This window comes from Tauraco erythrolophus, chromosome 6 (genome assembly GCF_009769465.1).
Source record: "Tauraco erythrolophus isolate bTauEry1 chromosome 6, bTauEry1.pri, whole genome shotgun sequence".
NCBI lineage: Eukaryota > Metazoa > Chordata > Aves > Musophagiformes > Musophagidae > Tauraco > Tauraco erythrolophus.
Genome location: NC_141470.1, coordinates 67,427,807 through 67,651,691, shown reverse-complemented (window position 1 = coordinate 67,651,691; position 223,885 = coordinate 67,427,807). Strand labels below are relative to the sequence as shown.

Genomic DNA, 223,885 nt, shown 5'->3' with positions numbered 1-223,885 from the left:
TACCCGACTGCAGCAGAACAAAGCCACTGCGCACCAGGGCTGCTCGGAAAAATAAGTCACACCCTTTTTAAAAGGAATTCACCCAAATAAACCTCAGTGCTGCTGTGTTGTTTTTGTTTGCATGCGTGTTTCTTAAGGTCTAGGCTGATAGGAAACCTCCGCCATACCCTGGAGGGATCCCATCGCCTTCAGCTAAAATTAGACTTCAAGGAAAGTGGGCACAGGCGGGTGCCTCCAACCTGCGCCGGCACGGCGAGGCTCCCACTGCACGCTTGAGGAGTGGCGCATTGGGGTTTTTCCTCCCTTCCCATCGAAACCAAAAAGAGAGGGTTTTTTTGGATTAAAAGAAATTAAGGAAAATAAATAAATAAGGCATGCTCCCAGGGAGAAGGGAGGGGGCAGCAGGTCTACCCCGTTGCCAAGTTCGGAGGGACCCAAGCGGGAACCGGGATGCAGGGAGGTGGGGATGCAGCTCAGTCACGGCGGCAGGGTGGGATGCTTGACCCAGAGGTGAAATGAACTGGCAAAGCCCACCAGCAGCTCACCCACCCTCACGCATGCAGAGTAAGGCACTTGCTTTGTCATGGTCCACGACACCAACGCTGGGAGTCTCTGTTCCAGCACACAGGCGTGCAGAGCAAGACAAGGGGATGTGCTCAGTAGACATTCCCCTGCTCTCCTTGCCTTGGAGGAAAACCATCGCTTCCCTCCTCCCCTTCTCACTGCCCTCCCCCCACCACATTAAATGCCAGCAGAGCTCAGGGGAATATTTAATCTCAAACCTCAGTAATCAATCGGTTCACCCTCACGCATGAGAAAGAGTCACAGCACTAAGCATCAAATCCCATTTCTACCCAGCAATACGACGTTTTAATTACGTACATAAAATTTCCCTCTTAACATAAATCCTGAACAGCTCCAGGCAGCCCTCAGGTTGTGGGTGGGGAAGGACACGGTGCCAGGGAAGAACATGAGGACAAGGGTGAAGGGAAAGGGAGGAGAAACCATCCTGGCAATTATTGGGAATGACATCTTGACATGGCTGCTCCAGTTTGCTGTTGGCACAGCGATGCTTCGACCTTGCGCTTGCTGCCCCAGAGGATGGGCAGCAAGTCCATACCCAGCCCCGTCACTAGAAGATGCGCTGGTTTTATCCCAACACACCAGCAAGCACGCGGGAAAACGGCGACAGGAAACGCATGACGGACACACGCGGAAACGTTTGGGCCAGGCTGTGATACAAACAACAGCAACCCAGCCTCGCTACCGGTGCTGCGAGACTTACTCCAAAAACCGTTCACGTCAGAAGGAGCCTTTCTAGCTGGGTTTGAGCAAGTTTGGGCTAGTTCCCTGTAAACACCTATTTTCTTTCCAAGCGCACGCACGGTCGGACCACCAGAACCATCACACCATGGCTGCCAGTGCAACAGGTAAGCAGCTGTGAGCAACATCACTCCTTTGCCCAACCAGACCAGTCCCGAGTGGCACAGCTCACAGCCAGGCACATCAAAAACACTAATTTTTTTTTTAATATAAACACTTGCACAGACCTTTCTCATATATAGGAACAAAAGAGGGGACACCCCACTGAAACCCCATGTGCAGCTCAGCTGCTCTGCAGCGATGAAGGAAATGAGAAGCAGAGAGCAGGCACATGCCTGCTTGCTGTGACTTGGTTTGGCTCCGGAAACGTTTCTGGATTTCCCAGCATGAGCTCTGACCTCCAAGAACTTCAAAATGGTCCTGGAGCCACTCTGGAGAAGAAGCAGAGGGGTCCCTGGGTGCTCAGCTGGGCAGGTGGAGCGGGATGGAGAGCTGGGCTCTGGGTGCCCATGGGGACAGCTGACCTCAGTCCATGCCACATCAGCTCAGAGGTCCTCAAAAACATGCATCGTGCCCCAAGAACAAGTCAGAAACCACCTCCCACACACAACAACAGCTTTGCACCCCTCAGCGCAAACAAGACACCCTAAACCCATGGCGTGCGGCAGAAAGCAAGGTCCCCTGCCAGGGAATGAACCCACCCATGACCACCACTCCAGCCCCAGCAGACCATGGTGCTTAGACAAAGCACGGGAAACAATCCTGGGATCGGGGATCTTGGGGTTACCTTTGACATCTCTATGCATAGCAGAGCTGGGTTTTTGAATCATCTTTTTTCAGGCAGATCTCAGGCTTCCTAAACACACACGCATCACTTCCAAAAGCTGGGCACTCTTCAGCTCACAAAAGCAGTTTTTGGGAGGGGAGGTGGCGTGGTACAACAGGAATTTTTCAGTTCCTCTCAATGGGAAATACCATACAGAGATCTCCAAGGGAAATCCACCCGTAACTGACATTTCTGCAACGTGGTCTTCTTCTAAAGGCTAATGCTCTGTCCCCTCCTGTAATTTTTGGCTTCAGTTTCCCCAAGACTCATAACATAGAATCGTAGAACGGTTTGGGTTGGAAGGGACCTTCAAGATCACCTAGTTCCAACCCCCCTGCCATGGGCAGGGACACCTTCCACTACCCCAGGTTGCTCAAAGCCTCATCCAACCTGGCCTTGAACACTTCCAGGAATGCGGCATCCACAGCTTCTCTGGGCAACCTGTTCAACATCAGGAATTGCTAGGCACAAGGGATAAATTCCTCAAGCTCCACAGGCATACCTAGAGAAACTATTGCACTTAAACCCTCCCTAACCTCTTTAGCCCATGTTGGGAGATGCACAATTAAGAGGGACCGGGCACCATCAGCCACCTGCAGTATATTCCTGGGGGATCCAGCCATATCCCCATCCTCTCCCAAAGAGCAGGACCTCGCAGTGCGATTCAGGACAGAGATATTCAGCGCAGTATCTAGAGCAAATTAAGCCCCCTAGGCACAGCAGCAAGCACAGATTTATTGATTCATGGAAAATGTCCCTATAAATTACTTCATTCAGATCAATGGGACAAGACAAAATGAGGGCTATCCTCGGCACTGAGAGACTGCAGCGCTATCATTTCAGTCCCATACTCCAGGACAAACCACTCTTTTGGAGCAGATACTTCTAATGAGGCTTCACACGGCCAGAAGAGGATGACACAGAGGAGACCAGCACAGACCTGTGCCACATCTCACCCAGTTCCCACCTCCCTGCCCCACGGCAGGCAGACCAGATGGATGATTTTTGCCAGTGAGTAGGTAAAAACGCTGCTTGACATTCGCTTCGCATCCACAGAAGCTTCATCCACACCTGCTTGTTGTCTTGTGAAGTACCGCAGCCACAGGGCAGGGAGGCACATGGAGTCTGCTGCCACCGACACCACCCCGTGCGCTGTCCCAGCCACCCTCCCAGGGTCTGCTTGCCATAAGGCAGGGAGGTGGGACTGCCTGCCTTGTGAGACATGGCACAGATCCACGCTGGCTTCCTCTGCACTGTCCTCCTCCAGCCCCATGAAGCCCCATTAGAACCATCTGCTCTGAAAGACTGATTTCTCCTGCAGTATGAGACTCCCAAGCATCGCAGCCTGTTAATCTTAGCCACTTCACTCCATACTAAGAGCTGAACACACTTTTGTCAAGCTCAAGCTTGACAAAACTCATTCATTTAAACTACTGGAGCTGCCAGCAGTCTGGACCCAGGATGGTGAGATGAGGATGAGGCCATTTGCTGCAAGCATTTGTTCCAGTGGTTAAAGGTGGTGTAATGGTTTTAAACTAAAAGAGGGTAGATTCAGACTAGACAGAAGAAAGAAATTTTTCACCTTGAGGGTGGCAAAACACTTGAACCAGTTGCCCAGAGAGGTGGTCGATGCCCCATCCCTGGAAACGTTTGAGGTGAGGTTGGACAGGGCTCTGAGCAACCTGATCTAGTTGAAGATGTCCCTGTGCATTGCAGGAAGCTTGGACCAGATGACCTTTAAAGGTCCCTTCCACCCTAAACCATCCTGTGATTCTACGAAAAATAAATAAGTATATGGCTGTACTTATTCTGGATAGCGCTCATCCAGATTCAGTTTCCAGATGCAGGCTGTTTGCTAGACTGAAGAGCTCCTGGATGTCCACCACCATCCACCGCGACCAAGCGATATATGCTTACAATTTTCAGCTTCTTGATGAAAAGGCAAGAGGAGCGCTCACATTTTCCCATCATGAAGCATTTCCCCAGCTTTTATGCACACATGGCTCTTCCCTGCACCCTCATCTGTCAAACCAGCTCCATCAAATGCCGAGGCCAGAGCCAGGTGCTGCCCTTCCACGGGCTCAGCACCAGCCATGCTCCCAAACTGCCTTTGGTAGGAATAAGTCCAGCTGATTATGACTCAAACTGCTTTCTGCAGCTCCGGATCACCTCCTGGGATCACTTCCCAGCATCCCCAGTCTTTAGATCATCTCCTAGTTTTTCAAATCAGTGCTAATTTGAGACCTACTTTTAAAAACCATCAGTGAAGACGCTGAGTCACGTTGGATGCCTCCAGGATGGTACCCGCAGAGGTCTTCTAGGAACGCCTTCCCCTCATGCAAACTCCCCCGTCGGTAACATCAAAACTACAATTATCTCTGCGGATTAATAAAGACAGCAATCGGAGGCAGGGACTCCCAGCAGTGATGAGTAGGAGTCAGCAGGGCATGCAGGCACACACAGCTGTGTTTGCGGTCCCCACCGCTCGCAGTCACCCACGCCCCGCCACGCTGCCTCACCCGTTCCCCAAAACACACCCAATCCCCCCGGCACCGATTAGTATTTTGATAAACGAACGTGCCTCGTCACATCTGTTCACTTAACTCGCCATCGAGGGGTTGCTGCTCCCATGTGCATTGGCTTTGCAGAATAAAACACTAATGGGGTTCACATCCCCCGTGTGATGCTGTCCCTCGCCTCCTCCCAGCCCCAGGGCATGGCTCCCAGCTCCACAGTATCCTTCTAGCTCCGAGACCAGAAACCACCACCCTGGCTGGACCACCTGCCCCACCTTGCTATTTGAACAGGCTGCCCAGAGAAGCTGTGGATGCTCCATCCCTGGAGGTGTTCAAGGCCAGGCTGGATGAGGCTTTGATCAGCCTGATCTAGTGGAATGTGTTCCTGCCCATGGCAGCAGGGTTGGAACTAGATGATCTCAAGGGTCCCTTCCAACCCAACCCAAACTGTTCTATGACTTGTATCACTTGCACTCATCCCCTTGCAGCAGATGGGCTGCGCACCGCAATGAGGCTCCTCAGTCCAACACGGGTGTGGGTGATGGAAACAGGGGACACCGGCCGCCGCTCACAGCTCTTGGGGACACAATAAATAACACCACAGAGCCCAGAGCTGGGAAGGCCACAGGGTTGGAGCCAACGCCAGCAAATGCTGCGGGGACAAAGGGGCAGAGGGCTCAGCACATGCCACCACCCGTGGCGGTTTTCACCCTTGCCAGGGGACCTTTTTCCAACTGTACGAGCGCTGCTCTGCTCCTGAGACACCAGGAAAGAACAAGCCTCCCTGCCCCGGAAAGGGATTCTCTGCTTTTCTTAACTATCAAACCCAGACATTGCCACAGCAGCTGAGGAGCTGATCTTGCAAGGGTAAAGCCAATTCCCCCTATTTTTACCTAAAATGTGCCTCCTCTCTCCATCTGTAAGCCAAATCAGGGATAAAGCAAGTCAGTGGCTCCTTCTTTTAGGTACCATGATCATATGTGTATGTCTATATATACTTATGCATTTATTTTTAGTTACAGGGAAACTCATTCATTTAAACACTTCAATTAATTATCCCTCTCCAGGAGTTGTTTGTTTTGTTGTGTTTTGGGGTTTTTTTGTTTGTATGTTGTTGGGGTTTTTTTTTAATAACAGAAGCAATCAATCACCCCACAGAGGGCAAACACCCATTTCCCTTGGAAGCCCCCACCTCCAGCTGTGGCTGCAGCCATCCGGGCTTCTCCCGGCACGCCGGGGCGGAGGAGCGGGATGGCATGGTGGGCCGGCACAGCACGGCACAACACACCACGCTGCCAACACACAGGCGGATGAGGGGGTTAAATCCAGCTGCTCAGGGATAAGCTGGTCACATACTGCAGATAAGCAAACAGCAAACATAGCAGTTTGCCAGCCTATGGCAAATACAGGCACAAGTCACTTGCATGACTGTCACCGGGTATTTAACTCAGAAGTTGCCGACACTGGAGACCCTGAAGCCACATTTCGGTAAAGCTCTCCTGATGAACTGCTTTCTCAGCTATTTTGAAGCCTGCAATAGTGAAGGGTGAGAAGATAAAGCAACTCCCGGCTTGAAGGTTGGCACCCTGGAGAAGATGCAGCAGCGCTTTTCACCTGTCGTGACTTTTTGGGTTTTTGAGGACTCTTCTGGGACCAAACACAGAAGAATCTGAGATGCTGCCACACAAGGCAAACCTCAGGAGATAAAGTAACCAGAGACCCATCCAGCAGCTCTGGCAGAGCACCAACACAAACAGACCGGGGTGCAAACAGGCAGCCCCCAACACGGCCACAACCTGCTGATCTTAATCCCAGGCACGTCAATTCCCAGGTAGCACCTTTGGATCAACACATTAAATTTCCCCACTGGCATCGAATTTTCCTTTTGCCTTCCAAGACCAAAACTTCTTCCAACTGCTGCTTGAGCTGACCAACAGCTTTTTATTCTTTTGCACCCAGAAATACTGAACTGCTGCCTCCGGGAATTCTACAAAGATGGACAGGGCCCTTTCCTCTGTCCTGAAGCCACCAGCCATTCCCAGGTAGCTGCAGCACAGCCACTAAACTTTAAAACCTGTCAGATGATGGAAAGCTTATGGCTATGTTGCAAGACTTAGTGCTTCCAAAATCTGCATTGCTTGAAAACCCAGAGCTAGACATCTCCACGCAACTGCCTATCCAGCATCCTGCACCTTGGCCGTGGTCCAGGTAGAGGTTAGAAGGAGAGAGCAATGTGGGTCTTGGCCATGAGATGCCCCATCCTGCTCTCCTCCCAGCTCTGATCAGAGGCAGCCAGCTGCGTCCCGTGTTAGCATGCTTTGCATAATCAAAATTGGGAGTTAGCCTCTGTAACCACAACTTGAAGGGTATATTTAACTCAACTAGAAGACAAAGGAGATCGGGTCCACCGCAGATTAAATTAGCTGAGCCTTCTTATGCCAGGAGCTCCCATCTGCTATCGACCACGCCTCACATGGACTTATTCCTCCTAGCTCCACAATTTGGCTCATCTACAGCAGTCACGTCCTCGCACAAGCGCAACGTCGTGATCCCACCACCAATGCCCCATAACTCACTACTGGCAGAGCCCGCGCTCCTGGCTCGGAGCCGGGGCAGCAGTGGTCAGGTGACAGCCAGGAGGGCTGGGATGGGGAGAACGGGATCTTTTTCAAAGGGAGCACACTTTGCCCAGTGTTTTCTTTCCCTTGAGATCACTCTCCCCACCGTCTGACCACGACAGAGAAGCCAGCCATTGAGGGATGAAGGTATGAGGCTGCACACTGCTTGTCTGTAGTTATTTTACAAATAGAGGTGATCATAACAAATGTTTGCACCCTAAAAGAAATCCCAGTGCCCTTCCCCCACCTACACCTCCCAAAGCAGAGCACAAATCCAGCTGCTCTGCAATCTTATCTCAAAGCAGAAACAGTCTGGGACAGAGATAGAAGGGTTCCCCGAAGGCATGGTTTATTAAAGGCAGCTTTCTTTAGTTGGTTGCCTTCAAAAACACCGCACTGAAGCACCATTCCCAGACTGGTTTTCATCGTAGCGGCAGCAAACACCAACCACCCAGGCAGAGTCCCCCAGCCTGGCAATGCAATGTGTCCCCTGGAAAGCCACAGGGATTTACCAGGCTAAAAAGCAACCCAGGTCCAGGAGGATAAACCCAGGCCAAGGCACTTTGGGGGACCCACAGCTGAGAGTCACCAGGAGCTCCCAAACAAGCCCTGGTCTTGCCCCAGGATGTCGCAGGGATGGGGACCAGCACATTAACAAAGTCCACGCGACGTTCCCAATTTATCCAGCAGCTCTGCCTCCGACCTCCTGCCTGCTATCACAGGGGATTGTGCACCAGCAGTCAAATACACCTAATCCCAGGTTTCAAGAACCAGAGCTACAAAACAACCGCACAAAGAAGCAGCGGTTCACACGCATCCCGGAGAACCTCCCCGCAACCAACGCCTCCCTCTTTATCCAACACACAATCTTTACACGTTCAGCTATTTCCATCCCACCCCGCTATTAATGGATGCAGGAGGCAGTTGGGTAAGGCGTTCGACAAAAATCTCATTTAGAGATCAAGACAAGCTTAATTGGTTTCTAGCCAGACCTGCACAAAGATGGGTTACTCCACAAATACAGTTGCTAATCTGCCCATTATACTTCCTAAGCTCCCACCGACAAAGAAAAAGAAAATGAAGACAAGATGCACAAAGGAATGCAGTATTTTGAGCATGTTACTTCCAGCAAGTAACACATCAGAAGTGATGAATTCTGCAAGAACAAGGGCTTTGCTTTTCTTTGAAGGAAAAGGATAACCAAGTGGTAAACAAAATAACAACAAAAAGACCTAACATAGATTAAATCTACATTTTCCACAGGCAATCCTCATCCATTTCAGGTTCTTGAAGAGCGTTTCCAGCAGCTATTGTTCCTGTGGGCAGGCAGAAGCAAGGGAAAAGTTTATGCGGCCAAGGAGATGTCATGTCACAAGCGACGAAGTAGAAAGGATGGAGAACCTCATGATTAAAAAGCACAGGCCTGAAACCCCAGAGAGCTGAATTCACTTCCTAACTTCAGCTGTAAAAAACAAATTTAAAATTGCAAATTTCCTGTGTGATCACATCCTAGATGATTTATTCAAAAACCTGGTGTTGAAAATCAAGGGACGGGGAGGAAGCAGGAGGAGGAAGGGGAAGACTCAGTCCTGTGGGCTTTTAATAGGCTTGGGGTTAGACCAGCACTGGCAACCGGCTACCATCCATCCGCGCTGGGCACTGTGCGACCTGAAGCCTGCCCCAAGGAGCCACGACAGTGGGCGCTTCAGCAGCCGAAGCCCAGGCACCATGCACTGAACCAGCCATACCCCAACAGTCCAGCCAGCTCCTCGCTGCAGTGCAGGTGCCAGCAACAGTGCTGGGAAAGCACCGAGCATCCCACGAGCGCAGGTAAGAGACCGCCCTGCTGGTCTGCCCAGATGTGCGGCACGGGCTCACCAACACCACATCCCCAACAGCAGCATCTCGTAAGCTTTCATAACGAGGAACTCCGAACAGAAACAAAACCACGTGCAAAATGGGAAGGTTAGTGATAATTTCCCCTCTTGGAGCTAGGCAAGAATTTAGAAACACAAATATAAAGCTGTCCGCAATGCCAGGTCTGCAGAGCCAGCTGCAGCATGGCACAGGTAGAGAGGTGATGAAAGAGCCACTTGGTTACAACCTTCTCAACAGCCCGGGACTCCCAGCTCCAGTGTTGAAGGTCTGTTTATTTTCCCGAATCCAAGCCAATTCTGCTCGGCGGGAAGCGCTGCACCCAAGGGAGAACGGAACTCCACATCCTCTGGCAGGACAGAGCCAAAAGCAAGGCCAGCACCGGAAAGGACAGTGGTCATATGTTTTGGACCTTTACAGCAACATCCCTCAAGCTCCAGAGCATCTTTGCAAGAGCCTTTTGCAGCAGGTGGGTTCACTATAGGGCAGAGATCCCGAAAGGTGTTTTTCCACGACCTTCCTCAACCACAATGGGTGCTCGCAAATCCAAGGCTTGACACGAGTATAGGGCAGCCCAGTCCTGACCTTGGACAAGGGCTGCCAGGCATGGAGATACGGGGCTGGTGCCATCCCAAAAAGCTGCCGTGAGAACCCCAGAGTGAACGGATTCAAAGTTTTACTTCCAGCAGTGAGAAGATAAGCTGTAATTAGCCACGCTGAGTGCAGCCCAGAGGCTGAGTAAGGACATCCCCATGACGTGATCTGACAAAGCGACTGTTGGATGTGTCTTGTTTGGCTTTTTTACCACCCCAGAAAAACAAACGCCCATTTTTCATGGGTCTTTCTCCCCCCTTCCCATGTTGCCCAAAGAGTTGATTTCCCAGAGCAAGAACATGTATCTCAAGACACGCCATAACAGCCCATTGCTGCCAGCTCAGCTCCTGGCATCCCTAGGGATGGGTTCTTCCTTAATTGCTCCAATACCTGCACTGCACACCAGGGATGCCAGACCCCAAAGACACAGTCTCACCCCTGACTCTCACCAGAACGAAAGACGTAGCCCAAAATACAAGGCAAAGGGAAGAAAACGTGGATATGAGGCAACTGAGCTACAGCTGTCAGACACATCATCATCACTGTCTCACACGTCTTTCACCTAGTTCAGCCTCATTCCCGCTGCAAAGCCAACAGAGATTCCTCTGATGCAACTACCAGCCATCCTTTGGAAATCCATCTCCTGAGTATTTTGAGGTTAAAGTCCCTCTTTACGCTCTTTTTCTCATGCTGAAAGCTGTCATGCTATAGGATGGCTTGAAAAGCCAGGGAGATACCACATCTTATGGATGTAAGGAAAATCCTGGGGTGCCAACGAAGGGAACGGCACAATTTTATGACTACGTAACCCAAATCACAGCCCATCGCACATCACTACAGTTTGAACACAGCTATGACCACTGCTGCATCGCTTAAGAAATGGCAAATGCTGCCGAACTCTGTGAGTAGCAGAGCAGCATTTAATACAAAAGCAAACCTGAGAAAACAACAAGCGTAAAGACTCACCTCCAGCTCCACACCCAAAAGCAAACTGACTGTAGGGATTACAATATTTAACACGCTCCAAAAATTTTCCTTGACATCTTTTTGCTCCATGTGATGGGTAGAGATTTCTTGCAGCTCCAGAGCCACCAGCTATTTCACATGCAATTTGCCAGGCGGCACTATCCGCAGAAGATAAAAGGAGCTGGAGTTTATAAACGGATCTGAGTTGTCCCCCGAAAGCCTCCAGCCTCTTTGCAGGACACTTCCAAAACACTGTGATGAGGAGGTGGCACATGGGTTAAGGTCTCAAAAACAACCTCTCATACCCAGAGAGCTTTGGTAAGCAAATGGCTTACATAAAATATCTGTCAGGATACCCGTCTGAAGCACCGGCTCACGTAAACAAGGTTGCTCCGAAGGCACCGGGGATTAGCACAGTTCAAACAGTCCTTGGCGTGACTTACCGGAGCGCCCAGGAACAGATTTGCAAGTTCAGCTCTTCCGTCTGACGCTCGCTCGGCACCACCAAGCAACACCCAGGCTCCTGACAGCCTTAACCCTGCCGACTCCCGCACACGGAGCTGGAGGAAGAGGGACAGGGATGGGAGAAGCCCCGCGCTCGACCACAGGAGCCGACAGCAGAAGTTAAACCCAAGGCAGCATTGCTACGGGGTTGCTCCTCTCCCTTGCAGCTGGAGGAGGTCCAACACCAGGCTGTCCGCGAACAAGCCGGGCGAGCATTCCCTCAGCAGAGGCCTGGCAGCTGAAAGTTCCACACGGGATATGCAAGGAGAACGGTGCCAAGGAAAACAGGGCAGCTGAAAAATCACCATGCATCCCAAAGGTTCAAACTGATATTACGGCAGAGAGCAGCCTCTCTTCTGGGTGCGCAGCCTCGGTCGAGACACTCCTAGTGCCTTGGGGCAGAGGGAAGAAAACCTCAGTAAACGAAGCATCCTTGGCATGTGATTCCTGCAAAAGCTGGGCATGGCGAGGGTATCCTTGGCATGCAATTTCTGTGAACGCCGGGCATGGCGAGGGTATCCACCTTCCCAGCTGTGTCTCACTCCGTCCTCAGCCCTGGCTCAGACAAGAAGGGGCTGCAGTTTCCAGGAGAGGCAGCATGAAGGAATGGGAGCACGAAGGGCACCTGGCAGCCACGGGAGAGAAAGTTTCACATAAACAGATTTATAGTCGCTTACATCCACGCAAGCATCCTCAAAGGAAACAGCTGCACCGGACCTCGGCTACTGCAGCCTCTCCAGAGTGGCACGCAACAGTTCATGGCTGCTCTAAGCACCACTCATTTAGAAGATGCTGAGGCCAAGCAAAGAACAGGCATCCATTAAATAAAATAACCTCACATCTAGGTGACAGTCAGATGGATGTGAGCAGAGCCTTCCCCAAAAGCTGCCAAGCTCCTTAGCTGCGTTTTGCATACTGGTCCAAAGCCCGGCTGCTGGTGTTTCACGCAAAAAAAAAAAACAACAAAAAACACCCAAGTCAGCCTCTGAATGGCACAATTTTGAATTGCCTTCCTCCTGCCACAGTGTTCCTGGGCAGGACCTACCAGCAGCCCAGCCTGCTGCCAGGGGGAGATGGACATGAAAGCCCCACGTGAAAGATGAGCAGCAGAACACCTGGAGATCCCACTGTTCTCCTCTGCTCTTCTGAGGATGGGCACAGGTCAGATTAATTAATTGGGTCCTTCTCTTCTCTTCATCTCACTGGTGTCTGGCTGCTGCCGGGTTGTTTTGAGCTTTGGCACGGCTGCTTTCCACCCAGGGCCCATGCAGGAAGGGATGAGGAGCCTCAGTGCAAAACTCCTGGCAACAGCCCAAGTCCAGAGGTTGGGAATTGGGTCACTGGGTTCAGCTTCTGAAATCGCCCTTTCAGGAGGATAGCAAAAGTAGCAACAGTCGCCTTTGCCACTAAAAGCCAGAGCCAGACACTTCTGCTGCTCTTCCACCACACCCTTCACACGTTATTTCATCTACCCTCTTGCAAAAACACTGGAGAGGGACAGCCCCGACTTCCAGGCAGTGAAGCAGCATGCACAGGGAAGACATGATTCAGGTAAGCGGCACGTAGCTGAAAGCACATCGCTATGCAATGCTCATCCAGAGGAATGCAGAAGGCAAAACATGAAGCCACTTGTCTGGCAACGAGAGTAACCCTTCAATCATCCACCAGGCTCTGCACGCACCAGGGAGCTCAGCGCTCTGGGTTGAGAGAGACCAGGATGCCTCCAACCAGCAACGTACCACCTCTTACTAATGGCACTGCGGACGCGTTGCTGCATTTCCTCAGTGCCAAGACCAGAAGAGCTCAATGAGAGCGCTCCAAAACAACACAACAGAAAAATCCAAACAGCAGCAAAGCCACTGGCATGTTCTCCAGGAAGAGATGAGGCGTGAAGATCAACCCTACTCCGGTGGTTTGACACATTAGCACCAGTCGGCACTGCCGTGATGACCGGCTGGTGCATGCCATGGTGGGCGAGAACATGCCCGTCCACCAACACTGCCCCTCCAGTGGGTCAAGGCAATGTTTTGAACACAAAGACTCTCAATGCAACTCAGTCCATGAGAAGTAATATATTGAGAAATTTATTGAGTCACAATAATACTGATTCATCAATGACTGTCACTAGATTGGGCCACCCCCTCCATTTGGCTGATTTAGGAAGAGGCCAGAACCAACCTCCTCACCCGGTGCTCCAAGCAGCACAAACCTCCTTTCATTTAGCAAATTCACAACAAACTCCCTCAAAGGGCTGCGGGTGAATGCAGGAGGGAGCACGAACAGGATGGGGTGATCGGAGATTCACGCAAAGCACAGAGGTTGCTCCAGACCTGGGCACAGTGTAGGATAGGATGCTCTTGGGAATGACCCCACCCAACTTCACCACAAGGAAAACATGGGCCAGATGTTCAGACAACTTCATGCATTAATTTGGTTAATTTGCTGTAATTCAGGTGGCGGGTGCTGAGGCCACACCAATCACTAAACAAAGCACTGTCAGCTCAGATCATGAAACTCCTCAGTCAACTAACCACGTCTTCGTGGTGTGCCAGGCCACTTCTCTCATCTCCACCTCCTTTGTTTTTTTTCTCAGCAGCCACAAAGATTTGAAAGCCTTATGACTCACTGAGATTTTCTACGCTACCCGAGAACTCCTGGTTCTTCAGTGTATTCCAAAATGTTATGACATGCCACAAGGAGAGGAGATACCGAGTGCAAACAATCTCCTGAGAGGGCAGGAGAGTAAGGAGGCACCAGTACAGCTTTTCTCCCAACCCAGCTCAGACTGGAGAAGCGGTGGGGGGAAAGAAGAATCAAAGGCAAACAGTAAATCACACCCAGTGTCTTGCAAGGGGCTGGTGACCCTCTATTTTTTGCATGAAATAACAGAAAGTTAGAAATATGTCATTAAGGGTGAGGGAGCTAATGCAATATGCAGAAAAGATTCTGCTGGCATATTTAGCTTCTTTCCAATCCTTTACTAGTTGTTTCTCTCAACCCCTAGTACGGTAAGCACATAGAGTAAGGAAATCTATATGACTTAGCAAGATTAACCAATATAGAAGTCAGGATCAGACATTGAGTATTTCTTCCCCAATTTACAACCCTTTGTTCAGATCACCTTTTTTTTCAGCACAGCGCTGATGTCTGTTGTGGTGCAGGAGTGAAAAGTATACATATGATTATCTTAAAAGGGGGGGGCAGAAGGGAAATCAATATGGACATGATTTGAATTTTACAGCATTTGGCTGCCACAACTTGCAAATAAACAGCTGTCCCAGCAGGTCCATGCAAGCTTAACAGCACAGCAGTAAAACGCAAGATTTTTCTTCCCCTTTTTAAAAGAGTTTTACTTATATACAAAAGTGCATTTTTTAAAAAAATAAATGGCAGGCTGAAGAACGCAGTTAGGTCGCACTCAATTCCAGCAGAACAAGCGCATCCTGCTTCACATGGCTTCACCAGTCACTCCACAGCAGTGGCAGCTTTCCAAAGCCATGTTAAGATATTTAATTACCAGCATCAAGTCAGAAACCAAAGCGCCCAACAAAATCCTCATTTGTGAGCGAAGCCCGCAGAAATCTCGTTGAGCAGGCTTTGGCAATCTCCAAAGCTGACAGCTGGATGCCCTGGCTTATCGACTGCTAGAGCACACGCTAAAAAAAAAAAACTCTGAATATTTGCAGTGCCGAGCAAGCCTTCAAGGCAGCCCTGCCGGCCTCTTAAAAAGGTTCATATAAATAGGCGAGCTTCATTTCTTAATACTTCTGAGATAAAAGTGTCTGCATAGCCACGGCTCAGTGTGCATCTGTACAGCAGGAGGATGGGCAGAAGACGACCACCCGCTCTGAGTGGTGCATCTATCAGCACTCCCAGCCGGTTTTTAACCAGTTCAGGTTATAAATACAGCAGGTAAATTTGCTACCTGTGCATGTGGTGGGCTACCATAAGCACCTATCAGCCAAAGACCTTCAGACAGCAAGCCGGCACCGACGGTGGGCACACACTGACTGCAAAGCAGGAGGGTAAGAGCAAGAGGAGCCGCACTCCTGGCCGGCTAGTGAACAACACAGGTGAGGAGCCCGGCCACCCAACAGCTCGGTGCCTCCCCTGTGGTGGGATTCTCAGCTGTGGCAACGACAGCACAGGAGAAGATGGAGAAGAAAACAAAACAAAGCACAGAAGCAAAGGGAGATAAACATGACCCAGTTAGAGGGGCTGTCCCCAGCTCCTGCCCATCCTCGGCAAGAGGGCTTGTCAGGGACCAGAGGAGCCAGCTCGCTGTGGCCATCCCTTTCCTGCTGCGTCCTGCACCCCTGCTCCAAACAAGGGGTCAGATAAGGAGCCAGCTCAGGTCAAGACCAGTTTGACTCCGTTTCAGGCCCAGGGGAGCGGATTCAGTGCTGGTTTTACACCTCACCCATCCTGTTTGCCTACCCAAGGCGTAGGTCACGACGCAGGGCGGCATGCACGCCTGGCTGGCTGGACCCAAAAGACCCAAGGCCGTGGCAAGGGGAACCACCGGCAGAACCACACGCCAGCTGAGAGCTGGCCAGAGCCAGGAAGCATCAGTGCTTCCTGCTGTCCCGCTGTCACACGTCAGGCGGTCAAAGACTGTGGACTTTGGCTTTTGCTTCCTGCTCCCGATGGAGCAGGGGCAGGTCCCAGCGTACTGTCACAGGGAGAGCGAGGCAAGTCACTCATTAATTGAGGAATAGCAAGGTGGATACCTGGCCCGCAGGGCTCGAGGTGTAACCCACTCCGAAATGAACCGCAGCACCCATGGAAAAGGGTCTGGATGCTGCGGGGCCCATATACCCCTGGTGGAATCGAAAGAGGGGCAGGCAGGGAACGCTGACGGCTTTGGCATATGTCATTTTCAGCAAGGGAGGATAACGAGGTTGTAGTGTGGTTCGCTATGGTGGCCTTAACACGCACCACCACCCGATTTTGTATGCAGTATCAGAATCGACCTCTAGAGAGTGAAAAAAAAAATAATGAAAAAGCCTTGTTCTGCCATCCCTCTCGATGCAGCCGGGAGAAGCCGGCTGGTTGTACAATGCTGAGCATCTGCAGTGCTCAGGCCTGGCCAAAACCTCCAGGGCAGCCTGTGTCCATGGGCTCCCCTCACCCTGGCACCTGGCAAAGCAGGCTCAGCGGCACCCTCTGATCTCCCACCCGCCTCCCATTTCCATGAGGAGCTCCTCGCCCCCGATCTGGCAGCATGCAGCCCCATCGGTTCAAGTGGCTTTCGTCAGGAGAAGAATTATCACTCGTTTTTGCCTTAAATTAACCTTGATTACTTAAAGATGCAGCAAGTCAGTATCACACAAGCACCAAGACGAGGCAGCACCACCATCTGCAAGCAGCGCGGACCCCAAGGATGAAACCCCACTGTTAATACTGATGACTTTGTGCCAAGTGAGTCAAGATCAAGCAGGATCCAACAGCAGCAATCGCACATCTATGGCAGCAGGTGCCAACCTCCGAGGCTTGCACACAGAAAGGGCATCGTCCTTCCTCCATATAGGCCCTCTGACCCGAGTCTCCCCGAATTTCCAGCCCGGTGCAGTCAGTGACAGGCTCGACCTTCCCATGGTGTCTGAGCCACAAATCCGCTCATCCTCCACCACTGACGCAGACGTAGCCCGACACCAAGACACACCGAAATCCTACTCCCACCCCAGCTCCCATATCGGAGCATCAGGCTGGACCAGAGCACACCCACAGCAAGGTGGTTCGGCACATACAGACGATGAGGTAGCCCCATATTGCTGTGCCTAGTGGGGAAGCATGGGGGGGGAGGAGGCAGCGACCCCCCCAAAACTCTTTGCTTAACCAGGGGAACCCCATCCCTGGGGCTCTGTGGGTAAGCATGGGGTCACATCCCACCCCTGCAGAGTCCAAGCCCGGTTTGGGAGCTGCCGCAGGGGTGGGAGCCGCCGTGCCAGCAGGAGCCGGGGACGAAGCAACCCTGGGAGGCGTTGCCATGGAAAAGGCAGCGCAGCAGCATCCCGCATCCCACGCCCGCGGGTGGGCGACCCCTGCTCGGCGTCCTCAGGGGCGGCCACCGCCCGGGCACGGCGGCGGGACCCCGTGCCCCTCCCCACCTCCACCCCGCCCAGGCCGCTCCGGGGCCGGAGGGCACGCCGGGCCCCGCAGACCCGGGATGCCGGGGGAGGCGGGGGGGAGGGAAGGGGAGGGGGCGCCGCGGGGCCTCGGCACACCCCGCCCGAGGGAACAACCCCACGCAGCGCCCCGGGTGGGGTGGGGCGTGGCCCGGCTCCCGCCCTCCCCACCTGCCCCCCGGCGCGGGAAAAGCAGCCCCCGAGCGCAGAGAAGCCCCGGCCCCCCCCGCCCCGCTGCCGGCGCACCCGACCCCGCGGGCACGGCCGGCGCCCCCGCAGCACGGGAGAAAGGCAACACCCCACCCCGTCAAAAACACCCAGCCGAAAGGGGAGGACGGGAGGGGAGGCGAGCGGCGGCGGAGCCCCTGCCCGGGCGCGGCGGACTCACCCCGCGGGCGCGGACCAGCCGTGTCTGCCGGCGCGGTGCGGCGCTGCGCGGCGCGGAGCCCGCTCGGCCCCTGCCCACAATGGGCCGCGGCCGCCCCGCCCCGCCCCGCCCCGCCCGCACGGCTCGGCCCCGCCCCGCGCGCTGACGTCACCCTCGCGGCCACGCCCCCTCCCGCCGCCGCCGCCGCCGGGAGTTGTAGTGAAGAAGGGGCGCGGCGGTGCCGGTGTCTGGAACAAGGGGTGCCGCGTCGGACGGCGGCCTTGCGCAGAGCGAGAGGCCCGGTGCGGGTCTCCCGCCGTGGGTTGTGCCGCAGAGGACCCGCGGGCCGTCTGCTGGAGGCGGGATGGGTCCAGCTCCCACCCGGATGAGCAATGGAGACAAAGTTTCATCCGGCTGGTGACATGGGTGATCACGGGCACGCAGGAGCAGCGTCCCAGCTGCCTGACAAAGTTCTCCCAAGCTGCAGCCTTCTGCGCTTGTCGGCTCAGATTTAGGAAATCAATTTTCCGGGGTTTCCTGTTGCACGTAAATCAGAGCAGCAATCTGATACGTGGCTGGATTTCCACATGCGCTGGGATAACCTTGTTGCATGAGATAAGGCTGTGGGCTTCATGCAGAAGTAGTTCTTGCTTTTGGTGCAAATCAAACCTCCAAATTAATAGTGTGTAACATTTTAGCTTAAGTAAATAGTTGGAGGGTTTTTTTTTTTCTGGATAAGAAGTCAAGCTATTTATATCTTGCATGCATTTTTTTCTCAGCAATCAACCATGTAGGAAGGTCTGAAAGGCTGGGAGGGATTTACAGGGATTGTTTTCCATACAGAGCCTACACAAATTGATACAGAGACAAAGGGACAATGATGGGAAAGTAAAGAAAGAGCATCCTTAGGGGAGCTGATACCAAAGCGTGGAACAAACTGTAACGTGAGAACCAGGATAGGTTATACTCAGCTGTCCAGACTCCTAGGTGGCCTTCAGTACAAGGGAGGGAGGCAGAAATGTGTGTATGGATAGAGCCCATGCAAGTGCTACCCAGGTTAAGCACTTACAGGCCTGACCCTGACTTTCTCTGCCCATCTAAGCTCCATCACAGGACTTGATCTGCAAAATAAAACCGGAGTCAGACCCATAGAGTTTCAACCCATCTTATGCGGTTTCAGTCCCAAACCCCACACTTCGTACCAAAATCCATGTTCCAAACAAGTGGCCTATACAATCCCTGGAGGAAAATGCAATAGAGTCTGAGGAATGGTTATGGCCATTAGAGAAATTCGTTAAGACGTCAGCTGGACTTTTTTGTTTTTAAAGCAAGAAGGTATCTCAGCAAAGCCACACTTTCATATAATGGATTTTCTCCTTCTTCTCACCATGCCCAATCCTTTTCCTAACCTCTTCTGGTCTCCTGTAGCAAGGAGCTCCACAGGATAAGTGTGACTTGCCAAGGAAAGAACTATTTCGCTTTATTAGTTGTGAATTTTAAAGTCATCCCAGTTCCCTGTTACTGGGCTGACTTCACCTCTAAGCTTTTTAAAATCACTCTTCACAGCCTGACCTTTGGCAAATAAGCATAGAATCATAGAATCATAGAATGGTTAGGGCTGGAAGGGACCTTCAAAGGTCATCTAGTCCAACCCCCCTGCAAGGAACAGGGATATCTCCAACTAGATCAGGTTGCTCAGGGCCTCGTCCAACCTAGCCTTGAACGTCTCCAGGGATGGAGCATCCACCACCTCTCTGGGCAACCTGTTCCAGTGTTCTACAACTCTCATGGTAAAAAATTTTTTCCTAAGCACCAGCCCTAAAAAATTTTTTCCTAAGCACCAGCCCTTAAGCTGCCATTCTGAGAATGAATCTTTCAGCAAGGAATCTTTATCTTGCACCTTCCTGGAAACTAATCAGTGCTCTGAAAACTGAAATAACCCCTTCTGAAACCATCAACGCCTTTCTATAGACATCCTCATCTTGCTGAGGACTTAATCATTCCCCAGAAGCACGTGAAGATGCAAACTGCCAGAGATTCCCCAGAACCTGTCCCTGCGTCCGTGTCAGCCCACAGCAAGAGATGTATTACTGTAATTCCTGTTCTAATGTGATGTGATGCATGAGGTGTCCCATTGGGTCACGGTGAGGCTTAGGAGATTCCCAATGCTGAGACCCTTCTTTGCAGAGAGACACATTGAGGCTTCATCTCAAGCTGAAGTACCAGAAAAAAGGCTCGCAGATCATGTTGGCAAAAGGGTTAATGACAAATTGGTACAACCAGCTGATTTTTGTACAAGGGTACTGCAGGGAGCCAAGGTGCAAATGGCAACATGCTCATCGTAGCATGCAGGTGCTCCCTTAACATTACCTTGGTGTTGGAGCAATGGGAGATGACAGTCACGGAGGCAGCGGTAAGCCCAGTGGTGGTGCTGTGAAACTTGTGGGACACGAGGATAAGTATATGTCTAAGTGTACTGGGGAAGAGCCAGCACAGCTTTTGGCCAGAGAAATTATAACTCACAAAATATATGGCAAACCTAGGATGGACCCAAAGATTTGGTGGACAACTGAGATCTAATGAGTGTAATAGATACGGATTTCCTAAACACTCTGACAAAATCCTTCATCAAAGGCTCTTGAGGAGAGTAAGGAGCCATGAAAAATTAAGTGGTTTAAAGACAGGAACCACAAAGGCTAGACAGAGATGGTCAGTCTCTGCAGTGAAGGGATGTCCACGGGAGTTGGGTGGAGATCTGTGCAGGAATCTGTACTTCTCAGTGTCTTCATCAATGATGTGGAAGTGAGGGTTGGTGGAGCGGTGGCGATGGTTGCTAGTGACACCAAGCTGCTCGGAAAGACAGCAGCAAACTGCAGAAGGACCTCAGGACACTCACTGCTAAAATGACAGATGAAATTCAGTGGAGATAAATGTAAGTGATGAACCTCAGAGGAAGCACTGCTAACGCCACGCATGCAGTTCTGGGCTCTGGACTGACTGACATTCCACAGGAATAGGATCCTGAGGTTATAACAGGCAATTTGATGAAAGCAACAACTCATAGCTGAGCAGCAGTCAAGAAAGCAAATAGACAGGTAAGAGTTAATGAGCAAAGAGGGAAAACTACTGTACAAGTTCCTGGTTTGCTCTCCTTTTGAATACTGTGAGCAGTTCTGGTCTCTGTTCTCACCAACAAACTAACGGTCAAAGATATGGAGCATTTTTCACCTAGGTAACTGGCTAGGCTAGGACTATTCAATACAGTATTTCTATACAAGCCTTGGCCTCAGGAAGTCCTGGAGCTGCAGCCTGCTGCAGGCTTGGAGAGCTTACAGGAAAATATCCCTGTTAACTTCTCATACCCTTGGCTTATCACACACCATTGGCTATGGGAGAGCGAGGATACTGGGCAAGATGGTCCCACGTATGACCCAGCACAGCTTTTCTTACGCTCTTGCATTCATCTTTTTTCCTCCATAAAATGTCCTCCCAGGACTCCCCTTCACATCCCTCCTCCTCAAGGACATTCACTAACCACGTAGTGATGGTTTGATCTGGAGGCTCTCACCCTGGGCAAGCAGCTGTGTAACGGCTGGCATCTGGAAATGCGTCTTCCTCATCGAAATGGCTCAGCCATTTTGTTGTAATTGCCTCCTCGGAGCTTGTTTGGAGGCTGCTTATCAAGTCCCATTGTGTTGCTTTCCTGCTTGTTTTTCCAACAGCCGCCTATTAGATTAAGCTCCTATATTGAGAGAGGAAAGCCCAATAACCAGCTGCCCAGAGCCTCTCTGGCTAAGTGGGACACATGCAATAGTCATCCCGTAAGACAGATAAGCATTCAGCCCTGAGAAGGGGAGAACATGGGTACCAAGCCTGCCTGGAGAATAATCTCTATAATGCCTTCTAACATGAGGTTTTTGATAGGGTTTGTTCATTGGATGCAAAACTAAATCAGGACTTTCTCTGAGCTGAGGGAAAGAAAATGGGGTTCTTGTTTCAAATCTGTAAGAATATACTTGGTATTGTTCATCGTTAGCTGCTCACTAGACCCTACAAATGTTCTCTGAGCTCAATCCGTGTGAGATCAATACTGCCTTATCCCTGGGGGAGAGTTTTTATGTGTCTGCTTCAGTGAAACTTAAAAGGACACTCCTGATTCAGCTGAGAGTAATGGAATATGGAACTCATCCCCTTTCAAAAATTAAATAAAATTGATTTTGGAAGAAAAAAGCCCTCTTTTCTTGAGGTTATAGTCTTTCATGTTGCACAGATGATCTGCTCAGCAGAAAACTGGGCCATAGCTTTTATTTAATTGTTATTTTGGTCTAAGCCAAAGATTTGCACCAAACGAACAAAACCATACTCTGAGCTGTTACCACCATCCTGCTCCTCTGGAGTTTACGGGAAGATTTCCATCGACTGCAATCAGGGCTGGTTTTAGCTCAAAGGTAGGAGACAGCATTATGCTTTTTGCCCTTTCTTTGATATGAGGCTTTTAGAGTATGTAGGAGACCTTTTGTGGCTCTGTGTCTGAGCTGGGAGGTTCTGCTGGAAAACAAGCCGCACCCTAAGCCAGCATTATCTCCAACAGTGCCGAACTCAGTCTCACCCGAAGATTCACATCAGCTCCCAGCAGCTGGCAAGGGGAGGCGAAGCTTCGGCGTAGTGTTTCATAGCCCCAAAAGGGAAAATAAACGCATTCCCAAGGCAGAACTCAGCTGTGCCTGCGTTGGCTGGGAGCGTTAGCAGAGACTCGGTGGATTTAGGCCCTGATTCTGCAAAGTCCTTAAGCTTGTAAGGAATTTGTAATTTGCTTGTAAGCAAATTCCCGTTTGCTTCAATGGCATTTAATCACATGCACATAAATACTTTATGGCATACAAGGGAGTTGTATCTTGGTGGGGGGGGGGATATTTAGCCCAAGCAACCAACTTCTTTTCCAACATGTTCAGAGAAGGGCAAAATGTAAGAAATAATTATAGAGCAGGTTGTCAGACTTCTTGCAAGCAGCTACTGCCTCTAGCTGAGGTCTTCCTCCAGACCTGCCCTGTCCAAGCCCACTCTGCTGGGAGATGCTGGAAGAGTGCAGCCTCTGCCAGCCACTTCCCCTGCACAAACCGCCCTGCCCTGCAGGTGATGTTTGACTTGGACGAGTGGCAGCGAGATATAAAGCACTTGCAGGCATGCTAGGGTTGTAGGAAGCCATTAATAATCTCAGTGCCTTGGCCAGGGTCTTTCGCCTCGCGCTTCTCTGTGGCTCCTGTGGTTGCCTTCCTCCCCTCTCGGCTACTTTCTGCAGCTGCTGGAAGCACCTCGTGCTTCCCTCACCATCCATCCTCCTGGCTGTCTCCCGCGTGATGCTGCGCGTGTGGCCATGCCCTGGTTTAGATCATCTTGCTTTTTTCTGGCCTGTCTTTGGCAGGCTCCTGCTACCCACCTCCTAACTGCTTGTGAAGCCAAGGGTGAATCCTCCTCCCCAGATCGTCCTGCCAGTGTTTGGCTTCATGCTCAGCCTTGTGCCAGCGTCAGATGCCAGGTCTGGGGGAATATGTGCTTCTCAGAGTGGGTCAAGGGCAATATCTCTTCCCCCCTACACTCCTCAACCCTGCTAGAAAGCAAGCCATTCCTGATTAGGGATCTGTAACTTTGCCCGTGTTTTTTTTCTCCCTCCTGTTCCTGGAGATGGCTTTTCTTGCACTGAATTGCTATTGAAGGTACCAGACAAACGCCTCCCCGTTTCAAGGTAGATGGAGCAAGTTCTCAACAGGTGAAAGTTTTGAGCACCCCTTTATCTTCCTTACATCCAGGGTTATTTATCTCCTGAGAGCATGGAAAGAGGTAAGGTGAGGGGGGTAGCGAGAAGGGAAGAGGTGAAGCAGGAGGAAGAGGAGAGAAGGGGTGGGAGAGGGGTGTAAATCAGTGCCTCTCTCTCAAGCCCAGAGACCACTGCAGATTTACATCAGCTGTTGCTTGGGCTGTCAGAGAAGGGTTTAACAGGGATGCGTGCGTACAGAGCCTGCAGGGAGAGCTGCTTCTATTTGTTCACATCTAGCAGGGGTTGAATTTATTGCTTTTACAGAGGGGCCAGCAAAAAGCCAGGGCGTCACTGAAATCCCGTTTAAAACCTCAGATTAAGGCTTTGCAGGAAGTGCATGTGGGGAGGTGGAAGTGGCCTGGCCAGATGCTGGCTTCATTGCTTGGGAGAACAGGCTACAATCCCACCTCGCTGTGACGGCCAGGGAGCTGAGTGAGACTGTTGCCATATCAGTAGAGCGTCCTTTGCTCCAGAGCTGTAGCACAGACAGACTGAGCAAGTGCCAAGTTGCCTTAGGCTCATGCTGAACCTCAGTCCTCTTAGTGGAGCACAAAACAGTTAACCCTCAGGCCACCAGGTAGGTCTCAGTCCACCATCCGTTAGGGAGAAGAGCTTATCAGATGGGAATTAGGAGCCCTCATCAAGGGTCTAGCTGCATTTGAAATATCTTAGTCCTCCTGATTTTTTATATGATTCAGTCTTCTAAGCACCTATCTCAGTTTTGCAAGATGCCTAAGCCAATTTTTGGCAGAGTTTGTCCCTAATGACTCAGCCAAGGTGACACACAGAGCCTGTGGTTGACCTGGGAACTGCTCCCAGATGCCCTGAGTCCTGGCTGAACGCTTTAAATCACAAGACCATCTCTCTCTTGCTGGCTATTTTGGTCACCCTGATTTGTCCTGCATCATTAAATTTTTACAGTGCCTGACTCTAGATGACTTCAAGTTTGTGCCTCCTGTCTCCAGTAAGAGAGGAGCAGAGCAGAGCTAAGAGGTTTTGTTCCTCCCAGTACAGGGGCTGGAACATGAAGACTCAGCAACCAGCACGGGCAGGAAAATTTCTCCCATCCCTGACAGCTGTGTTAATTGATGTACACGCTCCCAGTATCTTTCAAAGCATCACTGTGGCTTTTTCAGGTCCTTGTACTGGATTTTTCTAAAAAGCAGGATTCGGGACAAGACTTGAATAATGATGTTACAGTCAGCAGAGCAGCGGGTCCTGTTGCATCCCTGTTGAGAGTCCGCAGGTCATGCGTGGATGGAGCGAGCATAGGATTGCTCCAGCCTCCCTGCTCCATCCCTGGGCACTCCTGGGGTGTCGTCAGTGCCCTGAGATCATCTCTCTTGCCTGGGTATGTTTGCTTACGGGTTTTCCCTGGAGGGCTTCCGATTGCTTTCCAGTTGCGGATTTTCACAGGTTCGCCTGCCCTTTTCCATGGTACCCAGATGTTGCTCCAGTCCAGGGTCTCTGCACTGCCATGGCTTCATCAGCTCTTCAGAGACACTGTGCTGGGAGAGGTGTTTGCTGTGGGGAAGGAGAGGTGTCACAGCTACCTCTGCCTGCTCCAGGCTGCACCCGCAGGGATAGCCCTACTGGAAAGTTTTCCTGGCTTGGCAAGGAGTTGGACACCACAGGATAGTTCTCTTTCCTCTGCTCAGCCTTTTCCCTGATTGCCCAAGCACATAAACCTCTTGTCCTTGCAATAATTTTAGGTCCATGCACAAGGCTCTAGCCGGTATCCTGGCGGGACTAATGTCCTCAGTATCTAAAAGCTGTACATGACTGGTGCTGCTTGGAGGTCTCAAACTCAGATTGCAACCTTGGGAGAGCACAGAAGGAGCTTCTGGGAGCACAGGAGTGAGCGGTTCTGCTGTGCAGTGGTGGGCTGGGGGCGGCAGGAGATGTGGCGGTGACAACTGGTGAGCTGGATGGACCCCAGCCGTGCCCTTCCTGCCCCAAGTCGCTAGTGACACAAGGGTGTTGCCAAGCTGGCAATCACAGTCACACCAACAGCAAGGGGGACCTCCCCACTTGCAACCTTCTTAGTCACAGCTGGATTACTAACCCCATTCTTATATTTTCCACGGAGGCGGTATGAGTAAGAGATGACTCCTAGGGCTGGTTGTTGCCTCCAGAAACCCTTAAGGAGAGAAATGCTGACAGGACTATCAGGCTGTTCAAGTTTTGGGCTGAATAAGGGGAGCCGAACGGTTGCACTAGGAGCGGGATGCTGACTCGGGCACAGGACAGAGCCAGCCCAGAGGGGTCGGATGGAGAGAGCTGCCCCAAGCATCCTCCAAGGCAACGTCACTAGGAGAGGATGGGCATGCATAGCTCAGTGTTTTCCACCATCTCTGGAACACCTCAGTTCCTACAGAGATTGTATTTGAGACATGGAATTGTTTTGGAGAAGAGCCCCCAGCTCCTGTAGCAAGCCTGGGATGTTCATGGTTCTCCCTGTTTTGACCCATGGGGAGTAGGGGGTGAGATCAGGCCTTGGGAGCACTTTTACACCTCCCAGATGCCTGCCTTATGTATAAGGGACAACACAGACAATGAGCATAAGTTCCACAGCTCAAATACACACCAAGTCTCGCACACCTCTGGCAGCTGCCAGCTGTGGGTATCGCAGCAGCCCCAGGCTCCTGGCTCCAGCCTCTCGGCAGCTGGCCGGACACTTGCAGTGCAGGAAGGAGATGTCGGCCCCCCAGCTCCCTCTGGGGCTGTACTCAGGGTCTGCCCCCAGACCCTGGCGCAATGTCCCTCCCCATGCAGACCTGGGAAGGGGAGGAAGGGGGAAGAAGAACTTTCCGACTTGGGCTGAGATGATGGGAACCAAACCTCACTCCCCGGCACCGACTGCCGAGGCGGTGGGAATGTGCGCTCAGTCCCTAGGCGACTTAATGGGCTTTTAAAAAAAACCCTTTGTATCGGATCTATTCTTCTTCCCAAAGCTTGCTGGCTGTGCTCCAAGGGGAAACCTTTGATTCTGCAAATACACCACAATTATCATCCCAAGGAGTCTCAGCTATCGAGCTCCCCCCCTCTGAAAGATCAGCAGGATACCAGAGAGGTGCTTAAATCATTTCATCCTAAGAAAGCCTTGGGCTGTAACAGCTTCCCTGTTGCTCGGAAAAAGCCACCCCTCTCCCAACAGCTTGGCTCCACTTTTCTTCCAACCATACCGTCGCTGGTGGAGGCAGGGCAGGCAGCGCTGCGGAAACCAGGCCACTGGGGTTCCCGGTGATTTCATCAGTCCAGAGACCCGGGCTTGCGGTGATTTATGAGCTTGCGAGGATCTCGCCGTGGAGTTATCTCCCCCTCCCTACTTTTTATCGCTGGGCAGATAGGGATTCAGCGACAGAGCTCCTCTGGATACCGTAGTAAGCTTGGTCTGTTTGACAGTTGCAAACATTTTTCTCCAACATTGCATAGGTCCATGTGCACAGGCTGCTCTCGCCAGCGTCACCAGCACCCAGCACCGAGAAGATCAGCTTGGCCTGGGGGAGCCCAAAACCAAAAGCTTGCCAAGCACAGCACCCATTCCCTGACTCTTATCCCTTGCTTACAACTCCCCTAAGCTCTCTTCATCTCCTCAAGGTAGGTTTTTATTACTTTTAAATTGCTGGCTTTTTTTTTTTCCCCAAAGTATTTTTATTTTCTTCAGATTATACAAATCCTGCCCTTCTGTAGTGCTCTGCAGTCTATGGCTGGGATTTTTGAAGGGGATTTAAGGGAGTTAGGTGTTCCGCTTCCAGCAGGAGCCTAGCACTTCTCTCCTTGTCGAAATCCCTCTTTTAAAGCGGGTCATCGGTATTTTTCTGCAGCTCTTTTTCTTAGCAGTCTAAATAAAGCTTTCAAGTTAAAGACTCATTGATGTGAGGCCAGACTCAGAGGCTGTCAGTTCCTTTGTGTATCCTCAACTTGCCCGGGGGTGTTTTGTTTTATTTTAGGATGGCCACTGGCTTCTAGGGCTTGCTGCAGAGCTGCCGTTTCGCAGCCCCCTCCTGCCACTCTCTCCCGTTCGCCACTGACGGCGTAAGCTCGCCACGCTGCTGAATCCTGAGTCCGCCCCAGCAACTCCCTCGCACTGCGCCTGCCTTTCCGCAAAGAGGATTTGGCAAGCAGGAATTTGCTCTGGCTACGGGATCACCCTTCCTTTGCCGTCGCAGGAGCCCCAGGGAACGGTAATGCTTCAGCCCGGCTCAGCAGCATGCGGGTCCAGCAGAAGCTGAAAAGGGAGCTGAAACGACACAGGGGTCCCCTCCTCCTCCCCATCCCCGTCCCGCCTCCATGTGCTCACCCCAGCCCGTACCACTTGCTTGGCCACGCTGGTGTGGCTAAGCCAGCCAGTTTGCCAGGCCAGCCCAAGATGAAGGCAATGGGAGTGCAGGAGGTTGAGCCAGCTCTGCCACCGGAAGAAATGTGGACCCACATCTTAGGGACCAACACAGCTCACCCCAGAAATCTATAGGCAAGCAACAGGCTGAAACTAAAAATCCACTCCTATCCTTTATCAAAACCACTGCCACTTAGGATGCTCCGGGCATGATAAAACACTCATTATCTTCATTGTACTGGAGATTAGGCTGCAATCTTTCCAGATAATAGCTTTATTAGGTCTGTATTATTCTTTCTGCATTATTTATTTACACTAACTCCAGAACACTCAAAGCTTTCACTGGGATGGTAAGATCAGTTCGGCGGACGACGTTTTGCTCTGTGTTTTTTACACTAGCAAAGATCCTGTGTAGAAGGAGTTATCCCAGGCCAAATGTGCTCTTGCCACTGAGGTCTCTCTGACTCAAGGAAGCTGTACATGTTATGGATGCCCCACCAGATGCTAGTAGTGAGAGAAGGTTGTTACCTAGGGCATCAGCACAGGCAATGGCCTGTTGTGTCCCTTCACCTGCTGTGCTGGGCAGATGGCTCTGCCAGGGCTGCTCCTGGCCAAGGCACAACCAACATCCATGGCACAGCTCACCAGGGCCTCTTTCTTGGGCTCCCATGACCTATCTGCTGCCAGCCATTCATCCTGCTCTGGCACAGGCTGGCTCCAACCCTCTTTCGGCTGGGACAAGCTTGCACTCTCCCCCACCTCTCCTAAAGCAAGGCCTGGAAAATAAATTAGACTCCAGCAATTACTGATTTAATGATAATTGCATGGGCTCCTGGCTTTGGCCTTGCTCATCAGAAAAGATGGCACATGGGCCACTGCAAACCCGTGGCACCCCAGTGTACCAATCCTGGGTACGAGGGCAGGTTTGAGTCGGCCTTGGGAAGGGCTGCCCAGTCCTGCTGTATATGCTGGCAAGATTACCCAGGCCAGATTTTCCTCTGACTTGGTGTCACTGCGAGGGATGACAGCAGATGAGTGTCCATTCACCTTCGACCTGTTCTTGATGACCTTGACATGAAAACCAGGAGCTGACAACCTGACTGTCTGGACAACCAGCTCCATTCTGGGATGCAAGGTTTTTTTCTGGTCACAGAGTACTCGACTCCCTCCATTCTTTTCTAAGTGACTCTCTTTGCAATCAGAGGTGCCAACCCTGCTATTAGCACACCTCCAAATCTGGATTAAAGGGACCAACACGAGGCTGGCTGTTTTTTTTGGCTCACGTTCTCTCTATCAGCTCTTGGTACCCATTGCTCTGGTGCTCGACACTGCCCCACGTGACACCTGACACGCTCCCTGGGGAGGATGCTCCAAGAACGTCCTACCACCTACCTGAGTTCAGTAACTGCAAAAGCAGAGCTGGAGACAGGTGCTTCATGCATGTTCTTGACAGCCCCAAAAGGCCCCCTTCTCCCTCGTTCACTCCTGGAAGAGGGATTCCCACTCAGGGGGTGAACGCTTGTGATATACCCACGACACAGGCACTGTGGCTCCCCCAGAAAGCCTGGCAGATGCTGTGGGCTGGCTTTGATGTGTATCTCTTTGCTATTCAAAACAGTCTCTCCTGGAAGGGCTTGGACTGGAGGCTGTATATAAAAGCTGCCGTTGTTTTTATTGGGCTACTATCCATCTGTTTAAAACACGGATGCCTTGAGCGATTCTGCTGGCGGGAAGCGGCGGTGAAGAGGCTCCTTTGAATGTGCTCAGAAATCATCTCTGCATCCAAGACTCCTTTTAGAGGTGTTTAACATCATCCATCTTTCAAGCCTCTCAAAGCATTGCCGCGTTTCAGGGGGTTGGTATAAACACTGGGTTTCAGAGGCGGTGAGAGAGAGCGGGGCTGGCGAGGCAGTTACAAGATGCCCTGCGTCAGAAGTGGTGCAATTCGTAGCTGCGTGGAAACGCCCTAGCAGAGAAGGAGCGGATCTGGAAGACGCACCTCTCCGTTCCCGGCCCAGCCCAGAGGCAGCCTGCCAGCCCCAGAGCTGGTGTGGCAACGCTGCCCACTGCTCTGGGAGCATAGAGACAGAGCTCTAATGGAGCTGCAGTCAGGATCGCGCTCGTTTGTCTTTGCTTGCTCTTTGTACACCATATCAACCAGAGCTGTCTGGAAGCAAGCTCTGGATAATATTTCCTGGACTGTTCCTCTTTGAAAGCCCAGCTCCAGCTTTCTGAAGCTGCCAGCAATGTACTGCCCAGGCACTGCCTCTAACTGAAGCTCTAGTCAGCCAAGAAGGGACGAGTTGGCTGGGGTACCTCCTTTTGAACCACAGGAGGAGAGTCTCTATCCCTCTCCTTCTTGCAGACCACCTGCCTGGATCCCACCTTGGATTCTGCTACCCAACAGGCAGCTGTCACCATCCAACCCAGCTCCACCTGCTCCTCTCTCCCACACCCATCCCTTTGCCTTTGCAGATGCCCAGGGAGGCTGCACAGCAACACAAAGAGAGTGCTGGTTCCCCTTATGCCTTCTGCAGCCACGGCCCCTGGGACTCAGACTGCCACTAGATGACTTACCCAAGACCAAAGAGTAGATCAGTGTCAGAGAAAGGATGTGGACATCCCTCCCTGCACTGTGCCTCTAACCCAGCCCTGTTCTATGTGAAAAGCTCACAAACTGGACATTCAACTTACCACGGCTGGGGCTGCCAGGGAATTATCAGATACTCTTGTGGCTCTGCAGAGAAGCCAGGAGTCTAAGGGAAGGGTTACTGATTGCATTTTGGCCCTGGGGAGCTGTGTTGGACAAAGTGCTGAATAATCACTGCACAGTCCAGTCTGCAGAACAGCATTGTAATATTTTTCTCTTATCATTGTGCAGCTTTGGAGGCTCTTATTTGATCTCCTTTATCTATGTGAATGTATCCAAGAATGCAGCAGCCTCTGCCTGCAGAATGGCTCCTATTGTTCCCTTTGTTAGTGCATCTAGGCCGTTCCTCAGCCTCTTCTCTCCCTTCCTGCAAAGGGACAAACTCTGCATGGTCAAAAAGTATCTTTACGGCTTGATCGCCAATATGAGCTCAGCCATGGAAAAGGCAGAGGGCATATTTTCCTGAATGTTACGGATAGGCTTTCTGTGATCCAGGGGGCAAACTGGTGAAAGGTACCCTGAGCTCACACGGTGGACTGGCTGTCTTTAACTTCAACCAGGATCTACTCACCCATGCCCACTGCAAGCTGCTCTGAACTAATGCTGTAAATAGATGGCATTGGATTGGGTGTTTTGGCTGATCTATCTGTTCCTCCTGAAGTGCTGACTTGTTTTGTTTGAAAAAACGCACAGTAATAGAGTAAATCATCTTGGAAGAGAAACAAAGAATCTGAGGGACATGAGAAATATAGCTCTGCGTTTCAATTTTTTTTCCCAGCTTTTTCTGGTACAACAGCTTTTACATGCCTTCATGCTGACAACAGGCTGGAATCAACTTAGATTTTAAAAGTATTTAACTTAGAGACTTTTTTTTGTGAGCATGGAACCGAATTAAGTGCCTTTTGAAACCGGCCTCCAGCTTTGCAGAAAAGTCTCTCTGATTTCTAAGTCAGCCCTTTCCACTTCTCATTTCAGACAGGTGTGCAGCAGTTTATCCTAACGCGATCTGCGCAACTTTACACCTTGCTGAGCGCACAGTTTCAGAACAAACCTCAAACAAACCTCAGCTCCCTCTGAAAACCCATCTTCTCTTAATTCTCCTCACAGAGAACGTGTAAGAAGATGTCAAATTATACAAATGAGAACTTTGGCACAGCTGGCTTAGAGTAGGCTGAATTAGTCATCAAAGTTACAGCTGGAGGTTGTTAATCTGTTGGTGACTTCCAAGCAAATGATATTTATTTTCTGTTTACAAAATAAGAGAATGAGATTATTGGTTAGGCCTTGAGGCATGATGCATCACCAGTGGTGGTAGACCAAAGATGATGTGGAGCTTGCTTGCACGCAGGTGGAGGTGTGCTCCTTCAGTAAGCCTGAGTCATCACTTCCATCAGGAGCAGGACTGAAGGACTATGTGGGAAGGCAGCGTGTGCACCAGAGCCACTCGCTGCCATGGGGCAGCTGACAGCAGCCAGTGCCCACGGAAAGCCCTGATCCTGCGCGTTGCGACGCTCTGGCTGTGGCATGCACAACTGGTGAGACAGGTTGGAAAGCGCTGGCTCAAGGCTGGATGCGTGCTTGGGCTCTCCCAAACGCCTCGCTGGGAATGGGCTGGAGGCTGAAGATTTTTGTTTGTTTTTCAGGTCCTGTTACTTTTTTTGTTCTGAATTAAGCAGGGGAAATCACTTACTGCTTCAGATCTCATGGATATGCAGTGCTTTTAATCAGACTTCACTAATTGTAAATTAAACTTCTCCAAATTATGAGATTTTTTTAGATTTTTTTTTTTTTAAATAACAGAAGTTGACTCCATTGGGGTTTTGTGCTTTCAGGACATGTCTTGGCTTTTTTACCTTCTCATGTAGCAGCAGAAACAACTCCTTCTGCAAAAGTTAAAACCTATAACACAATAGCCTGACTCTAGAAACAGGAATTTAGAAAAACACCTGCTTCCTAAAGACTCAGATTAAACCTTTGCACATGGGCAGTATAGGTAGGAGCAGTCATTTTGGTTCCCAGGGGCCAAACTCTTTCCGATCTGATCTTATTAGCAGAGGACTCTCTGAGGCTGCCATTACTGGGCACCCGTTATTTGATCCATGGACTGAGGAGGGAAAAAACCCCAAAAAGCAGCTGATTTTCAATGTCCTTGAAAATTTTCAATCTCCTCTGCCTCATAGCAAAGCCCCTTCCCACAGTGCAGAAAGCAGCAAAACCCTCCCAACCCGGCAATTCTGTTTTCAAGCAATGTCAAGGTGATCTGTCCCCGGAGGCAATGTGGTCTGCATGTTGGCCACTCAGTTTTTCACGTGCTTGCCTGCCAGCGAGGAAGAGCCAGTACCGCATTCCTCAAACTGGTTGCTGGAATGGGAGCACCGAGGTGAGCAAAACACCTCAGCAGAGCGACGAAGGAGCAAATAACCACCTGCTCAGCTCAAAAATCAAGAGCAAAGAACAAACCTCCTTTGCTGTCCCTCCTACCTGCTCGGATCCTTTCTTGTTAAGGAAAGAAAAGGTCAATATCGACGGCGTTGAAATGAAGCACGAGGACTGAAACGCCTCCTGCGCATGGTGCAGGGCGCTGAAAGAGCCAAGCATGATCCAACATTTTCCAGAGCCTCTATCAGCTTGGCGTGACTGTTTTGGCTTGCCGGTGTGCAGGGAAGGAGCCTGATTTCAGGAAGCAATTTGCAACCAGGTCCTTAGGAGGTTAGGGGGAAAAAAAAAAGCACCTATGAGTGGGTCATAGCTTGGCCTCCCCAGACAGAAGTTTGAAAAGCATCTGGCAATTTGGGAAATTCAAGAGGTGATGGACAACCCGCACCAGGAGGATGTTGAGGAAACCTGAGGCTTGCCACACCAGAGAATCCTTGGTGAGACTTCCCCAGCTCAGCCCAAGGAACCCGTTTCCCTCCTCGCAGCATGTTTGCCTATCCATCCGTGCAGCAAAGCCCCCACCCGGGCCCCTGTCGTCCTCAGCATGAGCGGACCTTCCCAAATGCTTCGGAGATGGTGTTTCCTGCCCCACCACTTTACTCCCTAACCTCATCTCTCTACAGTTGTCTGCCAGCTCAGCTCTCTCCAGCACGTCCTCGCTTCTTGCTTCGTCTCCATGGCCCAGGAGATGCTCTCGTGGCCAAGCATGGATTTGGTGAATGGTAACTGTCTTGCTCTCCTTTCATTCCACCGCCTTTCTGTTTTCTCCTGTGCTTCCTCTCATGCTTGCCATTAATATCTCATTACCCTCTTTGAGACCTGCCCATGGATCTTCTGCAGTGATGGCTGCAGAGACCAGAGCAGGTAGTGGCACCCAGGGCACTGAGGCTGTACCCTCACGAAGAGTAGACTCTTCTGTGTCTTTGCACTTTTCTATCTGTCCATCTCCACCTACCACTCGTCTGTGCTCTTAAATCCCTAGGCACCTTGGCTGGAAGGAGGTGCTCCTTTGGTCTGTATGTATCTATCACCGCTTACAGTGCTGTCCTGGGTCCAAAACAGAGCCTGTCGGGCTCTGTGCAATGTAGACCTCATGGATGACTGGAAACGGTGGAGCGTCAGGCTTGCACATTTTTGCTGGGCATTAGCTGGAGCTTGCTTTCTCCTACAGCTGGTCAAGGACTTCTGCTGAAAGGCATGTGTGAGGGAAATGCTTGTTGCTGCAAACAGATACATCCTATGGGATGATGCCAGTTTTGCTGACATTTTCCCATTCCTTATCTTAACCTGAAAATAAAACATTTTTTTCCCCATCGGTCATTCCAGGCTTCACTGTTTCAGTTTGGCCAGTTGCTTTTAGCTGCTGTGATTTTGACGTTAACCGGTGTCCATCTGAGTTGCTTTTCACGTGGGTGCGTTGTGAGAGATATTGCCTAAGCCGGGGTGAAAAACAGGGGCAAAATCCCCTTGGGACCAGCATGGCAGTGAACAGCCTGTATGCTGCAAACTGAGCAGGGCTGGAAGGCTTCAACGTGCCCAGAATTTTGTGACAAATACTGTTCTGTGAAAAACAGGAGTATGTTCCCTTTTCTTGCCCTGATTTGGAATCAAACAAAGTGTTTAAAGAACCTGGATTGGAAAATTTTATTTTCGATCAACCTCCCACTTGCAACCTTCCATCTGGTTTAGAAGGAAACTTTTTTTTTTTTTAAATTCAATGAAAACAGACATAATTGGTATACCCTCCAAATACTCCTTTCTTGTGTACCAACAATGCAAAGCATTTACCTTGGCATTACCAGGATGCCCCGAGGGAAGCTGAATTAAGCCCTGGTGATAAGTTACTGTGCATAACACTTCCCAAATACAAGCACTGTGATTTGTGATCGCTGACATGGCAAAGATTTTGTTTGGTAGTGAGGAGTGATGGCTGATGTCCCTCTAAATGCTTATCATTTCTGGCAGCTTAATTGAATCCCCTTAACAGATGCAACGAAACTGAGAAACTTTTCTTCTGCTAGCGGTTCTCATTGGACCAGCAAAGCCCAGCGTTGGCCTTATTTCCCTGTTTTCAGGTATTTCCCTTTGAAGTCAGAGGATGCAGAAATGATTTTCCTAAAAGAACTATGCTACAAAAGGAGCATATTATTCATGTATTTGATGGTAGGACACCTTGGCAGGAGAGCAACCTCCCGTGATGAGTGGTAAGAAGGGACCCTCAGAGAGATGCTGCAGTTTTCCACCATGGATTGACGTGTCCCTTATTCAGCATGAAGAGGACTCGGGCATAAGTCCAACTCAGAGCCTTCCCCTCCTCTTGGAGATTTTGAAGCTCTTCAGACCAGTTGAGCAAAAACCCAGATAACTGTGCCAGCAAGGGTGTCCAGCCTTGGCCTCAAGGTGTTTTGAGAGCAGCTCTGCAACACAAGAGCTCCAGTGGACGGGGCGAAGGAAGCCAGGCATTTCTAGCAGACTTGCAGGCAGATGGGAGCTGTGCAATCTGTTTGGGTGGCCTAAGCGGTGCAGGAGGGCAGCTTTTGCTCAGCACCCAAGAAAGCAGCAAACCCAAGCCCACCGGACACAAGCGGAGGGAGAAAGCTCATTATTTCAAAGCCGCTGTGTGCAGGAAGAGACTAAAATATGGGAGGTGGTTTCTAACAGGGTTCATCTATAGCATCAATGGATGCCTGTGGCCCAGAGTGACTTTTAGGAAAAATTAAGTTATGCATACAGCGGGTCCTCTAGCAGCAGCTGAGATGGGCTAGTCTCTCATCCAACTTCATGCACCAGGGTGTTATCTTTTTCTTGGGGAAGCCATGGAACTGGGTAGAATTTAAATTATACCCCAGAGAAGCTCGCTTGCTCCTCTGACAGAGGTCGTAATGAGGGAGTCGGGATTCCAGTTATAGCTCAGTACAGCAGATGTAGCTGGTTTTGCAGATGATAAAAATACAGCCTTGTCTAAGGAATGCTGCAGGAGTGAGGCATGCATGTGTTGGTTGGGGTTTGTTTTTTTTTTCAGAGCAGTTCTTTAACTCTGGCTGTACTGTAAAACAATTGTTCCCATTGGGAAATCAGTACTTACAGAGTAAACAGTGATGAGACGTGGGCTGGGTGCCATCCAAGCACGTAGCGGGACCTGCTCTGTTGAATGCCCGCACCTCAAATCGTGGAAAATGTTACTCTCCTCTCTTTTGGGAAATGAGAAGTTTTTCATTACCAGTGATGAATACTGTTTTATTTCTACTCTGCTCGGTATGCTTTTCAAGGCTTGCTTGCAAGGAAGGAGGCAGCCACTGAAATATAGGAAGCTACACTGTATACTCTCCTATATCATGCACAACTCACCCCTTCTGATCAGAATCCAAGGCCTGGTGCACAGATTTAGCAAGCCCCTCAAATAGAAGCAATTCATCTCAGAATGCAATCAGAATTGACATTTCAAATATACTAAACTTCCAGCCCAACTTGAGCTCCTGCTTGGTCTCATCTATATATCAGGGACCTCCTCAGGGCTCCTGCAGCTCCTCCACTGCCTACAGAGACCTTCACCTAGGGGACAAACACTGCCATGCAAGGAGCATGTCACTGCTGGTGTGAGGCTCGGCTGGGACCAACACAGACCCAGCTACGCGGGCTTGGTGCCTTGCGGGACCACAAGGCATTGCCAATGGAGGAACGCACTGCAGGCAGAGCAGCATTGCCATTCTCACTTTACCTGGGTGCTCTGATGAGTCCACATCCTCCCATTTTGCAGCAACAATCTGCAGCAACAGCCCTCCTGTTTGCAGAAGCGGCGTGCAGCTGTAAGAAAAACTTACTGTTCTGTCTCTAATCTCTATTTACACAGGATGGTGATAAAGAAATTCTTTAACGATCACTTAATCTCTTTTTGGGCTGACACCACCGTCTTTGCTCAGCTCAGCTCCAAAACAGCAACACATGCAAACACACCACAGTGCTTTGTGAACAAGGGAAGGACTATCAGATCAAAACAAGCTCTGTCTGTACCAAAGTCTTTCGCTGAGTGTGATGAGTGAGCAGCTCTGTGTGCTGCAATTGTCCCCCGAAACAGGCAGGACGATGCTGAGAGGAAGGGCAGCCCCATCTTCTGGAAGCTGACAGCCTGTTTGAAGGTCTTGCCCATTTCTGGCACGTGATTTGAAGCAAGAAGCCTGCTTTCGAGTGGGTTTCTGCTGTAAATTCTGCTGGTTGTCCGCAGCAGCAAGGCGCCACTAGCAGATGTGCTGTCCCCACCATGAGCTGACCTACTTGTGTAAGCAAGCTCTGAGCAAGCTCAGCGTGAACTCACTGCCTGGCCCTAATGGATTGGAAAAACAGGAAACTCTTTCAAAGGTGTCTAAGGATTTGATGTTGACGTTTGAATTTCCCTTTCATATCACTGCAACATTTTTGTCCAGCTGCTTTACCCCTGCACTGCAAAGCTGTCATTTATTTCTAGTCAGAGATTTTCTGCTTTTGAAAATAAAGCCAAGGAGCACAGAAAATAAAAGTATTCCAAAACACTTTAGTGCATTAGACAAGTGTTTATTATGGTGAGCTGAGCTTTTCCAACCCGTGGAGAAAAGCGTCTCTTGTGCACGAATAATTTAGCAAAAAGACAACGCTGTTCTGCTTACTGATATTTTGGTGCTATACAGTGTGAGGAAAAAACAAAACGTGCTTATGAGTAGAAAAAGAGTTATAACAATAACCTAGAAGGAGCTGAAGGGGACTGAGGACAATGCAGACTGCATGGCCATGCAGCTGGGAAAGCAGCATCCTTGCTCAACCAGGCCCCAAAGCAAACATCTGGGCTGAGCAAACATGGCAGGGTTGTTGTGGGGGCTCCTCTGGTGATGGTCCTACCTGTGAAATGGGCTCTGTGCACCAGCAGCTTGTGATCACGGAGGCTGCAGAACATGGGAGTAGGCAGAGAGCATCTCATCCTCTTCTCAGGAGCTGCTGGGAACTAGAGCAGCAGCTGGCGGTGACAGTTATTTAAAAATGCACTCTTGGTGCTGCAGCTGGAGCTGGCCACGTTTTCCTACTGGCAAACTGTGCATTGGGAGGAGCTGTGGAAAAAAAATCCACCAAAAGCCTATGAGTGTAATCCCTTAGGTGAAACTCCATCCTATTTGTAACCCAACTCAGCAAATGTTAATGCCCTGTCCCTGCATTCGAATTCCCATCAGAGTCATTTTCTCCAGACAATGGCTGCCTCTGGCCTGGTAAACACAGAAAGTGGGCATTTCCTGAAAGGAAGTTAATTTGGACTTTTAGACCAAAAAAAAAAAAAAATAGGAAGAGTGGGAAACAAAACCTTTTCAGTAATCTGGGAAAGTATTATCAGACAAGACCTTTTCTGCTAAAGGGAAACAGTTTTCCCGGGCCATTGAATCACTAAGGACAAACATGTTACTTTAACATTATCTTTAAATGAAGAAAATTAGATGGCCCTGCATTGAATTTCATCTGTACACATGCTATAGTCATTGAAGTCCTGACTCTGTTGTAAAAGAGTGATTCATGCATTTAGCTTTTGGTTAATTTCTCCCTCAGTTTTGGAGCCATAATAAATCTCACTTTGGAGGTGCAGAATGATTAATTTCTCAACCACATTTTTGCTTTGAAGTGTCTATTGGCTGTTAATAAAGTAAGCCCTTTCACGTTCTCTTCAAAGTCACAAAACATAAACACGTGGATGCTTTGGGCCAAAGGAGAGAGCTGAAGGTGTCTGGCAGTGAGAATTTAGCTGAAATGAGGAGCGGGGCTCCTATCTCGGCACGCTGGGGAAGAGTGCTGCATTTGTTCAGCCGAAACTGCTGCGTGTGGAGGCAATGGGAAAGTCAGGACTGAGTCTCCGGAGCTCCAGATTTAGAGGGGGGAGTCTGGGGGAATGAACACTACATTTTGTTAGAAAACCACCACTGTTTTTACAGCACAGATTTAATAAAGCTAATTTATGTCTGACTGGAAGTTAAATACCTTCCAACCCTGCACTTAGCATTTGCTTAGTGGTATATACTGTAGGGTCTGTGTCTGACCCACAGCTGGTTTAACGATGTGTCTAGAAAGACTAGTGCCCCTGAGACATAGAGAAACACATGGCAGTCAGCAGAGCAAATTCCTGGCTGGCATAGCTGGGCAGCCACCCTCTGAAGCCACCAGCTCAGGATGGCTGGGAACGAGTTTCAGGCACTCGGAGGTTAGATTTTTTTCAAAGGGCAGAGTAAGAACAGAATGCTGAACTCAAGCACTGATGCTCTGGGCCATTGCAGTTGTGCAAAGGTCTCTCCATCCTCGGGGAAGAATTTCTCCAGGAAAACAGGCGGTACACAGTAAGTTCCACCCCAGGTTGGCAGCTGCACTGCTGGCATCGCACAGAATAGGGAAGGGGGTGGGGGCGGAATAATCAAAGCAAGCTGGAATTCAAGCAGAGATGTCCCATCAAAAGGGTTCTCTCTGGAAGATGTAGTTCTCAAAAAAACCACAACAAAACAACTAAAAAACATCTTCCTTTTTCTAAAATATTTCCCACTTACATTAGGGAAAGCCACATTTAGCTGTTTTGTTTCGGTCACTTAACTCTAAACCTGAACGTGCCACTGAACATGACACGCTTCAGTTTTAAAAGAGCTGAAGATCATCTGACAGTACTTCCCCTTGATGCATCTGACCTACAAGAACCACCTTGCAGTATGGGAAATGCCTGACTTTTGGAGTATGGTGGGAGAGGAGGTTTGGGCTGGGAAGCCAGCTCATGACAGAGAAAGGGAAGGTGATGCTCTTGGACTACAGTTCCCATGAGCCAGTGCAAAATGGGGAGTAGGAAGGAAGAGATTCAGGGTGACAAAAAGTTTTCATGTGAGGAGGAAAACATGAAACAAGGGACTCCGTCACTATAAAAACAGAAGGAAAAATCTAAATTTTCCTTGTACAAAATTTTAGGGTTTGGAGTGAAAGGAAGTGCTGGAACGTCCCAGGATATCAGCACAAATTTTGCTAACCTGCAAGGCCAGACTTTGCAGGTGGGGTCCTGCACCCAAGAAATCCCCACTTGCTCTGTGTCCTTCCATCGGACTGCCAACTGCCAGCAGAAGTGAGAGTCTTTCCTTGGCTTTTGTGTTCAGCAAGGCCCCAGTGTGGGCAAACCCTGAATTCCCTACCAAAGCACGTCAGATTTACACTGGCGTGAAGGACGACGACAGAGGACGGGCAAGCTTAACAAGCTGCTGATGCAATACAGCTTAGGCTGCAGCTTTCTGCCTTTGTATCTCTGGAGCTTTTTAGGGGAAGGTTGGCTCGTACATGGGGTAGGTTGACTTTCACCAGCTCTCTTGCTAACAGCACAGGGCACTCTAAGGGTGTTTTGACTCACCTGGTGTCTCGGCACAGCCAAGAGCCTAAATAAACCCACAGGCGGTGGGTTTCCCATTTGCAGCAGTGCGAGCACAGACCAGAGCGATGCCAGCAGCAGCCAACATGAAGCATAGCAGATGCTGAGTGCTGCTGCCAAAACTAACTGAAGCGCCTGAGAGAAGCAACTGTGATCCTCACACCCACCGTGCTGTATAGACATACCCTCTACATCCTCCCTCTGCTATCAAGATGTCCATTTTGTCCAGCTGAGGGTGACCTGGGGGATGGGTCCTAGCCTGGGTGATCCAGGAAGCCCCACGGCTGAGCTAACCAGAGACCATCATCCAACTCTTACACTCAGGCACCAGTGAGCAGCTCTGAAATCACTCAGCAGCAAACATAGCTCCATAGTAGCAACTGAGAGTATTTAGACACATCAGAGCAATAGCAAAGTGCACCCTGTGCTGCAGGACCAGCTCAGACCTACAGCTGGAGAAGCAGAAGAAATGATAGGGACATTATTTATTAGGGACTGAGCCAAAAAAAAACATCTTCCAGGCCCAAGTGTTGCATTTGTTCCACCGCTAAAGAGAAGCCACTGCTAATGACAGGATGAACAACTTGGCAAAATAGATACTACAGAGCCAAAGATCCTCCTTACAGAGAAACCCGACTCCTCTATCGCAGAGCGAGGCTGAAGGGAGCATCACCTGTGCGGCTGAAGGTCCAGCATCCTTTCCCCAAGTGGCCTCTGGCACTGCTTCAGCCTCCTGTCCTCCTGGCACGGAGGACACAAGTGAATTCCTCCCCTGCCTTCACAGACTCCTGAGCCAAGTGAGGAAGAGGAGTGTGCCATCAGCAGTGTGCAGCAGCTTCTCACAGCCATAAATCTCAGAAATTGCAAACATTTATTAATGTTTGTTGGTTTGGGGTTTTGTTTTTTGGTTTTTGGGTTCTTCCATGTTGGAGACCTGGATTTTACTTTTCTGCTCTCAGTCCTGCCTAGATCAGTCTCAAAAAGGTGCCTCTGCCCCTCTCTTTCCTCTGTTATGGTGTGTGATTTTAAGGGTTTTAATGGGTAATACCAATTCTCTCCCCCCAGCTTGTGCTCAGGAGCTGGAAGAGCAGCTGACCCTCCCAGCTTTAACCTGAAAGCAGGAAGGGTTGTGCAGTAGGGTAACTGAGATGTGGCTGCTAGCATCGTTCCCAAAGCCATGTCCTAGCCTATCTGGAAGACTCATCTATGTGGCTAGAGTCAACTCACAGCTGCCAGCACTGGGCTATATCCTACCTCAAATTCTTCCTGCCAACAATTCAGAAGGCTGCAGCAGGATGGCAGGGCGGAAATCAAAAGAGACTTCAGCAAATCAAGTCTCCTTCACACCTGGGCTGTCTCTATCTTCGTCTGCTCCCGCGGCCAGCTTCTCAAAGCCTTAGCCTATGTAAGAAATATTGAAATAATATTGTAATAATTTTAATAATACACAATAATTCACAATAATAATATTGTAGTAACTCTATTGTACGATAAACAGTATTGAAACAATACAGAGTCATAATACTTGCACAGCAGTTTCCATTAATTGTTACATGAAACACGCATGATTCCAGGAAGCATGTTGTTTGGAAATAGCAACTTTTCCACCATTCCCTACCAGTGTTTTGTGTACATGCCATTTTAATCTGCTTGGCAAACACAGGCTGTGATTGTGTGGCTAGGAGACTTTATCCATTCAATTGCTCACCCTGTTTCTGATCTGTGCTTTCAGCGATCTGCCTTCAGCTTGCCAAACATCTCTTGCAGCTTGTAACTCAGCTCAGAGTGGTCAAAGGATGTGAATAGGGACTACAGTGATCACAGCCTTTTCTGGAGGAAGGTCTAACCCTGGCAGAAATAAACAAACCCATCGCCCCCTGGCATAAGATTTTCCGACTATCTTTGACCACGCCTGTGGATACTTAAAAGCTAGAAGCAGGGAAATTTTCCAGCTGCTGCAGCGTCCTGTGAAAGTTCTCTTTCTCATGCAGGCTAGCTGAGAAACAGTTTGAGGTTTTTGTAAACTAAGACTTTATCTTGCACCTGTAGCTTGTTATGCAGTCTTGTTTATGGCACACTGGGAAAGTTGTTTTGAAATGGGTGTTGTGGCATTTAGCTGGTCACTCTGGGAGGTGGATGGTCAAGCGACCAATAGCCTTGGCCCTTCTTGTGAACCACGTTATATATACGGATTTGTAATTAATTAAATAATCACATTTTCCCCTGGACTTGAATTCTATGTCGTTCTTCTCTCCGTCCTCGGTACAACAGCACCTCACACGAAGGCCTATTCTCCTGTTCCAAGGGCGAGGGTAGAAATCAAGATCAGGAAAGTGCATGGAAAAGGAGCTGCATAAGCTCTAGCATGAGAGTGAAGTTGCTGCTAATAACGTGATGAAATGAGTCTACAAAACACTGTTTTGACCAAAATCTGCTCCCCATCATGTCTCTAGCTCTCACCCACAGCTTGCCAAACTCATTGGGAAAGCTTCAGCAGTGTCGTCAGCCACTGGTTTCAATAGTCTCCTGCAGAGATACAAAGACATATTGTCCACCGAGGTGATGCTTTGGCCAGAACTTAACGCTGAGGAGATGACAGTGCCCACAGGCAGCAGGTGCTGTGGACAACTCAGTATAGCACCTTGAGGGGTATTGTTGTGTCATGCTTGCACAGAGAGGCGTTCCAGCCACAGTGGTTGCACTCAGCCCAGGATTCAGCTTTGCCACCCTGCCAAAGTCTGGAGACCTTGATCTGGTTCAAGTTTGTCCTTCAGAGCTGCCAATTGCACCTCCAGTGGGGCTGGCTCAGTGGTGACCAAATGCCCCTGGCAGCACAGGTGTATGCTTTACGCCTTCCTTGTGCTAGGGCAGTCAGGTCTTTTCATGCCACTGCTGCCATGGCCTGTTACAGTGCTCCACACTCCACACAGGCATGTTTCACTCTACTCTGGCCTTTGCGATGGATTAATGGATTAACCCCTGATCTTTGCAGCGACCTAACTTGTAGTCTGATTGATGGCTCTACTTGTTTTCTTGCATTTTGCATCACCAACACAAGAGAAGGGATTACCATACAAAAGAAACAGCTGCTACAGGAGGAAAGAAACTCAGCCAGTATTTTATGGGCAATTCCTATCCTTTGTTCCACAGTGGGTGGATTTGGGGTAGCCAAACATTTGGAAATGGCTGTTTCTCTCTCTTCCCCAGCTCATGTAGCTTTAACAAGACTAGGGACCAACTATAGACAATGGAAGATCGATGTTTTGGAGGGGCCAAGAACCTCTTTAGCCATTCACTTTGTTCTGCTTCTTCATGACCACACTGGAATACATAAATCTCTGGCTCCAGCTAGAGGCCATTCATGACTAGGTTTCTAACCTGAAAGGAGCTCTCATTATAAAGTATTGCTATGCTGTATTGAGGTGCATGGTGCAATATACCGAATATACCAAAGAGAATGGGAAGAGCAGAGACCACGGAGACTTTCACATACTGTCCATCCCGGGCAGCAGGACTTTCCTTCTTGTCTAACAAGAAACAAGACAGGATGTTGTTCCCTTCCCTCCATCTATGTTATCAAACCAATGAGCCTTGTAATGTATTAACCCTCCTTGATGTTGCAAAACAAGACCTCTGTTTGACTGAGCTGTTGCCCTGGTAGTTAAGCACAAAGTCTGGCTGCTCCATTGAAGGTGAAACCCTGCGAGTGCAGTGCCTGCCTTCCCCAGCTGGGCAGGAATCAGGCAAGACTTGATTCCTGGGCAAGACTTGTGGTATTGCTCAAACCTCACTGGATGTAGCAAGCAGGGTGCCCCTGCCAAAGGCCAACGTCATTAAGGAGGGCTGATGGCCAGCCAGTTCAGCCCCTTTTCTGTCCTCTGGTGGGTGAAAAAGTGCCTGGGCAAGGAGATGTGCTGAGGGATGCTGACACACAAGGTCACACTGTGGGGAGTGGTAGCAACACAAAGGGATGTGCCCGTGAGTACATTGGGCAGAGACTCACCCTCATGGGGTGTTACCACAACTAGAAGCCAGTCCAGCTGGGATACACACAGTTCGCTCAGACACTGAAGGAGGGAGGATACTTTTCCCCAGGAGCTCACACAGAGACACCAGAGAGAACAAAGGAAGGACAAGCTGTCCATGTCAGTGCTGAGAGCTGAGTCAACTTCTTCAGTGTAAAAGGGAGGCAGTTCAACATATCTGGTGGACTGGGACCTCAGGGCAGTACCTATGAACTGCACCCCTGACAGCGTGATGCGATCATCCGGTGACAGATATTGGTGGCCAAGGCTGGAAGCGTAGGCAAGATACATGAGAATTACCAAGAGAATTAGGACTGCGAAAAATCAAAGACCAGGGCAAAAATCTCTAATGCGATGTAACTGACAAAGGCGTGGAGGGAGAGCAAGAGGACTAATCCATCTCACTGGAGACTTTTGCTCAGCACTTGTGGTTTGGGGAGTTTCCAGGGGACAGTGTGAGTGTTTGAGAACCCAGAGGGAACGCCAGTCCAGATGAAGTATGAGAGCAGCCTGAGAAATCTGACATACAGGAGGGTATCTTTTGGGGTCTTAAACAAAGGAAAAGCAACCCTGTCAGGGGAAACAAGCCTGCCATATGAGGAAAGGCTGAGAGAACTGGGTTTGTTCAGCCTTGAGAAAAGAAGGCTCAGTGGACACCTTATCACTGTGTTCCAGTATTTAAAGAGTGGCTACAAAGAAGATGGAGACTCTCTTTTACAAGGAGTCACATGGAAAAGATGAGGGGTAATGGGTACAAGTTACTCCTGGGGAGATTCTGGTTGGACATAGAGGAAAATTTTTCACCATGAGAACAATCAGCTATTGGAATAATCTCCCCAGAGAAGTGGTGGATTCCCCAACATTGGACACTTTTAAGATTCGTCTGGACAGGGTGCTGGGCCATCTAGTCTAGACCGTTCTTTTGCCAAGAAAGGTTGGACCAGATGATGCTTGAGGTCCTTTGCAGCCTGGAGTGCTGATTTTGACTGGAATAGAGTTAATTTTCTTCATAGTAGCTAGTATAAGGCTATGTTTTGGATTTGTGCTGAGAATAATGTTGATAACACACTGCAGTTTCAGTTGTTGCCAAGCAATGCTTACATTAAGCCAGGAACTTTTTCAGCTTCTCATACTGCCCCTGCCCTTCCAGCTTCTTCTCCACAAGAAGCTGGGAGAGGACATAGCCAGGACAGCTGACCCAAACTGACTAAAGAGATATTCCATACCCTTCGTTGAAAATAAGTTTTCAAGTTGAAATAACGATATAGCTGGCCAGAGCATGTTAAAACAAATTTGTTACAAGTGTTCATTATATTAGTTTAATAGACACCCTGCTGACTTATTTGCTCTCAAAGTTTCTGTGCTTGTTCTCAGAGCTGTGTTGTGGAACACCTTACTTGCTGTATATGGTCCCTGTTTTGCGACTTGTCATACCTGGGAGCTGGATCAAGGCCACTGCTTTTCTGTACTATGTAACACTGGCCAAGAGACTAATCTGGTGTTTGTACTCAGCATTGGTGTCATCTCTGTGCTTCAGGAGCCATCTATCGGAAGCTATTAATAATTACCTTCTTTACCTTTTCTCCTCAGAGACCTAATCCGTGGAGGAGACGTAGGGGCGAAACTTGTCTCTGCTCTTTCACTTTCTCTTTCTCCTCCTTCATCTTCACTTTCTCCTTCTCCTCCAGGCTAATTACAGTAGCTCTTCGGAATTTTGACTATCCTTGGGATGTTCAAACCAGCATGTTCCTACTTCTATGTCTCCTGAATGTATTTCAGGCCTTGTTTAAGGTTAAAAACTATTTGAGAATACCACCCAGAGATCTGCCCTGAGGATGGATAGTTATGAGTGGTATAGTATGGGCAAGTGCCTATAACAGTGGTCATCTCCAGCGTCTTGGAACTTTACCCCTGAACTGCAGAATCCTAAAAAACTAGCAAAATATTTGAAAAACGTCTGCTGTCATTCTGGTAATTCCAGAGAGACACAAATCATTGCAATGTGCTGGGGCCTAGCTCATGCCTACTGAGCCCTGTTCAACACTCTTCACTATCCTCAAGGGGAGGAGAAGGTCTCTGGATCTCATGACAAGGCAAAAGGCACTGTGGTTATTCCAAAACCTGCAACAGACACTGCAGCTACTCAAATCCCATCAACAGGCACTGCAGCTACTACCACCCCCACAACAGACACTGTGGCTACTCAAACTCCAGCGACAGGCATTGCAGCTGAACCAGAGAATCAACCTGCGCTGGTATCGGTCACCCTCACACACAAGAATAAATCTTGGAAGCGGAAGTCACCTTGTTTAGCAAGGGAGAGCAGACTTTGGCCTCTTCAGGGATCTCCTTGCTACAGTACAATGGGATGAAGCCCTGGAAGGAAGAGGGGCCCAAGAAAGCTGGATAATATTCAAGGATCACCTCCTCCAAGCTCAGGAGCGGTGCATCCCAACAAAGAGAAAGCCAGGTAGGAACACCAGGAGGCCTGCATGGATGAACAAGGAGCTCCTGGACCAACTCGGACAAGAAAAGAAGGCCTACAGAGGGTCGAAGAAAGGACAGGTAGCCTGGGAAGAATACAAAGAAATTGTCCAAGCAACCAGAGATAAGGTTAGGAAAGCTAAAGCCCTGATAGAGTTAAGTCTGGCCAGGGACATCAAGGGCAACAAGAAAAGCTTCTATAGATATGTCAGTGATAAAAAGAGATCTAGGGAAAAGTAGGCCCTCTCCGGAAGGAAACAGAGGACCTGGCTACCCGGGATATGGAGAAGGCTGAGGTACTCAATGACTTCTTGCCTCAGTCTTCACTGGCAAGAGCTCCAGCTGCGCATCCCAAGTCCCAGAAGGCAAAGGCAGGGACTGGGAGAATGAAGAACCGCCCACTGTAGGAGAAGATCAGGTTCGAGACCATCTAAAGAACCTGAAGGTGCACAAGTCCATGGGACCTGATGAGGTGCATCCACGGGTCCTGAGGGAACCGGCTCAGCACCGGCCCCAGTACTGACCCCTGAGGAACATCACTCGTCACTGGCCTCCACTTGGACGTTGAACCATTGACCACAACTCTTTGCGTGCGACCATCCAGCCAATTCCTTATCCTACAAGTGGTCCACCCATCAAAATCATGTTTCTCCAGTTTAGAGACAAGGATCTCATGTGGGACAGTATCAAAAGCTTTAGATAAGTCCAGGTAGACATTTTTTTCAGACTTTTTTTTGGAGTTTAAAGCCAATCCCCCTTTCCTATCACTATACGCCATTGTCAAAAGTCCCTCTCCAGCTTTCCTGTAGGCCCCCTTTAGGTACTGGAAGGCTGCAATAAGATCTCCCTGGAACCTTCTCTTCTGGTTGAATAACCCCAACTGCAGGGCAGCGCTGAAAATCTAAACACAGCAGGAAGAGTAACAGGAAGATCTTCTCAACTTAAACTCTTCCTACTGCTCTGGCACTGCAAATAACAGTGTCTATTTCTGTATTTCGGTGTGACAGTAACGCCTTTTTTATTCTATTACCTGTCACGGTTGCTTAGGATGGAGCCTGGCAGCAGCTCAGGGGCTTTCAGGGGTGTCATCTCAGCCAGGCTGCCTGGAGATGTCGCTCTCTTTCTCCACAGAAGGTTTGATTTCCTTACATCTGATATGCCTCTGCTGATAGCTTTTTTTCTGTGCAATGCCAGCTGACGGGTTCACTGCTTCTAAAAATCGGTGTGCAAACAAACTCGGTTTTGCATGCAGAAGCAAGGTCGTATTTAGGGATTAAGGAAGAGGTAATTGATCTCCTTAAGGAAATCAAATAAATTCTGTCTGTATTGCTATGTGCAAAATGTAATTTGCAGACACGCATGTTTAGAGGACAGTTCTAAAAGTGTGATTTTAGGAGTCGTGCGTTACCATACCACTTCCACAACTGACAGAGTCATGGGCATATTTTTCTTTAAAGTGTCCTAAACACAGCTTGGTGTCTACATTTGCACAGCTGTCACATCAGTGCACGCACAGGAGGCACGTGAGCAGCCACTGCAGCACGGTGTGGGAAAAGCCATTTGCAGAGGTGCAGTACTGAGGACTGCACACTTCTCTATGCGTTTCAATGTATGGCTATGTATCGGGGTTAAAAGTTGGCCTATATATTGTTTTTAAAAAGAAAAGTAACGACTCCCAGGTAACACTAGCTGTAGTAAAGAGTACATCTTTTTAATACATCTAGAGAATCTTGTGTTAATTTTAAAGGCTGCGGAATGAGGGACTCCAGAACAAGCAGTGCTTACAGGAAGGCAGCATGGCCCACGGACCTTGCATGGCACAACAAACACTGACCTTCCTGCTGGGCTCCGGTGCTTTAGCCTTCAACAATACCTAGAATTCTAGTAAAATACAAATCAGTAAACTCTTTTTATCACTCTCTCTCACTAGCATAAATAAAATGCAATGCCAGCCAAAGAGTTCAGTAGACGCAGCAAGATAAATACATGCAGTTTGGACTCACCAAGCAATTTTTGTGCAGGTTCCTTGTGAAGACACTCGCCCTGCATGTTTCACACAAAAACAATACTGGTGCTGGCTTTCAGATGAAGCAGGATTCTCTTCTGCTGTATGTTCACCATCCTTCCCCTCTCCGCCTGACTCCCTCCAGGGCATTCCCTTCCTCCAAAAATTCATCATTCCTCTCCCTCCTTTCCTGTCACAATACCCAGACCCAGTCATTTCAAAGCAGCCACTCTGCCACAGCCTTTCTGCTTTAGCATGTAGAAAAAAATCACATTTTGCAACAAGACAATGGTCATAGAGTGACCAAACCTGTGACTCATTACAAATGAGACCTCTGTGAATCAACAAGTAAAGCAGATATCTACAGGACTTGAGTTTAAAGGAGGGCCTGAAGCAAATGATTTGTATGTGCCTGGAGCCCCTGTGTAGTATCAGCCCTCCCGAAGACAAGAGTATAGAACATTGTTCATTTAAATGGAAACAGCAGTACAAATTGCCCACATGTAAAACTCTAGTGAACACAAACATTAATTAACCATATAGTCCCACAGTGATAACCACGCAACCACAAGCTGCGGGAGCTGGGGAGTCAGTTAGTTTTATTTATCCTTTGTGGAAAAGCAAACCTGTAACTCTGGAAAGATCAGTGATGCTCAGACTATTTTACAGCCCCCTCACTGTTATTATCACAATCCTTTAGAAAGAAGAAATTAAAGATAATAATATCCAAGCTGTGTTATAAAGCATGCCTAGTTCTTCTAATACATGCACCAGCTTTTCCATTGTCTCCAACAGCAGCAGGGTGATTGGATATGACATGGCTGTGCTACTTGGGTTTTATCACAAACTGCTAAGAATGAATAAATTCTGGGATTAAAAAACAACCAAACAAAAAAAAAAACCCAGAAAAAAGTTTAATGTATCTTACAGTGATCATCCAGTCTAGATTTTTTGTCGGAGAAGTCAGTCTTTCCAGGTTATTTTGTAGCCTGCTATTAATATCACTAATCTTTTGCTCTCACTGTTAAATTTTTGTTGTTGGAGCTGCCACTGCATTCAGTATTTCCTGCTCATTCTCCAGAAATTCCTGTAATGACACAGACTAGAATTTACTTTTTCTTAAAAGGGAAAAAAGAGCCCCACCTCACAAAGTGTCAAGAAACTTTATCTTGAGTGGTCACCAGACCTGTAGCTCTGCTGAAAGTTCTCATTACCCAATCCTTGCATAAAAAAACCCAAAGTTTGCCTTTCTAATGGAGTAGCTTGTGCAAAACTTTCTTGCATGACAGTTTGGTTTAATTTCTGTTCAAAATGAAGGCTATCCCCAACAGGAAAAATATTACAAGGCTGATGAGCTGCATGTAGAACAGCAACAATGTTATTAGATACAGGGAGACTGCACAGATTGAACGTAAGACCAGCAAAAGGAACAATACTGTGAAAAATTATTTTTATAGCTAGGACTTTTATACAATGCTGGAAAATATAGGTTTAATACTTTGCCACTGCTTGACTACAAAAACTGTAGTGCTTTATTTGCAATATGAAATTTTATTTTTTACACGGTAACTGAAATTTATTGATGCCAAACAGTATGACAGAAAATTGAAATTCACCTTTTGAATACAGCTCTCCTCTGAGAATCCCTTCAGAAGAAGATCTACAACAGAGACAACAGCTAAAATGTGGTAGATTGTTGTGCCAAAAGAAGACATAAGGACTGAAAGATATTCTTAAAAAAATGTCACTTTTTTATTTTGAAATCATTATTAACGTGTTACCATGAAGCACTGCTAGGCCAGTCAAGTTTTTGACTGTTGCTGACTTGTGGTTTTCTGCTTCAGAATTCACTGCAAAAATACCTTCTGGTATCTGCGCACTGCGCTGTGAAAAAAATAATGACGATGGAATATTTGCCACAGTCTTCTAAATAAGTTCCAAATGGTTTCCCTGATTCTAGAGACATCAGGAAGAATAAGCTATGGAAATACAAAGGTTAATGGATTCCTCTGGACATGCTTTCTTTTAACAACAGCATCCATTTCATCTTGTTGAACAAATTTTAACAGTTGCCAAAATTAACACAAGCCAGCTAGGTCGATGCTACCAACTAAAGTGGGTGAAGATGCTGAGAACAGCTGGAGCAGCACGAGTCATGCACAAACAGGGAAACTCTCCCTCACTCGCTCCCCCAAAATGGAATGGACTCATTCACGTTGGATCAGCTCTACCAGTACCCAGCTTGTACTGTCCTAGGTTTGCCTGAAATGTTTGGGTGGCCCAGGTCAGGGACAGTAAACAGCATTCCCTGGTACAATATAGGCATCAGAAGAATCAGAGCTTCTCGACTTCTGTTAGTGGACTGCACATAAAGAGAGGGACGTTTGTAGTGTAACCAAGAGTTTTCTTTTTGAGGGAAGCCTTGGTTTCCATCAGGATATAATCAGATAGAGCTGCAGTGTGGCTGGTACCTGGCATCTGCAGTGCTAGCACACACAGATCCGGGCAGCTGTCCTTGCAGCAGCAGAGCCCTGGGCTTGCAGGCAGCAAACAGTGCACAGGGTTCAGATTGTCTCAGAAATCCAGTCCCGATGGCTGCAAAAATGTAGGTTTGGGTCTGAACAGCTGCCTGGTAATGGTTGTCAAGAAGACCACTTTTTTAGGATCCTTCCTGTGTTTTATGGGGAAGGAGGTTCTACTACGCGGATAGCCTCGGGCCTGAAAGGTACACAGAATATTTTCAAAATCATATATGGCAAACTGCACAGGCCTATGCTACATCCCACATTCATGTCAGCCCTCTTCATGTGGCAGGAAGGCCTTTTCCTACAACCCCTGACTGAATGCAGCAGACACATGATATTGATTATGCCTCAGGGAGACACCTTGCCCTTGGATATTCCTCCTTGTTTCTTTCCAAAGTAAACACAGCCCCACACATTCATTTAAAAGGCCAGGTTTGCCCCATGCTGTTTATGTTTCATCATCTTCCATGCTCGGTCTCTGTGAAATGAAAAATGAACAGAGAACTTCCTACTAAGAAGGAACACTGTCAAGCTTCAATATACTCACTAATCTGAATCTGCAGTTCTCGGTGTTCACAATGTCAAGTTTCCTGTCGATCTCGTAGATGTCTCGTTCTATCAGCTTCATACTCTCTCTATGATTTTTCAATTGTCCAATTGTACCATCACTCTTGATCCACAATTCAGTCCTCAGCTCCAGATGTTAGTAATAAACTCTTCGCTGCTAATTGATCTTTGTATAGGATTTGTGTAATTAGATAAAGTAAAAAGAGGCACCTTTATGTGGCACCTTTAATTTAAAAACGTCAAAGTACCATCTGAGACAGGTATCCATGCCTCCTTACCACTGAGGAGGGACAGATACAGAGAGAAGAAGTGATTGCTCATGGTCCACAAGAAAGGAATCAGCTGTGACATGAAGTGACCTTCCTGCTGCAGGCTCACCCTATGGCAGGGGCATCACTCTTATGGCAGGGGCATCACTCTTCTGTCCCTGGAGACTCAGGTGTACATAACTGGCTTGTTGTGCTACTCTCTATGCTAATATGGTTGGAGAAACAGGTCTCCCTTTTCTGAACAGAGACAATTTCTGTGGAGCTCATCAGAGAGATTTACCCATTACCAGACCACTGGGGCATGAATCCTGCAATTTGATCAGCCTCATAACAGAGCCCTGTATGTAGTTTACTGAGCTTGTCTTACACTTGTCAATAAGAAGCGTAAGACAAGCTCAGTAACTTTAACAAGCTAAACACACTTTAATTCTTCCTATTAACAGTAGAAGGTGTGACTGTCTTCCTCTTCCACCTAAAAGCTTTGTTCTGGCAGAGAAACAGAAAATAAAAGCAATCTGATTGTTTGCCTGGGATGTACAGCCCAGCTGGAGCAAGCTCTGGCCAGGCTGCCTGATGCCCAGCAGCCCTAAGCAAATGGCCCCACTACATACTGGGACTGGTTGTGTACGTACCATAAAAACGGCCAGTGCAGGCATAGCAGTTCTGGCGTGCACTGTGGCTACCACGCTCTGGATCATCAGCTGTAGCAGGCCTGAGGGTGGCTGACAGGCAGAGTCACTGGGCAAGCTCTGCAGGGACGCTCTGCCTGGGAGCAGTAGATGCTCCATGCCTCAGACGCGTTGAGCCGCCGCAACTGCCTGCGCAGCTCTGCGAGTTTCTCTCTCCTTATGCTGGTGCTGATTGAATGCCTGAAGTCAGAAATGGGAAACACAGGGCAAGGGGCAAGGATACAGAAAGTTTTTTCAAATATGAGTTACTGAAGCAGCAGAAATTCCAGCCCTAGCAGTGGCATGCATCTGAAGAGAAGCGGGTTCACAAAGGCCTTAGTTCACCAGCTCCTTTTAGACCTGCTCACGTGCCTAAGGAATGCAAAATCAAGCACAAGGGCAGTTTGATATAAACGCTGGGTTACAGGCTGAGTTAGGTCTGAGACGTTCTCCCAGACGGGAGCCCAGTAACAGAGGGGAAGGTATGTCCCCAATCCCAGGCTCCATGGGTGCCTGGTCTGTACTGGGAGGAAATAAAGCTGGCATTGGAAACTTTGCAGAAGTAACACAGCTAAGTTTTAAGTTATTACCATGTCCTCCTTGAGCTTCCCAGTAGTTTTGATAGACGGCTGAATGACTCTTTTGACTTGTACCTCTTCATCTTTCTTTTCTACAAAGCAAGGAAAGGGTTTTTAGACAGTATAATGACTGAACATTAAAGTTTAACTGTTATAAATGAAACTAGGTTCTATCAGGAACTGATCTGCTTAACTAATCTGGCATTTTTAAAAAATGTTTCATATTTATGTTACGGCCACATTTACAGATTCCAGTTACTGCAAAGAGCTCAACTTATACTTGTTTCATAGATGACGTGAGCCATAGGCAGACAAAGGGCTATAGCATGCTGGTTTTGGAAACAGCAAGAGAAAGACCCACTACATAGAGAAGTTACTTAATAGTTGCCTGAAAATTATTTCCTCAGTTCTTTGAATTTTGTATATTTCAGTTCTGTTTCTCTTTGGGTTTCTTCCAAGGTCAGCCTGCTTGTGTTTAACGCATGTTCTTGTTTAAGCAGATTTTCAGTTGCAGCTTTGATGTCATTCTTTAATGAAACTAAATATTAATCAATAAATCAATTAATAAATATTAATCTATCTATTAATCTAGTAATATTATATAAGCAGCATTTAATGCATAAATAATTCAACATATCCAAAGAAAAAACCAAAACAAACCAGAAAAGAACACTGTAAGGGATCCCAAAAGGTCATGTTAGTCCATGTCTGCTGTACAGCGGAATCACTTAGACCCCATGACAGATGTTTGATTTGTCCTTAAAAACCCTGGTAGCAGAGTCTCAGACAACTGATTCCAGCGTTTTACTATGTGTGCTGTCAATGCTTTCTTAGGGCCTAACTTCTTCTTAAGTTAAACCTATTCTATTCCCTCTTATCTGTCTCAACAAGTGGACAAGGAGAAAAGCTTATTGTCTTGCTATCAATTTTTATTTATTCAGTAGTTATGACCATGTCTTCTGTTAGCTTTATCTATTTTAATGGAAAAGCTGCACATCTGTTTTTTCTGGTCATCTTTACTTAGCTCTTCTTAGACTTCAAAATAATATACATCCTCCTTAAATGAGGTGAACAATACTAGACACTGTACACTAGCTGTGTCCCACCAAAACCAGGTAGAGCAGAAAACTTACATCACAAGCCTTGCCAGGCTCACTGCCTCTTTGTACAGACCAGTTTCACAGTTGCCTTTCTCATTACCACAAATCTTTGTTGACCTATGTTCAACTTGTCACCTTTAGTCCTATCTATCACTGCCTGAACTCTTCTGTGGTGATGGATTTGTACAGGCAACAGTTTCTACCTAAATGCAAAAATACGGTTTTCTTTTTTTTATTATGACCTTTTTGCCAAAAATTACTTCTCCAGCTTGCTAAAATAATTCTGAATTCTAGTTCTAGGCACACAACAAAGGCGTGTAGAATCAACACCTTTGCTGGAGAAGATGAGAAAACAAGTTATTCACTGTTTCTTGTAACACAAGAACTGCAAGATGCCAATAAACTTTTGAGACAGCAGGTTTAAAACAAAAGAAAATTCTTGTCCTTCTTAAATAAATTATATGTTATAGGTTGTTATGGAGGATAAATGCATATGTGAGCTGAAAGAATCAATCAGTGACAGGAGAATATTGCACCAAAGATGCAGCATGGCCTAAAATTCCATCAAAACCTATTAAATGCAGATACCATCTCCATCCAAAGTTCCTGACACTTCATTTGTCACAGAAATTATACAGAGAAGAGTCATTCTATGTTTGACTGTTCTTACATTGCTTCTCCAAGCAGGACTATTGATCATTGCAGAAGACAGGATCCTGGCAGGACCAACATTGTGTCTTACCTACTACGGCTATTTTGGGAACTGAAGCTGATTTGAGATTCACTCACCTATTCTTGATATGCACTTAAATATAATCATGAAGAGCTCTGAAATGGCTTCAGCCACTTAAGTACTTGAAGGTGAATTTCATTAGACTCAGATGATCTGAAGGCACCTGAGTTCTCCAGGAATGCTTGCTAACTGGTTCCTTCCCTGTCCTTGCCTGAGATGTTACTTCTCTGATGGTGGCATTAGTATCCTAGGCATTTGATTCTGCTGACCCATCAGTGAAGCAAAATAAACTTAAATATTTCTTTGCCTTTCTGCAAATACGGGGTGCTTTAATGTTATTCCACATGTCCTTTCCTATCAGCATGTCATTCTGTGGCTTAACCATGTTGTTGCTCCACGTCCAGCCACAAACATATTTCTTCAATCATGCTAACGTTTGTTTAATACTAATGTAACTACAATGCCCTGGATCTGAGCTGTACATACCTTTATAACAGGGCTGCACAGACTTACCAGTCTGGGAATCTTTGCACTCTGTTACATCAGCATAGGGAAGAAGAACTATTAGCTCTTAAAGACTAAGTAGATAGTCATCTAAATACCATTACAAATCTGTACATTTTAATCTTTCTCTGTCTCCTTCCTTAGCTTTAAAAAAATCTGACCTTTGGTTTTAAAGGACAAAAAAAAGTCTAATTCGATGTATGTGCATCTCAGCATAGTGGAATCTCAGCTTGGTTAAGGCCAAAGGAACACAAGTCATGAGCTAAATGAATTTTCAGTGGAAAAACACATCTCTCCACTTTTGCTGCAACAGGTAAAAACACAGAAAGGAACAGGAACAACCTATGTAGACTAGGAGACTTGAAGAACAATGTTTAGAGAGACACAAGATGATACCCAGGAAATAAAGCCATACATGGCATCCTTGTCTCTAAACTGGAGAGACATGGATTTGACGGATGGACCACTTGGTGGATAAGGAACTGGCTGGATGGTCACACTCAAAGAGTTGTGGTCAATGGCTCAACGTCCAAGTGGAGGCCAGTGACGAGTGGTATTCCTCAGGGGTCAGTACTGGGACCAGTGCTATTTAACATCTTTGTTGGAGACATGGGCAGTGGGATCGAGTGCACCCTCAGCAAGTTTTCAGATGACACCAAGTTGTGTGGTGTTGTGGACACGCTGGAGGGAAGGGACGCCATCCAGAGGGACCTTGACAGGCTGGAGAGATGGGCCTGTGAGAACCTCATGAAGTTCAACAAGGCCAAGTGCAAGGTCCTGCATGTGGGTCGGGGCAATCCCATGCACAAGTACAGGCTGGGAGGAGAACGGATTGAGAGCAGCCCTGAGGAGAAGGACTTGGGAGGGCTGGTTGATGGGAAGCTCAACATGAGCTGGCAATGTGCGCTTGCAGCCCAGAAAGCCAACCGTATCCTGGGGTGCATCCAAAGAAGTGTGGCCATCAGGTCGAGGGAGGTGATTCTGCCCCTCTGCTCTGCTCTCGTGAGACCTCACCTGCAGTACTGCGTTCAGCTCTGGAGTCCCCAACACAAGAAGGACAGTGGAGCTGTTGGAGACGGTCCAGAGGAGGCCACGAAGATGATCCGAGGGCTGGAGCACCTCTGCTATGAAGACAGGCTGAGAGAGTTGGGGCTGTTCAGCCTGGAGAAGAGAAGGCTCCAGGTGATCTTATTGCAGCCTTCTGGTACTTAAAAGGGGCCTACAAGAAAGCTGGAGAGGGACTTTTTACAAGGGCGTGTAGTGATAGGACAAGGGGTAATGGATTTAAACTGAAAGAAGGGAGATTTAGATTAGATATAAGGAAGAAATTTTTCACTGTGAGGGTGATGAGGCACTGGAACAGGTTGCCCAGAGAAGTTGTAGATGCCCCATCCCTGGAAGTGTTCAAGGCCAGGTTGGATGAGGCTTTGGGCAACCTGGTGTAGTGGAAGGTGTCCCTGCCCATGGGAGGAGTGTTGGAACTAGATGATCTTTGAGATCCCTTCCAAACCTAACCATTCTATGAGTCTATGAAATGTACTTCTTTTCCTACAAAGCAGAACAAATGCATCGTATGTTTTCTTATTCAGTGTGAAAAGGGAGGACACCACTTATTTTTTTACTTTTTAGTTGTAATTATATCCATAAGTAGGGCAACTCCATATTAACAAAACATTCCTGAGGAGAATATAGATAACAGGAAGACCCTCGGAGCACAGCCCCTTCAGTGCCACACTGTGGAAATATTGCACAGAACCAGGACAATTGGTGTCACCCAAAACACAGCGTGGGTGCAAATATTTTGCTCTGCTAAGTTTGGGGGACATGAGATCGATTGGCTGAACCTTTCTGCTTTCTCTTGTAAAGGATGATGTTCCACTAGAGGCAAAAAAGAAAAGCTCTCCCTTTTGTAAAGATTACCCTTCCTACATGACAGAATTTGATGATTAGTGTACAACATAAGGCCTTGATCTCCAGAATCTCTAGCAAACAGGTGAGCCAGGTCCCACGCAGGATATCTGGGGTCAGTACACACTGGTCTGCTCTCACCTATGGCTGCAAAATCCCAAATCTCTCCCACCAACTACAGACTAACAGAAAGCTGCTGTGCTTTGGCCACACTCCTCCCAGCCATACCCCGCTGTGTAGGGCACAGGACATCTGTTCTGCTTAGGCTACACAAGCCAAAGATTTCTTTTTCAGAGCACTTCCGTGCACAGAGCACTTACTTAGATTTACCGGAGTAAAAGCAGATTTTCTCAGATACTACCATAAAAGAGTAGTGGCTTGGCCCAAGACCTGGTACCACGATATGGAGTTGAGATAATACAGATGAGGAGAGGATATCAAAAAAAAAAAAAAAAAGAGGAATAGAAAGCCCCAGCATCCTAACAGTCTTACAGCAAACAACTGTAGAACCAGAAATCCATACTGACCAGGCTTTGAGGCCATGTGCCAAACACCGTAAAGGAAAAAATACATTGACAAGATACTTTCTTTAACTCAACTGCATAACTCATCTGTTACATTGAATAGTAGAAGGAGTTACGAAGGACAAACTCTCTAAAATAAAGACCTTCACAACACTGAGCAGCTATAAAATTACAGCACAAGAAGAACAGAAAGACAATGCTGCTGTTACACTCAGGCTATGAAACTCACCATAGCCCTCGAAACACAAGTATGGCCAACTTCTCTAGCACGAATATTTCCACTGAAGTTCATACTCAGGAGTGTGTAAAGATAAGCAATTTATAACTGCCTACAGGATCAAGGGCCATGGCCAGATGCTGGCTGCAGATCATTTTTTTACAGTAATTACATTGTTAATTAATGGCAACATTCATTTCATGAAGACATTAATGCATTAGTTCTGCCATCAAGAAAAATAGTAAGAGTAGAGAGCAATAATTTTACCCAAGTTTCCAAGAACTCATATTTTCTTCTTTGTAGGGATTTTTAGCTCAGCTTGTAGAGAGAAGTGGGTTCAAACAAGAAGTTTGAATCGCCAGGAAGAGTCTCAATTTTTTGCCCATCACTTCAGTTGTATAACCCTTCAGAGGGCCCATGGCAGAGTCAGAAAAGCAGCAGCTATGGAGCTACATGGAGGAGCTTCATATTGAGCTCCACAGGTGTAACACAGACAAGCCCATAGAAAGGCATTTGGATTATTTTGCTTATTCCCATCATTTGTGATGCTTTGCGCCTCAGGTAACATACAAATGAAGTCTTTGTGCCATAGCAAATGTAAGTATGACAACTAATAAGAAGATGAGAAAAAGGCCAGGTTGGATGAGGCTTTGAGCAACCTGGTGTAGTGGAGGGTGTCCCTGCCCTTGGCAGGGGGGCTGGAACTAGGTGATATTTGAGGTCCCTTCCAACCCGAACCATTCTATGATTCTATGATAGCGTGTGCAGGGAGTAATGACTAGCTTTCCTACTCTGCATAATTCATAGATTCATAGATTTCTAGGTTGGAAAAGACCTTAGAGATCATCGAGTCCAACCATCCCTAATCCCCATTAAACCATATCCTCAAGTAGCTCATCCACCCTATTCTTAAACACATCCAGGGATGGGGACTCAACCACTTCCCTGGGCAGCCTATTCCAGTGGCTGACAACCCTTTCAGAGAAGAAATACTTCCTAACATCCAACCTGAATCTCCCCTGACTAAGCTTATGCCCATTTCCTCTTGTTCTATCTCCCATCACTAATGTAAAGAGCCCTTCCCCTAACTCCCCACCATATTTTCTCAAGTATTTATAGGCCGTAATCAGGTCTCCCCTCAGCCTCCTCTTCTCCAGGCTAAACAGCCCCAACTCCCTCAGCCGCTCCTCATAAGTTTTATTTTCCAGCCCCTTGACCAGTTTAGTCGCCCTTCTTTGGACTCGCTCCAGGAGCTCAATATCTCTCTTAAAGCGAGGGGCCCAAAACTGGATAGAACAGTATAAATCTACTCAAAAGGGCACTGTTTGTAAATATTTTATTCCCTGATAGCTAGTTTATATTAACTCCAGCTGTCCTCCAAATCTTTACTCTATGCCCACTAAAGACAATGGAAAGATTCCAGTTAAATAATTCACATACTTTATAGGATTTGGCTGGTTCTTCTCAAATATTGGGGGAAAATTCCCTGAGAAAATATTAATGCAGGTTTAGCAAAAGGATCAAATCAAATGGTCTAGTAATTCTTACTTATTTTCTGAGACTGCCCTTTCAAGTTCCAGGTTTTTTCCAGTTGCTTGCTTTTTTCTTTTGGTTTTGCTATGAGAATTTCCTCATTAAATATAGCCTATAAAAAAAACCTAACAAACTATGTCAAAACATATGAAGTTTCCAAAACAGCAGACAATTAATCCCTTTACTGCCACTGGTCTTTTTTCTTTTTTTTTTTTTTTTTTTTTAAGATGTCATAACATCCACATGAGACTTTACTTTCTAGCCACTCTTGAGATTTCACAGTCAAAATTACTACGGCCTGCAAAGAAAGAATACTGAGGAAATAGTGGTTAAGGTTGTATTTACTGTATTTAATCACTGAAAGAGCTAAAAAAAAATAAAAATCATAGAATCATAGAATCGTTAGGGCTGGAAGGGACCTTCAAAGGCCATCTAGTCCAACCCCCCTGCAAGGAACAGGGATATCTCCAACTAGATCAGGTTGCTCAGGGCCTCATCCAACCAGGCCTTGAACGTCTCCAGGGATGGAGCATCCACCACCTCTCTGGGCAACCTGTTCCAGTGTTCTACAACTCTCATGGTAAAAAATTTTTTCCTAATATCCAACCTGAATCTACCTCCCTCTATTTTAAAACCATTACCCCTTGTCCTATCACAACTGGCCCTCCTGAACAGCCTCTCCCCATCTTTCTTGTGGGCCCCCTTGAGGTACTGGAAGACTGCTATAAGGTCACCCCGGAGCCTCCTCTTCTCCAGGCTGAACAGCCCCAACTCTTTCAGCCTGTCCTCATAGGAAAGGTGCTCCAGCCCTCTTATCATCTTCGTGGCCCTCCTCTGGACCCTCTCCAACTGGTCCATGTCCTTCTTATGTTGGGGACTCCAGAACTGGACGCAATACTCCAAGTGAGGTCTCACAAGGGCAGAGTAGAGGGGGAGAATCACCTCTCTCGACCTGCTGGCCACGCTCCTCTTGATGCAGCCCAGGATGCGGTTGGCCTTCTGGGCCGCAAGAGCACATTGCCGGCTCATATTGAGCTTCTCGTCCACCAGTACTCCCAAGTCCTTCTCCTCAGGGCTGCTCTTGATCCATTCTCCGCCCAGTCTGTATTTGTGCCTGGGATTGCCACGACCCAGATGTAGGACCTTGCACTTGGCCTGGTTGAACTTCATGAGGTTGGCACGGGCCCACCTCTCCAGCCTGTCAAGGTCCCTCTGGATGGCATCCCTCCCTTCCAGCGTGTCGACGGCACCACACAGCTTGGTGTCATCGGCAAACTTGCTGAGGGCGCACTCCATGCCACTGTCCATGTCACCGACAAAGATGTTGAAGAGGGCCGGGCCCAACACGGACCCCTGAGGGACGCCACTCGTGACCGGTCTCCACTTGGACATCGAGCCGTTGACCACTACTCTCTGAGTGCGGCCATTGAGCCAATTCCTTATCCACCGAGTGGTCCATCCATCAAACCCATGCCTCTCTAGTTTAGAGAGAAGAATGTCGTGCGGGACAGTGTCATAAGCTTTGCACAAGTCCAGGTAGATGACATCCGTTGGTCGACCCTTGTCCATCGATGCTGTCACCCCATTGTAAAAGGCCACCAAGTTGGTCAGGCATGATCTGCCTTTGGTGAAGCCATGTTGGCTGTCACCCACCACCTCCTTGCTCTCCATGTGCCTTAGCATGGTTCCCAGGAGAATCTGCTCCATGACCTTGCCAGGCACACAGGTGAGGCTGACCGGCCTGTAGTTGCCCGGGTCCTCCTTGTTCCCCTTTTTAAAAATGGGGGTTATGTTCCCTCTCTTCCAGTCATCGGGGACCTCGCCAGACCGCCACGACTTCTCAAATACAATGGCCAGTGGCTTGGCAACTTCATCCGCCAGTTCTTTCAGGACCCGCGGATGGATCTCATCAGGTCCCATGGACTTGTGCACCTTCAAGTTCCTCAGATGTTCTCGAACCTGCTCTTCAAGTACAGTGGGCAGTGGTTCATCCTCACAGTCCCTGCTAGTTCTTTCCACAGCTTGGGTGGTAAGACAAGAGGCTTTATCAGTGAAGACTGAGGCAAAAAATTCATTGAGTACCTCAGCCTTCTCTATGTCCCAGGTAGCCAGAGCACCAGTATCCTTCCGGAGGGGGCCTACATTCTCCTTGGAATCAGTGCAAGTTGATAATGAAAAGAAACTTAAAAAAACTAAACTATGAAATCTGTCATGTAAGGGAACTTTACTGCAGAGTTAACTCAGGTACAATTCTGGAATTTTTACTAACATGGTACTCATTCAGACAGAAAGGACTTTTACTGGGAAGGCAGTAATACTTGAACAGAAGCTGGCAACACTAGGGCACAAAATGATGTTTCACATCTCAATTTGGCTCAACTCATCACACAAGTCCTAGTTTTGCAGTACGGTTGCTTTCAGTAGTGCTGAGGCAACTCAGCAGACATTAAACTGCTCAAACTCAAACATAGTTTGAGTTAACTTTGCAAGAAACCGTAAAAAGACAGACGTAGAGACTAATCCTTCCTTGCTTTGGTAAGTCATCCCTGCAAAAAGGGAAAAGTAGTTCTAGAGTAGGCAGGGTTGAACTGGAAGCCAATATTAAATAGGTGGCAGACAGAGAAAGCCTGGTTGTCTTTAGGCCTATTAGCTTTGACTTTCTGGATCCTGAGCCTCCTTAAAATTGCTGAAATATCTGTTGATCGTCATTTCTCTTTTCCAGTCAGTCCTTCAGCTCCACCAGAGACATGTGCAAGACTGGGATCCAAGTCATCCTCTCACTGACTCTTTTTTTTTTTTCTAATGTTCCCTAAAGGAATGTCCTGATAAACAGGCTGATCAGCATAAAGTCACTAACTATGTCATTAAGCTGGTAAAAACAGTTTATATGGACCTTCTATTTTTGAAAGCGATTTTATAACCGAATAACTAGCAGTTAGTAACATCAGTCCATCAGACACCATGCAAGCTTATTTTTCTCCTGAAAAGGTAAGGACTACATTTCTCTCTAAATTTCCCTCACTTTGACCAATTATGAATTTGCATTTTGATCTTTGCATTAATGAAACAAACAATTTAGTATATAACTTACTGCTGAAGTCAGACTTATCAAATGCTGTAGGCTGAAGACCTTTATATTCAAGTTTTCAAATTCATGCGTTTTCTCAGAATTTTTTGCACAAAATTTACACTGGAAGAAAATAATTTTCTGCAAAATCCACAGCTATGTACTGAATGATCGTATTCTATAAGAAAAAGAAGCAATAATTAATTAATATAACATGCAAATTAGGACCTGATCTGTCAAAATTTCATGTGATTTTATTCCAGTGTAGGAACCTGATTATACCATGTTATCTACTAGGCAGTTTTCTTTTAAGCTGATCATCTGTTTTTATGTTATCATTCAGAAAAGATGTCAAATACATACAACTAAAAGTAGGGAAGAATATAAAGAACAGTAAAACCTCTCTCAGAGCTTGCTGGAAAACGTAGGTATCTTTATTTTGAGCAGTTGGCCTGGAGGGGCTGAATTCCCAGTACATGATTATTTATCCCACAGTCACTAAGAAGCATCAATACAGACATGACATTCTGAGACGTGCTGCTAGCAATCAAATTTCATATACCATGCAATTTTGATCTGTGTGTGTATATATATGTGTATATATATAGACCCCCCCAACACATAAGCACATGTATACAGAAGTCAAAACAGCATGTGTGCACCCAATGGCAAGAGAGTCACTTTTCTGTTTGGCTGCCATGGAGACAGATGTTAGCTCCATATGAGAAAGCAAAATAGAACATCTGGCATAATTTCTAAGGTCACTTTGGCATTGGCACTATATAACTACCTGTAAAACTGTGAAAAATATTTCAAACCTTCACCTTTTTATCACATTCTTCTTTCTCTTTCTCAGGTTTACTCATTTTTTCAGCTAGTTTTTCTTTCAATTCTGCTAACGCTGCCTTCACCTTGATTATTTCTCTTTCTGTATCTCTTGTTTTATCACAAGTCTCAACTAAGAGAACATTTGTGTTAACTTTCATTGTCATCCTTTCGTTCAGCCAGTCTACTCTTTCTTTATACCGTGTCTGCAAGTATTCTCGTTCCTCACTGGAAAAAAAAAAAAACAAAACACAACATGAATATGGTATCTCCTACCATTCATTCAGATCGAAGACTTGGTTCAGATGTTCGTTGAAATGAATAATTGCCTATCCATATGTTGGCAACTAAGTCTACTATAGCACTATAGATACCATAAAGCATGACATGCGGTGGTACCTGTGATGAAGACCATCCACGACCTTGCATTCCAGTGAAAACAGCTTTCAGTTATTTGTATTATAACTTTTTCAAACTTCTACTTTTTCTGATGTGATTATTTTCCACAAGTTTGATTAAAAATCGAAGGGCTGCTTGCAAGCACTGAAAGAATAAAGAAAGCAGGCTTTCCATAGGAAATGCATTGCGATTTATTTTTGAACAGATCTAGCAGCAAGGCAGAAGGTGACAGCAACAGGAAATCTGACAGGGAGAAAACAAATCTCTCTCTAGTCCCTGTATCCTCTTGTGGTAACTCCTGAAGAGGAAGATGGATCTCTAGAACAGTTAATGATTCAGAGTTCCTTCCACAGTTTTTTTTTTAACGTAAAATTATGATTTTCGTTTGTAGTAGTTCCTTAACATTAATTGTTGCAAGAGAAAACTCTCCCTGCCAGTGTGAGAAGCAAAGCTGCAGACAGTTTTCCCTAAGCTAGCTTATCAGAGGGCAAGCAGCAGCAGACAGGCTCTGCTGTTCAGGAAGAAAGATCTTAAAAATCAGGCTTGCTGCTGCAGCAAAGAGTTGCCTAGGAACATTCGCAGCTAGCTGCAGCGGTGAGGGATAAGCAGCACTCATCATGCTTTGGTGACATTTCAGTTCTCCTTAATCATCCTGCCGGCATGGTTTCCTTTGTTCAAGCAAATACATACCACAGTGCAGCATTCTGTCTTTCACAAAGGGTTTGCTTCCCATCCAGTAATTCCATTTCATCAGCGACGCTTTTTGGTGCAGACTGCAGCTGATTTATCTTAGCAGCTCTAGATTCACGTGCAGCAGTAACAAGAGCTAAAAAATAAACACAAAACATGCAGAAGCCTCTTAGCTATAAAAAGGTATATAGGAGCTAATGCATTAAGGGATTGATGCATAATCTTTAATTCTCTACTACAGGTACTGTCACCTGGTAAGGGATAGCTGTGATCCTAAGACACTAACATCCCTGAAATCACATACTTTATTTCGGTAGTTTAGTCTTATGACATTTTCCCTGAGTCATCTGCATTTAGCAACAATAAGCAGCCTGCTATGTTTCACTGAACAATTGCTCCTTTTCATACTATATGTCTAAGAAATACTCTAGACATATAGTGAGCTGATAAAAATTACTTCTTTCCCCTCAAAAAAAATCTCCTGCACAACTAGCTCTGGCAGCCAGGGACAAGGAGCAGGATCACTTTGCTTGAAATTCAATAGCATTTCTCCCAAAAGAGCCACCACTGCTGAAAGTGAAGAGCCTGCTGAAAGAGAGGCACTGTGGTTAAAACTCCTCTGTGCAGGGGCCTTCTACTGCAGCATCTTTTCAGCTTCAGAGGTAACAGTCACATACTCAGGGTGGTGAGGCACTAGAACAGGTTGCCCAGAGAAGTTGTAGATGTCCCATGCCTGAAAGTGTTCAAGGCCAGGTTGGATGAGGCTTTGGGCAACCTGGTGTAGTGGAGGGTGTCCCTGCCCATGGCAGGGGGGTTGGAACTAGATGATCTTTGAGGTCCCTTCCAACTCTAACCATTCTATGATTCTATGAGTGTATGTCCACCCTTGCAAAGACACTGTGGCAGTGCAGAATGGAAGCAGCGAGTATAAACAACCAACTAACTGCATGGCAACCACGGGCTATAGGCAGAGAGAAGGTGAGGGAGGAAACTCGCTCTAAGAAAGTAATCCACAAACATAGAATGTACCGGGGAGCTGGGGAGAAAAGCTCTGGTTGCTGTTTCGTGGTGAACCTAAAGCTGATCTAACTCCGTAGTACTCCAAAAGGAGCATTCCTGTTCTCCCTGGCCACCCTGCCACGTTGCCATCCCTCCTCCTGGGCCACCGCTAACAATCATGCAGCCTCATGGTTAGCCAGATAAAGAACACCAACTCCCTTGCTTCTCCCAAAAAGAAGAAATCCTAACATTCACCCAGATCAACTCCCTGACCGCTTTGCTTTGTGACTACGGTGCAAACAGAAGACTAGTAGCAGAATATGAGTTGGTCATCTTAAAAGTGAAGCCATACCTGAGAAAAAAAGATAAATAGAGCTCAAACTTTATTTCCACCTAGATACCTACATTTGAGCTAAGGCTTTAGCCTCCCTTCATAGCCAGTGGAGAGAAAGAGGCACTTCAGGTTCAGGATTCTCCTGACTTTCTTTAAACATCTATTCTAGGGTGGGATGAATCATGTCTAGAAGTGCCTCTTTCTCTTTACTGCCCAAAAGAGACCATTGATAAGCATTTGGTCAGATGAACCGAACTCAAAAGTAATGTCACATCAGATAAGCATTATTATCCCTACCTCAGAATGGTCTTCATGCATAGTGAAGATACCTCTCATTTACACCCTTATGTGAGAAAACAATCCCTCACAGTATCATGCATCAGCAAACACCTGTCTTCTTTCATTAATAAGTCATTATTGAAAGTGGTTGACCTTTAGCAGTAAGATTTGTTTTATAGAATACTTCAAATTGTTTAAATACATAGAAAATTCAATTGCCTTGTTTTTTCAGAGCTGGTTAAGTCAGTACTACCTGTCATCTCTGCAATAATTTCTCCTGGAAAATTCTGCACTCTGAAGCAAAGATTGCTGTTTTTTATAGTCTCCTCTTCTAGGCACTCAAGGCTATGCCTTCACATTTCTTCCTGACAATTAAAAAATCCAGAAGTGAGAACCAAGTAATAACAACAGATGAAAAAGCACTTCTTCCTTACAAAACCATTATTTCTTAGTGTTTTGTTTTGTTTTTTTTTTTTAGTTAGTTTAGCCTAGAGATATCATTCCCCTTGCTCAAACTTGCTCTCTTTCCTCCTTTCTTTCACTCTTCAAAATAACAAGGAACTTGTTTTACAGGTAGCTGAAGAAACCCGTGTATGTCCAGGAACTGTTGGCTTCTGACTGTTAACAGTCTTCAGGAAGCTGTTCCTTACCTCTCTGCTACAAAAACTGTGCTGGCAGGGAAGATCTTAGCTGTCAGCTTCTGCTGTCCTGCATGAAAGGTGTTATTTAAGCAACCGAAGAGCCTCATTTCCCTGTGGCCTGAAGCTATACCGAAGAAGGAGAACTCTACCTGGCCTTGAAACACACTAGAAAGTCATCTTCTGGTTCATGGTTAATGTTATGAGAAGGGTCACTTTTTGAGTGTTGGTGGAGCAAGAGAAAACAGACTGAACTGACTGCAGGAGGAGTCTTCAAACAAGTGAGTCCCCACATTTGTATGACTGAGAATTGTAGGTGGGCTGACAAAGCCCCAAATGTCTAGGAAAAGAAATCAGTTCTTAAATGGATGCTGACTTTGGCATCACAACTGATGCATAAAACAAATCCTATCTTTCTCCTTCAGTTTTGCTAGCAGTTACAATCACCAGCTGAGACACTGTGGGAAGAAAAGAGACTGTTGAATTTTACTGTCTACAGAGCAAATGCTATATGCAGGCACGTAAATTACTCTCATTTCCTTGGGAAGATGAAATATTTAGAGGTGTAAAATAAACGTGTAAAACGTTTTAATTTCATATGACTTACACCCTAAATTAGCTGAAGCAGTGAAAAAGGAAACAGCTTTATGATTTCAGCATATTACATAAAACACTCACCTGATAGACTAATGGAGAGCTGGTCTGAAATAGATGATTTAGACATCTAGTGAAGGAGAAAGGAAAGTTTTACAAGATTTACACCTACCTAGGCAAATACATTATGGAGGTGCTTTTAAAATACCTTATGGAGGTACTTTTAAAACACCTTCTGTTCAAAGCCATTCTGGCTTCAATGGCTTCTGAGGCCTTACAGCAAAAGTTAGCTACCTATGAACAGCCATCCTCACCTCATAATTCCTGTAAGGTCTCTTATCACACACACACAATTGTTTCAACAAAAGACAAATTGTTAAAAAAAAAAAATCCCTTTGCACCTAGTCACAGGGCAAACCACGCACCTGCCAAACTCTGCACCATCTGCTGAATGCACCAGCATCAGCAGGGGTATCCTCACAGCAGCCCTGAGAGGAAAGTGTTACCTTTCTCCTTTGCACTGCAGCATTAAGACTCTTAGGATGCAAAAAGATCTACTACACAAGTAGACTTTTGCCTTCAGGTGATTTTTGTGATGCTCCTGTTAAGTCACCGTAGGTTCAGAGCTTACACTTCTTGCACAAAACAAACTATGAAGACACAATAGAGTTGGGAACAGAACCTGAACCCTGAGTTCCAACTTACTCTGCTGAGCATAAGACCGTTCCTCTTTTTACATCGACAGAAGTTTGGGCGTTCCTCAAATTTCCCTGGCCCCTAGTATAAACGGCATCTACTGTTCCCCCATTAAAATGCCAGCAGGTGAGCTAAGGCTTGCATCAGCTGTGTGATCCATACTAGTCAGATTGGTTTGTTCTATCACAGCCAAACTTCTGCAGGCAGTAAAGGGTATGCAAGCATCCACCAACTTCACTCCAAACTGCCTCTCTCTGTTAAGGTACAATATAACTCACACAAGGGAACACTTCTAGTATTACAACCATAAAAGACTGATTTCATGGTTACCAACTCACTCTTTCCCATACACTTAAAACTAAACATTAGATTTTTCTTGCTGATTTCTTAATAGCAGCAATAGTATCTTCAAGACGCTGCACTGTTTCCTCACTGAATAGTCTTCATTTTTCAAGTGTTTTTTCTAAATGAAACATACAGTGAAATTAAAATGTATAGTTATTAAACCTCAATATTGCTATATTTTTTCTGCAATAGTGACTCTGAAAGACAAAGATTTATTTTTAAAGAATTTGCTAAATCTGTTTTGCTTTGCTCTGAAGCAGGTCAGCATCTTCCCGGTGCACAGAAAAGGCAGATGCACAAGTGACATATGAAGCCCGCAGGACCTGGTAACATTTTCAGTCGCAAAATGGTTCCAACTTAAGTTCTGCAGAAATCATCTTTTAAAAGAGTCATTCAGAGAAGTTTACAGAGGTTAAACTGAAATAAAAGCTATGGATCAAAAGAATTTCCCTTTAAGCAGAGCGTAGCTAATCTTTAGAATTTTTCCAAGCAGTCATGGCTTCATTATGTCTCTTTCCACCCAAAAATACTAATCCGGCTTCATCAAAGCCTAAAGCGAGATTTAGGTTTCTCCAGAAGCTACTATTTGTGTTGTGAAACTTAATTTACCTTGATCTGGAGTAATAATTGCAAGGATTTGAATTGATCCAAAAGATTATTGTACCTGTTACAGTGGCATGAAATTTTTTCATGTTCTGATTTTGCAACAGAGACTAAATCCTTGGGGGGGGGGGGGGGTGTGACACAAAGAAAAGAAAATTCTTAATCCAAGCATAAGTGAATCTGTAGTGAAGACAAGGCAATAAGCCAGCTGAAGTGAAAGCCCTCTTTTTAATTTGAGCTACTAATTTGTTTCAAAACTAGCAGCTGTTGCATTTCACTAGGATCTTTATCTGGAGTTGGTGGGAACAAAGGCTGGGAGCAGCCCCTACCTCTGCCCCACCTGCCCATCTTCAGACCTGATGATGATCACCTCCCAGCACAGCCTTTTCTGTGAACTCTCAGCAGGAGAGATGTCAGAAGACAAACCCATACATGCAGCAAACAGTAGAGTGGGTGGCAGAATTTGCAGAATTTGCCCCAGCTTCACCAATTATTAGTCATTCCTGAATTCCTTCTAACAGCAGCAGTCTGAAATCACAAACTTTTTTCCATCTGAAAATCGACACCTATGAGCTATTTTCCTCAGAAATGTAGCAAAATTTAGGGCACGTTATGCATAGATGAAAATCCATGTTAACATCTAATTCAAGTTCTGCTTGTGAAGACTTTTTTTCCAGTCCTTTAAGTCTTCTCCCTTCCAGACCTCCTCTTGATTTCTTTTTATCTATTTGATTTTCTCTCTTCTTTTGTGCTTACATTTTCTCTCTCAAAATATCTATTTCCTAGGTGAAACAACTTCAGAAAAAAGTTGTGCTAAAGTTTTCGGATATTCTCAATTTCCTTCTATGCCCGTGTCACGGTTCAGCTCAGCTACTGCCAGGTAGCTCGCTCAGTCCTCTCCCTTGGGGAGAACAGGGAAGGAGCACCCACCAACCATGGTCCCAGGCAAACCAGACTCAGCCCGGGGACAAATCCATTAAATTCATTAGTGGTTCATTCAGAGAGGATAACAAGAAGCAAAGCCAGATCTTAAAAACACCTCTCCCCCACCCTCCCTCTTCCTGGCTCTACCTCCTCCCCCATGGCACAGAGGACAGGAATGGGGGGTCGCAGGTCGGTTTGTCACATGTTGTTTCTGCTGCTCCTTTCTCAAAGGAGGAGGACTCCTGACACTTTTCCTCTCCTCACAGGACAGTCCGTAGACTCCTCCACCGTGAGTTCTTCCTGCAGGATACAATCCTTATCCATCAGATTGCTCCAGCGCGGGGTTTTCCACCGACTTCAGATGCGTCTCGGCTTCATCACCAGTCACCAGCAGCAAAGGGACACCGTTCTCTACAACCTCCTGCAGGTTCAGGCATCTCTGCTCCAGCGTGGGATTCTCCCCGGGTTGCAGGTGGGTCTCTGCTCCACTATTAATCTCCACGGGTGGCTGAGGGGCTGCTGCTGCCTCACCATGGGCTGAGGGCAATCCCCGCTCTGGCTCCACCTTCGGGCATTCGCAGAGGTGCAGATTGGCTCGGCCCAGGACCGAGAGGATGGGGGGTCCGACCTGGCCAGAGGTGGGTCCGACTGGTTTTGGAGCCGGGGAAGCGTTTTGCAGCCACCATCTCCACAGCCCCTCTCGTGCTACCAAAACCTTATCACGTAAACCCAGCACGGCCCGTTATTAAACCAAAACTAAATGCCGAATGTAAACCAACATGAGTGAATACAGGGGTTTTGATTAAAAAAAAAAAATTCCTCAGAAAAGTCTTGCTATTTTTTTCTACATGGTTCTCCAAACTTCAGCCAGCCTTTTATCCCACTCTCTTCACTGCCCAAACTCTTCCCCTCATCAAACCTTTAAGACTTTTTAAGGTGATATGCAAAAAATGTCAGCTGTCCATTTTCCATCCCTCCTGGCCTTTCTCATTCAGTGCCACAGGCACAAACTTCTGGCTTCAGAACAGCATCAAGTTCATCCTCTCTGCACAGCGGAACATTCCTTGCATACCACGTTCTCAAAAACTACAGTCACCGCTTTGGCCCACCTGAAACCCCTCCTCAACTCCCCCAGCTCCTTTGGGCATGGAATGAACTGCAACCTTACAGTGGCCAGGAGGGAAGAGTACTGAAACCATAGATGTTTACTGGTAAAGTGTTTCCACATCATCTTAGATCTCATACTACAGCTTATGTCACCCCAAGCCATTTGTCTCATCTGTGTATGTCTTTGTCTGACCTCTAGCTTATAAGCCCTTTGAGGGACATTATAATTGTACAGCCTTTGAAACTAAGCTGTTGAGATACTGCCCTGCAACCAATCTCAAAGGCGAGAGGGAAGCTCAGCACTAGTCCCATATGGTCCTTAGTCTGACAGCTGAGGCCTCCGGAAGCGAATATTTTGTGGTACACATCTCTAACCACAAGCTCTGCCCAATCCCGCCTATTTATAAGGAACCAGTTTTGTTAGACAAGAATAAATTTCCATTACAGTTAAAGAGATTTGACAGCGATGGAGATTTTTGAATGTTCTGAAATTGGAAAATTTGGAATGATAACCAGAGGCAGTGTCCCCCGCTGTGGAATCCATCTCTCGAGACTGCTCAGCCTTAATAGACATCTGCCCCTACCTCTCAAAGAGAAGTATTTTAGAGCCAGATAAAACTTGTTTGAAATGTATCTCCTGAGACTTAGTTTATTTGGTGCTTTTTCTCTGTCTGACTTTATTACTCATAGCACAATTTCCTTGCTTGCACTTGAAGCAATACTTCTCTTGGAGGATGATTAATCTTTCCTCCTAAAGCAAATTTATTCTGTTTTTAGTCTTTGCTTCATCTCCTTCATGAAGGCCTTCGCACCAACTTCCGGGTTGCTGAATTGTTCCAGTTTTGCATCTCTGTAATCGATCCAGCTACCCTGAAAGCAGGATGAATTTCTTACAAGAGACACCATGATAAATGTGATCCTACAGGTCACATTTATCTTCCAAGAAGCCCCAACAGCTCCATAAGCAGGCTCTTGACTGATGTGGCCCAGGAAAAAAATCAAAATTCAAGACAATTCAAGGGCTTCTAACCTCTCAAGACCTGAAAGGAATGAATTTGTGCTTTGAGCGTATTTAAAATTTCCTTCTTTCCAATACCATGCCACATTCTCACTTCAGAGGCCAAGGGACCACAAGCTTCTGTCTCACACCACCTACCACAGCACCTGACCACTGTGCAAACTGTTTGCTTTCTTAATGTGCCACCAGGCTTGTAGTGGAAGGAGGATTTCTCTCAACACTGCCCTACAGTGTCAGCATTGTTGGTAGCAAGGAGGTTTGTTTTACAGGTAGAGATTGCAGCTGCTCATGAAAACTCTTTTTTGAGGAAGGTTTCCAGAAATAAGATGCAGTAGAAAGGCTTGAAGAGGAAAAACCCTAGACGTCTTCGCATATGTGCTTGCCAAAAAGTCTTGGGAGTCCCACAGAGGAACCAGATGGCCCCATATGTGATAATAAAACCAAAATGATGAGGAGGAAATGCGTTAATAACTGTGGCAGCCATCTCCTTTAGAAACATGACCTACATATGGCCCCTCCCCACCAGACACTCTTCCCTTCAGACTTTGTGTCTTCTACATTAACCCAGTAAACCGGGCTGCAGGTAAACAGGAAAAGAGAGTCCATGGCTGCTGCAGCCACAGGGATAACGTTAGCCATATTTTCTTAGGCGGATATTTACAACGGCAACCAATGCTAAAGCAAAATAATCTCCACTTTCCCTATTAAGCCGTGGCTCCACAGAAAATCTGCAGAGCACGGGGTTTGGGTCTTTCCCTGCTTCTGCCTGCCTGGGGCTGGAGGGACGTTGTCCCTAGGGAGAACAGTCCTCCTGACAGACCACCCAGGGTTACAGGGGGTGCAGCCCCCACCCCATGCCAGCCTCCCAGAGGTGCTGACGGGGAGGCTGTGATGTGAGTGGGCATCTAAGGGAGCCCTCAGGCAGGAGAAACCTCACTGCCTTGCCCACGTTGCATCCGTGGGGACAACAGCTGGGTGGTTGTTCCTGGTAGGAGTAATTTTTGGGAAGCAGATGATTGATCAGAGATTTTTTCCTCGTTGCAACCTCCATGCTGCTGGTTCAAGGCCTTCTTCTGTCACAGAAAATGAATCGCGTCAAGATTAGATTGAAATATTACAATGAACCTACAAGAATCTTGGCCCACACATTAAATGGCCTTCTCACAAAACGTAGTGCGTACAGTATATTTAGGTCCCAGTGGTTAAATGGTAATTTCTGGCCTTGGAGACTATGCTGGCATCCCAATCTTTTAAAACATGCAAGACTTCGAAAATATTAATTATAAAGCTTAGATTCTTTATCTGCTTTTCCAAGCCTGCAGGCTGCAGTTGAGTTACATTTTGAAGCTTTCTGATGGATTTTTTAAAATGCAGAAATCTGGATTTGCAGTCATCTGTTTATCACTAAAAACTGTTATCTGTTATCACTAAAAACAGGGGCTCTAGGAACAAATATCCTCTATTCAAAATGGCAGATAAAATAGTGACTGTATGAGGGAATATCAGGTGGCACTGCTGATTATTTCTGTGTGAACTAAGCTGATAGAGACAAATAATCAGCAGGATAATACCACGTATGTTTAATTATCTAAAAAAGTCTAAACTTTCCTCTGGCGATAACCAGCTTGTTAGGAGATGGCCCCTTTCTTTCCTACATATTTATGGCTGCTGCCACCTTGCCAAGCTATTACTGGAGACCTTCTTCATTCGCAATTGATACCGATTTATGGCTCAGCAAGGGGCTATCAGCAAAGGTGGTACCATCCTTCACCTCCAGCACTCCGAGAAATTGCTTTGGAAATTGAACTGTGCCAAAACCAGCCATGTGTTAAACGATCTCCTGTTAATCCTGTGTGTTGGGTACACGCGCAGGACTTGATCCCAAGCAAGATGAGTATCCTCCTCTCCTCCTGATGTTTACAGCAAATGGGGGCAATCAGTGTCCACTGCCTTGTAGATACTGGTAACTGGCTTTTCTGCAGTTTGAATATGCAAAGTGTCTCCAGGTAACCCCCTAAATAGATGGATCCATGTCTTCATTTCACTACAGACAGAATACCAATATCTGACTGAACATAGTAATCCCTGGACTAGTAGAAGACCTGCTTATAGGCTTGGACTAGTAGAAGACTTATCCTGTCTGGCTTTAAGAAAAAAAAAAGTCATTTGTTCATGGTTTGACAGCCAATTTGGTAACTATAAGATAAAGCTTTGCTAGGAAGAAGGGAAGGGCTCTCTTTTTTGGAAAATTCTTTAAAGTCTTAGGCAGGAGTCAAGCCTCAGTGAACTCAGTGGTTGCAGAGTGCAGGCAGTTTCGTGCCCGACTGAAATTCAGGCACCTCTGGGCCAAGTAAACAACTTGATTTCTGAAATACCAAAGTACTGGGGGCAAGTCCTCAATTCTCTTGGTGAATTTAACCCCTCAACTGGAAACTATATTTGAGGAAAGCTATAGGTGGTTTCCTTTTCAAGCAATTCAGCGTGCCTAGGTAGTGTTTTACCCATTCTTCCTGGGCTTTTTTTTTTTTTTTTAAAAATTATGGCCTCACCGTTGTGGTGATACAGATAGATTTGTAGAATTTATCATTGGAATTGTCAATTTTAATGGAAAAACAGTAGTGACTTTCCTGTTTCTTAATGAAATATAACCATTTTTTCTGCAAAACCAGCCTCAAAATCAGGACTTCTGATGTGAAATAGTAACTTTTATTCCAGCAGACATTTCAAGACAGGGCTTCAAGACAAAACTTGAGTTATGATACCATAGTTCAGCCTGCATAACAAAGTCCAGAGCATTTCACTCTAGAAGGAAGATTTGCTCAGGTCCCTTGTGACTGGGGAGCTGTAGGAGTACCTTTGGCTAAATGGCAGTAGGAACAATGTTTTCTTTTAATTTGCAGTGCTGGTATAGTGCGTGAGTCATAGACTTGTGATTGCTGTTGAGAAAGCGGGCGAGACAAAACACTTGAGACTAAGAGAGATGCTTGGTTATATCCTGATGTCAGAATTAAATTTTAAGTTTATTTCTGAAAGTCTGGTGTTCAAAAGTGACACTAGTAGCATCAGGATTTTATACTCCTTGAGGTTTTTTTAAGCTGACAGGTGAAAACTTGGAGTATACTTTTTGATAATTTTGTTTTCCGTATTTCATCACAGCTCTCTATTTCAGCTGAAAAAATCTGTAAATTGTCTAGGTTTTGAGGGGAGAGAGAGATGAGGAAGGTTTCCAGGACCTCAGAATTTCTGACTAGAAGGAATCTAAGAGGTGTGTCCTCAAATGAATTCTAAGAAGGTTACAGTCCCACCTCTTACTAATTCAATGCTTTACATTTACTGCTGACTGACAAATTAAGCTGATGTTCTGCTGGTAACAGTTCAGGAATTATGTTTAGCCTGGGCTGAAGGTGATACTTTTTAACTCAGTGTAACAGGCTAATAATCCTGTGGATGGTGCTTTCTCCAAGCAAGCATCTGCAGAATTAGGAGAAATGAAATCAGGCCTCACACCTAACTGGGCAAATGAAGAATATGTTGTGTAAAGATATCTGCTATTCAAGTCACTCCACTACCTGGATATTACATATCCTTTTTTTTTCTTTTTTTTTTTTTTAAATCACATCTATAAAACCTTATAGACATTTTTGAACTGGTCTGGGCTACTTTAAATCACTTTAGCTAAATTAGAGTGCTATAGAAAAGAAGTAAAAATGTTAACTAACACTCTCTTTATATCTCCCTCATAAAGCTAAATATATGCCTTACTGTGAATAACGATTAGCTTCACTGGACTGACTTATTTGTTCAAATTAAACAAAAAGAGCCATGAGGAGGTATGCAAGGATTGCAACCTTGAGGCTGAATCACTTTGACACTCAGTGAACACGAGAAATGAGTCTGATGTGCTAGCGAAGGGACAGACAGGAGGGAAAAGCAATGAAAGTATGTCAGCACAGGGCTACTTTGTCTTTTGGTTTTCTTAGATAGACTCCTTCTGCAGCTCTATCCCATCCTCTTACTTTGATCCTGGTCCCTTCAGCATTTCCCATCATATTGACTGAGGCAGAGCAGGAGTGAAAGGGAAGACGAGGACATGGGCAATGCAGAGATGGGCACATCCCAGTCAGGAGTGAAAGGGAAGACGAGGACATGGGCAATGCAGAGATGGGCACATCCCAGTCAATGCAGGCCTGCCAGAGTGCTAGACAGAACAGTCTACCCATGTGCCTGCCTGCCCATGCGACTTTACCGTACCTTGCACACACACGGTGATGTCCCCCAGATGATAATCTGGTATGCTTGTAGATTCATCACTCTTTCTAGAGTTCTTCTGCAGAAGTGGTGGACATAACTGGGCTTGCAGCAGGTTCAGGGGCTCAGGTGCCCTTTCTGGTTCTGCAGAGCTCATTCTCCCCAATAGCAGTTACACATACAAAGAAGAAAGTAGAGCTGTAGAAGCAGCAAGTCACAGGCATCTGACCTGCTAGCCTGCAGTTACTTGGATCATATGCTGACCAGAGGAGAGCACCAACAGATGGTGAGCTGACTGTTCACTTACAAGCAAACACCAAAGACAACAAAATGAACAGTTCAGGAGAGAGAAGCAAGTCCAGCCCATGTACCTACTCACAGTCAACTCCCATTTCCATGTGCACCTGTGGAGAAGGATCATCCACCCCCAGTATCTTTCCCCTACTGTGGCAGAGAGCAAGGTTTGGCCACTCTCTCCTGTAAAGGTGCTGAGCAGCAAGAAAGCCTGGCAGAAATGAATAGAGACCATTCATCCTTCCATTTTCAGGCACTGCAGCTATTGACTCTTTTATTAGCGGACACGTCTCACCCTACTCTAAATACCATATGTCCTGCAGTTGCTGCCTGTGCCAGCCAGTCTTACCAGGCTTTTTCATGCCAGGAGCCTCACTCCGCTGATTGTCAGCATCCCAGGAAGCTCGCATGCAAGTTCACTGATGGAGCATCTTTTAATTCTGTGCCCGAGAGAATATATTCGGAAGAGCCAGGAAGAAATACATCACACTTGGCGTTTTCAAAGCTGCACTGGGCAAACACAAGAGCTTCCCACATGTTTCCCTGGGCCCATATGGAGAAGGAAAGGTTGAAAAGCTTACAGATGACTGACTTGTAACCCACCAGGACAGGGGTGGGAGCCAGGTGCCGTCTGAAAGCGTGCAGAGAGATACCAAAAGCTATGGGGAAGCAGACAGACTCTCTTTAACTGGATTAATTAGAATTATCACAGAATATTATACCATTCTTATCTCCTCTCAGTTCTAGGGCTTTCCTGACACTGATATGTTTTAGGATCCTATTCTCACTAGATTAACATTAAAGAGCAGAGGAAGCATAAAAGAGATCAGTTGGTGTGGATCCAGCTGCTACCAATGAAGTTAATTATCAATTAAGGTTTAGGCCCTTCCCACAAAAGGTGGGCCATTTCCTGCTGACTGTGGGAAGGTGTAACAATTTGCTTTGGAGTTGCAGCCTGAAGTCTTCTTCTGGTGAGTGACAAGTTGGGGGTTTTGTGGCTTTTTTGTGTTGGTTTTTTTTTTTTTTAATTTTTATTTTTATTTACTCAGAGGCAAATACATAGGCTAGGAGGAGACTGGAATACTGCTGAGGCACCAAGCAGCAGGGAATCAAAACCAGTGATGTTAGAGAGTATTCACATTTCACATCAAACTACCAATGGAGCATTCATTTTGAGGTACATAGATATTCAAGTGGCATAAAGCACTGACAGAGCTCTTCAGTGACTATCAAACCTCTCCTTAACAGGCAGCAGTTTAGGAGCAGGCTTACCAAGTTTCTGGAAGGTACAGGTGAAACCATGGAGAAAATAATCTGAAGTCACAGAGCCTAAATAAGAGACGCTTGTAGGTGTAGATGCTCTAACAAAATTTCTTCTCCCACTAGCACATCGCTCCTGATTTCATATTTCCAAGCCAGAGTTAAACTGGTTTCAGTTCAAATTAGCACAGTCATTTGGGCTGGCTTTCACAGGTAAGCTCAGCAGCTAGATCTGTTCTCTTCCTTGAAAGGCAGCACCATGTGGAGCAGATCAAAACACAGCTGTCTTTGTTACATTAGCCAGCCAGTTCCCAGCCATGGAAAGGCCTAGTCCAGACCTATCTTTGTGTCTAAACAAGCTTCTCAACTGAGACATTCACCTTAGAAACCTTTCAGCTTCCTGTCCAGAAAAGGAGCATGAGCACCTCAAACTACCCAGAGACAGAGGATGTGAGACACTGCTTGGGCAAGGTATTTGGCACACACCTAACTCCGACCACTTGAACAACCTCAGTTGGTTGGGTGAGTCTTCTAAACATCTGTATAGTTGCATATCTTGTTAAAGCAGCCTTTGAACCCAGAGGACACGCTGACTCCTGAAGCACTGGCGATGTTGTGTGATGTCCAGGTTCCTCTGGCAAGGAACATAACGAAGAGACAAGAATGGTTTCAAGCTCCCCTGCCACCCCCACTTTACTCAGGCAGTATGAGCTGCTTCCCAGGCTTCATCTTGTCACCGAAAATCTGGACAGAAACTCTCCAACATGATTTGTAGTGTTAGAAAGCAGGCATTACTTTATTCAGCGCCAGGTGCATGGGAGATATCTCCTCCTGGCATGCACACCCGACCCCTGGATAGAAACCAGTTACACACTGTGATCATGTATATTCATAACATGTTTACATATTCATTGTCATTCTCTCAAACAATTGGTTAACTTTCTCTCACTTCACATATAAATTACTTTGCATGCTCAATCCTCTTCCTCCGCCCTTTTTTTTGGCATCTGGGGTAGGTGGTTCATGAGTCGGTGGTCACGATCTCCCCCTGCTGGAATTACTTTTCTTCCAAGTCACCGCTGCACATGCTGACAATTCTGAAAAACCTGATAAGAAAGTTTATGCATTTTCTGGGATGCTCCCGTCAAGGACAGACAGTTCTTGATAAGTACTCTCCAAACTAATCACTTCTAGCAGCTTCAAGGACAGTCATTTTGTAATTTTCTTTAGGTATGTGCAAACAGGCTACTAAACCCTGAATGAAACTCTTTCAAAAGATTTTAACCCCTTGATTGCTGGATAGCAACCTGCCTAAGTATCACAGAACTGAATGGGGGAAGGGATGCCATCCAGAGGGACCTTGACAGGCTGGAGAGGTGGGCCTCTGCAAACCTCACAAAGTTCAACAAGGCCAAGAACATGGGTCCCACACAGCAGTCGGGGCAATCCCAAGTAGGATTAGGCAGGGCAGAGAATGGATCGGGAGCAGTCCTGAGGAAAAGGACTTGGGGTGTTGGTTGAGAAGAAGCTCAACATGAGCTGGCAATGTGCCCTTGAAGCCCAGAAAGCCAACCCTACCCTGGGCTGCATCAGAAGAAGTGTGGCCAACAGGTCGAGGGAGGTGATTCTGCCCCTCTACTCTGCTCTCGTGAGACCCCCACCTGGAATACTGTGTTCAGCTCTGGGGCCCCCAGCATGAGAAGGACATGGAGCTGTTGGAGCGAGTCCAGAGAAGGGCCACAAAGATGATCCGAGGGTTGGAGCATCTCTCCTATGAAGACAGGCTGAGAGTGTTGGGGCTGTTCAGCCTGGAGAAGAGAAGGCTCCAGGGAGATCTTCTAGCAGCCTTCCAGTACCTAGAGGGGGCCTACAAAAAAGCTGGAGAGGAGATTTTGACAACGGCATGTAGTGATAGGATTTCTTCACTCTGAGAGCGGTAAGGGTCTGGAACAGGCTGCCCAGAGAAGTTGTGGATGCCCCATCCCTGGAGGTGTTCAAGGCCAGGTTGAATGAGGCTTTGAGCAACCTGATCTAGTGAAAGGTGTCCCTGCACATGGCAGGGAGGTTGGAACTAAATGATCTTTAAGATCCCTTCCAACCCAAACCATTCTATGAATCTATGATTCTATGAATCTACGATTCTATGGTTCAATGTTTCTATGATATACACCACCAGCCAGCCATTGGTTTTGCGAAGGCACCAAGAGCACACCCTTGATCACAAGCTCGGAGGCTGGCACCAAGGGAGCCGATTCCATCTCACAGGATGGGATCTCAAGGAGCAAAGCATCCGCAGATCTTGCCACCTGATTTTCCGTTTGGTGCTGGTTTGCGAGGTTTTGTTGTGCTTTGTAAAGGCAGCCTCTGCAAGCCCCATTCTGCTGGGAGGGTCTGTAGCCTGCGGGTGTCGGGGCTGTGGCTGCCCGGGGCAGCTGTGAGTCGCTGAGCCGGGGTGGGGACGGCAGGCATGACTCTGATGCGCTCTGGCGCCTGTGACATCACCGGGTAGAGTCCCCGCAGGAAGGTGACCACAGGCGGAGGGCTGTGACATGCTCTGGTGCCTTTGACATCACCGGGAGGAGTCCCCACAGTGCGCTGACCAGGAGTGCCAGGCTGGAATGTGCTCTAGCACCTGTGACATCACTGGGATGAGTCCCTGTGGTGCAGTGAAAAAGGGTGCCAGGCTGGGACACGCTCTGGAGCCTGTGACATCATCGGGATGTGTCCTCGTGACAGCAGTGACCAGGGATGCCAGGCTGCGACACGTTCTGACTCCTGTGACATCACTGGAACGATTCCCATGGGACGGTGACCTGGGGTGCCAGGCTGGGTTGTCTCTGGTGTTGTGACATCACCAGGACGAGTCCCTGTGGGGCGGTGACGAGAAGCGCCACGCTGGGACACGCTCTAGCGCTTGTGACATTACCGGGATGAGTCCTCATGACAGCAGTGACCAGGGATGTCAGGCTGCGACAGGTTCTGCCGCCTGTGACATCACCGAAATGAGTCCCTGTGTGAGCAGTGACCGGGGCGCCAGGCGGTGATGCGTTCTGCCACCTGTGATATCACTAGGATGAGTCCCTGTGGGGTGGTGACTGGAGGCGCCAGGCTGGGATGCACTCTGGCAGCTGTGACATAACCCGTACGAGTGCCCATGGGTGGTGACCAGGGGCGCCAGTTTGTGATGCAGTCTGGTGCCTGTGACATCACAAGGGTGAGTCCTTGTGAGAGCAGTGACCAGGGGCGCCAGGCTGTGATATGCTCAGGCGCCTGTGACATCTCCCAGACGAGTACCCGTGGGGCGGTGACAAGTGGCGTCAGGCTGGGATGCGTCCAGGAACCTATGACATCACCAAGACGAGTCACCGTAGGATGGTGACCAGGGGCGACAGGCTGTGATTCGCTCTGGCACCTGTAACATCAACGGGACGAGTCCCCGTAGGAGCACTGACCAGGGGCACAAGACTGGGATGCACTCTGGTGCCTGTGACATCACCAAGACAAGTTTCCGCGGGGCAGTGACCAGTGGAACCAGGCTGGGAAGCACTCTGGTGCCTGTGACATCACTGGGATGAGTCCCCACAGTGTGGTGACCAAGTACATGAGACTATGACATGTTCTGGCACCTGTGACATCACTGGGATGAATCTGTGCGGGGTGGGGACCAGGACCACCAGTCTGGGATGCATTCTGGCCCCCGTGACGTCACCAAGATAAGTCACTGTAGGACGGTGACCAGGGGCACCAGGCTGGGACACTCTCTGGTGCCTGTGACATCACTGGGATGAGTCCCAGTGGGATAGTGACCAGGGACGCCAGGCTGTGATGCGCTCTGGCACTGGTGACATCACTGGGAAGAGTCTCCATGGGAGCACTGATCAGGGGAGCGAGACTGGGGCATGCTCTGGCACCTGTGACATCACTGGGATGGGTAGGTGTGGGGCGGTGACCAGGGGCACCAGCCTGGGAAGCACTCTGGTGCCTATGACATCATCAGGACGAGTATGTGCAGGGCGGTGACCAGGGCCACCAGGCATGGACGCGCCCTTGCACCTGTGACATCATCAAGATGAGTCACCATAGGGCGGTGACCAGGAGCGGCAGGCTGTTACGCACTCTGTCACCTGTGATATAACCAGTACAAATCTCTGTGGGCCGGTGACCAGGGACACTCAGCTCTGCTGCGCTCTGGCGCCTATGACATCACCAAGACAAGTTCCCGCCGGGTGGTGACCAGTGGCGCTGGGCTGGGAAGCACTCTGGCGCCTGTGACATCACCAGTACGAGTCTCCGTGGGGCGGTAACCAGGGCCGCCAGGCTGGGAAGCATTCTAGCACCTGTGACATCACCGGGACAATGCCCTTCGGGGCGGTCACCAGAGACGCCAGGCTGGGACGCGCTCTGGCGCCTGTGACATCTCCGGGACAAGTCCCCGTGGGGCAGTGACCAGAGGTGCCAGCCTGTGATGCGCTCTGGCGCCTGTGACATCTCCGGGACAAGTCCCCGTGGGGCAGTGACCAGAGGTGCCAGCCTGTGATGCGCTCTGGCGCCTGTGACATCACTAGGACAAGTCCCCGCGGGGCAGAGACCAGGGATACCAGGCTGGTATGTGCTCTGGCGCCTGTGGCATGACCAGGACAAGTCCCTGTGGGGCAGTTACCAGGGGCGCCAGGCAGTGATGCGCTCTGGCACCTGTGACATCACCGGAACAAGTGCCCGTTGGGCGGTGACCAGCGGTGCCAGGCTGGGACGTGCCCTGGCGCATCTGACATCACCAAGACGAGTCACCATAGGGTGGTGACGAGGGGCGACAGACTGTGATGCGCTCTTGTGCCTGTGACATCACCGTGATGAGTCCTTGTGACAGCAGTGACCAGGGACGCCAGGCTGCGACATATTCTGGTGCCTGTGACATCACTGGAACAACTCCCCGTGGGAGCGGTGACCAGGGGCACCGGGCTGTGATGCGCTCTGGCACCTGTGACACAACTAGGACGAGTCCCTGCGGGGCGGTGACCTGGGGCACAAGTCTGGGTTGTGCTCTGGTGTTGTGACATCACAGGGAAGAGTCCCCACTGGGTGGTGACGAGGGGCGTCAGGCTGGAACGCGTTATGGCGCCTGTGACATCACAGGGAAGAGTCCCCACTGGGTGGTGACGAGGGGCGTCAGGCTGGAACGCGTTATGGCGCCTGTGACATTACTGGGATGAGTGCCCGTGAGGCAGTGACCAGGGGAGCCAGACTGGGACGTGCTCAGAAGCCTGTGACATGGCCGGCATGAGTCCTTGTGACAGCAGTGACCAGGGATGCCAGACTGCGACACATTCTGGTGCCTATGACATCACCGCGATGAGTCCCCGTGGGAGCGTTGACCAGGAGCACCAGGCTGTGATGCGCTCTGAGACTTGTGACATCATTAGGATGAGTCCCTGCGGGGCGGTGACCAGGGGCACCAGGCTGGTTTGTGCTCTGACGCCTGACATCACTGGGATGACTTTTCGTGAGAGCAGTGACCAGTGTCGCCAGGCTGTGATGTGCTCTAGTGCCTGTGACATCACAGGGATGAGTCCCTGTAGAAGTGGTGACCAGGGGTGCCAGGCTGGGACGCGCTCTGACGCTTGTGACATCACCGGGACAAGTGCCCGCGGAGAGAGCCACTCAAGCTTTTCCAGTGTCTGACACAGCTTTCAGATGCCCACGCTCAGGCACTGCGTGAGTTTATGGATCTGCAACATCGGCTCATGAGACTACTGTTCTATGGACAATGGAAGAGGTCTTTAGGCACTGTGGTGGTTTAGCCCAGACGGTAGCTCAGCCACTACGCTGCTGCTCACTCCCTCCTCCCCCTCGGTGGGACGGGAGGAGAAAATCGGAAGTAATAGGGTGAAACACGTGGGTTGGGATAAGGACGATTTAAAAACCGAGAAAAAAGTGATAACAACGATAATATTCATAAAAAGAGAGCAGTACCAAAAGAGCGGTACGAACACTCACCACACCGACCACGGAACCCCGAAGCCAGAGCCCCAGCGCAGCCCGGCCCACTGGCGATTGGTGACGATGCCAAATGTCCCTCCCTCAGCAGCTCCCTAGATGTATATCCCATCCCCCGGGCATGGCAAATATGGTATGGAATGGCCCTCTAACTGTGGTCAGTTGCCCGAGCTGTGCCCCCTCCTACTTTCCCTGTGGAAGGTTCACTCTATCCCAGCCAAACCCAGGACAGGCACAGAGCTGCGTTTGTGGGGCTCTCAGCTGACAACAGACGACCCTCTCCCACAGGAGGGAAAAAGCCAGGAGAAGGCTGGACACGGAGAGGAAAGGGACAAGCCTGCGCAGCAGCCCTCTCCCAGGAGCGGCAGCTCTCTCCTCTCTCTCAATGGTGTCCCCAGCACAGCAGCTGCTGACGACTACAGTGGCGACCAAGATGACTTTCACCCTGCTTTGCCCTGGCACTGGCTGCAGCCAGCATGGCATTTCACATGGGCCCGGAAATTCTTGCTGGCAGCTCCGGCGGTGCAGGGACCAAGTGAGGGGCACCACTGCTGTGCCTCCATGTGTTCCCTGGGCTCTGGGTGGAGAATCGACTCATCCTAGGCACTCCCCAGAGAAGCTGTGGATGCCTCGTCCCTGGAAGTGTTCAAGGCCACGCTGGAGGGGCCTTTGAGCCACTTGGTCTCAAGGAGGAAAGTGGGGTGGAACTAGATGATCTTTAAGATCCCTTCTATCCAAACCAGTCTATGATTCCGTGCTCATGTGTGAATGATATGAAGGTTAATTAAATGAATGAATCTAAGGAAAGACTCAAAAAAAGTTCTGGTATAGTGTTCAAGGATCTAATTTGTGGAAAAAACAAGTTCTGCTTAAAAACTGTCATGATAGAAATAAAAAAATCTTCAGTTGAACTGAAAAAGTTTTGGTGTTCACAGTTCTATAGGAAAAATACACTTGCAGCCCAGAAAGCCAACCATATCCTGGGCTGCATCCAAAGAAGTGTGGCCAGCAGGTCGAGGGAGGTGATTCTGCCCCTCTGCTCTGCTCTCGTGAGACCCTGCCTGGAATACTACGTTCAGCTCTGGAGTCCCCAGCACAAGAAGGACATGGAGCTGCTGGAGCGAGTCCAGAGGAGGGCCACAAAGATGATTCGAGGGCTGGAGCACCTCTGCTATGGAGACAGGCTGAGAGTTGGGACTGTTCAGCCTGGAGAAGAGAAGGCTCCAGGGTGATCTTATTGCAGCCTTCCAGTACTTAAAGGGGCCTACAGGAAAGCTGGAGAGGGACTTTTTCCAAGGGCATGTACTGATAGAACAAGGGACAATGGCTTTAAACTGAAAGAGGGGAGATTTAGATTAGATCTAAGGAAGAAATTTTTCACTCAGAGGGTGGTGAGGCACTGGAACAGGTTGTCCAGAGAAGTTGTAGCTGCCCCATCCTTCTTCAAGGCCAGGTTGGATGAGGCTTTGATCAACCTGGTGTAGTGGAAGGTGTCCTTGCCCATAGCAAGGGGGTTGGAACTAGATGATCTTTGAGGTCCCTTCCAACCCAAACCATTCTATGATTCTATGAAAAAAAAAAAAAAAGACATTCCACAGGTACGTTACACAAATAGGCAAGTCATTCAGCACTTAACGAATTGTTTGTTTTCAATCACTTTAGATAATGTTCAACAGCTGTTTCTCTTTTCCGATGGCTCTCAAACACCAAATGCCAATTTTTATAAACTTTCCCCTTCGAACACGATTAAACGTTTACTTCAGTTCCCAGCCTCTGTATTGGTCCCGCGGTTTAAAGCAGGTTTTAAAGAAGAGCTTTGGATAAGAGAGGAACACAAAGATACAAAAACTCCGAAGTCCTTTGTGTTGTGCCGACCCCTGCCATAGTGTGTTGCTTACGATTTGCACCGTGTGCAAATGGCAGAAGAGACTATTGCTACATGTTCCTGTTATTTGCTAACACCACCAAAAAAAAAAAAAAAAAAAAAACAAACTATGGGCTAAGATCTTTCTTTTATTTCCATACTCATCAAGATGTGAACGTGATAATGAGCCACATACTACAGATGATCTTGATGGACTGAACAATTTTGTAAGGGCAAAGTGTTTCCGGATCTCAAGGGGGAAGAAAGAGAGAAAATGCTTCTTTTTGCACAGTATGGTTCCAGTGAGCAAATGTCAAGATAATTCCGGTGGCAACAAGAGGGAGAACTTTTTACATTTAGTAACATTTATTTCTGCATTCGGTATCAAGTACATAAGTGCAAATATTCAGAGTCCATAATTAAGTCCATTAGGAACTACAGAGAATGTAATACAAATTGTAATAAATTTAACATGCTGGAACTTTCCAGTTACCATACATGTAAATCAGCCTGTCAATCCCTTACGACAAAAGTACTGGGTTTTGTTTTCATTTTTTTGAGTTATACAAAACTGATTACCATAAGTACCGATTACTGTTTATTTTATTTGTGTTGGAAAACACTAAAACATCAGTCTACAATCCTATATAGTTAATAAAGATGAATCCAACGAGCAACCCAGTGACGTAGAAGCAATTTTAACTATTGCATCAGTGCGCTAAGCAGGATAGCCCCTAGCCACATGTAACATTAAAAGTTATAGAAGCAATGCCAATAGAAGGAAAAACACTAAAAAAAAAGAAAATAAAAAAGGTCAATATTATTTAGGCTCTCACCATCATGCACTTTATAAGCAACACAAAAAACCACATCTAGTACACTTTTCTCTTTACTATACTTTAGTGCTTGACACAAGTGATTGCAAATATTCTAAGTGCAGAAGCAGCGAGGGAAAAGCACTGCTTCCGAGTTTCATGTTTCTAAGATTATGGTGTCGAGAAAAAAAAGAACGATAAATTTGCAGTAAAGTGTAAGAACAGAGCTCTTTCACTCCAGATCCCCCCATTATTCACTACTGTAGTCGATGGATTCTTGACATCTGCTTTACTCTGCCTTTCTCTTAGCACCTGGGATTTTAGCTTGAATCCTAGAAATAAGGAAAAAAAAGAAAAGAGTTATACGGTGAGGCAGCTATTCCGTTCTAGTGGATCCTCACTTGGAGTCTTATCCAAGGGTAATCTCTAGCTTATGTTCAGTGTGTTGTCGCAACAGGTGGGCTAGAGTCTCCTAAGAAAAAGAGGTGATGCCCATCTCTGTGTTCTTACAGGCCCCTGCTTATAAGCAGCCTGGGTTTTGGTGGTTCACGTAACCGCGGGATATGCTCAGTGATATTCTCCCCGCTTCCATATTCTACCATGGTCTACTGGAAGCCAAGACTGAAGTTTAAACAAAGAATTTTCAGCACAGAATTTTAGTCCTGCCCAAGGATAAGAGTTTTGTCGAATCACAGAAATACTGGCTCCGAAGGACCCCCGGAAGTCTTTGAATCAACTTTCTACATGAGGCAGGACTATCGCCAATGCTAAATCAAGTTGGCCACAGCATCATGTTGCTGCATCTTGAAAACCTCCAAGGAAGAAGGTTCTGGTACCTCCTTGTGTAGCCTCCTCCAGTGCTGTCCTAATCTCCTAGAGAAAAAGTTTCTCCTGATGTCCAGCATCAACCTCCTAAGCTGGATTTATGTTGTTACTCCATGTTATAACATCTGCCACTACTGAGAAGAGTTTGGGTCTATCGTCTTGTAACTTCACATTAAGTACTTATAGGCTGCTATGAAATCACTCCTTAGCTACCTCCTTGCCAGGCTAAAAAAGCCCAAATTCCTTGGCATCTCCTTTTGGATCATTTGCTCTCTGTACCTCACCATTTTGTAACCTTCCATGGGCTACTTGTTATTCAGCCAACTTTTGCAGAGCCACAGATACAAACTGCTGAGATGTACCTTCCAGACCAGCCATCCTGCTTCAGACTTGCTTCTCAAGTGTCAAGAACTATGCTCAGATCCTCACTATGCCCTCAGGGATCCCACAAAAGCTTTTGATGCAGACAATGCCTTAGGAACTAGAGCAGACTGCATCAAAAATTTCATCCAGGTTTTCCATCCGATCCATGGCAGATTGAAACACTCAAGATCATGGTGCTTCCAGGTGTTTTCTTTCTTTAACAGGGTGGTGTTCTAATTCCCACGTTGTTCATTAACGGTATTATTAACTCTGAAGGACAGAGTCCTTGAACACAAAAACCCAGGCTTGGAGTGGTCAGTGGGGAAGGGAGTTATCACATTTCTTGGTCAGGTTTGGTCCATGGACATCTGTCCTTGGTTGGGCTGCTCTGTCTACAGTTCCCTCAAAGGGCAGGAGAGGGAACAGAAGGATGCAGGGTCACAGCTCTGCTTCTGTCTACGTTTGGCTGAGAAGGACTGTGTTCCTCCAGGTATCTGCCCTCCTGAGGCTCTCACATGCCAGAAGCTGAGGAGGACATCATTCACAGGGCACGCTGTCCCTGGGACCACCCAACTCTTAGCCACTCTCAGTGCACTGCAACCTCACAGCAAGACTTCTGCTCAAGTCTGCTGCTGAACTCACTTTGCCACAACAGTGTTTATGTGGGTCCGCACCAGTCCCAAGTATTGATCAATCTGTGCCTGCAAAGAGCAAAAAGGAGACCAAGTCAATCAGGCATCAACAAGGCAGAACCACCCAGACACCTGAACCACACCATGCGGTCAGACTCACCTGGTACTTGTCATATACAACGGGGAGAGTAAACATAGACACCACAGCTGAGGAGAAAAAGAGCACACTGTTATATTCCTGCCAATCCAATTCCTCCAGAGAAGAGACCTACTTCAGCGACAAACACATATCATGCCACTTGGTCAGCTGATCCACCAGGGATCTCTGTATTAAAAATGAACTTTGCTCAAACCTCCCAAATATGTAATTTCCCATTGCTCTGGGACTAGTAGCTGCAAAATCATAAAACACAAATTAGTTCTAGCAGGAGGGATAATGTAATGGGAATAATGAATATCTACTGGAAAGGGAAATAAAAGTTGATGGTTTAACTGTGGGGAAGGCACAACAGGGATAGGCTGTTTTGTCTAAGAAGAAATCGCGAGGGCGTTAAAGTTAAAAATAGATTTTAAAAGAAATGTTGATTTTTACCCATGATCAGAAGAGTCAGGCCATTGAAGAGGGCTCCCACATAAGTCAGCAGCCACATTAGTACTGCAAACTAAATTAAAGACAGATCGTTACATGACCTCCAGTGTCAGCCTAAGAAGAAATTAGTTCACTTAACTAGCTAACAGAGTGGCACATTAGCCTTTTTAATGTTCAGGAGGAGTTGTTAAGTCAGGCACGTTAGGAACTAGGTCCTTTTTCTGAGTGTATAAACCCCATTCTCCCTTCTGCTTTTCACTGCTTACCCTCTTAGCTGAGCTTTCGTACATATTTAGGGCTTAATTGCACACATTTAGGACTCTGCATCCAGCACAGCATAGGCAGATCTTTGCATCCAATTTTGATGATGGCAGGGTCATCCCACACAGGTTAATCACAGCCCCACAGTGATGATCCCAGTGACTGAAAACTCTTGAGACTAGGAGATCGATTCATTTTTCAAAAAATCTTTTGTAATCTAGGAGTCTAACCCATGTCTGCTCTTTTAATGATCTTTCCTTTGCTCTGAAGAACGCCTGCTTGGGTGTAAGGCTGAAAATAAATAATCATCTGAGGAGAGAGGGAAAGAAGACCTTTCTCCATAGCAGGAAATGCCACCATTAGAGGAAATCCAGATTAACAGAGGTATTAGAGGGGATCACCCCATTTTGTGGCAAAGTCATAGAAAGCATAATGCAGAGATGCTTCTAGAACTACAGTGGAACTAAGCTGTTCCTGCAACTTTTATAACTCCTGCATTATGGATCAATAAATTCAAATGCAGATTGCCAAACCTCTAAACTCCTGGAAGCAAGCAGTTTGGAAATCAAAATGGAGAGCAACTTTTATATTTGGAGCTACACAAAACTAGGTTTTATGATGACTCTGTCAACATGGGAAGCAACACTTTGAAATGTACATTGATCCCCTAGAGAGGGGTTAAAAATACTTAAAGCAATCCTACTTTTAAAGAATCCACGAGGTCCTGAACGAGAAAGAGTCTCCTCAGCTCTTTGACTGTGCTGTTGACGTATAGCTGGAGACAGTCTGTGTATTTCTGAATCTGGTCCTGTGAAAGATTCATTTCCATCTCCAAGTAGGCTCTGCCAGAAACACAGGTCCAGTTACAAACCCAGGCAGGTTCACCTTCTGTTCATGCTTGTGCCTGTCTACCTCATCACTCCCTCCTCCCCAGACCTCAATTCTTCACGGTGGAGCAACATGTCCCCCTTCCTGCAGGCGCTGAGCCATCAACACACGTTGTCTTGGCCTTGCATGACGTATCTCCCTGGGCAATTGCAGGCTCTGCCAGGACTGTTTGCCTCCAGCCTTGCCCTCTCCCCACGCAGAGCCTGGTCTTGATGGGATCTCTCTCTTTACTCCACCCAAAGTGGGGTGCAAATCACAGCTGGGGGGTTTCCCCACAAACTTCTGTGCAACACTGCTGCCACAGGAGGGGACATCTCCTCCAGCCTCTGGAGGAACAAAAGTGCTGTCTGATCTCCTGGAGCAAACCATCCAGACCCTGTGGAGGGTGAGGAGGGAAATGGCATTGGCAATGGCACCATCCCTTAGGGTAATGGATTGACACATCACAGTCAAGCAGCACTGGAGAAAAGATATAAAGAGTTTCCCTCCAGGCCAAAGAGATTGTGCCCAGAAACAATACTCCTCCTGCTCACAGAGACACCGTATTATCATTAGCTTTAATGAAACACTTCTCCTCCGTTTGCTTATGATTTTCTAGATCTTTTGAACTTCAGGAAAAAAATTCCCATGTCTCAGAGGACAATGCCTTTTGAGTTTTTTCCCCCCCCAAGGATCTGCGCCAATATGGCCTTACAGTTCTTGAGACACTGGACAACAGAAAAAATATTTCTCCTGTTAGGAGCAAGAACTTTATCCAGTATAAAAGCAGCAGCTAAAGAAACATTAATTGCCACTGGGGATGGATCCTTTGCAAGACAAACGGCTCCTGGCCATGATTGCAAGGCACTCACTTGAAGGGGTGGCCCTCATCCGTCTTCTGCACAGCCTGTAAGACCGATTTGTAGATTCTGAAGCTAATGGTGGCCGAGAGGCCAGCGAGGGCCAGGTAGGCCACGACGCTGACGACGCTGAACTGGGTCAGAGAGAAGAGCAGCAACAGGAGGCTGCCAAACACGATCCCTGTCTGCTTGATGTCACGCCAGTACAACAGGTCGATAGCTGGGGAGAGAAGACCAAAGTGTTAAAGGCAGGAACTGGGAAGGTGTCAAGGATGGCCACCGTGGCCCCTGCGATGCTCGGAGTCCTTGCAGGAGGATAAAGGGAGGGGTGATGCTTTCGCTCACATCAGCACCAACAGAACCTCCTCGACAGAAGCAGGGAAGTGACTTCAGCAACACACTGAGGAAATGACAACTTATGACCTACTAGAAATCCTTGTATTTCTTGCGTGTGTCTGGATTAGATAAAATGGATGAATATCTCCAGCCACAGCATGATGGGTCTCTTGCAGCAGCCAGGCAAATGCAAACTGGGGTTTGAGTTGTTGCTAGGGTTGTATAGAAGTTTTTACCCTAACATGCATTTAGCCGCTCTGGAAAATTGATTTTTTTTTTTTTTTTTTGGTTACAAGTCCAAATGCCAAATGCTTGATGAAAACATTTCAGGTTTTGATTGTTGAGAAATAAATGAGAAAGTTTGGGGTTAGCCACAATAAACCACTCTCCTATTCAAAGTTTTCACAATATGATTTTATTATTTCCTAAGTTTTGAGAAAGGGAAAGACTCCTGGTTTTACCATTGCTTAATAGTTACGTGGGTAGGAAGCCATTTTTCAGATGAGACCTTAAAATACAGAATAAATCCCTTTTGCTACTGCAAATCCAACCATCTCAGAAATACTGAAGAAAAACCTTTCTGCTTGTTAGATAATTTTCGTTGTCTAGATCCATGGGACATATCAGTTAGAACAAAGCAAGTGCAGAAAACTATTTTCAACCAATGTATTTTTACATTTGTAAAGCAGTTAATTTTGACTGTGTTTTTCACCCAGTTTGTATAGTTTATTCCAATCCCTCCAGCAAACAATCTCACCATCAGGAATAGCCACTATAAAAGCAAAATTTTATGAAACAATTGCTGAATATCCAGTCCAGAAAGGTGAATTTAATTTCTTTACATTGATAACCTGTTTCTGAGAGTACTCTTCATCCAGTCAAAGAACATGCTCGTGACAATCTAAACAAAACAGCTTTAATTTCACACACTGCACGAGTCCTTAGGAACAGCTTGAACACACTACCAGCCAAACAGATTTCATAGATGCCACTTGTCAAATCATTCTGAACAAAGAGTAAATTCAGGAAAACTGCAATCTGTCAAAAAAAAAAAATCACAAATACCAAAAGAAACAAAATTAATCTAGTCTAGTAGTTCTTATCATCTAATCTCCAAGAATTGTGAGTCACCACGGCACGCTTGCCTTGAGTCAATGAGCTGCATTACTCATTACTATTACACATATTAGCGTTGCTTTTCAAAGCGATGGTCTCAAATGCAAAAATTGCTGTTGTATTACTGAGCTATTTTCTCTTCATGCAACATTCACATTCTACTACATTCTCCATCAATATACACAAGATAATAACTTACATATTTTTAAGTGCCAGCATTCAGCACTGGACCTGTGATCATGCGTGCACGGATAGATCTATGGACTGCATGGAAGCCAAGGGATGGGGATCTTGGTGGTAGGTGCTGGGGACTTTACAAATGAGGGGCCAGGCCGGAGTCTTTCCAGATACATGCTCAGGTCTCCTTCCTGCAGAAACCCAGGGGCATGGACTAGGGAATGCTCCAAAATGCAGTTACAACATAGTCAGAGCATGCACCTATGTCAGGGAGTTTAGCAGCAGACCCGGATGTATTGATGCAGGCAGCTGGAGCTCCATCAATTGCTTACAGTGTCAAGGTGCTGGAGCGTGTGACTTGCAAACCATACCTGCAAAAACGGCATCCAGAACACAAGTGTGCAGTTTTAACCATATTTTGTACTCTTTTTCAGTCAAGGTGCTGCAAAATTCTGCAGCACAGCACAGCAACTGGTGTGCTTTCACCAGTGAGCATTTGGACAGGAGGTATTATTCATAGCCTGATCATTCCTATGCGTAAATATTCCTCTGTCAGATGACAGTATTGGAAATCTATGCAAATCTCATTTTTTCAGATACTTAAATCTTCTGTCACACAACACCTTCATGTTAAATGAAATGAGCACAGGTGAGCTAGCTCAAGATGCTGTACGTGGAACACCATCTGCTGATGGAGGCGGCCAGGCACCAGGGAAAACACCACCAGACCAGCAAACAGATGAGAGCTGAGCCAAAAAATACAAAAGCCCACTTCAGCAGAGCTCCCTGAGTTAATGCCAATTGATGAGAAGACCCAAAATGAGAAACTAAGCCCTCATTCTTTCTAGGATCTTCTGCCCCATATAACTGCAGACTGAAAGTGGGCTGTATTCTCATGCAGAGATGCCAAACTGCATTTCTCATTCCCCTCAACAAGGAAGATGCCAAATGACTCAAGACAGACTTGACTAGGTGTGTGTATATCCTGAAACTTGCCTCTCTCTGTCAAGAAATGACTGGGATATTTATTAAGCTGTATCAGGTGAGGAAAGACTTGTCACAACTCCGAGCAAGATGGACAGAGGCCAAATGACACAGTTCTGGGGTTATGTGCATGTGTGAGAGGGGAGACGAAGAGGCAGCTGGCCTCTTTCACCAGCCAGATGAGACCTGGGAGAGAGGGATCCTGTGCCTTTTAGACCTGAGGAAAATATTCCCATGTGCATGGAAAAAATATGTGCCAGCTGCTAGGTGGAAAATTTCAGCACAGAGGAGGGAGACGCAAGTTGAATGATTTTTCTGTGGCTGTCCCGGTGCCCAGGTCCAGCCTAAGAACACAGCCCCCCACCCACAGCATGCCATAGGTCAGTTAGGATTTTCCAGGATAGGAACCAAATCTGCCTTCTCCTCCTCTCACTCACAGGGACGCGGAGCTGCGGCACTGCTGCTGTGTCCAGCTGTTCAGGTGGGATTTGTCACTCCCGTAGCCATTCCTCCTCTCCCTTAGGAAGAAGAGGGGTGAGTTAAACCACCTTGTGAAAGGGAGTGCAGGAGGCAGGTGAACCTCGTGGCTCCTTGGGCAGGAGAAGGAGAATTCAGAGCTAGAAATCAGCGGAGACTTGTGCAGTCCAGCCATGGGCGATGGGCTTCCCTGGATAAAGTACTTTTTTTGCCAACAGGCCTCAGGGATTTAAGCTGTATCAGTTCCCCTGGAATTTAAATGCTGCTGAAAACACCTGAGCTACATGTCTGAGCCATGTTTGCTCCTTCAGTTGCAGCTTCAGCCACTTCAAAATTATTTTTGTCCTGCATTTCCTTACATAAACAAATCTCCCTTGAAAGTGGTCAGAGGAGCACTAGATGCAGAATCCTCTAGCTGGGATGTTTTGCCTGGCTTCCCTGAGGTGCCATTTTCTCCTGTAACTGTTTACACCAGAGCAAAAGTACCTGTCACATCAGTGTCTGGTATTGCAGATAGATAGCAAGGAGTAAAGCCATAAGAAATCTGCTCTTCCACCCTCAGGTGAACCCGGGACTGGGTGCATCAATCTCTTCCACACCGTTTTTTTCATTCTGAATGGGAATGAAAATGAAAGATGGGAATGAATGAAAAATCTGGTTGCCCACCAGATTTTTATGGCTGCTTTGAGCTTCATCTCACCCTATATTCATACAAAACTGATTAAGACAGAAAACAACTCCCTCAAACACTTGCTGACCCAGTGGGTTTTCTGCCCTTCAACAAGTCACGAAATATAAATGGTGGTTTTTGATGAGTTTTCATGAAGGGTAGCTGCCTGTTCATGCCTGCACCTCTTCCTTTGCGTGCCAAAAAGACAGCCACCAAGGCTCAGACCAGCCCCCCCAGCACATGGGGAGGCAGTGAGTATGAGGATAAATCAGATAAAATCAGATAAATCAGATAGATAAAACAGAGGACAGGGGATCCCTCACAGCATGAGCTACTGACATAATAACAAAATGCTTTGGTCAATCCTCAGTGAAAAACTGCCCCATAGGGAAGGAATAAAAGGTCCTAATGCAGTCAAGGGTCCTGCAAGCCCTGAGTGTGTTGCAGACAGCGCGTGTGCATGGGTGCGCGCGTGCACGGCGCAGCCCAGACCCAACTACAATGGTGTGATTCTGAGCAACGCGCTGAATATGCATGAAGCAGGAGGCTGGTGCCACGTAAGCCTGTTGATATGTGATGTGCATGCAATTGGACAGTGGGTCAATCTGCCTGGTTAAGCAAGACACACTTCTGAGAGCCAAAACGCCAACTTCAGAACCCCTAAGGTTTGCAGCTAGGACTTGCCAACAGGGTTTTGGAAAACAGGCGCTGAAATCAGCCTCAGCTTCACTGAGGTTTGGGCTCCCTCTGTTTTGAAAATCCCAACTCTAAAATCCTGACCATGCCCATTAACATGCAGAAGCTGTTCTGCTGTAGCTTTCCATGATCTCCCTTTAGCCTCCTGGAAGGAGGGGAGCAGCATCGGTCACTTTACACTCTTTCCAGTAAAGCACACCACAGCTATGGCTCCTTTGTGGAGGTATAAAAGGACTCTGGGTTTTGCCAGAACTGCCTCAGACTCAGAAGTATTTGTATTGATTAAGGAGGACTCAGCAGCCATCTCTAAGAGCGCTGCTGCAGGTGACTGCAACTGCCTTTGAAGAATTTGCCTGGAGAAGCGTGTCTGATGAGCTATTTATCTGAAAGCATCACCTGCCCGTGGTTTTTAACTGACAGCAGAACTTGTGAAATGTTACTCAAGCAGCCTTCTATTTGAAAGTTTTCAAGAGTGGCAGATCAGTGTCTCAGCTGTACTTTACGGCATAAATTCGTCTCATTAAACTAATGTAAGTCCTCCATCTGGCACCAGCCCCCAGACTGACGACACACAAAGGTAAAAACTCCATGATACAAGCAACCACTTGTTAATATGAGCAGTTGGTGAACACCCATGTTTGCGAGGCAAGCTAAAAGTAACAGCAGCAGCATGCAGTCCTTGTGCCAGCAAGGAACTGCTCCCAAGTACAGTGCCTCAAAGCTCTCCCAGCTCTCGTCATGGCATTCAGCAGAAAATGTTTCTTCCCCTCAATGGCTGACATCACAAAAGCCAGAAGACAGACCTGGGGGCTGACAGGGGCAGTGCTGGAGGCAAGGGGTGAATGACTTGAGAAGGCTGAGGTGGACTAAGTAGTGATGCTCCTGCATTCCTTCTCTTTGGCACCTGGTGGAAACATGAGGACTGGGCTTTGGTGGTTTACATGGTCCCCAGAAGCACCATGGTGTGGAACAGCTGCAGCCCAAAGCTCCTGAGTAAAGATCCCGGAGGGAGAATAGAGGATCTGAACCAATTCGTAGCTAAAGTGTACTCCCACCTTCACATTCCTGTGTGGCTATGTTTTTGAAAAATACTTTTGCAAGAGAAATGGGGATCTTTCCATCCCATGTCTCAAAGAAAACACTTTAAGATGAAAATTAATGAAGATCAACTAAGTACAGACTGGACAATTCACATTTTCCACAGCTTCTCCCTCTCTTCCTCTGAAAATCTCTGTTCTTCTGAATTTCCAAGTTTTTACTCTACTGCAACAACTGTATGAAAAATGAACACGCATCAAGCAACATTTACATGGAAGTTAGTACAAAAAGTGTGTGCAAACCCCTTATTATCCAGCCTTCAAATGAGGCTGATGGGTCTTGATGATTGATTAAATGTCATATGCTCTTCAGCATACTAATAAGACCCTTGGATGTGATGGAGCTGCCCTCCCCACAGTGGAGATGTGTCATTGGGCCTCCTTAGGAGGCAAAATCAATGGGTTGTACCGTTTCCTTCCTTATGTAATATTAGTATTACTGGGAACTGAGAAACACCCGGCTGCAGACAGCCTTTAATTCTGTATATAGTGTAATATTCTGACTGCAGAAATATAAATGACTTCATAAGTAATTTCTCAGACCTACTGGCAGCAAAAAGATCAGGAAACCTAATTTAAGAGCGCTCATGTTTATAGCATTGTCACAACAATGTTTGACAACAAATGCAACAAAGCTGTAAGTCTTTGAATAGAAGTAAATATTTCTCACACTCAAAGAAAGTCCAGTTTGCAGCTTTAACCACAGGCTGCAGGACCAGGCTTCCCCTCATCTCTCCAGTGAAGGATCCGATGTGGTCATTGCTCCCCTCCCCACAACAGACCTGATTCAAATGTAGTACAGATGGATTTACCACTTAATGAGCAGTCTGGTGCCTTCAGGAGACTGTTGTGATTAACAGCAGAGCCAAGACAGAATATCTGTGCTCTTTCATGAGGCATCTCTCCTTATCCTTTATCTCCAGCCTTGAGGGATCTCTCCATACTTCTACCTCTTGTATACACTTTGTCCATTAACCTCCTGTCCTCAGTTCATAGAATCATAGAATGGTTTGAGTTGAAAGGGACCTTAAAGATCATCTAGTTCCAACCTCCCTGCCATGGGGATATTGCCATGGGCAGGGACACCTTCCACTAGATCAGGTTGCTCAAAGCCTCATCCAGCCTGGCCTTGAACACCTCCAGGGATGGTGGTATTTTCCACCGCCATAGTTTTTCCCATCATGATGGGATGGTTCGGCTTTGTATCTGCCCCAAGACTTAACTTGAAAGTTCAGACTCTTGCTCCTCCAACCCTGGTGAGAGGAGACCCGGAGCAGGAATAGGACCAGGGAAAATGAAAATCTTCTTATAGAATGCCCTCCAGGTTATGTACTCCATCTGCAAGATCAAGATGTGAGCACAAAAGTATTGATTGATTTGATAAAAGTATTGCCTTCTGTGAGGCATCAGAGTGTGCTTGGGTAGGCAGGAGAGGATTGGCAATTAAAAAATCAGCCCTACAACCATGCTGCACAAAAGTCTATTGTGGTTTATTATTATTATTATTATTGTTGTTTTTGTTGTTGATGATGATGACGATGTTATTGTTATTATAATTTTCATGAGACATACTTTAAGACCAGGATTTAATATAGTGGCAAGAGAAAGCCTCCTTCACATACCTCCTGCTCATCAAACCATATCACTACCTGCCTTGGCCAGTTTCTATGGAGGATATTATTGCTCTCACCTTAGAGTGAGCAGAAATCAAGGAGATCAAGCAGAGTCCTTGAATGCACATAATGCTATGGAAATGTTAAGATTTTCCCAAAATGCTCCTGGACCAAAATAAAAGACCTGGACCCTTCCTACCTCTATCCAAACCTTTGAAAATCTACAGATTTTCAAAATGAATGGCTGACATCTATGCTATTTGTGAGAATTAAATATGATGTAGAGAGATAATCCTTTTAGATATCAAAAAACCTTCACTAAACTCACTTCCCAGAGACCTAATGAAAGCAAAAATAGCCCTCCAATGTTGTCTTCAGCTATTGCCCCATCACCACCCTCTTGCTAGAGTTTAAATTACTCCTCAGGGAATACTTTAAAATGATCTTATTTTGGGGGAATTTTCTCCTTGTTCTGGCAATGAAATAATATTGTTCATCTATTCTTAAAAGAAAAGAAAAAAAATACATTCAGACATGGCACAGCAGGTGTGCAGAGCTGATTTTTTGATACCACCTAAGTCAAAGTGTTTGTTGGGATGGTTGACAGTTGAACAATGTGAAGCTCATCTAAGAGAGTTTGTCCTCTAACTTTAAGCTCTTGATCTTGCAGTTGTATTGTCATCAACAGGAATGTGCTTCAGGAAGGAATGATACAATTTCTGCAGCAGTGACAAAAAAAATGAAAGGAAATCTGAAAGTGGAAAAAAATATGGAAAATTTCATTCAAACTTCACAGGCAATCAACTGTGGAATTAGGAAGTCAATTTCTTATAAGTTAGTGTAGTTTTGTGAAACTGTTAGCTAAATTGTTTACACCAGATGATGACTTGGTTCCAAGATCATAGCTCTACCCAGGTCCAACATAAGAATCAACTACTGGGACAGATCTTTAGCTGCTGCAAAGAGGGACAGCTCATTTGAGCAAGACAAGTGGATCCCAGCTGAGGGTTCCGCCCACAGTATTTTCAGGAAAGCACTGAAGGGATCAGCTGGCTGAAGTTACATTCTCATGATAATAGCTGTAATTAGATAGACTTCGGAACTGTCCACAAGATTATAGATTAATAGCACGCATCTGTATTATTTCCATTGAACGTCTCTATCAGTCTTAAAGTGAGGAATGTTGCCATGAATAGTTGGTGTAGCTTCTCAGCACCCTTTGGAAACCAGCTGATATATCAATCAAACAAGGAAGCTGGAAACAGCTGCCAAGGAAATGCTAGTCAATAACTCCAGCCTCAGCAGTGTTATGTCAGCTAGATGGATTTGATGAAGTCTGCAGTCCTTTTCCACATTAAGTTATAATTGTAATGTGGATAATATTTAGGATAATTTCTGTGGATGGTTCACAGGCCTTTTTCTCTGAATCTTTCAGATTTTCTTTGTAAATAAGTCTTGCAGGAGGTTGAAGCTGCAGGAACAAGCATGTCACTTATGAGCACCCAAAAGCTGGCATGTAGAAGAAACATTGGAAGATGGAACATTCATGGGGACCAGTGTACTGACATTAAACAGCTCCACCGAGCTGGGGTGCCAAGATCTTCCTAATCCAGAGAAATCTCTCCAGCAAGAGTGAGGATGGGTCCTGCTGAGCTTGGCTGAGTCCCTGGAGAAGGCACGAGACCTACTCTACCACCTGAACCTGAGGGCACACCTCATCCAGCAGCTCCTCTCTGGAAGCCATGCACTGTGATGGATCACACAGCTGGCACCGGTTATACATTGTCACACGAAGGCCCACATCAACCAGCACGCCCAGTTGGAGACGTTTCCCCACGTGCTCACGCATTATGCATCACTCCATCCCAGCCTACTTCAAATGCATCACCTTCCAGTGAGAGAGATGACTTGGGTGTGGAAGTTGGCTGCAATTCCTCGAAGCTGCCTGTGATAACATTTTCAATGAAGCACATGCCCAGCAGGAGCGAATTACTCCCCTGCTCCCCCGAGGGGCTGCATCAGGATCTACCATGGATATGATCATGCTGTACCTGTAGGTTAGACAGGTAAAACACACTGCAACATTTCTAAACCTATGCAGCAGCATCAACTGCTTCACTGCAAGGAAAATAACAGTACCTTGATTTAGTGGGGCAAAGCAAAGCTTCACCAACTCTCGCTACAGTTTCTCGGGATCCTCACCCAATTTTACGCCAATTGTAGGTACTATAAAGACAAACCAACGATACAGCTAGTTGCAGGCTTGTCTGTTTATTAATTAAAACTTACATTAACCTCGGTGTCGTATCTCCATAATTTCAGTAAAAATATGCTCGGTATTTACTGAGGTTTGTGTCTGCCTCTGTGACGATCACAGACATATTCCAGAGTTTTCAGAGACAAACCATAACTGCATTGATAATGAAGCTGGCAAAATTATACAACTCCAGGTTTGCAAGAAACTGATATTCTGGGTTGAGACAGAGACTACATGAATAATAGATATTAAAAAAATCAATGAATCAAGTCTTTAGTCTTCATTCTTCTGAATTTTAAATTTCGTCTATTTTATCTGGGAGTGATCAAAGAATTTTGCCGACAGAAATAATATTCTATGACTATTTCATGTTTTCTGCAGGATTATTTTTGAATCACAAAGCACCTCCCAAGAAAAAGAAAAAGTTATGCAAATGATGTGAAAGTGAGGCAAGTGATTTATTTTAGCTGCGTTGATTTTTTCAGATCTGAGGGTTTGTTCAAATCAGCATGGCACATCTTGTGGCATTTAATTTTAAGCAAATCTACCTCAGTTTCAAAAAGGAGAGCACAGAAGGAGAGAAAGCCCACTACTATTATTAATTATTAATTGAACAATAGCAGCATGCCCTTTGTTATTCCCCTCTTTTTAATTTATGAAAAAATATTATTTTTTCTGATAAAGAGGGAAAAATATTCCTTTTGCCTCTAAATACAGGTGGTTCAGCAACCTGACTCAGCAAATTAATGTTTTTATAAGGATCAGCAAAATATTGAGCCTTTTTGGAAACAAAACATAAAACCCAAACCCCACCTAACAAGGAAGTTTATCTGCAAAGCTCAGATGAAAAGACCCTGAAGTTTGGCTGTGGCTCTCCCATACAAGCTTAAGGAATCACGCAATCCTACAGAAAACCCTAGCCCTTGATTAAGGTATGAAAAGCCCAAGCTGCTGGAGGCTGGCGTTTAACAGGTGCATCTGTTTACTTTCCAGCTATTCATTTTCCCTAAAAACACCCTCAGCCCTTAGATGCAATTAGGCTGGATTAAGATTGCAAAAATATCGATCTCTCTAGAGACAAGTGTCCGTCTGAAAGATCTCCCCCTGCCCTCCCCTCTCCAATAAACAATTTAGGAAGGTTTCTTGGCTGCTGATACACCGAGCTGCATTTTTGAAACTACGTCTGCAAGCATTCTGGAGCCTTTAATGAGATGATGCTGTACCCCGTTGAGAGCATAAACATCATGCACTGTCTATTCAGTGTAAATATGTACCTTAAAATTAAAAAATACATTTGAACAAAGCCTGCCCAAAGCAGCCAGCAGCCTGCTCGGCAGGATCAGCTGCTAGCTTTTCTCCCTCTAATCTGCCCACCGAGCAGCGTCACAGAGACTGTCTTTTATCAAAACAAAGGCTGGATGCTGGCTGAGAAGTGTGAAGCCGACTAAAAATGGCTGAAAAGCTGTCCGAGGCTTTTCAGGCTACCAGGGAAGGTAGCCAGCCCCACCCAGCGCAGACACCGACCTGCTCCAAATAAGCTGCAAATAAACCCAAAAGGGAGATGCTATTGTTCCCCTCGCCTACTGGGCAGCAAGACAACATCACCGCGCTATTTCGCCACCACACAGCTCGGCGGAGTGCTCCAAAGCACAATGAAGGGATTAATATTTTTTTTTTTTTTTTTTTTTTTTTTTAGAGCAATCCTGCAGCAAAGCACGAAGTAGGCGGCGATGCCGCGGCCACCTCGGTGCTACCGCACTTCTTGCCGAAGCCGCGTTTTCTTTGTGTCGACCCTTAGGCTGAGCCCTCGCTATGGGTGTGTCCGTGGGCAGGATGCACCCAGGCGCCCAACGCCACCGCCTCGAACCCTCGCGAGCCCCAGCTGGCACAAATTCACCGTCAACCAGCTTTCCTAAAACCCAAAAGGTATGAAATTTCTATGAAATCATGGCAGCGGCAGCCCGACGGAGAGAGTCAGGGATGAGAAATGATACCGCTAACAGCAAGGGCGGATGCTTCGGGAATGAGCTGTAAGGTGGGAAGGAAGGTCCTGTATCCTGGATGCTTTCAGGGTGAGACAGCTGGAGATGGGAGAAATACATTCAAAGAACAGAATTAAGGGCTTTTCATCTTTCTTTCTTAAATCACCCCCAAAGAAAAGCCTCACGGGGAGGGAAAGAAAACAGCATGCAAAGGCCCACAGGTGAACAATGCAAAGGATGGATGGATCCTTCCTTTGCCTCCTCTGACATGCAGTCCTTCTAGCATGCAACACTAGAATAGATATAATACCCTGACATTTCCAGTTGCTCCAAAGACAGTCCATCTTGGTGGAATCGGCACTGGCTTGCATCTCGGAGGGCTGAGGAATTGCCGGTCCTTTCGTCGGAGGCACTGCGTTACCAGTCAAGCATTCCCGAGCATGGGTGGGTTAGCGGGTATCGCTCCCGTCTCCCCGCTCGGCTCCGGACTGATGCTGTAAGCAGCACAGGCGGAGGGGGGAGGGCATATTGTACGCGCTGCGGTCTCCACTGCAGCAAATCAGCAGTGTGATGTGGCTGCCCTAGGGAGCAGGCTCCTTTGAAAAGGGGATGCAGTCCCCTTTCAAATCAAAAGCTTGCGCTCGGCGGCTTAGCCTCCTCAGCCATCGAAATGGTTAAGGCAACCTGACGGCGGAGAAATAAAAACAAATTGGGTGTGGGTGGAGGGGGAACGGAGGGGAGGGGGGGTGAGCAGTGTTTCCTATGTGGCTGTATGGTTGTGACTATTCATGTTCCAGAAGTTTCTTGAGTGATGAAATCTGGTGTTTTCTTCTTTTTTCTTTTTTTTTTTTTTTTTTTTTTGTGAGGGCCAAATTTCCCCCAGTCTCTCCAGGTTTTGATGCTCCCTTCTCCTCTGCCAAGGTGAGGCCAGGAAGCAGGCAGGAGAAAACCAAGGTCAGGATCCGACCCCAACAGAGCAACCCTCATTTTGCTGTTTTTTTTCAAAACTATTCCAGAAACAGAAGAAAACAGCAGAGTACCCATACCACCAGAAATCAGCCTTTTCCCTCCCCAGGCACAAAGTGACCCACACAGTCCCCCATCCCCTCACACCAAGCCCTGCTCCACCAGGATGCCAAATACCACAAGCTGCACCCAGGATAGGGTGTGCAAGGTATGGGCGCTGCCTCCTCTCGCTGCCAAAATGCTGTGTAAACCAGGATTCGAGGTGGAAGGGTGCAGGTATACAGGACAATTTGTGAAAAATCATGTGCTCTCTGTAGTGACTGTGAGCCCACTAACAGCTGAATTTTAACACCAACCCCAGCACTCCTCTCACAGTAAGACTCTGCCTCAGTTTCCCCATCAATAGACTACTATAAGTAGCCTCGCAGAGACGTCCTAACTAAGCAATGGTCATACTTGGCAAACACCGAGAAAGAAAATGCTTTACCTCCACCCAACCTGTTTGCCTTTTCAGATTCTGGGATGGTTATTAATCACAAAGAAACCCCCAAAAGTGACCCCATTTCACTGAGGAGTGACCTGAGATACCACATAACAGACTTGGTCCAGTCGTCATTGGCAGAATGATCCCAGCTGGGGACCCCTCAGCTCTGAGGCTGTGTTTAATCTTTTAGATCATGCTAGTTTATGAAATAATTTTACTTTATAAATGTTATACTGAGTTTAGCTCTTTTATATGGAAACAGACACCAGCACAGACATAGTGGGTCATGTACACATCAGCATGGGGAACAGAGTTTGAACCTCTCTGCTCTTTTGGCTCCAAAAACAAATGGTCTTTAATGCCTGAGTTAACAAAGATCTCCAACCAGCAGTAATACATCACTTATCCTTCCCTCAGGTAACTCATCCCACAGAGGAAAGCCAAAATTTAAGGAGAGATTCACTACAGTGTGATCTTAACTTTTACCTAGGAAACTCTGCTGGGATTACAGAGGCCAATAGCTATTGTTCATGTATCAAAACCATCTTTGAAATCCCCCAAAAGACTTGCTTAGGCTTGAATCCAGCACCTTCAGTCCCCTAACAGAGAAATAATTAACTAATTGGTGCAGAACTAGCTTCAATGGTCATTGCATATAGCAAGATTAAATCATCTACAAACAACATTACGAGTCTCGATTTAATGTGCTTCCTGGCTTTGTTAAAAAAAAAAAGAAGAAACAGGTTCACGAGATGATTTTTCAGCACAGGCTGGTTGGTTTAGATCCTTTGCAAGAGCAGAAAATACCCCTACTGATACATTTTGCCCTGCACACTGTTTGCAGCTGTGCAGTGGGGTTCCCAGCACCGCTCCATAATAGGAGGCATTTACAAGCAGTGTATCTAAAATGGAGCCATCATTCACACGAAACTCCTAAATCCTGGAGTCCCTGAAAAAACACTAAAGAGATCTCGAAGTTAGTGCATGAGTGAAACTCATGGCTATTGGGCATGTACCACTAGCAACATAGCGGTGAGAAGACACAAAATCTCTGCTTAGTCTCACTGTAACCTAAATTTCTCAGTCAGGTATAAAAGGCAAATTCCCTTTGGACAGAAGAGTGGTCCATGTACATTTAACATCCCGGCGTCGTATGAAATAGTGATGATTTCTCTTTTCCTTCCTTGCTGGTAGGGATTTTTCTTGCGCCAGACTTCAGGTCTCCATTTCCTTCTTCAGGCTACCAAAATGAACCATATCATCAGTTTTCCTGCTTAATTTCTTACTTCCCTTTGGAAAAGTGTTTCTTCAGACCTGGCCCATGTGATTAGACTGTCCCATACTACTTCCAGAGCTATTTTAAGTCATGGGCACCAGAACCCATCGCTTTATCACCAGTAACAAGAACAATGCATTTGCATCAGAAACAGAACTGAACTGGAACTGTGAGATGAACATACTTAGAAAATGTGAATGTGCCAAGATCTTCCAGCGTGCACTCGCTCATCCCAGGAGCCGAGTCAGGTAAGCGACAGAGGCAGCGCCTGGCGTTAGCGCTGTGCGTATGTCTACATAGACTTGCACAAAAGGTTTAATAAAATCCCAATCAGCACTGGGTGGTTCCAGAACTAAAATGGCAACTGATAAAATATGCATTTCTACAATGAGAATTTAAATTATGCATTCAGGAAGTAGTGAGCCAGAATTAGGACTAAGCAGTGGGCCATCAGTAGACTAAGGGTGAGAACTACTTCTCTGCAACAGAACTAGACCAGGATCACCAGCTAAATGTTTACTGAGCAGACTGGAAGGCACAAATAAGCATAGCACTGCCTGGATCCTAAAAGGGTGAGACATGGACAGGTGGGAGATCTTGGCATCAACCACAGGATACCGCAGTGTTGGAGGAGAGTTCTGTGATCATGGAGAGAAGCAGGATTAAAAGCAGTAACTGGAATTTGCTTCCCTTCCCTTCAGAGCACTGTCCATGGGAAGCCTCCTTCTGCCACAGGACGTTAGTGAAATGATTACAGATCTTAAGATGTTCTAGTGAGGTCACCTAAAGCTCAGTGTTGATGGCATAGCCACAAGTCAAGTGAGCTCATCCGTATTTGCCTGTTAAGTAGCTCTGCTGGAGATAATGACCCATCTATGTAGGATGTGTGGGGTAAGGACTCAGTAAAATAAAGTTACCTGGTTGTTTTCAGCCCATCCTAACCTCCCATGGAGGGAAACCTCTGGCCAAGTTAACACATGAGCAGAGTATCACTGTCTGCCTCATTTCTTTCCATCCCTCCAACACCAGCAGGTATTGCTGGATGAGGTGCAGACTGCAGCTCAGTAAAGGACACAGGCACCCTGCCATGGTGTGTGGGCCACCAGCGTTGTGCTGCTTATTGGGACACGACAAGCCCAGCATCAGGACTAGTTTCACCTTGCTTCCCTCCAAAGGTCCTCCCATTTCCACGGTGACCCAGCCTGTCTGTGCTCCGCTGATGAGCTCTGATGAGGTCAGAGTTAGCAACATTTAAGGCTTTTTAGGTAAATATACTTGAATTGACATAACAGTCCATAAGAGCACAGAAGTACCCACTGTTCTACCATAGGAAGGCTCACACGTATCCCTAAACTTCAGGGCTGTCCTTAACAATCCTGCTGGAGGGCAGGGTGGAAATCAGCACTGGTTTCAAAGAATATTTAATGATAACAAATTCAAAGACGGAGCTGAAACTGTTGCCAGTTCTGCTCTAAGTGCAGTGACTTTGAAGACACTTTGATTATGTTTTTCAGAACAGCGTGCTGCATCACTCCACGTCAACGCATCGTGGGACACATTGAGGGCAGCGCCGGATCTGCAACGTGGTACTGTAAGATCCCGACATTTAGCACTTTAGGAGAACAATAGCATTAAGGGAGATCATTGGGTTTTCTTCTAAGCTAATTTGTTCTTAGCATTAGCAACAAAAATAGAGGGGATGCTATTTTAAAAGTTGCATTAATATGTCTCGAAGCTCTGAAGAGCAGCAGGGAATTTTTGCCTGAGTACTCCAAGCCAAGGGCAGCCAGCAATTACATTTTCGTGAGGAGGCTGTCAATAGCAGAGGGATGGGCCAGATCCTGGCTCTGCTCTCATCCTTCCCGCTGGCTTGCACTCGTTCTTGCACAGCACATTTTCTGGGCTGCAGAATCGCTCAGAGGCAGCTCAGGTGAAAAGGCCACGAGCTGGGAGATGCTGACAGCTATTTCAGGTCCATCACTCTTCACAGTCTAGGTGGTATGTACACAGCTCTGCCCTTGCTGTCTTTTGCCCTGGGTCTTTGGTGTTTTCTCTTAGGTGATTAATTACTTTTTTCCTCAGGTCTTTAGACCACAAAAGGAATCAATAAGCTGGCAAAAAAAGACAATATGGTCTTAAACTGGTGCAGTTTAAGTCTGGAGCCAAATACTCGTAACAAAAGAAAACCCATGTCCCTGCACTACACATAATGTCCCAGGTTCCCTGAGATTTCTTTTAGAAGTCTTGAAATGCCTGGGTTTAAGAGGGTTTTTTTTCAAATGATCAGTCAAAACATTGGGTTTTTTGCAGTGACAAGAAGTATGCTTTGAGATACATTGCTAAGCTTCTGCTCTGCTGCCTGTTTCACTTCCTGCTCAGCAGGACTGTTCTTCATGCCCATTTTTGCTCAAAGTCTGAGGTTATCATAAAGTCTTCGGCAAAAACCATGTGACATGAGTCAAATGAGTGGGTGAAAGAATCAGGTGAGACATACTTTGCGCTTGCTTTCCTCCCTGGAAATGAGGTGGCCTTTCTTTGAATCCTAGTAAATGAGCCATTTGAGGGGAAGTCCTTAGATTTGGCGCTATTGTTAAAGTACAATTTTCTGTTTCAGTTTTTGAACTACTGATGTGCAGTCCCTCAGCAAACCTGGCACAGATCCTCATCATCAGCCATCCTAGAGGTGGCTGGCACTTCTGCAGTGCCGTTTGGGCCCACTGACTACGGCAGGCAACAGCACATCTAACACATAAGAATCAATTTTGATTTACTCCTGGCTCTTCAGAAATGAAGGCTTTATTCCTGCCATTGACCTAGAAAAGTCTTTTGATTCTTTCCAGTGGGACTACTTTTTCAACTGCTGGGAACCTTAAAATTGGGTGTTTCTCTCCTTTGGGGGAGGTAGTTGGTACATCTTCATTCCTCCTTTAAGATTTGATCAGTAAAGCTGATGAGACCCTAAAACTCTGGCTGACCTACTGCATTCCCCATTAGAGCAGGCTCTTACGGTGCTTGCAGCCCACCCCCATTTTCAAGCATGCCGCTTTTAAGCCTGTGCTGCTAAATTTGTCTCCCTTACAGCATTGCTGGTGAGGAAGCTGGCATTATTAATTCCATTTCATTAACTGATCTTCCTAATGGACTGGAAGACAAAAGAGAAGACAGTCCTGAGACCACAGCTTGGCTGGGCCTCAGGAGACGTATGTTCAGTCCTCGCGTCTGCCACAGGCTTCCAACATGACCTTGGGAATCATCTCTCTGGGTCTGCTTGGTCTATTTAAATTTGGGGCATCATCTGCTTTTAAAGCTTTATTTCTGCAGCACCCAGCACAACATCTGCTGCTCTAGCAAAGGAGCCTCACACACTTTTGCAATACAAGTTGCAGGCAGGTGTTACTGGCTGTCATTCTTGGACCAGTGGAGACCAAGCAAGATCCTAAAGATGAACTGGGATCGCATTGCTCTTGGAAATAGTGAAATCCTGCCTGGTGCTGGGCAAAGATGCTGGGGATAGACAAGCCTTCTCTTTGGCCAAGTATGCCCAGAAGAGATGAAGAAGACACATTTTTAGCAAATTCTTGAAGCAAAGTCTGGCAGCCAGTGCCTGAGCTGGGGAAACTAGTGCCTGAGCTGGGGAAAAAAGGCCTGGACTTTGCCACCTGGGTGTGCCACAAGCCACCAGGGACCCTGTCCTTGCCTGGGCAAGGTCCTGTGCTGGGGCCGAGGAGGTGTCCCTGAAGCAGCTCATCTCACTGGCTCTCCCCCTGCACTGCTGACACCCTGCAAGGCAGGCACAACCCCTCAGAGCTGCTTTGCTGGGAGGAGGTGGCAGTGACAGGCAGAAATAAAAGTGTGAGTTGGAACCATGCCGGTACAAGCACGCAGGAATGTGGCACAGTGGTGCACAGAGCAAGCCGTGCCCCAGGCAGGCAGCCCTGCTGCGAGCCCAGGCAAAGTGCCACACCAACCCAGCTCTGCCACACAGCAGCACTAGACAGGTCCTGCCCGCTCAAGTCCTGCCTTCTGCTCCTCTGCACATTCAGGTCCTGGGCTGAGGCAGCTCCGTTGCAGCCCCCAGGAAAGATGTGCCCACAAAAATGCCCGAAGTCTTGCTTGCAGCTTACAGGGGCTGCCTTTAGCTCCTGCCCTACTGGGATCAGGCCCAAGTTTTGAAGCTTCAGGTGCCGATTCAGGGTCAGGGATGCTCTGTTCAAGTGCAAAATGCAACTACAAATTGTGGAAACGCGACTGCAAATTAAACTGACAGCCTGTGAGCAGAGACTCAGGAGACCAAGGCTTCTTTTGCAGCGGTACCACAAGCCTCTAATTTAGGCTGAGATTCTCAAAGGCAGCCAGGGGTACTTGCAAATGGGCTCTGGTCTGCAGTGTTTCAGCTGGCTTCTCTGCTCCTGTACCCAGCACTCCTCCTGCCAGCCCAAACCAGGTGGGTGGGACAAGATGCAGAGAGACTTACTGCAGACCAGGCCCCTTTCCCCAGCCTCCATTCCAAAAAAAGAGTCATTTTCTTTGAGGAAGGGAGTCGCTGAGCAGGCCTTGAGCTTCTTACCCCTATGCACTGTGCTGGAGAGCTGCTTTGAGCATCTTAGCGTGGACATCTTTGCATCTGCCACCACTGGCCCCACTGTGCAGGGGGGCCAGGAGGATAAATGCATTAGTGGCGGAGGTGTGCAGATGCTGTGGCCATGCGTGCGCCAGCTTGACCGAGGCACAATTGTCATGGCAACCCCAGCTTTCCCCGGAAAACAGCAACAGATCACTAAAGCACCCCTGGATGCAATAGCCACAACCGCCTGCTCCATGGATGCAAGACACCTGGGTACCAAAATGCTCTCTGCAAAGGGAGGGATGGCGCTTGCAGAGCCACCGCTCTAGACCATTCTCAGGCTGGAATTCAGCTGCTAATATGGAAAAAATCTTGGCTGAGTTTGCAGAGGGAGAGGGGACAGGTCAGAGGAAGGAGGTTTGAAAGCTCTTGTCCTGATCAAATGCAACCCTGCAGGGGGAAAAAAAAAAAAAAAAGGAGAAATGAACGACATAAAATATTGGTGTGTATAAGACAGAGATGTCAGTACAAGGCTGTGGGAGGGGGAAGGAAAAGAGAGATTATGAGAATATGAGCAGGGCTCTGGCAAGAGCCAATATGAGCAGGCTAGAGAAACGCTTTGGACAGTGAAGCAGCACTCTGATTTTTAAATGTTATTATGTGCCTCTAGGGTAATTAGAAGAATTAGATCAGGAAATGATGTGCCAGAAGGGTTGCCTGGAAAGTGGTCAGAGTTGTGTTTGCTGGGGAAACGAGCAAGGAAAATGGTTTTATGGGGCATTTTAGGACATTGGCTGGAAGAAGAGCTACACGGAAAAGCAGTGATGGCTTGATTGTTGGGGGGGCTGGCCCTGCCCTGGCACATCCCTTCACATGGGGCAGACGGGAGAGGAAAGGATGGATCATACGTATATATCTTATGGAAGATACCATAAGCAAGGTCAAGCAAGCTTCCAGCATCAAATCAGCAAATAAAGCAACGAAAATCCATACCCTGGAGCCAGGTCATTAGGAATTTAACATCAGTGATCCCTAAAACTAGGTATCTTATGCATACAAGTGAAAAATGAGGAAAAAGAGAAGAAAAAAAATACAGAACCCAGATAAACCCACTGAATTTGTGGAAATGGATTTCTCTCTGAAAAACAGATTCCATCACTCAGTACTTGAATATCATGTATCTTCGCTCCCCCTCTCTGCACACAATGAGAAAGTCCAGATTTGGATGCTGACATCAAGGATCTGAGAAAAGACAATTTCATTTCCCATTCTCAAGGTTGAAGGATTAAAGACAGATCAGCAAAACTATTTCACATTTAGAAAACCAAACTAAAAGGCCTAAGGAATTCAGATTTCCCTGACGATATCATTAAACACCATAGGCCACGTTTTCCTGACTGCTTCTGCAAAGAATTGATAGCCCTCTACTCTGGGGTGAGCGTGAATGTATAATAGGAGGTACAGAGTGAATTTGAATATATATACATGTAAAATAGAATTATTTTGCCATCTTTATCAATTAATAAGCAGCATGAAAGTTCACTGGACAAAGCTGAACAAGGGAAAATGTTTTCTTTCTATCACAGTACATTTAACCACTCTGCTTCAATAATGGAAAGCACATGGATACGGTAGAAGTAGCGATAATTTCAGAGTAACAGTGTAGATTTGTAGAGATACAGAAATAGCTGTTATCCCAGAGCACTGCACATGAACAACACAACGTGGAAGGGTAACATACTGCATTTTCTGCAGGAGTAGGGAATTCCCTTGCAACAGGTTCGGCTTTTGCAGAAACTGGGGAATTCCAAAAAGAATAGTAAAATAGGTCTGGGCGAGCACTGCAAAAGGTCTGCTGGGATTTCTGAACTGCTCTCCCTAAGTGTTTCACTCCTTGCAAACATTTAAGTACATGGGCCTTGCTGAAACTCCCTGAGACAGGTACCACCAAATACCCCTTTGTACTGTATCAGACACCTCATTCTTAATAAAAACATCCAGCGACCAAAAGCACGATAATGCTGTGTCCCATCTGAGGCTCTTGCATTTCATATGCCAGATACTTAAAATTAATTTCTTCCAAATGAATCAGAGATAAAACATAATGGCATGCCATGAATTTTAAATTAGGATAAATTCAAGAAAACCACAATCTTTGTATACGCAAACAAAACTAACCCAAACCCAAATGCCCTGTTTTGTTTTGGATTAACCTCATCTTTCACAGGTACAGCAGATGTGATGAGCTGTTGCTGAATGCCAGGCAGGTCTCTGAGTCCTGTTGGCGCTCAGCACCTGTGGGTCCAGGCTTTGGAAACCTCAGCCTCTGAGTACTGCCAGCTTGAAGCTGAGAGACATCAGCCCTCTAGATTAGGATGTCTACTCCCGGGGGTCAGAAAAGAAGGGATTGTACTTCATTTTGGAAGCAGCAGCTCTTACCTTTTCCAAAACACTTGTTTTTTAACCGTGCTTTTTTTTTCTCCTTTTTTTTTCCCCCAGGTTGTCTGACATTTAAAGTGATCAAAGTTTCCTGCGAACCACAGCTTCTAAATTTCAGATAAATATAGCCACGCTGCTCTGCATTTTGTTTGTTTTCTTCAGATTGCAAACCTGCAGTCGAGACCTACTTATTTTGGAGCAGGGAGAGCTGCTGCTTGTCACCATGTGCTTCAGCAACTGGGGAGCAGCACAGCCCTGCACGCAGGGTGCAGCTCTGCATCCCTTGCAGCGTGGGGTCCAATCCTGCTCTGGCAACACACAGCAAACTAACCAGCAGCCCCCGTGGTGGATCGAGAAGCCAGAGCAACCCTGGAGCGGGCAGAAAGCCGAAGGAGGTGTGATGCACGGAGACAGGCTGCCTACAGGGACGCACGGAGAGGATGATGGAGGTGGCCATGGCTGAGCATATGTGACACAGCCAGCCCACGCTGACACGCGGAGGGACAACCCTGAGCCCTTGAAGACATGGTAGATCTCTGTGGGCTCCAGGGTACAGATGAAACCACATGTAAAGGCAGGAAGGTCCTGGTCCCCCCTCCCTCACTCACCCACACATACCTACTCAACCCAGTACAATTTATTTCGGCCTCCCCATTAGCTGGGAAGTAAACATGTCAATTACTTTGCACATTTGAAGTGTCAGAACCCTATGGCACATTTCCCTGAAGCTAAATAATTAATGCAGGGCTCTGATTAACATGAATCTTATGGAATCATCGATGACACGGAGTGACATTTATTTTTACCTCTCGACGCCTGAGACGGGGCTTTGTTAAGAGGCCAAGGATGAATGGGGTTCCTGGCTGCTGAAATGGGAGGCTGTCCTGCAGCTGAAAGGGCTTGGCTTGGCGTATGTTTTGGGAAAGAAGGTTTCTGTCCTGCTTTCTAAGGCTGCCACAGACAGAAGCAGCCTTCGAAATTTGAATGCTTTGCAAGTGACGGAGGATAAAATACACTTATTTTCCATACAGGAAAGACATCCCACGTAAGTAGCACCCAGCAACTTGTTCAACTCAGTGCCTCGTTAGAGGCACCACATCTAAAAGGCTTTTTTCCCTCTCATCAACAAACAGTGGTCAAGTAGAAGATACCAGGTGTGCAGCTGCCAGGGATCAGGCTCAGATCCTGTGAACCAGACCACCACAGCAGGACCTGGCTCCTGCAGCAGAATCAGGCCCCGTGGAGTCATGCTTGTGGCACTGGGTTTCCAGCGTGGCCTCCAGCAGTAGAGTGAGCTGGAGTCCCTGAGGGGTGAGAGCCCTTCTAGCAAGAGACTGCTGCATGAGAGATGCAGGAAGAGCTGGTGGCTGTCTTTTAAGGTCTGTTTTCTCCTAAAAGTTCTTTCTTTCTGAATCAATTCCCCATACAAAACATGCCAGCCACCCAAAAGCTGTATTGAGCCCTGCCTATGTCATGCAGGCTTGTGTGAGTTGCTGTCCTTTCTCCGGCCCTCCCTCATTTTGCCCTCATCTGCAAATAATCTGTTTTTTACTATGGGCCAGGGCGGAGAGAGGCTGCCCAGCAGACACACAGAGCTATTACATAAGCAAATTGGGTATCTTTGGGATCCCAAAATGCAGAGGAGAGTATGATCATCACCTCCCCAAGGAGGAAATGAAGGTAAAGCAAAGGGATTACATTAAAGCTGAACTTTCATGACTCCAAATGCCACTGCCTTAACGACATCAGCTCCAAAACCCACCATCCCTGCCCTGTGTGTCGTGCATTTCAACTCTGAGCAGCAAAGAGGCAGGTTCACGTGCTCAGGGAGGATGCTTTCAACCCCTGTAGCAACACCAGTCAGGCACCTCGAAAAGTTGCCTCTCCCTAAAGGGGTTTCCTCCCCGCACAGAGTTTTGTACGAACAGGAGGTAAAAGACTCCTTGCAAGGAAAAGCAAATATTTTGGAAATCATGTACTTTAAGTCTATGTCTGGTTTCGCTTCATCCAACACATGTTTCCATGGAAGCAGAGGAGGGAGCGGGCAGCCTGCGGCTGCAAATCACAGCTATCTCACCGCCTGCTCCCCAGTCCAAAGAGACAAACGGATCATTGAAAATAAAACAAAAGAGAAAATTTTTAAATCCCTTTTGATAGTAGATAGGTGATATTTAGTGCTGCAATGTTTTTAGGGATGAGAGTCCAAGTGTGTCACAGCTAAATGAAACCAAACTTGGACTCATTCTCAGAAGAAACAGAGTATGCACCGAATAAAATGATTTTTGTTCTTTTGTTGATGACATTGGTGTAGTGATTGTATGAGCACAGAGAATGTCAGCACAGCACACAGAGGAAGTTACATAAACGGATTAAAAAGATGTTTTCAGTATGGTTTGGAGGAGTGTATTGCAGAGAGAGGCCGAAACAAGGATGGTTTACGAAATACAGATTGTTTAGGAAAATTGAAAGTTTATCTGTTGAGCCAAACCCGGTTCTGATCTCAGGAGTGAGCCTCCTGCAGTCAGTCTGTCCGTCAGTCAGTCCTTTGAGCAGAAACTTATTTTTGACTACAACCACAGTTTTCCTGGCCTTAAACTAGCATCTTGAGGCATCACCACATTCACACAAAACATGCAGTTCCTAACAGCTTGCAAGCGTGTTGCAAATATATCTTCTTGCTGCTGCGCCAGGCACGTTTCACTGGGAGTAATTACCAGATATCCTCAGGTAAGAGCTGCCTCTTACCCAAAAGGATGCACTCAGCGACGTGAACGCAGCCGCTCCACACAACTGCTCTGGAGCGACTGAGCTGGATTTACCCCGTTGCTTCGCGTCAGCTCCCAGCAAGGTAGCAGGGCTGATACATGTGCAGCCATTACATGAGCAAATGCAAGATGTCCTTTCTGCAATTACCCTCCTCAGAAAAATATATATCTCTTTACAGCAGCCTGCCTTCTCCCAACGGGCAGCAGAATTTCTCACCAGTGGATTTATTTTTTTTTCTTTCTCGACTACTGGACAGGAAAAATTAGGCACTCTTACAAAAACTGCCAATTAGAAAATAGAGTTTTTAGTGCTTGTGAGATTTCCTCCCCACAGCTCTGTGTAATGGCTTTAGAGCTGTTCTCTAGAGCTGCCTGAATGCTGAATTTCTGAATACTGTGATCAATACTGTATTGAATACCGATACCTACAATCTAATGACAGTTCTGCGTGCATCTATTACTTAAGTTTAGTAGATAGCTTTCAGGGGGAGATGGGCAAAAACTGAAAGAATGGGTCAAATCAACTTGAGTTTGTAAGATACTACATCTGAACAGGGAAATATGAGAGAGGAAAATAAATCTCTCGGGGAAAATGAAGGGATTTAGCTTGACCCAGGACTGACCCTATTTCCAGAGCCTACAAAGGTCCCAGACAACCCTATACCAGCAAATCCCAATGAGCAAATGGCAGTATTGCCAAAGGCATCGTTCTTGTCTTTGCTAGCCTGTGAAATTCATTGCTCAAAGAAGGGCTCAAGCCAGCAGACCCAGGCAGGGCAGGGCCCTGCAAACACAGGCTAGAGGCAAAGTCTGCAGCAGTGCCGAGTACCAGCGCCGCGGCAGGACCTGCAGGGAGTAGGGAAGCACTGGTTTGGTTTTCGTCTCTGGTTAGTGCTTGGTTTCTTCATCCCACCAACAGAAATTGCCTGGTGGTACTGGTTGCTGCCATGAAGTGTAATATTTTATTATTATTATTTTAATTAATAATTATATTCTTATTTGATAATTAAATAATTAATAATTCTTTAATTGATATTATTATTGATAATAAATTATTGCCTGTAATAATCCAGGATTTCTTCCTTTTCTAAAAATATAGACATCAAATCATAATAGTGATTTGTGTCTTGTTTCTACCTATGCCGTTGACGAGTGAGCCATTGAGTGTCCACTGGACCCAATGGCCTGAAAGTGAAAGGCTCCTGTATCCCATTCCCAAAGCTAAGCCCATGAGGACAAGGCTCTGCAAGTTTTACAAACATGTAATTCAGCAAAGGAAGAACAGTCCACCTAAATTCTTGGACCGAATAGGAATGAACTGGGAGGCAAGCAGAAAGCTAGTGCAGACGAGTCTGGAGGAAATCAGAAAAGCATTTGCCTCTAATCAGTGCGAGATATTGATCCGCAGAGTCACATAGCAGCACTTGCTGGACAGGAAGCACCTGAAACACATCAGAAATTAGCTGAGGGAAAGGGAGAAAGCTGTCAGTAAAATCAAGCAGTGTGGCAATGAAAGGAGGAAGGAGGAGGCTAGCAGGGTAGCTAACGCTGGAGCCACGGGTGTTTACCTTGTGCTGTGTATCAGTGACCTTGAGAGTGATGCCATTATCTAATGATGCCAAATTGTAGGAGGCACAGAACAAATTAATTACAAATGGGAGATTAGGCTTACGGTCTGATAAGCAGCTCACAGAGTTCAATGAAGAGAAGTTTTAATGAGATTAAGCAACAAAGCCATCACTTAGAAGGAAGCACTAAACAGACTACAGACAAGGAGAAAGAACTGGGGGCGAAGGCAGAGAACTATTAAAACCATCTGTGTTATTAAAAAAGAAGAGTAAACAAGGCCTGTGCCTCTCAGGGAGAAATAGAGATGATAGTACGGCGTGCTGGCACCACTGGTGGGAACTCTTCTCTTGAACGTACCATACGCAGCGTCTGAGTCAGGCTCAGAGGGATACTGATAGAGCACAGCAAAGGAAACCCAGCACACATTTGAGACCAACACAAGGAGCAAAGCACTGGCTGGCTTGGTATGAATTACTGCAAACAAGAGCCCTGAGAAGAGGTCCAGGAGGCCTGGGTTACTGGGGGACAGCAATGGGTTGGAGCTGGTTTGATGGAGAACTTTGCCATGGCCCACTTCAAGACCAAATACAGCAGGGCATTGGATGGTAGCAATCAAGGAAAGAAACAGGCTAGCAGTTAATATTTCAGACTAAGGGCAGCTCTTAAATAATAATAGCTACTGCTAATAATGAATAATTAAAGTAGACCATTTGGTCCTCCAGGCCTTACATAGTTCCGTTCCTCTAATGTACAGCAGAAGCATCATTTATAGTACGTGGCAGGAGGAATCGTGCTTACGTGGAGTGGCTGTGCTTCACGTCCTACCAAACCCACTGCCTCCTTCTCCTTGAGCTGTATTTTAAGTTGAAATGTAACGGGTACGGGGGCCGCTTCGAATCAAGCTGATGAGAGATGTGACCTGTAAAGGCAGCCCCGTCTTACCACACAGCAAACATGTGCAGGGGTAGAGACTGGAGATAATGTTCCCTGTTCACATTACCTACCAGTAATGGACCAAAACAGCTCCTGAAGAGGAGGAGAGACTCATGTCATCTTTCAACAGAGGTGGACAGACTTCTGTATGCCTGTTTCATAAAGCAAATATTGGAAACGTTTCCTCGTCTTTCCTCTTCATGATGGGACAGGTGCAGCCAGGGTACATGGGGTTGACTGACATTGCCAGGCATGTAGTGACTCACCGGCACAAGAGTTTACCACTTCTCAAATGGATTCAATTAGGGAAAAGGTTTGGGAAGAAAGCAGAGCAGACCCCAGCCCCCTTGCTTGTTAACCAACCGAAGGGTAACACCATGGCAAGGGGATTGGGACTGAAAAAAGGAGTGGGCATCAGGCAAAGCAGGGCTGACCCTCAGCCAACACAAAATGGTGGAATTTCCTGGTTTCATGCATTAAACAGTCCTCCTTAGACTGAAATTCATCCTGCAAATTCTCCAAGGACCTTACTGCATGCTCTTATCTCAGCTAACAAAAGATCCTGACCCTGACTGGGTCTCCAGGCATTACAACTGAAATAAGATCTGAAAACAATAATCAGCACAGAGTTTTCTTTTTCCTTACAAAATCAGGGAGAAATTTGTGCATGTTAAGAAACACATCTAGCACTACAGTCTTTCAAAGTCATCTGCTGCTCCCCTGACTTCTCTTGCAATGCAGATTATCCAAACCTGGATCCCTGGGTGCTCTCTGGTACACAATTCTGGTAAATACTTAAATCCCCTTTCTTCCTATTTTGGTCTGAAATATGCTAAAAGGATGCACAGGGGGTGCCTCAGCATTTTACAGACTCTTCACTTTGGTCAGCAGAAGCGAATCCTGCAGGAGTGCCAGCTGAAAGCATTTTGCATTTTTACCTTTCTGGAAAGAGTCAAACGCCTACAGTTAAATCTTGTTTTAAAAAACTACACAAAACCAAAGTGTGTGGTAGAACCTTCTTCAGTGATTTGATTTTTCAAATCTCTTTTCCCTTCGGTGGGAATTACCCAAGATAAGCTAACAGAGACAGACTCTCCTTATTTCTTAGGGTCTGTCGCTGAGAAAGGGAGGACCAATCCTGGGAAAACACAAACCTGGGTGGTTTAGGATGCGCATGCTTCGTGCATGCTTCCTTGTTTGTACTGTTTTCCCAAGCAGTGATGATAGGGATGAGAAGATAACTTGGCCCATGCACCTGGTCACACCTGGCTTGACCTGGATGTGAGATCCTGAAAAAAACCCAAGCACAGACTCGGGTGGGGGCTGTGGGTCCTTCTGACGAGTCCCGTCCTGAGTGATGGGGACCCAGGGCCTCAGGGCTCACCACAGCAGGGACATCTTTAGAGATGGTTCAGCTGTGAACCCCAACTGTCACAATTGTTTGTGGCATTTGCTGGAAGTGGATGGGATGGTCTTGCCCTGGGTGTGAGTAGGGCTCAGCTCTATGGGGATGGTATAGGGACTTGCTTTGCTTTCAGCTCTGGAAACAGGAAGGAGCATTTGACTCTGCAGGAGTCCAAAAAAACCAAGGACGTGGTATTTGGATGCAGCTGAGCACAGCTGGACATTCTGATGTTGGCTTTGCAAAGGCGCAGACAGTTCCTGCTGTATGTGTTTCTGCTGCATGATTGTCCCCTTGCTTTCTCTGCAAAACTTCCATTTAGCAGCAGTGGGAAAACTCTCGACTGAGGAAGCACAGAGAAGGCAGGAGGAGATGGGAAGGCTTAGGTACAGAATTATACATATATGTATGATACATATCTATGCCTGACTCAAATTCATGAATAGAAACTGCAGATCTGAACTCCACCCTTGCCCACAGGGCAAAAGCAAAGCTTGCATCTGAATACATCCTGAAAATCTCAGCTGCCAGCATCTCCAAATCAGAGCAACAACAACAGGAGCTGAAGCCAAGCACTCTGAATATTTTCTTCCAGAATACCCGGGAGAGCTCGGCTATATGTAGCAGAGCCATTTACTTGCTGTTTGAGACAACATATCTAGTCTTAGCAGACAGAGAGGTGCCAGGAAACTATTCTACTCCCCAGGCAGGACTCAAACCACGGCATAGCCAGGCCTGTGAGTCCAGGATTATCGCATTGATCTTTTCAGCATCCCCCATGTAGCATCAAGCACGTGTTAGATGGCTACTGCTCATCTCAGATTCTCCTCTTAGCTGCTGCTGTGGGTTGTAGTGCAGTTAACACTTCAAAGGCAATGCCTCTGCTCAGACTCTCTCCGAGAAGAGGATCAGATCCTAACCATGCTAAAGAAAAGGCTTCAGTTCCCTCCCTTCCCTCAAAGACCAGCGATATAATGCAAAACAGCTTGATTAGACATTGTTCCCGTGTTTCCATGGGATTTGAAGTGGAGGAAAGAGGGGGGGATACCTGCAGACAGCTGCCCAGATTGGTCAGGGAAAGGGGCTCTCACCTGGAGAAGTTGCACTGGGGGAAGACGCTGCAAAACTTGTGACTGAGTTTTAACCACAGGTGCAGGAGTAGAAGAAAGTAAGGCATCTTTAAAAGGGGTAAGAGGAGATGACGTTCTCCAGACAGCTGCGGCTGACAAAGGTTAATTTTTGAGACTTCATGGCCCTACCTGCTATATCACAGTTGTCCCATCAACGTCTCTGGCCCTAGATAGCTGCCTGGTGGCCATTCCCTGATGTTTGCGATACCTCCCCTCAAAGGGAAGGTCTCTTATCACAAACTGAGCTAATCTGGACCCACGAGCATCACGTAAGTCAAACCTGTGTACATGGCAAAAACATTCACTCTCCTTTACAAAGGACTTGAACCTCGCAGTAACCAGCACTTAAGGGGTGGGATCCCCGGCCAGATCCTCCCTGAAATCTGTAACACTGGGGCATTTGGCTGACAATCGTTAGTCACTTTCTCCCTAGCACCCTCATTTACTTTCCTCTGCAATGTCAGTTAGCCCAGCCAGCTCAATGAATAATTCAGCACCATTAAGCACGTGTCAAAGCTGCTTCAGCACTTAGAAGGATCAGTTCTTTGGCCCTTTTCTCCATTTGAACTTCATTCCAACATAATCTCCCCTTCATTGCTGCTGGAGGAGCAAACTCTACAAGTAGAAAGCACATGGCCATAGCTATATGGAAAAATAGCTATGTATATGGAAATCATCCCTTTGATAGAAATGGCATGCTCCTAACCATTCTGCTCAGTCCATGGCACCTTGCTGCTCCTGCTCACTGCCACTTCAGATGATGAAGAAATCCATCTTTTTTTTTTAAAAACAGACATCTATTGGATGCAGGCAATAAGATAACCAGGCAATAAGAATACTCTCATAAACCAGGATTCAGGAAAACCTGGGGTTATTCCCAGTTCTGTTGTGTATTCCTGGTGTTACTGCAGTGAAATCAATTCATCATACCCCACAAATCAACTAATCATATGATAAATTAGTCAATGTCAGTTCCTTTTTCACCAACTTTTCAAGACAAGGGGGCTTTAAGATGGATGTGCACATATTTCAGCATCCCATCTGTAAGATGACAATATCATCTCCGTTCTCGCTTTGCCTGGAGATTTGGACTGTTTCACCGTCCCTCACTGCCAGCCTGCAGTGCTGAGAAAACGGGGGCTCTCAGCATGGACAAAACCTGTAGGTTCAGCGCTTCGAGCAGTCCTGTCACTGTGATTGAACCATCTTTTCTTCAGTCCTCCAAAACGGCACTACTCAGACCCTTTCCCCGCAAGGACCGAGGGCTGTGGAACATCAGATGTAACTGCACATGCAATTCTGACCCAGTTTGCACGTGCAATTACCATGTCTGAGAGCCAGGCAGCAGAGTCAGCACATAATACCCAACTGCAATAACTTTCTGTGCAAATAAAATGTATAGGCGAGCGCTCGTTTCAGAAGGCACAATTGCTACCATGGTTTTATTAAATCCCTCTCATTTTACGACTTCCTGGTTGGAGCAATAAACCTTTCACTTTCAACTAAGGGTATACATGGGCCTGCTGTTTCAGCAGCAAAGCTCCAGCAGCTCCAGTGCAGGCATTTGAGACCAGCAGCAAAGGCAGTCCATTCTCTCGCTTTGGGCAGTAACTTCCATTCTTTGGAAAAGCTCTTGCACTTAACCTAAGCAAGCATAGCTGCTCTTGTTTCAATGGCACATTAGCTGACAAAGTAACCTTCAGAAATCCTGGCTATTAATCTCCACTGGCTTTTCTGTAAGCTCTCATACTCTGCTCCTTGCTGGTTGCTCAGATACAGACCTTGTTTTGTGGATGTTATCAGCATGTCATTAGGATGTATGCAGTAACCCCCCTCTGCCTCTCTAAGGAACTGTCTATATTTCTAAAAGAGAGCAGAAAATCCTGTCTATACAATGCCTGCCGCTGCCAACAGCACTCCTGGAGTGTGGGTAGATCCTAGGCTGCTCTTAAATAAGTCACTGTGAAAACAGTGTCTCCAGAATTGTCAGAGGCTGGATTTTGATCTTACACCACTGTGGATCCCTAGTAACAACAAGCAAGGCAGAGGGTTTATACAAGCCAGGCCATGGGTGGTATCAGACCTTGGAAATCTGCATTTGTTTTTTCCCTTAAATTTTGCAATCTCATTGCACCTTCTATTCAAAAGGTAAGAAGCAATTCAAAAAATTTACATTTTGCTCATTTGTATGAAACGTGCTGCTCTAACAGCATTTACATCTAGCCAGATGATGAAGCAACACCAAGAGCTGTTTTCCTGGCAATTTATTCTTTAGGATCCAGTTGGAAAGTAGACAGTCTTTGCTGAGATTCCTACTTTACCTGGCAATCTGGATAGTCTAATGTCAAATCCTTAAAGCAAGTTAAATTTGCTGCCTTGGAAGCCTTCTCTTGCTTTAAGACATGGCTTTTTGCGAAGGTAATACTGATTATTTGTGTCCTTTTTGTGCCTCTCAAGTTACCTCAGCTCTAGAGGACTCCTGAGGTCACCTTTCACAGTAGTTTGCACTCTAATGAACTGAGCTGTGGATCGTTTTCATATGAACTGTGAGAACACTTGTACATCTTTTCCAGTGATGTTGGAGAACTGCAGGAAAGTACTGGAGGACTGGCAGCACCAAGGTGGACCTACTCAGTGCCCATCTTGAAGACGACTCCTATGGGGAGCTGTGACATGAAGCAAACTCCAACATCAGCTGAAACCTTTGGAAGAGATCACCAATTCCATGTAAAATCACATGGCACCAGTTTGGAAAGGGTTTCTCTGAGCAAGTGATACTAAAAGGCTTTCAGTGCATAGACCTGTGAGTCCAGTTGAAGCTGCAAGGAAGATAACTCCTAAAATGAGGTTTCTAGTAAAGCAAAGAGCTTTTCACCTAAAAGCAACCCAACTGTCAGGGTTTTTTCCTCACAAAATATTCACTGCTGCATAATGTGTCTTGCAAATCAGTCATGCTTTGTGTCTTCTGAGCCCTGAACATGCAGGAAATAAACACTAAGTCCTCTTGAATGGAGAAACACCTATTTCAGAAGCACAGAGATCTTTGTATGCCAAATTTTCATAAACAATGCTCGGCTGGAGCCTCCCAGACACAGAGCACTTTTGAAATCTATGATCATTACCAAAAATGACAAAAATTCACTTTCACTGCTAGAGTTGATTTAAGCAACCTTGACATCACCAAATGTCCCCACCACAGGCAGGCTAGCATGTGGCAGACCTGTGGTGGAGGTAGAAGATTATTGCCATCCAAATCAACCTGTCTTCTTGTAGCATTAGTTTTTTTTCCATACTTGTTTGTGTTCCTCACACACAAATGAAATGCTGGGAAAGCAAAACACGAGAATGACCTCTCGTAGCTGCATGTAACCATCATGCATGGTAACTGCCCATGTAACCACCGAGCTGCTGCCAGAGCCAGAGGGCAAAGAGGATATCTATGCTACCACTTTGGAAAAAACAGTGGGTACAATTGCCCACGTTGGGTAAAGGTCAAGAGAGTTACAAATAAACAAAACCAACCAAACAAACAAACAAAACAAACAAACTGCAGAGGAATAAAACAAAAGAAAGTGGTAATCAAGATAAGATTGAGAGTTAAAGTGACAAAACCACCAGATACTCTTTTTTCAGGGGGGAAATCAAGCCCCTGAATTGTTGGATCATTGCATGTCCCTTATTTTCTGTATTATTCTCAACTAATATAAACACAGTAGCCTCCCAAGGGAAAAAAAAAAAAAAAAAATCCCTTTTTCGGTCAATATTGCTATTATGTCCCAATCAGCAGTGCACTCTCAGAAGCTAAGGAAAAACACCAGTTAAATCAATACCCACCTCCAGGATCTATTCCCGGAGGAGATCTCCTATCACACACCCACCATTCACTACAGTCAAATACATTAATTTTAACCTCATGCTATCTACCAGACACAAATAGCAATACTCAGGGATGTCCTTATTCTGCTTAACATCTAGAGCTGCCCTGAAACAGGCAGACACGTTCAAAAGTTTGTATTCCACCTCTCCTGGAGAATCAGAGATGTATTTTCTATCACCGGACCTGAATCACTGCCGTGGTTCAGCCCAGCCAGCAGCTCAGCCACCTCGCAGCTGCTCGCTCACTGCTCCCCTCGGTGGGGTGGAGAGGAGAAAAATGTCGCAAAAGGACCGAGGGTCGAGACAAGAACAGGGTGGGAGCACCCACCAACCATGGTCCTGAGCAAACCAGACTTGACTTGGAGACAAATCAATTCAAGTTATTAACAGTTACTTGAGAGGATAACAAGGAGCAAAGTCAGATCTTAAAAACAACACTTTCCCCCCACCCTCTCTCTTCCCAGCTCTGCCTCCTCCCCCAGCGGCACAGGGGGACGGGAATGGGGGGCTGCAGGTCAGTTTGTCACACTGTTTGTGCTGCTCCTTTCTCAAAGGAGGAGGACTCCTGACACTTTTCCCCTGCTCCAGTGGATGCCCTCCTCACAGGACAATCTGCAGACTTCTCCAATGCGAGTTGTTCCCGTGGGAGGCAATCCTTACTCATCGGATTGCTCCGGCCCAGGCTTTTACCACAGACTCACAGCTTCTGAAGGAGCAGCCACCCGCTCCAACATGGGATTTTCCATGGACTTCACAATCTCGACTTCATCACCAGTCTCCAGCAGCAAACGGAGACCATTCTCCACAACCTCCCTCAGGCTCAGGCATCTCTGCTCCAGCGTGGGTTTCTCCCTGGGCTGCCGGTGGGTCTGTGCCCCACTGAGCCTGCCGTGGCTGCAGAGGGGCTGCAGCCCCTCACTGCAGGCTAAGGGCAATCCCCACTCCAGCATCTCCTCCCGCTCCATCTGCACTGACCTGGTGTCCATGTGGCCGTTTCTCTCTGCTCTCAGCCTTCTCGGAGTGAACTCACCCCACTGGCACCCCGGGAGCAGGGCACTCCCAAGCTCTCCCTGCTGTGCCGCCATGGCCATCTCCAGCCGGTGGCACCGGGCCAGCGTGGACAGCCCCCGCCCAGGAGGCTGAGGTGGGGGGGCAGCCCCTGCCTCCCCCCTCTCCTCACTGCTGGTCCAAACCCATGTTTCAGGCTCCTTTGTCCCCATCTTAAATGGGGCATTCACAGAGACGCAGATTGGCTCGACCCCGACCCCGGCCTGAGGGGATGGAGGGGTCTGACCGGTTTTAGAGTCCGGGGAGTTACAGGGGGTGAATCCCTTCTCCCGCTACCAAAACCTTTTCGCATAAACCCTGCACAATCATAAATTTAAATCTGACCTGAAACGAGTCCAAAGTCTTCATTAAACTTAATCAATGAAACTGGTGAAAATCCATGATCCCCAGCTCACAGAGCATTGTGGAGGTTCAGAAGCAGCATTTCTAGCAGACCAGAAAACAAAATATTCCAGAAGTTCCCTGCAAAACACTGCATTTACGAGAAGATTCCATTAAGAGGCAAAATATTCTGTGTTAATAGACGCAAAAAGTTTTGATCTTTCCTTCACCTAATTTGTATTACAATATTTAAACTTCCCAAAGCACCTTCTGAGCTGAGCACTTGAATCGGTATGGAGAAAGATCTTCAACATAATTTACGAAAAAGTCTTGCAGGTGGTATAACTTTTCCCCTGTGTTATATATGGGTTGATTTTTTTCTTTCTTGTTCACGCAGAATAAACATCTCTCCTTGCTATATATTGTGTCAGCCACAGAAGAGCTATCAATAGGTGTCAATAACAAATCTCTGAGACCTGCTGGGAGTCTCCAGGCAAAGCACCGCTATATCTAGGCATCTGGGAAAAACTGGCTACCATCAGATTGTCGGTGTCACAGCCTTGCCCATAAGCTGAGTCATTTATTGGTGACTCCAAAAGACACTGAAAGGGACACTGTGTCAAGATTTTGGCTTTTAAAACATTCTTAAACTGTCAGTGATTCTGCAGTTGAGGTGTGTCCACATGAACTGAAAAAATCACTCGTGAGCAGAGCGATTGCCTCCTTGCAGCCTTCCCCAGGAGCAGGACTGAGCCATCCTTGGGTGCTCAGGCATGGACATGGACATGGGCACAGATAGGGGCAGAGCAAGCAGCGATCTTGTGCAGCCCAGCTCACAAAGACAGGTCTTTGCACATTATACATCTTTCTTCTTCAGATCTCTTCTCAGCAGGTTCCTGTTTGTACACAGATACCCACCAACTCACTGTGCTTGGCTTAGACTTTGCCATTCATGACTTTGGTATTTAAATATTTGATATAACCATCAGGCAATCAGGCACCTGTATACAATCAAACAAGTCTGTATACTTCTGTTTAAGTGCTGTGACTTAACGACAGCTCTTCAGAGGCAGTCCTTTCCTCTTAAAGGGAAGATATATGAAAACGTAAGCATAAAGCCTATAAATTTTTATAGCTCTGTACTTAACTCACACACAGGCAGCGGAGCGGATAGCAGTCCCAAGAGAAGATGTATGATCCTCCTACATTAAGCTATACCCAATTTTAAAAGCACCTCTGAGCATCCAGCCACTGCGTTTAAGATGTTTTGACAATTATACATTAAAAGCGTGGCCTTACTCAACACATGGGGAGTAATTCTCATGAGCACAGACAAAAAATCAGAGGAGGAAACAGGTGCCAGCGGTGAAATGGGCCAAACGCTCAGGCTACAGACAACACAGGTTGCGATCTGAAGGGCATGAGATTTACTGAGATATTTCTGAAGGTCATACCAAGGTCATGCTCTGGTATATGTGCATGGTGCATATCATGAGAGGGCATCATTGCACTTCGTGGTTACTGATCCCAGTCACTGCCCAAGCAAACCATCATTTGGGGAGAGGCGAGAAAATCCCTATTCTTTACTTTTCTCTGATCCTTCCAGGGCTCAGGCATCTCCTCCAAGTGACCGTTCCTCACTCAGGAGACCCTGCTACTCTCCCACCAGATCAGGACTCCAGGGAGAACCCCAGAGCCAGCATCTGACCATCTATCGGCTCTCCTTGTCCCCTCTGCAGAGAGGACGGGTGACCCTGCACCCACTCCTGAGGCTAGAAACTGCCAAACTCTCTCCTTCCTCCCTGAAGATAAGGGTTCTGGGAGGAGTGGAAGAGAAATCACGTACAGCACAAATCTGCTGGTGTGCACACTGCTTATTTCCACCATCATGACCTGCATGTCTTCAGGTTTGTCCAGCTCAGCTTCGGTTGAGTTATCACAGCTTGATGGTTATAACAAGCTGTCATGTGGCAGCTGAATTGCATCGACTGGCCAGAAACGCGGAGGCGGGCCACAGCCTGCGGCAAAGGCAGAAACATTGCCAACTCCTTGGCCCACAATGAAAAAGGGTAGCTGTGAAGTTCCCTCTCCTCTTTCTTGGGCAAAGGAACATGCGCATGAGTCACTGCCAGGGCAGGTCAGCTGGGATGGGGAAACTCCTCCAGCCACAGTGGCTGGAGATGGTGTCTGGGGCCCCACTGCCTCGGTCGTTCAAAAGTCTCTGGAGCGAGATCCTGTGAAACGAGGCCATCTGAATGTGTCTGCAGAGTCCATGTCATCACAGCTTGCTGTTTATGGGCTGTGGGGTCAGATAGCCCAGGAGAAAAAGAAAACCGTTTGCTCAGGGACAGAGGAAGAGTCCAGAAGATTTCTAGAAAAGTTTTATGTCTGCAGGATCTCAGGATCTCTTGCTTTCAATCCTGCTCATGGTTCTTGGAAAACACCTGTCCCCCTAGATTCATCTGCTCTGCATTACCCAAGCAAGCTCACTTCAGCTGGCATTCAATTGTCTGAGCAGGAAGTCATTCCTAAGTTCTCCATTTCTCAGAAATGGGCAAAATTATCATGGTTAACTTCATTTTTCCCACTCAGCTTCCCCAACCCTTCAAAAATTACTCCATTCCTGTTATCATGCAGATAATTAACAGAGAGTTAAATGAGTCCAAGGAGGGAAAAATGGGCCAGAGCAGCCTTCTACAGAAGTCTGAGTAGACATTTCCAAGCAATATGGAAGAGATTCCTCTTGCAGCAACGGAAGCCAACGTCATGCTGCTGCAGTGGGCTCTATGAGCCCAGTCCTAGCCCATAAGGCAGGCAAATAATCCATGATCAGCATGATCCATCAAAGCATGCTCTCCAGTTTCCTTCAAGGATTCAACTGGTGGTAGAAAAGAAGGAAACGAAAAACAAGACAGTTCAGACAGCTCAAAAATGTTAGCAGAGAGGAAAAACTGAAGAAACTAGAACTGCTTAGCCTGAAATAAAGAAGGATGGAAGAATGGCAACTGTTTTCAATAGACGCCTGGGAGCTGGTGGAGGATCTGCAACAGAGGCCTTTCCAAACGAGTCACAGGCATCTGTCAAGAGCACTCTACCAGGAATCCTGGCTGTGGGCCAGGAGAATGGCTTTCTGAACCTTGTGACGTTCCTGCCAGCCCACTCTGTATGAAGCTGCATTGAGTGGTATCTCTCCTCTATCCTGCTCTACAGTGTGCCTGCAGCTCCTGCTGCAGTCCTCAGCATCACAGGACTGACCAAGATTTGACGGCTCCAGCTCTCAGCTACCCCCAAACCTCTGCCTTTGCTAAGAAAGACAGGTAGACAAGGCTCTGACCAAACTGCTATGAGCAAGAGTTCAGACCAGAGACCTCCACAGGTCCCTTCCCACCTAAATTATTCCACATTAGAGGCAAGTGCACAGAGGTTCCAAGATTTTGTGGCAAGGTCAGGTCTAGATTCACATGTTTACTTCTCCAGGCAGGTTTTACCACACTCCTCCCACAGCATCACAAGGTGAAGATACTCCAGCCCCAGGCAAGACATCCCTCTACCCCACCCCTTTTCCAACAGGGACTTTCCAAAGGATGCAAAGCTACCAGAGCCCCATAAAAAGCAAACTGAAGCACGCAAAACAGATGGTCTGGAGTGTGGAGGCACTTACAGCAGATGGCACTAAAATATTAAACTAACATTACCGTATGCTCAAGCCGTGGTCTGGCTCACTGCTGATTGCAGAGCCAGCCTGGTGAAAGCACACAGATGAGAAATGAGCGTCGGATTGCTAAATCACCCTACCAAACATCCTTTCCCATGGAAAAATGCCTCACTAGCTACTCCTCCAACTGCAGAGACGTGCTAATGCAATGCAGACGACATTTTGCTGTACAAAAAGCATTCCAAATAACTGAAGGTCTCTCCCAGATCTCTACTGGAAAACCACCTCCTTGAGGAACTGCGTAAAATCAACTTCTCTGTGGCTCTAAGCAGAGGTGGAGACAGTGAGAGGTTAAAGGGAAAAAGCCTACACTGCTTTGTGTTTTTCCACTGCGTGACAGTCCTGGACACCGTGGGACGGCATGAGAGGCACCAGGGAGGATGGGAAACATGTTCTTCAACCCAGGGCATTTGCCAGTGTCACCCCAAAACCAGAAGTGTTCCTGTCCTGCTTGTGACACTGTCTGAGAGACACTGGGTCACCATATAGTGATGAGTGGCCATGGACCTTCGTGTCCTTTATGGGTGCTAAGAGCCACAGCAGCCAGGGAGGGTGTGTGGTAAGGACACGCTCTTGTAGGGGACTTACAATGTTAATGCTACAAAAGCCTTTCATAAGATATAAAAATCAGGATGGCTCATAGCAGGGTCGCACAGGACTATGCTGCAGAATAAAGCATTTTAAATGGTGAATTTTCTTTGACTGCATTTCCAGCAGGTCCTGTGAGTCGTTGTCATGGTTTGATGTGGAGGGGGGGCTGGTTCTGGTGGCAGGAGAGGGATTTTGCTCCCTGCGACCTCCCCGGTTTTGGATCCGGGTTAGGCTTAGTTCTGGCCACCGGATCAGACTGCCATCCCCCTCAGGGTTGAGCCAATAGGGCGCCTCTGCGAATTGCCCTATTTAAGTCAGGACAAGGGAACCGGAAAAGGTGCTTCGCCCAGGATCGACCAGAGAAGGGAGGAGGGCACTGCCCCCGCTCCCTGGCTCCCGGCCGGGCGGCTGCCTGCGTCGGGCCGGCGCCGCCCACGGAGAATGGCGGCGGCGGAGCCAGCTGGGGAACTCGGGGGCACCCCACTCCCAGGGTGCCCACTGGGCTGAGTTCACCTGGAGAGGACTGAGATCTGAGAGAAACAGCTGCATCGACAGCAGGTCAGTGAGGATGGAGCGGGAGGAGGTGTGCCGGAGCCGAGTTTCCCCTGCGGCTGATGGTGAGATAGCAGGCTGCCCCCCTGCAACCAGGACGGCCTCGGTGGAGCAGCAACCCACTCGCAGCCCGTGGGGAGAAGATGCCTGAGCCCGAGGATGGTCGTGTTGGGGGCACGGCAAGGCAGAAAGGCATCTGGAGTCTTCGTGACGACCCACGCCGGAGCGAGTGGCTACAGCTCCCTAAGTACCCGAGACTGTGGTATAGCCCACACCGGAGCAATCTGTGGGGAAGGATTGTTTCCAGTGGGCTGGACTCACGTTGGAGAAGTTTGTGGATTTTTTCCTCGTGGGTAGGGGATCCATTGGAGCAGGGGAAAAGGGTGTAAGGACTCCTTCTCCTTTAAGAAAGAAGCAGCAGTAACAGCACGGAATGAACTGACCTGCACTCCCCCAGTCCCTGCCCCCTGTGCTGCTGGGGGGAGGAGGTAGAGCCGGGAGGAAAAGGAAGGTGGGGGGGGGAGAAGGTGTCGGTTTTAAGATCTGGTTTTGTTTCTTTCTGTCCTCTCAAGTAATCGGTTTTTATTTCCCTTTGTCCTTCTAAGTAATCATTAATAAACTGTTTTGCTTTGAGAAAAGCGCTGCCTGTTTTGCCCAGGACCATGGTTGGTGGGTGCTCCCTCTGTTCTTGCCTCAACCCTCAGTCCTTTTGTGTTTTTTTTTTCTTCCCTCTCCTCTCTACTTTATTGGAGAAGGAGAGACTGTGTGAGTTTTAGTTGCTGGATCAGCCTAAAACCACGACAGTCGTGCCATCAAGCACATGAGTGACAGCACAACCCCACAGCCCTGGGCCTGGGTTTTCTTCCTAGGCTAAATTTCACCATAAAATAAAAAGAAAAGGAAAGTAAATATTACTATGAATGTCTACATCTTTTTCTTTTTTTTTTAACTTGAGCTCAGACATCCGATCTGAAAGGTAATAAGCTGCTGCACATTTCATCAAATAGATCAAGCAGAAGAAATATCCTGATATTGTCTGTGGAGAGAGACATGATGCTCCAGCATAAGAGAAGTATCCACTGAGGACCAGGGCCCCAGGCTGTGGGACACCAGCATAGGGTATGCCAGGCCACCCTGGCAGAGAGCTACCAACAGGCATAGCAAGAGAAGACAAGAAAGGACTCAGTCGAAAGGCTCCTTCCCAGCCTGCCTTGGTCCAGGCTTCTTTTGGGCTTCTTGCAAACTGTCCCAGGCCAAAAAAATACCCATGTTTCCAGGAGAGTAGGTCTTTTCCAAAATTTCCTGCATGCCCAAGCCATGTGCAAGCCCAACCTGGACATCACCAAAGCTATGCAATGTCACAGTGCTCTGCAGGCCATACCAACTAATTGTATTATTTTTCCAAAGTTTGTGAAAATCTGTTGCAAGACAAGGTTTTCTTAGAACAAATCTAAAAATCTGCGTTCCTTGCTCTGGCTACTGAAAAACACAAATGCATCGGGTCTTCCTTCTCTGGTGGCTGAATATTTAAAAAAAAAAAAAAAAAAAAAAAAAGAAAGAAACTAAGCTGGCAACCTCCTTTCTGCTGAGCCACAGCCAAAAGGGCTCTAAGCCCTGTTGTGTAAGGGGGTCCATTTGTGGGAGGAGATGCCAGTAGAGATGTGGAGGCAGCGACAGCCGAACAGCAAATGTTTTTCTACAGTTCCACCTTCCCCTCTTTGCACCACAGGAGGCAAGGGAATTAGTAGCACTAACACAGGTAGCAACTGCATAGCACTGACCAAAACAAAGCCTATGTCACAGCAAGCAATTCCATCTTTCTGACCATGCGGAAAAGCAAGTGAGGCTGCTTAGCAGGTAACGGCACCAGAGTAGCTCCGCTCTCTCAAATCGTGATAGTCAGCTCCAGTAAAACGGAGGTGGGAAGTCACTGCCCATTTTTGTTATTGCCACTGGATGGCAACAGACATTAAGCAGAGACTTTTGAGTTATCTCTGCGCAAACCACACATGCACTTGCAGTGCTCCACCTTGTTACTTGGGGGAGCAGCCGTGATTTCAGCATGCCTGGCAGACACACCAGAAAGGTCTCTGAAGGATTAAGCTGTGGGCTGGCGGCACCACATCCAGCAAGACTGTTCCTGGGGTTGGGTTGAATACTGGGCTTTCACTTTGTACAGATTCACCATGTATTTCCCAATGTCTGTACTCAAAATCAATTTTTGTCTCACCAGCCTAGGGCAAATCCTTCTGGTGAGCCATGCAAGGTATATTTAATGTCATGGATATGAGTAAAAGACTCCTTGGTGATATTACAGTATGACGCTGTGGAATAGTTGGCACTTACATGTGACACTGATGGCTGACTATATTTAAACCACATACACCAGGCTGTGAGCTGGCCAAGGGCAGATCTACACCTGGGTGTCAAAAACACAGCCAGGCACATCGAACAGCTTCATTTGATCTGTCATTTTCCTATGAAACTCCAGAAATTCTGGGCTAGCACTGACCTGAACTCAGGCGGGACATGCCATGGCCATAGGGGAATCAGTCCTCACCTGGACTCTGTGAACATCACTAAAACCATTCTGTCATAATAAGGATGTGGGGTGGTAGCATAACACTTCCTAGGTGAAGTATAAAAAGCAGGTTAACAGGAAACAATGAAGGCTGTTCTGTTTTCCATCTTATAACAAGTACACAGTCCCATCTTGTTAGTATTCTCTGAATGATATATAACTATAATCAAGATAATTCTCTTAATGAATAAAGTTACTGTTCTTGCTTTGGGTGACATTGTTCTGCTGCACATCCATAATGTGGCATTGCCCCATCTCTCTCTATTCTCATCACTTTGGCTGAGTGTGGCCCACGTCAAATGCCAGGTGCATCTGAGCTGGCGTGTGACACATATATGATGCCATGATGTAAAGTTCTGCCAAGACCTCAAGTTGACGCTATGAAGGCAATCACTTGCCTTGGATGTGCTCTGCCACATCATTTCCCTGCCAGCCAATGCAGCTTCAGGCTGGTGGAGCCTGGGAGGACCCATGGGGGATGCTCTGGTTCCACCAAGCCAGTTAATACATCCCCCAGTTCCCACCTGTGACAACTGAAAAACTGCTGAAGGATTTCACGTGAATTCTCTGAGTGAGGGACGAGCTCTCCTTTCCCAGGACAAAAGGAAAGCCTCATACTCTGTCTTCAACATAAAAATTTAACTAGCACCCAGACACAGTGATCCATGCAGCAAATACCAGTGACTGGAAGGTAGCATAAATGGGACCCCACTATCATCCATATTTTCTTGTCTTGAGGCCACCTCCTCATACTTTGAAATCTGCTTTAGAAAGTTACATAAATTTTAGCAACAATCTTCTTGAGAGGCTTTACATTTTTGTTTTGCTTGCCTCGGGCATCAGAATTTCTCAAGGGAGAAAAACACATACTGAAATAGTCCTCTTCGAACTGCCAAATAGTAATTAGCAGTCTTGTGTCTGTCCTGGAGGAAACGTTCCTGCCACTACTGTCCCACGGGCATACAGATAGGATACACGGACACACTGCAATGCAGGGAGAAAGTCTGCTCACACACACAGCTATTTTCTCCGACCACCATATGAGAACAAGCTTCTGCTAGCGTTAGTTTAGGCAATGACAGAAATTAAACGAGACACAAAAGTTAGGCCAAAAAAATTCTGAATACAACCAAGGGGGACTGCAAATTTTAATGGGACCCGAAATCTCAAAATTGAGGGACAGGCAACTAGCTGGCTGTGTGGTATTCCCTAACTACTTTCCCCAAATCACAGGCCAAATTGTGAGTCGTCTGCCCAGAACAGCACACAGAACGCAATGTGGTTGCAAAGACCCAGACACTGCAGTGAGGGTGTGTAAGCTAAATTCAATCAACTCTGCAGCTTCTAGGATTTGGGCAGGGCCTGGGCCAGTCCTACAAAAAGGGTATTTGGGAAGAGGGAGAGAAATGGTAGGAGCTCGTCCTACCCACGAGAGGGCTAAGAGATGCACAGCGTGACGTTGCAAGCTCTGAGAATCTGGCAGGAAAACATACTTAGGAGCAATAATCATGTTTCTTATTCAGCCTACTGATGTCATGAGTTCACTACTGCTAAGAATATCAGTATCAACATATTTTATTGCCCTGCAGATCTTGCATCGTGCAAGTTCGGGTTCTTTCCTTACGAGACTTGCACGCTTGTGTTCACAGCACTAGATAAATTGGTTGTAAAAGTGTCGCACTTGAACACGTCTGCCACATCTCCAGGCCATCATGTGGTCAAATGTCTGCACAAACAGGGACGGAGGAAAAAGACGCTCTCTAAGCAGCAGGGATGGTGCCCCCCTTCCATCTCTATCCAGCTGTTTGCAAAGAAGCAGCAGCTCTCTGAATTGCAAACCCCCATCGGACAGAAGACTCGTGGACAGCCCGTGTCCCCTAGCCCAGCTGGGGGATGCAGCAGAGGGGCAGCAGGGCAGCCCCACCTTCCCTCCCTCCCACATCAGCCTGCAAAGCCAGAGCACACAAAGACCCTGGCTATTTAGAGCTGGCATCTTGCAAAGAGTGAAACGCCTTTTTCTCTTGTGCACCTTGTGAACTAAGCCAGTCACAGGCTGCAGGGACCCCTGGCAGTGTCAGTGTGCAGTGACCGTGTGCTACCCCAGCACTTAGCTCAGGCCACAAGCTGGTGGTGGCTCTAGAGGTTTGGTGGGTCCAGTCAGACCTCAGTCCTGGCACAGCAAGCCCAGCCTTGGCTGGCTCTATACTGGCTTTGAAGGGATCCTACCGGGTGACAAGTGCCCTTGAGCTCACTGAGTACCAGGGAAGTGTCCTGCCCTTCCCTCTCCCAGAGCTGGATTAAGGGGAGGGCTTTCAGAGGGGCACAGAGGACATCCCCCAAGGCACACAGAGCTGTGATGACCACCCTCAAGCCACCCACCTCGCTGCAGCAGCCTGGAAGCTTACACAAAACTGTCATTATTCAGGATGGAGGGTGTCAGCCACCGTGAGAGAAATTCATGAGAGAAAATCGTTTAACCTGCACCAGCTTTAGAAATACCCGGAGACCTGTCAAACCCAACCCCTCTCCTCCTCCAAATAATTCTTTTTTTCCTAAATGTATCCTCAAAAACATTATCCTCACATTTCTGGGAGGGGCAGGACCACCTCCCTGATTGCATCCCTTCTCTGGGGTAAGGCAAGTACTAGTTCAAAGGAAAAACAATAATTTGTTACTCTTTGTCCTTCAGATGCCTTATCTACGAATCAGCGTTACGTTACTGGAGTTCCTGCTTGATCCTGTGTCTATATGCTTAAGACTAAAAATTATTGTTGCTGGTATTTTTTTTTCCTAAGGGAAAGAAAAAGGAGAAAAAGAAAAGGATGGGAAGGTCAGAGATGGTGTATGCATTGGCACAGGTGTGCCCAGCTTCGAACTGAGATTACCCAGTGCCAGCAGCTCCCCCTGCTTTGCATTACTAACATCTCCCCGTGCAAGAAACAGGCACTTCTCACTCCTTCCCCTTCTCAGCAGCACTGCAAAAAACAACATAAACATCTGCATTTACCTTTCTGCTTATTTAAAAATGGCAGTAGGGGCGAAGCCAAGGAACTTCTTTTGCCAGAGTCCTTGGAAGACATGTTACTTTGGTTAACAACAGTTTCTTCGATGGGTTTCTTCAAGATTATTCTTTCCTTCAGCTCCTCAGTGCTGACAGCAGAGGTCGAGGGCTCAGCACCTACTTTCGGTGCAACAAAGGAACATTTCAGGTAGGACGCGGACTCTGCCAGGTTTTCCCTGTTCATCCTGCTCTCTGTCATTTTACTTGCTTCATAGTCTGAGGCATCAGTGCGTGAGCCGTTCTCTTCCTTGATAATGTCCATGACCATGGGCTTCATCAGAGGGGAGTCCTGCTCCCTTTTTGGGCTCTCTTCGGAGGCCGACGAGGCATCGCAGGACTCGATGATGAGCTCACTGTCAAGCTCAGCCTCCCGCTCCTCCCGCAGGATGCTGTACTGGATAGAGGGAGAGGCAGGTGATGGAGGGGGCCCTCCGATGTGGCTGAAGGTCATGTAGTTGGAGTGCAGCACCTCCTCGGCAGCCAGTGGGTCCTCTGAGACCAGCTCGATCTCCGAGTCCCCTGACTCGGCACTGCTGGCTTCGTTATCCAGGGGTGAGGAGATGGCAGGGCGTCCAGGTTTGACCCTCTGGTCACTCTTCTCAGCAGAAAGGGCTGGCGATCGCTGCACCTCCGGGGTCTCAAACGAAAAGCTTTTTGCTTCCTTGATGGCGCTGATAAGTTCATCCTCTGACAGGCTGCCTTTGCCCTGCGACTCTGAGCCAGATGGTTCTGCCATCCAGAAAAAAAAAGGGGAAAAAAAAACAGCAAAAAATTGTTAAAAACTACATTTTTCTGGCTGCTCAGGCAAAAAACACAATAGATTTCACACCAGCAGGGCCAGTTACGCAGGCAGAAGGTCTCCCTGTCTGGGATGACTAACAGTAATAACAGCTTGTCCTTACAGACTGTTTCCCATGCACATACTCGTTATACAAGAAGTATCATTAGCATCATTTACTGAGGAAAAAGCTGAGGCACAGGCAATGCTGGCCAGTGCTTGGCCAGTGGCTCAGCAGTATGATTTTCATCAGGAAAATCACCAGTCATGAGGAATGCGAGCTCAGGCTGCATGTCAGTGTCTGACTGTCACTGACAGATACGGGCCCGTTTTGGGGACAAACACATACGTGAGGCTGGTGAGTTCCTGGCACCACTGATCATAACCTATATGTAGTTACTAGTAATTTTGTCAAACTTTAAGTTTGAGGTGTGAAAACTTCCAGATCAGAAATTTTTCTCAGACTTTTTTTTTTTTTTTTGCAGGGGTGGGGGGTGTGTGTGTGTGCAAATTCTTTATTTGCTTTTATCTCGGTTGTGCCTGAGAATGAAACTTTCTTTTTACTATAATTCTTAATATCATTAAGAACTACACTAACCAAAATAATGACTGAACAACTTGTCACCCAAAATTTGAAGCAAAAATATTTCTCTGCATTTTCTGGCTCACACTGGAAGCAGATATACTCAGATAGTGAAAATGAGCGGCTGAAAAGGCTGGCTGGTCACCTGGGATTAGCAAGGAGCCCAAATCCCACACTAGAAGGGAACTCAGCACCAGGCTTCCACTTGTTCTGCCTCCCTGTATATGCCTTTACCACATGGGACTTTGTAATGAAACAACAAAGAAAGTAAAATTGCATGTAAAGTGTTCACAATAAGAGGTGACAGAGGCAGCAGGAGGCACATCAGCAGTTGTCTGGAGTTACTGCACAGGGAAGGGAACAGGCTTCGCTTGATCATTCACAGAGCATCAGCCAGCATCCAGCCCAGATTGCACCTCGTGCATCGGCAGCAAGGCCAGCCAGGCCACCTGAGCCTGTCTGTGCCAAGGGGGATAGTGGCAGCAGTTCGTACCGGATCCCCTGCCAGCACCTGGCCACCGCATCCTCCTGATCAGCTGTTTCCACATTGCACTTTGCTGACCCTGAGATAGCTGCCATCCACATGCAAGACCCTCCCTTTTGGGGAGGAAAAAAGGCTGAATTCCCCAATCATGTTGGAACAGCCATCAGGCACATACAAAAGTTTGTCTTCTGGGCTCTCGAGTGCTCATTCACTGATTTTACGTCATTATTAATGTGACAGTGGTCACTAAGTGACACTGCAGGTGGTGAGGGCTCAAGAAAGCCATCAGGAAGAGAGATTCACCAAGTTTCCTCCTGCTGATGCTGGTAAAGGGGCCCGTGGCAGTGGAGTGGGGGAAGGTTTCCAGCCCCTCGGTTGCAGGTGTGAGGAGCCCCAAGCTGACCTGCACCCACTCCTGGTGGGTATTTGCCTTCAGACCAGCCCTGCTTTGGGTGCAGCCACCGGCATCAGCCCCCAAGCCCAGTCAGCTGTGCTGGCCACCTCCGGAAGCTCCTCTACAACAGAGGGTAGGAATGAGATTGTATCAGATGTGACCTGGGACAAAATCACTATTTCTGGCTATTTCCTGACTTAATTTCTCATGGCAATAGCGTAGCTGATTTCTTCCTGATCATACACCTTCCCCAAGATGAATCAGTTAAAGGAGGAGGTTTTAATGATAGCACTCATGCTGTGGCATCCTGCTGGGACAGGGGCAAGAAAAACAACCTTCCCACACCCCTCCAAGCAGTTTTGATTTGTGTGTCTGCCAATACACATCATCAGCATCGTCTCGAGCTCGTATCATTGGCATGCCTGCAGCTCCTCTGACAAACCAGCTCTCTGGTAACACATCCCTCTCGCATGAGAAAGTCCTTCTCCAACCCAGGGTATGGCCGCAGACAAGATTAAGGTGTTTGGGACTGTGACAACACACTCCTTGTCCAGATGCTGGGAAGTTTCTCTCGCATCGGCCGCACTGAGCACAAGCCTGTGCATCATTTTCCTCCGGCTGCAAGAAGCCCCCGCGTGAGCTGCACCACTCTCCCGCATGACCGCATGAACGCGTTTTCTCCCTGAGCGATGACTTAATCCGGCACGCATCCAAACAGGCATGTGACTGCCAGCCCTCGTAGCACGGCAACGCACCGTCCCGCGGCTTCATCCCGCTCCTGCCCGCGCTGGCAGTTGGTAACTCTCAGCCATGGCATTTACCTTGGGAACAAAAAAGTCCTTTGTGGCCAACAGCAGGGTGTCATATTTACCACTGGCACAGGGAAGCATATAAATACCCACCGCCTTTCAGCGCCAGGGCAGGGTAGGAACAGACCACGTCTTCCTTCCCCCCCATAAAGATGATAATTAAAAAGTAATTAAAAGCAAACCATTTTCAAAAGTCCTGATCCAAGCAGGGGGGAACTGGGGGCTTCACCAGGATGCTTGAGGGGTGTCTAGGAGCAACAACTTTCCTGGGTCACTGGATAGAAATAGCGAGGGCAAGTTTTACATTTCTTCCTCACTTACAAATGCAGAGTCTGGACGCAGCATGTCCCCGGCTGCGGGAAAGGGGAAAATTCCAGAGGAAACACTCTGCGTGAGCCAGCATCTAAAGGAAGATGCCTGCTTCTTTCCTTAACTCAGTAGATAAGCAGTGCTTCTGGCCTGCCAGCACCTCGATGCAGTGGGACCTCCCAGGGCCGTCCAAGCAGTGCTGGTGATCAGCTTTGCCCATGGAGAGGAGCATTTCCATGCTGGCAATCACGCCGGCCGTGTTAGTGCCTCCCCGGTAAGGCAGCAGCCGTGAGGCTCAGCCACACACTATTCAGCTGTTATGATGGGATACCGTTATCAAGTGCTACGGAGCCAGCCTTGAACAGTTGCCATGGGCTGAATAAATAACAATTAGTGCCTGAAGTGCTTAACTACCTTGTAGTGCAAAAAGCGTTAATCAGTAAAAAAAAGGCATGCCTCAGAAGTGGCGTGTGATGTCACGTGGTCCAATAAAAGAAGAAATATGGGACTTTAAAGTCTATTTATTGTCTAAAGTTTCTGGCTGATGCAGGCAGGATAAACTCACAGCTGTGGTGGACACTTTCTATCTCTTTTTTTTGTGTGTGAAAGTGTACAAATGCGCTTAGTTTTGGATAGGAACTAGGTATTTCCCTAAGGGTAGGTGTTAGTGTGAGTGGAAATCCCAGACTGCCATTTTAAGGAGATTCCGGTTGATTTTTAAATGCTTCTAGACACCGTCAAAGCAACGGAAATTTCAGCTTGAGGATGTTCATTGTCAATTTTCAAATGTTCATTGTCAAAGAGTTTTGATCCAGGACATCGAAATTTAATTTCAAATCTGAAAATTCTGTTTCCTCTCACAGAACTTTATTCCTTTTTAAAACACTATCCTACTTTCATGTTTTAGCAGTGTATAATAGGGAAAACAAGGAATAGATATTATGTACTACTGCATAATCAGACAATAAGAAAATGTATAAATGTGGGATTTTGGTGCCCCTCCAATAGAAATCAGGAGCCTTTAAAAGAGACTGGTCTTTTGTCCCTCCAGTCCCCTTTGTAAACGAGATGACAGCATTTCCCTTCTCAGCGCTTTCTAAAAGCAGCAGTTTCACTTGAAAACAGCATTTATTTTTAACAATTTAAGCTTCTTCTCTGCAAGAGCAAAGAAGTGTTAAAACAGTCATTAAAATTTTAAAAAAATTAACCCAGCCGTGTGCTGCACCCTAGTCCCACACATCTTGTTTCCTCTGGGGAGCATGGCCAGTCAGAGTACCAAAGAGACCTCAAAATCACCGTGATCCAGCCCAAACTCTCACCTGACTGACGATACCCCCAATGACACCCACCAACTCACAAATTCCCCTTGAGGAGACATCCCCATGGGGACCAGGCTCAGCAAGCCTGGATCTGACCCCAGCCAGCTCCTGAGCGGCTCTTGGCAAGTCATTTCTGTGGATTCCCAGCCCCGCCTTCCCCTCTTTTCATACGCAAAGGGCAGCCCATCCTGAGCAGTGTGTTAGTGATGGGCAGCACAGTTCGCACCCCGCTTCAGTTCAGGGATGCTAAGTGGTGCCCGAGCAGAGTAGAAACACCTCCAGCCGTGGAGACTCATGAACCTCTACTCACACCCCGTTAGACCCACCCCACAAACCATAGTAATTCTCCAACGTGCAGGGCTACAATTGCAATCACTCTCTGAATCCCCAAAAAAACAGTGCCATGCACCAGCATTACCTGTTCCAGAGGATGGTGGCGTGACTGACCCTGGGCTGTCATCTTCTGGCTCCGACACTGTCACCATTGGTACCACCTCATGGCTCGGCTTCAGGCCGGTCTCCAGCTGAGTTGGGCTTGACTCTTTGCTGGCAGCTTCCCTGGCGCTCTCTGTCTCAGTGAGCGTGATCTTGACGGGGGCTGTAATCACGGAGGCACTGCGCTGATCTCCAGACCTTGTGTCTTCAAGTGGGTCTTGCTCTTTGGCTGCCTCCATGGTCTCCAAAGCCATCTGCTGAGTTTCAGCAGTGTGGCTGGGCCTGGCAGGTATTCCCTGGTACTTATCGATAAGGCCTGGGCTTTCATCTTCTGAGTTAGGATCATGTTTTTCTTGGTATTTTATTTCTTCTGATCTACTTATGTCCATGTATTTATACGCTTCTACTTTCATAGGATCTGCTAAGGTTTTATTGACTTCGGTAGACTCTGCAGGAGTCATCTCTATTCCCGAATCTGAGCTAAACAAGCCACGGGACTCAAACCCAGTCACATCTTGAACAGGATGCCCCAGCGTGTTAAACCCCTCTGTGCTGCCCGAACAGGGAATGGGGCTGTTTTCCTGCTGATAAACGCCCATGAAATAGGTGGAGTCCCGTGGGGTGGTGTAGTGGACGTCCGAGATGAGAGAGGTGTAGAAGGAGCTGTCGCCACCGTTGGCAGTGGAGCCATAGTCAAAGAGGTGTGATGAGGCTGTGACACCTAAAGCAAGGACAGAAAAATGATGCACAGTGAAGAGACAAGTGCCTGCGCTCATCAGTCTTTCTCCAAAGCCATAGTCACTCCCCGCTGATTTTAGATTAGGTTTGCGCACCGTGCTTGGCTTTGCTTGCAAGCTCTTTGGGACTGTCTCTTACTATGCTTTTGGGCAGTATAGTAGCACATCTGCCAGACAAAGCTTCCAGCTGCTGTTATGTCTTAAAATAGCTATAACGATCCTGATATCTGTTAAGAGTTCCCAGCCAATGTTTGTCCAGCCTGTGCATAAAAATCTCCAGTGATGGCAATCCCACAACGTCCCTCACAATCTGATTCAGGGGCTCACCATCCAGTATCCTTGAAAAAAAATGTAATGTCCAATACAAAAACAATCCTGAGCAAAAATATTATTATTTTTCTTTTAATACAGAGAAATGGGGGAGTTTCACCCTAAGGAAACTTTTCATTAAGGGAAAAAAAAAAATCTGCTGGACAGAAATTGAGATGAAAAGTTGGTAGGCAGCTCCAGATTTCATATTCTCTTTTAAGAGTGACCACCTCAAATTTGTGAAACACCAGGGCAGAGACTAAACATCCTCATTTAGTGACTCCCACATGCCCAGAGGCTGTATCCTGCGTGCATTATCTACGCAGCATGCCGGTATGAAGCTGGTTAAACCTCTCCCCACGCTCATGCATCATTTTCATACACAGCCTCTAATTCCCTCTGTCATGCTTTCCTGAGCATGACGCTAATTAAATCACAAACAATGGCCACTCTCTGTTTGCAGCATTAGTATAAAGCACAGCTCGACAACGGGGACAGCGAGATCCCCCAGGAGGGAGGGAGGAGATGGGAAGACAAATTTTTGTAGAGGCTGAGAGAAGGGGGATGTAGAAGAACACAGCTAATGTCTGTAGGAGCTGGTGCCTATAGGAGGGTGGTAGCCTGTTAACTGTTTGTGCGCTGCTGCATGCTGCATCACGGAGGCTGGTCGGCTTTCTCCAACCTCTGATCATCAGTCCACAAAGGATGTGGAGCTCCTGACCTGCTCCACATGTGCTGTGTCCTGGGCTACCACGCTCAATGCAGACTTGACAGTAATATTAAAGGGACATTGCTGCAGCTGCAAAGCCAGAAGCTGGTAAGTGTCAGTGTGAAAGCTCCTGAGCTGCTTGCATTTAGTTGTTTTCTTTCTCATTGCATATACAGAACGATACCATCTCAAAATACCATTGCAACTATTTTTTCCCAGAGCTCTCCATGCATTAGGCACGTGCAGCTCATTTAGTGAGCCCCAAAGCAATCTTTTTCCCCTCTTAACACTGTTCAGTGTGTAGCTGCAGGCTTTATCCTACTGCATAACCCATGCACAGCCCAAGCCCTGCACAAAGGCAGAACGATCATTTCCCTCACCCGTATTTTTGCATTGCTCAGTGCTAAGATGACTCACAAGCAACTTCCTTTCCTCAGGCCACCTTTGGCTCGGGCACAGCATGCCCCTCCTTTTACAAGGGGAAACTTGGTAGCAGAGGAAAAAAGCAAACAACCCAGAAGTGCCACATCTTGCTTCTCAGCCTAACTGCTCCTGTGTGGCCATCCTCACTGGCTTCAGGTGCTGCTGATCCCCCACCAGCCCTCACTACTTATCTACTGCTGCACCCATGATGCTGGCAGCAGCTCCATCCCAAAACCCTGAGAGCCCATGAGATTCACAGTAGCCACCTTTGCCATACAAGAGCACAGAGCAAGGGGTGCTGTAGCTAGCAGGTGAAAAATTACCATCATTATTCCTGGTCATTCCCAGCCTTCGGTTTGCTCTTCTCACCACTAGGGAGCACTGCACTGAACTTTTCATAGATATATTTATGATAAGCCAAGATCTTCTTTCAGAGTGGTGAGGGTCACTGCAGAGATTTTTCTTATGTATGTGAATTTGAGACTTCCCCTCCTACCCCTTTCTATATGTAACCTTACATTTACCTACTCTAAATTTCACCTTCTATTTTCCTGCCAGCTCACTCGGGGCTGCAAGATCCTTTAGCAGCTCACTGCAGGCAGCCCTCATCCTCCCTGCTCCAAATGACTCAGTCTCATCAGCAAAGGTACCTGAGAACAGAGCCTAAGCAGAAAACCACAGTGAAACCAAAGCTGAATAAGGGCTAAGCTCAGCTGCCCAGCACCCACATCAGGTCCTACCTGGGGTCATCCAGTGCCTCACAAGGACAGCTGATACCCAAAAAACATTTCTAAATTATCAGTAAGCAAAAAAAAGATAAGTTCTTTTTCTTGCAAATATTTTTCTTGCTGAACTTGCCTTTTTGAAAGTTATCCATAAACAGGCTTGGATTTTCACAAATGTGTTGGTTAGCTGGAATTATCTGATGCATTGTTTATGCCAACATATTTCAGGCTGTGAATTGCTGACTATAGACTATTCATGCCTGTTGCTGCCAGTATCTGCTGTTTGTAATTTACTGTTTGTGCTGGGTGAGTGGCTGTCTAAATCATGGGGCTTCAGGGCTGCTCTTTCATTAGATCATTCCTCAGTGCCTGCTGGCCCTGATCCAAAGCCCACCGAATTCACGAGAAAAGTCCCATTGATTCCAGGTGGCTTTGGACCAGCTGAAGATTGGCTGTACAATACCTCCTGCTCTGGAGGCTCATGAGAAAAACATACTGTCGCAACACCATCAGTGAGCAAAATTCTATTTCTACAAACATCCCACTACTGCTGGTAAAGAGGGAGCACAAATACAGTCAAAGGAGATTGAAGTCGCCTTCAAAACAATATTCATGAATGCTGTTTGCAGCTTTCATTTCTGCTTTGTCCACAGTGTACGTGAGCCAGATGCACACCCATTTGCAGCACTTAACGCTGATCAATAGAGCAGTGAAAGGGTTTCTAATGCATTTGTGTCAGGTGCTTCATAGCAGGAGTTATAGCAAGCCAGGAGAGTTCACAGGAGAGCCAGTGTGGTAAAGAGAGTCTGGGAAAATATCATCCTATTCTTTAGGTTATTCAGCAGCAGAAAGAAAAAAATAACCCTGAAATAGTCATCGACAGAAACATCACTGCACATTTTCAAACAGTACAAAACAAATGTTGTAGCAGATGTTAACACAAGAGCTGATTTAAAATGGACTCACTGTTGATCACAAACATTTTTTTTCCTGCAGTGGTTTTGCAAATAAAAATGAAACCAGAAAATGTGTTTTTTACTGGAGTTCGGGAGGGAGACAATGAGTTAAAGGGTGTGTGAGCATGTCCATGTGGATGTGAGAGCAGGGAGACAGTTCACTTTAGCAGGACATAGAAGGATCTCAACTCTCAAGGCAACCACAGAGTCAAAAGCACTGAAGATAGCTGAAATTGCCTAATTACCAGGATTTAATGCAACTCTCTCTTTCCACAGGGAATGATTTAAAGCTATTGGTGAAACTGTCTGTTATTTGGGAAGTGTGAATCTATTGGCTGTTAGGCTGGCTATTAAAGACATGGAAACCTATAATAGCTGAGCAGATTTTTGCTGAAGAATAGTGTATTCAGAGCCTGGTGATTAAGCAATGCCCTCTCTGACTTTAAGTTTATTTAGTGCAATATCCGTGGGAAGGAGAAGCCTTGAATAGCACTGGTAACGGATGGCAGTATCAGATCTGAATTGACCCTTGTTACAAAGGGTTGTTTTTTTAAAATCTGGATTTCTCTCAAACGTGCCCAAAAACTTGCCTGCCAACTCAGGTAAAGCAAAGCTATTCAGTGCCTGAGAGCAGCAGTCATGCTTTCTTGTAATACAAGCCCTTGGAGGATAATTTCACTTCCTGCGACCAGCTACGAAGCGATGGGTCAGATTCGATCATTTCAAGCACAGCTGAGATGCTCAGCAAGTTACATGTGTTTTCATCAACTGTAAAGAAAAAAAAATAATTTGAAAATGACTGGTTTGTTTCCTCATAATAAGTGAATGCTCCAGAAATCCTCTCCTACAGCATTGGATTTAGAGCTATTTAGCAATTGACAGAGGAAATAATTTAGAAATCATTGGTTCCATGCAGAGTAACTCTTAAATTAAGAAAGGCAGCTGAAGCCCAGTTTGGATCAATGTGAGCTGAACTGCTGCAGCACGCTGAAAGAGGGAACAAAAAGATAGCTGAGGATTATAGACAAGAGCCAATTTAAATAAAACTGATATTTTTTCCCCCCGACTAGAGTATGCTCAGTCTTCTTAAAACTGATCACTTCAGAATATTGTGTCCAGTTTTCAATAAAATAACCAGTTTCCATGTTAACCTGCCTTTCTTAATCTTCACATGCAACTCTGGTGACCTTCTATGGCACAGACAGACACAGAAGGTTTCAGTTCTGCAGAACAGCTGGCAACCCCACAACGTAAGGTTCAGTATTTATTGTGTGTCAGTGATTCAGTCAGAATTATTAATTTTTCAGAAGAGGAGAGGGGGAACTAATCTTTAATTAGATGATGCTATTTATACAGCCTAGAACTGCATTGAGAAGAGGAAGGATCTTTGGTTGCAACCGGAGGAATCAAGGTTTCAGTGACCTTTCAGACAAAAGCAGAATAGTGCGAGCAAGCTGCTTCCAGCAAATTCTTGCAAGTTTTTTAAATAGTTGACTCTGACTTTTGCTTTGGATATTGAGCCTCAGGAGTTGTTAACCAGACACCCCAGCACTGCAGGCCTGCTAGGTCCCAGGAGCGGGGTTTCCCCAATTCTCTCCTGTTTCCATGCAGAGCACAGCCTCCTGGTGACAGGGTCCACCTTGTCCTGTTTGGACAGTCTCTGAGCTTCAGTAATTTATGGACTATTGAGCCAAGTCTCAAACAAGGGAAGCACTCTTGTCTAACAGCCCCAAATGATGCTACGGAGTCTCTCAGGCCACATGTCACTCCCAGGTCTCAGTACCCTTTAGGTGTCATCCAGACATTTCAGATAACAAAGAGGCCAAAACTGAGTGATGACCGCTTTCCAGCACAGCAACTTTGCTCTGATCCAAGACCCACTGAAGGCACTGCAGAGCTTATGGATATGCAGTGACGTCCCTTCAGCACTCACAAAAGCCTGGCTCTTGAAAAGATATCCCATATTGTCTTAAAGGCTCAAGGAGGTGGTTGAGCAGTTTGCCAAGCTTTTTATTTTATAATTACCCCCTCCCCAGAAAGGCTGATTTCATAGTAAGGCTGTCTAAATCCAAAGAGACATCATGGCCTCCCAACCCTCACAGCGATGCAGGAGAGTCCCATTGCCCAGACCTTGCCACCACTTAAACACCTGTGTCTGGAGATGAACCAAAGCTTGAGGTCCTCTCTGATGACCAGCACAGATGTTGTTTCCCAGCCACACATCAGCAGCTTGCATTCCAGCCTCTCCATTTTTATCATTCATCCATGACCATCAGATAGATGCATCTTCCTGCTTTCTTCCAAATACACAACAAAAGTAGCTATTAAACAGTTCTCACTTTTCTGTACCAAATTTACAGTTTTGACATTGGCCACTGGCAACAAGCCTGTGCTTGTCCTTGGCTTCTTTTAATTCTTAACATATCCTTAAAAAACAAGAAAAAAAAAGGAAAGACTTTTTCCTCTTCTTTTGGCCCTGATGCATGTCTCATTGTTTCTTTTTAGTTTCCCAGCTCAGTTATCTTCTTTTTTAAAATTCGTATTATATTGCCTTCCTATGTTCTTGTCCATAGTCTTATACATTTTTACACAGATGTTCAGCGTTTTATCACTTTTCCACATCCCATTACAGTACCCACACAGATCAGCAGTCTGAAGTCTGTCTCTAAATTCAAAGCACACCCTATCTTCTTAGATCCACACCAAGCTGTTTCTTCCTCTCTGCTTGATTTCAATTTCAACTCAAACTGCAGGAAAGCTCCACAGATTTCCAAACGTCCTTTGCTGGTACCATTCCCAGCTTGCATGAGTGGCAGAGGCATCTCACAGCCCCATGCCAAATCACACAATGCTTCAAAGTAGGCTGGCTACTCCCAGGGATATTTGAGTGTACCACTTGGGAGCCACACTCTCCATTTTACAAGACCCTTCTCCATGAATTTTCTAACCCAAGACACTTCCGTATCCATACAAACCTCAAAAGTACTTGAGCACTTGTGTGTTAACTCAAGTAGAACTTAGAAACCCAACCATCTGACACCCCTTATGCCAAGAGCAGGCATCACCATGCTGTAGCGGATATTTAGCGGATAACGCTGATAAACCAGCTCTCAGTCTTCCCTGGATTAGCCTTTCTCAATAGCCAGGGCCAGCTTTCAGCCCTGGGCTATGCTACCTCCAGATGTTGTAAGTTTATAAGTTAGATGCAAGGAGGAGCAAGCTGCTTGCAGCACCACTGCAGTGAGCATGCATTCCTGGCAGCAGTGCCAGCTATTCCCAGCTGCCAGGAGATGGTGCTCTTTGTTTTAGCTCAGGATTTGCAAACCCACTTTACAGGTTAGCAACTTCTCTTCCAGCAGAACTCTCCTGATCCTGATTGCAGGAAAGATACAGCTCTGCAAGTCGTGACACTCGCAAACATGAATGGTCATACTCTGAAAGTCATTTGGGGATTCATTTGCACAATAGATGCTATAAGGAAACTGGATGTATCAGAAGGATACAGGTCTCCATTCTATTATTATTCCCTCCGGTTCTCTGGATGGGTCCTGAACATGTTGGGGAAACTCAGAGCAGCAAGAAGGCTGTTTCCTCACTGTCTCAGAGCAGCTGACAGCTCTGCACCTTAGCTCCCGGGGACAGGAATGAGTCAGTGCATCAGCTGTGCAAGTTATTCATCCTTCCCCTTGAGATCCTGCAGCAGTCAGAGGAAACGCTGCCATGCAGAGAGCTGGGTGCTGTTTCCTGCACAGGTAGAAGGGCAAAAGGACAGGGTGGAAAATACAGGCTTAATTCTCTTTATGCCCTGGTTACTCCATTGACTTCATTGGAGTGACTTCTGATTCATCGTGCCTGAGATGGAAAGCAAGTCCTGAACTCAAACAAGTTAATGATGCTTTGATGCATGTAAAACCCCTCCTCCAGGTCAGTTTGCAGAGAATATGAGTTACTACAGCCTCCAGCCACAGCACTTTAGCTGTCTATTGTAAGGAGGCATTGCAGCTTCCAGCTCCAGGGCTCCCCCATTTCAGTCCTCCATGTACTAAATATATGTGAGAGTGGGGGTCATCTGGGATCCCAGCCCTCAAAAAACCTTGGCTGCTGAGGATGAGCATCCTTTAGCAATGCATCATCTCCTAGTAAGCACAGAGGCTAGAGGTGGAGGGACAAACTGCTTTCAGGATCCAGTCTCGGGGGGCCTTAACATTTTCGGGAGCTGCCTGGTTGAGATACTCCCCCCAGGAGCTGGTGTCAGGTCACTATCATGTTACACCAAAGTGTGGTTCTCCCATATAGCTTCCCAAGACCCTGCCTGGGAGCTTCTTCTGTTGCTCCAGCCACCTTCTGGTTTATTCCAAACACTGGGTGGGCACGGATCAGGCCCTGGCTCAGCTGCTGAGTGCTACATCTGAGGGAGAGAAGTGGAGGAAACACTGATGTGTTTGTAATAAGATTAAGAGGGATCCACTCTGGGGAATGCAGGACACACTGCGCTGCTGGCACCATCATCCCAGCAGGCTATTAACAGTATCTTTTTTTTGTCACGGACTCTGCACCCCTGCCAGCACTGCTCTGAAAAGGGACCAGGGTCCACCTTTTTGCTGCTGTTGAATAGACACTGTGGGTGTCCTGGTGGCCTCAGACCCAGCCAAGTCAAACAGAGGAGCAGGGCTTGGTTTGGTGATGCTGAATATTCTCAGTTCCCATGGTCATCCACAGAGCTCAGAGCATCTGGCAGGGGATGCTCAGCAGTTTCCCCAAAGCCAACCAGCCAGTGTGCAAAGTGAACCCATAGTAAGTGATTCAGCACTTCCCACCCCGACATGCCCTTCAGGCTTTCTGCTTCAATAAATGCTCTCAGAGAGCTCCAATTTGACCTGGCAGTAAAACCCTGGTATGAGGTCTGTGGCAGCCCTGTCCAAGTACTGTAGACAGCATGAAAAATCATGAACACTGAAAAAAGTGCCTTGAGAGGGGCGCAAGAACAGTTTAAAAACACACGAAGTTGCAAATGCTTCTGCTAGAAGTGCAGCTGCAGCAGATCTTTGTAATTATCAAAAAAGGATACAAATATCATTTAGAAAGTTTTAACAAAAATCTGGTTCAGGAAAAAGCAGGTTTTCACTCCTGTGATAGTATCAGGAGTAACATGACTGGTTGGTAGGGTATAGCCTAAAATGCTATAAAGTGCACTTTGCTAAGGATAATTAAACCCTGTTTATGAGGATAATTCGTTCTTATTTCACTGTAGTCACATTCCCCCTGGAATGATCAAACTCCACTGAGTTCCACAACAAAAACACTCCAAGCACTAAGTGAATTAGTACCTAAATCCTACTTCTCAATGATTTGAAATGGGGCCCGACTCTCTTTAGAGCACTAGACGCCAAAGTATCTCACAAAATATGGGTGTGTTTAGCTAAGTTTCATTCATCTTCAAGTTCTAAAAGACCTGAATCTCATTTCAAATATGATTTAGGAACTTTGGCTATTCACTGGTTTTACTCCCAGACTGCTACAGAGCAGTTGGTCACTCTCCGAACTCAGAGCAGGTTGTCTTTCAATACCCCCTGCAGAAACACCTTCTTCCCCTGCCCAGCCTCCATCCCAGGGCCCTGCCACAGGCACGTTCTTCCCAGCCAGCCCCACCTTTGCTGGGTTCCAGTTAACTATAAATTTAGTTTCTCGTGATTGCTGTAAGGCAATCCACAGCCATGCGGCTGCAGATTCAAAATCAGCCTGGAAAAGACAGAAATGCCAACGCCAGCTGCTTTTGATGCTGTGATAAACCCAGCACAGAAATCATTGCCCTACAGCTTCAGGCTTTTCCACAGGGAGGTAAAAGCCAGCATTGGAGAAGGGCTTTTGCTGAAACACAAGTCTTTGATTAAGAATCTGATACACATCTGGAGAGACTGCTGAGTTTTCTCTATGCCACTCATACCCGACTACAACATCTCATGGAAATCCAGCTATTAATAAAGAGAAAAAAGGAAGAAAGTGTCTCCTTGCACTTGGGCTTGGCTCCCCATCCCCTAAGGCTGAAGCTACCCCAGCGACATAAATCTTCCAGGGAGACAGAGAGACAATTGCAATGAAGTTCAGCTGAAATCACTGAGGGCTCTCAAGAGGAAAATTAATTTTGTGACAATGCATAGCACCTACAGTGATGTGTCAGGCACGGTAATTCAGGGAGAAAACCAGCTGTCAGGCACTGAGGGCTGGGGTAAATCAGGAGCGACTCCACCAAAGGCACTAGAGTTACACCTGCATAAAACTGTCACCAGGGAAGGAAGTATGAGGCCCTGGGAGCCAACAAATAGAGTCTGAAGTCAAGGCATTGCTGGCCACAAATCAGGATCAAATCTAATGCCCGAGGGACAGCAGGGAAATCTAGGTCAGAGAGAACACGACGGCACAAGGCTGACACAGACAAAGAGACAGAGCTCAAAAATCACCATCTAAATCTCTTTTCACTCAAGGTTTTCCCATTGCAACATGACCTGTGCCAGAAGGACCAGAGGACCAGCATATGCTGGCTCCTGGTGTCTACCTTTATTGGCAGAAATACAAACATTAGGAGAAAAGACCCTGTATAGCATCAAGCAGGATCCAGAATACATAGCATCAAGGAGGAGTGAAGAAATATGATCAGCATCAGAACAGATTTTATTTTATTTTATTTTTTTTTTTAAAAAGAGAGAGAAAGAGGAAGGTCTGCTGGCTGAGGCAGGGAGAGCAGCATGCTCTGGACCAAGCACTAGTGTGGTTTCTTTGCATGTTAAGCGATTTCTCTCTATTTCTAGAAGGTGGGGGGCACCATGGGTGCATCTGAAAGTCAATCAAAAAGTTTTGAAAAGTATATTAAATGTTAAAACTCTCAAAGTAGTGCAGAATGTGGGGCAGAGCCACTGCAGTCATAAATCAGCATCAACCTGCCAGTTTCAGCTCCTGCTTAAGGAGGATCGGGCCATATGTGCTCTTACTAATGCTATAAATGTCCTTGCCTTCAAGGTCTCTCCTTTATTTACCTGCCGCTATGTCTCTTCTACCCTAAAAGAAGAGTTTACTCCAAGTAGAGGCAGACAAAATCCTCCCCAGACATCTCACTTCCCTTAGGACGTTTTTAGAGACTCATCCCATGCTTCACTCTACTTTAAAGAGGAACCAATACAACTACAAACCCTTCCACCTCCTGGCTGTGAACATGTGACACCAAAAATATTAGCCCATCCAGGAGACCAGCCAGCAAGTTTGAAATCTGTACTCCAAGTGGAGGCATAATTAAGATTTCAAGGAGCACAGGTTAGTTCGACCATCACCCTCCCTGAAAGCCCAAAAGAAGCTCCTGCTTCTTCCTCACTCAGCAGATCTCCATTTCTTTTTACTTGTAAAGCTTGAAGGTTTGCAAGGGCAACGCGGGACCTCTGTGAGCAGAGGAAATCCAAGGCCAAGTCACACCTCTGCTGTTCACAAGGGGACCCAGCTCCCCGCAGTCAGAGCTGGTGGCTAAATCACAATTTTCTGCAGATTTAAAGACAGCAGAGGCAGCACTACTGAAAGCTTTTGAGGTCGTGGTGGAGCAACCTTGATTCAAACCAACCATTTGCTGGAATTACTGTGTGTTATTAAAGCAGGAGGGGGCCAGCAGCTTGACAGCAGCGCCAGGACCAACCTCTCTGACAGGCACTTCTCTCTGCATTCAGGAGCACAGCCTGGTGTTTGGCTCACAAGTGAAAAACTGGGGATAATTACCCAGATCATGATGCCTCATGCAGCTTTCTCAGAGCATCTGCCACACAGGAAGGGTTAGCTGCCAGGTAACTGTGGAAGCTGCAGTGAAAGACAGGAACAGAGAGCTCTCCCCTTGCTCTCCTCCTCTTCCTGACCTCCCATCCCTGTGCGGACAGTGCTGCTGAAGCAGCTCTTGTGGAGCTGTTATTGCACGCCACTTCCTCATCCACATCTGCTGGGAGATTTCTATTAAAAGTTGCAATGAAAACTTAAGTTTTTCAGTCACAATGAGGTCTGTTTTCTCCCAAAGAATGTCCCTGCCTCAAGCGAAACATCCAAGATTCCAAACCTGAAAACCTCTGACTTCACTGCCATCCTGACTTTAGAAGAGACAGAAAGCACTGAAATAGTTTCCTGTTCAGCCCAAGGAGGTTTCAGATCCTAAATACTGAAGGATTTTAAAAGTATTTACACAAGTATCTCTTGAATGCTATCAGTAGAGGAGATCCTGCTTGGGGAGACAGGATAAACACGACCTCCACAGCAGCTCTCCTGCTTTAGGCTCTAATATGAGCTACTTTTGGAGGACAGCTACACAACAGTCAGGCTTACAGCTATGATCATGAACAAGGACCTTTCCATCCCAGCAGATACACCAGGTAGAGTGCTTCATCTGAGAAGAAAGCAGCTTCTAGATCAAGTTCTGGACAGGACATCTCTGCAGATATCGCCGATTCACCTACAGGTTTGTGCCAAAATGATAAACATGTCTGAAAAGAAAAAGCAAATATGGCAGCAGTTGTTCTACTGTGTTTTCAAAGAGATAGAAGGGAACATTCAGAAAACTTCAGGGCAAATGAAGCAATATATCCTCTGGGAAAAACACATTTTGAGAGTCTACCACAGTTACTGAGCCAGAGGGCATTTGGAAGAGCACAACTACTAGCTAAGATTAAGCATTAGGTTGTGCTGTAAAAAAAAATATCTAATAGCCTTGTTGGCTATAAGCGTGGTGTTAGGAAGCAAAGGAAAGGCAGTGAGTGTAGAAAACTTAACTTTCTCTTGTATTTTAGGTAATTGGTCTTCCTGGCAATCAACTTATAGCATATGCACAGGAAATCAGTCAAATGAACAAAGCATTAAGAAGTGAATTAAGTCACTAAGATATCCTGGAGTGAGTTCTTCACATGCAATATCAGGTACTGGCTAATCATTCATTGTATTAAAAACCTCAGCCAGGGGAATGTAAATGCATCAGTGGATGACACTGTGCTCAGGGATGCAGCATATTTCCCTCAGGCAAAAGCCCAGAGTGCAAGGGCAAATGCAGCCCTGCAGACTGAGCACGACAAAGTACCCAGGCACGACATGAAAGAAGGCAAGAAGCAGCCCAGGAACAGACAGCAAAAGAAATAAGGACTCAGGGACTAACCCTGCAATGTAAAACAAAGAAGGTCCCATACAGGAATGCACAATGCACGGCAGGGAGAAGAGACTCCCACTATTTATCTGTAGCTTGTCCTCTGACACAGATAAACCAGGAGCCAGGTATTTTTGTGGTTTGTGTTCTTCATTTCGGAAAAGCACAAAAGATGTAGAGAAGCAAGAGAAAATGCTGGTGGCAAAAGTACTGGAGGACAGGATGCCTGGGACCAGTCTGGAGGGAGGAATAACAGATACATTTATATTGTACAGAAGGGGAAAGGGAGGACGAGGGCAATATCATAGTCTATTAATACTCTTAAGGTACCAGCATAAGAGAAGGGATGGAATTAGTCACATTCTTAGAGGATGGGAAGAAAAAGAGCAATGGCTTGAAGATAAGATATAAAGTTAGGCTCCATGTCAAGGTGTATTTCTCCATGGAAAAGCACAGAGGAGTGGAACAGGGAGCACAGGGTGTGCTCATGTACCATCTCCCCATTACAGCACATCTGGATGGGCCTTAGCAGGGAATTAACTCCAGCTCTGCCCTGGGAGGAGGTCCCAGATGTTTTTTTCTGACACCACAGTTGATAGCCCAATTTTGCCTCTTGTACATTAGCGCTTCAGATTAAGTTTGGCAAGAGAGAAAATTAAAGGGAAGCAATTCTGCTTGGAACTGAGCTGTAACAGATTTTATTTTTTTTTTAAATTGAAATGCAAAACCAAACCAATAAAAATAATTCTAGGCCAAAACAATTTAATTTGACCTGAACCTAAATGTTGGATCTGGTTTACAGAAAACTCTGAATATCAAAGGGAAATGCTGTGCATCAGGGTTCCTTGTGGAAGCACACGGTGCATGCAGGAGGACTCTGCAGGGTGGCCTTCATTTTTCCTGCCCCACCTAACAGGCTGCAGCTCCCTTCAGAGTCGAGGAAGCATCTTTTGTCCTCTTTCCTAACTTCTTCCCAAGTCCAACCACTTCAACATAGCATCCACATGACCAAAGTTCACAGGCAGTCCTAAATCATGCTCAGACCCATCTTAGCTCCCAGTGTTTTGGATTTGAGCCCATGAAATTATTCACCACATCATATAGTTGCCATAGTAACGTTCTATTGAGTATTATTAGAAATCACTGTCCCAAAATCCCATATCCTGGAGGAGTTGTGCAGCCGGGGTAAGAGCCATCTTTGCCTGCACAGTTGTGTTCCCCATAGCTCCCAACAGCAGATGATCCAGGCAGTGGATTAACCATGTCTCTTATCTTTCCCCAGCACTATCAGTTGCAGCACTGAGCTGTGGAGTGCAAAAAGCAACTTCACAGCAACTTGCTTACACATTTTCCAGAAGCAAATGAACAAAATACGCTCCAATTTAAATGCAGGCAATGGGCACTTTTGTTAGCCCAAGCAAACAAGGAAAATCTAAGGCTCTTTCCCTTCCATTGTTCACAAGAATTTAGAGCATGACCCTGCAGAGAACAAATTTTGCGGGAGACCTTCCTGAACATTCCCTTTTTCCTAAAAAGAGCCATCGACATTTTTTCCTGATGTTACATGTTAGAACAGTGCACATTCCTTAAGAAACATGAAATTAAGGCAGTACAGGGCTGAAGATGGACTGAGATGGCTGCACAGAGGAAGAACCAGGCTGCACCTTGCTCAAAACCGCAAGTTCTTCCACTAAACCTCTCTTCCAAGAGGAAAACTGAGTTTCAGCAGTTAAATACAACTAATTTATCAGGCAACAGCTTTCCGCAATAAACTAGAAATTTTCAGAAGTTTTAAATAGCATTTGATGTCTTTTTATCCAAACGCCACACGGCTTGGGTGCTACATTTCTTACTGCCCGTGAGGCTAACAGATGGTCACATCAGCTGTGAGGTTATAACACAAAAAGGGCTTCTGAGGTCCATGCAGCTCCCAGCCTGATCTGAAACAGCCCAAAGACAATAACCAATGTTTTCCTCCTTTAAAAACTGGAAACAGGAGAGAGGAGGGAAGTTGGAGATGGGAGGCTGCAGGAAGAGTATCTCCAACAGGCTATTTATACCCTTACTGGCTCAACTTCCACATACCCTGAAGCCATTTAACACTGTTTCGCAGTGTGAAAGGGCCTTCATGTGGATAAACATCCAGGTCTGTCACTAAGGCACTCACAACATATGGGCGGACTCTTCATTTTCAGTGTTTTCATCCACTTAAAGACATCAGATAAAGGCTTAAGGATTTTATGCCGGCTTTTGACCAAGATGACAAGTGTGAACAGCCATTCCGGTGAGGTATTTCTGTCTGCACACCCAGGATGCAAGGAAACACCTCCCTGGGCCGCCATCTCATTTCCCAAGCCAAAGGGCTGTGCTGGCAACCCAGGCTGGGCCCCTGCCTCTGGGGACTGGAAGCCCTCATCTGTTGTCTGAACCTGTCTCAGGGTATCTCCAGGTAGGTGTCACCTGAGCAGATCAAGGTCAGATTGGTCTTTGGGGAGGAGAGCAGAAACGGCTTTGCCATCCTAACCACAGGTGCAACACACTTCATCCCCAGCCCAGTTACCCAGTCTCTGTATCTTTCAGCTAGCTCTCAAGTCAACTTTTAAGCTGACATGTAGGTTTTGACCATCTCTGTACCAGGTGGCTAAACTGCACCAGAGATCTTTGGCACCTGCCTGTCCCAGGGGCTATGTGGGCAGAGCATCCCCAACAGAGTTTGGGTTCTGATGATGAGAAGGAAACTACTGAAGAACAAAGTGAAAAGGATTCAGAGACAAGAGGAAGAGCAGAAAGAAGAGCTCAGTGCTAAGCACAGAGAGAGGTGGGGAAAAAGATGGGGTGTATGGAAGTGGGGTGGAAAAGGACACTGATGCGGAGAGAAAGAAAAAGAGCAGAGTGAGAATTAAATGAAAGAAGAGTGATGTAGAAGAATTAAAGCCATGGGAATAATGGACAAGAAAGGCAGAGAAGAAAGCAGAGGATGAAGCTTGAAATGAGTAAGAAGAGAGAAGAAATTTTAGAAGTGGCAGGATAGACACACATACCTGTCTGTATGTACAATCTGAAGGTTACTACATCCCATCTACGCTTCCCTCATTCATGTTTATCAGTCATACATTTCTGGAAGGCTATTTTTAACCGGGTACAAAAACACACTAGGAGCTTTTCTCGCTTCCATTTTGGAGGAAGGGCCAGGCACAAGGCAAATCTCTTTTTAGAATAAATTCAGAGAGACTATCAGAGCGAACCCAATGCCTATGAATAAATAACTCTGTTCCCGCAGAGGAGGCTGTGGCAAGGAGCTATTCTCAGATGTGCACGCAGTCCTGAAGAGGAGGATACTTGGGAGTAAATGAGGAGGTGGTGGCCATGAGCTCTGCATGGCTCAGGCATGTTACCTGCCTTCATGCAGGGAAGGAGCTTTTCCAGTCTTGAGCAGCAAAGGGCATGAGGAGCAACATATACACAAAGGCAGAGGAGCATGGTCAACATGTGAGCTGTTGTGTAGGTCTTGCTGCCTGGACCAAGGCAGCTCCTTCTTGCACCGTGGCCATCCCGTGCCCTCTGCACCAGTCTGCTGGACAATAGCCTGCAACAGGTGTGGCAGCACCAATCTGAAGCTATTTTTTGTTCCACATCAGGTGTAAGGACCTTGGGTGGAGCAGACCAGCTGCCGGAGGGAGCAGGGCGGCAGGAGGCTTTGCTTTGTGCTGTTGTGCTGCCATCTTCATCAGCAGGGCTGGGAGATTTCTGGCTAACATGGCTGCAGCATGGAACACTGGGTAGGAAGAGGATTAGCTTAAGGCAGAAATGTGCTGATTTAAGGCTGAGCCTTTCCCCCAATGCCATCTCTGTGCTTGAATCAGTCAAATGAGCTGCTGTGTCCTGTTTCCTGCACACTACAGCAGCTCTGCCCCTCGCTATAAGCATCAGCTGAGGTCAATTTACCCAGTTGTAAGAGGAGGAATCCAGAAGTTTGTATAAACCACTGATCCCTTCTCAGGCAGGACAAGGAAGGCAAGGATTGAGTCTGACCAAAGATCAGCTCCAGTTTCTTCCCCTTAGGGCTCCTTGAGGCTGACATAACTTAGCCCTGCCTGAAGGCTGCTCTAACTCCACACTGGGAGAGGGGCTCTGCATGGAGTACTAACACTTGGAGATGCCCAAAGCCATTTCTATCCGCCTCCCATCCCCACCCCTCTCCTACTCTGGGCAACATGCAGTTTGACCATACCATACAGTACGTACAGCCTGCTCTGAAAAGCACCTGTCCTCCTTCCTGGGAGGTGGCTGAGGACAGCCATGAGCTGAAACACAGGAGCTAAACTAAGGTTTGGCAACACTCACGCAAGCATCTTTCGATTATCTGTTTACCCTCACATTCCTTCCCTTTGGCTGCTATATTTGACTGATTACCTAAATTATGTGGCCTTATTTACCTGGAAGTGCATGAAGTAGGACATTGATACATTTTATAAGATGGCCCTGGAGGCTTCACTTTCACTAGTGGTAAAAACAAAATACTTGTGTCCATCTGCAATGTGACTTTACTCAACTGCCTCTTATAGCAGTTGAGATGACAGAAATGCATCCTCCTGAGAGTCCAGACACTAAAAATACCTGTAATGTGCATCAGACTGAGCGCTTGCACAGTTTATACTCATTAAATTGATGCGAGGCTCCCAAATCCCTTCACTACTCTTTCATAAGATGTTAATTCTTGCTTAAAAATTGGTAGGTTTCCTAATTCTGGTCCATTCCCAAAGTCTCTGGGATCAGAGCCGCCGAGGTCCTGACTGCAGCAGAGATGACTTTAATGAAGTTAGCAGGTTGGGCTGTGTCCAGGGGAGCATGCCAGAGATGCAAGGAGATGTCAGGAGGGTGCAGCCAAGTGGAAACGCAGTGGTAGCAGCCACAGAGGCTGTGAAGGTGCAGCAATGCTGCTTGAGGGCCAGAGGAGCATGTTGTTGGTGAATTCAATGGATCACGCAGATGCAAAAAGTGAAGAATACACAAGTGTCTGGATGGGAATCAGTGTCTCCTGTGGTACATCCATCCCACATAAATCCATGCAGAGCACGGGCAACGCAGAAACAAAACCCTTAAAGGTTTGAGATGTGGGAGAGGTCTCTGTTGTAGGCTTTCAAACACAGTCTGCCTTGATATCACAGGTAAAGGAGCCTCGATATCCTGGATCTGAGGCTTGCTGCCAGCCTTGGAAATGGCTGAAGGTCCCTTCTGCTCACCAGCACTTCAGCCCTCAAAAATAAACCTATATCCTATCACCACTTGGCAGGAGTTCAGAGCTACCCATGTTGCTGGAAGTGAATGGCAGCCTGTTCAAATGGGATAATGGAAGTGGGGTTAATGCCTCCCAGACATGCAAGGGAGTAGGGCTCACACACTGCAGGTGATTCACTGTAAGCTCCTGCCCTCTCCCAGCTCCACCATGACTTGCATCTCCGTGACCTTGCTTCTTGACTGCACTTTTTTGGGTCATCAAATGAGACAAGGCCATCCTATTTATCTCCAGGTACACCACCTTCAAACCAAGGAGCCAGACTTTTGGAGCCAAGCTGCTCAGTCACAAAGCAGCCTGCTGCTTTCCAACACATTTTAAGGACACTTCATGGGAAAAGAAGCCAGTTTTCAACAAAATGCAAAGCTGTAAGTGGGGAATGTTTGGATCACTAAGTAGAGCCATCCCCTTCCCCAGTGGTGAACACTATCACAGGGCCACTTTCAGGATATCAATCTCTGTCTTAAAAAGCAATTTGACTTTTGACTCCTTACACCCATTAGAAAACTGGTCCACGACATGCTCTGGTGTTTAGGAGTCTCCTAAATTTCCAGCCTAAATTTATTCATCACCAACCTACATCCATTAGTTCTTCTGTCAGCATCAGCTTTTGCTCCTTGAAAATATTTATAGGAAGCAATCATTCCCTGGCAGCTCTCATTTTGCTAGACTGAACAAATTACTGTCTCTAGTCTCCTAAGAAAAGCTCTCCACCCCCTGACACTAAATCTCACGGAGAGTCTAGGATGCCTGGTGCCGCACTTTGGGAAGTTTCTTCTATTTTCTGTCCTAAATTCTTCTTTAGTGCTATGTACTTTAATTCATTCTTTAATGATGTTTCTACACACAGAAATGCATTCTAGCACAGTGCAGACAGCTCACACCATTATTTGTTTGGCTGGAGTAGCATGAATATACACTGACAGCAGTAGGTTAGTTTCTGAAGCATTATTCTTCCTGGTTCAATCATCACCGTTTCTGCTCTGGTATCATGAGAGGAAGAAGAATACTGATAATGGTCTGAAACAATGCAGAAATGTGAAGCACAGAGCACTGTCACAGTCAAGCAAGCAGTTATCAGAGCCCCCCTGGCAAACACAGCCACACCCTTAATACCATATCAAAGAAGCAAACCCAAATTATACTCCGAAGCACGGCCATATGTAGGCATGTATATGTGTGCACACACACCAACATGTGTACCCCTTTCCCTCCCAAGCTGAAGTGGTTAACTCTCAGCTTCTAAAATTTCTGGAATCATGTTTCTGGATGACCACCACACTCAGCACCTTGGCCCAGCCTCTGCATCGCCATACTTCAGACGGAAAGCTCTGTGCAAGTCAGCATGCTCACATGGAATTTTAGCCAGAGCATCCTGGCCCATCTGTTTGAGATTAAGACCACAATGGAGCAGAGCATTAATAAATTATCTGCAATTCCTACCCTCTTCCACTTTGCAACACTGGGGAAGAAAAGTATTCCCAGCACATAAATGCACTTTTCAGTAACAAATAATTATTTGGTTCAGCATTAAGCATAGAAGAATGTTTAATGCAGAATCTGAGCACCATCCTATCTCACAGGGCTATTGTTCCAGCATGAAGAATTATGTATAGGTGAGTCTTTTTATTAGATTAATTAAATTCTTCAGCTGCTTAGACTGCTCCTGTATATCCTTTCTAAATTAAGTTTAGTTTTCTATACCTGCAGCTATGGTTATCCTGGGTATTTCCCTGTGTACTCCACTGTGAAAATCGTGATTAAGTTCATTTGTCATAAAACAAACACGATGCCATGAATGATAAATAAGCAAAGCGTACTGCAGAGACTGGAAATGCAGCTCAGCTTTCTCAGTGCTCGGAGGGTTTCTGTGTCGCTCATGTTTGAGATTAGAAAGCTTCCTAATGAAGAAATCTGCCTAACAAATTATGTCATTTCTGGCAAAGCCACAAGCCTAATTTGCAGGGAAGGGCTCAGCGACCCCAGCATCACCTCCGCAGGCATGCAGAGAAGTTGCCTTTATGAGCTCTTGGGCAAGGAAGACGCAGCGTGGAGGCAGCAGCGGGGGCTGCCTGCCTGGCCCCTGCCCCTCAAACCAAGCTGCGTGCACACACACACCTCTGCAGGGCTCAGAGGGGGACATTCACCCCAAGGGGACATCACCTGCTGTCACCTTCAGTGCATGCATGCCTGGAGATCCAGGGAGTCCATTCACTGCTGCACTGGGGCTGTAGATACTCTGCCACCCCTGCTTCCTTCTATTCCACCCACATCAGAGGGCAAAGGGGATCAGCGTAACATTCACAGCGAGATCTTGTTAAATACATCTCAGGATAAACTATCATATTGGACAATATTTCACCAGCACCCATGACAAGATCCCCAGCCCATATCCAGCTCCAAGCCAACAGCAGCTGGCTGAGGTCTCCCACCATCCAGCCCAGTACCATAACCAGTAAGCCATGGGCTGCATTTCTTGCCAGATTTCATGTTCTAGACTTCAGGAGGTGCTAAAGCAGACTGGTCCACCTCCAGGAGAGTCACCTCAGCACCCTGATGAGATCCAGGGCACAGGCGATTGGAGATCCAGCTCTGCTGGACGCTTGAGCTCTGAGCTTACTTGCAAGCTCCCTGTCCCACTACTCTAATCTTTCAGGCACTACATATTTTATCACCATCCCTGGATTCCAGCACTTCAAACCATGGAATTGAAGCCCATTTTCCTCATCAAAATTATTCAACTCAGGACCGGTAAAACACTAAGCTCAGATCCCAGGAAGCCTTCAGTGTTTTGTGTCACCCCTGGCTTGAGGATCAGGTGGACATCAGCTGCAATCTTCAGTCTGCGTTGCCCTGCTCTTGCTTCCAACCTTTGTGCTGGAGTTTCCATCTCTGTAGGCTTGATCTGCACCAACTTGCTTACTTTCACAGAGCTCACGGTTTCTTACTCAGACCTTTTAATTGCATGTTTAACATAAAACACAAGAGTAGCCAGAATACAAGCCCATGCTTTGCTAAGCCACAGCAAATAGAAAAAGCTGTGACTCATGAGCTAAACCGAGGTCTTTACTGCCTATAAATTAATCCTACTGTCGTGGTTTTTGGACTGAGGGTCGAGACAAGAACCGAGAGGGAGCACCCACCAAACATGGTCTCGGGCAAAACATGACTCAGCCTTTCTTCATAAAAACAGAACAATTTATTAACAGTTACTAAACAAAAGACAAAAGGGAACGAAACCGGTTACTTGAGAGGAGAAAGAGAAAACAAGGCCCGATCTTAAAACAACAACCTCCCCACCCCCTATTTTCCTTTCGTTCCTGGCTCTGCCTTCCCCCCAGCGGCGCAGGGAGACAGGGAATGGGGGAGTACAGGTCAGTTCATCCATGTTGTTACTGCCGCTCCTTTCTTAAAGGAGGAGGAGTCTTTACACCATTTTTTTTTTTCCTTGCTTCGGTGGATCCCCTACTCACAAAGAAAAAGTCCCCAAACTTTTCCAAAGTAAGTCCTGCCCGCAGGATTGCAATCCTCCCCATGGATCGCACCAGTTCGGGCTTTACCAGTCTCGGCCTCTTAGGGAGCTGCTGCCACTCGCGTCGGCGTGGGTCGTCCCACGGTCTCCAGATGCCTCCACGACCTCGTCGTGCATTCCATGCCCCATTATCAACAGTACCTGGTCGCGCATCCCCTGCTCCACGACCTCTCCTGGGCTCAGGCATCTCCTTCCCGACGTGGGTTTCTCCACAGGCCGCGAGTGGGTCGCTGCTCCGCCGAGTACACCCTGGCTGCAGGGGGGCCGCCTGCAATCTCACACCGATTTGCAAGGGAAGCCTCAGCTCCAGTACACCTCCTCCTGCTCCATCTTTGCTGACCCGGTCGTTGTGGTTGTCTTCTCTTAGATATTAATCCTCTCTAGGGGAAGCTCGGCCCGGCGGGCACCCCGGGAGTGGGGCGCTTACCGAGTCCCCCATGTGGCTCCCCGGCGCCATCTTGAGCACATGGCGCCGGCCCGGGCCCGAGCGGCCGCTCGGCCGGGAGCCGGGAGCGAGGGCAGCGCCCTCCTGCTCTCTCCTCGCTCCTGAGCAAAAAGCCCTTTCCCGCCCCTTTGTCCCAACTTAAATAGGGCAATTCGCAGAGGCGCCGCCTTGGCTCAACCTCCCCCGGGGGGGATGGGACTCAGATCTGGTGGCACAGGGAGCAAATCCCCTCCCCTGCCACCAGAACACCCCCACACACATCAAACTATCACACCTACTCAGGCTCTTCCTTCTCCAGTTCCCAGCCTTCCTGAAGAACTTTCTTGCTCTCAGCTTATCTCAGACCTCTAGCTATTTCTTCACCTAGCAGGCCTCAATAAAAACGTGTATTTTTCCCATTCTCACTGTCCTCTTGTTCCAGAGATCACCAGGCCCATCGACATAATGTTTTCCACTAACCTTACACTCCAAGGCATCCATGGGTCTTTGTGTTCAACACTACCTTAGGCTCCGACAAATCCTAAGCAAAAAGGCTGCAGAAGCAGCCAGCCAAAGACAGACTTGCTAAATGCCATAGCTGCAAACCAGCTAAGCACAGGAACACAGCCATCAGGATGTGAACCCATGAGAACTGCCTCCAGACCAAAGGCGGCTCTTCTTTCTCTACAGATTAAGGACAAGACTGAGACAGGAATCACCTCCAAAATTCAGAGCATGTTTGTGACCTCTCCCATGAGTTGCCAGAGCACTCCCTCTGTTCAATTGTAAGCTAATCCTGCTTCGTTCCACCATATTTGCTTTATTCCCCAGTTCTTTCTGTCTTCTGTGTTCCAGAGGGGGTTCAAATTCAGCATTCCCCATTCCCAAAAAAAATATATAAAAAAATCTTTGGCCATTTCTCTTCCTAACCCTTTCAGCTTAAAAAGCTTCAGTTAGTGGTTGTTCAATACCTTCCCATTAACGCAGTATTTTCTCTTTCATCCATAACGAAAGCAAGATGCAAATGCATCCTGCTTCCCTCTCCAAAAGCATCGTCTTCTCTCTTTAGAGCCCATCAGACATGTAATTTCTTGCCTTTCTGACACACTGATCAACAAGGTTGTCTTCTCTTTCTCTAACATCAGAGCCAATTGCTCTAATTACATGCTGTCTGCTGCTCTCTGAGAAACTGTAAAAAACGAACTAGTCACAGTATCTTCTCATCTATACTGTCCTCCAAAGCAGCAGCCCCCATGGTCTCTGCTTGCATTGCAGACAGGCTAGGAATATATTTTGTGCAGAGTTACCTAACCAGCAGGTCTCTAACATAAACAGGCAGATGCTATAGGCTGTGTGTCTCTCTAGGAGCACAGCTCAGCACAGTATTTAGCTGATGATGAGCCATTCCCCATATACCTAAACTGCTCTCCACACCCAGCTGCATGATTGCAGCAAACCGAGAGCCAAGGTCTGCTATGAACTGTATTTTTACCTATAGTTTCATAGATTTCTAGGTTGGAAAAGACCTTAGAGATCGAGTCCAACCATCCCTAATCCCCATTAAACCATATCCCTAAGCAGTTCATCCACCCTATTCTTAAACACATCCAGGGATGGGGACTCAACCACCTCCCTGGGCAGCCTATTCCAGTGGTGATCTTTAGGAAGGAGGATCCCAGTTTTGCAGGTATTCACATATTTGAGACTCAACTGAAAATTCAGTGAAGCCAGTCTGAATTATTTCTACTTAGCTAAAGCTTTCAGTCAGGTCACCTCCATCCCCTATAGGAACAAAACAGGGGAGGAATTCACAAGTTTCTACAGGAATTACCCCAGAAACAGTACAAAGATATATTCTAGCTACAAGACCCCCTAGGATGATCGGAACAACGCACAGCAGGCAGGAAGCCTGTGCTCAGTGCTGGGAATTTTCCCACAGACATTATTAAAGAAGAAGAGGAATCGCTGCTTGCAAGCAAAGGCACGCTGCTCTTTGAATTCAGCCTCAGGAAGACCCGCACCGAATCAATGCTGCGTCTCTGCTAAGTGCAGGATGAGAGCTCCCCGATCAGCCAACAATGGGGTTTGTTGGAACAATTAAATTGGAAAACACATCTCTAGGTGTCACCAAGTCACTGGCAATGCTAGCAAGAAAGTCAGTTAAAAAAAGCTAACGGTCTGCTGTTCCGTGAAGGAAATACAGACAGTGATGTATTCCATCAGGCTGCACGCAAACAGCTCCAGCACTGCACAATACAAGTAGCAACTCTACAAGGCAATGCTGCGGGTTCGTATCCCCTTTATCTAAGCCTTGGAGCAACTCCAGGCATGGCAGAGCAGGGACAACCTCCAACCTGCTTCCTCACCAGCAATCTTGTGCTGCATTCACTGGGCAGAGCATCCTTGCTGGAGAGAGTGGCCCTGCACAGGGCCAGTCTAGGAAAGTAGTTACTCCTCCCATTTTACAGGTGGGAAATCATGAGATTGAAAATTTAAATGACATGCCCAAAGCCACAATGGGAGATGAAGGAAATGAATGGCCATCTCAAAATGGGTGCCTTCCATGTGTCTCTTCACTCGTGCACAAGCAGCTGCACTCAGCAGGAGAACTCCTTACAGCCACAGAGCAAACACTGCTGGGGGTTTGCACATGCCTATTGCAGCAGGATGTTCAAAGAGAACCAAAGTCTCCAAAAAGATAAGTTTTAAAATTTAAAAACCTCTTTTAGGGCATTGCTCTTGCATTTAGACAAAGCTGCAGCAAAAGAGAGGGGTTTATTGAGCTAGGTCAAAGAGTGATTATAATAGTTTTTTTCCCCAAAAAGGAAAACTCCATCATCGTAGCTTAAAAGTGGAGGTGAACAGATTCATGCAGACATCCGAGGCAGCAAACTCCTTACTGTAGCACAGACTTCATAACCCACTAACCTGACTTATGATGGCAGAATAATAACATCTGGCTCTTAGACAGTCCTTTTCATCAGTAGATCTAAGAAAATTTTCTAAATGCTGGTTGTGTCAGTGTTTGTAACTGCCAGGAGAATAGGAAGAGAGCAGTGAGAGATATTTCTGAAGATAGCTTTGGAGCACCAGGGTTTGATCAGTCCTACAATGGAAAATGTGATTCAAAGGCTGCTAAAATTCAATGGAGCCATCATGCAGACTTCAAGGGGCTTTGGAGCAGAACACCAGGGAATACCATAACTTTTACTACAATTGCTTTTACAACAACATAACAACACGATGGTAGTACAATTTATTTGCCTTGTGCACCCTCATATATCTAAGAACTTAAAATGATCTGTTGTTGGCTGTTCCCAAGGGCACATCTGCAGCACTTCTCTAGAGGTTATATGTCCAGCTGTAAGTGATGCTAAGGATCCTGCAGCAGACTGAAAAGACTTTAAAAGCCCAATTTACAAAATGCCTTTTCTAAGGTTCAGGGTTGATCAGTATTTTGTGCAGTGCATTCTTCGAGCCTTTGAAATAACGCTATTTGTCATGATGCTATTTCTTGAACTAACATCAAGAAGGACGGGATAGTTGGAAGCATCACCATTCCAGCTCAGATGTCACACCTCAGTATCTATGCAACAACAGACCTCAGCAAATAACTGAGAAGAATTGTGATGCCCATTAAGTGTTTTTTTGTTTTGTTTTGTTTTTTTTCAAAGTAGCCTTGCTACAATATCACACATTTCTGTAAATCACGTTCCTGCCAGAGAACAAGTATGCTCTTCAGATGCGGCAGGCCCTCTGTTTACATTTTCCTTCTGACTGCATTTGCAAACCACTGAAAAAGAAAGTAATTTTCAGGATGCCACAAGCAAGCAGGCTGTGAGCAGCAAAATAATTTTAGAGGGGAAGAATATGCATCCACTGCTGAAATTGCTGCTCTTCTAGAAGGAAGATATGCACCAAAAGTGCCCTTAAATCAGCAAATGCCATTTGCCCACAAAGCTGGCAGAGGAGATAGAGCCATCTCCAGTCAGCATAAATACAACTACCAGGTAGAAAGTGTCACATGAAATACCGTGCACAGAAAGGGTGGTCACTTACCAGGATGCATTTTTTAAAAAAGAAAACAACAAACCATATGTTGTGTTGCTGATCACTTTAGCTAACCCACACCCTACAAAGGTTCAATTTTTATGTCAATGGAACAACTAGTGTCCAACATGGGAGAATCAGACACAAAAAAATCACATCGGAAAGCAAGCAGAAGCCTGAAACCAGTCAGTCAGACCATGCACTCGGAATCGGAGAGACACAGGCTCCACTGCCTACTCCAGAAAAATCACTTTATACATCTTTAATAGCTTATAAATAAACGAGCATATGAACAGGGACTGAAATTGAGGTCCTTTGCCTTGGAGGCCTGCCTGAAGCACTAGCACTCTTCCTCTCCGATCGGCTGCACGCAGGCTCATGCATTTACCCTGCCGGGGCGCGGGTTGTACCCAGCCCTCCTGAACACGAGAGCAAGGCACTGATGTCTCAGGCAAGGCAAGACTCCCATCCTACCCCTTTTCCTCAACCTAAATCAGCTGCTTTATCAACCATTTGATAATGGGGGTTTTGATTCGGGGTTTTCCAGCCTTTGTAGAGGTAGCCTGGGTGCCAAAAGCAGACCTGCAGCTCCCAGTGGGCAAGTCCAGCACCTCCAGACACATCACTGTTGTGCTGACCTGATTGCAAATGCAAGCGATCCCCAAAGGAAGAGGTGTTTCTGGAACACAAGGGTGGGACGACAGCTCTGTTCCAAAATTACTTTGCTCCCCATCACGAATTTTATTAAGATCTCACTTGCCCAATTTTAAGGACAGGGCAATAAATTAAGCGGTTTTACTAGCCCAATGCCAAGAATAAATTAATGATGTATATTAATAATATACAGCATTCTTACTGAAGCTAAGGCTATTTTCTGATGCATAAAATAGTAAGCTAAAATGACTCATTTTTAAATCAATACAAAATTCACTCCCCAGTACTACTGCATAAACTGTAACTTTTATGCTGCATCTTAAATTTTAGATGAAAGCGGATGGAAGACTCTGACTGAGAAAGTTCTTCTCTTCAACCTCAGAGGTGAGCTTCAGGTTTGCAAACGGCTTTCGACCTCCCCAGAGAAAAACAAACAAACAAATAAAAACAGAAGAATCGCTAAACATGGTGAAAGACCATTCAGAGAACCAATTGCTACCTGGTAATACGTGAATGGTGCACACTGGACAGGCACAGGGGTGTTACTTTCTTCAACTCACAACCAGCTTGATGCTGCACAGGACAGCGTCGATACAAATACTGGCTGCCTCCTCTCCAAATCATCTTGCCTGGCCCAAATCCACTCGTAGCGCTCCTCTCTAGTCTTTATCCTCTTTACTTACCAGGACGGGCTCACTAAAACCAGTACGATCCTTCCCCGCTGTTTCCAGTGCATTGGCTTAAATGCAGGAAGACAGGTTTGTCTACCAGTGCAGGCAGAGGAACAGTTGGGGCCACCAGATATTCAGGTGAACTAGGAGCGAGGGAAAGTGGGGAGCATTTTTGACCTTTGGACCTGACACTGGAGCAACAATTCCACCTGGTAGTCTCTCACCATCAGGTATGACCCACCTACCATCCAGCTCTTGTGAAACAAAGAGCTGTTTAACCAAAAGATAAGGGCTTAGAGAAAACCCACCCTAAACCATGGAACAACTTATATTTGCAACATGTTTACCAAATAGTTGCTCATCTTTGAGCTAAAGGGTCATATTTATGCACTTTTGTCCCTCTTTTCACCCAGTGCTAAAAAAACACAACAACCAACCACAAGTCCAGAGACACCACACAGCACTTGCCTTGGGATTCCTCTGCACTCATCTCTGGTCATAAAGTTTTTGTTGAGTTTTTGGGTTTGGTTGGTTGATTTTTTAGCTGTGAGGCTTGGGTGGGTTTTTTTTTAACCTTTTCTGATTGCATCTCTGAACGCAAGCACCATGCCATGCAGCAGAGCAGCATTTGTGAAGCATGTCCCATAAGATCATGCACCCAGAGTGGTGGCAGGAGAGCACCCAGGGTTGTTTGAGTCTGAGGGCATGAGACATTCTGGGATGGGGCCAACACACACACAGGTTGGATCCAGACCCCTGGACTCTCATCTGGAACCAGTTCTGACCCATATTCCTCCTTAAACTGGGATTTAGCTAAAACCATGCTAATAAGCCCACCCAAAAAAAAACACACACGTGGGAACATGGCTGAGTAGTCAGGATGATAATGATCCAGTGTCTGAGCTGAACAGTTGTGGGCTAAGAGACCCTCAGGAACAGGAACACAAGATGTACAAATGCCTTTCTTAACATTGTGCATGTTCCTGCTCCCAAATCCTCTTTGCTTCCACCCAGCCTTGAAGAGTGCCTAAACCATCTAGAGGGATAAATCCCAATTCCTTTTCACTGCTCTGCACTAAGCAAACAGATTTTTTCTAATCATTAACATAACACAATCTTTACTGGCCTTTCAAAAGCCAAGTAAGTCTAAGCAGAACTAACACAAAGGAAAAAGATATTCTTCTCAATACAGATATTGGAAACAATAACTTGCTTTCTGGGTGTACCTCATTCTCTATTATCTGCAAGTAGATCTTATTCAATTAAGTTAAACAAGAATGCCAACTTTTAAAATACTAAAGCCAAGTGAAATGCGTACTATTCCTAAGAGCATAATATTCTGGGTTATAAACATACATACATAGGATCTCACAGCTACAGACTCCCTAGAAACATCCAGTGTTTCCTGTTATAACATGAAACCATTGCTCCTTCTAGCCATATCCCCAGCTGGTAGCAGGCAACAGAGCAGCCTTAAAATAGATACGGATGTAGGACACACTCTATTTCCCAAGGCAAACTATGGGCAAAATACCATGAACATTATGAAAAAAAAAGAACAACCAAATATATACACACACAGTAAACTCACAGGAGAGGAACAAGTTAGATGAGACTGTGACAACTTGGTGGAGGCACTATCCAGCTTCTGTATCAACCAACAGAGTGACACTGGTACAAGGACACACACACATCTTCCTAGTGCGCAGAAATGAGGATATACCACACAAACCTCAGAAAGAAGCTCTCTCTTGCATCTCCACATAAATCCTTCACTCTGGGCTCTTTGCAAGCGCAGAGGCAGCTGAGGGAGGCACTCCCATTTGGGTGCTAACTAGATAAAGCTGAGCTAATTAGCAAAAGCTGGTGTTCAAGTCAAAGGGGAGCCCAGAGGGTTGCAGAAGAGGAAACTCTGACATCTGTGTGTATAGATGAGCACTGCTGACCAGTTATGTCCTTTCTGTCTATGTTTATATCACTTACATTAGCCCACTGGAGCGGCTATTTCTGATGTAAGCTCAGAGGTGGAAGTGGATAGGGCGTAGGATTGAGGAATTCCCTGTGGCTATGGCTTCTGCAGCAGCAGCTCGCACGGCCGCACAGGCACCAGTCCGTGCAGGCAGCAGAGCTGCTGGCTCTCCCCACACAGCTTTAGAGATGTGGGCAGCTCTGCTAAGCCAAGCAGGAAGCTGAGCTGGAGATGCTACTGCTGCTGTAAAGGGAGGAGCAGAGAGCCATATCCAAGCAAAGGCACTTCTGCTGGCAGCATTGTGAACCTAAACCGCAGGCTCTGTGTTTGCTGCTTACAAAACTCCACGAGAAAACCTTGGTGCTAAAGTCTTCTGCCAACCCACAGTCTCCCTGCATCAAAACAAGGTACCTAAAGCTTCTAGAGTGGTTTCATGCTCAAACAAGAGCTTTTGCTGAGCTTCCTTTATCATATTACTCTCTGCAACAGGTAAAACCAATGCATTTTCCAACATGGTTTCAGCATTGCACACACATCACTGTGCACGAAGAGCCATCAAGCAGATAGCCATACAACCTGCATCATGGGCACAGCACAGTCATACCGAACAGTGGGGTTAAAAGTTGGATGTCTGGGAAAAGAATCTAGCACAGCATATTTCATTCCAGTGAGATAAAACATACGTATGATGCACCATGCCCTGTGAGGTGCATCTTATTTGAAAAATAAAAAAAAAAAACCACACACCAAGAAATTGTATATGTAAATTACTGAAACCCAAGGATGGGGCTTTTTGCAGAAGCAGCATGTGGGAGCCCCCAGCCCCCAACCTCACAGGTTGGACAACAGTTGTACAAGTCCTTCTACATATGTTATCTTGAGATCGTTTTATTCAAGTATTACACTGCCAGTCTGCATTAATGCCAGAATGTTAATATCTAGGGAAGCCAATCTGACTAAATACCATGCTGCTCTAATGAGCAATTTTCCTGTATTCACCAGTAGTAAGGCTCTGTTGTTGAAATGTAGTTCTCCATAATTAGCACCCACTCATCACACTGCTGTGAGCTGGTGTCTGAAAGCAAAAATAAGAAGGGAAGCCCGTGAAGCTGGAAGTGCTCCTTCAGTGATATCTGTATTGAGAGTAAAGATGCTCTATGAACCTTTTTAGCATAGAGAAAGGAGAGGGATGGAGAAAGAAGTAAAGATATTCTTCCAAAGGATAGGGAACAACTCAACAGAGTATACACAGGGCTGAAAAAATGCAGCTATGCTTTTAAAGATGTGTCTATAGATAACCATAATGTCAGGGCACATCCTCTATTCTCAGGTCTCAGTTGGGTCTCCCCTCTGAGCCAAGGAATCCCAGCCATTTTCCCTCTCCTTGTGATGAGGGTTTTGGTGGGAGACATTAGTAAATAAACAAGCCTCCATATTGCACAGTTCACCTGCAGATCTTGAAGCAGCCAAAGGTTTTACAAACCTTGTTAGGAAACAGCAGCTGTAAAAGGCTCTAGCTACCCAGCTGGAGCAGGTTGTTACGTGGCTCAGAGGCTGGTGTTAACAATCTGGATGGTTTTGATCTTAGGCACCGAATGAAGCAGAATTCTCATACTCCTCAGCTCTGAGTGACTTCAGAGCCACCCTGAGGGTTACAAAAGTGCTTTGCCTGTGACACACAGTGAGGGAAAAGCAGTTCAAGAAAAAGAAGTATCTGAATCCCCTTGGCTGGGTGGAAAAGGCTCTGCATAACCCGTTGGCACTAGCACTGGTGTTCTCCTTGGTAACCACGTGTTAACTTCTCATACCCTCCCTACCCTTGGTCACTGAATAAAGATATAGATAATGGAAGCCAAAAATTATGTCATGGAGTTTTCCAGTTTTTAAATGAAATTTCTCTTGAGGCTTTTAGAAACAGCAGCTATAAGAAAATAGAGCACATTTGTGGACAAGCAAGCAAATATTCAACAGTTAAGACATCTTTTCCCCAAAATCCCTGACTAATTAACTGCTAAAAAGATCAAGCTGAGAGAAATTATTATGTAACCAAATGTGGTAATCCTCAATACCACTCAAGAAGGGAAAAAGAAAAAAAAACAAAACCACCACTGATCTGAGATGCTTTTTTTACTTTCCAGATTTTAACATTGAAACTTCTATGCTCTGTAACTGCTAGGGGGAATTAATGAGTTTTGTAGTCATTAAAGGCATTAAAGAAGCAGCTTCTCCTGGTAAGTGCAGAAGGCAGCATGGCTTTACGTGGCTTGGACCACCCCAGAGCCCTGACCTTGCTATTTGTCACCACCAGGTCCTTTGTGTGGGGCCCAGAGTCTGCCCTCCAAATGCAGCACGAGTGGGAGTGCTGATGCTCTAGTGCAGGGAAATGGAGCAAATTTCTTCTGCATGGGCCAGTTCGAAGAAAACTTAGGGTGGTGGATGGAGCCCTGACTTTGGTATTTCAGATGCACTGGCAAAAGCTTTCATATTTTAAGACATGAAGATGTTAGTCTGATCTGAGTATGTCGCTAAGGTACAATGAGCAGTAAGAGGGGGTATGTAGGAGAGGGCCATCTGCAGCAGGTTAAGTCACTCTGCTTTGGCTCAGCAAGTGATGACAGGACTTAGTGAAGGGGATCAGTGTATCTGCTAAAGTATTTTGTTGTCAGCAGCTCCATCCACAAGTGATGCATTGAAAACATCAGCTCCCCATTTTTGGCAGTTTTGGCACTTGTCCTGTTATAAATTTTCGCCCAAAGCCACATTAGCTGAACAGCATCCCCATCTGCAAATTAACAATCCAGTGACAGATCAGATGCGAATCCTCTGCCCAGCTCCAGGCATACATTTTGGTAATTTGTGAGCTTACGGAAACCTCGTGCGCCAGATGACAGCTTGTGATAGTTTGATGTGTGGGGGGGTGTTCTGGTGGCAGGGGAGGGGATTTGCTCCCTGTGCCACCAGATCTGAGTCCCATCCCCCCCGGGGGGGGGTTGAGCCAAGGCGGCGCCTCTGCGAATTGCCCTATTTAAGTTGGGACAAAGGGGCGGGAAAGGGCTTTTTGCTCAGGAGCGAGGAGAGAGCAGGAGGGCGCTGCCCTCGCTCCCGGCTCCCGGCCGGGCGGCTGCCCGGGCCCGGGCCGGCGCCATGTGCTCAAGATGGCGCCGGGGAGCCGCATGGGGGACTCGGTAAGCGCCCCGCTCCCGGGGTGCCCGCCGGGCCGAGCTCCCCCAGAGAGGATTAATATCTAAGAGAAGACAACCACAACGACCGGGTCAGCAGAGATGGAGCAGGAGGAGGTGTACTGGAGCTGAGGCTTCCCTTGCAATCGGTGTGAGATGGCAGGCGGCCCCCCTGCAGCCAGGGTGTACTCGGCGGAGCAGCGACCCACTCGTGGCCTGTGGAGAAACCCACGTCGGGAAGGAGATGCCTGAGCCCAGGAGAGGTCGTGGAGCAGGGGATGCGCGACCAGGTACTGTTGATAATGGGGCATGGAATGCACGACGAGGTCGTGGAGGCATCTGGAGACCGTGGGACGACCCACGCCGACGCGAGTGGCAGCAGCTCCCTAAGAGGCCGAGACTGGTAAAGCCCGAACTGGTGCGATCCATGGGGAGGATTGCAATCCTGCGGGCAGGACTTACTTTGGAAAAGTTTGGGGACTTTTTCTTTGTGAGTAGGGGATCCACCGAAGCAAGGAAAAAAAAAAATGGTGTAAAGACTCCTCCTCCTTTAAGAAAGGAGCGGCAGTTAACAACATGGATGAACTGACCTGTACTCCCCCATTCCCTGTCTCCCTGCGCCGCTGGGGGGAAGGCAGAGCCAGGAACGAAAGGAAAATAGGGGGTGGGGAGGTTGTTGTTTTAAGATCGGGCCTTGTTTTCTCTTTTCTCCTCTCAAGTAACCGGTTTTCTTGTTCCCTTGTGTCTCTTGTAACTGTTAATAAATTATTTCGTTTTAAGAAGTAAGCCTGAGTCATGTTTTGCCCGAGACCATGTTTGGTGGGTGCTCCCTTTTCGGTTCTTGTCTCGACCCTCAGTCCAAAAAAAAAAAAACCACGACACAGCTGATACAGTGGGACACGCAAAATCCAATCCCCATTTAGCCCCTGATCTTCAACAAGCATGAGACCACCTGAGCCACTGACTGTGCAGGATGGAAAACACTGGCCTTCAGTAGTGACAATAAATAATTTCCAAATAAAAACTCACTACATTACAGGTCAATCCAACTCCCCTTGATAAAGTCCCAGTACTGGACATCATAGTCCTCCTAGTCTCTTCCTACAAGAATTCCTCCCCTGTAGGTCAAGGTTATAAAGTAGTCAAAAGGATGAAAGATCATCAAAAATCAAATCACCTTCTTGTTTCGCCTCTCCACCACCTCTAAAAACAGACAGCAAAATACCAAGCTCCAACAGATGATTTCCCTCCTGTGAGAAGGTATGGAGAGAGGGAGACAGGAGATGAAGGGTCCAAGTGAGTGTTAGTGGCATGGCCAGTGCTGAGATGTGTGTGGGGGCCGGGGCCAAAAGTAGCAGCGCAGGAAGGGTGAGACATGCCCCTCCGATACCACTGGGATCAAAGAGCACACAGAGCATGGCAGGATGTACCATGGGGCGTTTCCGTTCACAGGGTAGGTTGTTAAAAAGCCTTTTCCCATGCCGTGGCTGAATCATGTATAACCCTAATGGCTCCACAGAGCTTTCACTGGAGGTTTCCATGTGGTAGCATGTAGCAAACAACGTAGCAACAGGGACATTTTTTTCTCTCTCTCTGTCTTTCTGCAGTTGTCTCATGCATGAAACCAGTATGTGCTCGAGTGCCTCCACCATGCAATCATCTTTTGGCCTGATCTTCTCCTTACTCATACCAGCAGGCATCATGCTGGTACATTCATAAACATGTATTTATAACTCTATTCAAGCGTACATCAGACTACGTGCAATGCTACCACTCAGCTGGCTTTTTTTATAATGCTGTTGGTTTTACTATTTTGCCAGACCTTCCGCTGTTTTGTGATAACTCCAGACCTCCATGAAGACACACACCAATGGAGCTAAGAAAGATACAATTCCCACACATCTCTCCTAGAAGGATTAGGAAAAGCCTATTGAATGCTAAAAAAGCCTCCCATTTCCTTTACTACAGCAAAACAGGGGAAAGAGAGGCTGCTTGTGAGTCTGCTCCCAGTAGCCATCTGAACCTCATTAGGGTCCTGATTTGAGAAACCATGTGGGAAAAAAAAAAGGTTTCTCCCCAGGAATGCAACAGAATTTCTCACTTATTAGCACTCTCTGCCTTAGCTGAGCTTGAGGAGCTGGTCCTTTATCCTGGTCAGCAGGAACTTTGTGCCCTGAAGATACAAATCCTTGTTCTGAATGCCCAGGATGCTGGAGGCAGGGCCCTGGCAAACAGAAGGAGACGTGAAGAAGCACTTGTGCCTGAGTCTGTCTGTTTTCCTTACCACTATTAGCTGGTCCATTAGAAGCTGTTATCTCTCCTTACCAGTTCTGCCTTATGTATCCTCAGGCCATCACAGCTGCAACGCTGTTGTGACTCTGGCAAACTGCTCTGATGACCAGGTATGGGGTGTTAATGACATAAGGATGGGCTGAAGGGGAAGGAAAAGTAAATGCATTTACTAATCCACGTGCCCTTTTGCAGATTGCACTGAACTTGCAGTGAAACTTCACAGGATGATATTCTGATTGTTGCACTCACTGGGAACGCCACCAGTCTTAAGATTGATTGGGATTCACTCGTCATTTCTTTCCCAACAAGACAAGTTTGACCCCTTTCTTCACCCAGATTGTTCCTTTCTTTGCTAAAAAAAAAAAAAAAAAAAAAGTAAACTGAAAGTCTTCTCTTTTTTTTTTTTTAATTTCAGCTACTGAACAAATAAAATCATTTTCTTATTCAGCTCCAAAGGCCAGAAAATACCTACATGTACCACGTGCAATCAAAGAGCATGGCACTCATACAGGCAGTGTTGGCTGTGTGGGTAAAATGCTCACAGCATAGACCTGTCTGTGGGGACCTAATGAAATCAGAAAAATGAAAATAAAACTTGTTTTTTGGAAGATTTGAGATAGAATCATAGAATGGTTAGGGTTGGAAGGGACCTCAAAGACCATCTAGTTCCAACACTCCTGCCACAGGCAGGGAAACCCTCCACTACACCAGGTTGCTCAAAGCCTCATCCAACCTGGCCTTGAACACTGCCAGGGATGGGGCAGCCACAACTTCTCTGGGCAACCTGTTCCAGTGCCTCACCACCCTCAGAGTGAAAAATTTCTTTCTTATATCTAATCTAAATCTGCCCTCTTTCGATTTAAAGCCATTGCCCCTTGTCCTATCACTACATGCCCTTGTAAAAAATCCCTCCCCAGCTTTCCTGTAGGCCCCCTTTAAGTACTGGAAGGCTGCAATAAGATCACCCCAGAGCCTTCTCTTCTCCAGGCTGAACCGCCCCAACTCTCTCAGCCTGTCTTCATAGCAGAGGTGCTCCAGCCCTCGAATCATCTTTGTGGCCCTCCTCTGGACCCACTCCAGCAGCTCCATGTCCTTCTTGTGTTGGGGACTCCAGAGCTGAACACAGTATTCCAGGTGGGTCTCATGAGAGCAGAGTAGAGGGGCAGAATCACCTCCCTTGACCTGCTGGCCACGCTTCTTTTGATACAGCCCAGGATATGGTTGGCTTTCTGGGCTGCCAGCGCACATTGCCAGCTCATGTTGAGCTTCTCATCCACCAGCACTCCCAAGTCCTTTTCCTCAGGGCTGCTCTCAATCCATTCTCTGCCCAACCTATACTTGTGTTTGGGATTGCCCCGACTCACGACTCACGTGCAGGACCTTGCACTTGGCCTTGTTGAACTTCATGAGGTTCTCACAGGCCCACCTCTCAAGCCTGTCGAGTCCCTCTGGATGGCATCCCTTCCCTCCAGTGTGTATCTTTCACTCACCATCACTGTCCTCACCACAAAATGCAATGGCTCTAATGAGAACCAAGGGTTATACACAAAGGCAAAGAACATCCAATGTATGCAGCAATGGGCAGAAAAATCTAAAAATAAATGCACTGTCTGGAGAGAAAGACATCTGGATCCTCTTAGGAGAGAGGCATGAGCAGTGTTTACTGCAAAGCAATAGTGGTGCTTCCAAATGCAAATGTGTGTGTGAATCTGAAAAAGCAACAGACTGCAGGAGCAACACGAGTGCGTGGGATGCGACACAGCATTAGCTCTATCTGCTTGGGTTTTTTTTAAGGATAGGGAAAGAAAATGCGAGTTAGTACTGCCAAGGGAATTTAGCACACTAAACGTTGTCACTATAAGAATTGATTCTGGCTTGGGTGTTTAAAAGAAAGAAAGAAACCAATTACCCAACTAATTCATTTATCCTTCTGCTTGAAGTCAAGGGCTGTCATTCCCATCAAGTGTGGCTAACGTCCTTTGATCACTGTGTTGAGGGGTCAATGAAACTCACCTCTAATAACCGAGATTTAACAGACAATTACGATGAGATACTCTTTTAAAAAGTCAGTCTGGAAAGCCATGCCAGTCTCCTAAAAAGCAAGGTGGGAATTTCAAGAGCTCTTCAAAGGCTCTATTGTGCTCTCTAAAAGGAGAGGTGGAGCAGTAGCAACTGTTGTTATTGATCCAGGTAAGGAGATAGATACAACTGCTCCCCACTCCTGCTCGGCCACCATGGATTGCAGGAGGGTTTACTGTCTCATGCAGTGTCAATAGGTCGTAAGAGCTTCACCTGCCTCTACACAACACTGTTCTTAGGATACGTAAGTGTAGGGGGCTCAGAATAGTCTCAAAATTGTTTTTGTCAAATGGACAAAAACTGACTTTCAACCTATAGCTTCCAGAGAGGAACACTCTTAGAGATGTAGTCTGTTGCTCTGGTGCACCCCGAGTGCGATGGTACCTTATGTCTACAAAAACACATGCACTTGCACACAAGCACACAATCCATCAACTGTAGTGCACATACCCTTATTACTAATTATTTGCACTTTAAAAAGCCCTAGGAGTCCCAATAGTGATTTGTACTCCTCTATGCTGAATGCTGAGCAAGAAGATAGCCTTGCCCCAAACGGCTGCAGTCTGAAAAGACAGAGGCAGAAACTGAAGGAGAAATGAGGAATGCAAAGAAGCCGTGCCAGTGTAACTGGGATCAGTTACTATTTCGCTTACATGCACCTCAGAGGAAGGATCTCTCTTACTACATGTCCGTGGAGTACCAGCCTCAGTAGTGCCTTGACCTTGATTGGTGTTATAAGCTAGATATGATAATAATAAGACAGACGTCTGAGTGTGCTCACCTGAGATCCACGGTTTTCCGAGGGCTGGATGTAAGAATCGAGCACTGCCTTGCTGAAAACATGTTAGCAAGAAATTTGCTTAGGAGGGAACCGTATCACCTGTGCCAGACAAAAAGGCTGGATCCCTTTTAAGCAGACACTGAGCAGCCACATCTTTCACGGATGTCCTCCCACTGTTTACAACAGGACCTGCGAAAGGCTTGAACTTTTGAAAAGCTGGGAATTTCATTCATATCCCAAATGGCATATGTATTTTTTTTAACGTGGATCTTCTTTACTATTATATTGTTAGTTCTGAAAAAATTATCCATAAACCTGGGCCTTTTTATTGTCCCTCAGTTCTGCTCTCTATTAATACATTCATTATTTGCATGTTGTCACTGAACACTTAATACTCTCTCTCCTGTGGAGCTAAAGCAAATTGTTAGTTTGGAACACACACACTGCTCAGTAGCTGCTGTGGAACTAAACAATTAACTCGCACGATGTCGTCTCCTTCAGCTGATGATGAGAATAACCAGCAGCAGGTTGTGAATAACAAATATCCCTATTATCGAGGAATATCCTTGTAAAAATGAAGATAAGCATCGTTAACTTATTGGTGCACTGGATGATCCACCTAGCACTCGGTCAGAACCGAAGCGAACGCTTGTGGGTGCTGCTTTATCTCGCTGTCCCAACCGCTTTGTTTTTAAACACAGAAGTTGTCGAAGAAGATTAAAAGAAGTGCTGTGAAATTGTTTCCAGCTTTGAGCCACGTGTGTTTTCACTCTTGTGCGTGGTACAGAAGAGTGGTGGGGTCAGACAGCCTGCAGGCAACGCAGGGCTGCAAACTCTCATGCTGTGCCTGGTTTCGGGAGAGGTGTGTGGCTTTGGGCACCCCACTTTATTTCTCTATCTGTTAATTCAGTTGGCCTTGATACTTCCACACCTGCTATGGGAAGAGGCAGTACATGTGGATTATGATCCATATGAAAACGTTAAAGAACCATACAAAATAGTGGGAGTTGCTTATTTCATTCAGCATTCATACTGCATTCAGCTCTGGAGTCCTCAACACAAGAAGGACATGGAGCTGCTGGAGCGGGTCCAGAGGAGGACCACGAAGACGATCTGAGGGCTGGAGCACCTCTGCTATGGAGACAGGCTGAGAGAGTTGGGGCTGTTCAGCCTGGAGAAGAGAAGGCTCTGGGGTGATCTTATAGCAGGCTTCAGCGAGACCTTCTAGCAGCCTCCCAGTACTTAAAGCGGGCCTACAGGAAAGCAGGAGAGGGACTTTTTACAAGGGCGTGTAGTGATAGGACAAGGGGCAATGGCTTTAAATCGAAAGAGGGCAGATTTAGATTAGATATAAGAAAGAAATTTTTCACTCTGAGAGTGGTGAGGCACTGGAACAGGTTGCCCAGAGAAGTTGTAGATGCCTCATCCGTGGAAGTGTTCAAGGCCAGGTTGGATGAGGCTTTGGGCAACCTGGTGTAGTGGAGGGTGTCCCTGCCCATGACAGGGGTGTTGGAACTAGATGATCTTTGAGGTCCCTTCCAACACTAACCATGCTATGATTCTATGATTCTATTTCAAATATACCAAATGCTAGGAAGAAATGAAAAGGCTTCTTCTATTTCCTATCCCTTTCAAATATGGATATGCACAGAAACACATCCTTCCTTCCAAGGTTATTACTCACAGATTGAGTTTGACCTTGGCATAGCACCATAAGATGAAACCTTTAAGCATGAGTTCTGCAGGATGTCAGATTAAATGGTCTAATATTTTCTTCTGATTTAAATCTATGAAGGAGCACTTCCTTCCACCAGCAATCCTCCATCCGTAAAATGCAACAGATCTTCAGCTTTGCTTTCTTTTTTTTTTTTCTCTCTTCACTTTAAGCTGCCGTGGTGAGTGGAGAAGGCCACGTGTTCATCTGCCTGCACCTCCATCTCATCTCTGCTGTATCCCAAGTGCCCACGGTCAGGCATGGCAATTCCTAATGTATTTTCAGCCATCCTGGATACCTTAACTCACCAGGAAGATAACTATGAGTTGTACCTGTGTAACCTGAGCCAAGCAGCAAGGCACTAATGCATTAGGGTGTCTCTGTAGGAAACTTGCCACAGCGTAGCAGTTATTGCCTTTTCAATAATAGATGGATTGAAATCTATTCATTTGGTTCTTAAGAAGGAACATTTTTTTACTTTGATATTTTGCTTATCATAACATCAGCAGCCATTAAGACTGCTACTGACTTTTGCGTGTCATTGTCCATCTGCAACACAGCACAGGGTGTCTGATTCCCACTTACGGTGTCAGTCCCAGCCCAAGAGCCCCAGATAAACTGCATCCCTGTGAACAACATCTTTGTATCTTGCTGCTCTGTGGCCCCTGGCTCAGTCCCTGGCTCGCAGCAGATGTGGCAGTGAAAGAGCAGTGACAGGGAGAAGGACCCCTAAAAGTGTGCCAGGAAACTGCAGAGTGCTGATGGCATGTGTGCCTCACATGGCTCGTGTCAGCAGAATCACATACTAAAGACGCATCAGAAGTCTCAGGCATCAAATGGCTATTTTTAATTTTCACCTTGAGCTTTAAGAGAAGTTACACATGTTTATGGCTTACAGGATTTGCCGGTTTTCCTTCGGCCGCACCGGAGGGACAGACCACTACAGCACTTCATGCCGAGGGCAGAATTTGGATGCCATGTTACAGGAAGATGGACTAAAGACACAGTACCAATTCCAATATATGTGTGCACAGTGCATCTAGCAAAGGAGACAGCTGCTCTGGCCAAGGCAGTCAGGCATGTTTTGATGACAAAAGAAAATTCCATCCAGATATCCTATTAAAACTCCTTTCATAGGTTTAATCTGGTCACATATTCCAATTCAGATTTACATACAATCTTGGAATCATCCCCTCCTACCGCCCATCCTCGCTCCCCCACCCCCCACCGCCCCCCCCCCCCCCCAAAAAAAAAAGATGTTGGTCTGACTATGTTGGTCTGACTTGATGGGGAAGTAAATTCTGGCTCACCCCTTGAAAACTGTGCTGGGGTACCTCCATGCCGAAAACTAATGCATGAAACAGCCCTTAACTACTTATGTGTGGGTAGTGTAGCGGTATTTTGCACAAGGGAAGAAGTGTCTTGGGCAGTTTCTGTAGCAGGTCGCTAGATTTTGGTCTGCTTAAGAGGTCTGCTAGTGTTTGAATGAAATATGTTATTCATCTAACGTCAGCACCAAAGCCACGTTATATTGTTCCTCAGACAACTAACACTTCACTCCATGGGCAGTGGTGCTGGAGAAATAGTCTCTTCTTGTTTTTCCTGCTTGCTTTGGTTTTTAAGCCTCTGTCAGTGGAAGCTTTGGATATTCAGTGCACTGACAGCAGGTGTTTATCTGAACATGCACTATAGGTACATTTGATATTTCTAGATACCCAGAGGCAATGACAGAGCTATTGCTATAACCTGCTGCGATGCCAGGCCCGTACAAGTGTATCAAATCCCCTAATTCCCTTCGGACAAAATTTCCAGGTGGAAAAGGAGGCTCAGCTCAATATATAGATGAGCTCTGCCCTCTGTGCAAACCCTGCTCCAGCAGCCTCCATCCCTAGGGATCTTGCCCTAATTCTGCCCTAATTACTGAAAGCCAAATGGTGTCTGGGGTGAGGCAGAAAGCATGGCCAGAGGGATCCAGCTGGATTGCTCTGCCCTACATGGCAAAGGGCTCCTGGGAATAAGGAACACTGGTTTCTATTCCTGGCTCTAGAAAGCGGTATAGCCTCTCGCTGATGAACAGCACAACCTGCAGCAGGGCTGGGCAGATGTTGCCCGATCACTTCACTGGCCAGCTCACAAGCAATTTTGTTCTTTATTGGTTTTTAAACAAGGTACTTTGTCAGAAGGACAACTTAAGGCAGGATTTTCTCATTCTTTCTTGGGCATAAATCTTACACTTAAAATAATGAGTTCATCTTTAAAAGAGCTACAGTAGGAGGCTTCAGAATGACTCAGTACTGTATTCTGAAAAGAATTCATGGATCACTTGTGCCTCAGAGCTATTTATACGCTACCTGCCAGGGAAATTCACAGATGAACGAACTAGCAAGAAACATAGTATTCAAGAAAGTTTCTTAGGATCTGGAGTCAAAAAAACTCACATAATTACATAAGGGTTCTGGTTCAGAAGGCTCTGCTTGCTGGAAAGAAACTCTCCAACATTATTTCTCCATGTGCTGCTGACGAGGTGCTCTTCCCTCTGCCAGAGAAAGTCACTACCAAGCAGATTTGGAATCTAATACATTCTAGCAATTTGTTATTGCAGCAACATTATCTTCTCTATAGCTGTCAAAGCAGGTTGCAAAACTGGGAAAATGCATATGCATGTAACTGTTTTGTGGCCCATAGTAGCTCTTTTCCAGAAGTGAATAGCAATAAACAGAAGTAAAAATCCATCATGCCTCCTTGCACTTCCTGTAAGAGTGCACCATTAAAGGCGTCATTTGGAGATGCATGGTCTCTGTGTGTTACTTTCCTCACCACCAAATATCCTCTAGAGTTTTTCCAAGGGGGAAAGCTGGCTTGAAACATGCTTGGTACAGCCTGTAAGATGCTAGAGTGGCACAGAAGGAAATCTCAGAAGAGATAGAGAAGCAACACTGCGACACCCAGCTCCAAGATTAAGATGCAGACAGGTGTCTTGTGTTAGGCTCAGGTACTTACTTCCACTGGTTTTAACAACACCAGAATTAATACAAGGCACGTCTCCAAATCCCGCTTTGGGGTGGTCCTGACAGCTTCAGCCTGGGCTCCTGATTAGCAGTTCAGTCCCTGCCCAGTGAGTGAAGGCAGGGGCTCTCCCACACATCCACATTTGCCATGGGACAGAAATTAATTTCTTGCTGATGCTGATGCAGAAAGCAGCCTGGGATTGAGCATTAGCATGTAACTGAGAGTTCAGTGTGGCACAGTAAAGAGGAAGCGCAAGAGGCATGTTGCATTGGTGAAAGGAGACCTTTTGGGGATATCCCAAAGGTGTGGTGTCCCTCTCCCCACATCTCTTGCTGCATTGCAGGGAAGTCCTTGGAGATTTCTTCCTCCTCCTCCTTCTCCCCGCAGAGCGGGTAGCAGGGCAGGGGCTCTAGTGGCCAGGGGACACCCCAGTCCTGAGCTCACCCTTGGCTGCAGCAGATTATGGCTTGGATGCAAAGGTTTTACCATATTTTCCTCTTTTCTCAGGTATTTCCTCTGCTTTAGGGAAGAACTGTTGCTCTTCACTGTGGATCCCTCCTTCCTTGGTGGTTAAACAGGGTTGCTGCACAGTTTCAGCTAACGCTTGTATCCCTTTGGCCCCACAGGTTTTATCAAGATGCAACATGACTAACCTGTATCTTCTCAAACCAGCACTTATTTGTATGTGAGCTCTCTGCAACCTGCTTAATATGCACAGGGCTGTGGAAATGATGCTTCTTAATGTCTCTTCAGGCAGCCACAGAGCTCTCTGGAGGGTTCAGGCTGGGACTGCTGAGAGACTGAGGAGCACTCATCCACCTAACAAAGAATAAAAACCATGCCTTTTACCAGATCAGCTGCATAAATATTGCATGAGCTGCAGACACAGAGGTCATCCCTGCATCTTGCTGAGGCAGGCGTGCTGGGCTGATCTCTCCTGATGGGTAAATGGAAGCTTCACTTCCCTGTCATGGAGGATGCTCTCCTGACAGCAGAAAGCGCTCCGTGTGGCACAGACAGCCCAAAAACCTTCATGCTCCTGCCTGCCCCTACCCGCCCACTGGCTCTGAACAGTTTAGGAATTTTTCTGTCCTCTCAGACCTCGGCTAGGATGGTGGGGATTCAGATTTAACCCACCAAGCCTTCCATTCCCATCCCCCAGGAGACCAGTTGAGGGCATTTGCCACTAGGGAGGGAGCAAAGGGTCTGGCATGCTCAGCTGCCTAGAAAAGCCATTAGTTAGACTTCTCAGGCATCTCTGGAAACCCCCAGCCCACACAAAGTCAGCACTTGGGGTCTACCACCTGCAAAGACACAGCGTGCGAAGAAGTGGGTGGAGGAAGAAAGCAGTGCTGGGATCGTGAAGCCTGGCCCTGCTGCACAGTCCCCTGAGCTGCAACAAAACTCCCACCACAACAAGAATGGCAGTCAAAAGGTGCAACGAGGGCAAAACCACAACAAAATGATAAGATTTATTTCCACTGTTCTCTTTTTTTTATTACAGTTGTTCAGCAACTTGTAAGGAGTTTGCGACTTTCCAGAACTGCTGCTGGAAAATAGACTTCTTCAATTGAAAAGAGTGGAAAAAAAACTCCTCTGTTTGTTTCATGATCAGCTGTTCTGATTTTGTGTTTGATGGAGTTGTCTCATTTAACTCCCCCCCGGCAAACTCTACAATGGGCATGTTTTAAAGTCAGTGGGATTATAACCCCACAGGGACAAGTCCCTTCCTAGCTACACCCCTTTACATTGAATGGCAGGAAATCAGCCCAAAAGACAATAAAAACCAGTCAATCTACTATCATTTCCTTTTGAAAATGTATTTTAAAAATTTCCTTAAGAACAGCTTCCCATTAACCTTAAGGGGAGCAGTGTGCAGGGAATAAATGTTAGTGGCCAACACTGCAAGTTTATCTACGCAGGCAGGCACCTGTGCCTGAGGCTGGGCTCTGCGAGGGGACCAGATCCATCCACACAGAGAGCAGCAGCCCTGAGCCACGTTAGTCCTTCTTGCAAGATCTTCATGATTGACACCAGACACGGCTCCTGAGGATGGCCAAGGGCCAGCCTTATCTCAGGCTCATCAGAATTTTTGTCCTTTAAAAGGTGAACTGCAAAGCAAACGCTTCAAAACCAGAGGACTGCAAAGATAGCAGCACCCCAGCAGGGCTTCTCCATCTGCCTTAAGGTGCTTGGCTCTTCATAAAGGAAGACACAAACCAGAAGGCTGAGGGGTTTCTATAGGCTGCTGTAACCCTTTGGCTTCATAGCAAGTCAGGGCAATAAGGGCTGAAGCCCAGCAGACCTTTGAAGTCTGCTTGTTGCGGTATCCTACTTGTGCATCACAGTGATGGAGAGGCAGTAGACATCTAACGGGCAGTCAGGCACATCCTGGTTGTTATCAGGTGTTCACAGTCTAACAGGGATGGAGATAAGCACCTAATAATATAAAAAATAAAATAAACCATTCCAGGCTGGACTTTGAGTTTTTATTTAGTCAAAGCCTTTTGTTTTTCCTTCCAAACATGAAAAAGTTGCAATCTGATGACATGGAAATTGTTCTGGGAAGACTGTCCCCCTTCCGGCCAGTGATTTCCAACCCCCTTTCCTCTCCCTGTCCTGCACAGTGTCTCTGTGTGCTTTCAACAGCCCTAGATCAAAGAATCTCCATTTTCTGAGCAACAAATACCTGGAGATTTGGGCTTCTGGTAGCAAACAACATGAAAAATGTTGTGGAAAACGTCAACCCAAAATTATGGCAAGTATAATGGTTTTTTCAAACACTTCTAGGAGCTTTCCCCATTACGGACAGGGAAAATATTCCCTTGCTGTATTTACAGGGATGTTTTTGATGCCTGAGGAGATTGCCAGGGCAGTGACCCCGTGTATGCTACGAGGCACTGCCATGTACCAACCACAGACTCTCCCTGGCTTCACATAAGAGCAGGGACAGGTGAGAGGGTCAGGATAATCACCCTTCTCTGGGAGTGCAGCTCTGCCTACTGGAGTGGGATTTGCCCTCAATTTCAGCATGCCAATGTAAGCAGGAGGCATCTTTTCACAGTTTATTTCCAAACACAGAAACAGCAGCCTGTTCCTCTTTTGAACAGATCAAAGAAAGCAGCAGAAATATTTCTGAAACTTGCTCACAAGCCTCAAGGGCCTTTTATTTTCCCTAGTTTATCTTGCAGATCCATTCAACTATTTCTTGAGCCCCAGGTGCCTGCACAGATGGACCAGAGAGGCCACACAAACCATGTTCACAGTTGCAGAGGAACTCCTGACATCCTACTCAACAGCACATGTATTCAGCTGAAGCCACTCCATAAGGGAAATGACATTGTATGGGATGATCTGGGGTCTTTTTAGTCATTCAGTAGACATGGCAGTAAATACGAAGTATACAACAGTGTCCCTGAGTTCCCAGATCTCCTGCATGGGAGCTTTACTAGTTTCTAACAGCCAAAAATCAGGCCTGTGGATGCTGGTTACTTTTCCATTCCCAGCATATGTGTCCTCCCTACCACCTGCCCGATGCACTGGCTGGTCCAGATTTGTTTAGCGCTTCTTCCTGTCCACATTTAATTTGTCTCGTCTGCTTTCCAGGAGGAGCTCTCCTCTGCATAACCCTGCCTGTCACAGCAGATAACGGTGCTCTTTGTGCCTTTCCCCAGGAGACAGATGGAAAAGAGAGAAAAGGGAGGCATCTCAGACATGCTGCCGTGGTGTCAGAAGGGGCCGGCTGTGACGGGCTGCTTGAGAAAAGGGCTGTCTGACACTGGGGCTTCGTCAGCCAGCAGGAAGGCGCTGACGGGGACCCTGTGACTCGTTTCCTGTGCAGGAAGTTACTGGAACATCTGAAGGGATCTCCAGCTGATGCTCAGGAGAGAAAGGGAGGAAAAAATGAGCCTGATGAAGTGACAGTCCCCAGCAGAAGCAGAATTGCAAGGTTGCTTGCAAGTAGGACAAGCTCGGATGCTAGGGATGACCTGCAAACATCGCATCTCCTTGGAAATGGCCTGGATACAAAACCACATATTAACTCCTACAGTAACAGAGCATGGTGCCAGGGGCTTTATTTTCCTACTCAGAATGTAAACAAAGAACATCCTGGCTTTAAGCATAGCATTTAAAAGAGATGGTGAACACTCTCTCACAATGCACCCAGCTAATTTTACAGCAGGGGGAAAGGTATTCCTGCTCCCAGCTGCTGAGGAGCTCAGCCAGAGCAGTTGATGGCCTTCAGATTTTATCCTTGCTGGAATAATCCCAGTTTCATAACTAAGGGATATAGCTGACAAATTTCTCGATTTGCAGATTAGAGAAAGGTCAACCCCAGCTTAATCAGCTGCTGTGACAGGTCAGGAGACAGAGCAACTAGTAAACAGTGTGAAATTAGAAAAAGTATTTAGCATATTGTGTATGCAGTTTTCCATGCCTGCAATCCAAAGAAAACAGAAAGAGGGGAGCAAAAGCCTTCCAAGCAATTGCCAAATATCTTCTTGTAAAAATCAAGATAGGAATGTAGTAGGGAAAAGTCAACAGTGTGCAAACTGTGAAGGATCTGATCTACCCTTCCCAGGGACAGGCTAGGGGCAGAGAAGGCTTTTGGAATAGGCCTTTGCAAATCCATGGCCCGCCTGAACTCAAAGAACCAGAGAAGAGACCTCACTGGAGCTCTGCTGGCTTACAGTGACCAACGGTCTGGGTCTGCCACCTCGCATGTCTACCCTCGGTACTCACCGCAAGGCACGGCCCATGCGCGGGTGGCAGAGCTGTTATGGATGTCATCGGTCTTACTGGAGGAACTCCAGCAGAGACTTTTAAAGGAAACGATAGAGCAAAAAAAGGCAGTAAATATCTGTGGTAAATATTTCTGCTTTATTTAAACCTTTCAGAACACATTTAGAGCTTAACAATAGGCTTCATATTTGTTCAGGATTCAAATATGTTTTCTTCCTCTCTATCCAATTAAGGGTTGCTGGAGTTTCTGCCATTAGAAAATACTCTATTTTGTGCAGATAAATGGCACAGCAGATTATGTTTGGGACAGACTATATTAGGTTACTTAGGAAATTAAGGCTCAGGAGCACAGCTTGACTTCTGGAAAACTGCACCCAAGACTGAAATGTTATACAGCAGGGCTGCACACCTCATAGCTTTTATAAACAAACAGCAAAGCACAGTAGAGGTTTCTGGCATACCTTCATCCTCCTGTCCTACAAACCTTTGTGTGCCATTCCCTTTCTCCACTTGACCTACAATCTCTGTGCAATCTTCCATACCAAGACCTCCTGATGAATGTCCTCTTATTTCCCAAACCTTCTGTAGACCAGTTACCATCAAAAGCTTGAGGCTGATTGCCTTCTCAAACCGATTCACCCTTTGCAAACTGGACAGTGGAAAACATCCAGCGTGTCCTTGGGCACATGTGTATTACCCAAGAGCACATTGCATCACCACAGCACTGCAGCATTAAGCTCAGCTCACAAGGCTTATGAGATGATGAGAGGCTTATTTTGTCCAGACAGGCAGAGCACCACAGAAGCTCAGCTCACAAGGCCGAAATGGCACCTCCACAGAGCGTGGCACTGCCCAGGATGGACGGACAGATGGCACATCCATAGTGTACTGCTTGCTACCTCCTGGTCTCTACTGCCCCTACATCTCAGTAACATCTCTCTTGCCACTGCCCCACTCTCTCTATCTGGAGATCTTGCTTGTGTCTCAACATCATCTGCAGCGCTCGCATCCTCACTGAGGCATTTCAGCTGGGGCTAGGCTCCCTGGAAATACCCACCCACATCATACTCTGTACCTTGTCCTCATATCACAGCATTTGCTGGAGGGAGTTTCTCCTGAGCTAGTCAAGGCCTGAGGAATGCAAAGTCAGTACTTGATGGTGAAGGGACAGTCTGCATCACACCATCTCACACACAGCACCTTTGGGGTCCAGCACAACTGCTTAAGCTCCCATCATGCAAGCAGCTACTAGCTGAGATAGAAAATGGTGCTTCTTTTTTCTTCCTGCCTTGCTAAAATGTTGTAATGATCCCACAGTGAGCAGAACAGCAGAAGTGTGCATTGCTCATGGAAATTAAAGCGGAAAATAAACAAGCCAACTCACAGCAGGAGAGATGTGGCAGCCCTGAAGACTTGCTTTTCTTCCTTTGTCTTGGTCCAAACCAACTGGTGTGAGCTGGGTCCCACCACCGTGCAACTGGAGTAACCCTCAGAGAGAGCAGATTCATGGCCAGACACCTTTTCCTCTGGAGAAATCAAGATTTCTCAAGTGTTAACTGAGTTTTCCACACGTGAGATGATAACACAGCCCGTGAGCAAACATCAGCACCTCTGTCACTACCTTGCCCTTGTTCTATTCTCACCACCCATCCGCACAAAACGCTGCCAGCAAAGAGTGCCAGCGTTATGGTTACTCATCTCTGAGGATGGGGAAGAGAGGCAGAAAGACAGGAAAAAAGACATGCGCACAGGTCTGGAAGACGTTAGTGCTTGGGACGATGGGTGGCTGTCCCCATTTTAGTAGCCCAGTCACATTGCCTCACAAAGAACTCATCATTGCACCTTCATCTTTCTCCTTAGTTTCAGTCCAGCTTTTTACTCTTATAAACCAAGAAAAAACACTCCATGCCAGCTTATTCCTCCTTGAAACCAGCAGCAGCTTCACCAGTGCAAATCTCTGCCTTACCCTGCTAAAAAATGGAGTTTGTAACACAAATATGGGATACAGGAGCTCCCTGCTGCACTGTCAGAATTGAGGATGGGTGAAATTCTGGAGCTCAATTGCTCATTTGGTGAAAACCTCAGACTTGATCGACCCCAATGTTTGTTGGTAATTTCTGTCAAATTCAGCCAATAATTTTAGATAAGAAAAAAGATTTTGTTAAAAAGGCTTGCACAACCACTGCAATTTGTTTGTGTTCAGTATCTTTTGCCAAAGCTGACTTTTCATAAAAGTAGTAAATAGCTTCCAAAGTAAAGTGAAAGGAATTGGCAGGGAGAGAACTGAACACCTGGAATTTAATAAAAACAACCTTTTGTTCATTTTTGTTTTCTTGAGGAAACTGAAAATTCCTTGTCTCAGGCTGACCTGCAGAAATACATATATTTTTAATTCATTAATTCAGTCTGTGAACCAGAAAGACAGAAGGGACTTACTCAGCAGAGCAACGAGACACCCAGCTGGGCTTGAGAAGCAACCCAAGCCCTTTATTGGTGCAGAAGTGCCTCAAGGGCCAGCAGCCAACTTTTAAAATATCCCTAATTAAATTTATAATGGAAAAACAGGTGGAAGTGGTCAGGAATAGTAGATAGAAGCACAGCAGAGAAAAAGTTGATACAACTGAGTCTTAAAAGTCACAGAATCAGAGAAAAAAATCAGCCTGGATGAGACCTCTGGAGGTCTCCAGCCCAACCTCTGCTCAAAGCAGGGGTTTTTCAAAGCTGGCTCAGGTTGCTCAATTTTTTCCTTCTATCCACCCTTGGCTGAATAGAGGGAATAATCTCTTCTCTCATCTCACCAGCTTTGCTCTGGCTCAATTTACTGACCACCAAAACACCAGAATTTCTGCACGTTGTTCTGAGAAAGCAATTGCACCATATGTTTTCAATGTACACATGTATGTTTGCAAGAACAAAAGCATTATTCAGATTATGCTAGCAAAATTCTAATGAATTTTAAATAAATAAAGTCCAATCAAATCCTAAGAAAGACCCTAAAAATCTCTAATACTCTTCATTCCCTGTATAGGAGATTATTTGCTTTCAGTGCCCCATAACATAGATCTTTGACCTTCTTTCAGTGATCCACATGGCACCAGGGGCATGTCACAGGGCAGGACCAGGTGTGTGATGAGGAGGGTGACTCAGGACTGGAACAGAACAGCAGAGCCTGGAGCCCTCCCAGGTGTCATGCACCCACAACTGTGCCACATACTTTCCCCAGCTCCCCAATATGTTAGACTCTCAGTGGGTGGTTGTGCACCTGGTGGTCCCAGAAATGTAGTAGAATCTTCTGTTGCAAAAGTGATGTCCAGATGGATGGGAGCATCACCTGGTGGTGCTCAATTGGAGCATCCACAGGATATCCTCCAGAGATCCCAAGGGAAAGGCCCCAGGTGGAAAATGGCAGAAGAACAACTCCAAATTCCTCAGAAATTGTGTGTTTGCCTCATGGGATAATGATATTAATTATTAGTCCCACTCAAACCCCAGCATTTGAATTTCAAACTGATGGAAGTTCTTCTCCATGTGACACACAATGAAATGAGAAAATACCCACAGTTCAACACTTCTTCAATGGCATGTCTTATAAACATAAGTTTAAGACCATCAATTTGTGAAAGAAACTCCAAACATTTGGTAGAAAACATATTCATTGCTTATTGTAGTTATTCAAGGTTATGTAAAATGGATATGTTCCCTTGTAAGTATGGAAAACAATGTTACCCCAAAGCCATATAACAAAAATCTAGGGAGCTATTAAAAAAATGGATTTTGTCCTTGGCTTATCATAGTGGTTGATGGAGGAAAGTTTATGTTTGCAGGCCAGTTTTCATACACTCCTTCTCTTCTTTGTCTCCTTTTATTTCTTTGAGCTTCTCCTCCCCGCTCTGCAATATTAGACAGGGTCTCAAATCCCTCAAGCAGCAACTGCACCACCAGCAACAAGCAGAAACTACGAAAGTTGATTCCAATCAATGCCACCCTGCTACCAGCTCAGCAAGACATTGCTGTGGTGGGAACATAAGCTAAATTTTCTAAACATGGGTGCCTGGAGTTTGCTGCTCTAAATAAAATCCTTTCCGTAACAGGGGTGTAGCATTCTCAGATGCCAGCAACTGGGAAAGGAGTTAGGCATTCCCAGCACTTCAAATCTCAGGCCATTTAGGTTGAGTCAGCAAAGCACAGAATATCAAGCTTATTTTAAGCATTCACAGAGTTCTATTTAAGACCTTATTTTCCTCCTTACATGCAGACTGAGATCTGTAAATATTGACAAACATGAAAATTGGGTCTTCATATTTTATGAGAAAAATACTAGTCCGATCAAAAAGGAAACGACCATCTGGCACTGCTCCTTCCAGATGTTTCCCTAAACATTCTCCATTTTTTCTTCCCAAATGTGTGTTTTCTGCCTACTCAAAGCACTGCCACGATCCCCTCTTATTTATCCATGCCCAGCTTCGGATTGCCAAGCCTGTTACTTCTTTCCCTTTTTTCTTAATCTGTCATTCCTTCAGTCAGTGAGTGGAGTCTATTCAACAAACAGTATTGTATTTTTTGAAAGAATTTGCCTTTTAGTATGTTCGTGGTTCAAGAGGTTGTGGCTGTCTTGGCAGCAGTGTTTGAAAGGAGAGCTTGTTAATAATTTAAACCAACACATAGACCAAGGAATTTTGGAAATATCCATGCCACAATGATGAATTTACAACGTTCACTTGAGCTGGGAAATAATGATCAATATTTGGTGGAATCTCTGCTGGGACAGAAAACGAGTGTGTTGCACCTGTGGGGTCACTTTCCAAATAGATGAACTTTCTCCTTTGTACCATATAACACACATCTGTACTCTCAGTGATCAAGCAGGTCAGATGTCCTGGACTGTTGCAGCTCTACTGACCTTCACAGTGCGAAAAATTGAGATTATTTTTCAACCCAGGCAGCTCACTGCAGCCTTTGCTGCTGAGCAGAGGGAAGATCACGCGTCATGTTTTATATTCATGAAACAGAGTTTTGAATCCAATGAAAAAGTACTTCAAAGAAGGCTCTTATGAACTCTGTTGTAGCTGAACACCTTAATGAGACCTTCAGGAAAGATAAAGTCTTTCTTTCCCCAACTTAATAAACAAACTCTTATGAAAAAATTGTTGCAACAAGCAGCGTACCACAAACGGTAAAACTACCAGCCTCCTCGCACAATGATCTTCTGTGGGCCTTGTGATGCCCCATTAGTGCTGCACGCAGGATGAGACTCGGAGACCAGCAGAAGACGCGGCATTGGAGCAGCTACATTGGAGCTGCAACACCCACTCTTGTTCTGAGGTGAGAATTACAGCCACCCTAATGCCCAGGAGAAACCTAAACGTACAAGAAATGCAAAAAAAAACCCCAAGTCTCCAAGTCACAGCAGAGCTAAGCAAGCAATCAAACCAGCCTTTCCTGAAGCTTGTTCTGACTTCACCTAATAAAATTCCCACAGCTGGACCAATTCCCAATGCTGCCACCCAAATCTATCTCACAGGTGAATCTTCATGTTTAAATGATTTTATATTAGCTAAATCCATATATCATTTCCCATCAATGCTTGAGAAACAAATTTTTTGGCAAAGACATGTTTGCCAAAACATTCCTCCAATCTAGAATCCTTGTTAAATAATCATGTGACTCATATAAGAGTCTGCAATTCAGCAGTACAGCTCACATTTCAGATATTCGTGATCAGTCCACAGAGCCCAAATATAAAGGGAATCATTTTGAAATTTGGCTCACAAGTCGGTTTGAGGAAATGCTGTTTGCTCAATGACATGAACATAGCTGGGAAGTGGCGCTACATTTCTCAAAACTACTTTCACTGGTTATTTTCTCATCATTTGAGGAGGTCAGAAAATTGTAGTTAAAAGAATTGGCTGGAAAAATTGGCAGTAAAACTGGACTTTTTTTTTTTTTTAATTAAAACTGTTACCGAGCAAATACATTTTGTTTTGGAAAATGTCAAAACCAAGTGTCAAATGTTTAACATTTCACTTTTTTTTCTCTGATGTCATTCTGATCGCTTTCATCATTTCATCAAAGAGCAATAGTGACTCTGTACATAACCAGTGCAGAGTTACCCACGGCACTGAACCACGGTGGTGATCCCAAGGTCAAAGCAGAAGCTGAACCAGCACTTGTACAAGAGCATTACAACCTCACCTTAGAGATGATACTCCTCAACACACACAGCTCTTTTCACCCTTGCAGGGTGCTGGGGTGTATTTCTACAGCTTATGACTGCCTGGCTCAGCCAGCTTCCCCTGCAGGATGCTCTAGCTGCCTCTCACCCTGACTCCCAGCATACTCCCATAGTCTGCTCTCGCTTTTTGGTACCAAATATTTACAAAGATATTTAATAAGACGGGCCCCAAGACTGACTGAGGAGCCCCACCAGCAGCTCCAGCGCTGCCTGAATATTTTCCTTTCAGCATAAAAAGGGCTTTTGGGGCAATCTGGTGTAGTGGAGGGTTTCCCTGCCCATGGCAGGGGGGTTGGAACTAGATGATCTTTGAGGTCCCTTGCAATCCTAACCATTCTGTGATTCTATGATTCTATAAGCTGTCTGCTCTGTAGGTAACACGTGGAATGCCATGGTGTATTGCTCTCTACCTTTTCCAGCTCAGCCAGCAATTTTCCATGTAGTGCTGGGTTTTATACTGCACGGAAACCCAGTCAGAGAACAATCAGTATCTTACTGAAGTAAACTATCAGGTTTGTCTTCACAGTTCACGTTTATAAATCAATGATGCATTTTTCCCATTTTCCATTTACCTTAATGTTCTTAACAGTACTAATTAGATCAAATTAATAAGCCTGTACCTGCTGTATCTTTTTTCCTTTCCTACTTCCTTGGATGCAGGCACTATGCTGCTAATCTCCAACTATCAGTGCACACTTCGTCTTCTGTAATTTCTTCCTGCCAAGTCTGCATTTATTAAAAATCTTTGTTATTACTACTTTATGCTGAAGATTGCTCTGTTCATCCAACTCAAGCCATTGAATGCCGCGTTTCAGTTTGCAGGTTTCAATTCATCCACCAAGGAAAGCCTGGCTATTCCTGTAAAACAAATAAAAAGCTCTTTTTCTTAAAAAAATATAGTTACCATCAAAAGCCACGGAAACACAAAAATATCAGCACAGGAGAAGCTGCTGATTTGAACAGGACAGGGACCAAACTAAGACGGGAAAAGGAGAAATTCCTATGTTTCCTGCTCCCATCAATCACCCCAGCTTCTAGACTCCTCCAAAAAGAGAGCCAGAAAAGCCTGAAAGACATGACCTAGCTCCGTTGCTGGCCCCAGGCAGCAGCACCACTTCATATGTCACTGGGCGACGTCCCTCTGCACTGCCCATACAGCCCTCCAGCAATGGAGGTGCAGCCACCCCACCCCAGCAACCTCTGCTTCTCTATCCTACATGTCTACATTGTCCTGAAGTTTTTTCCAAGTGACTAATCTAAATCTCTTACGTTGCAACTGAAGCCACATCCATTCCTGTCCACCGTGGACCTGGAGATCATGTTAATTCAGGTTTTTTGCTTGGCCTTTCATATACTTAAAGACTGCTCTTGTTCTGTCCCCCAGCAATTCTCTCCCTTAGCTTAAACGAACCTAGTTCTTTCAATCTTCCCTTCTAGATCAAGTTTCCCAGACATCTCATCACCCTGGTTGCTCTCTGGACTTTCTGCATTGCTCCTGAAGTGGTGTGCTCCAGACTAGATACCACACTCCTCCCCAGGCCATTTGCTGCATCACGCACACAAACCCCACATCACCATATCTCAGTGTGGCATCTACTGTTTAGCAACAGCAAAACAGCACAAGCTTTGCAGCCTATGGTGGCTTGCATTTGGCTTGTGGCCCTCAACACCCCAGTCCTTCTCTGATGGACTCATCCGTGGTTTCCTATCCTCTGTTTATGAAGTTGACTCTTCCTGCTGAGATGCCATCCCTGCTGAATCCCTTCCTATTTATTCAGACCATTTATATGGCTGGCCAAGATCATTCTGAGTTTTCATGGTCTTCCTTGTAGTTTACCAGTGCAAGATGTAGGAGCTGGGAGAGGTCAACCAGTCTCCAGGGGTTTGGAGAGCAAAGTCAGCACACTGGGTCCTGCTGTGGCACAACGCTCCTTCAGGTAGTACTTGCACTATGAAAGGTTGAACAAATTTGTCTGTACCTTGAAGGATGGGAATTTTATGCCCTTTCAGTTGAGTAAAAGAAATAATTGAAAAAGTAAAATGCATTCAAAAGCTTTTTTAAAGAGGAACTATGTAAATAGCTCCAACTAAACAAAGAGTGAGGGAAGATGTTTTTGCTAGAATAGTCTGCCTCCAGAGCTCATGAACACAGGAGAAGAGAACCAGAAAGCACCTGCTGAGTTTCTAAGCTTAACCCCCTACCACTACAAGCATAACATTAATTAATTCTCTCCATAAACTGATGAGAAATCCATCACTTGAGAAATTCAAACTCAGAGTAGTTTGGATGTCTTTTTCTCGCTATTCGCTTTTCTCTCCATCCTGACTTCCTCTCCCTCCCAGCCTGAATGTTCCTGTCTGATTTATACAATTTTACCCTTGTGTCTACTCTGACTTTTAGCATAGCTTGTTTCTTGTGGATGTTTGCCCCAAGCACCAGGAGCAAACACCCCTTTTTCCCTCAACTTTCTGTCGGACAAGGTTAGAAACCAGCTTCTCTAACCCGTTTTCTCAGAAACAGTGGATTAGCTGTGACCAGAAACCCAAGCAAGCCACACTGCAGGAAACATGGTGCTTTGCTCACATCTAGCCCTTTCATTTCTAAAGGCTGCAAAGGCCTGGGGCACCTGGTGCTGGGTGCAGGCAGGAGTAGAGGACTCCTGGGAAGCCTTGGATCTTACCTGCTCTGGCAGTTACTACTATGCAGCTAAATGAGTCTGAAAGTGGTTGAAAACTTCTGGTTTTTCCTACAATGCTGGTTAAAACACATGGCACAGCAAGGCTGAGGAAGTGGTTGTCATTGCAGCTTCAAGTGCACGGTCAGGAAAGGGAACCTGATGGCTTCTAAAGACTTCACTTCCCACCTACAGAGCAGACTGCACTGCTTTCCTGCTCACACAAAATGAGAAGGGGAGGGCTTTTAAAAAAGAAGTTGTCTTGTATAGAGCCTACGAAGAAAGAGTCAGATTTGCTGTCTTCACTGACTTTTTTTCCCTTGCTTGGCACCAATAGGCAACTGAGTAAGGGAGGGAGCACTAATTACTTGAATCCAAGGACACTGGGCAGCTCCTAGGTTGGGGAATGCTGATGCCTTCATGCCTTCTTCACCACAGTGGTGGCAAAATCATCTGCCATAAAGAAGAACCTGCTTGGTATTATAGTTCAGCAGCCATTAGATGGGCTGGACCAGGTGGCAACTTCATTTTCACCAGTGACAGAAAACCAAAGTCACACTCCTTTTGAGTGCATTAAATAGGTGCTAACAAATCCTACTTGCTAGTGCACCAGCTCTTGGATTTAATGGGTATTTCAAGCTGAGAGAAAAGTGCATTCATGTTGTTGCTCTTCAGACAGGAACAGCAAATAATAACTCAAAAATGCAGGGTTGAAATTAAGCATATTGACTGTGGGTTTTTTGTGGGTTTCCTGACATTAGTTGTAAGTGGAGTTATTGCAAAAGAAATTCTGTCCTATGGGAAAATTTCATATTATTTTCAATTTTCTTTTCATCTCAAATCAAGGGGAAACAGAAAACCTTTCTACGGAAGAGAAAGCTCCACAGGAAAAACATTTGGAAATGTTGAAACACGTTGCTTCAGCAAATTTAGTTATGTCAGTAGAGACAGCAAATAACACATGGTATTCCCTCTATGTTGTTCAGCTGGAAGGGTGAATGCCTTTGCAAAACCTAACTAAGGATCCTTAACACAAATTTAAAAGTGAAAAACAGGCAGAAAAAACCCAAAACTATCTTCATACACCTAAGTAAAAATAGCTGCCCTACATTTTTCGGGAGAGAGGAATGACTTTTTGGAGTCTCTGTCTGAAAAGCCCCACAAACTGAGTCACTGACGATGACGCCGAGACCCATTTGGAGCGTCCTGGCACTGCCTGGGCCTCACCAGACTCAGACCTAGTTCAAATGCAGCTGCTGGGGACTATTTGTAAGACCCTTCACTTCACTGTCCACCAGTTGTCCCATCAGCAAAATAGTAATAAAGCTGTCTACTTCCTTACGCCTCTCCAAAATGCAACCTGAGGAACGCCAGCTCTTATTCTTGCATTTTGCGCTTTTCTCCATCTCTTGGAAAGCAAAGGATGATGTTGGCAGAGAGCTGGCCAAGAGAAAGCAAATAGAAACACAGAGACATTCGAAAGCAAGGCTCCAAGTACTACAGTCTTGCTAAACTCCTAGTTCCAGTAAATACCAAAGACCCAAGTGGGTTACGGGCAGGGGAAGGGGAAAACTGACTCCTAAGAAAGTGCTGGAGGATGTGGCATTTCCATTTCCAAGGCGTTGCTGATATGCTGAAAAATGTCTTTTCTGCTCATTTAGCACAGCTGGAACTTTGCTAAAATCAAACCTTCCCTGTGAAATATTTTTTGCAAATCAGCACATTCTGCAGCACATTTTTCTTCCCTTGGCAGGGAGGGAGGTGTCAGGAGTTACCACCCAGCTGTGATGACACCTCATAGGAATAGTCAGAAGTTCCTCAAATCCTTATTGCTGAAGCTCAGGCTTTGACCAATATAGCAGAGGGACCATGTCCACTCACTGCTAACAGCTGCAGGCAGTTATCTGCAGTCTGAGCTGGGAAAACATGTAACATATTTTATGCAAATGTCAGACTAAGAGAAGAAGCAGCAGAAAAGGCAGCGACTGAAGCGGCATTTCTGGGACCAGTTCACAGAACTGGTGTAGAAACAGTTCAAGATTCATCCCGTGCAGATCGCGTTAGAAATCTTGATGACAAAGGGAAGAGAAATGAAGACAGTCTGTGCATCTTCCTACTCTAAGGTGCAATCAGAGCACATCTTCAGCATTGCTATTAGCATTCCTCCACCAAAGAAATCTCAGCAAAACATTGAGCTCACATTTTCAAAGATGATGCTGGAAAGCTTCCCAGATTATATATTTTCCTCTTTAATTTATACCTCTGAGGATAACGCTAATCAAGGAGGCAGTGAAAGTGATGAAACAGCCTCAGATCCCGGTTGATTTATTAACAGTGGTTGCATTATTCTCACTTGGAGAATAATGCTAGTAGCCCAACCTTTTGGAAAAAAGATCTTGTTTGGTGGTAGGTTATCAAATATAAGCTGACAATGTACTTGCACAGCAGATATGCATAAGTGCATTGCACAGTATGATTCATCTGCAAAACATCTAGCATGCTAGATGCTTGATTTAAAGTAGGTTAGAAGAACGATTCATTAAAAAGCACGAGCAGAGAGGGGGGAAAAAAAAAAAGAAGCCCAAACTCCAAAGTCTCTTACTGGGAATGATATATTTTCTTTTCACTCTTTGTTCAGCCCTTCCTCCTCAGGTTGCTTTCAAATAGAGTTCACATGGCATAGGGACAGACGACCATATAAAAATACATGTAGCTAGACAAACACTACAAATGCCATCTTCATGGCCTAGCGATCCACCAAGTATTCCAGGGATTATACATGGTCTGTTTACCATGTTCAAAGTGAGAGCAGATCGCATATATTTTACACAGCATAAATCCCCAAGCTCGTCTCCTTAGCTCTGACCTGAACTTCTACTACACAGCAACTGAATTATAAAGGCTAATGTCAGAAAGACTTAGAAGAAAAAAAATTCCAAAAATGGCAACTGGCTTTTACTATGATAGCTGCTCAGATGATCCACTGTAATCTCCAGTGGTATTCTTTAGGGCAGGGAAAACAACAACAACAGAAAAAAAGGTGCTTGACATGGCAATTCTAAAATACAATAGAGAACTTCACAGGCCAGAATTAGTGCTTTTAAAACAGAATTTATATGTATTTGGAATAAAGGTCCTACTATAAAACCAAACATAGTCAAAGTAGATTTCTAAACACTGCTGCCAGCCAAATAAGGTGAAACATACAAATTGATTTGGGAATAATTTGAAAATATATACACATTGTTTTCTAAGATTTCGCTGTTTTTTAAAATATTATTTTAATTTATGTATCTCTTGTTGGAATATATTTATCTGATGGGCAAGTTTCTCAAAACCTTTAAATTTCAGGAAATTCGGTCTTTTTTTTCTTGGCATCAGCAGAGACAGGTGTGCATTTTCAAAGGCAGAGTTCCTATTTCACCCGTGTAAAAGTACCCCGGTTTTTACTCAGAGGCTCCACATCTGTGCATGTGCACGATCGTCCACTTGCTTGACTTTTCAATCCTGCATGCAATGTACCCACATTAAACGCACATGAAACTTTTTCAGTGGAGAACTGGATACCATCTGCTAAAGATCTGGTCCAAATTGTTCAGTGAAGTTAAAATCCTATCTTGCCTGTAACCCAGATGCCACTTACCAGCCATTCTGATATAAGGATTTCTGAGCAGTGAAAGCCATAAATCCTCTTTTCTTTCATAAACAACATATTCAGAGAAGGTTGACTCCTCTGGGACTTCTCCTGACTCTCACACATCTTCTCGGAGCTTCGCCTTTGGGCTCAACACCTTTCCTACAAACTAATTATGGTCTGAGAATCACGGATTATACACACAAACTTTCAGGATAACCAGGAGGCCCTGAGAAATCAATTCTGTATTCAACCTCAGAGATACTTTTGCTAGAGCAATAGAGAAAAGAGCAACAACATGAATGCTGCATTATGGCTTTTTTAAAGAACTACAAAAGCTGCAAAAGAGAAGAAACCAGCCTCAGCTTTAGGTCAGCCCACCTCAGAGGCAACTGTCTCAATTGAAGTTTATCACACAGCAACACTGCGGTGTAGAGCATCTATTCAGTCAGTGAGGTTTACCAAAAATATAAAGCTTTGCAATAAAAAAACCCAAAAACAAACCCACAACAAACTGACAAACATGGTACATCCTAAGACAGAGATGAACAGTAACTGGAGATGAAAAAATGGTGAGCAAAATTGGGATCCACATTGTTATAGCTTTTATAAGGGGTAGGAGAAGGCACTTCTTTACCCTTTTTATCACAATCAGGCTGCAAACAGCACATGATTACTGTGCATATCATACAGGTACACCTGCACACAGAGCAGTTAAGCCTCCAGTTCAGCTGAAGTGCACATTTAATTTTTAGCGTGTTGCATTGTGCTTCATTGCTGAAGTTAACAGGAATGAAAATATCCTGAAATGCAAAGCATTTCCTATGCATATGAGCAGTAAGGGCATTTTTTTTGCCTCTAAATTAAGGACATCAAGGGAAAGACCTAATTATGACTTATTGGAATTCAGAACCCCCCTGTACATCAGGAGACACCTCATCACACCCTCCCACAAAGCACATGGGGATGCTGCTCAGGGGATGAGAGCAGAGACGAGATGCTGTGCTCCCCAGCTCTGCCTGCAGCAGGTTTTCACCTCCCACCCTGGCTGCTGTGGCCTCAGTGGACGTTCCTCACACAGGGAGGGGACATTGCGAACTGAATACGAGTGAACACTCGCACAGCAGTGGCAGACTTAGAGTGATTTTTAGGCTTTGCTTAGGATTTAGCCCTTTGGCCTGCCAATGAGTTTGGGATTAAAAACATTTGGAAGCAGAGCTGTTCTGCTGGCTATATGCTTGTCGGGATCTGTGTGGGGTGAGGGACTCCCACCTCCCTGGCATGCAAAATCCTGTCTTCGGTGGGTGTAGGCATCCTCACTGCATCAGCCTTGCTGCCTCCAAGTTGAGGGGCAGGATTAGGGCTGTAAATGGCAAAACTCCCTTGCCAATCACAAGCTATAAATACAGTTTGTCCCTCCAGTTCCTTTATCGGTACCCTTGAGTGCTTTTGGGAGCAGTGCGTTAAGGGGCCAGGCTCAGCAGAAGAAAACCAGTACAAACTCTGACGGCTCAGGCTGTCTGCACAGCTGTGCTGCAGAGCTTGCCCAGGGTGAGGATTTTTTGGCTGTTTGGTCATACAGCCAGTGACTATCGCAGCACAGGCACGGAAAGGCTGGGGATGTCATTTGGATCTGTAACTTCTGTATTTGCGCATTTACAATATGCATATGAAGGGTGCTTCCACGGGGTGAGGGACGGCTTCCCTGGGCTGTGTTTGGGAGACAAAGCACTGCCTGCACTGGCAGAGAGGGTCCTGCCAGGCCCCGTGGCCAGAGAGTGTGCCCTGGTGCCATGGTTCCTCCTCCTTGGCCACTGGACTCACCGAGGGGTGCCCTCATGTGCAACTGAGGTATGGACTGATATTTGCACAGAAAAAAAACTCAGAGACAAGAGAAGCACAAGATTCCCAGGGGCTGGGAGTAGGAAAGTTTCCAGCTTGACAAGGCTGCCCCATGCATTTGCTTTTTGCTGGCCACAGTTAACATGGCCTTCAGTCTTTGAAGCTACCAGCAATAAATCAGCTGCAGTTAATAAATTCAGCACTGCTGAAAAATAAGACATAATTCATGTCCCGAATGGCACGGTAAAGCCTCAAGCTGACATAACTCCACGGCACTCCAGAGTCACCCCAGCACAGAAAGCATCCTTTGGCAAGCATTCTCCCGTGCTCCGTCCTCACTGGTACCCACACAAACACCCTGCTGCAGCACTGCATCTCCTTCACTGCTACATGAAGGAGATGTTGAGAATTCTGTAGCTCTTAATGGCAAGCGAGTCAAAACCATCTCTGAAGAACCAGCTACCTTTTCTGAAACGTGAGCTCATGATAGTTGGAGGCTGTATCAAGGGCAGACGTCTCATTACAGCAGTGAAAGAAATATTCAAAGAACTCTTTTAGCAGCTGTTGTTTAAATAAAGATGGAAAAGCCCACTTTTAAGGAATATTAAAGTATAAAGCCAATGCTGATGAGATAACACCTTAATATTTGAAAGAGACAGGCTTATGAAGGCTGTAGTAACTTTCAACAATTTTTAGGCTCACTTGGACACACGCAATACATCAAATTAAACAACAACACTATAATGGATTTCATTTGAGCTTTTCAATGTTTTTAAATGTTAATTTTCAGTGTTGTAATGAGATAGGTAAGTGCTGGTGCCTCCATTTTACACACAAGTGACCTAAAGCAGTCTAATCTAATGAGTAATAAAGACGGTTTATCCGTGATATATCTCCTACTTCATTTATCCCTAAATTCAACAAAACACATGCTCCCCTCTGAGCATATGCTTAAGACCATGCTCATATTTTAAAGCAGTTAAGAATGCGCTTATGTTCCATATAATTAGGATCATAAATACTTTATTAAAACAATGAAAACTGAAATCAGTGATTAATGTACCCTCTATTCTGAGCTGTGTCTTTCAAGTGACTGCCAAGAATTTATTCTCACTGCTGAAGGTATGGGGTTTCTTAGAGGATTAAGCTGACCATAAATCTAAAGTGTCTTAAAAAACAAGAATACTAAATGTGGGATGCATTCCTGAGTGCTGAATCATGCCAAGTCTACAGTAGTTTACTTTCTCTATATTAGAAAACTAATGACAAATAATGCTTCATTATTTGAAACATTGTTTGCTATGTGATGATCTTCTTTTCTTTTAAAAAAAAACAGCAAACAACCCAAGAAAAACAAGAACCCCCCAGAATTTCATGAGCAGCCCTGATCTGGCAGTAAAGAGAATACAACACACAAAATAAAATAAAACCCCAACAAAACAGAAATAAAGACATAAATGCTACATCAAAAATGAAAAAGGCTTAGTGCATACTTGGCCCATTTTAGAGTTACTCACTACTCAGGAGGGAAAGGGAGACAAATTCCTAAGAACTCACCCATTTAAAAACCTCCATTCCCTGTTGATGATGTGGACCTGCAGCACAACTCCTTGGGTATTTCAGAAAATTTGAGCTAAAAAACACGTGCACAAAGTAATTAGGTCTTGGGCCAAAACAGGTCTCAGGGCCGAAAGCAGAGCCAAATGCTAGTCCTGAACATCATGGGTCAATCCAGGCCATACAGTTGGGCCGGCATCCTTTTGTGGGACAGTCTGTGAAGACACGATAAACAGACCTGTGTGATCTGCCCAAACTTTTCCGGGCAGCACCCAGGCATTTGCTGGGGTCGCCGTTCCCAGGCAGACTGAGAGCACATGCTGAGGGCGTGTGTACTGCACACTACAGTTTTCAGGGGAAAAATAAGATGTAAGACGTGTCATTGAATGGCATTTCCAGAGCTGCAGAAAAAAAGGCAGTGCCTCCCAGGACCCTTACACCAGTGAGACACAGTGAACCACCCAGCCCAGGGGAGACTTGCAACCCAGGAAATACTGCAGCACACAAAAGCCGACGCTTGCCGCAACTGGGACATCCAAAGCCTCTCGCCTCCATGCCGTTCTCCTCCTCCCCAACCTCTCCTCCTCAGTTCCTGGCCTATAAATAAAATATTTCATTACTGAGCAATGAAGATTAAAATAAGGCAGGTGAGTCACCCTTCCTGGTACTACTCCGCTCTTTCATCTGCCTCATCCTCTTCCTCAACCCATTTGCAGCCCTGAAGGCTGAAGAAAATCCACCAGCATGGAAGCCAAAGTGGGGATAGAGCTACCTGCATCCCTATGGGGAACAGGGCAAAGACAGATGCATTTTGATCCGTATGGAATTGAGAGCTACATTGCTGCACAGATTCTAAACCAGGAGATTTTATGCACCTCCAATAGCACTTTTCACCCTCAGATGCAGAGAGCACTTGCTGGAGGAGCCCAACAGGTGCCATTGCTCCTACTTTACCCAAGCAGGAATGAAGGATGGTGTTTCAACAGGAATTTTTTTTATATGACTGATTGTAGGCTGTGATGAAATGGCCACTTTGTCAAGCTTCAGGAGAAATACAGGAACAGAAGGATCCAAGAAGAAATCTCCTGTGTTTCTGTCCTTCTCTGCAAAATCTGCTTGCACTCATAAAACCCCAGGGGATGAAGAGAGCCTCTACCAAACAACCTCCATCACCCTCACTCCCACCAGTATGTCAGAGGTTTTGAGGAACTAATCCAGGGAGCAGAGAAAAAATAAATTCTAGTTTATTTTAGAATAAATAAATTCCTCTAAATCAGGAAAGACTAAAATGTCAATAATAGAATTGACATGAATATATACTCTTCCAAAGTGAGATTAAATCTGGCCTCAGATGGCTAAATCTGAGCAAGATTGCCCGGCAGTTGAGACTATATTTCCAAACAGCTGCTTAGGCTCCCCTGTGGCACATGCTTAGGTCAGTGAATCCACTCTACCAAGACTCTTTCTACAGCAACTTGAAAAATCCGGTTTGGGATCTTGACCTTTACAGCGCACAGGGCCTTGAGCAGTACATTGCCATGGATATTTAGGAAGGAGGAGCTCTTGCTAAAGCAGTACTTGGAAAGGGGTGGGAAGGCCACGGAGAGCAGCTGAGCCAGTTGCTTTGGGGAACCTGCTGCATTTGGTTGTGCTCTGACATCCCCAAAAAGCATCAGTGCCAAACTCAAGCAGTGCAGACGCTCACATTCATACCCACTTCTCTCCACTCAGGTGAACTACAGGGCTTTCAAGCTGCCTGAAAACCACCAAAAATCTCTTTCATGTTGAAGTGTAAAGCCTCCAGTAACTGGAGAGAAACAAACAAATTGAGATTTACAGGTGAAGCACTACCAGTATAAACATAGGCTTATGCTAGTAGCATTTCACTGCAGCCCTTTGCTGGCAGGGGGTTTGGTGGGTCAGTTCGTGGTGAGAGCATGTGGGTACATGGCACACATTTTCAAACTCAACCTCTACAAATCACATGAATTAGAAAGATTTTTTTAAAAATGTCTTTACTAAAAGCACTGAGCCTAGATAGTCTGTCCTCATCATGGAGCAGCAGGAGCCAGGACCACTCACGGTCTTGTGAGCTACATTTACACCCATTAGAGCACAAAGTGCTCCTGGGATTTGGTATCTCACTGCTTCTCGGCAGGCAAATGCTGCTCCTCAACTGATCTGCCTCACCTCACCATGCTGGCACATGCCACATGAACGCTGTTCAGTCCCATAATCATAGGACTTATACCAACCATCTCCTGGCTGCTCTTCCAGAGGCCACATCTGCCATCCCATTGTGTCCCCACGGACACATCCCAGTTATTAATTCTGTCTGTCTCCTGTGGCACTGGCCACCTCTCCTTTAGGCAGCTGGACTCCACCTGCGACTTGTCTTTGGAGGCAGCTGGAAATTCGCCAGGATTTCCAGGGATGTCCTGACTGCTGTGGCCAGACTGAAGGCAAAGAGCATCCTGGAAGGAGTATCAGTGGGCAGGTCTCACTAGCAGTTCTCTCAATCTCAGCTACATGGATGTAGGGACATAGCACTGCTGCCTGTAATTCACCCTACAGATGCCCACCAATGCACAAGGCAGCATACAACTTTCCAGATCCTGACACAAGAATCACCATTTGTATGTGTTCCTGCCCTTTTTCCCCTCTTTTTCTCCCTAAACACACCTGCACCATGGAGGTACAGTCGATTCTTACATTTTGTCATTTCTCTGAAGGAAACCATATGTATTTATCCTGGGGAATGCCTGGTAGCCTGTGTAATATTTCTGGCAATAATTCTTTTCAAGGAATTTTAATCACTGTTGATGTAAAAATAAATAACAGAATCTGTGACCAGATGGTGTGTTGGGTGACATGGGGCTCTCTTCACCAACACACAACTGCTCACCAGCCTTTCAGGACTGCTTCAGTCTCCAGTCCTTGTAAGAGCGGCATGCAAGCTCCTCTCACCCTGAACCAAATTCATCTTTGGGAAGAAGGGAAACTCTCCATGTGAGGGAAACATTTTCAGCAAAACGCAGAAGCCAAGTATAAAAGCAAGATAAACTGCTCTGTCCCTGCCCAGGAGCCACAGGAGTTGATCTTCATTGTAGCTCTGCAGGAGAAGCAGCAGACGTGGGATCTACAGCTCCTTATTTCCCTGACTTTGCTTGAGAAATCTCTGAGCTTTCCACTCCTCGTGGGAATTTTTTTTCTGCAATCCAAATCATTGCTGATTTTGGTTGATCTGAAGAACAGGGAGTGAAATCCATTGCTTTTCATCATTCAGAAACCACTCACAAGGTTTTGACACAAGGCCAGTTTGGCTCAAAGCTGGGCCCATGGCCAGCTTGAAAGTATTCCTGAACCTTTCAACAACCCCTGGCTGATTTTCAAACTTAAAACAAAAGCTGAGATCAGGGAAAGTTTGCAAATTTTTAGGTTGTATTAGAAAACTTCTGTTCAACTTGTGATAAATTCCCACCATTTATTTTCAGTTATTTTCATGCTGGGAGAATCGCTCAGTCTCCAAACCCTGCTTTTGCCTCAAAGACCACAACCTTGTTTCTCACAGAAAGGTGAAAAAAGTCTGAGAGGTGTGGAGGAAGATACGGGATGTGTCGGGAAAATACCTGGAAAACATACCGTCCAGTTCACTCTTGTTTGGATGCATTGTTTCTTGTCTGAAGTGTCCCCAGGTGCCCCATTGCATAGGGAGTGTTGTAAGTTTATGGCAGTTTATGACTGTTGTAAGTTGCTGGAGGTAGGTATCTCCCACTGGGTCCATTCCTTACAGCTTAAGAAAATGCAGAAATCCTCCTCTGAGCAGGAGAATTAAAGTTTTCCGAAATACTCAACAGTTTTAAATATTCAGCAATATGACAGAGCTCTTATTCAGCAGCTGAAGAATATTTAGTGGCACAGAGAGAACGGGAAAATTATTTACTTCTCTCGGTGAAGGGAGCAGGAGCTGTAGCTGTCTAGGTAATGTGGAACAGAAATACAGATGCTGCGGCCACGAACAGAAAAGGAGACTGCGTACGCAGGTCTGCACTGGTTGGGATGCTGCTCTGTCTGCCATGGTCGGCTGGACACACACACAACCGCACAACGGATACTTTATCAAACAGGGAGAATAAAATGGGAAATGTTTAAAATACGTTACTACTCTTAATGAGGTTGCTAATTTGAGAGTCTGTCAATCCACAGCTAGCAAACACCAAAAAAGGTCTGTATCGCTCACTTTGTCTCCACCTTGCCACAGTTTGACACATGCAAATAAACATGTCTAAAGCCCCTTTGCAGAGGATTCACAAAATTATTATCTTTACTTCTCTCTTTTCCTTTTCTTTCCTTTTTTTCTTCCTTTCTTTCGTCCTTCCTTCCTTCCTTTTTTCAGTCCTTTCTATTCTGCATTCTATAAGCCTGAATCTACAGATCAGGTTAAGCCCAAAGAAGCCTTCATTAAATGTAAACAATATCATATTAAACTTAACGGAGATTTACACAATTTAAGAGACCACCCCTCTTTGTTCTGTGCACTAAGATTCAGCATGGCCATATTTTTATCCATCAGTGAGCAACAAAAGCTCACAAGATCCTTTCCCCTTCTTCATGTCATTATACTGTTGAGGCAACCCCACCTGGGGACCCCAATCCTGCCCCTCTTCACACACGCACCCCCCCCCCCCCACCTGGAACAGCCTCACATTACAAGCCATCTGCCTCTCTCCGGTACAAAGTCACGTTTCACAACCTACCATTCAGATCAGCAAACGAGCAGCACATCAGCAGATTTGCAGCCTGCCCAAAGCTACAAAACAGCAAAACATTTCCCACATCAGCTGATGGGCGTTAGATCCCATTTTACTACTGAACTCAGTAGCATCAAGCAGAGAGAAAAGCACGAGGGAAACATCCATGTTAAGAGCACACACATGCACAGACACACACTCAGACCCTGAAAAAAAACACAGAGAGGAGTATCAGTGGAATAATACACGTAGTCAGTGTGTTGTTTCTAGCCAGCTACTCTTTGTGCTGATTGACTGGAGGGGATTAGAAAGGACTCAGCCCAAAAACGCAGTTCCTAATGCTCCTGCAGCTATTGCGTAATGGAGACTGATTCCCGTCCCAAGCCCTGACCCTCAACTTACTCAAGACAAGTTTAACACTGCCAGGCTGCATAGTGGAAACATCTGCTTCCCAGTGAAGAGGAATTTAGATGGGATCCACCAGCTTCCCTGGGGCTGGATTACTTGGTTATTTGGGTTCTCTGATGGGCGGCAATAGGAAAGAAAGTGGGGAAGTGTCACTAAGAAGGAAATAATAGAGTCATTTTCCCCAAAATATTTCTACCAGGAGCTACTGGAAGCTTAAGCCTTCTGGGGTTCATTAATAGATCTACACCTGCTGTTAATACATCCACTAAAGAAATGAACTCTAAACCAAGGGAAATCAAGTACATCCCAAAAGTAAACTGAAAATCAATGAACCTGCAGACCTTAGCTAAACTAAATGCACCTTAAGTCAAATACATGCAAAAAGGCAAAAGAGGGGAAACACAGCAACCAAAAAGTCCATGACTAAATACATGATGTCTTTTGAGATGTCTCAAACGCGTGCAGAAAAGACACAAACACTTCTGAACAGGCACTCCATTGAGAGCTACATGTTGAAATAACATAAGGGGCCATGCAGGAATTCAAGGTGCACGGAGAATATCTGAAATAACTCCTTTGAGATCTGTCACTCCAGATGTGTACAGGTGTACGACAAATGAGGACAGAGCCCCATCAAGTCAGGTGAAATAAAACGCCCTCCAACATTTGACTGAAATCTGGATGTCCTGTGCCTAGCAAACTGCAAAGGGCTTCAGGGAACTTGTCTGGGTCCTGCAACCCCCCCTCCCCCACATCAGCAAAAATGATTATTTGCAAAGGCCGCAATTGCTCATTATTTTCTGCTTTCCTACATGCACTCGCTAACTCGGTAGTAATGTTTCCAAGAAGCCAGGCTGGGAGAAGAACCGGGGAAGGGACCGGGACGAGAAAACCAGGACACGCAGCTGCCAGGGCCCCTTTGTTGAGCATCCCTGGGTACCCCTCGCCTTTTACCTGGGGATGCAGTCGCCATGGCAACAGGCGGGTGTTCCCTGGCAGAGCCGAAAACCAGCTGTTCCCGCTGCTGAGTCCCATCTCCATCCCGCAGTGGAGCCCCAGTTGCATACTGGTCCGCCCCGTCCGCAGCCCAGTGCACCCCAGTGCCCGCCAGCAGCAGGTCCTGGGGGTCCGGCGGGGCTGACATGCTGCCTGCAATGTGGCCGCTGGTCTCCGGCTCTCAGGCTGCAGCGGGAGCCACTGAAAAAGCTGCGGTGGCCGCCGAGGGCTGGATGGTGCTGCGGCCGCGCTGGAGTCTGGCCGGCTGCGGGGACTGGGAGCTGCCGCCGCCGCTGCTGCTGCTGCTGCTGCTGCTGTTGCTGTATCTCCACTAGCGCTTATTACGCAGGTGAAAATGGCTTGTTAGTTGGAGCCTTCCAGCCCTTGCGTCACCCTGTGGCTGGCATATCACAGGGCAGGAATCTGCCAGCCTCGCTGCTGCTCTCCCCCGTTTAACTGCTTCAGCAGGGTAGGCATCGGCTTGTGCGTACAGGGGAAGAAATGCCCCCTTCCAGGCAGGCACCCGCCTCCCTCTCCCCTCCTGCAGTTCCCCACACAGCGCGCATCCCCCTCCTCTCCATCCCTGCATCCCTTCCTTGCTAGAGCATCCCGCAGAGCGCCACAGCCAAGCGCAGCACCGGGCCGGCCATGGGAACGCCGCTGGTTCCTCCCGCACCTCCAGGCTTGGCGGAGAGGGGAAAGACAGCCCACGGCGAAGCACATCATAAAAGCTCCCCATTCCCCCCTCTCTCCGCCAGCCCTCCCAGCCCAGCGGAAAAATCCGTGCTCTGCTCCCAGCACCTGGGATTGTTTACCCAGTTGGCTCCTTTCTGTTTGCAGCCACGCCGGAGAGATGATCATAGCTTATTGCATCTAAATGACACTTGTCAAAATAAACTCACAGCAGGTGTCTGTGTGCCTTTTTTTTTTTTCTTTTTTTCTTTCTTTTCTTTTGGCGTGCCATTGTATTTGCTTGCTTACAGAGGCAGTGTGAACTCTCAGGGATCCTTGCTGTTAGCCAGAGCAGCAGAGGCACGAGATACAGCAAAGGTGAAAGTACGGGGCAGGATCTGTGATGCTCCCAGGTGCACTTGCAACCAGTATCCTGGCCACCCCTTTACAGAGGAGGAAACAGTCAGGTAAATGCTGTAGAACCATTCCTGCATTGCATGGAGCTCCAGCACTGACAGGTCAAAGTAAGGAAATTACTGTCCTGCAGAAGGACCTCTCTCTTGTGATGTGAGAAGCCAAGTTACAAAGTGGAGAGTAACTGCCCCAGCCAGAAGACTTCACCTCTTTCTGGCTCTTTGCCTGTTGTAGCAACAGATCTCTGGCTGTGATCTGTATGTCACAGGATCCCCAGGCGTGCTGCAAGACCCGCTCCAGCTCCAGCATGCTCATGCTTGGGTTTGAAAACTTAGTATGTTTCTACTCTCTCCATGCAAGGGGAGAGGAAGTTCAGGATAAGCCCATAATGCCAGATGAAGAGCCTCAGAAGTAGTCTCCAGCATTTCCATTTGTGTTATCTTCCCAGGGAATCGATATTCTTGTTCTCACTCCAGTCCAGGAGCTGTTTTTGGGAGCTGTTCTGATGCTGCCTGAGTCCATGTTGTGTAGTGCCAGCTCCCTTGGGCTCTTCACATATGAGCAACTCAGCACAGTGGGGTGGACCAGAGACAGGGATGTCCTTTTGGAGGGCTGCAGCCAAAAGCATCAGTGTGAGCAACATGCTCAAGAGTAGCCAAATCACACTGGAAGTGATGTGACTGCTGTGAATTCAGATAAACTCTGCTGTCTCAAGCTCTAAGTAGCAACAGTGATTTTAAAGGCTGAGGATTTTTACAGGCTGAGAGAGCTGGAGTTGTTCAGCCTGGAGAAGAGAAGGCTCTGGGGAGATCTTCTAGCAGCCTTCCAGTACCTAAAGGGGCTACAAGAAAGCTGGAGAGGGGCTTTTGACAAGGGTGTGTAGTGACAGGACAAGGGACAATGGCTTGAAACTGAAAAAGGGTAGATTTGGATTAGAGATAAGGAAGAAATTTTTCACTTAGAGGGTGGTGAGACACTGGAACAGGTTGCCCAGAGAAGTTGTGGACACCCCATCCCTGGAAGTGTCCAAGGCCAGGTTGGATGAGGCCTTAAGAAACCTGGTCTAGTGGAAGATGTCCCTGTCTGTGGCAGAGTGGTTGGAACTAGGTGATCTTTAAGGTCACTTCCAACCTCAACAATTCTATGATTCTAAACAATAAGACATTATTCTGGCTGAGGTTGCATGGTACAATTCTATTGTGAAGATACTGCAGGCTAAGATCAGTAAGATTTGGCTTTAAAAAGGGAGATCACACGACTATTTCTAGATTGTCATGAAAAAAACACTTCAGAAGTAGCTATAAACCAAGGGTACTGTCTTCTGTCTGCCCTGTAAGCTCTGATGTCTTGTGGAACAGCTTCTGCAAGCACAATTCATGACATACCATCATCAACTGCACTTGTACGCACAAGGTCCCATGGACTCTTGAGACTCTGCCTGCCCCGGTAGCCACTCTTGAAAACTCATGGTATGGGTTGGTGAGTTAGTACTTGAGGCAAATCTCAACAGAGAGTGTAGACCTAACCACCAATAACTTATTTCTTGTTCTGAGCTCTCTTGTGTGATTAATTACTGAAAAACAATGACATCAAACCCACTTCTCCCTTTTCTATGCTTTGCACCCTGTTTCAAGGTCAGCAATTATTATATAGGTCATTTTACTTTCAGGTCAACATATGCTTCAACACAACATGCAACACCAACTAGGCTGGAACAAGAAAACTATTCCAAACCACTTGGCTGAAATATGGCTATCCAGCAGGTTAAGACTACCAGGGAACTTCCTATTTAGCCACTGCTTTGTTAAAACAATTACAGAGCCAAGTGTCACACAACATAGTTTATCAAATTCCGCTTGTGACCATATTCCAAAGACACCTGAGATACCAGCTTCAAGTTTTTTGATTGAGGGTACCACTATGGAAAAAGCTGCCTGAACCATGCAGCTCCACTGAATGCCTCGTTGTGAACAGACTCTCCTGCAGCTCACACACAAAGCATTTATTAATTAAGCATCATTTAACATCTTTGTGGAACAATGGTGAAAATATGCCACTCCGGTGTACTCAACCTGTCTTATACGCGCAGGCTTACTGGATTTTCTTTCTTTATGTCAAGATAGGATAGTGTTTGCTGCTGTTCAGTAGCATATTTTAGTCATCATGTTCATATTGCCAAATCCCACGCCTAAAGCTCACCTCATGAGCAAAGGTGATTAATTTACCTAATTCATGGCTCCCCCTTTGACATATATCATGTTGTGCACTGTATATTGTCTGATTATGGTTCCAGCAAGATTCTGATGACTTCAAAGTTACTAGTATTGATGTTAACAACATACAGTATGTTTTCAAAAATATGTCTTCCTGTAGAGCTTAATACATGTCTTTGTTCAGACTCTCTGGTTTTCTTTTGTGTCCATCACTCTCTGGGGTGCCCCTATGATGCTGTTTGTGTGAGTTGGTAAAGGACTGGAGGGCTCAGGAGAAGGCCTGTAAGAGCAGCGAGCCCCTGACAGCTTTGCTGTGTGAGCAATGTGCAATCACAAAGGTCTTCTGATAACGCAGCATCATCAGAATGTGTGTACCCGTGCTAGGAATGATTCGTTTCTACAGACCAGAAAAGTTATCAGGATCTGAGGGCTGCTGGTGTGAACACAAGACAGTGTTGCTATAGTAAAAGACTTAGAGGAAAGAGTGTGGACTGTGTGCTCTGCTTATTGAAGAAAAATGGGGACAAGCAGGGATAAGTATATAAATAAAGCAAAAAAGTGCTTTTTGCTTCAGGAATCCCAACTGTAGTGCAGCCCAGGGCTTTATTTCACCAGTTCCTGTACTGTTCCCAGGTGACCTGGAACAGTCTCATGCAATAGAATCAGCCTTGCTCATCACCATGGAATACTGAGTGAGAAATTCGAGGTTCAATTTCAAACCTTGGATACAAATCCTGGGCTTCCACTGACCATCACAGGTGTGGTACACACATTACTGAAAGCAAAGCCTTGGTTTACCAGGATGAATGAAAAAAACCACCACAAGAATCAACAAGAACAACAGAACAGATACTTGGAAAGCTTGATCGATCATTTTGCAAGCTTGTACAGAAAACTTTGAAGTTGGCACAACCTGTGCTGTCATGTATAAGGTTAAATCACTAGAAATTTTACAGCCTCTTTTAAGATCCCTGCAGGAAGATCAGGCTGGATGAAGATTTAATCAAGTATATGCTTAAGTGAGGTGTGAGTTTAAGTAATACGTGTCACAAAGGAGCGAAGATGATTTCTTTCTGTTTTCAGTGAAATTACAAAAGCACCCGGTAGTTTTTTATTGTATTGTGTTGAAAACTAACTTGCACAGGGCTCATCTATCTCTGCTCATTGATATTTAATTCTCTCATTCTTCCCTTTGGACATCATAAGTCTCTGAATGTATGAAGTCTGAAAACATATATACATAAATTGCTTCTCTTTCCATTATAGCCCTTTGTGCTCTGGAGCTGATGTGCGTTGCTGGGCCAAAGTGACTTTGAACCTCGGGGGTATTTTTGGTCTCAGATGTAACGTTACCAGCAAAGAGCATAGGACATGGCAGGGTCTATCAACTGATTCAGCAACAGAAAAAAAATCATCTTGTCTTCCTTGAGGATTTATTCTTGAGGTTTTAGAATAAATGAATTGCATTAGGAAAAAGCCAAGCAAAAAAAAAAAGAAAAGAGGCTTCTGACAAAACTGGGAAAACAAAGATATCTAAAACAACCTCCCCCTACCCCATAGCAAAGACTCGAGCACTGTAGCAGCTTGTTTTCCATTCATCACATCTGCACTGCAGACCACCTGGATTCCACACATCTCACACCCTCTCCCCAGAACAGGAAAACCTCTGGGAGTGTATGACAGCACTGGCCTGGCCAGCATGCACGAATTTCCTTCCACAGGATGCATTCAGACCTCATTCGGACACAGACAGGTAGAAACCCCAGGAGCCATGCTATGGGGTAAATCAGGCACACACCTGCCCTACAATGCACAGAGAGCTACTGGGATTCTCAAGACAAGGCTGGATTCCTGGTGAGAATAACGACTCCTCCTGGGCAAGCCAAACTACTCAAAACTGTCACTGCAGAGAGGCAAATGGCCTGAGAGAAAAGCTGACTTGTGGTGGTGGCTCTACCCACAGCAAAGGCCATTCATCATCTTTTAGTCCACCAAGCAGTTCTTGCACAGCGGTCCTTCCGAGAGAGTCCCTTGGACCTTAGGTCTTCATACCTCCTCCCTCTCCTCCTCCACAAGGTCTGTCCGTGAAGCAGGGCCAGGCAGCCTTTCCAAGGTCCTTCTCACCTACTCCTCCCACTGCTACAACTGCCAAGGCCAGTGCTCCAGGCTTGTCTGGAAACAGTTATCCCAAACTCCTGCAGAGCTTCAAGCCATCATCCACCTCCCTGCTTCCCCGACAGCACTCCTGGGACCCACCAGATGGGCTCCTATCCCAGCACTGCTTTGTAACTTGGAATAAGTTTCTGCATCAGCCAGTGGGTTTTAAACCTAATTTTGCTTCTCAAAACACAAGCATCCCTGTGCCAGGAAAGCAACAGTAACCCAGTTAAGCCCAGGAAAGACAGAAGTTTGAGTACAGGTGTAGTACCAGCCTTTCTGGACAAACAGCTGTGTAGGGTGCACTCTCCTTTGCAACGAACAGCTGCAGGGGTGAGGCAGGTGCTCTAGCCCAAAACTGCAGCTCTGAAAATGATCTCCTGGAAAGGGCTATCTCTTACCACATGCTATAAAATGAGAAGACTGGTTAAACTGAGGCTTCTAGTAAGTGCAATTTCAAAAATACCAGAGTCTAAATAGTAGCATTTTTACTGCGTTTTGTGTAATTTAACCTTCCTTCACTTTCAAAGCTCACAGACACTGCCTTTAGCAGACAGTTCATTGCTCTGAGGTCTGCCTGGCTATAGCCATACCACAGCAGTATATAAAGTTCCTGCCTGGCCCTTTAATTCCCACGTCATGCAAGAGCTTTCAGCATCTCTAGCCTCTAGTTGTAATGAAATGTGATTAAAGGTGGTGCCTTCTCTGGGTAAGCCTGACTGACTGCTCTGTCCTTCATCCCCTCCACACCAGCAGCCACTCTAGGAGCAGCGAGGATTACCTCTGCTTCTCTAAAATGGGAGTTTTATGAGGAAATCCAGTGACAGGAGTTTAAACAGCAGAACTGTTGACCACATGAGCAGGCACAGCCATGGGATGTGTGTGTATCAGGTGTCAAAGAGGAGAAAGCCCACCAGGCCTCCGATGAATACAGCCTGTTTCCCCCTTCTTCCCAGCTTCAACTTCTTTGTAGGGAAGCAGAGCTGAGTAGAGTAGACAGGTGAGTAGGTGGGAGCTCTGCATATGCAAGATACATTCAGGAGTGTCCTAATTTCAGCAGTGGTTGGTAGCTGAATTGCCACCCAAGTGCTATGTCTGAAAGGCTCTGCACTCACCTCTAGAGTATATGTCTACTGAAATGACTACCTGTCCTGAAGGACACTGGACCAGAAGCCTGCATCTGAATCCATGATCTTAGCTGGTGATATTATTTGCAAGTACATCCTCCATGTGGCAGCAGGATCTCTGTGTGCTATTGCAAGTGTCGGTCATGAGCATCTTCAGAAGAGTAATCTTTTTCTCTTTTTAAAATGCTCATTCTGGGACCCCAGTCCAGAGTTATTAAAAGAAGAAGCATTAGAATTTGTTCTGTCAGAGATTCCCAGCTGCATGGAACAGGACTTCCTTCTTCAAGCCCTGGCAGAGCAGTTTCAGAGGCCAGTCATCACTGAGAAAAACGTTCAGACTGGCACCAATGGGTCTGGTGCTATTTAATTTCACTGTTAATGATCCGGCTGAAAAGAAAGCGTCAGACCAGACAGTCTATGCAAGCTCGGAACAGATCGTATAGTGGCCAGAAGTTTATGTGGAAAATGGTGTTGATACTGGTAAAACAGCAGAAGTAAACCAAAAATAACTACAATAAAAATATCCACATATTTGCTTCTGGGAGGAGCTGAAGAAAGTGAGACAAGGGTCTAACCAGAATTGCTTCCATCATAGGACAGTTCGGTCAGTACCCAAAACATACAGGCAGCTGCCAGAGAAGCGGAAACAGTTTTCTTTATGAATTCTCGTCCCTTTGCATTGCATCAGAAGATATTTGTGCACAGAGTGCTCTGTGCACTTACACAGCTCCGCGGTGAGTCCATTAGAGGTTACCATTTGAGTCCTGATTTATGCTGATAGAGTACATGCATTTATCAGACTCTGAGCATTGATTATGTACGGTTTGTAGGTCTCCAGAAACTCATAGGTGCTAAAGACTATAGCTTGCATGCTGGAGGAAACAGAAATGGCCTGATATGCTTTCCTTTAGGATTTGGCATGGCACAGAGAGTATCAGGGAATCAGCCTATGGAGATAAGACCTGCAATCACTTCTAAAACACACAAGAGATTGCACCTTTTAGTGTAACTGAGAGGAACATCAGGAACATCCACCATCCCTGAGACCCAGAACTGCTGCAATATGCAAATATTGACAAAACTGCAGTGAAAGGGAACACATTCTTGATACAATGCTTTGTGCTCAGAGATACCTCTAAGCAATTATCACCTGGAGGTAATCAGCAGTGCTTCTAATAGTTGCTTTGAGGATATCTATGTGAATGCCATTGGTTCATCTAAAGATACAGTGCTAACAGGTAACCTGAGAGATCAAGTTTAGTGTAAGAGGTCTGAAGACAGAGTAGTCTACATATGATAAAACTGAACATTGCAATAGCTGCCTCAGTGTAGCCTTGAGAGCTGGGACTTTGTCTTTTCTTCCACTTTTTTACAGCACAGACCTAATTTTCTTGCTCTATATACAAATGAGCACCAAGAACATCTTTATAGCAGCCACTGGGGCCAATTCATAAATCAAAATCAGGCTCAGAATTCCTCATTTCTAATTATTCATTGAAATATTTCTTATGAGAAGAAGTTATCTGAGCAAGAGGCCATTGCCTGTCCATTAGCTGGCTCATGCCCAGTCAACCCTGAGCACAGCTACTCTATCTCAAAACAGACAGCAAATAAGGGATGTGTCTGGTTGCCCTTTTAGGCTGGCTCTACCTCCCTAAAGGTTAGGTGTTGTAACACTGAATGGTTAAGCTGTAACACTGAGTTTAACCCTTTGCCAGTCGGTGCCCACATACCTCATTTATGATACAAGAACTGTAATTCTCTGCAGCACAAAATCAAACACAATTCTGAGGTGTTTTCGTGCTAGAGACCCACAGATGGCCGAGTCAGGCAGGGATTGCGTTTTGCCAGTGTGAAGCCAAGCTAGAGTTGTTCTGAGACTTCTAATCTATTTTTTATTAAATTCATGACATTAAACTCCAGTTAACAGAAACGCGGTAGAACCAGGCTCTATTTCATATTTGTAATTATTCCCATTGACTTCAAAGAAGCTGTTTTTTGTATATTTGCAGGGTTGGGATTTGTTTTTGCATTTAATTGATATATCATTTAGCACTTGATATCAGCACTTCAAAGGGAACATTATTGCTTTACATTTCAAAATCACTTTGTAGTGCATTCTATATATCACATTATTCAAATTGGAGTGAACGACCTGCAAATTCTTACCAGCTCTACTCATCTGTGGCTTTATTTTGTGAATTAAATGTTTGCAATGAACACAAGCCTACATTCCCCAAACTCTAGCTGATGTCAGTGCTGAAAAAGCAAAACCATGAAGGATTAATCCCTGATATAAATAACCCCTAAAATCATCGTTTTTATTCTCTGCATTTTGCAGTGGAGCGGGTAGACAAGTAAGTAAGTCTGATTACTTGTTTTTGCAACTTGTGGCACGTTCTCTTCTTAATGTAACTTAACTTTAGCAAAACTCAAAACCTGAGCTGAAAACAGGGCTCTGTATAATTAAAGTCATCTTCTGCCAAAAAAAAAAAAAAAAAGTGACATCAGATCCAGGGCCCTCTGCTGGAATGAGAAGAAAATGTTACTTTCCTCAAAACGCCGAGGTGAATCACTGCGTTGGAAAGTTCACACTATGCATCAATATACGATTTGGGCCACCAACATTATGTTTATGAAAACAGAACCACAGACTACGACTCATCTCTGTGACAACAAAGAGGGTTTTGCCACTCGCAAGTAACATTACAGGGAAAGTTTCCAAGGGTAAGGAATAAAGAATCTGTCCTTATTGTGCTCAAGAAGGAAAAAACAACTTCCCATTCATTGTAATTTCCTTATCTAAATTTTTATCAACTCGTTACAGCTTAACATGGTGGAGAACTCGATAAGAAAACAGAAATAGATAAGAGACAGTGAAAAACGCTCTAAGAGGAAATGAGCTTTTTGCCTTTCACACACTTGAGGAGTTGGGGAGAAAAACTAAATCAAGTGAAACGAGTTGAATATTTTCTGTACTTTACACTTGGATGTCTTATCAACCCTTCCTAAGGATCGCGCTGCCTTCAAGTGGTGGAAAGACCGCGTGTTTCCATAATCCTGTCAACTATCCTGGGCAGCAGGAGCTTTGTGAGCTCTAGGCTCTCAATCAACAAATCAAACTGGAGATAGGCGCTAGGGAAAAAAAAAAAAAAAAAAAAAAAAGTGAGACAACTGGGCTCTCAAGACAGCATGAGAACATGAGAAAGGCTGACTCTAAATGGAAGGAGGATTGTGATGCTAATAGAAAGCATTTCAGGTCAGCAGTGTTTCTGTTGAACTATTAGAAGACCATTCTGGACGAAATTAACCTGGAAGACACAAATAATTCTTCCCTGTCCTATACACAATTCTTGTGACATTCCTAAAGAGGCTTCTGAAAAAGGGGAGAATCTTGGCAACTCTGACTCTCCAGCCAGGGGTGAGAAATCAAAATGAGATGAACACATAATAAGTGACCACACGATCCAATAAAGAGTTGAAAACCTAAAAGCTGTGAAGAGGCTGCTTGATGTTTGCCTTGTGGAAACAGGGAGGAATAGTTTTTGATTCCCTTTTTTTCTGACTTCTCAGAACTTTCTTAGCATCTCCTACTTGCAGCTGTATTAAGCTACTAGCTTAATTGCCTTTGTGCTCATTAATGGTGGATACATGGTTTTTTTCTGCATCTTTAAATGTTCACTGTATTAGATAAAATAAGGTTTGAAGTAGTTGTGGTTATTATGATAAATTCTGTAAAATTTAAATGCTTTAAATGTCATTATCTCAAAATAGTGATTTAGATTCTGGATTTACATTTCTAGCTCTCAGCTGAAGCAGTTCAGCAGAATCAGTAGGAGATAGTTCATGATTCTGAACCTGTATTTTCAGTGGTGAAAGTATTGCTGACAGGATTTTGTCCAGCTCTGGTATTCTCAGTATTGAAAGTTACATCAAGTGAGTTCATGAAAAAGAAATGTGAGAACTTGAAGTCTTTTTTTACTTTAATTATTCATCCGTCGGTCTTGGACAGAGCCCAAAATTTCAATGCTTTTAGCAATTTGACTGCATATTAAGAACAAAGGGCAACTGCTTGACATCTGTTGTGTGACTGGGCATGGTCAGATACTAAATGCCCCCAGTGAATATTTATTTAATCAAGGAATGTAAATGTCAAAGGGGTAGGTTAAAAGATCTTTCTAGGGACAATGAAATTACCTTCTACTGATATGTGTGGGATCAAATCTTTAAACGTAAAGAATCAAAATTTAGTTTAAATTAAAATCAGAAATTCTATTCAGAGAGCTCAATTTCCCAAATGTGTCTGCTTTTACTATGGCTTATTTATATTTTAAAACAGACAATCAATGAAGTTAGAATTTGTATCTTCATCTTCTGTTAAAGATCTGTTCTAGTTCACTAAAAACACCACTATGAAGCCACTACCTGTTGGTGTAATAATGAGACTCTCTAAAATACGCATTGTGCCTAGTGCCCCAGCCATATGCCACAAAAGATGCAGTTTATTATTTCAAAGATACACTAAAGCTAAGCACCAGTGACTGTTCTTGTAAGAGAAAAACGTTTTGACCTGTTCTTCCATCCTACTGTATCTTCCACATGTTCCAGATAAAACTAAAATTAGAAGCTAATTTTGTAGTCTCCTTATACCTGAGGTCTGATCTTTTAAGTACTGAGTTCCATGGTTAGTGCTTTAGTTATGTGAACTTTCCTGAAGCCACCGGGTCTCAGAATCTGAGGTTCTTTCATGACATTTCGAACCATGTAGCTGGAAATGTTGGTCCTGAAGCTCCTCTTGAAATGTCTGCCTCCTTGCGGGCTTCTCTCTAGGATGCAAACCCTACTCATACCGACAACGTGGAAACCTGACACCACTTGCCTGCAAGCTGAGGTGAGCAGGTAGGAAGTTCCCAGCCCAACAGCCATGACTTTTGGTCACTATTTCCTCCTTTTCAGCAACTACCAAAGATAATCCATCTGCCTGTGTGTCGTATCTTTGTCAGTGGGCTCCAGGGTTTGAACCTTCAAAGCCCTGTAACATGACTCATGATGAAGATGGACCAATTAAGATTGCCTTGTTCATTACACGGGCTATTGCAGGTCAAATCTTGAAAGTACCTGGATTACTGCTTTATTCGGTATTATTTTAAATAGCCCAAATGATGAATCATCATGAGGTCCTTTGAGTAAATATTGCATAATCGCTTCACTTGCAGGAAGAAAGTACTTCTCCCTCTGCTCCTCAAAAGTTTACGTTCTCAAATCTACCTTCATCTCATAATATGGAATTGCTTAAAATGCAAAAATATAAAAATACAAAAATATAAGGGACTTTCTGGCTTGCCAGGCATAGTCCTTTTCTATTTCACGCAAGAATATCACATAAACTGTTCACTGTCATTTTAAAATAGAGTGTTCAGTCCCTCTTATTTCTACTGGAAAGCTGTTCCAAAAAATCACTTCTCTTAGGGCTAGACAAATTCTTCTAATTTCCAGTCTAAATTTATTCATGGCCCGTTTACAGCCATTTGTTCTTGTGCCAACAGTGTACTTTAGCTTAAACAATGTTTCCCCCTTCCCTGGTGTTTTCTTTGCTGATGTTTTCACAGCTTCCCAAAAGTCATTCCCTAATTTCATTTTGCTGCAGGTTTTAAACTTCGTGTAATTTGTTCTGATGTTATTATCAATAGTCTTCTGAAACTTGCTGCAGTGTCATAGAATCATAGAATGGTTAGGGTTGGAAGGGACCTCAAAGATCATCTAGTTCCAACACCCCTGCCATGGGCAGGGACACCCTCCACTACACCAGGTTGCCCAAAGCCTCATCCAACCTGGCCTTGAATACTTCCAGGGATGGGGCATCTACAACTTCTCTGGGCAACCTGTTCCAGTGCCTCACCACCCTCGGAGTGAAAAATTTCTTCCTTATATCCAATCTAAATCTGCCCTCTTTCAGTTTAAAGCCATTGGCCCCTGTCCTATCACTACATGCCCTTGGAAAAAGTCCCTCTCCAGCTTTCCTGTAGGCCCCCTTTAAGTACTGGAAAGCTGCGAGAAGATCACCCCGGAGCCTTCTCTTCTCCAGGCTGAACAGCCCCAACTCTTTCATCCTGTCTTCATAGCAGAGGTGCTCCAGCCCTCGGATCATCTTTGTGGCCCTCCTCTGGACCTGCTCCAGCAGCTCCATGTCCTTCTTGTGCTGGGGACTCCAGAGCTGAACACAGTATTCCAGGTGGGGTCTCACGAGAGCTGAGTAGAGGGACAGAGCAGAGAGCAGAGCAGAGGGACATAAACATGCTTTTTACTACGGTTATATCAAAAGAGCCTTCATGACATAATGCCTGTGTATAAGCAGATGAAATTGACCATCCCCATTTCCGGTCCAATATACCACCATCATTTCATTTTCCTGATGTTGTTCACTTAACCTCTGCTTTTCTATGTACCCACTAACAATTCTGCCTCCCATTGAGAACAGGAATTTGGGGAGGAAGAGGGGCAGAGTGGTTCCCAGATGTATCAGTTTACAAGAGAGAGCTCATTTTTAAAAATAATTTCCATATTCCATTTCCTGGTTGCTCTTCTTTTCCCCCAGTTGGTGTCTGC

At 46.3% G+C, this 223,885-nt stretch overlaps 1 protein-coding gene across 2 annotated transcripts; it reads right to left on the bottom strand.

Moving 5' to 3' along the window:
* Positions 1 to 87,278: 87,278 nt before the first annotated feature.
* Positions 87,279 to 210,844, bottom strand: RTN1 (reticulon 1). 2 transcript variants are annotated; one of them, XM_086613447.1, is made up of 9 exons: positions 210,655 to 210,844; positions 141,179 to 141,916; positions 136,031 to 136,813; positions 91,399 to 91,606; positions 90,363 to 90,501; positions 89,402 to 89,471; positions 88,970 to 89,016; positions 88,820 to 88,878; positions 87,279 to 87,321 (listed from the first exon to the last, which is right to left on the bottom strand). In XM_086613447.1, exons 1-9 carry the CDS (start codon positions 210,842 to 210,844, stop codon positions 87,279 to 87,281), a joined length of 2,277 nt encoding a protein of 758 aa, XP_086469573.1. The 2 variants fall into 2 exon arrangements, with proteins under 2 accessions (XP_086469573.1, XP_009984756.2); XM_009986454.2 differs by lacking the exons at positions 136,031 to 136,813; positions 141,179 to 141,916; positions 210,655 to 210,844 and adding an exon at positions 103,102 to 103,162.
* Between the last annotated feature and the right edge of the window lie 13,041 nt (positions 210,845 to 223,885).

Coding starts and splice junctions, on each gene's coding strand:
- RTN1 (XM_086613447.1), bottom strand. CDS start 210,844: ATGTCAGCCCCGCCGGACCCCCAGGACCTGCTGCTGGCGGGCACTGGG. Junction 91,607..136,030: donor ATTTTTAAATAAGCAGAAAG/GTAAATGCAGAT, acceptor TTCTCTCCCCAG/CTATCGACCTGTTGTACTGG. Junction 87,322..88,819: donor ATAAACACTGTTGTGGCAAA/GTGAGTTCAGCA, acceptor CCTTATTTCTAG/GATTCAAGCTAAAATCCCAG.